This window comes from Salvelinus fontinalis, chromosome 40, assembly GCF_029448725.1.
Source record: "Salvelinus fontinalis isolate EN_2023a chromosome 40, ASM2944872v1, whole genome shotgun sequence".
Classification (NCBI taxonomy): Eukaryota; Metazoa; Chordata; class Actinopteri; order Salmoniformes; family Salmonidae; genus Salvelinus; species Salvelinus fontinalis.
This window is the reverse complement of record NC_074704.1, coordinates 28,459,431-28,747,788: the sequence shown is the minus strand read 5'-3', so window position 1 is coordinate 28,747,788 and position 288,358 is coordinate 28,459,431. Positions and strand designations below refer to the sequence as shown.

The window sequence follows — 288,358 nt, the reverse complement described above, 5'->3', positions numbered from 1 at the left end:
AACAAGGGTGAGGAGAACCCTTTGTCATTGTTTCAACTGCTGATTGCTGCTTTAAGAACACATGAATGAGCATACAAGTACGTTTAAGCATACATGACTGTTGGGAGTGCGGTGCCATACCTTTAGCTCCCAGGTGCAGCAGAGCTGACACACTAAAGATGAAGTTGCGGCAGATGTCTTGACCACCCTGTGGCTGTCCTCTGGACAGCGGTAGCACTGGAAGATGTCCCAGGCACTGTTTGGGGCCACACCACCTCCCTCAGAACCAGTGAAGATCTAAGTTTTTACAGTTGGGCATCAGCAACCCCACTTGGGTTGTGCCGTGGTGGAGATCTTTGTGGGAAATACTCGTCCTTGTCTCAGGATGGTAAGTTGATGGTTGAAGACATCCCTCTAGTGGTTTGGAGGCTGTGCTTTGGCAAAGTGGGTGGGGTTATATCCTGCCTGTTTTGCCCTGTCCGGGGGTATCGTCGGATGGGGCCACAGTGTCTCCCGACCCCTCCTGTCTCAGCCTCCAGTAATTATGCTGCAGGAGTTTGTGTCGGGGGGCTAGGGGTCAGTCTGTTATATCTGGAGTATTTCTCCTGTCTTATCCGGTGTCCTGTGTGCATTTAAGTACGCTCTCTCTAATTCTCTCTTTCTTTCTCTCTCTCTCTTTCTCTCTTTCTTTCTTTCTTTCTTTCTCTCTCGCTCTCGGACGACCTGAGCCCTCAGACCATACCTCAGGACTACCTGGCCTGATGACTCCTTGCTGTCCCCAGTCCACCTGGCCGTGCTGCTGCTCCAGTTTGAACTGTTCTGCCTATGGAACCCTGACCTGTTCACCGGACGTGCTGACCTGTCCCAGACCTGCTGTTTTCAACTCTCTTGAGACAGCAGGAGCGGTAGAGGTACTCTGAATGATTGGCTATGAAAAGCCAACTGACATTTACTCCTGTGGTGCTGACCTGTTGCACCCTTGACAACCACTGTGATTATTATTATTTGACCCTGCTGGTCATCTATGAACATTTGAACATCTTGGCCATGTTCTGTTGTAATCTCCATTCGGCACAGCCAGAAGAGGACTAGTCACCCCTCATAGCCTGGTTCCTCTCTAGGTTTCTTCCTAGGTTTTGGCCTTTCTAGGGAGTTTTTCCTAGCCACCGTGCTTCTACACCTGCATTGCTTGCTGTTTTGGGTTTTAGGCTGGGTTTCTGTACAGCACTTTGAGATATCAGCTGATGTAAGAAGATATGAAAGATATGCAAGATGTGAAATTCGATTTAGCATGATTCGAAGTCCCAAATTATAATCCTTGCACAATCCAAAGACATTTGGTAAAAAGGTTAACAAAAGCATGGTACTGGAGTTTGAAGAAGGTGTAGTGATACATACAGTACCAGTCAAAACTTCGGACACAAATACTCATTCCAGGGTTTTTCTTTATTTGTACTATTTTCTACATTGTAGAATAATAGTGAAGACATCAAAACTTAAAAAGAACACATATGGAATCATGTAGTATCCAATAAAGGGTTAAACAAATCAAAATGTATTTAGCCACCCTTCGCCTTCATGACAGCTCTGCACACTCTTGACATTCTCTCAGCCAGCTTCATGATAGGGGTTGTTAGGGTCATGATAGGGGCTGTACCAAATATTTGATGTATTATAATAATTGATTATGCTTATGTTGTATTAATAGAAGGGGAAGGGTTAAAATACCCCTCCACCCTTACATGTATAGGGTCCTAGACCACAGATGAACAATATATATATGCATTATAAGGTTTAATATTGTTCCACAGTACTTTTCTAGTCTCTGCTTCTTAGAAAATACGGTCTGAGAGATGTGTGAGTTATGGCAATCAAAACAGGGTGTCTGTGAAAAAGCACCTCAAAGATAAAAGAGATGCATAGACACAGAACTCTGCAGGGGAGTGAAAGAGATAAGAGACTAGTCAGACATACCACTATAAATCAACTAGGGGAGTGGACATTTACTGCTGAGCCTTTAGATAACACTGAAACTCTTGTTTGTATAGCTGTGTAGGCATGGGCTTGGTCTCATGAGTAGAAGGTAATGACGTAGGCAGTGACATCACTAAGGGATGACTGCAAGCATAATAAAACCACTTGAACCCTTTTCTATTATGCAGAACATACATGGAAACATTCGTGCTATGTTCCCGTTGTCAACTTCTGTCTGCAATTGCATTAATAAAGGTTTTTGATTGATTTACTTAAAAACATTGTCTAAATGCTAATTTCACCAATGAGCCAATGATTGACAAGGAACAAGGAACAAACGCCAACAGTAGTCACCTGGAATGCATTTCATTTAACAGGTGTGCCTCATTAAAAGTTAATTTGTGGAATTCCTTTCCTTCTTATTGCGTTTGAGCCAATCAGTTGTGTTGCGACAAGGTAGGGGTGGTATACAGAAGATAGCCCTATTTGGTAAAAGACCAAGTCCATATTATGGCAAGAACAGCTTAAATAAGCAAAGGGAAACGACAGTCCATCAGTACTTTATGACATGAAGGTCAGTCAATCCAGAACATTTCAAGTTTTTTCAAGTGCAGTTGTAAAAACCATCAAGCGCAATGATGAAACTGGCTCTCATGAGGACCACCACAGGAAAGGAAGAGCCAGAGTTACCTCTGCTGCAGAGGATAAGTTAATTAGAGCTATCTGCACCTCAGATTGCTGCCCAAATAAATGTTTCAGATTTCAAGGATGGTCTCTCTCTCAAAAATTTTTTACTTGGTTTTTCTTTGGATTTTCTCCTACCATATCTAATGTGTTATATTCTCCTACATTATTTTAACATTTCTATAAACTTCAAAGTGTTTTCTTTCCAATGGTACCAATTATATGCATAGCCTGGCTTCAGGGCCTGAGCAACAGGTAGTTTACTTTGGGCACGTTATTCAGGCGGAAATTGAGAAAACAGGGGCCTAGCCCTATTAATGAAGCTGCCAGTTGAGGACTTGTGAGGCACCTGTTTCTCAAACTAGACACTCTAATGTACTTATCCTCTTGCTCAGTTATGCACTGGGGCCTCCCACTCCTCTTTCTATTCTAGTTATAGCCAGTTTGCTCTGTTCTGTGAAGGGAGTAGTACACAGAGTTGTACGAGATCTTCAGTTTCTTGGCAATTTCTCGCATGGAATAGCCTTGATTTCTCAGAAAAATAATAGACTGACAAGTTTCAGAAGAAAGGTCTTTGTTTCTGGTCATTTTGAGCCTGTAATCGAACCCACAAATGCTGATACTCCAGATACTCAACTAGTCTAAAGAAGGTCAGTTTTATTGCTTATTTAATCAGAACAACAGGTTTCAGCTGTGCTAACATAATTGCAAAAGGGTTTTCTAATGATCAATGAGCCTTTTATAATTATAAACTTGGATTGGCCTGGATTAACACAACGTGCAGTGCAACATTAATTATGTTTACACTGTATTTTTGATAAATTTGATGTTATTTTAATCGACCAAAACATTGCTTTTCTTTCAAAACACAATTGCAAGGACATTTCTAAGTGACCCCAGACTTTTGAATGATATGTCAAACAAACCAATGATTTAAAAGTGAAACAAACCATAGAATTTAGTGCACAATAAATACTTTTAATAATTTGCAATGATTGGTTTCTTTGAAAAATCTGATTCTCAGCATAATTTCCTTACGGCGGAATTGCCCTGTACCAATCCGTGCCACTTGTCAGTCAGCATGGCTTAGTATTGAGTGGCGCAACCGTCTACTCCCAAGCCATAAGACTCCTGAACAGGTAACCAAATGGTTACCAGGACTATTTGTGTGCCCCCCCAACCCCTCTTTTACGCTGCTGCTACTCTCTGTTTATCATATATGCATAGTCACTTTAACCATACCTACATGTACACGCTACCTCAATAAGCCTGACTAACTGGTGTCTGTATATAGCCTTGCTACTGTTATTTTCAAATGTCTTTTTACTGTTGTTTTATTTCTTTACTTACCTAGACACACACGCACACACACACACACACACACACACACACACACACACACACACACACACACACACACACACACACACACACACACACACACACACACGCACACACACTAGTACACAAACACTCACTAGTTCACACACACGCACACACAAACTTTTTTTCCGGACTATTGGTTAGAGCCTGTAAGTAAGCATTTCGCTGTAAGGTCTACCTACACCTGTTGTATTCGGCGCACGTGACAAATAAACGTTGATTTGATTTGATCACACCGACAGCGTCATTGCGCAAAACAGTATGCAGCATCATCTGGATATGTATGCAACAAAAGTTCAACATTCACCTTCTGCTACCATTTCTGTCAAGCCATCTACAGTTTGACGCAGATGTTCGATAAATCCAAGAATGCACCACACCGATGGCAACTGCCTCTGCAACGCAATGCTACAAGGCAAGCGCCTCATTTCATTGGAAATGAATGTAATTCTGGTGTACCAAATTGCAATGACGCTGTCAGTGAGATCGAAGCGTAAGGCACTGCATCTCAGTGCTAGAGGCGTCACTACAGACACCCTGGTTCGAATCCAGGCTGTATCACAACCGGCCGTGATTGGGAGTCCCATAGGGCGGCGCACAATTGTCCCAGCGTCGACCGGGTTTGGTCGGTGTAGGCCGTCATTGTAAATAAGAATTTGTTCTCAACTGACTTGCCTAGTTAAATAAAGGTGAATAAAAATAATAAATTGAACAGCATGCCGTCAGTTCATGCCCAACCCACCTCGTAGAGAAATATCCTCCTATAGGTTCACTTCATCCCTTACCTGCACTATTCTGATTCAGAGAGGTTGGGTTAAATAATAGACACATTTCAGTTGAATGTATTCAGTTGTACAACTGACTAGGTATCCCCCCTTCCCTTTCATATTGTTTAGCAATGATTATCACATACATTCAGTATAGAACAGCAGCTTTGGTTGAACCACATAGCTAAACGTTAGCTAGTTAGCTTCCTAGCTAGATGAGCATCGATAGTCTGTTTTAATAACAGAAGACCAAATAACTGCCTCCGTCAATTTCAATATTGAAATCATTTGTCAGCCATGGTTCACTTTTCACCGTTCCCTTTCATTTCCATATCCAAAAATCGTATTAGAGCGCAGTCAAGCTGTGATTCGTCCAAAAACGTGAACAATTGCATTTCAGTAGACTGCTACAGGCTATGCTCATTGGCTAGAATTTCCCCGTTATAAAATATAGTAAGCAGTTGCAAGAGCAAAATGGATTTGAATGCAAACTGGAAAATTGGTCTGGGCGGGGAAAAAAGACCCGTGTGGAGAAGCGGCGTGTACGTGAGAATGTTGACATGTAGTAAGTATTTCTTCAGGCGAACAAAAATCTCGGCTTTCAAATGAATTTACTGCGTGCAGAATGCAGTTCTGTTCGCACAAAGTCACACTCATAAACTCTCAAGTTTAATTTGCATGCACCACGCTGGCCTGTGCTCGCGGAACCCGTCCTCTGTTCGCTTGACCATATTTCACTTTATCTGGACATCAGATTAACAACATGAATTGGTGCATGAGGCATAAATAATGCAGTGCGACTTGAATTTCGGCCATCAGCTGGAAGACAGTGTCCCCTTTTCTATGTGGAGGGAGGGAGAGCGGAGAGACTGAGTCGGGTGAGAGGCAGCCTCACCCCTGCTCTCTCCCTTCTCTCAAACTGACCATCAGATCAGTCCAGTAAAATAATACAAATAGCAAAGTATTACGCTCACTCAGCTGTGCCTGAAAAGTAATACAACAAATGATGTATTATAAGTGTGATCATATAGGCCACCTACATTTTTTAAATATAATTTCAAAATGGTCTGAGAAGAACAACATTGGCAGGGAAATTGAAGCATAGCAGATATGCAGTCATAATGTATTGGGCATATAGCCTACTACAAACTTCATTGCTACGGAACTGTTTTAAATAGGTTAATGTTTCATATGTTTACGTAAAAAAAAAAAAATCTAAGCAGTAGATCTCGGCTTGCATTTTGACCCAGAAAGGGATCTTGACTCAGAAAAGGTTGGTGACCACTGTTGTAGAGCATGAACCTGCAGGAGCAAGTCACTGCTTTGATGTTTGCAGAGAACGACAGGGTGTTGTCCAGGGTCACGCCAAGTTTCTTTGCACTCTGGGAAGGGGACAGTCTGGAGTTGTCAACCGTGTTGGAGAGGTCTTAGTGCGGGCAGGCCTTCCCCGGGAGGAAGAGCAGCTCTGTCTTGTCGAGGTTGAGCTTGAGGTGGTGGACCCACATCTAAGCGGTGATATCTGCCAGGCACGCAGGGATGCGTGTCGCCACCTGGGTGTCAGAAGGGGGGGAAGGAGAAAAGTAGAGTGTCTCTTCTATCATTGCTATGCGGATGACAATGTGAGGATATGACGGAGCCAAGTGACTTGATGTATAGAGAGAAGAGGAGAAGGCCTAGAACCTAGCCCTGGGGTACACCAGTAGTGAGAGTACCTGGTGCAGACACATATCCTCTTCATCACTTATATCAGTACGTTTGTAACATGCTAAACTTTACTCTATTTGATCAAATTAGCCTTACGTAATTTGACACTCTCGTAGACCTCCATGCAAAAAGGTCTGCTTATCTCACGGGGACAGATTTTGGCCACATGTAATGATCTTGCTTCGCCTCTTCGTCTCTGATGATAGCTAGTGATAGTGATGCACAAACTAGGTCTATTTGCCATCAACTGGCAGCATTTACTTGCCAGAATCAGAAGCTTGAAAAAGTTTGAAAGCCGCATTAGATTTAAAACTGAACATAATTTATGATGGTTTTTATTTTATTTTAGTTCGCTTTGCAGTCGAAGATAATAGTTTCAGTATAGTTTAATTTTTCCAATGTTTTTCATAATTATTCTAAGATATTTTAGGTTACTAAATAGTTTTTCCAAATGTAGTTTTTATCTTAGTTTTAGTTTACTATAATAACCTTGTATTCTACAGTAATGTCCACAAAATCACTACAGTAACTACTACAGTGAAGTCCACAAAAACACTACATTGAATACACTACAGTCACGGTTGGGTAGGTTACTTTCTAAATGTAATCCGTTACAGTTACTCGTTACCTGTCCAAAGTTGTAATCAGTAACACAACTTTTGGATTACCCAAACTCAGAAATCTAATCTGATTACATTCAGTTACTTTTAGATTCCTATCCCCTTAAGTGGCATTAGAAGAAGACAAAAATGTATGTTACCAATTGAACGACATCTATTGAAGGATAAAGTTCAAGTTCAAGTTTACATAGCTGGCCATACCACTGCTGTCATCCTTACCGTAGCAGTAGCAGCATTGGAAGACATATATTGGACTGTAGCCTACAAAAGGCCATTCCTGCTAATTTCCAGAGATCCATCAAACACATTTGGTGTGTCAAAATAGTGGTTTCTGATTTGTGGTCAGACTCGCTCAGGTGGAACAAATGAAAATGTGCTCCTTTTTTCAATGCTGATTTGAATATCATTGAGAAAACAGAGAAGTGTAAAAGATTTTGTTTTGCAAAAATCCTTTCTGAATTTAAAAGTAATCCTCAAAATAATCATCTAGGTTTTTTTTAAGTATCTGTATTCTGATAACATAATTTTTGCATGTAACATAACGGATTACAGTTACCGTTTAAAAAAAAAATCTGTTACTCCCCAACCCTGACTACAGTCATGTCCGCAAAAACACTACAGTGAATACTACAGTATACTGGTCATGTCCAAAAGAACACTATAGTAAATACTACAGTATACTACAGTCATGTCTGCAAAAACAGTGAATAATATATTATATAAATATAGTAATACTACATTATTTAGATCATAGTAAACTATAGTATATTTTCATGTGGGTTGACTACCCACATGAAAATATACTTTAGTTTACTACCTGCTGCTTGTCTTTACACACTCAACACAGTGGCCAAAAGTGACAGGAATTCTCTCTTTCAATACGTTTTGACGGTGTGTGTCGCCTTCCATTGGCGTTGCAGCAATGCCAACGCTAACTTGTTATGTTCAGTACTGATGTAAAAAAAAACACAGAAGTCCAATTGATGACTTAACCATTCGAAGTCTATTGTTTTAAAGGGAAAACCTGCAAGTCTGGTGGTAGTGACCCTAATTTACAGATTACAGTGGGGAATTTTTTGAAAAACAGTTGTTAACCCTTGGTGAAGCATCTTAATCAGACTAACTGGATGATGAGCCTCGGGGAGAGACTAGAGAAACAGAGGGTTAGTCCCAAATTGCACTCTATACGCTGGCCCTGGTGAAAAGTAGTACACTATTTAGGGAATAGGATTTCATTTAGGTCATAGTCAGAGAAGAAGAAGCGTGCTACATGTGCCGCCTAATCTGGCCCGGACAAAGTAATTTCACTAATTACCAAAAGCGCACTAAGCAAACACAAGGAAATAAGAACGAATTGGCTGTGTCCCGCAGATCACCCCGCGGGGGGTCCTGTCTAATTTTTAGGAGACGAGGGTATTGCCGCTGGCCCGGGCTAACACGTACAGGGCAGAGCGACCCCAATAAACACACACACACGCAACTCAGCCTTCCACACCACAATCCCCAACCAGCTTGGCGGCAGATGGTGGAGTCTAACGCAGCATGTAAACCCCCCTCTTCCTCCCCTCCCTACCCCCTTGTCTTTTGTGCTCCTCACCGTGGCGCGCTCAGGGGTCCACCAACAACAGCCAACACCCCCTTCCCTACCCTGCCTCTATCTCTGTAGCCATTGTTGCATGGGCTACTAAGAAGGGGTGCAGTCAGGTGTCCTAATGCGCCTGTCAAGGGGGGAATCGAGAAAGCCGTTTATATGTTCTGGGCGGTGGTGTTGTGTCACGTCCACCAGCAGCCCCCTGTTCTGTTCTTCAACCTCTCTGTCCCTGTTTCACTTTAAAGCGATAGTTTTAGACAGAATTTACAAAATTACTTATTTGTTTCCTCACCCTGAAAGCAGTCTATAGACATAGACACAGCGCAATCACGTTGAGTTTGTTTACCTAGCGACTGTCACCAACTGCTAACTTTAGCAATTTTTTAACCAAAAACGAATGGAAGTCAATGTACCCGATATTGGCATGTTTTATATTTCATGCCATGATCATCCCAAAATCTCTGAAAGGGATTGTGCAGCTGGAACTTTTCAGCTGCTCTGTTGTGCGCCAGAAGTAGTTGTTGTTGAGGGGCTGTGGGTTTGGGGCTGGAAAGACCTATTTAGCTGAGGTGTGTGTCCCAAAATATTGAGCCAGTTCACCTGAACATCCCCAACATAGCCTAAGTAATGATATATAGCTTGCTTTCCTAAAAGCTGCAAATCAAATGTTGGTGATTGTGCAAGAAAAACACTAGGCTTTACCAACTGAGCACAGACACTTAAAATGCCAATCCAAAATATAAGACAAGAGATACTTTTCAAATGATTTATTTTTAAATTGAACCTTTATTTAAGTGACTTATTTACAATGACAGCCTGCCCCAGACAACGCTGGGCCAATTGTGCACCACCCTATGGGACTCCCAATCACGGCCGGATGTGATGCAGCCTGGATTTGAACCAGCTACTGTAGTGACGACTCTATGCACTGAGATGCAGTGTCTTAGACCACTGCGCCCCTCACCTTATAGGATGAGCCGGACAATTGCAGTCATATACCACCATGTCACATCTACAATATAGACTATGGACCTTTTAAAAGGGGAACCATTATCATTGTGCTCTCACACTATAACTTTTCCTTCATCAAATATGGCAATAATGTTTGCAGTAACTCCAAATATTGTTAGCATCATGTCCTGAAATGACAACATGTCATCTATACTTCAGAGGCACTATTTATAGATTCCTCCATACATCAAAATACGACACAGAGCAAACATGGTGATCAAAATAAAATGGCGGAATGCAGCATTGTTTTTTGCACTGTCACAACTGTTATGTAACAGCCAGGGGACTTGAAGGTTCCTGCGGTGATTTCCATATGACCCAGGGTGGGGTCCCTGGGGACCCCGGCACACGTGTCCTCTCAGTGGACGACCCCTGGGTCCTGGGGGCAGGGCCAAGAGCGCTGGGGGTCACCGGACAACTGGGACCCTCAGCTGGGGGAGAGGGAGTTAGGACAGGTTGAAGGGCCAAATTGTGAAGGGGTCAATTCTCAAAGTGGATTACATTTACATCCTATTACCATGCAAGGGGACTGGTTACTTGATGCTATTGCCAGATTCGCCGGAACACACAGTGCTGTGGTCAGTGATGTACTGGTAAAAAAATAGGTGGTGCATAAACAGAGTTTGTGTGTTTACCCTCCACTACACCACTGGTGATGGTGCCAGATTTGACAAAATGGGCGCTGGAACACATTTGATAAATCACTGGGCACACCATGTAATTTCAACGTGGATAATTGTGTAATATTTGGTTGAGATATTGATCAATGAGATTACAACCTATATTCACCCACTCAAAAAGAGAGTTGCATTTACAATGTGCTATCATAATGCTTTCAACCGTTTTAAAGCATAACCAAATTCCAATGGAAAAACAATGTCTGATTTTTGGTTTTAGTTGTCCCCCAAATGTACATCATTGCACTTCCAACCATTTAAAAGCACAGCGAAGTTCAAATGGGAATGCAATGTCAGATATTTTAATAATTTATACAACAGATTAGTGTGTTATCACTGTGCTTCATCTAATAGTAGAACCAACCCACTGGACACAGATGTCAGTTCAACGTCTAGCTTTCATTAACAGTTGTTTGAATTTTCAACTGACGTGAATTCAACGTGAAATCAACAAAACATTTCATTTACTGAATTTAGGTTCAAAGTTAGGTGAAAAAAATACTAAATCCCCTTATGTTGATGATTTTTAGCAAATCTAATCAGTTGATTCAAAGTCATCCCATTGATTTTTTGGGTTGAAATGCTCAGTGGGAAATTACCTCGATTGCAGTTGAGATTACATTAAAAGTACATGGTGCAAGTGATTAATGACGTTCGAGATTCTGTGCAGATTATTACAGTAATTGTGGCGATCATCACAGACCTGCGATGACCTATGCATGCTATATTGAACAGGCACACGTTATATGATTACTTAAGACATTTATAGTTAGAGTAATCTCAATGTGGCCATGGATGTGTCACTCATTTTAAGGTTGAACGTTACATTAAGACAGCCTTAACTTTAGGCTATTTTGCTTTATTACAAAAGTAATATTGAATTGGGTTTGGTTGACAATTGGGTTTGGGTGACAACATTTTAAGGATATGTATCTACTGCTTGGATAGTTCCATCTGGGCCACTGGTGTCACACCCTGACCTTAGTTATATATGTATATATGTATTTCTGTATTATTTTGGTCAGGTCAGGGTGCGTGTTTTGCGTGTTTTGCAAAATAATTACTTAAAAATCATACAATGTGATTTTCTGGATTTTTGTTTTAGATTCCGTCTCTCACAGTTGAAGTGTCCCTATGATAAAAATGACAGACCTCTCTCTCTACATGCTTTGTAAGTAGGTGTCACGTTCTGACCTTAGTTCTTTTGTTATTTCTTTTTTTTAGTATGGTCAGGGTGTGAGTTGGGTGGGTTATCTATGTTCGTTGTTCTATGTTGGTTTTTGCGTTTGGCCTGGTATGATTCTCAATCAGAGGCAGGTGTTGTTAGTTGTCTCTGATTGAGAATCATAGCCTTTTTCCACCTGTGTTTCGTGGGTGTTTATTTTCTGTCCTCGTGTATTTCACCAGACAGAACTGTTTAGTTTCGTGTCATTCTCGTTTATCGTTAGTTCTGTTGTTTTGTTCGAGTATTCATTTTCATTAAAATGCATAGTGAATACTTACCACGCTGCACCTTGGTCCTCCTCTCTTTCTCCCAACGATGATCGTTACAGTAGGAAAACCTGCAAAATCGGCAGTGTATCAAATATTTGTTCTCCCCACTGTATTTATTTTTAAGTGGAGCTCTCTCAACGAGCATATTCACAATAGCACATTGACAATAGTCAGTGACAAATATCTTCCCAGCCTCTAGTTTTGTTTTCTGTTAGTGGATATAAAGTTGAAAATCTGATGTTTTAAAGGTACAAATTCTACATAGGTTTGTATATGTTGACATTTGGTTACCATGATGACATAATCCTGTGGTTGAAAATGTAACTCTCAAAACAACAGTTTACGATAATTACTTTTTCCAATCAAATGTATTTTCTACGTAGATTCCATGTCACAATATTTTGACAAATTGCGTTGAAACAACGTGGATTCAATCAGTTTGTGCCCTGCGGGTGGGCCCTGTTTGAGTACGTTAAAGGGGGGCTGAACTGACCGATTTTGCCTGGGCTTTTCTGCTACTCATTATGAAAAACAAGACTTGCTTCTTGGGGGTGCGGTTTGATGTGGGTGTGTTATGTCAGTTAGGACTGATTTCTGGGAACACGTCTACAACCATTCCTTGAGGAAATCACTGGTTTTATACAATAATATGAGTGAAATATTTTTTGGGGAGACCATGTTTTTACCTATCGACTCACTTACAAGTCCGTTTCAAATGACTATATTCTGCAACAACTCCAAATATTTTTTTGTCTTCTTTGGTTAAGTTCAATTACAGTATCTCTTAGGACGGTGGTGTACTCTGGTAGCTTTTATAATGATGCCAGTGGAGTTCTTAAAGTGCCTTGTGGTTACAGTACTCATATACAGTACTTTGCAGAACAATTCATCTTTTCTCTCTTGCGTCCCATCAATTCTGTAATTTTGCAAACATGTTTTTTTCTTCTTCTAGTGTCCCTCTCACACGATGGACTATTCAGGGAGAAGAGGACAGATGAAAAGAAAGGGGGGGGGGAAATCAATACTCATCCTGCAGCATGGATCCAATAAAGCAGGAGAAAGATTAATGTAAGGATATATCAGTTCGGCCTGGGTGCAAGAAGGGAGAGAGAATGAGAGGGAGAAAAAAGAGGGAGTGAAGGGGAGACCTTGCACGAAGTGACATTTCAAATGATCAAAATGATCTCTTCCTCTTTTTCACGTACACACGTGCACGCACGCACGCACGCACGCACTCACGCACACACACACACACACACATACACACACACACACACACACACCGAAATTCATCCATACATACATAGTACTGTACTGACTAAATACACTATGTCCATTCAGAGGGTGGCGAAGGAACAGATATTAATGAGAGAGCGGCAATAATATAAAGAGGGATAGGGCAGATATTAGCAGGCTTACTGCCCAGACAGTAGTCACTAGTCACTACCTCCCAGCCCTCCTGCCATTTCACCCTCTCAGGAGTTGGAGGGAGATGGGAGGAGGAGGCTGCTCTCAGTCGCTGCTCCACTATAACACACAGACAGGCAGGGGGCTTCAGCCAATGGAGGAGATAGGTGGAGGAAGGGGGAGCTTACGGTACCGCCCACCACTCCCCAAGCTGCCAGGAGAGAAGAAGCATCAAGGACCGAGGCTGGAAGACTTCTTGTTTTCTCTTTTCTTTTCTCTGTATATCTTGTCCTCTCGTCCTCTCGCTCCCTGTCCCTATTCCCCCCCCCCCCCCTCTCTCTCTTTCTCGTTGTCTGAATCAGTGTTGCCATGGAGTACTGGAGCGATACACCTGTCCGGGCTGTTGCCACACCACACCACTGCGATGCATGCAAGAGGTACCCCCTTTCTTTCTCTATTTAATTTTCCCTCCTCCATCTTTCCCTCTCTCCCTCTCTATTCTCCCCACTTTCTTTCATCTAGTAAATGTTTGCTAATTTCATGTGAAACTTTTCAATGATATATTGTGCGAATGGTTCCAGTCATAACGCAGGAGTGTATTGCCTACCCCATGCCAAAAGGTTAACTGAAGTAATTATGATTCTCTTTTTAATTGATATAGAACAATATAGTTGATCAGTGTGTCAATTTGATGTGTGTATTTTTGAGGTTTTCATGTTTTTTTCCCCCCAAATCAATATCATCAATACTAATTGCAGTTATTTAAAATTTTAAAATGACACATATTTTAATCCTGATAATCTTACGGTCATGCCTTGATATTCGTGATATTGACGGTCATGATATCACAATTATTTGACCTGTGAAGATAATTCCAGTTTTCTATGGCTGTAATATATTCTGTAATACTAGGTCAAATGAAAAGGTAGTGAATCTCACTGATGTAATGCTAACAGTAAATCAAAGTAACGAACAACTTACAAGCTTACGAAATATTAACCCGCTGATATAACATAAAGTGGTCAATCTCAAATGTGACACTGTAAAATGCTTAGGATTTTATTTGACAGCAGACTTTGTCATACAATAACTTATTTAATGATAAATGTGGTGTCTACCTCATTCCTGCTAAATTAGCACAAGTATGCCAGATGGTACTGTAGCGACCTTAGCACAACACTTTACAACATAGTCAAGATGTTCAGACTACCCCCTAAATTCGCTACTGTACTTTATTTCACATAAATCAAATGGTTGGTTTAATATGCTTTGAAATGATTGGATGATTATATGCACAATGCGTGAGAGACGTACTATGGATGTAGTCCTTCAAAAAGATGGAACAAGACAAACATTAAACATACAATTACCAAATTAGCATTGATGGGAAAAATATTAATTGTGTCAGTGGGGTAAACATTCTTGGCTAAACTAGTGCTGCCACAAAAGCCTGGAGTCACACCCCATTTTAAAGCTATAGTGTTCCTATTTCGGGCAATACAGAGTTTAGCACCACACAAAGGTTCAGATCGAATGGAACACTTGAAATTCTTTTCACAAACCTACCATTGCGTGCATATGCGTATGCGTGCGTGCATACACTTAAGTATGGGACGCCCTGGTGGAAATCAAACCAACAGTCCTGTTTTTGAAAGTGCCGTGCTCTACCAACTGAACCACACAGGACCACATAGTAAATGCAGTGTCTTGGGCACGAGAACCCTTGCCTGCTTGAGCAGAGCAGACAAGTTGACTATTGACTATACAAGCTCATTGAGATTGAGGGGACCAGAGCTAAACTTTCAATTCTAAAATGCCAACTGAAAAATGTAATTCATAGTTTCTTTTGAAAGTGATAGTGAATATATTATGGTAAATGCCCGATGCCTCAAATAGTGATATAGGCAGGCCTATTTCCTTTCTAATTACCCTGACTGGCACCACAGAAGCCATTTTGAAGGAAATACAGCAACAGAATAGACCAGATTTTCAATATCTGGCCCAGGGTTTGTAGTTCGGCTGTGTTGTTTAAGGGGCCATTTGCTCCACGAGGAGCTTAAAGGAATAAGCCAAATATGGCAGCTACAGGCTGATTTACAGTGAGTTACAGTGCATTGAAGCATGCAGCAGAACAAACAGGATAGGAGGATAGGATTGCAGTCAATCTCTTGGCGCACAATGTTTTATTTGAGCCTGACAGAAATGCGTTGATCAGTGTGACTTGAGCCGTTGATTTGTGGGAAGAGACAGTGCCTGCAATGACCTAGAGTGGACAGGCAAAACCCAGGCCCTACTCAGCGTGCGGAAGGTGATGGTAGAATTCAGTGATTCAAGTGAAATGAAAAAGGTGCTATTACTCATTTTAGGTTCATGTTTTAGAGCAATATTCTAAAAGAAATCTTGACACTCTCGATCTCACGTACATAAAAAAAACACGGCACACTTCTTCGCCAACCAATTAAAGGGAGCGCAAACAGCTCGAACATCCTAATACCTGGGTGTCGTTCCCCTATTTCCAGTTCCTTGTATTGACCAGTTAATAGCATTCTCTGTGGAGCGTGTGTGTGTGTGTGTGTGTGTGTGTGTGTGTGTGTGTGTGTGTGTGTGTGTGTGTGTGTGTGTGTGTGTGTGTGTGTGTGTGTGTGTGTGTGTGTGTGTGTGTGTGCGGGGGGGGGGGGGGGGGGGGGTTGGCAACAGAAGGGCACTGATGCCAGGCCTGTGGTCATCTTTCAATTCTACTGCCTTTCATGCCAAAGGTCACCAGGGGTCACGGAGAGGCAGAAGCTAATTAGTTTAACCCCCAAGAGGGCAAGGTCACCCAAAATAGGATTGGAGCGGGGGTCCCTCAATCAATCATTCTATCCAGCCCTTCCTTTCTCCGTCAATCCTTATCACACACAACCCCGCGTGTGCTGCTGCCCCCGGTTCCTAATTGGTGATAAGATTGTGTTCCTGTAACGTTATGATAACATTTGTTACTCAATGAAATTGTACCCCCTGTGAAAGTGCGATGCGGTTCTCATTGTGCTTTCTGTCATATGACCACTTTTGCCATAGGATGACCTCAGGTACCTTGCATCCTTACAAAGAGAAATCAGCAGTTTGCAAAATCCATTTTTTTGACTTAAATTATAGATTGATTCTTGAGGAATATAACACATAAATGCCTCATGAGCTTAGTTCAACTGTCGTAACCCATCAGGACTCAAACTATAAGCTTGATTTACTCCACTGTTTGTAAACAAAGTCAATGTAAATAAGCACTATATAGCCTCAGCACGGTTAAAACTATAATTTTACATCATGGATGGTCAGTCCTTGCATCCATGGCACCGCCTATGAATTTGAGATGTTACATTTCTCCAAACCCACGCCTCGGCTTTTTGCTGGAACAGGGGCGGGAAAACGCCTTGCTATTGTTTCTACTGCTGATTGCCACTTTATTTGAAATGGTCCTGAGACTAAATGGAAGCTTTATGATACAAATATTGAACATCCGCACACTCGTTTACCTCATAACCTCATTGGTTGAAAATGGTTTGTTTCTTTATTCTGAGCATCAATAATTGGCCACGGGGGCGTAGTGTTATTCAACATAATCATGAATGTGGGGGCTTGCCTTCCTTCCTTACTGCAGTTTGCTGTAATGTGGCGTGTTTTTTTATACTAGAAAGTAAACAAGATCAGCAATAGTCAGTGGCCTCTCAGATAATACTACACACCTATAATAATGCACCCCTGGTTGTCACGATCGTCGTAAGAAGCAGACCAAAGCGCAGCGTGGTTTGAATACATTCTTCTATTTTTATTGAAGAACACTTAAACAAAAACAACAAAACGAATAAGACGAACGTGACCGCTATATAAACACTGTGCTAACATGCAACATAACATAGACAGTCACCCACAACCCACAATACAAAACAGGCTACCTAAATATGGTTCCCTATCAGAGACAACGCAAAACACCTGTCTCTGATTGAGAACCATATCAGGCCAAACACATAGAAATATACAAACCAGACATACAACATAGAATGCCCACACAGATCACACCCTGACCAACCAAAACATAAAACATACAAAGCAAACTATGGTCAGGGCGTGACACTGGTAGGTAGACTAGGTGACACATCAGATGCTGTAAGTGCAAACTTGCGTGTCCAGCACAGTTCACCAGTACCAATACAGATAGTATTTTTCAACTTGTATCTCATACCTGGATGTACCGGTTTAGTACATCCATTCACATAAGTACCAAGCCATTGCAGGAGGGCCATGTGATAGCAATTTTCATTGGGAGATGGATATCTAAAGTTGCTCATTTTCAATGGAGGATTTCAAGGCAATCACTAATGGCATTATTGCTTGACAATACTGCCCCAAAAATTGCCTCTGTACCATAGGCTTTACACATTTGGTAGATGGCGAATGGAAAGGGTTGTCGTTGTATCTCAGCAGAGTTGCGCAACGTAGGGCCTTGTGAATAATGTCAGGTGTTTGAGGAGGGGACAGAACTCAGTGTCTGATAGAGATGGGACAAACAGTTTGAGTTGAAAGGCAGAGGTATGGGAAGGTCACCGGCTGTGTGGCCACCGCCGATAAGGGTTTGCTGATCTGGGAGTCCTTACATTTGTCCTACTTCACACATGTACAAGTGTGTATTATACGCATGTGAATTAGGAATGTTTTCTTTGCATATCCTACTCCCCCCTGAGAGTGGGGTCACGACCAGGGATAAGCCATTATTGACAGTGACTCTGGAGCAATTAGGATTAAGTGCCTTGCTCAAGGGGACATCGACAGATTTTTCACCTGGTCGGCGATTCAAACCGGAAACCTTTCGGTTATTGGCCCAATGCTCTTTTAGAAAATAACCTCTAGGCTACCTGCCTAACTCAGTAATTTTGCAGGCCTACATCTTTATATGCCTTTATATGCATAACAATTGAGATAGCGGCAGGGCAGCAGGTAGCCTAGTGGTTAGAGCATAGGGGCCAGTAACCGAAATGTTGCTAGATCGAATCATGAGCTGACAAGGTAAAAATCTATCGTTCTGCTCCTGAACAAGGCAGTTAACCCGTTGTTCCTAATCTGTCATTGTAAATAAGAATTTGTTCTTAACTGACTTGCCTAGTTAAATAAAGGTTAAATAATAAAAACAAATAGATAGATTTAGATCTATAAATGAGCACTGGTCTACAGGAATGAGGCAATAATGACATCCCAGTCCACCATACATGGTCTATATGAAGCGGATGGCAAAGTATATTGCTACTGCCTTACTGAGACCTTGAGGTACTGTAGACCTGCATCCAGAAATGCCTTTGCTTTCTTTGAATCAGTGGTATTGATGGTGCTTCTTAGGGCTGTGAGTTAACGACCTGGATGGGGTGATATTTCCACTCCGTCACATATACGGAAGAAAATGAGTTATTTGGATTGACAACATATCCTTACAGGGATAATGTGATAGCAACAGTGATAATGCTGTGTGTGGATCAGCCTTTTGATACTATCTTTGAAGGTTACTTTGATTGTAACAATGCAGCGCTGTAGTGCAATTCAGCCAGTTGTATGGGACAAACGATAGAACACATTTTATATATACTCTACATTTATTAGTGGAATTAAAATTAGTGGAATTGGCTATTTTCGGCCACACCCATTGCTGACAGATGTATAAAATCAAGCACACCGCCATGCAATCTCCATAGACAAACATTGGCAGTAGATTGGCCCGTTCTGAAGAGCTTAGTGACTTTCAACGTGGAACCGTCATAGGATGCCACCTTTCCAACAAATCAGTTCATCAAATTTCTGCCCTCCTAGAGCCGCCCCGATTAGCTGTAAGTGCAGTTATTGTGAAGTGGAAACATCTAGGAGCAACAACAGCTCAGCCGCGAAGTGGTAGGCCACACAAGCTCACAGAACGGGACCGCCAAGTGCTGAAGCGATTCAAAATCGTCTGTCCTCGATTGCAACACTCACTACTGAGTTCCAAACTGCCTCTGGAAGCAACATCAGCACAATAACTGTTTGTCAGGAGCTTCCGAGCAGCCACACACAAGCCTAAGATCACCATGCACAAATCAAAGCATCGGTTGAAGTGGTGTAAAGCTAGCTGCCATTGGACTCTGGAGCATTGAATCATGCTTCACCATCTGGCAGTCCGACGGAGGAATCTGGGTTTGGTGGATGCAAGGAGAAAGCTACCTTCCCAAATGCATAGTGCCAACTGTAAAGTTTGGTGGAGGAGGAATAATGGTCTGGGGCTGTTTTTCATGGTTCGTGCTAGGCCCCTTAGTTCCAGTGAAGGTAAATCTTAACGCTACAGCATACAATGGCATTCTAGACAATTTTGTGCTTCCAACTTTCCTGTTTAAGCATGACAATGCCCCCATGCACAAAGTGAGGTCCATACAGAAATGGTTTGTTGAGATCGATGTGGAAGAACTTGACTGGCCTGCACAGAGCCTTGACCTCAATCTCATCGATCATCTTTGGGATGAATTGGAACGAAGACTGCGAGCCCGGCCTAATCGCCCAACATCAGTGCCCAACCTCACTAATACTCTTGTGGCTGAATGAAAGCAAGTCTCCGCAGCAATGTTCCAACTTCTAGTGGAAAGCCTTCCCAGAAGAGTGGAGGCTGTTATAGCAGCAAAGGGGGGACCAACTCCATATTAATGCCCATGATTTTGGAATTAGATGTTTGACGAGCAGGTATCCACATACTTTTGGTCATGTAGTATATATATTTATCTCAGTGGAGGCTCCTCTGTTTTGCAATAAAGGTCTACAGTAGCCACAACAGCACTCTGTAGGGTAGCACCATGGTGTAGTCGGAGGACAGCTAGCTTCTGTCCTCATCTGGGTATATTAACTTCATGGTTCTCACCCCCTTCCATAGATTAACACAGTAATTATGACAACTTCCGGGGGACATCCTTCAACCTATCAGAGCTCTTGCAGCATGAACTGACATGTTATCCACCCAATAATCAAAGGATCAGAGAATGTAGTACTGAGAATCTAGTACTGAAAGCATAAGCTACAGCTAGCTAGCACTGCAGTGTATCAAATGTGGTGAGTAGTTGACTCAAAGAGAGAGAAAAACAATAGTTGAACAGTTTTGAACAAATGTATTTCTTCAAAAATGGAGGCGCTAGAAATAGAGAGCGCTAATTAGAGTTTGTCTATTTTATTGTTTATTTTTTTTCACTTTCACTTATTTAGCTAGCAGATGCAGTTAGCTAGTTTGACCTACTCGAACACCTGGCTAAAACATAGGGATGCTATGTTAGCTAGCTGGCTATGACTATCCAACACTGGAGCTCTTCCAAGTCAAGGTAAGCTTTTGGTTTTTACAAATGTATTGCCACTGGGGCCCACCGGTGTAACTGCTAAACTGACTGTACACTGTACTGTATGATTGTAGCAGGTTTACTAACGCGTTAGTTCTATTACCTATGTTGACTATGACGTTACTTTAGCTAATATGGTGACGACGATGTAGGCTGTGTGTAGCGGTTATGATATGAAGGTTCGGCTTGGAAAGGTTTTTTCACCTGGTCACAGACAGCTGATGTGTTGTGCATTGAAGTCCATAAGTGAAGGGAAAATGTGAGAGTAGGAGAATGCGTAGATGCGAGAAGGAATACAATGACCTGTTTGAATGTTGTTTTGAAATTGAACGGTTGGCGTGTGATCAGGGGTGTATTGTTTGTCACTGTCTGTCGCCTCAAATCTTTCTCTCGGCCTGTGTGCACCTACGTTGTCAACTTTCATTCATAGGCTGGGTTGTAGCAAACTCATGATGGGTATAGGGAAAATATGAATAAAGCTACCGATGTTACATTGAACTGGGTGAATGGAGTATGAATGACAGTCATCCAATATGCTGTAATAGATATAAGGTCATTTTCATAAAAATAAAATAAAAATTGTCCTCCCTCATCTTAATTATAGTATAGTGCCTTCGGAAAGTTTTCAGACCTGTTGACTTTTTCAACATTTTGTTACGTTACAGCCTTATTGTTAAAGGGATTAAATAAAAATATATCCTCAGCAATCTATACACAGTACCCCATAATGACAAAGTGAAAACAGATTTTTCGATTTTTTTTCCACATTTATTAAGAAATAACAAACAGAAATACCTTATTTACATAGGTATTCAGACCCTTTGCCTATCATTCTGACTCAAAATTGAGCTCAGGTGCATCCTGTTTCCATTGAACATCCTTGAGATGTTTCTACAACTTGATTGGAGTCCACCTGTGGTACATTCAATTGATTGGACATGATTTGGAAAGGCACACCTGTCTATATAACGTCCCACAGTTGACAGTGCATGCCAGAGCAAAAACCAAGCCATGAGGTCGAGGGAATTGTCTGTAGAGCTCCGAGACAGGATTGTGTCGAGGCACAGATCTGGGGAAGGGTAGCAAAGAAATTCTGCAACATTGAAGATCCCCAAGAACACAGTGGCCTCCATCATTCTTAAATGGAAGAAGTTTGGAACCCCTAAGACTCTTCCTCCACCAATCAGGCCTTTATAGTAGAGTTGCCAGACGGAAGCCACTCCTCAGTAAAAGGCACATGACAGCCCGCTTGGAGTTTGCCAAAAGGCACCTAAAGACTCTCAGACCATGAGAAACAAGATTCTCTGGTCTGATGAAACCAAGATTGAACTCTTTGGCCTGAACGGCAAGCGTTACATCTGGAGGAAACCTGGCACTATCCCTACAGTGAAGCATGGTGGTGGCAGCATCATGCTGTGGGGATGTTTTTTTAGCGGCAGGAACTGGGAGACTAGTCAGGATCGAGGGAAATATTAACGGAGCAAAGTACAGAGACATCCTTGATGAAAAACTGCTCCAGAGCATTGAGGATCTCAGACTGGGGGCGAAGGTTCACCTTCCAACAGGACAAAGACCTTTAAGCACACAGCCAAGAAAATGCAGAAGTGGCTTCAGGACAAGTGTCTGAATGTCCTTGAGTGGCCCAGCCAGAACCCAATCGAACATCTCTGGAGATACCTGAAAATAGCTGTGTGGCAACGCTCCCCATTTAACCTGACGGAGCTTGAGAGGATCTGCAGAGAAGAATGGGAGAAACTCCCAAATACAGGTGTGCTAAGCTTTTAGCGTCATGCCCAAGAAGACTAGATGCTGTAATTGCTGCCCAAGGTGCTTCAACAAAGTACTGAGTAAAAGGTCTGAATACCTATGTAAATGTGATATTTCATTGTTTTATTATTTTAAATTAGCACAAATTTCTAGACACAAAGTGCATGTTTTCAGTAGCCAGCATGATCTAGAGTTTTATCGGGGGGGGAAGTGTAATATATCGCAATACTGTGGCATAATAAGACTACCCTCGATGGGGGCAATTCTGACTTGAATAGTGTTATGTAGGAGATCACAGGTACCGAAGGTGCACCTATCATTCTGATCAAGCACGAATCACACATGGGCACTTCCCAAATATGACATAAATGTTTGGTATGAGCTGTTTACACCTGAACTGGCCATAGGCCCGTTAGACTTTCCCCCCTTAGCACAAAGACACTATATTCCTCCAAACCCACTAACAGAGCAAAAAAGAAAACAGATCATTTTATCCATCTTTCTCCTCTGTAGAGCAATGCGCCTATGCCTATCAAAATGTATAAACTACTGTGAATTGCTTTGGACAAAAGAGTCTGCTAAATGGCATATAAAGATGTATCATTACATTGGTACAAGACAACCGGTGAACTTCAGTTTTTGAATAATGGAAAATGGCTTCGGATCAGGCGGTGAGTGTGGGTGTTGGATCTGTACAGGGGGGCCATTGGAAGAGGAATGCTTGGCTTGACGGGAGGGTTCAGCCTTGGAGTGGATGGAACAGGGAGGGAACTCGTGGGCACATGGTCTAGTAAGAGCAACGTGGGGTGAACACACTCCCAGACTGTGCATAGTATCTGTCAGGGAGAGAGTGCCAGAGCAAGCCCGCTTCTGCGAAGGTATCACAGACCTGTGGTTCGTAGCAAGGGCTAAGGTAAGAAAGTGTATTTTCCAGCACAGATTATGTTGTATTCTAATTTGAGGGCAATTGTGTATTATATTGGGTATGAATGAAGACTCGGTTGGATTTCATGATCATAGAAATGACACAAAGATTGTAAGGGGAGCAATGTGAAATTGGGTGCATATCGACAGTATACTCTATCTACAGTACTAAGCATTATTCATTTATAACTATTTGATGCTCATACACACTCCGTCTCTGTCTTGCTCTATATGGCATTTGGTGTTTGTTCTTGCGATCCAGTATTGAAAGAAATAATGAATTGGGACCTCAAGCTGATTTATCCTTTACCCTTCTATTTTCACTATAGTCTTTCTAATTTGTGTGTATAGTGGAAAAGGCTGAAAGAAATTACATATTTCTGTTCACATTCCATTTGGACAAGAGCCAATGAACTCCCCATAAAGGGCTTCACATGAATTGACGACTTCCATTTTAATATAGGGAATTAACATGGAAAACAATTGTGCAATAAGTATTTCAATGTATTTGACACATGTACGTATTTGACCCACGTCCGATGTTAACAGAAATCCAATCAAATATTAGAGTCTGTGCGGACACAAAATGACCATGAATGCAAACCGAAGACACATTTTCCCGTGCATAGTAACCTATTTGTAGCCTTAATAGTAGCCTGCTGTGTTTTAAAGTCAATTGCCGCTTTTACGTATAAGTTCACCAACTCACTGGGAAGACCATGTGTTCCTAAGAAATATGACTGATCTTAAACCGTATGTGTTCCAAATGCTCCATGAGAGGTAGTGCAACGACAGAACAGTGCACACGGTTGAACACAATAGATTAGAGAGCACCGCTTTACTCTTGGGGGACCTCACTGTCACGTCTCAGAGCCTTTAAAGTGCACGGTACCAGAATCAAATCATATTGTCTTTATTTTCAGTTCTTGTGACAAGACAATGCAGAACCATAGGGGGGCCAAGTTCGGTATCCATTGCCAATCCAGCCGGTCCAATTTAGCTTTGTGTTCCCACCGTCTTCCCTTGTTAATGGCAAGAAAGGACTCAGAACCTCAGGCCCGGAACAAATCACAAATGTCATCTCCGCTCATGCAGATTGCAATTGTTTGTGTGCAACCCGCAGCCCTGAGGTCTTGGGATCTGGCCCTGAAGAGCGTAAGGAGGGCAAGGGGTGTGCTCCAGGGGTGTGTATCCGTCCCCCTTCAACACCTCTCTGGTCCAGTTCAGTTCCTTACCCCACTGATGGCCCCAACCGAACAATACAATGGCCTCTCCAGGAGGCAAATCCATCCCGAATCTCCTCATAATTCGCATGGAAGGGGCCATTGTACAGTAGCCCTTTGAGAATGACCACCAACTGACACAACTGATCTTTTTCTTATGGGAAAAAAAGTGCGGGTGACTGAAAAAATATACGGAAAAATACAGAGGCACAAAACAGTGCATGTGTACAGTTCTTTTTTTCTCGTAACAATTGCACTACCCCGTTCAATTATGGAAAGTGCGTAAGGTTGGGCTTCATAGTATTCATAGTCCACCGAATGCAAAAGTAATGGATAACTTGTGGTGTTTATTAATGATGACGATGTTTGTTAAAGAGAAGGCTGGCAATATTCCATATTTGTTATGGAAGTTTAGTTGACAGGTTTTGCCTTGAATGCGGCTGTATGGTTTAAACACATGAAACATTTCTGACTGTCTATTTGGTGGACCCCTTTTGTTTCAGGAGCATGCGTGAGGCTCTAATTTCTACTGCCGTTATGGCGGCACTGGTGTTAAACGCACGTTAGTTTGCAATTTCGTCATGTAAAAACTGTCGCACTGGCATTTTCCAGCCCTAACGCCAGGTTCCGCAATTTACCTCTCTTATATCAGTTCCTAGTGCTCAGATAGGCGAGGTGGAAATATTTGAGGTGTGTCCGTAAAGGCACGATCCAAAGTGCTAATTTCAGGCAGAGCTGATATATTGGAATATTTAAGACCAACCAGAAGCTGATTTTTAGCGGTAATGCAGTTGCTGATGTCATGCATTTTGAAAGCGGAAGCTCAGCCTATCCAGCCGTCCATATGTGTATGAAACAAGAGTTGCCTACTCTTCTTTTGGTGCCTGTATACGTTGTATTTAGAAACAGAAAAAATTCATGTTTTTTCCGATTTCGTTTTATTTTATTAAAAACCAAGCATAGCCTCCCGTCCTGTCGATAAAGGGTTTGGCTCCTGAGACTGCTTGGAAATAAATCTTACTCACCAAAGCTTTAGGAGCAAAATATTGAGCTGACATTCCCTTTTTTATCTACCCATTGTAGGCAAGCCCACTTTATTTTAGCCATGCAGGTCCCGTTTTGGACGTGCGTAACCCCCCCGTAAAACCCCCCTCTTATTAACACTCGAGATGAGAACATCGGTCCCAGTGAACCTTGTATTTCGAAGTTATTTTCGTGTGACAATTGCTTGTTTTCCGTTTCATATGTTCAAAAACCCAAGCCCTCCCTTACCCTAGGTCTACTACAACGAAGGCTGGTTCAACAGCAATGGTTATCCCGGAGATTTTATGATATCGTTGCATTTTACATGTATTTTGTTTACTTTTATTTCAACCAAACGTATTAGACTGATTCACCTTCCTGGTTTTATCGTGACAATACCGTGGCGCGCATGCAATGCGACTCCTGGAGATGTGAGAATATGATCTGATCTGTAAAATGGTTCTGATTATGTTCATGAAACACATTTGGGAGCCGTATAACGGTGAGTAGACATTCTCCCTTTCTCTTTATATCGGATCTATATTGGATCCCGCTACTGTGAAAAGTGTGGATGTGAGTAAAACCCTCATAGTCTGCGTTGTTTTAATATGATATGCACACTGCGAGAAATGATGGTGCCTGTAAGTGTGATATAGCCTATTTAAAACGAATTGTTGTTTCGTTTTGTTCAGAATTTGATTAAAATTATTCGTTCTCTTTTGAGGCCTTATCAATCATTTATTTAATCTTGCTTATTGACAATGTGTGGCATGCCCATGCTCAGCCACAATGCAATGTACAGTAGGCCCGGCCCCTATATCAGTGTGAATGCTATTGAAGCCATGCAATTACTTAGAACAATGTGGATTGCAATTTCCAGTTAATGTACTTAGCAAAGATAGGTCTACATTTTGTTATTTTATTTCTGTAAGCCGTTTAACAAACTATAACGGACTAACATTGGAATTGGAGTTGATTCCAAGGCAATACATAAACGACAGTAAATACACAACTTGAAGCAACCACATAGTTCGCCATGGAGCGCGTTCTGATTGGCCAGTGAGGGGCCAAGCCTCGACACACCCACAACGTGTTTATTCATCAAAACCCATCCCTTTAGCAACACCAGCAAGTGCGCCGATAATTGTAATCGTGAAAATAGCACGAATATGTCTGACACACCCCCTGAACGCCTGCGCTTAGATGTACCATAGTATTAGGTTTGCTAAAAAATAGAGCCCCTTAGAGTAAAATGTTCGTATATCCTCTTTGTCATAAAGTGTATTGTTATCAGTAAATGCCAACGGTAAAATTAGCCACTCCTGTATACAGTGATAACTACCACTTCTGGATAACTTCACTTTGATAAACAAAATGTTCCTCATAATAGTAACTCAACATTTGCATGTACATCAGCCTCATACCCTGCACACACACCCCAAAAAACATGTGCCCTTCAAGTAAGGCATCTATCTCGCTTAGAAATTTTATTTTCCCCTTTTTTACAAAATGTAATATGTATGCATATTCATTCAATAAGTTGACATCTGTAGTCTCCAATGACCGAAAAACATAGGGATGAACACATTTGCCATCGATTTTGAAGCCTTGTTTTGAAAAGTCAACCCTGCCCAAGCGAGGCCATTAAATAACGCATATGCTTTTTGTTGTAATGTCTACTGTTTGAACTCAAGCGTGTGCGGGGCAGGTACTTTTATGGCAAAACTCCACTGTTTTGACAGATGGTGGCGAGCGTATGAGTCCTGCTGTGCTCTGCGGGGCTTGTAGATTACGAGGCTAGGACTGTCAAAAAGATTGAGTGAATAACAATGCTCTTATTACTTGAGAAGACCCAATTCTTTGTCATCACTCCCAAAATTGCAACGAATAGCCTTGTGTTGTGTGTAAGTTATATTTCATGTTTGATTACACGTTATACAGTGTGCAGATAGCAGGATGTTGTGATTAGACAGTAATTATTCGATACACTTTTTAGACAATTTGGCCTGATTCCAATTTTTTGTCATAAAATCTGCATATACAGCTGGGAAATTGTACTCTGGTCACTTCATGGCATACGCAAAAATCATTATAAAGTATTTATGCCTATAGAAAGTTCAACAATGCAGTTCAACAAGTATCCTTCCCCCTTAAAACTTCCTTGAATTATGTCCTTTTACTGTAGCATTTTAGTTGTGTCTGACATCCACAAAGTTAGTGGACAAAGTGTTGAATTAAAAACGAACCAGAAATTAGAAAAGTTTCATGCTTTTGAATTGACTTAAACTGGAATCATTTGAGTTCATTTCAGTGGAGGCACATTTTAGGTTTTGGAAATGAATAAATTCAACAGTTAAAAACCAAACCGAAATATCTTCCAGTATCTCCAAACAAATGTACTGCCCTAGGTTTACATTTTGTTCTAAATTACCAAACATCTGATCCAGGACAAATAGTCAGATCTGGTTTAGGAACACTGCCGTGTGTCACTGTTGAATGTATTCTCTGAAAGTGTCTCTCTCTCTCCCTCTCTCTCTTCCAAACTCCTCTATTCCTCCTCTTTCCTTTGCCCTATCCCTATCAATTTGTTGCAGTGGTCCGGAGGTGTCAAAAGGCCAGGGACCGTGACTTTTAAGGTGACCCGGAGTTCTCTGACAATGAGGGACCCCCATTCGCTATGGTAACGAGTTCTGGTGGATGAACCTTCTGGATGGATTGGGGTGAGGTCTGGGGGTGAGGGCGGCTTTTTTTGGGGGGGGGGGGGGTAGTGGTCTCCTGGAGGGGTCTTTCTAAGGACAGGGGGCACGCGCCAGCTGCCACCGGCGGGGAGACGCCTTTTTGCACACCAGCTGGAAGCAAGATTTAACCCCCCCCAATTGACCCCTCCTTCATGGTTTGAGGGGTGAGTGGATTAGCTTCACTGCTGTTTGTTTACGGCACACTTCTATTGTTATGGCCGTTTACATATGTATATGTTTCAGGCCCGACCGAGGGACAGAGAACTGCCCATAGTAGTCCTCCTCCAACTCAGCTGCCAGCCCGTCATTGGCTTTTAAGTCCTGCTTGGCTTTTAAAGAGAGAGAGTATCACCGCTGCCAATACAATCTCCATGCTCAGTGTTACTGTGGATTGTGGTTTGGGTAACCCTATAATAAGATTCTGGGTTGTGTTCATTGGAAAACACTGTTTTAAAACGTTTCACGACAGGAAATGAAAATTACTGTTTCTTATTGGACATGTACAGATAATACCTTCATGTTTCACTCTGTTTTGGAGTTGTTTCATACTGAACACGACCCAGGTATGAGTCATTTGACCCAGGTTTGAGTCATTTGATCCGATCAGTGGCCACATCTGGGGAGATGAGGTCACAGTGGCCAGGTTCGTGTTCATTAGGCACCAAGTAGAAATAACTAAAACAGAGAGGGACTACCTGGACTAAACACATTTTGTTTCAAAATGTTTAAAACGTTTTATATTGTGTGTTCTAATGAACATGACCCATGTGTGGGCGCTTTTGGGACAGATTGGGATTCATTGGATCGAAGGGAACGATCTCCTGAGAAAGACAAGGGCATTGTAACTGAATGTGTGTGTCCGTGTGTGTGTGTGTGTGTGTGTGTGTGTGTGTGTGTGTGTGTGTGTGTGTGTGTGTGTGTGTAACATGGGGCTCCATGGATAGACTGGGTAATCTCTGCAGGCAACTGTGATGTCTTATGGTTTCTCACATTGACCTGGAGAGGTTCTGCAGTCTGTCTGCTCATACGCCCTCTCGTTCGGAGTGAAAACACAAAAGAATGCAGATCATTCTAGAACATGGATCTCAATGCATCCATCTACAGTTGAAGTCGGAAGTTTACATACACCTTAGCCAAATACATTTAAACTCCGTTTTTCACAATTAATCCTCGTACAAATTCCTTGTTTTAGGTCAGTTAGGATCACCACTTTATTTTAGGAATGTGAAATGTCAGAATAATAGCAGAGAGAATGATTTATTTCAGCTTTTATTTATTTCATCACATTCCCAGTGGGTCAGAAGTTTACATCCACTCAATTTGTATTTGGTAGCTTTGCCTTTAAATTGTTTAACTTGGGTCAAACATTTTGGGTAGCCTTCCACAAGCTTCCCACAATAAGTTGGGTGAATGTTGGCCCATTCCTCCTGACAGAGCTGGTGTAACTGAGTCAGGTTTGTAGGCCTCCTTGCTCGCACACGCTTTTTCAGTTCTGTCCACACATTTTCTATATGATTGTCCGTTTGGAAGACCCATTTGCAACCAAGCTTTAACATCCTGACTGATGTTGCTTTAATATATCCACATAACTTTCCTGCCTCATGATGCCATCTATTTTGTGAAGTGCACCAGTCTCTCCTGCAGCAAAGTACCCCCACAACATGATGCTTCCACCCCTGTGCTTCACGGTTGGGATGGTGTTCTTCGGCTTGCAAGCTTCCCCCTTTTTCCTCCAAACATGAAGATGGTCATTATGGCCAAACAGTTCGATTTTTGTTTCATCAGAGCAGAGGACATTTCTCCAAAAAGTACGATCTTTGTCCCCATTTGCAGTTGCAAACCGTAGTCTGGCTTTTTCATGGCGGGTTTGGAGCAGTGGCTTCTTCCTTGCTGAGCAGCCTTTCAGGTTATGTCGATATAGGTCTCGTTTTACTGTGGATATAGATACTTTGTACCTGTTTCTTCCAGCATCTTCACAAGGTCGTTTGCTGTTGTTCTGGGATTGATTTGCACATTTCACACCAAAGTACGTTCATCTCTAGGAAACAGAACGCATCTCCTTCCTGAGCGGTATGATGGCTGTTCATACTTGCGTACTATTGTTTGTACAGATGAACGTGGTACCTTCAGGCATTTGGAAATTGCTCCCAAGGATGAACCAGACTTGTGGAGGTATACAATTTTTGTTCTGAGGTCGTGGCTGATTTCTTTTGATTTTCTCATGATGTCAAGCAAAGAGGCAGTGAGTTTGAAGGTAGGCCTTGAAATACATCCACAGGTACACCTCCAATTGACTTGAATTATTTAAATTATCCTAGCAGAAGCTTCTAAAGCCATGACATCATTTTCTGGAATTTTCCAAGCTGTTTAAAGGCACAGTCAACTTAGTGTATGTAAACTTCTAACCCACTGGAATTGTGATACAGTGAATTATAAGTGAAATAATCTGTCTGTAAACAATTGTTGGAAAAATTACTTGTGTCATGCACAAAGTAGATGTCCTAACCGACTTGCCAAATCTTTAGTTTGTTAACCAGAAATTTGTGGAGTCGCTGAAAAACGAGTCTTAATGACTCCAACCTAAGTGTGTGTAAACTTCCGACTTCAACTGTATCTGTCTTATCCTAACTAAGATGTATGTACAGTATACCTCTCCAATAATTTTGGTGAAAAATAGACATGTCAATCATGGGATGGATGAACACCACTTACACATCATGTGTACCTCACACAAATATCATTGTAACTCGAGCTAGGCAGAAATGGCTGGTAAGTGCAACCGCTGTTTCCGTCTCAGGAGCCCATGTTGGAGCCTATGGCAGATTCTTTTTGGTTTTCTCAACTCCTCAGTCCTCTCCTCGCCTCCTTTTGAAAAAAGTTAAAAGTAACCGATGAGAGAAGGGGAGGAGAGGATATGTGGAAACAAGTGCACTTGTATGAAATGGGACCATCCTTCTTTACTTGCACGTCATCATGCAAATTATTTTTACAGGGGTGGAATCCCAAATTAAATGTGTAAAGTAGTAAAAAGACATTTAGCTAGTTGTCCTAGACATTTTATAGATAAAGGGATAAGTTGCATATCGTTTTTAAATATGTGCCTCCTTTTCTCCTCCCAAGTAAACAGCAGATTCAAAGGGGGCGTGGCAGATCCCATAACTCTTCCACGAAGCACTCAGGTAGGATACTCTTGTGCTTCGTCTGAGGGAGGAGGCTATCGAGGAGGCAAGGACACTCCTCCGTTTGCCTACTAACTAACTGATACTCTCCTCGACAACTCAACCACTTATCGGTTTCCGGCTCACGGAGGAGAGAGGACAGTCTTTTGCCCAAATGAGAATCTCCCTGTGAATATGAACAGTCAGACAAGTCTCCTACACCTCCACGGAATAGATCAAAGTCCAACTTGATCAGACGTCCGATGAGTTGCTGTGATTTGGCCTAATCTCAGCTGGCAACTGTGAGCAGTTCAGTGTTTCCTCTCACAGTGGCTACTGGGGTTCTGCTAAACGCAGCTGTTTGCCTCTCCTGCACCACTGTAAAGGTCCAGTACAGTAGGTCCCTGGCTGGAACAAGCTTTTGGAGAGGCGCCCAGTCTCCAAGGCGTCAATAGAGATGACCTGCCGCCCCAGGGTCCTGCCTTCAAAATTGTCACTGGTGTTAGCACTTAACGTGGGAAAGTCCACTACCGATGGTTTACAGATGCTGAACAAACTATCAACAAATTGTTTAACTATCCACTAACCACATCCATAACTCAAATTTTTTGTTTATTTGTTTATTTACAGGTTTCAAATTTGCACTTGCAACATTGATACCCATATATATTTTTTTACAAAGAACAGCTCAGTCCCTCGCCCCCACCTACCCAGTCCCAACCTCCCTTTCCATCCCAGGTAAATAAATAAATAAATAAATATATATATATATATATATATATATATATATATATATAATACTATTAATATAAGGCCTCATAACTCCAATTCTGTACCTAACCGTAACGCTAAATCTAACCCCAAAACTGGCAGGTCCTGGCATATCAACAAGGCTGCAGTTGATAGTTTGAGCCACTATAGAGCAACTATGGGGGCTATCCAATGAAGTGGCGTGTCTCTTTTGCTCCATAACTCGTCCATTTCCTCTCCTAATCTTGTTTTAAAACATGTACTAACTCCCTCATTTGCCCCACTTGCAGTTGGTTCTTTTTGTGCCAGAATGGAACCCCGGTTTCCATGACTGAATGCAGAGCTTCTTGATGTTGATGATACTGCATCAGGAACTGATTGGATGATGTCGATGGGCCACCAGTTCTTGATGCATTGCCTTCAGCATTGAAAGAAACACCACACAGTGTGTCGCTCTTTTAAACTATGATTTTCTCGTTTTTTCCATGTATGTTGCACAGTAATTTTTTTTTTTTAATTCAATCATTTAAATACTGTAATTGAGCATCACGGGCCTTTATTAAGGCTTATTCACATTTATAAATGTTTACAAATAAATATGTAATTGTTCATGATAATTATTATAAAGTGTTACCAATGTTTTGTTAAGGCAAAGATTAGGACAGGAGGTACTTTGAGATATTTAAGGGATAGAATAAAGCTGTGTCGTTGTTCCTTTGGTTAGAATTTGTGTGGAAGAGAATGCTTGTTATGAATGGTTTGACATATATAAGTGATTGTATTTTTTTTATAAGTCCATCATTGATTCGGGTTAAATGTGTGGTGTGCAATGCAGAATGATGACGCTATTAAAGGATGTTTTAGAAGTGTAGCATGCTGTACCTCAAGTAAATTTCCTCATGGCTATTCACACCACAGGAGGCTGCTGAGGGGAGGACGGCTCATAATAATGGCCGGAACAGAGCAAATGGAATGGCATCAAACACATGGAAATCATGTGTGTGTGTGTGTAACCTTTATTTAACTAGGCAAGTCAGTTAGAAACACATTTTTTATTTGCAAAGGTGGCCTATACCAGCCAAACTAGGACAATGCTTGACCAATTGTGCGCCACCCTATGGGACTCCCAATCACTGCTGGATGTGATACGGCTTGGATTCAAACCAGGGTGTCTGTAGTGACGCCTCTAGCATTGAGGCGCTGTGCCTTAGACCGCTGCGCCACTCAGGAACCCAAGTTGTATTTCATACCATTCCACTAATTCTGCTCCAGGCATTACCACGAGCTGTCCTCCCCAATTAAGGTGCCACCAATCTCCTGTGATTCAGATGTGTTAGTTCAGATGAAAATTGCTGCAAACATGACAATCGACTTCAAGACAGAATTGACAACTGTAATACCATAATCAATGACAAGGGCGCCACCTGCCAGTCACAATATGAAAGTATCTATATTTTCATATTATGAATTTTTTAAACAAGGACAGGAATCGACACACTCAATCAATACCATCTATGGAGTAAGTGCATTACATTTTCACAGGCAAATCCTGTCTGATTTCTGTATATCGAACATTCCATGAGAGCAACTACTTTTTAAAACATTATGTGAAGCTATCCATAAATTCTTTACAATAATAGGTCCTTCATTTTGGATTATGGTGTATGTGTGTGGCATGTGCAAACATGTAGCCTAACTAAGGTAAAACAGTTGATCTCTTATAGCTAACAAGGCCTCTAAGTAAAGCTCACAATGCATTGATACTTCTCTACCTCCCAGTAGACGCAGGCACCACACAGACCCTCTCTACACAGTACCTGAAAGTGTTTGATAAGTCTGACAATGCATTGGTGCTTCTACACCTGCATTGCTTGCTGTTTTGGGTTTTAGGCTGGGTTTCTGTACAGCACTTCGAGATATTAGCTGATGTACGAAAGGGCTATATAAAATAAACTTGATTGATTGATTGATACCAGACACTAGCTTTATCACTGAATAGGTATTACTATCCTCACAAACGATGCTGAATCAAACCATAACCCAGGATATAGGGGCTGAGTGAATGTGGTCTGGAATTTGTGGAGGAGGGTCATTGTGTCCGAGATGCTGTAGAAGGACAGAGTTCCTGCACTGTGGCTCAGGTACACTCCTGCTCCAGAGGAGCGAGGAACATTGATATGAGTGCATTCTCTATTATTGTGGAAGAAACAAGTGTAGAGAGGAGGGGAGCCTTATATCATCCAGCACTGATCATTCATCCCAGAACAATGCTGTATTAGCGGATTGCCCACTCCACTCTACCTCCCAGTAGACGCAGGCACCAGACAGTAACACAGTACCTGAAAGTGTTTGACAAGTCTGACTGGATGGTACGAATAGGAAAATTCCACTTTTTTTGTACCCTGCAGACAGACACAAATTAATTTAGTGTATTGGGATACAGTGTCAGCTGGCAAGAGTCTAAGATGAGGAGAAATAAAGAGATTGAAAATGAATGCGGGCCTCAATTTACTCACATTCAAAAAACTCCTCTCAACACGGTGTTTCCATCTGAACTTCAGTCACTATGGTGACAGACCGACTCATCTTATAATGTACATGGTTGAAGAATTGTCTCAAAATAAATAAAGCTGGCCAGAATATGATTGCGTGTATGGTCATTTTTGCACTTTGCACAATTATTTTTGTCCTATGAAAATCCTCATTAATCTACACACAAACCCCCATAAATGACTAAGCGAAAACATTTTTTTTTTAAATAATTTTTGCAAAATATTTAAAACAGAAATACATATTCACATAAGTATTCAGACCCTTTGCTATGAGACTCAAAATTGATCTCAGGTGCATCCTGTTTCCATTGATCATCATTGAGATGTTTCTACAACATGAATGGAGTCCACCTGTTGTAAATTCAGTTGATTGGACATGATTTGGAAAGGCACACCTGTTTATATAAGGTCCCACAGTTGATAGTGCATGTCAGAGCAAAAACCAAGCCATGAGGTCGAGGGAATTTGTCCGTAGAGCTCCGGGACAGGATTGTGTCGAGGCACAGATCTGGGGAAGGGTACCAAAAAATGTCAGCAGCATTGAAGATTCCCAAGAACACAGTGGCCTCCATTAATCTTAAATGGAAGAAGTTTGGAACCACCAAGTCTTCCTAGAGCTGGCTGCACGGCCAAACTGAGTATTCGGGGGAGAAGGGCCTTGGACAAGGAGGAGACCAAGAACCCGATGGTTACTCTGACAGAGTTCCAGAGTTCCTCTGTGGAGATGGGAGAACCTTCCAGAAGGACAACCATCTCTGCCGCACTCCACCAATCAGGCCTTTATGGTAGAGTGGCCAGACAGAAGCCACTCCTCAGTAAAAGGCACATGACAGCCCTCTTGGAGTTTGCCAAAAGGCACCTTAAGGACTCTCAGATTTATGCAAAACAAGATTCTTTGGTCTGATTGTCACACCCTGGCCATAGAGAGGCTTTTATTCTCTATTTTGGTTAGGTCAGGGTGTGACTAGGGTGGGCATTCTAGTTTCTTTATTTCTATGTTTTGTATTTCTATGTTTTGGCCGGGTATGGTTCTCAATCAGGGACAGCTATCTATCGTTGTCTCTGATTGGGAATCATACTCAGGCAGCCCTTTTTCCCACCTGTGATTGTGGGTAGTTGTCTATGTATAGTGCCCTGCGAGCACTACGTAGCTTTACGTTCGTATGTTATTTCTTGTTTTGTTGGCGACATTATAAATAAACTAAAATGTAAGCTCACCACGCTGCGCCCTGGTCCGGTCATTTCCATGACGACGTTCGTGACAGAACTACCCACCACCAAAGGACCAAGCAGCGTGGCCAGGAGAGGCAGCCCCCAAAATCTTTTTTGGGGGGGCACACGGGACGGTTGGCGGAGCCGAGGTTGGAACCTGAGCCAGTCGGGGAGAAGAAGGTGAACTTGGAGGGGAGTGAAGCAGAGACATTTAAGGAGTTGATGGGGAGATTGGAGGAGAGAGTTAGGAGAGAGCTGCTGTGTTGTTGCATGAGGCACGACATTCGCCCTACGGAGCGTGTCCTCAGGTTAATGTCACCTGAGTCAGCTCTCCATACTCGTCCTGAGGTGCGTGCTAGCCGTCTGGCGAAGACTGTGCCAGCCCCACGCACCAGGCCTCCTGGGCGCCTCCCCAGCCCTGCACGTCTTGTGCCAGCTCTACACTCCAGACCTCCAGGGCGCCTCCACAGCCCGGTGAGTCTTGCGCCGGCTCTGCGCACTGTGTCTCCGGTGTGTTGTGACAGCCCGGTTCGTCCTATGCCTGCGCTCCGTACGTGCCGGGCTAAAGTGGGCATTCAGCCAAGAGGAGCGGTGCGAGGGATAAGCACCAGATCACCAGTGCTCCCCGACAGCCCGGTTCGACCTGTGCCTGCATTCTGGAGGTGTCGGGCCAAAGTGGGCATTCAGCCTGGAAGAGTGGTGCCAAGGAGAAGCACCAGTTCTACAGTGCTCCCCCACAACCCGGTTCATCCTGTGCCTGCTCCACGGGCCAGTCCGGAGCCTCCAAAGACGGTCTCCAGTACAGAGCCTCCAGCGACGGTCCCCGGTCCGGAGCCTCTGGCGACGGTCCCCGGTCAGGAGCCTCCGGCGACGGTCCCCTGTCCGGAGCCTCCGGCGACGGACCCCAGTCCGGAGCCTCCGGCAACGGTCCCCATTCCGGGGCCCGAGGCGAGGGTCCCCAGTCCGGGGCCTGCGGCGAGGGTCCCCAGTCCGGGGCCTGCGGCGAGGGTCCCCAGTCCGGGGTTGGCGACGAGGGTCCCCACACCAGAGGCGCCACCAAAGTGGGGGGAGCCAGAGGTGGAGCGGGGTCTACGTCCCGCACCGGAGCCGCCGCCGTGGTTAGGCCAGGGTGTGACTAGGGTGGGCATTCTAGTTTCTTTATTTCTATATTTTGTATTTCTATGTTTTGGCCGGGTATGGTTCTCAATCAGGGACAGCTGTCTATCGCTGTCTCTGATTGGGAATCATACTTAGGCAGCCCTTTTTCCCACCTGTGATTGTGGGTAGTTGTCTATGTGTAGTGGCCTGCCAGCACTACATAGCTTTACGTTCATTTGTTATTTCTTGTTTTGTTGGTGACATTATGAATAAACTAAAAGGTACGCTCACCACGCTGCGCCTTGGTCCATACCTTTCGACGAGCGTGACACTGATGAAACCAAGATTGAACTCTTTGGCCCGAATGCCAAGCGTCCCGTCTGGAGGAAAGCTGGCACCATCCCTACGGTGAAGTATGATGGTGGCAGCATCATGCTGTGGGGAAGTTGTTCAGCTGTAGGGACTGGAAGACTAGTCGAGATCGAGGGGAAGATGAACGGAGTAAAGTACATGGAGACCCTTGATGGAAACCTGCTTCAGAGCGTTCAGGACCTCAGACTGGGGCGAAGATTCACCTTCTAACAGGGCAACGCAGGAGTGGCCCAGCCAGAGCCCGGACTTGAACCAGATCGAACATCTCTGGAGAGACCTGAAAATAGCTGTGCAGCGACGCTCCCCATCCAACCTGACAGAGCTTGAGAGGATCTGCAGAGAAATATGGGAGAAACTCTTCAAATACAGGTGTGCCAAGCTTGTAGTGTCATACCCAAGAAGACTCAAGGCTGTAATTGCTGCAAAAGATGCTTCAACAAAGTACTGAGTAAAGGGTATGAATAGTTATGTAAATGTGACATTACATTTTTTTTATTTTTAATACATTTACAAAAGATTCTAAAAACCTGTTTTTGCTTTGTCATTATGGGGTATTGTGTGTAGATTGATGAGTGGGAAAAACAATTCAATCCATTTTAGAATAAGGTTGTAAAGTAACAAAATGCGGTCTGAGGTCTTTCCTAAGCCTACTACCGAAGATAGATGAGAAACGCCTGTTGGTTTGCAAATCAGAGGTGGGTGTCTTATGTTTTACTGAGACATGGTTGGATTCATCTGTTTGTGACTCAGAAATTGAGATAAGTAATTACTCTGTTGTCAGGAAGGATCGCAATCGGAACGGTGGGGGAATATGTGCGTTTGTAAGATCAGACATTGCTTTTAACGTCAGATCAGATTTAAACGCTGATCTGGAGATTGTCTGGCTGGATATCTTCTACACCTGCATTGCTTGCTGTTTGGGGTTTTAGGCTGGGTTTCTGTACAGCACTTTGAGATATCAGCTGATGTACGAAGGGCTATATAAATACATTTGATTTGATTTGATATCTGCCTTGCCAAAACCAAGCCGATTTTGTTGGGGGAGTTTTATAGGCCGCCCAACCAGAATGCATTCTATGAAGGTCTTGAAATTGTGTTGTCAAACTGTAATGATTCGCTGTTGAAGGAAATCATTTTGTTAGGGGGTTTCAATACTGATGTCTGCAAAAAGAATAGCCCAACCCACAATGTATTTATGCACTTTTGTAGATCACTTGCTCTGACCCAAATTATAAAAGATCCCACCAGGATATTTGAAACAGTGCAAAGTACAATTGACTTAATATTGGTGTCTGATAAATCTAGAATATCGCAGAGTTGAGTAATAGTCTATGGAATCAGTGATCATTTTATTACATTTTGCACAAGGAGGATTTTTAAAGATATATTTAAGTGTCACAAAACCGTTAGAATCAGAGGACTCAAAAAATACTGTGTAGAAAAGTTTAGGGAGGAAGTGGGTAAAATTGACTGGTCACCTGTGCTAGATAGTGTAAGGGTAGACAGTGCCTGGGAAGCCTTTAAATGTAGATTCCTTGATGTGGTGAATGTGATGGCTCCCATTAGACGGGTCAGGGTAAAGCAGAGATCTAGCCCTTGGTTTAATCATGAGATTCTAGAATCTATCCAAGCAAGGAATAAGGCTTTAACTAAATTTAAGAACTCTCAAGAGCAGCATGATTTTGTCCTATATAAACATCACAGAAATGAAGCACAGAGCAGGATGGATGAAGCTAAGAGGGGTTACTTTGCTAAGAAAATAATTGAAAACAAAAATGACCCTACAAAGCTTTGGAAATAATTTAAGGAACTAGGCTGTAGTAGTACTACCAAAAACAAACTAAACAGTATTGGACTGAACATCAAAGGGGAGATGGTATATGAAAAGGCAGAGGTTGCCAATGAATTCAAACTATTTTTTTTTACTTCTGTTGCCAGCAAGCTGGTTAGCAAGCTGCCCACCAGTTCTGGTTTGTATGGAAGCAACCAAGTCAAGAAGTATTATGTAGAGTTAGGGGTTCAGCCAAACTCTTTTTCTTTTGCAAACAGCCAAAATAGTCAGTATGCTGGCAGAGCTTAAATGCTCCAAAGCCACAGGCCTGGATAATATTCCTGCAAGGTTTCTAATAGATTCTGCTGAGCAAATTGGCCCTTGTATTACCATATTGTTAATCTCTCTCTTGAACAAGGCACCTTTCCCAGGGACATGAAACAAGCTAAAGTTATACCTTTGTATAAGAAGGGAATAAAGTCTGACCCTGGGAATTATAGCCTGTATCTATCCTCTGTGTAACATCAAAGATCCTGGAGAGAATTGTACATGAGCAAATGTATGAATATGTTAACAAACAGGGTCTAATGTATGATTTTCAGTTGGGTTTTAGAAAAACATACTCCACTGATTCATGTCATTCATTCACGTTCCGGAGTTCCAAATTAAGCAGCAGCAGCTGAAAAGATGAGCTCCTACAAATATTGAAATTTAAATGTTTTTTTTAGAGTAAAGTACATCGAAAAAAATCAAAAGAAAACTGCAAACTGAATAGGAGACCAAACAAGCAGCAAACAAAGAAGAAAGACTTTTGAAAAAGTAACCATTTTTTCATAAAATTATACAGTTTTCTTAGCTAGCTAAGTTGTTTACCTGTTGCTAGGCAGTTGCTAGGGACATTCCTGGAAGAAGCTAGCTAGCTAACAAGGAGTGTCTAGTTGGCAGAAGAGAAGAAGGGACAAAGAAGGGACAAAGTGGGACAAAATAAGGACAGAAGAAAAGGGAAAGGGGACATTAAGGTGAAGCAGTCCTCTAAAGACACAAAAGACAATAATACAAGAAACAACACTTCTATTGCCTCTCCCTCTACGATACGCACTTCCGGGTTGGAGCGAGTAGTTGCATTCCGCTTTGCTCCACAGGTAGTATTACATTTCATTTCATTACAGTACAACAGTTTGATTTGTTTGATCTTAGCTGGCTACATAGCCGTCTTTGTATCCAAGATAATTGTGTAGTCTAGAGTAATTGTCGAGGTTACCTAGCCAGTTAGAGGTTACCTAGCCAGCTACACTTTCAAACAAAGTCAACAACGCAGCCACTGCTAGCTAGCCTATTTCACCAGCCAGCAGTACTATATAATTTTAGTCAATAAGATTTTTTGCAACGTAAGCTTAACTTTCTGAACATTCGAGACGTGTAGTCCACTTGTCATTCCAATCTCCTTTGCATTAGCGTAGCCTCTTCTGTAGCCTGTCAACTATGTGTCTGTCTATCCCTGTTCTCTCCTCTCTGCACAGACCATACAAACGCTTCACACCGCGTGGCCGCTGCTACTCTAACCTGGTGGTCCCAGCGCGCACGACCCACGTGGAGTTCCAGGTCTCAGGCAGCCTCTGGAACTGCCGATCTGCGGCCAACAAGGCAGAGTTCATCTCAGCCTATGCTTCCCTCCAGTCCCTCGACTTCTTGGCACTGACGGAAACATGGATTACCACTGATAACACTGCTACTCCTACTGCTCTCTCCTCGTCTGCCCACGTGTTCTCGCACACCCCGAGAGCTTCTGGTCAGCGGGGTGGTGGCACTGGGATCCTCATCTCTCCCAAGTGGACATTCTCTCTTTCTCCCCTGACCCATCTGTCTATCGCCTCCTTTGAATTCCATGCTGTCACAGTTACCAGCCCTTTCAAGCTTAACATCCTTATCATTTATCGCCCTCCAGGTTCCCTTGGAGAGTTCATCAATGAGCTTGACGCCCTGATAAGTTCCTTTCCTGAGGATGGCTCACCTCTCACAGTTCTGGGTGACTTTAACCTCCCCACGTCTACCTTTGACTCATTCCTCTCTGCCTCCTTCTTTCCACTCCTCTCCTCTTTTGACCTCACCCTCTCACCTTCCCCCCTTACTCACAAGGCAGGCAATACGCTTGACCTCATCTTTACTAGATGCTGTTCTTCCACTAATCTCATTGCAACTCCCCTCCAAGTCTCCGACCACTACCTTGTATCCTTTTCCCTCTCGCTCTCATCCAACACTTCCCACACTGCCCCTACTCGGATGGTATCGCGCCGTCCCAACCTTCGCTCTCTCTCCCCCGCTACTCTCTCCTCTTCCATCCTATCATCTCTTCCCTCTGCTCAAACCTTCTCCAACCTATCTCCTGATTCTGCCTCCTCAACCCTCCTCTCCTCCCTTTCTGCATCCTTTGACTCTCTATGTCCCCTATCCTCCAGGCCGGCTCGGTCCTCCCCTCCTGCTCCGTGGCTCGACGACTCATTGCGAGCTCACAGAACAGGGCTCCGGGCAGCCGAGCGGAAATGGAGGAAAACTCGCCTCCCTGCGGACCTGGCATCCTTTCACTCGCTCCTCTCTACATTCTCCTCTTCTGTCTCTGCTGCTAAAGCCAATTTCTACCACTCTAAATTCCAAGCATCTGCCTCTAACCCTAGGAAGCTCTTTGCCACCTTCTCCTCCCTCCTGAATCCTCCTCCCCCTCCTCCCCCCTCCTCCCTCTCTGCTGATGACTTCGTCAACCATTTTGAAAAGAAGGTCGACGACATCCGATCCTCGTTTGCTAAGTCAAACGACACTGCTGGTTCTGCTCACACTGCCCTACCCTGTGCTTTGACCTCTTTCTCCCCTCTCTCTCCAGATGAAATCTCACATCTTGTGACGGCCGGCCGCCCAACAACCTGCCCGCTTGACCCTATCCCCTCCTCTCTTCTCCAGACCATTTCCGGAGACCTTCTCCCTTACCTCACCCCGCTCATCAACTCATCCTTGACCGCTGGCTACGTCCCTTCCGTCTTCAAGAGAGCGAGAGTTGCACCCCTTCTGAAAAAACCTACACTCGATCCCTCCGATGTCAACAACTACAGACCAGTATCCCTTCTTTCTTTTCTCTCCAAAACTCTTGAACGTGCCGTCCTTGGCCAGCTCTCCTGCTATCTCTCTCAGAATGACCTTCTTGATCCAAATCAGTCAGGTTTCAAGACTAGTCATTCAACTGAGACTGCTCTTCTCTGTGTCACGGAGGCGCTCCGCACTGCTAAAGCTAACTCTCTCTCCTCTGCTCTCATCCTTCTAGACCTATCGGCTGCCTTTGATACTGTGAACCATCAGATCCTCCTCTCCACCCTCTCCGAGCTGGGCATCTCCGGCGCGGCCCACGCTTGGATTGCGTCCTACCTGACAGGTCGCTCCTACCAGGTGGCGTGGCGAGAATCTGTCTCCGCACCACGTGCTCTCACCACTGGTGTCCCCTAGGGCTCTGTTCTAGGCCCTCTCCTATTCTCGCTATTTATTTTACCGTTATTTTACCAGGTAAGTTGACTGAGAACACGTTCTCATTTGCAGCAACGACCTGGGGAATAGTTACAGGGGAGAGGAGGGGGATGAAAGAGCCAATTGTAAACTGGGGATTATTAGGTGACCATGATGGTTTGAGGGCCAGATGGGAATTTAGCCAGGACACCGGGGTTAACACCCCTACTCTTACGATAAGTGCCATGGGATCTTTAATGACCTCAGAGAGTCAGGACACCCGTTTAACGTCCCATCCGAAAGACGGCACCCTACACAGGGCAGTGTCCACAGGGCAGTGTCCAGTGCCCTGGGGCATTGGGATATTTTTTTTTAGACCAGAGGAAAGAGTGCCTCCTACTGGCCCTCCAACACCACTTCCAGCACCATCTGGTCTCCCATCCAGGGACTGACCAGGACCAACCCTGCTTAGCTTCAGAAGCAAGCCAGCAGTGGTATGCAGGGTGGTATGCTGCTATACACCAAGTCACTTGGCTCTGTCATATCCTCACATGGTCTCTCCTATCATTGCTATGCAGACAACACACAATTAATCTTCTCCTTTCCCCCCTCTGATAACCAGGTGGTGAATCGCATCTCTGCATGTCTGGCAGACATATCAGTGTGGATGACGGATCACCACCTCAAGCTGAACCTCGGCAAGACGGAGCTGCTCTTCCTCCCGGGGAAGGACTGCCCGTTCCATGATCTCGCCATCACGGTTGACAACTCCATTGTGTCCTCCTCCCAGAGTGCTAAGAACCTTGGCGTGATCCTGGACAACACCCTGTCGTTCTCAACTAACATCAAGGCGGTGACCCGTTCCTGTAGGTTCATGCTCTACAACATTCGCAGAGTACGACCCTGCCTCACGCAGGAAGCGGCGCAGGTCCTAATCCAGGCACTTCTCATCTCCCGTCTGGATTACTGCAACTCGCTGTTGGCTGGGCTCCCTGCCTGTGCCATTAAACCCCTACAACTCATCCAGAACGCCGCAGCCCGTCTGGTGTTCAACTTTCCCAAGTTCTCTCACGTCACCCCGCTCCTCCGCTCTCTCCACTGGCTTCCAGTTGAAGCTCGCATCCGCTACAAGACCATGGTGCTTGCCTACGGAGCTGTGAGCGGAACGGCACCTCCGTACCTTCAGGCTCTGATCAGGCCCTACACCCAAACAAGGGCACTGCGTTCATCCACCTCTGGCCTGCTCGCCTCCCTACCTCTGAGGAAGTGCAGTTCCCGCTCAGCCCAGTCAAAACTGTTCGCTGCTCTGGCACCCCAATGGTGGAACAAACTCCCTCACGACGCCAGGTCAGCGGAGTCAATCACCACCTTCCGGAGACACCTGAAACCCCACCTCTTTAAGGAATACCTAGGATAGGATAAAGTAATCCTTCTAACCCCCCCCCCCCCTTAAAAGAGTTAGATGCACTATTGTAAAGTGGTTGTTCCACTGGATATCATAAGGTGAATGCACCAATTTGTAAGTCGCTCTGGATAAGAGCGTCTGCTAAATGACTTAAATGTAATGTAAATGTAATGTCTACTTTACTTGACTGACTTCATCAGGAAAGAGATTGATGAGGGAAATCTGTGTGGAATGGTACTGATTGACCTACAAAAGGCCTTTGATACAGTTAACCACTGTCTCCTAATCTCCAAACTGGAGGCACTGGGGTGAAGCAGTATCCCTCTAGGCTGGGTAAAGTCCTATTTATCAGGAAGGGAGCAAGTAGTAGAGGTTAATGGTTCACTGTCTCAGGCAAAACCAATGAGTTGTGGCGTTCCGCAGGGGAGCGTGCTTGGGCCTCTGTTGTTTTTATTGTATATTAATGATATGAAAGATGCTTGTTCTTGCCATCTTTTTCTTTATGCGGACTCTACACTTCTGGTGTCTCACAAAAGTAAAACTATGTTGGAGAGCATACATAGCACAGAGCTTACTAACATTAGCAAATGGCTTGGAGATAATACGTTATCTCTGCACTTAGGGAAAACTGAAGCAATTATTTTTGGATCCAGATCTAAATTGTGTAGGTTGTCTGAAATCAGAGTGGAATTAGGGGGTGAGGTTCTGACTACTAAAACCTCTGTTAGCTACTTGGGATGTATCCTTGATGGAAGCTTGGGAGGTGTGAGCATGGCCAATAAAGTGCTAGGGAAGGTTAATGCCAGGATTAAGTTTTTGGCTAGAAAGTCCACGCTGCTTGATAAGGACCATGAAAGTGCTAGCTACTGCCCTCATTCAATGCCATTTGGACTGTGTTAGTACTTCCTGGTTTGGGGGCTTATCTAAATTTATGAAGGGGAAGCTCCAGATAGCCCAGAATAAGTTGATCAGGGTAGTTTTGAAGGTGAGTCCACATACTAACATAGGCAGGAGCTGCTTTCAGGAACTAAACTGGCTGCCTGTTGAGGCTAGGATGTCCCAGATTAGACTAGGTTTGGTTTACAGGAGTATTATGGTCCTGCGCCCAGCTATTTAAGTGATTACTTTCCTCGTGTTAGGGATGCACACAATCACAGCACCAGATCAGGTGTTGCTGATGTGTGCTTATACAGGTTCAGGAGTAATGCTGGGAAAGGTACTTTGTATACTGGAGCCTCAGAATGGAATGAGTTGCCTCTGCCTATAAAAACAATGTCCTCTCTGGACCGCTTAAAAATAAAGTAAAAATATGTTTGATGTCCTCTGTGCCCATATGAATAACCCCTATGATGTAACTGGAATGATGAGATAGATGTTCTTCTTTTATGTTTTTGTTTCATTATTTCACTGCCATATTGTGTTTGATCTTGTCTAGCCATCTTGTCTCAAGAGGACCACAATGGAAATAAGTCCCAGACTTTATTGATGCGCGCGAGCAGTATGGGTGCAATGATTGAATAACATGTATGTGTACATTTATCTTGCAATACTCGCGCACGCGACGCGAGCAGTGTGGTCAGCATGTAAGTTGTGCAAAGTTGGTAGAATCATATTCGAAATGATTCACAGCTGTAATGGCTGCCAAAGGTGCTTCCGCCAAGTATTAACTCTGGGGTGTGAAGGCTTACAAGACATCTTAACTTATTTATTTTTTTACATTTTTAATTTAGACATTTTCTTTCACTTTGAAAATGTGGAGTAGGTTTTTTAGATCTGTGGGGCGGAATCCAGTTTAATCCCTTTTTAAATTTAATGTTAAGGCAGCAAAATCAGAAGTCTGCAAGGGATGTGTAGACTTTCACTGGGTGTATAGACCTTCACTAGGCACTGTAGGGCGACAGGTAGCCTAGTGGTTAAGAGAGTTGGGCCAATAATTGGTTCGAATCCCCGAGCCAACTAGGTGAAAAATCTGTTGATATGCACTTGAGCAAGCCACTTAACCATAGTCGTTTTGGAAAAGAGTGTCTGCTAAATGACTAAAATGTAAAAATGTTAGTCCTGTAGCCGATCTTTCCGTTTCTTCCCAAAAAATGTAAGGAGATCTATGGATAGACAGGCCTCAGATCCAGTAGAGACACCAAGAGACTGGAAACTCTACAGAGAGGCAAATGGGTAGAATATATTATGAAAGACAAACTTTACTTTAGATCAAGCTCATTTCACTGAGAAATAAGTCTAGTCAAAGATAGACATTATTTTTTGGGGGCATCTAATTTATGGATGTCACCTGGAGGAAATGGATTTGATCTTCTGAGTTTGAGAGCTGCTCCATGTCAGCATCTCTCCTCCTCACGTCAGCAAACTCCTGCTCCAGTTGCTCTTTCAACTCAACTCACTTCAGACCTTTCCTGGGCTCTGATCAGCTCCTTCACATCAGAGCGCCTTATCTCAATGGAGTGCATGAGCTCAGTGAAGATCCTCTCACTATCTTCCACTGCTGCAAGTGCAGAGTGCTGTAAGGACACACACACACACACACACAGAGGAGGGGGTCCGTTTCAACCAGCCCATTCACTCAGCTCTTACCTGGATCCCAGACAGCTTGGAAATGTGAATATGTAAATAATTTACATAGATGACACCAACACTTAGCTTCAGTGAGTCCACAGCCTGTCTCACATTCTGCATCTCCCTCTCTCTCTCCTGGATTGTCTGTTGGGATTTCGGATGTTTCTCCCCCAACTCTTTGCATTTAAATGAATCCTGAATGTGAAATGCCTTATATTCTAGTGTTTGTAAAGTTTGAAATATGTTATGCCCTAGGGGCCTCCCGGTTGGCGCAGTGGTCTAAGGCACTGCATCGCAGTGCTAGCTGTGTCACCAAAGATTCTGGGTTCGAGCCCAGGCTCTGTCACAGACGGCCTCGACCGGGAGGCCCATGGGGCGGTGCACAATTGGCCCAGCGTTATCCGGGTTAGGGAGGGTTTGGCCGGCAGGGATATCCTTGTCTCATCGTGCACTAGCGACTCCTGTGGCGGGCCGGGCGCAGTGCACGCTGACCAGGTCGCCAGGTGTATGGTGTTTCCTCTGACACATTGGTGCAGCTGGCTTCCGGGTTGGATGGGCATTGTGTCAAGAAGCAATGCGGCTTGGTTGGGTTGTGTTTTGGAGGACGCATGGCTCTCGACCTCCGCCTCTCCCGAGTCCGTACGGGAGTTGCAGCGATGAGACAAGACTGTAACTCCTACCAATTGGATACCACGTAATTGGGGAGAAAAATAGGGGTAAAAAAATAAAATAAAATAAAATATATGTAATGCTCTATATAAACTCAATGTGAGGATTGGCAACAATAACTCATGCACGCTAACGCTTAACTCAGGGGCCCCCCAGGGGTGTGTCCTCAGTCCACTGTTGTACTTCCTGTTCACCCACGACTGTGTGGTGGTGTCATAACAACCACCTCTCCTTCACTGTCAGCAAAACAAAGGAGTTGATTGTTGACCTCAGGAAGCAGAAGAGGGAACATGGCCCGGTCCACATCAATGGAACTGCAGTAGAAAGAGTCACAAGTTTCCTCAGCGTCCACATCCCAGAGGACTTGTCATGGACCAACAACCCCACCACTCTTGTCAAGAGGGCGCAACAGTGTATCTACTTCTTAAGGCGTCTGAAGAAATGTGTCATGCTGCCCCGGGTCTTCTCCAAATACTACCGCTGCACCATTGAGAGCATCCTGACAGGTTGCATCACGGCCTGGTATGGGAATTGCTCCTTCCACGACCGATTCCACGATCAGCCACGAGCTGTTCTTCCCCTTACCGTCGGGCAGACGTATCAAAGCATGAGGTCTGATACCAACAGGCTCAGAGACAGTTTCTATCTACAAGCCATCAGACTGTATCAGAGCATGAGGTCTGATACCAACAGGCTCAGAGACAGTTTCTATCTACAAGCCATCAGACTGTATCAGAGCACGAGGTCTGATACCAACAGGCTCAGAGACAGTTTCTATCTACAAGCCATCAGACTGTATCAGAGCACGAGGTCTGATACCAACAGGCTCAGAGACAGTTTCTATCTACAAGCCATCAGACTGTATCAGAGCATGAGGTCTGATACCAACAGGCTCAGAGACAGTTTCTATCTACAAGCCATCAGACTGTATCAGAGCATGAGGTCTGATACCAACAGGCTCAGAGACAGTTTCTATCTACAAGCCATCAGACTGTATCAGAGCATGAGGTCTGATACCAACAGGCTCAGAGTCAGTTTCTATCTACAAGCCATCAGACTGCTGAACACTTGAACTGGACTGACCACCTGCTTCTGATTCTCCGCACCTTAGCACACGTGCACTCACTCATGCACACACCCACACAGACACACACATCACAACTGCTTCTACCAGACTCTTATTATACTGCCCCCAATACACACGTAAATATTGGACTATAAATTGTGCCTTCCTGTCGTATACTTATAAATTATCAAGGTTTTTTCTATTCTACTGAGCCATTTACTTTATGTTTGTATTCTTATCTTTTATTAATTATTGTTGTGGCATTGTCGAGAAGGAACCTGCAAGTAAGAATTTCATTGGACGATGTATACCATGAGTATCCCGTACATACGGCTAATAATAAAACTTGAAACAATGAGATTAAATGTATTCCTAAAAGACAGCTGAAGTTTATCCTGACAACAGTTAATGATTGATACTTTATCTATTGTACCTTGATATTTTCTGGTCGTTGGCTGTTTTTTTTTGTTGCTCGTCCAGTTACAGTATATCACCTCAGCAAAAACACTTCCATTTAATTATGAATATACCCGATATAGTATATATCATTCTATGTTTAAATGCAAATGGGTGATATAAAACAGTGGAGTTTCCATCCTTACCTGTTTCTCAGTCCTTTCTTCTGCCGTTGAGACTGTATAATGGCCTTCATGTTCATCCATCGCACACAGCAGACAGACAGACCTACCTACGCTGCTGATCGGTGTTGCAGTAAAGCTCCAGAAGTTGTTCATGATGAGAGCAGATCTTCTCATGTAGTTGTGGAGGCTTTGACCAGCTTATGTTTCTTTAATGGTGCGACTTCATAGCGAGGCTGGGGGTGAGGTTCACAGTAAGACACCAGACAGACCTTGATTGCTTTGAGTTTTATCCCAGTGCAGAAATCGCACTCCACATCTCCAGGTCCAGCATAATAGAGAGCAGGAGGAGCAGCTTGGAGTCCTGTCTTCTTCAGTTTCTCCACCACTTAAGCAAACATGGTGCTTTTGTTTTATACAAGCGCATTTGTTTCCTCTCCTCGCCTCCGCTCCCTGATTACTTTTGACCTTTTTCAAAAAGAGGCGAGGAGAGGAAGAAGGACAGAGGAGAGGAGGCGAGCGAAACCAATTGAGATTCTCTCAAGGTTAGCTGTCCTTGTGAATGCAGAGGGAGAATGCATTTTTGTTAATGATTCTTTTAAAGGAGACCAAACTTTTCATTGTGTAACAATGACTGCGGCAGGGCTTGGGATGGGTCATGTTGACCTATGCAAGGTAGGAAATAAAGGTCCAGAAATCTTTATTCCATTATAAAATACTGTTCTGAACCTATTCTCTGCTAATGATGACATGATGACATCAACAGTAATGCAGGTGTATAAGTGTAATGTTTAGTGTTAGTAATTTATTTATTATTCACTAATAATTTGGTTGCAAATGCAACTGGGTCCATATAAATAATTGTTAGGCTACTCATTTTGAATACACAGGTGCCACCTTGTGTGACCACAAAAGTGCGTGCAACCGGTCACATAAAAATAATTTCCTTGCAAAAGTTACTATCCTGCCCTACACAATAGCACGCTACACCATAGAAACATAATTGTGATTGTAATGCATAACTGCCATGGTAATTTGGAATGTTAAGTTAATGAGCATTATGGGTAATGTAGTCATTCTATAGTTTCCATAAATACTGGGAAAATTAACAAAAATACAAAAAACAGTGGTATAAAGCAGACTGTGGAATGGTCCCAGGCAATGTACTTCTTTAGAGTGTTGTGTTCCGGAGTTCCAAATTAAGCAGCAGCAGCTGAAAAGATGAGCTCCTACAAATATTGAAATTTAAATGTTTTTTTTTAGAGTAAAGTACATCGAAAAAAAATCAAAAGAAAACTGCAAACTGAATAGGAGACCAAACAAGCAGCAAACAAAGAAGAAAGGCTTTTGAAAAAGTAAAAATTTTTCATAGAATTATACCGTTTTCTTAGCTAGCTAAGTTGTTTACCTGTTGCTAGGCAGTTGCTAGGCTGTTGCTAGGGACATTCCTGAAAGAAGCTAGCTAGCTAACAAGGAGTGTCTAGTTGGCAGAAGAGAAGAAGGGACACAGAAGGGACAAAGTGGGACAAAATAAGGACAGAAGAAAAGGGAAAGGGGACATTAAGGTGAAGCAGTCCTCTAAAGACACAAAAGACAATAATACAAGAAACAACACTTCTATTGCCTCTCCCTCTACGATACGCACTTCCGGTTTGGTTTGGAGCGAGTAGTTGCATTCCGCTTTGCTCCACAGGTAGTATTACATTTCATTTCATTACAGTACAACAGTTTGATTAGTTTGATCTTAGCTGGCTACATAGCCGTCTTTGTATCCAAGATAATTGTGTAGTCTAGAGTAATTGTCGAGGTTACCTAGCCAGTTAGAGGTTACTTAGCCAGCTACACTTTCAAACAAAGTCAACAACGCAGCCACTGCTAGCTAGCCTATTTCACCAGCCAGCAGTACTATATCATTTTAGTCAATAAGAGTTTTTGCAACGTAAGCTTAACTTTCTGAACATTCGAGACGTGTAGTCCACTTGTCATTCCAATCTCCTTTGCATTAGCGTAGCCTCTTCTGTAGCCTGTCAACTATGTGTCTGTCTATCCCTGTTCTCTCCTCTCTGCACAGACCATACAAACGCTTCACACCGCGTGGCCGCTGCTACTCTAACCTGGTGGTCCCAGCGCGCACGACCCACGTGGAGTTCCAGGTCTCAGGCAGCCTCTGGAACTGCCGATCTGCGGCCAACAAGGCAGAGTTCATCTCAGCCTATGCTTCCCTCCAGTCCCTCGACTTCTTGGCACTGACGGAAACATGGATTACCACTGATAACACTGCTACTCCTACTGCTCTCTCCTCGTCTGCCCACGTGTTCTCGCACACCCCGAGAGCTTCTGGTCAGCGGGGTGGTGGCACTGGGATCCTCATCTCTCCCAAGTGGACATTCTCTCTTTCTCCCCTGACCCATCTGTCTATCGCCTCCTTTGAATTCCATGCTGTCACAGTTACCAGCCCTTTCAAGCTTAACATCCTTATCATTTATCGCCCTCCAGGTTCCCTTGGAGAGTTCATCAATGAGCTTGACGCCCTGATAAGTTCCTTTCCTGAGGATGGCTCACCTCTCACAGTTCTGGGTGACTTTAACCTCCCCATGTCTACCTTTGACTCATTCCTCTCTGCCTCCTTCTTTCCACTCCTCTCCTCTTTTGATCTCACCCTCTCACCTTCCCCCCCTACTCACAAGGCAGGCAATACGCTTGACCTCATCTTTACTAGATGCTGTTCTTCCACTAATCTCATTGCAACTCCCCTCCAAGTCTCCGACCACTACCTTGTATCCTTTTACCTCTCGCTCTCATCCAACACTTCCCACACTGCCCCTACTCGGATGGTATCGCGCCGTCCCAACCTTCGCTCTCTCTCCCCCGCTACTATCTCCTCTTCCATCCTATCATCTCTTCCCTCTGCTCAAACCTTCTCCAACCTATCTCCTGATTCTGCCTCCTCAACCCTCCTCTCCTCCCTTTCTGCATCCTTTGACTCTCTATGTCCCCTATCCTCCAGGCCGGCTCGGTCCTCCCCTCCTGCTCCGTGGCTCGACGACTCATTGCGAGCTCACAGAACAGGGCTCCGGGCAGCCGAGCGGAAATGGAGGAAAACTCGCCTCCCTGCGGACCTGGCATCCTTTCACTCCCTTCTCTCTACATTCTCCTCTTCTGTCTCTGCTGCTAAAGCCAATTTCTACCACTCTAAATTCCAAGCATCTGCCTCTAACCCTAGGAAGCTCTTTGCCACCTTCTCCTCCCTCCTGAATCCTCCTCCCCCTCCTCCCCCCTCCTCCCTCTCTGCTGATGACTTCGTCAACCATTTTGAAAAGAAGGTCGACGACATCCGATCCTCGTTTGCTAAGTCAAACGACACCGCTGGTTCTGCTCACACTGCCCTACCCTGTGCTTTGACCTCTTTCTCCCCTCTCTCTCCAGATGAAATCTCGCGTCTTGTGACGGCCGGCCGCCCAACAACCTGCCCGCTTGACCCTATCCCCTCCTCTCTTCTCCAGACCATTTCCGGAGACCTTCTCCCTTACCTCACCTCGCTCATCAACTCATCCTTGACCGCTGGCTACGTCCCTTCCGTCTTCAAGAGAGCGAGAGTTGCACCCCTTCTGAAAAAACCTACACTCGATCCCTCCGATGTCAACAACTACAGACCAGTATCCCTTCTTTCTTTTCTCTCCAAAACTCTTGAACGTGCCGTCCTTGGCCAGCTCTCCTGCTATCTCTCTCAGAATGACCTTCTTGATCCAAATCAGTCAGGTTTCAAGACTAGTCATTCAACTGAGACTGCTCTTCTCTGTGTCACGGAGGCGCTCCGCACTGCTAAAGCTAACTCTCTCTCCTCTGCTCTCATCCTTCTAGACCTATCGGCTGCCTTTGATACTGTGAACCATCAGATCCTCCTCTCCACCCTCTCCGAGCTGGGCATCTCCGGCGCGGCCCACGCTTGGATTGCGTCCTACCTGACAGGTCGCTCCTACCAAGTGGCGTGGCGAGAATCTGTCTCCGCACCACGTGCTCTCACCACTGGTGTCCCCCAGGGCTCTGTTCTAGGCCCTCTCCTATTCTCGCTATACACCAAGTCACTTGGCTCTGTCATATCCTCACATGGTCTCTCCTATCATTGCTATGCAGACGACACACAATTAATCTTCTCCTTTCCCCCCTCTGATAACCAGGTGGTGAATCGCATCTCTGCATGTCTGGCAGACATATCAGTGTGGATGACGGATCACCACCTCAAGCTGAACCTCGGCAAGACGGAGCTGCTCTTCCTCCCGGGGAAGGACTGCCCGTTCCATGATCTCGCCATCACGGTTGACAACTCCATTGTGTCCTCCTCCCAGAGTGCTAAGAACCTTGGCGTGATCCTGGACAACACCCTGTCGTTCTCAACTAACATCAAGGCGGTGACCCGTTCCTGTAGGTTCATGCTCTACAACATTCGCAGAGTACGACCCTGCCTCACGCAGGAAGCGGCGCAGGTCCTAATCCAGGCACTTGTCATCTCCCGTCTGGATTACTGCAACTCGCTGTTGGCTGGGCTCCCTGCCTGTGCCATTAAACCCCTACAACTCATCCAGAACGCCGCAGCCCGTCTGGTGTTCAACTTTCCCAAGTTCTCTCACGTCACCCCGCTCCTCCGCTCTCTCCACTGGCTTCCAGTTGAAGCTCGCATCCGTTACAAGACCATGGTGCTTGCCTACGGAGCTGTGAGGGGAACGGCACCTCCGTACCTTCAGGCTCTGATCAGGCCCTACACCCAAACAAGGGCACTGCGTTCATCCACCTCTGGCCTGCTCGCCTCCCTACCTCTGAGGAAGTACAGTTCCCGCTCAGCCCAGTCAAAACTGTTCGCTGCTCTGGCACCCCAATGGTGGAACAAACTCCCTCACGACGCCAGGTCAGCGGAGTCAATCACCACCTTCCGGAGACACCTGAAACCCCACCTCTTTAAGGAATACCTAGGATAGGATAAAGTAATCCTTCTAACCCCCCCCCCCCCCCTTAAAAGAGTTAGATGCACTATTGTAAAGTGGTTGTTCCACTGGATATCATAAGGTGAATGCACCAATTTGTAAGTCGCTCTGGATAAGAGCGTCTGCTAAATGACTTAAATGTAATGTAATGTAAATGTTAGAGCCTAAAATGAAGAGAATCAATTCAAATGGTAGGAGCCTATCCTTCCACAAGTCTGTGGCATACAGGCGTGATCCACTATACCGTGATAATTCGTATAGCCACGCTTGCTTCGCCCTCATGTAGGTGCTACCATACTAGCAAGCAGGCTAGTTAGTGCTTGGTATCAACAGCCAATCCAGTGGGGGATGGAAGCTATAGTGAGCTTTGATCGTTGAAAGTATTTGCATAACGTTCAGCTTACCCCACCTTAGGTCCCGCCTTGTTCACGCTCCCTCGCCCATGCTCGCATCGCCCAATGGTCCTACCGTCCCATTTCACTTCCTTCCATTAAAAATGAATGGCTTCATCACCCCTATCCTGTTCAGCGCGGATCAGTGGATCTCGACCGTCAGTCTTAGGCCTTAAGTCTGTGGTTATAGGGCTAGTGGCTATGTCTATACAGCACATACAGTAGGACAGTCATGCAAGATGTTGTTACAGTGTCTGGTACTGGGGTTGCCATGCATGCCAGTCTCTCTTGGCTAAGAATTGAGGAGAAACTGACCGCATCACTTCTTTTTAATAAAAAACAACGTTTTGAACATCCCAAATAGTTTGCACAGTCGACTTACACACAGCTTCAACACAGACACGTACACCACACGCCACCAGGGTTCTCTTCACAGTCCCCAAATCTAGAACAAATTCAAGAAAGCGTACAGTATTATATAGAGCCATTGTTGCATGGAACTCCGTTCCATCTCATATTGCTCAAATAAAGAGCAAACCTGGTTTCAAAAAACAGATAAAGCAACACCTCACGGCACAACGCCTCTCCCCTATTTGACCTAGATAGTTTGTGTGTATGTATTAATATGTAGGCTACGTGTGCCTTTAAAAATGTTTCATGTAGTTTCGTACTGGAGCTGTTCTTGTTTATTAATGTTCTATACTATGTAATGTTTCATGTTTTGTGTGGACCCCAGGAAGAGTAGCTGCTACTTTTGCAACAACTAATGGTGATCCTAATAAAATACCAAATATACCTCATGTTCTCTAATGTACAGTTGACGTTCTGATTAAAATTGTACAGTTAGCTCTGACATCTGTGGGTGCATCTATCTTTCAAACCAAACAATTGGCGACTATGGCTGTATTGTCCCCTAACACCACCCTCTCTCTTTCTCGCTCTGTCTGGTGAGTCCCCGGTTCCATGGACTCGATGGATTTAGTCTTTTGAAGCTCACACAACCGTGCTGGATGTTCGGGACACTTGGCTATGATGAAAAGTACTCAGATGCTGTAGAGCGAGCACAACTATCATATACTTGTGTAATGTATAAATATTTGTTTTTGACAGTGGTTTGTTACAAGCTTACAGGCTTTGGTTTTATCATTTATATTTCGAGGTTGGACATTAGCATATTGGGCACACCGTATGGTGTCACCTCGTTAGTCAGTATGTGTTACACCTGTGCTGGCTTGTCATCTCGTTAGTCAGAAGGTGTTTCACCTATGTTGGCACAGGTGATCTTTAAGAGCGGCTGGCCCAGTGCTCCAGTTGGCTTGAAAGACGTGGAGGGTCAACACCTTTAGTTGGCGCTCCTTATTTTGATTTCTAAAAAACCAATCCTTTATCTGATCTTCCCTGTTTTCATTTTGCTCCGCTTTTTGGTTTGCCTCCTGTCTTTAAGTTTGCCGTGGGTTTTATTTTGTTTGCCTCTTCTTGGGCATATTCAGTGGGCGCTCATGGTGGGTGTCTTTAAGGGCCCAGTTTTGTTTCTAGTCAACTTTCAGTGGACTCCCCTATGAGTGTCTTTCAGAACCCCTCCTAGAACTCCCACCTTTTTCGTTTTGGTCATTGTCAGTGACTGTAAAGATACTGTACCTTCATAGAAAATGACTCAAGTGAAAGTCACCCAGTAAAATACTACTTGAGTAATTTGGTTTTAAATATACTTAAGTATCAAAAGTAAAATGTAATTTCTCAAATATACATAAGTATAAAAAGTATAAACTATTTAAAATTCCTTATATTAAGCAAACCAGACAGCACCATTTTATTGTTCTTTTTTTGGTACATTTACAGATAGCCAGGGCCACACTCCAACACTCGGAGATCATTTACAAATGAAGCACGCGTGTTTCGTGCATCTGCCAGGTCAGAGTCAGCAAGGATGGCCAGGGATGTTGTCTTGATACGTGAGTGATCTGGACCATTTTCCTGTTCTGCTAACCATTCGAAATGTAACCGGTACTTTTGGATGTCAGGGAAAATGTACGCAGTATAAAGTACATTTTTTTCTTTAGGAATGTAAAGTAAAAGTTGTCAAATCTAAAAAGTAAAGTACAGATACCACAAAAAACGACTTTAGTACTTTAAAGTATTTTTACTGAAGTACTTTACAATGGTTTTTGAGACGGGGAGTCACCAAAAGCTGCAATCATTAGGTATTTTGAAGCAAATTAAAAATATATATTTTATACATAAGCTCTTTTTTTTTAAAACAAAACTGACAACTGTGTTCATTTGCATGACAATTAATTGTGACCCAAAATTCCATAGTTGTCACCTCTAGTTGGTGTCTCTGACCCTGGGGATACGTTAAGCCCCCCAACGTTCTGTATTGTTCAGTTGAAGTTATAATTAAAAGAATACAGTTTGCTATGACATCTGTGGTCATGTCTCCTTCAAACCTAACACTAGTATTAGGCCTATAAATCAAGGGTTACTTCATTCATTTAAATCAATGTAAATCTTACAGGCAGAGGCTGTCAGAGGAAGTGTGAAAACGGAAGAATCTCAATTGTCCCCTCTGACCTTCTCCAATGGGGTTTTGAGAAGGAAATGAGGAGAGCGGACATCAGGAGTATCCAACTGAGATTTTCCCTGTGTTGTCAATGTTAGGATGAAAATTGGATGTTCATCATTGATTAGTAATGCCTGCCCGGTGACTATAAAATCCTGTCTGTCATCTGAACTAATTGAGATGGTAGTTGCCTGTCAAGATTAAAGTTACGATGTATAGAGCTCCTGTATGCTGCCTCTGTCTGGTCTTAGACTTCATATAGTTGACGCTACACTCTCTGAACCCTCCAAACTGGGTTTACATTAACAATTTACATTGGAACAAAAACATTCTGGCACACTGGCAGTGCCAAGTTGTCCTATTACATTTACCTGCCTCAATATATTCACATCTCCGGTAGAGGGGGCGCAATGCTTTTTATTAGATACAGTAGAAATGACTTTGCGATGTTAAAGAGACAAAAACCTTTGACGCGGATGTAACCTGTAAAGATAGCACCACCTCCCGATCCTTTTGTTACCCTGTGATACCCTTGTAATTTGTACATACGTTTACTGATTTCAGGGGAGAAGTTGCTTCTTCAGATTCACCATCACTTCTGACGGGACCCTCCGGAGGAAAATAATCAATTGAATATTGATACACACCCAACTAAAAAGTAATTTCACAGGTAAATTGCAACCATATCGAATGCAAATGAAACCGTACATTGCATAGCCTAACGTTACATTTTGCACTACTCCAAATTAGGTTGCATGCCATTATGATACTAATCTACATTTGATCTGTTGAATTGAATGCGCATTGTTCAAGCGACGTTAAATCATTTATTATAAATCCAATATATGATTTTTGTATATACTGTATTGCATCAATGTTATAATCGGAAATTGGTTTTGTTTATAATCGCTGCATCAGACATTCGCACCATGTCGAAATTGACAGTGCTATTCTAAGCCAATTTATTTATTTGTCAGGGACAATGCACATTAACTAACATTTAATGTGCCAGATTTAGCCAGTATGGAAGTTTGCATCTGTAGTCCCTGGGCAGATAGCCTAGATACTAGATAGCCAACTGTGGTTTATCTTGTAACTCAAACGTTACTACGTGGGGCGATTAGTGTTAACATATGCTATGTTGATAACGCTAAATACGACACCAATAGGATATAATGATTTATTAAACTTTAAAGTACTTACATTATTTACAAGAGCTAAACGCGGAATGGGGATGTACTTTCAGAGAAAACATGAAACTGATAGGGTGATTCAGAAGGTAGCTGGAGGGGGATTTGAACCCTTGCCAATAAAAAAGTGAATGCTGCAACCTAGTCTCAGAGCATTTCGTATAATTCTGTAAGTAAATTTGTGACACTCCATTTAGTTATCTAATGCCCACAGGTCATGTCTTAATTTGTGGATGTCCAGGGTTAGGGGAAGGATTAGCTAACATGCCAAGTTGTTGCCAATTAGCTAAAAAAGTAGTAGGTAATTAGCAAAAAATGCTAAAGTTGTCTTCGATGAGATTCAAACATGCAACCTTTTTGGTTGCTAGATGTTCACATTGTTATACACCCAAGCAACCACCCTCCCTCCTTATGATTTTCCCTTAAGTAACCTTCTGTCTTATGTAACCATACCAAACAGAACATATCATACTAAATTGGGTGTCCAGGATTGACTTTTACTATGCTAAATCTAGTCTATGAGACCAGGCTGTGCTCCCAATGGAGATGTTTGTACTTGCCTAACAATTACTCTCCTGATGTAATCATTTTTCTTAACAACATACACCAACTGATGGTGCAATAAAGACGCTTTACAATTGGTTTTCACTCTGCACGCATGCAAGCACACGCACACACACACACATACACACACACACACACACACACTGGTAGCCAATTATTCTGTAGTCAAGTTCACTGTTGTAATTACGGAGGAGAATGGCAGAGTCATAGTTGTATGATTTATTAGTGTCTGCGTCCCAGCTGACCCACTATTTGGGACAACCTTAAAAGATACAGTACCTACTTTTTCAGACACTGGATACGCAATATCGATATGCCAGCATCAGCTCCTTGAGCGTTAGGCATTGTGGTAGTACTGTAAGTTTGCCACAGGTCATGCCCTGGAATTTGAACATGATTTTCCAAGCATTTACTGTTTTCAATGAAGGAACATCGTGCAAAGGGGATGTTGCTCTATCCAGCTTAGGGAAATAGTTAAATAGTAATAGAATGTGCTGAATTCTTCATTAAGGACGTTTTTTGCTATACAGGTCATAATGCCAAAAATCAAATAGTAATGCCAATTATAATGTATGCACCATATAATGTTATAATCAGCATATAATCATATCTTATATAATTTCATGATAATATAACATAAAACGGACAGAGCTATGAATTTGGTTTGTGAGAATCATGTCCATGCTGACACAGATCTCAACTTAGTGCCTTCCTCTGCACGTGTTAGAAAACTGGAGTGAGTGAGTACTGGCCATGGGAATGTCACAGGAAGGTTGTTGACTACCATGTGGGAAACATAAAGGAAACATAAAGAAAACTGGACCAAATTAGATGTATTCTGCAACCATTTTGCCAATGTATACAGACATTTTTTGGAATATTCTGAGACTCAACCTGTTCACCAGGACACTTACTTGAAAAACGCATTTTCTCACTCAATCTTTTTCTCAATGTCGCAGGGACGTCACAATGCTACGGATTTACTTGTGCTTGAGTGTTGTCGTCAACATGGCCGTCTCGCAGGAGGCTGAGGAACCCATCTCATACACGGCAAGTGCCACTCTCGCAACCTCCACATGCATACACTGCAGTGCATGCTGCAAAAAAAAATGGCACTAAAAGACACAGCTTCTTACCGAAAAAACAGGCTTCTGTTCAACAGTTGTGGCAACTCTTTGGTAAATTTTCCGCAAGTTTGTGCCAAGCTCAAATTTTCAGTTTTGTGGCAAACTGGCGTCAAATTTGCAGTGACATGTGAACTTCTGGAAAACAATTCTAGAAAGCTTGTAGCGAACATCTACTGTTTACTGCAACATATGACTATACAAATTAGTTACGATTTTTGGTTACTTTCTGTATTAACAACATTTAATGCAGTGTTAGGGAGTAGTGAACTACATGTACACTGAACAAAAATATAAACGCAACATGTAACAATTTCAACGGTTTGACTGAGCTACAGTTCATATAAGGAAATCAGTCAGTTGAAATAAATTCATTTGGCCCTAATCTATGGATTTCACATGACTGGGACTACAGATATGATTATGTTGGTCACAGACACCTTAAAAAAAGGTAGGGGCATGGATCAGAAAACCAGTCAGTATCTGGTGTGACCACCATTTGCCTCATGCAGTGCGACACATCTCCTTAGCATAGAGTTGATCAGGATGTTGATTGTGGCCTGTTGAATGTTCTCCCACTCCACTTCAATGGCTGTGCAAAGTTGCTGGATATTGGCGGGAACTGGAACACGCTGTCATACACATCGATCCAGAGCCACTCCGACATTGACCGTCCTAATAATAATGTATTTCTTCATTACATTCTTTTACTTTTAGATGTGTGTATTGTTGTGAAGTGTTAGATACTACTGCACTGTTGGAGCTAGGAACAGTAGCACAAACACCCTCAATAACATCTGCTAAATATGTGTATGTGACCAATAGATTTGATTTGATTTGAGAGCATCCCAAACATGTTCAATGGGTGGGTGACATGTCTGGTGAGTGTGCAGGCCATGAAAGAACTGGGCCATTTTCAACTTTCAAGAATTGTGTACAGATCCTTGCAATATCATTCTGAAACATGAGGTGATGGCAGCGTATGAATGGCACAACAATGGGCCTCGGGCTCTCATCACAGTATGTCTGTGCATTCAAATTGCTATCGATAAAATGCAATTGTGTTTGTTGTACGTAGCTTATTCCTGCCCATACCATAACCGCACTGCCACCATGGGGCATTCTGTTCACAATGTTGACATCAGCAAACCGCTCGCCCATATGACGCCATCTGCCTGGTACAGTTGGATTCAGCCGTGAAGAGCACACTTCTCCAGCATGCCGGTGGCCATCGAAGGTGAGCATTTGCCCACTGAAGTTGGTTATGACACCGAACTGCAGTCAGGTCAAGACCCTGGTGAAGACGAGGAGCAGGAAGATGAGCTTCCCTGAGACGGATTCTGACAGTTTGTGCAGAAATTCTTCTGTTGTGCAAACCGACAGCTTCATCGGCTGTCTAGGTGGCTGGTCTCAGACGATCCCGCAGGTTAAGAAGTCGAATGTGGAGGTCCTGGGCTGGTGTGGTTACACGTGGTCTGCGATTGTGATGCCGATTGGATGAACTGCCAAATTCTGTAAAACGGCTTATGGTAGAGAAATTAACATAACATTTTCCGGCAATAGCTCTGGTTGACATTCCTGCAGTCAGCATGCCAATTGCATGCTCCCTCAAAACAAAATCTGTGGCATTGTGTTGTGTGGAAAAACTGCACATTTTAGTGGCCTTTTATTCTCCTCAGCACAAGGTGCACCTGTGTAATGATCATGCTTAATCAGCTTTTTGATATGCCACGCCTGTCAGGTGGATTAATTATCTTGCAAAGGAGAAATGCTCACTAACAGGGATGTAAATAAATTTGTGAACAATTTGAGAGAAATACGTTTTTGTGCACATGGAACATTTCTGGGATCTTTTATTTCAGCTCATGAAACATGGGACCAACACTTTACATGTTACATTTATATTTTTGTTCAGCATAGTTAAACTTGTAATTTAACTACATTTTCCAGTAGCTTGGTGGTAGTTGAGATAAATTCAAATCTAGGTAGTTAATAACTTTTTACATTTTAGTCATTTAGCAGACGGTCTTATCCAGAGCGACTTACAGTAGAGTGCATACATTTTATTAAATTTTTACATACTGAGACAAGGATATCCCTACCGGCCAAACCCTCCCTAACCAGGACGACACTATGCCAATTGTGCGTCGCCCCACGGACCTCCCGGTTGCGGCCGGCTGCGACAGAGCCTGGGCGTGAACCCAGAGACTCTGGTGGCGCAGCTAGCACTGCGATGCAGTGCCCTAGACCACTGCACCACCCGGGAGGTTACAGGTTTTTGCCAGGTAGTGGTGCAGCTAACTACTGGAACTACACAATACTTTGTTTGCAAAAATGTTATAAATTATGGGTGAAGTAGGCAATCATTTATTTTATCAAACCTGCCCAATTCTCACTTGAAATATAGTTTTTGTGTTTAATAGACTAAATTAAACATTATGTTAAGATATGACTCCAACGTGATCTGTCTATGACATTTCAGATTTACATTATGATAATTTTTCACAAGGTAGTATAAATAGATTAGATTACTTAGATTAGATTAGATTACTTATTGGTTATTACTGCATTGTCGGAACTAGAAGCACAAGCATTTCGCTACACTCGCATTAACATCTGCTAACCATGTGTATGTGACAAATAAAATTTGATTTGATTTGATTTGTAATGTAGTGAACTACTTTTTCAAAGTAACTTTAGGTAGCCCTTTACACTCGTACTTGTATACGGGTTGGAAATGGCATATTTGGACACTGACAAGAGTCTAAATTTGAACACGGTGGCTGTACAGTAACTTTTCAACATTACTGTACAGCCACAGATGGCGCCGATAGAGATGGCAGCTTCGCTTCTAGTCCTTAGGAAACTGTGCAGGATTTTTTTTTAATGTATTATTTCTTACATTGTTAGCCCAGAAAACCTTAAGTGTTATTACATACAACCGGGAAGAACTACTGGATATCAGAGAGACGTCAACTTACCAGCACAACCAGCACTACGATCAGGAATACAACTTTCCCAAAGCGAATCCTTTGTCTGCACCTCCCAGGGCATTTGAACTGATTCCAGAGGCCGACCCAAAACTTTGCTGCCAGAGGAGAGGGCGCCGGAGCGGTCTTCTAGTGAGGCTTCAGATGCGCGCACACCACCCACCGCTTCCGAGTATATTACTCGCTAATGTCCAGTCCCTAATTAACAAAGTTGACGAAATCAGGGCAAGAGTTGCTTTCCAAAGAGATATCCGGGATTGTAACATACTCTGTTTTACGTAAACATGGCTAGCTGGGAACATGCCGTCGCAGTCCATACAGCCAACGGGATTTTCAGTGCATCACGCTGACAGGAATAAACATCTCTCTGGTAAGAAGAAGGGCGGGGGTGTATGTTTCATGATTAACAACTTATGGTGTAATTGTAACAACATACAGGAACTCAAGTCCTTTTATTCACTTGACCTAGAATTCCTCACAATCAAATGCCGACCGTATTATCTCCCAAGAGAACTCTCCTCGGTTATCCGTCACAGCCGTGTACATCCCCCCGCAAGCGGATACCAAGAAGGCCATCAAGTTCACTGGACTTTATGCAAACTGGAAACCATATATCCTGAGGCTGCATTTATTGTAGCTGTGGATTTTAACAAAGCTAATTTGAGAAAAAGGCTACCTAAATTCTATCAGCATATCGATTGCTGTACACTAGTGAGTAACACGCTCGAATATTGCTATTCTAACTTCTGTGATGCATAGAAGGCCCTCCCCCGCCCTCTTTTTGGCAAATCTGACCATGACTCCATCTTGTTGCTCCCCTCCTATAGGCAGAAACTAAAACAGGACGTGCCCGTGCTTAGGTCTAGCCGACCCTGGTCTGCCCAATCGGATTCCAAGCTTCAAGATGCTTTGATCACGTGCTTTGATCACGTGGACTGGGATATGTTCCCGGTAGCCTCAGATAATAACATTGACGTATATGCTGACTCGGTGAGCGAGTTTATAAGGAAGTGTATAGGAGATGTTGTATCCACTGTGTCTATTAAAACCTTCCCTAACCAGAAACTGTGAATTGATGGCAGCATTCACGCAAAATTGAGAGCACGTACCACCGCATTTAATCATGGCAAGGCGACTGGAAATATGGCCGAATAGTTAGTCCCTCCGTAAGGCAATCAAACAAGCAAACTGTCAATATAGAGACAAAGTGGAGTCGCAATTCTGGGACAGAGAGATAGAAGCTGTTTTTCAATCTCAAGGCCATTAGATTGTTAAACAGCCACCACTAGCACAGAGAGGCGGTTGCCTACTTACAGACTTGATATCATTGGCCACTTTAATAAATGGAACACTAGTCACTTTAATAATGCCACTTTAAGAATGTTTACATATCTCGCATTGCTCATCTCATATGTATATAATGTATACTGTATTCTTCACTATCTATTCTTTACTATTTATTGATATTTATTATTTATTACATATTCTTATCCCATTCCTTTACTAGATTGTGTTATTAGGTTTTGTTGTGGAAGTTGTTAGATATTAGGGTTGTTGTGGAATTGCTAGATATTACCTGTTAGATACTGCTGTACTGTTGGATTTAGAAGCATATGCATTTCACTTCACTCGCAATTACATCTGCTAACCATGTGTACGTGAACAATAAAATTTGATTTGAATATGCTATACATGACGTCAGATCTCAGGGTCTCCACTTCACAGCTCTGTATGGGTTTTGACTAACAGCCATTCTGAATTTGAGCACCACGCGACAGTGATGCGTGGGCTGACTCATAACCCGCAGTCAGGTTTAGGGTCATGCAATATTGTCTGGATGAGGGGGCAGGTTGAATAAAGAGAAAACAATAGCCTACTGTAGCCTACTGGATGGAATAAATTAAATCTGACTGTAGGTCTATAACCTTAATATAAAATTTTTTCCAGTAAAATGATACACCAACTGTAGGCAAAATTTTGACTCAGCAACCGGAGTGGAGAAATATTATTTATTTATTTCAGCATCTTGAGAGAATGTGAATGCGCAGTTAGATTCAGGCTGTATCACAACCAGCCGTGATTGGGAGTTCCATAGGGCAGCTAACAATTGGCCCAGTGTCATCCGGGTTTGGCCGGTGTAGGCCGCCATTGTAAATAAGAATTTGTTCTTAACTGACTTGCCTAGTTAAATTAAGGTAAGGGGCCTCCCGAGTGGCACAGGTGTCTAAGGCTGTGCCACTAGAGATTCTGGGTTCAAGTCCAGCCGGCTGCGACCGGGAGGCCCATGGGGCGGCGCACAATTGGCCCAGTGTCGTCCGGGTTAGGGGAGGGTTTGGCCGGCAGGCATATCCTTGTCTCATCGCGCACTAGCGACTCCTGTGGCGGGCCCGGGTGCAGTGCGCGCTGACCAGGTTGCCAGGTGTACGGTGTTTCCTCCGACACATTGGTGCGGCTTGATTCCGGGTTTGATGGGCATTGTGTCAAGAAGCAATGCGGCTTGGTTGGGTTGTGTTTTGGAGGACGCATGGCTCTCGACCTTCGCCTCTCCCGAGTCCGTACGGGTGTTGCAGCGATGAGACAAGACTGTAACTACTACCAATTGGATACCACAAAATTTGGGACAAAAATGCGGTGTTAATACAAAAAATTAAAAATAAATAAAATAAAGGTAAAATTTAAATGTAAAAATAATTGAAAAAAAGATACTGTCTGTAGAGGTGCTATCTTTATCAGCATCATTAAAGCTAGTATTTCAACCACATAAAATATGCATCCAAGCCGAACTGAAGTCTTATCAGAAATATGTTGGGTCGTTTTCACAGATTTCTATTTCCTTTCCTTGCAACCGGTCAAACTGATGACATTTGGACATTTTACACAGAAAATATTTTAAATTTTATTTGGGGGGGGTTATTGCATTTTCTCACCGGTCCCTTAACGTGTTTGCTCCATTAAAGAAGCATAGAGGACAGAGAACTTAACCAATGTAAACTAGATTGAAGCATTCATTCTATAGATTTAGGACATTCTTCTGGCGAGCAAGGGTTTATTCAGTCACATGATGACAGAAGAGAAGCTGTATGTATCTATCGATAAGTTGACTAACAAATAGCCTGCGAAAATGTTGGAAATTATAAGCAGAAAGATATCTTAATCATGCAAAAAAAAAGCATGCACCTCCTGTCAAAAAAAATCTTTCTACCGTCTCTGGCTGTAGCCTACAGCAAATACATTTCTATATTACGGGTTAGGGTCGGTTGCGGGCCTCCAGATTTTCACTTTATCACTTATAGTCGGGCGGTTGCGGATGGGTTATTGGTAATTGCGAGCGTGTGTGGGTGAACGAACAGCTGACCTGCTCACCCCCACCACGCGCGACAAGAAGTTCCCAAACTTGGTCCTCGGGACTCCAAGGGGTGCACGTTTTGTTTTTTGCCCTAGCACTACACAGCCGAGTCAAATAATGATCTAAAGAACAAGCTTTGGGCATTTAAATCAGCTGTGTAGTGTTAGGGCAAAAGCCAAAACGTGCACCCGGGGACCGAGTTTGGGAAATGCTGTTCAAGGGCATTGTGGACAGGGATGGCAGATGTGGGTGTAAGCATCTGCCTCTGATACCCGAAGGTTGCAAGTTCAAATCCAATGATAGAAAGTTGTTTTTGAGATTTTTGTTTTAAGCCTGACCCAAACTTTACCTTTTTCCTTAAACTTGTTTGGGATAGGGGGCAGCATTTTCACTTTTGGATGAATAGCGTGTCCAGAGTGAACTGCCTCCTACTCAGTCCCAGATACTAATACATGCATATTATTATTAGTATTGGATAGAAAACACTCTGAAGTTTCTAAAACTGTTTGAATGATGTCTGTGAGTATAACAGAACACACATGGCAGGCAAAAACCTGAGAAAAAATCCAAACAGATTAGAACGTGGTTTCAGGCTTTTCATGTGAAGGGGGGCCGGATGGGAGCTGTTTTACTAAGTGGTCTGCCAACAGCCTCGTTCTCAGTCACGCGCTTTCCCTTGAGAGGTTGCTCTCGTTCCAGTGCATTTCTACAGACAATGGAATTCTCCGGTTGGAACATTATTGAACTTTTATGATAAAACATCGTAAAGATTGATTCTATACGTAGTTTGAAAAGTTTCTTCGACCTGTAATATACATTTTTGAACGTTTCGTCCGAATGGACCAGATTGCGCTTTTGGATTGTTTACCAAACGCCCTAACAAAAGAAGCTATTGGACATAAAAGGACATAAATGATGGATATTATCGAACAAAACAAGCATTTATTGTGGAGCTGCGATTCCTGGGAGTGCATTCTGATGAAGATCATCAAAGGTAAGTGAATATTTCTAATGCTATTTATGAATAATGTTGACTACCCAACATGGCGGAGATTTCTCTGGCTGGTTTGGGCTTTGAGCGCCGTTCTCAGATTATGCTTTTTCCGTCAAGTTTTTTTTAAATCTGACACAGCGGTTGCATTAAGGAGAAGTGTATCTAAAGTTCCATGTATAATAGCTGTATTTTCATCAACATTTATTATGAGTATTTCTGTGAATTCATGTGGCTCTCTGCAATATCACTGCATGTTTTGGAACACACTGAATCTAACACGCCAATGTAAAATAAGATTTTTGGATATAAATATGAACTTTACCGAACAAAACATACATGTATTGTGTAACATGAAGTCCTATGAGTGTCATCTGATGAAGATCATCAAAGGTTAGGGATTCATTTTATCTCTATTTGTGGTTTTTGTGACTCCTCTCTTTGGCGGGTTATGGCTGGGTTTTTCTGTGACTTGGTGGTGACCTAACATAATTGTTTGTGGAGCTTTCGCTGCAAAGCATTTTTGAAATCAGACACTGTGGCTGGATTAACAAGAATTTTATCTTTAAAATGGTGCCTAATACTTGTATGTTTGAGAAATTTGATTTATGAGATTTCTGTTGATTTGTATTTGGCGCCCTGCAATTTTATTGGCTGTTGGCGAGGAACCCCAGTCCTAGACAGGTTAAACATTGAGTTAATGCCTAACCTTGAGATTTTGGAGTTAATGCCTAAACTTTAATCAAAATGTGACAATTTGCAACAACTTCGAAATTTGACATTTGAACAACATGGATGAACGTCTAATTCTCAGATATAGTTAAGTAAACTAATTTTGTTAAAGGTAGTTTAACTTCTTCCAGTGTGAAGTAATTGGTAGCTTGGAAAACTATATTTTCAGAGTAGCTTCCTCAACACTGATTAAATGTCTTATATACATAAACCAAATCACACATAGCTTTTAGTTTAGCTTCTCTGTGAGAAGCAAATTAATTTAAACATACTTAATGTACTAAATATACTAAACTACATATATTAAATGTCTTAATAACAGATAAAAAATAAATCCAATACAACTTGAAATGATTATCAGCATGCTAAGGAAAAAAAGAGCAAAGACTGAATATTTGCCACATCCCACATTTAACCTTAAGATGTTTAACTACCAAATGTTCATGAGCTAAGTGATAACTGATAAGAAATTAGCTTTCAACCAATGGAAGTTAAAAGAAACATAAGATTTTTTAAATCTAACCTAGTTCATAACTATTACCTTTGAGTGAACTTTGTTCTTCGTACAATGCTTAATTACTGCATGCACTGACAGAATCAGAAAACACAAAACATTAAGATACTGAAAACAATTACTGAGTTCAGCTGTTACAAAGTTGCCTTGATGTTGCTATGCTTCTTACTGAAACTGGCATGCTATATATTTTCAACAAGAAAACAATGACCTACCTTGTGTAAATGCTATACAAACAAACAAATTTGCTTGCATAAACCGGGACTCAGGACTATTACATCTAAATGTGTGGCCAAATGTTCCTAGAGAGCCACAGTAATGAGATATTTCTCACACAGATTGATTCAAACTAATCAATCTGTGTTTCTGCTTGGCAACTGTTTGCTTCTACAAAGAGAAGGAACAACACATGATCAAGATGAGCTAGTGGTTTAAAGAGCAAATATTTGCAAAGATGAAATGTATAGCAGGCTACATTTACAAGAATACTACATGTATGCATTTGCTTACCTTATCAAGCTTGAAGATTACCTTACACTCATTTATCACAAAAAGTGTTATGAGTGAATGCACCACAAGTAATTATGTGCGCTGAGAGTCGGGAAGCGAGTTCAGGGACTGAGTAATTTAATCAATAAACAAAACAAGAAACATGAACAACGCACAGACATTATACTGAAACAGACACAATGACGCCTGGGGAAGGATCCAAAGGGAGTGACATATATAGGGCAGGTAATCAAGGAGGTGATGGAGTCCAGGTGAGTGTCATAATGAGCGTAAAAATCGTGACAGGTGTGCGCCATAACGAGCAGCCTGGTAACCTAGAGGCCGGAGAGGGAGCACATGTGACAGTACTCCCCGACGCATGGCTCAAGTCGCAGGACGCCGACCAAGATGATGATCACGAGGATCAGGAGCAAACCGGTCACCACTGCTAAGGCGCTGGAACCTGTCGATCCAGCTGAGGCGCAGGAGCATGGCAACCTAGAGGCCCGGAGAGAGAGCATACATGACAGTACTCCCTCCCCGGCACGTTCAACTCCAGCCGCAGGACGCCAACTACAGGGATGGTCCCGGGGATTAGGAGCGGACCGGTCGCCTCCACTGAGGCGCAGAAACCTGACGAACCGGCTGAGGCGGGAGAGCCTGATGAGCTGGCTGAGACCTCCCCGGTTGCCTCGGTCGAGGCACGGGAGCCCGTCGATCCCGCCGAGGCAGGGGAAGCCGTCGATCCCGCCGAGGCAGGGGAAGCCGTCGATCCCGCCGAGGCAGGGGAAGCCGTCGATCCCGCCGAGGCAGGGGAAGCCGTCGATCCCGCCGAGGCAGGGGAAGCCGTCGATCCCGCCGAGGCATGGGAAGCTGTCGATCCCGCCGAGGCAGGGGAGCCGTCGAGCCCGCCGAGGCAGAGGAAGCTGTCGATCCCGCCGAGGCAGAGGAAGCTGTCGATCCCGCAGAGGCAGAGGAAGCAGTCGATCCCGCCGAGGCAGGGGAGCCGTCGAGCCCGCCGAGGCAGGGGAGCCGTCGAGCCCGCCGAGGCAGAGGAAGCTGTCGATCCCGCCGAGGCAGAGGAAGCTGTCGATCCCGCCGAGGCAGGGGAGCCGTCGAGCCCGCCGAGGCAGAGGAAGCTGTCGATCCCGCCGAGGCAGAGGAAACTGTCGATCCCGCCGAGGCAGAGGAAGCTGTCGATCCCGCCGAGGCAGAGGAAGCTGTCGATCCCGCCGAGGCAGAGGAAGCTGTCGATCCCGCCGAGGCAGAGGAAGCTGTCGATCCCGCCGAGGCAGAGGAAGCTGTCGATCCCGCCGAGGCAGGGGAGCCGTCGAGCCCGCCGAGGCAGAGGAAGCTGTCGATCCCGCCGAGACAGGGGAGCCGTCGAGCCCGTCGAGGCAGGGGAAGCCGGCGAGGCATGGAAATCTGACAAACCGGCTGAGGCCTCCCAGGTAGCTCCGGTTCTGATACCCGGACCCGACATCACCTCCCAAAAAATTTAGCAATCCCTGATGCTTCCCTTTGGTGAGGCGTTATTCTGTAACGATGTACGCTGAGAGTCGGGAAGCAAGTTCAGGGAGTGAGTGATTTAATCAATAAACAAACCATAATACAAAACACGAACAACGCACAGTCATGAAACAGAAACATTTAAGTCATTTAGCAGACGCTCTTATCCAGAGCGACTTACAAATTGGAAAGTTCATACATATTCATCCTGGTCCCCCCGTGGGAATTGAACCCTGGTCCCCCTGTGGGAATTGAACCCACAACCCTGGCGTTGCAAGCGCCATGCTCTACCAACTGAGCCACACGGGACCAATGACACCTGGGGAAGGAATCAAAGGGAGTGACATATATAGGGCAGGTAATCAAGGAGGTGATAGAGTCCAGGTGAGTGTCATAATCCACGTAACGATGGGTGACAGGTGTGCGCCATAACGAGCAGCCTGGTGACCTAGAGGCAGGACAGGATGGTTTCAGAACGTGGTTTCAGGCTTTTCATGTGAAGGGGGGCCGGATGGGAGCTGTTTTACTAAGTGGTCTGCCAACAGCCTCGTTCTCAGTCACGCGCTTTCCCTTGAGAGGTTGCTCTCGTTCCAGTGCATTTCTACAGACAATGGAATTCTCCGGTTGGAACATTATTGAACTTTTATGATAAAACATCGTAAAGATTGATTCTATACGTAGTTTGAAAAGTTTCTTCGACCTGTAATATACATTTTTGAACGTTTCGTCCGAATGGACCAGATTGCGCTTTTGGATTGTTTACCAAACGCCCTAACAAAAGAAGCTATTGGACATAAAAGGACATAAATGATGGATATTATCGAACAAAACAAGCATTTATTGTGGAGCTGCGATTCCTGGGAGTGCATTCTGATGAAGATCATCAAAGGTAAGTGAATATTTCTAATGCTATTTATGAATAATGTTGACTACCCAACATGGCGGAGATTTCTCTGGCTGGTTTGGGCTTTGAGCGCCGTTCTCAGATTATGCTTTTTCCGTCAAGTTTTTTTTAAATCTGACACAGCGGTTGCATTAAGGAGAAGTGTATCTAAAGTTCCATGTATAATAGCTGTATTTTCATCAACATTTATTATGAGTATTTCTGTGAATTCATGTGGCTCTCTGCAATATCACTGCATGTTTTGGAACACACTGAATCTAACACGCCAATGTAAAATAAGATTTTTGGATATAAATATGAACTTTACCGAACAAAACATACATGTATTGTGTAACATGAAGTCCTATGAGTGTCATCTGATGAAGATCATCAAAGGTTAGGGATTCATTTTATCTCTATTTGTGGTTTTTGTGACTCCTCTCTTTGGCGGGTTATGGCTGGGTTTTTCTGTGACTTGGTGGTGACCTAACATAATTGTTTGTGGAGCTTTCGCTGCAAAGCATTTTTGAAATCAGACACTGTGGCTGGATTAACAAGAATTTTATCTTTAAAATGGTGCCTAATACTTGTATGTTTGAGAAATTTGATTTATGAGATTTCTGTTGATTTGTATTTGGCGCCCTGCAATTTTATTGGCTGTTGGCGAGGAACCCCAGTCCTAGACAGGTTAAACATTGAGTTAATGCCTAACCTTGAGATTTTGGAGTTAATGCCTAAACTTTAATCAAAATGTGACAATTTGCAACAACTTCGAAATTTGACATTTGAACAACATGGATGAACGTCTAATTCTCAGATATAGTTAAGTAAACTAATTTTGTTAAAGGTAGTTTAACTTCTTCCAGTGTGAAGTAATTGGTAGCTTGGAAAACTATATTTTCAGAGTAGCTTCCTCAACACTGATTAAATGTCTTATATACATAAACCAAATCACACATAGCTTTTAGTTTAGCTTCTCTGTGAGAAGCAAATTAATTTAAACATACTTAATGTACTAAATATACTAAACTACATATATTAAATGTCTTAATAACAGATAAAAAATAAATCCAATACAACTTGAAATGATTATCAGCATGCTAAGGAAAAAAAGAGCAAAGACTGAATATTTGCCACATCCCACATTTAACCTTAAGATGTTTAACTACCAAATGTTCATGAGCTAAGTGATAACTGATAAGAAATTAGCTTTCAACCAATGGAAGTTAAAAGAAACATAAGATTTTTTAAATCTAACCTAGTTCATAACTATTACCTTTGAGTGAACTTTGTTCTTCGTACAATGCTTAATTACTGCATGCACTGACAGAATCAGAAAACACAAAACATTAAGATACTGAAAACAATTACTGAGTTCAGCTGTTACAAAGTTGCCTTGATGTTGCTATGCTTCTTACTGAAACTGGCATGCTATATATTTTCAACAAGAAAACAATGACCTACCTTGTGTAAATGCTATACAAACAAACAAATTTGCTTGCATAAACCGGGACTCAGGACTATTACATCTAAATGTGTGGCCAAATGTTCCTAGAGAGCCACAGTAATGAGATATTTCTCACACAGATTGATTCAAACTAATCAATCTGTGTTTCTGCTTGGCAACTGTTTGCTTCTACAAAGAGAAGGAACAACACATGATCAAGATGAGCTAGTGGTTTAAAGAGCAAATATTTGCAAAGATGAAATGTATAGCAGGCTACATTTACAAGAATACTACATGTATGCATTTGCTTACCTTATCAAGCTTGAAGATTACCTTACACTCATTTATCACAAAAAGTGTTATGAGTGAATGCACCACAAGTAATTATGTGCGCTGAGAGTCGGGAAGCGAGTTCAGGGACTGAGTAATTTAATCAATAAACAAAACAAGAAACATGAACAACGCACAGACATTATACTGAAACAGACACAATGACGCCTGGGGAAGGATCCAAAGGGAGTGACATATATAGGGCAGGTAATCAAGGAGGTGATGGAGTCCAGGTGAGTGTCATAATGAGCGTAAAAATCGTGACAGGTGTGCGCCATAACGAGCAGCCTGGTAACCTAGAGGCCGGAGAGGGAGCACATGTGACAGTACTCCCCGACGCATGGCTCAAGTCGCAGGACGCCGACCAAGATGATGATCACGAGGATCAGGAGCAAACCGGTCACCACTGCTAAGGCGCTGGAACCTGTCGATCCAGCTGAGGCGCAGGAGCATGGCAACCTAGAGGCCCGGAGAGAGAGCATACATGACAGTACTCCCTCCCCGGCACGTTCAACTCCAGCCGCAGGACGCCAACTACAGGGATGGTCCCGGGGATTAGGAGCGGACCGGTCGCCTCCACTGAGGCGCAGAAACCTGACGAACCGGCTGAGGCGGGAGAGCCTGATGAGCTGGCTGAGACCTCCCCGGTTGCCTCGGTCGAGGCACGGGAGCCCGTCGATCCCGCCGAGGCAGGGGAAGCCGTCGATCCCGCCGAGGCAGGGGAAGCCGTCGATCCCGCCGAGGCAGGGGAAGCCGTCGATCCCGCCGAGGCAGGGGAAGCCGTCGATCCCGCCGAGGCAGGGGAAGCCGTCGATCCCGCCGAGGCATGGGAAGCTGTCGATCCCGCCGAGGCAGGGGAGCCGTCGAGCCCGCCGAGGCAGAGGAAGCTGTCGATCCCGCCGAGGCAGAGGAAGCTGTCGATCCCGCAGAGGCAGAGGAAGCAGTCGATCCCGCCGAGGCAGGGGAGCCGTCGAGCCCGCCGAGGCAGGGGAGCCGTCGAGCCCGCCGAGGCAGAGGAAGCTGTCGATCCCGCCGAGGCAGAGGAAGCTGTCGATCCCGCCGAGGCAGGGGAGCCGTCGAGCCCGCCGAGGCAGAGGAAGCTGTCGATCCCGCCGAGGCAGAGGAAACTGTCGATCCCGCCGAGGCAGAGGAAGCTGTCGATCCCGCCGAGGCAGAGGAAGCTGTCGATCCCGCCGAGGCAGAGGAAGCTGTCGATCCCGCCGAGGCAGAGGAAGCTGTCGATCCCGCCGAGGCAGAGGAAGCTGTCGATCCCGCCGAGGCAGGGGAGCCGTCGAGCCCGCCGAGGCAGAGGAAGCTGTCGATCCCGCCGAGACAGGGGAGCCGTCGAGCCCGTCGAGGCAGGGGAAGCCGGCGAGGCATGGAAATCTGACAAACCGGCTGAGGCCTCCCAGGTAGCTCCGGTTCTGATACCCGGACCCGACATCACCTCCCAAAAAATTTAGCAATCCCTGATGCTTCCCTTTGGTGAGGCGTTATTCTGTAACGATGTACGCTGAGAGTCGGGAAGCAAGTTCAGGGAGTGAGTGATTTAATCAATAAACAAACCATAATACAAAACACGAACAACGCACAGTCATGAAACAGAAACATTTAAGTCATTTAGCAGACGCTCTTATCCAGAGCGACTTACAAATTGGAAAGTTCATACATATTCATCCTGGTCCCCCCGTGGGAATTGAACCCTGGTCCCCCTGTGGGAATTGAACCCACAACCCTGGCGTTGCAAGCGCCATGCTCTACCAACTGAGCCACACGGGACCAATGACACCTGGGGAAGGAATCAAAGGGAGTGACATATATAGGGCAGGTAATCAAGGAGGTGATAGAGTCCAGGTGAGTGTCATAATCCACGTAACGATGGGTGACAGGTGTGCGCCATAACGAGCAGCCTGGTGACCTAGAGGCAGGACAGGGAGCACATGTGACACCACAAATATATTTCCAGGGTTTTGATGCATCCTCTTCCCAATGTAGCCTCTTCTGACACGACGGGTAGGGGAAGGGGATCCATCTGCAAAAGTTCAGTTTTGCTATTTTCAAGTCAGCTCATATTGAGCTGGTCAAGTCAGCTCATATTGCTTGTTGCTACTTTAACTTAGCTGTTGTGCTAGCTAACATGGTACTGAACAGTGACGCTAGCTGGCTAGCATATTGACAGTTGTTATTACAAGACAGCAAGTCTTTACCTAAAAATGTGTTTAGGCAAATCATTAGTTAGCTAGCTAGCTACCACATTAATTGTGCAAAAATATGATAGCTATCTAGCTAAGCGCTAGCCACTAGCTGAGGTCTAGCCAGTCAGTGGCACTGACAGTTTGCAACAACATGTGTTTCAGTCTATCCCATAAAACTGCTAAACAGGCATCAATTAGCTAACATGATTTAATTAAGTTTATTAGGATGTTTAATTGATAAGTTAGACACTCACTGTACAACTTCGGTAGGTTGATCACTTGGTTTGCAATTCCAATAGATTTGTCTTCTCCCACTGACTGGTCATCAATGCTTACTGGTCTTGGAACTACTTTTGGTTTGACACTAGTGCCACTAATAAATATTGTTGCCACAAGTTTGCCACAGATTAAAATAGAATCTTGAGAGAATTGTTTGCCAGGAAAAAACTTTGGCGAACTGTTTGCCACTAGTGGCAATAAATATTATTGTTGCCTAAGGTTTGCTGCAGATTCACCACTAGTGGCCAACATTTGCAAAATTTTGGCGCACAATATTTAGTTTGCAGCAAATTAGCCACAAACTTATTTTTGTAAGGGGCAGCACAAGCAAGAGCCAATACTGAAGGACGATATACACTTTTCAAAGTGGGATTTCATTCAAGTCAAGGATGGGGTCAATTACATTTTTTAATTCAGGAAATGAAAATCGTCACTGTAAACAAATGGACAATTTGCATTTTATGAAGTAAAATGTTAATTCACTTCCTGGATTGAAATGTGAGTTGACCCCAACCCTGACTCATGTACCAAGTGAATGTTAATTGGAATGGACACTGATGGGGTGGGATAGCATTGGCATGTCTCCAGTGGAGGATGTCTCCTTCTCAACAAATGACTGTAGTTGAAGTTGTTGTTGTTGGAGCTGATGAATTATGGAGGTAATAACATGAGTCTGGACTCATGGAGACTGGAGACGACACATGCCTGTGCACACACAGTGGCAAGTCCCATGACTCAGACGAGAGCCAGCGAGGAGAGCAGACATTCCTCCCTGGATGGCGACAGACTAAACACATTGTTTTTGGGTGAATTAGGGAGACACAGGTGTTCTTCAGGCTGACTCCTTGATTGCTGTCTGTCTGATTTCCTCATATATAGGCTCAAAGTGGCATAACAAAGGAGCATAAGACTACATCTTTAATGAGATGTAGACTGTAAAGCTTCAGAGATATGTGATCCGTATTTTGTAGATCAATTAATCAATCAATCCCTCAATCAATCAACAAACCAATCAATTGAGTACCAGATACTTATCCTCCCTTATTTTCTATTCACAGTGCACAGATGGCTATACATTTGACATGGAACGACAAGAATGCAAAGGTAAGAGGTGCTTATCAACACTTTGTGAAATGTCCTTGTACGTTTCTGACTTAATGAATAGATCGATTAGTAGATTAGTTGAATAGCACTATAGAAGAGAAACGATCGGTTCTAGCAGACACCGATACAGTATGTGTATACCAAGCATTTTGATGGTGGAGGTGGTGGTTTTCCTGGTATACTCATGCTGACTTGGTGGTGTTACACTCCGACCAGACCTGTGTTCAAATACAATTTGTTTATTTCCAACCTGGAGTGACAGGTGGGTGGGATTTGCACTTTTGGGGCTATTCCACTGGTTTCATTGCGCCAGGCAAGCTCAATCAAGCACAGCTTAAGTAGTTGAAAGAAAAAAAAACGTGGCTTACTATATGAACCCAGGTCTGTCTCTGAGTGCGGTCCTCCCTTTTTCAGACATCAACGAGTGTACCACGGTGCCCGACGCCTGCAAGGGCGGCATGAGGTGCATCAACCATTTCGGAGGCTACTTCTGCCTGCCCCAGAATGCCCAGATTATCGTCAGTAATGGTGACGACGAGCCCACCGTGGCCCCTCTGGTGGAGGAACAGCCTCCTCTGGCACCCGCCCCTGCTCTACCTGTCCGACGGGTCATCCAGAGCTCCTTCCAAAGCCAGGGCACCATGCAGTGTGCCGCGGGGTTCGTGTTGGACGAGCTCAACTACTGCCGTGGTAAGAGTAAGCCCACGCAACTTAACTGTGGCGTGTTTATTAGGATTAGGGCACGCTATAGTAAAACACAAATACCCTGATTCGTTATGGAAGTGTCCAGCATCATTTGAATTCTACATAGAAAGATTCCATCACTCCCTGACTAATGTAAGTTGAAGTATATAGGAATGGATCTGCCAAACAGTTTTTGACCAGAGGTTGATTCTTATAAGCGGACGGTAGTGCAGTGCAGTTATACAAACTCAGTACTCAGGCTACAGTACTCAGCATTGCAGGGGCCCCAGTTTGAATGAGCAATCCCAGCAGGCAGATTTCTCCCTGGAGTACTACCGATGCTATTTTATGAACAGATATTGATGTAAAAAGACAGCCATCACAGATTGTCATTCAGTCAATTCAGGATTCATTCCAATTGGAATTCATTCAAATTGATTGCAGTCCCTTTTCAAGTTCAGAGCAATTTGTATGAAAACAGTTCTAGTGAAATTCCTTAATGGCACCGAAGATCTTACACTACATGTAGTCCTATTTTGTTACGCCAATAACACAGTATATGAACAGTTTATGTGCCATCTGCAGGTTATGAAGATGCATTGTATTTGATCTGTAAAGTGGGGAACCACTTAACTTGCATTTACCCCTTGGCTCTCTTTGTTTGCATGATGGATTTGCAGCCGTCATTAAAGAATGTCCTCATTTGTCTCTGTGTGTGTGTGCATGCGTGTGCATGCGTGTGCATGTGTGTGTGTGTGTGTGTGTGTGTGTGTGTGTGTGTGTGTGTGTGTGTGTGTGTGTGTGTGTGTGTGTGTGTGTGTGTGTGTGTGTGTGTGTGTGTGTGTGTGTGTGTGTGTGTGTGTGTGTACATGCGTGTGGGTGCGTCCTCCAATCTCCTGTTGGCAAACGGTGCAAAATTTTAGTCAAGTTGCAACATGCCAAATCCTGGCAGTAGAGGGAAACAATTGCTGTTACATAAACCATTGAATCAACATGGGGCGACAGCCAAGCCGAGCTCAGGGAAGGAAGGAGATGGTCCGCCAACAACACATTCCTGAAACATCTTTTTTTCTCATTTAATCATATTGTTTCTTTCATCAGAGGGACTGTCCTTAAGTTGAAGTGATTCACAAACTAAAGGCAGACAGATTAGTGGTATTATGATATGTACTGTACAGTATTACACAGTGTCAGATACAAAATCGAAATGATGCACCATCTCCCCCCAAACAATGGCTTTAGTAATTTGCATTGATACTTTTCCAGTTTGTCATCGCAGTCGAAACATACACTGTTACCATGGAAGGTTATTGCAGTGTCTTGTTCTTAAAGCTGGTAAACATTTGCCACATGCTGCCTGCGAGTCTGGTAACTAATGGTAATAAGATCGTGGCACTTGACCATTAATAAAAGTTCACAGGGCGGGATTTAACTCCAGCCTTAATTCTTCAATGTTTACAGATCTGGAAAGGTTTGAGCAGTGTAGTGATATAGCTTCATCGTAATGCTTCCACCTTCCAGATAGGCAAACATTGAAGGGTTAGGGCCAAGAGGAAGGGATAGTGAGGGAATTAGGATTAGAGGCCGTGCTATTATTATGTTGCACTGCTGAACAAAGCAGGGCTGTGTGCATTCGGACATACAGTAGCAAAAACGTTTTGCAATAGAAAACGAAAACAAGTATTTCTTATTGGATAAGTTCAGATAGTACTTCTCCATTTCACTCTGTTTCCGAAAGTTTTTTCCCACTACGTGCCTACTGAACACAGCCTAGGGATTCCTTTTCCAGGAAATGTGGGCGTAAATAAACACTTTTGAATTGATCTCAGCATATGATCTGTGGAGACAAACTTATAGTGAGTCACCTAAAAATGAGTGCCTGCTTCCAGTGAGATTTCTTTAGGTAACAATATCCCAAACTCAATTGTGACAATGTTAGATGCAAGTTTATTTTTGACAAGTTAGCTCGTCTTCGTCTTCATTTTCGTCCTGCACAGCTCAAACGCCTGGAGAGGTCTCTGCCCCATTTGTGTTAGAAGTGGACTAGGTAAACCCTTAGGAACTGTAATCACTGATTTGTAACTGAAAATATCATGCGAAGGCAAGGTTTCCACCCCATTTGCTTTCACCAACCCAACCTGGTCAGATTAGTGATTTGTAATTTCTCCCCAAGGAAGGACATATTTCGAAAGTATTGTAACAGAGCCAGAGTATTCTCCTGTTCAATCAATACATTGACTGTAAGGTTCAATGGCAACTCGTTACTGAAGCACCACAAAGAGGAGACAACCAGCAGACACTGACTAGAGCCATCGCACATCTCATCCACCTCAGACATGGACAGATAGGTCCACCAAAACAGTGGTCACAACATCACTGCATGCGCTTACTTAGGGACTTTAGTCTTTAGCATTTGATTTGGTCTGCGGCATATTCTTTCAGAAGCTTAGTTCCCATTTTTACGCTAGTTTGTAAATTCAACAGAGGAGCTGTTGCCCTTCTCAAAACCAGTAGTTTCTCATCCTGGATGTTTACATATTTGAAGGGGGGGGGGGGGGGATTCCCTCAGTAGTCCCCTTGCGATGAAACATTTTGAACCTGACACCTTGACGGAATGAGAATATATAGGGGTGCTTGGCAGAGCATTCTTGCAAAGACACAGGGATCTTTGTAAACCTGGCTTTTTGTATGAAATGTTCTGGGGGCGGGTGGGGGACAATATGTGCATGCACTCTGTAGTGCGGTTCTATTTCTACGTTGTAGTCTTATCAAATTCTGGCAAGAAGTACTATATTTTAAGGTGTCATGTTCTTTGCACTCGTATTTCTGTCACAGTGTGTTAATTACACTATCATGCTACCTAAAACTCAAGTTTGATTTTCAGGATTGGTTCACCTCTGTCAGCATGTCAACTTGTCACTGGTCTTAATTTCTAGGAAAAAAAGGTTGTAGGGTGACAGTATCGTCACTTTTTCCCCTCATACATGCTGAGTGGAGGCCAGCTTTGATCATTAGGGCTATTCACCTCCCAATCCCACCAGCCAAAAGCAGGGTCAGCCGGGCTTTGTTAACTTGAAGTGTGTGTGTGTGTGTGTGTGTGTGTGTGTGTGTGTGTGTGTGTGTGTGTGTGTGTGTGTGTGTGTGTGTGTGTGTGTGTGTGTGTGTGTGTGTGTGTGTGTGTGTGTGTAGTTGAAAGGGGAACTTGTTTCCACAGACTTCCAGCCTCCAGGATGACATAATTCTCACATTGTGTCCATCACTGTCGTCACAAAATTAGTTACATCAGCAGGGTAAGAGTAGCCTGGTCTCAGATCTGTTTGTGCTGTCAATGACCATAGTATTTGGCAATAAATACAGCACAAACATATCTGGAAGCAGGCTAGGGTATGAGGGGACCGGTGCGTTGAGACTGAGCTTTCTGAACAGACTTGGTGTTCTCTCCCACACGTCTAACACCTCCAACTATTTATAAAGCCCTTTTTACATCAGCCGATGTCACAAAGTGCTGTACAGAAACCCAGCCTAAAACAGCAATCAATGCAGATGTAGAAGCACGGTGGCTACATACGGAGGTGTTGACGTAGCGGACGATGTCGTTCGCCAATGTGTGCCACCAGTACTTAGTGGAGTGTTACGGCTGTCGCTCTCCTCATCCTCGGAAGATGTGAGGAGAGAAGGATCATCAGACCAATACGCAGCTTCAGGGAAATAAGCCATCTTTATTATATATACGACGGCAACACGAAACAAAACAAAACACTTTCAAAACTACAAAAACAACAAAACGACGTAGAACGAAACCTGAACATAAACTCACATTACTAAACGTAAACTCACGGACAGGAACGTTACATCAAAAAAACACACGAACAGCCAAACAGTCCCGTATGTGAAAATACATCGACAACGACGAAGACATCACAGGAGACAATCACCCACAAACAAACAGTGAGAATGCCCTACCTAAATATGACTCTTGATTAGAGGAAAACGCAAACCACCTGCCTCTAATCAAGAGCCATACCAGGCAAACCAAAACCAACATAGAAACAAATAACATAGACTGCCCACCCAAAACTAACGCCCTGACCATAAACACATAAAAACAACATAAAACAGGTCAGGACTGTTACAGTACCCCCCCCTCAAGGTGCGAACGCCGGGCGCACCAGCACAAAGTCCAGGGGAGGGTCCGGGTGGGCAGTTGACCACGGTGGTGGTTCCGGCTCAGGACGCTGTCCCCACACCACCATAGTCACTCCCCTCTTCTGTCTACCCCTTCCACTGACCACCCTAAAACTACTTTCCCCTAAATAAACAGCCAGCACCGGGACAAGGGGCAGCACCGGGACAAGGGGTAGCACCGGGACAAGGGGTAGCACCGGGACAAGGGGCAGCACCAGGATAAGGACCAGCACCGGAATAAGGGGCAGCACCGGGACAAGGGGCAGCACCGGGACAAGGGGCAGCACCGGGACAAGGGGCAGCACCGGGACAAGGGGCAACACCGGTACAAGGGGCAGATCCCGGCTGAAGGACTCTGGCAGGTCCTGTTTGGACGGCTCTGGCAGGTCCTGGCTGGACGGCTCTGGCAGGTCCATGCAGGCTGACGGCTCTCGACACTCATGGCAGACTGACGGCTCTCTACGCTCATGGCAGGCTGACGGCTCTCGACACTCATGGCAGGCTGACGGCTCTCGACGCTCATGGCAGGCTGACGGCACTCGACGCTCATGGCTCTCTGACGGCTCTGGCTGCTCATGGCTCTCTGATGGCTCTGGCTGCTCATGGCTCTCTGACGGCTCTGGCTGCTCATGGCTCTCTGACGGCTCTGGCTGCTCATGGCTCTCTGACGGCTCTGGCTGCTCATGGCTCTCTGACGGCTCTGGCTGCTCATGGCTCGCTGGCGGCTCTGGCAGATCCTGTCTGGTTGGCGGCTCTGGCAGATCCTGTCTGGTTGGCGGCTCTGGCAGATCCTGTCTGGTTGGCGGCTCTGGCAGATCCTGTCTGGCGGGCGGCTCTAGCGGCTCCTGTCTGGCTGACGGCTCTAGCGGCTCCTGTCTGGCGGATGGCTCTGTAGGCTCATGGCAGACGGGCGGCTTTGCAGGCTCATGGCAGACGGGCGGCTTTGCAGGCTCCTGGCAGACGGATGACTCAGATGGCGCTGGGGAGACGGATGGCTCAGATGGCGCTGGGGAGACGGATGGCTCAGATGGCGCTGGGGAGACGGATGGCTCAGATGGCGCTGGGGAGACGGATGGCTCTGTAGGAAGGAGAAGGAGAGACAGCCTGGTGCGTGGTCTAGGCACTGGCTGCGCTGGAGAGGAGGAAACAGCAGGAGAGAGAACCCGGAGAGACAGCCTGGTACGGGGGGCTGCCACCGGAGGACTGGTACATGGAGGTGGCACCGGGTCTACCGGACCGTGAAGGAGGACTCGTGCTCTTGAGCACCGAGCCTCCCCAACCTTACCAGGTTGAATGGACCCCGTAGCCCTGCCAGTGCGGCGAGGTGGAATAGCCCGCACTGGGCTATGCAGGCGAACCGGGGACACCACCTGTAAGGCTGGTGCCATGTACACCGGCCCGAGGAGACGTACTGGAGGCCAGATACGTTGGGCCGGCTTCATGACATCCGGCTCGATGCCCAACCTAGCCCTCCCAGTGCGGCAAGGTGGAATAGCCCGCACTGGGCTAAGCACGCGTACTGGGGACACCGTGCGCTTTACCGCATAACACGGTGTCTTACCAGTACGACGCCTTCTACCTCCACGGTAAGCACGGGGAGTTGGCTCGGGTATCCTACCCGGCTTTGCCACACTCCTCGTGTGCCCCCCCCCAAGAATTTTTTTGGTCTGACTCACGGGCTCCCAACCGCGTCGTCGCGCTGCCTCCTCATACCAGCGCCTCTCAGCCTTCGCTGCTTCCAACTCCTCCTTTGGACGGCGATATTCCCCTGGTTGAGCCCAAGGTCCTCTACCGTCCAGGATCTCCTCCCAAGTCCAGAAGTTCTTGTTGCTCCGTCGAGCATTCCCATACCGCTTGGTCTTAGCGGGGTGGGTGATTCTGTTATGGCTGTCGCTCTCCTCATCCTCGGAAGATGTGAGGAGAGAAGGATCATCAGACCAATACGCAGCTTCAGGGAAATAAGCCATCTTTATTATATATACGACGGCAACACGAAACAAAACAAAACACTTTCAAAACTACAAAAACAACAAAACGACGTAGAACGAAACCTGAACATAAACTCACATTACTAAACGTAAACTCACGGACAGGAACGTTACATCAAAAAAACACACGAACAGCCAAACAGTCCCGTATGTGAAAATACATCGACAACGACGAAGACATCACAGGAGACAATCACCCACAAACAAACAGTGAGAATGCCCTACCTAAATATGACTCTTGATTAGAGGAAAACGCAAACCACCTGCCTCTAATCAAGAGCCATACCAGGCAAACCAAAACCAACATAGAAACAAATAACATAGACTGCCCACCCAAAACTAACGCCCTGACCATAAACACATAAAAACAACATAAAACAGGTCAGGACTGTTACATGGAGATGGATTGAATGGTGCGGGTGATACCGGGGTTTCCAGCGGCAAGGGATGTGTTCGCCCAGGTCAACAGCCGATCCCTTACCTCTTTGGGAATGCAAGTGCGGGTTCCCTCTCCAGAGCCTGGCGGATGTCGACGTCTACATCCCAAAGCACGGGGACAACGATTCGGGAGGGCAGAATGATATGTGCACTCAGGACAGGAACCTCTCCCGAATCGTGGAGACGGGACAGGGCATCGGCTTTGATGTTTTGTGAACCTGAGCGGTATGACAGGGTGAAGTTGAATCTAGTGAAGGAAAGGGTCCACCTTACTTGGTGCGGGTTCAGCTGCCTCGCTGTCCATCTGTACTACCCGGACGTGGGCGGTGTGATCTTCCAAGTTGGCCGAGTAGATCAGGATGTCGTCAATATACACGACCACCTGACGCCCAAGCATGTCCCAGAACACCTTGTTCACAAATGCCTGGGACACCGACGGAGCATTGGCTAATCCATAAAGCATCACCAAGTACTCATAGTGCCCAGACATTGTGCTGAAAACCATTTTCCATTCATCCCCCTCCCGGATGTGGATCAGATTGTAGGCACGCCGCAGGTCCAGATCAGTAAAAAACAGGGCCCCGTGGAGCTGTTCGATGGCAGCCGGCAGCAACAGGAGAGGGTAGCGGTACTTGGTGGTGATGGAATTGAGACCTCTGTAGTCGATGCAGGGACGTAGACCTCCCTCCTTTCTTGGCCACGAAGAAGAAGCCTGCCGACGCAGGGGAAGTGGATGGGTGGATGAAACCCTGTAGAGAGCCTCCTGGATGTACTCCTCCATAGCCTTGGTTTCAACCACCGACAGTGGGTAGACAGTGCGTAGAGTCAATGGCACAGTCCCAGGGGCTACGAATAGGGAGAGAGGTAGCACAGGTTTCAGATGTTCAGAAGAGGATGTTGGAAGACCTGCTTTCCCTTACCCTGTGATTCCACGTCGGTTGAGAGTCCTGTGGTTGCCCTGCAGGCCAACATCCCGGAGGTAACCTCCAGGCCAACATCCGGGATGTTGGCCTGGAGGGCAACCACAGGACTCTCAACCGACGTGGAATCACAGGGTAAGGGAAAGCAGGTCTTCCAACATCTGGGTGCCCAGGCGTTGATCTCCATCCTCGACCAGGAGATGGTGGGGTCGTGACGTTGGAGCCACAAGAGGCCGAGGATGACTTTGTGTACTGGTGCCTCGATGATGAGGAAGGGAAGGATTTCTTGGTGCAGGGGTCCCACGGTGGTGGTTAATGGTGCTGTGATGTGTCTGATTGTCCCAGTTCCCAGTGGTTGACTATGCAGTGCTTGAACCGGAAAAGGAGAGGAGAGGTGATGTTCAGGGAGGAGGCGAGGGCCTTGTCAAATCAAATCAAATGTTATTTGTCACATACACATGGTTAGCAGATGTTAATGCGAGTGTAGCGAAATGCTTGTGCTTCTAGTTCCGACCATACAGTAATATTTAACGAGTAATCTAACCTAACAATTTCACAACAACTACCTTATACACACAAGTGTAAAGGAATGAATAAGAATATGTACATAAAAATATATGAATGAGTGATGGCCGAACAGCATAGGCAAGATGCAGTAGATGGTATAGAGTACAGTATATACATATGAGATGAGTAATGTAGGGTATGTAAACATTATATAAAGTGGCATTGTTTAAAGTGGCTAGTGATACATTTATTACATACATTTTTCCATTATTAAAGTGGCTAGAGTTGAGTCAGTATGTTGGCAGCAGCCACTCAATGTTAGTGATGGCTGTTTAACAGTCTGATGGCCTTGAGATAGAAGCTGTTTTTCAGTCTCTCGGTCCCCACTTTGATGCACCTGTACTGACCTCGCCTTCTGGATGATAGCGGGGTGAACAGGCAGTGGCTCGGGTGGTTGTTGTCCTTGATGATCTTTTTGGCCTTCCTGTGACATCGGGTGGTGTAGGTGCCCTGAAGGGCAGGTAGTTTGACCCCGGTGATGCATCGTGCAGACCTCACTACCCTCTGGAGAGCCTTACGGTTATGGACAGAGCAGTTGCCATACCAGGCGGTGATACAACCTGCAGGATGCTCTCAATTGTGCATCTGTAAAAGTTTGTGAGGGTTTTTGGTGACAACCGAATTTCTTCAGCCTCCTGAGGTTGAAGAGGCGCTGCTGCGCCTTCTTCACCCCGCTGTCTGTGTGGGTGGACCAATTCAGTTTGTTCGTGATGTGTACGCCGAGGAACTTAAAACTTTCCACTCTCTCCACTACTGTCCCGTCGATGTGGATAGGGGGCTGCTCCCTCTGCTGTTTCCTGAAGTCCACGATCAGCTCCTTTGTTTTGTTGACATTGAGTGTGAGGTTATTTTCCTGACACCACACTCTGAGGGCCCTCACCTCCTCCCTGTAGGCCGTCTCGTCGTTGTTGGATATCAAGCCTACCACTGTAGTGTCGTCTGCAATGAAATTCCCCATGGCACCGGAGTCCACTAGCGCTGTAAAGACAACATGAGGGACAGCCAGCCAGTGAAATTGAAATTTGGTGGAAAGTGATGACGATGGAATACTCACGCCTACCCCAGGAGACGGATGATCACGGGACTGTCCCTCTGCCCTCGTGGTCCCCTGGTTGGGATCCACCGAAGCTAGTGCCCCTCCTGACCACAATAGGGACAGAGCCCAAACTCTGCGTGGAGGAGTGTGGACCCTACATCCATGGGTTCAGGCTCTGTCTCAGGATGGCCAAATAAGGAAGGTGAGAGGCGATGGGGGTTTTGACACTCCCGAAGAAGGTTATCCAGACGGATGGCCATCAGGATGACTGTATCCAAGGAGAGGTTGTCGTCTCGACACGCCAGCTCCTTCTGGAACTCTTCGCGCAGTCCTCTTCTGAATAAGGTGCAGAGCACTGGCTCATTCCATCCGCTGGAGGCTGCCACAGTCCGGAAGGTGAGGGCGTACTCCGCAGCGGTCTGGGCACCCTGCCGGAGTTGGAGTAGGCACTCACCTCCCTCTTTGCCCTCCGTTGGATGATCGAAGACCGCCCTGAACAGAGCCATGAACCTTTAATAGGAACCCAGCTCCTCCTCTCCTCTTTCCCAGACGGCCGTAGCCCACTCCAACGCCCGTCCAGTCAGCAGGGAAATGACTGTGGCAACCTTGGACCTCTCAGTGGTAGGGGCTCCTGTCTGATGGGCGAAATAAAGGAGGACTGGAGTAGGAAGCCACGGCATTTAGACAAAGTTCCGTCATATTTGTACAGGCGGGACAATCGGGCATCGCTGACCTGGGTGGACTGCTGGATGGGCTGGGGACTGGCTCGCTGGGACGGCTCGTGGTAGAGGGTCCTTCACTAGTTGGAGGTGATGCCCCTCGGATGATGTTGAGGCGTGGAGAATGCGGAGGACCTCATCCATAGCCGTACCCAATTACGCCAGTTGGTCATGGGGTTGGTCAAGATGTCTGGATTTTCTGCTGTTTCCATTTGTTGAGGCACTATTCTGTAGCATATATAGAGGGAGTCAGGAAGCAAGTGCAGTTGGTTAGTTTAAGAACGAAGACCATGAAGATATACAAAACAAGAATGGGCATGAAAAACTAAAACCTGTCACATGAGTTGACGCTGGAGAGACGAAGCAGGTACGGGGAGTAAAACATTTAATAAATAACGGACATAGAACGAGACAGGAACAGCGTCAGCATACAGAAAACAAAGACAAAAACAATCAATGCAGCCGCGGCGAACAGAGCTGGGAAACTGACAAATATAGGAAATAAACAGGTGATAAATGAGTCCAGGTGAGTCCAATAACGCTGATGCGCGTGACGAGGGAAGGCAGGTGTGCGTGATGGATGGCAGGAGTGCGTGATGCAGGGCAATCTGGCGCCCTCAAGTGCCAGGGGGGGGGGGAGAGCGGGAGCGGACGTGACAAAACCAATACAGCCTGAAGACTGAGGTTTCTGAGGGATAAATAAAGGGGAAGTAATCAAGGTACTGATGAAGTCCAGGTGTGCATAACGATCGGGAGCAGGTGTGCATAATGATGGTTGCCAGGTGTGCGTAATGTGGGTTGCCAGGACCAGTGGTTAGTAGACCGGCGACATCGAGCGCCGACGCAGGAGTAGGCGTGACAACTTTCCTGAGCATGTCTGTGTTAACCAAGGAAAATAAATCCATAGTGCCTTTGCATGGTAGGCACATATCATCAAACTTCTCATCGGGTCTCTTGCTTGACGGATACCAAGCCTAATGTTTTTTATCTTATCTCTCATCACATTTAGATGTGGAGTTTTCAAATAAGTTTGCGGGGGTAGGATTTATCAGGCCGTCAATGATCGAGAAGAGCAACCTTAAATTATTCTGATTTATTATCGATCAAGTTAGAAAAATGAGCTCGTCTAGCATTTCTAAATGCCTTGTTATACAGTATGTGTCAAGTTGTTCTCTCCGAATATCATAATGGACCTGAAATTTTTACTTTTTCCACTTTCCGCTGTACCTTTCTGCAATTTGTCTTTTTATTTATTAGTCCCTCCTTGTCTTGCAGATGTGAACGAGTGTGAGGGGAGCAACCCCTGTCAGCACCAGTGCTACAACATCATGGGGTCCTTCATCTGCCAGTGTGAGCAGGGTTATGATCTAGGCTCTAACCAAGCCTCCTGCCAAGGTATTGCAAGTCAATATTAGGAAGGTGTTCCTAATCTTTGGTATTCTCAGTGTATATTTATCAGTACCTTAATGTATACTGATACAATTTCACAATCTCCCCCCACTCACACCTAATATTTTCTTTCCTGAGAAGTTTCTGTCAGCCTCCTCCCCTTTAAGGGTTGACTTCGTAATGTTTATCTATTCGTAGATATCGACGAATGCGCCTTCTCGAGTTACATGTGCCAGTGGCAGTGCGTGAATCAGCCCGGAGGATATGTCTGTGCCTGTCCCGAGGGATACCAGCTCCAAGGCAACCGAATGTGCCAAGGTAAATGGGCCTGTTTCAACGAGTATAATATCTAGCCCTCTCTTACACCACAGCAGCAAGTTGTACGTCATGAATGAATCTCAATACCTGTTTACCTGAATCCCCAATGATAACTCATTGGCTTTAGGCCTAGATTTTGACTTGTATCTCGGTATAAAGTCAGTATTGACACTTGATTAACAAACAGTACATGAGATAGACATGATCGTTTCACATTTAGTTTAAAGCTACGCATTGCTTGTTTACAAAGACTACAAGACAGTTGCACTAAGCTCATAATCTATTTTAAGTTATTTTCTTATTGAAATTACCTTTGACTACATTATCTCTCAGTAGCTACATTTTCTCTCCATTAACAGACATAGATGAGTGTGAAACAGGAAACAACTGCCGCGAGGACGAGATGTGTTGGAACTACTTTGGCGGTTTCCGCTGCTACCCCAGGAACCCTTGCCATGAGCCCTATGTGAAGACAGGAGAGGGGTGAGTATGGTCCGGTGAAATGCATGATGATAATCACATGATGAGTAACCTTGACTGGGACCTGAAGTCTTTGCGGGCTAACACAGTATTGTGGGGTGCAGGAGACCCAGGTTCAAATCCAGTTGGTTACATAGTATACATAGTATGGACCCTTAAATGACCACATAGAGTGGCTACATGACCTTTCTTTGCTGACGGGATGATGTTTTGGGCTGGGGATGCTGTCAACGGAGGGGGGTATTTTTCTCTGCTCTGCTGACAAGTATTTTTCTACGCTCATACAGGAGTAATAAAGGCCTAGTGCACTAATTTGGTTATTATTATTATTCATTTTTTATTAGTATTTCTTTTTTAAATTGTGATTTATCAGGGGGTGCTGCAGCACCCTCAGCACCCCTACTTCCCGCGGCTATGGGTAGGCCTGATCACCTACGATGAGACAGCCTATAGGGAAGAGGTCAGAGACCTGGCAGTGCGGTGTCAGGACAACAACCTCTCCCTCAACGTCTGCAAGACAAAGGAACTGATCGTGGACTACAGGAAACGAAGGGCTGAGCACGACTCCATTCACATCGATGGGGTGTTGTGGAGCGTGTCAAGAGCTTCAAGTTCCTCGGTGTCCACATCACTAAGGATCGCCACACACCAACACAGTCTTGAAGAGGGCACGTCAATGCCTCTTCTTCCTCAGGAGACTGAAAAGGTTTTGGCATAGGCCCTCAGATTCTCAAAATGTCCTACAGCTGCACCATTGAGAGCATCTTGACTGGCTGCATCACTGCTTGGTATAGCAACTTCTTGGCATCCGACCGCATGGCGCTACAGAGGGTAATGCGTACGGCTCAGTACATCACTGGGGCCAAGCTCCATGCCATCCAGCACCTCTATACCAGGCGATGTCAGAGGAAGGCCCTAAAAATTGGACTATCTGCATTGACCCTTTTTGCACTAACTTTTTTGACTCATCACATACAGAAAAGTATTCTCACCCCTTGACTTTTTCCACATTTTGTTGTGCTAGAACCTGAATATAAAATTGATTTAAATTGAGACTTTTGGATCAATGGCTTACACACAATACCCCATAATGTCAAGGTGGAATTATGTTTTTCCAGATTTATGCAAATAATTACAAATAAAACTATTCAATGCCTTGACTCGGGGGTGTGAATACTTGTGTAAATGAGATATTTCTGTATTTCATTTTCAATACATTTGCAAACATTTCTAAAAACATGTTTTCACTTTGTCATTATGGGGTATTGGGTGTAGATGGGTGAGAGAAAAAAAGATTGAATCAATTTTGAATTCAGGCTGTAGAAGAACAAACTGTGGGTATGAATACTTTCTGAAGGCACTGTACACTGCTGCTGATGTTGATTATTTATCCTGTTGCCTTGTCACATTATTCCTAGTTATATGTACATATCTACCTCAGTTACCTCGTACCCCAGCACATTGACTCGGTACTGGTACCTGTGTATATAGCCACGTTATCCTTAGTCATTGTGTGTTTATTATTACTTTTATTATTACGTGTTTTGACCTGTCTATTATTTCTCTATTTCCTTTCTCTCTGCATTGTTGGGAAGTAATCAATTCACTGTTACTCTACACCTGTTGTTTATGAAGCATGTGACAAATAACATTTGATTTGACGTTGAGGATTCCCCGTGCACTAACCAACCTTACGTGTTAGTTTACGCAAAAAAAATTACTTTACGCACTTGCTGCTCCTCCCCGGCTCCCTCACTCAGCCTTTTGTTCTCACTTGGCCTATGCCTCCGAGGGATCAAACCGTTCTCAAAAATTAGGAGGACATGATCGACATGAGGTATAAATTCATTTAGGTTAAGGTTAAGATTACATCATTGCAAATATAAGCAGGAGGCAGCCAGGCAGTGTAAGAAGTGTTATTTCCCCCCCCCCCCGCTTTTAGTCAGTATCTAGGCTACAACATAAGTTACACACATTGGTGGGTAGTTACAGACAGCGTGGACCACATGGATAAAAGTGTCAGCTAAAATGACGTCATAGCTAAAACCACATGTATTAAAGTGCTAAAATGACCATTTACACAAAACTACATCAATAAAAGAGCTAGCTAAAACACATACTGTAGACAAAGCCACAAGGATCAGATTGATAAAGTGTCTGCTAAAATGACCACATAGCTAAAACCACATATATGCCACATGTATAAAAGTGGTTCTCTCTGTCTCTGCATGTCTGTAGGCGTTGCAGCTGCCAGTCGCCCACAATGTGCAGAGGCCTGCCGCCGTCCATCGTCTACAAGTACATGAGCATCTCGTCGGAGCGCTCCGTCCCAGCCGACATCTTCCAGATACAGGCCACGAGCGTCTACCCTAACATGCACAACACCTTCAGGATCAAGTCTGGCAACGAGGGAGGGGAGTTCTTCCTCAGGGTGAGCCCGGAGATGTTTCAGTCACTCACCAGGCGTTAACATTACCATCATGTCAGATGGTGTCAGCATGTGTCACTTGCTTGTCGACCTAAAGTGGTAGCGTAATTGAATGATCTCTCATCTACTGTGTCATTTAAACTCTTATTTGAGGTAGGGGGTGGTTTCAGATGTTTTGGTTGCCCTTTGCTATTTAGGGAATATCGTGCGAGACAGTCCCTTTTAATTAAATCATCTTTTGACTTCCCCTCATTGCGATCCCTTACCCTTAAATGGATAGCTCACACACATTTCCCACTTACATCATTTATTATTGGATATCTAAAAAGTAGTTTATAGGTAGGTTTGAAGCAAATATTCTAATATTCGCACCAAAAATTATACACATTTTACCGGCAGTGGTGCGTTTCCATCAAACGGACTTCTTGCGGCTAAAAAGTTGTGTGTAATGACGTAGTGCACATAAAAAGGTACTTAATGTACAGAATAAAAAACTGTTCAATATGTTTCCATCACACTTTTAACGTTGTCGATAGTTTTGGCACAAAAAGTCTGCGATAAACAGCAAATGTGCTTTTCTTGTTCCAGCCAACAGCTCGTAGATACTGTACATAGTGCAGAGGATACATGATGAGATTATGGATAAGCGCAAGATCATTTTTATTTGTCAATTGGCAGCCAAGCACCAATAATCATGTCACCAGCATACAAATTAAGACCCTCAATATTTATTGGAAAGGAGCATCAAGCTCATCGCTGTGAACTTTCACCACTCTGTAAAATGTATCATTATTTATTTAATCTGTAGCCTAATAAACTGTATTTTTCCCCAAGTTGTAGTAGAAGGACCATACAACATAGCATCGTGTGACTGCAAGTTTACTGTGACAAATGCGCAAAAAAGTGTTTTCACTGCCATTTGCTGCATTATCTATTTCACAGACCAAAAAATTATCCACCCCAGTCTAGCGTATTTTGTTCTATCAACATTTTAGGAATCTTTATTGACAATTGCTTGTTTTTATCCAAAAAGTGTAAAATAATGGTAGTGATAGGACCCCTGTTAGCATCCTCAGAACATGCTAACCTAAATAATCCCTCTAACCTACCAGCGCTCCAGTAACGTCAGCGCCATGCTGGTGATGACCAAGCCGCTGACCGGACCGCGGGAGCACGTGGTCGACCTGGAGATGGTCACCCACAACAATGCCCTCAACTACCGCTCCAGCTCTCTGCTCCGGCTCACCATCATCGTGGGACCCCATGCCTTCTAAATTCCAGTTCTAAATTGCTCTCAGGCACTGATCTTAGATCAGTTTACCTGTCCCCATATCTCGTATTATCCATTAGTGGATCAAATGCAAAACTACTCAGCCCTCTTACTCCCTGCCAGAGCCTCACAAGGCCTAACACTCTCTGTACTGCTTGGATCTAATAGAGATATCCACATACTCCCTGCAAGGGTTTCCCATTCCTGGTCCTTGTCCCGTGTTGGCTAGTTTTCATTCAAATTGATGGCTGTATAAATTGGGATTGAAGGTATATTGTCTAATCTGCTGGTTGAGCACTGGACTGGGTGAAATTGTTTTGGTTTAGCTCAAAAGTGTGTATTCCTTTCTTAGAGAAGGAACCATTGGGTAATTGCAGTGAAAACCAACACACACACACAGAGTACATACTGTAGGAGCAGGAGGGTGAAATAGCCAGGCCACAAAATCGTCACTTTATGCATCACTGGCTAACGATAACATTGTAAGAGCATAACGTGACTTAAATTGAGCACAACTCCTTCTTATTCATCCCTTGCTAAATGTACGTATTGCACTGTAGTGGGAGAATGAGTTCTCGTCACATTGAAATGTCAACCTTAGGCTAGTCAAGATGTGTTTTCCTGCAGAGAAATGACCAGTGTTTGAAATCACACTTGTTCTTTTTTTTAAATCTTTTACCATAGTTGCCAAGTGAGGTTCACAATCACATCGTATCCCCCTTTAAGATCACTGATTTTGTTTGTTTGGAGAGCTTTTCACTTGTGTAGTTGAAAAGAAATGTACAGTAATGCAATGTGATGTCACTATAAATAACAATTGTCTTTGAAAAGAGACATATCTGTTTCAGTTTTCTTGAAGAGAGATAATCTCTTGGACGGACTTTGAGTTTCTGACCAAATTACGTGAGATTTTAGTTCTGGGTTAAACGAGATTCGTAGAGAGACAAAGGTACCTAAAACAGTCGAGCTTGTTGGTGAAGTGTGATTTATTGGGTTACAAGTGTAGTGCGAGGACAGTGATGGAACAGTTTGCAATGTGTTGTAATCTAATGGCATCCTTAACGAATGGAAATGTATGATCACGTCAACCCCCATCGGAGAGTTGCTCGGCAACCTCTGTCCATTGGGAATAAAGCAATAACGCTTTTGGACGCAAAAATGATACTTTCAGGAAATCATTGGCAGTGTTGTTTGGTCATATAGGCAGGGGAATTGTTGCTTAACATGTCTGTATGTTCCTGCACAGCATTTCCAGTCAACGATCTGCAACAAACAGTTAGGTCATTTCGACACAGAGTGCCTTTCAGAAGGGGAAAAAGTATCACAATTTGAGATATCTCGGGTCTTTAAGTAGAGGATTTGACTCGATGAGACTTTTGGAAATAATTGTCATGCTTGACAATCAACAGGGAGGCTCAATTGAATCAAAAGTTTCCCACTTCCAATAACATGCCATTTCAACTGTGTATGTACTATATATAGGTAGGTACAGTGTAATTACAGTATTGCATATCTCTATGGTTTTAACAGTCAATTTGAGCAAATGTCTGTTTGTAAAAAGTGTTAAGGAGGTAACAGTTGTAGACATACCATGAATAAAAATGTGTACCTACACAGTGGTTGCGATGTACCTGCCTATATAATATATCTATATAACTACCATGTAGATACATAGTTCTGGCAACAATATTATGTGGAACCAAATGTGGCTACATTCCAATATGAAAATTATTTCTTGGGGTGATAATAAAATGTAATTAAAGACTGAAAATTGCCCATACAAATGTCTTATTTTATAGGCAGGAAGTCAATTTGTAGCTCTAATATATAAAACATTCTTGCGACTTAACATTTTTAAATATACACTACCGTTCAAAAGTTTGGGGTCACTTAGAAATGTCTTTGTTTTTTCACAAAATGTCCATTAAAATAACATAACATTGATCAGAAATACAGTGTAGACATTGTTAATGTTGTAAATGACTATTGGAGCTGGAAACGGCTGATTTTTTATGGAATATCTACATAGGTGTACAGAGGCCCATTTATCAGCAACCATCACTCCTGTGTTCCCGTGGCACATTGTGTTAGCTAATCCTATCAGGTTTCAAGGAAAGATCCAGATGCAGACGGTGTCGAAGTAACAATGTTTATTACAGCAACAGGGGCAAAGGTACAGGATGGCAGGCAGGCTCATGGTCAGGTCAGGCAGAGGTCGGTAATCCAGAGGTGGGGCAAAGGTACAGGATGGCAGGCAGGGTCAGGGGCAGGCAGAGTGGTCAGGCGGGTGGGTACAGGGTCAGAACAGACAAGGGTCAAAAACCAGGAGGACGAGAAAAGAGAGACTGGAAAAAATCAGAACACAGGTATAAATACACAGGGGAAGATGGGCGACACCTGGAAGGGGGTGGAGACGATCACAAAGACAGGTGAAACAGATCAGGGTGTGACAGTACGCCCCCCCCCCCCCCCTCCCCCTCTAGGGGCGCCACCTGGCGTCCTACCTGGGCGCATACCTGGTTGACCGGCGGTGGAAGTTGGCGATGAGGGCTAGGTCCCACATCCCTCTAGCGGGGACCCAGCACCTCTTCCCCAGGCCGTAACCCTCCCAGTCAACCATGTACCGGAAACCCCTGCCCCGTGGTCAAACCCTCAGGAGGCGTCTCACCGTGTACGCCGGATGGCCATCGACGACACGGGGAGGAGGGGTGGGCCTGGAAATAGAAGACAAAGGGCTGTGAGACACGGGCTTAATTATAGACACATGTAATGTAGGATGAATACGAATGGTACGTGGCAACAGAAGGTGGACAGCAGAGGGGCTAATGATCTTGGGCCGATAAACCGGGGGGACAGTTTGCAAGACTCCACCCGGAGGGGCAGATCCCGGGTGGACAGCCATAACTTCTTCCCGAGACAATACCGGGGAGCCAGGGTCCGATGGCGAACCGCTTGTCGTCGATACCTGGAGATGGTCTTGAGGGCCGACCGGGCTCTCCTCTAGGTACGACGACAGCGGCGGACAAACATCTGGGCAGAAAGTATGCCAACCTCCTCTTTCTGCTCAGGGAAGTGCGGGAGCTGAAAGCCCAGGGAACACTCAAAGGGAGATAGGCCCGTGGCAGAGCAGGGAAGGGTGTTGCGGGCGTATTCGACCCACACAAGCTGCTGGCTCCAGGTGGTGGGGTTGGCGAAGACCAGGCAGCGCAGGGTAGTTTCGAGGTCCTGCTTGGCTCGCTCCAACTGGCCGTTGGACTGGGGGTGGAACCTGGAGGACAGGCTGGCCGACGACCCAATGAGGGTGCAGAACGCCTTCCAGAACTGGGACGAGAACTGACAGCCCCCACTCCGACATCTGAAGCATCAGCCTCCACCACGAACTGACGAGATGGGTCAGGATGAACCAGAATGGGAGCTGTGGTGAAGCTATGTTTAAGGTCCCGGAACGCCCGGTCAGCAGCTGGAGACAACGTGAACGGAACCTTGGGCGAGGTGAGTGCTGACAGGGGGAAGCCAGGGTGCTGTAACCCCGGATAAAGTGGCGATAGAAGTTGGCGAACCCCAGGTAACGTTGCAGCTGCACCCTGGATGTAGGCTGAGGACAATCCATCACTGCTTTCACCTTCCCAGGATCCATCTGGACACTCCCAGCAGAGATGATGTAACCCAGAAAAAGGATGGTGGTGTGATGGAACTCGCACTTCTCCGCCTTTAGAAACAGCTGATTCTCCAGAATGCGTTGAAGGACCTGCCGGACGTGGCGCATGTGTTCTTGAGGGGAGCGGGAGAAGACGAGGATGTCATCAATGTAGATGAAGATGAACCGGTTCAACATGTCGCGGATGACATCATTCACCAGAGCCTGAAACACAGCAGAGCGTTGGTGAGGCCAAAGGGCATGACCAGATACTCGTAGAGGCCACTGGCTGTGTTGAAGGCGGTCTTCCACTCGTCCCCCTCTCGTATCCGCGCCAGGTGGTAGGCATTCCGTAAATCCAGCTTGGAAAACACAGTGGCCCCCTGGAGCGGCTCGAAGATAGAGAAGATGAGTGTGTCCCCGGTAGTCAATGCCGGCGGGAGAGGAAGAGGGACGGATAACTCCAGCAGCTAGGGAGTCCCCAATGCAGGTATCCATAGCCTTGGTCTCTGGTCCCGACAGAGAGTACAGACATCCCCTGGGCGACGTGGTGCTAGGGAGAAGGTCAATCCCGCAGTCATAGGGTCGGCGGAAGCAATGTGGTCGGCGGCCTGGGCCACATACCGTTGTACGAGATCTTCAGTTTCTTGGCAATTTCTCGCATGGAATAGCCTTAATTTCTCAGAACAAGAATAGACTGAGGAGTTTCAGAAGAAATGTCTTTGTTGATGGCCAATTTGAGCTTGTAATCGAACCCACAAATGCTGACGCTCCAGATAATCAACTAGTCTAAATAAGGCCATTTTTATTGCTTCTTTAATCAGATCAACAGTTTTCAGCTGTGCTAACATAATTGAAAAAGTTTTTTTTAATGATCAATTAGCCTTTTAAAATGATAAACTTGGATTAGCTAACACAACGTGCCATTGGAACACAGGAGTGATGGTTGCTGATTATGGGCCTCTGTACGCCTATGTAGATATTCCATTAAAAATCCATCAGATGACCTGGCCTCCACAATCACCCGACCTCAACCCAATTGAGATGGTTTGGGATGAGTTGGACCGCAGAGTGAAGGAAAAGCAGTGCCCAGCATATGTGGGAGCTCCTTCAAGACTGTTAGAAAAGCATTCCAGGTAGTTGGTTGAGAGAAGTTGGTTGAGAGAATACCAAGATTGTGCAAAGCTGTCATCAATCAAGGCAAGGGTGGCTACTTTGAAAAATCTCAAATATAAATATATTTTGATTTGTTTAACACCTTTTTGGTTACTACATGATTCGCAATGTGTTATTTAATAGTTTTGATGTCTTCAATATTATTCTACAATGTAGAAAATAGTACAAATAAAGAAAAACCCTGGAATGAGTAGTTGTATCCAAACTTTTGAATGGTACCGTATATCTTTAAATCCCCAAAACATGTCACTACAACTATACACATCATTACTGGGACAGCCAATTTGCTTACTCCAAGTACTTTAAACAATGCATAAACAATACATTTTAGCATTGATAAACAGTTCAATATCAACAAAAACATGTATGATAAATAATTATTTCTTTTTTAAGTGTTTTTTATGGTTGCAAAGGGACGCAAATGCCACCGCTATTCAAAAACGACCCGGCCAATATCTACACTGAAATTATAAAAGCAACAATTTCAAAGATTTTACTGAGTTTCAGTTCATACAAGGAAATCAGTCAATTTAAACAAATTAATTATGACCTAATCTACAGATTTCACATGACTAGGAATACAGATAGTCACAGATACCTTAGAAAAGGTAGGGGTGTCGATCAGAAAACCAGTTAGTATCTGGTGTGACCACCATTTGCCTAATGCAGCGCAACACATCTCATTCGACATAGAGTTGATCAGGCTGTTGATTGTGGCCTGTGGAGTGTTGTCCCAGTCCTCTTAAATGGCTGTGCAAAGTCGCTGGATATTGGCGGGAACTGGAACACGCTGTCATACACAACAATCTAGAGCATCCCGAACATGCTCAATGGGTGACATGTCTGGTGAGTGTGCAGGCCATGGAAGAACTGGGACATTTTCAGATGACAGGAAATGTGTACAGATCCTTGCGACATGGGGACGTGCATTATCATGATGAAACATGAGGTGATGTCGGTGGATGAATGGCAAGACGATGGTCCTCAGGATCTTGCCATTGGTAAAATGCTAATGTGTTTGTTGTCCTTAGCTTATGCCTGACCATACCATAACCCTACAACGTCGAACTTCAGTCAGGTCAACACCCTGGTGAGGACGAGGAGCACACAGATGAGCTTCCCTGAGACGATTTCTGACAGTTTTTGTGCAAACCCACAGTTTCATCAGCTGCCCGGGTGGCTGGTCTCTGATGATCCCGCAGGTGAAGAACCCAGATGTGGAGGTCCTGGCCTGGCGTGGTTAAACATGGTCTTCGGTTGTGAGTCCGGTTGGACGTACTGCCAAATTCTCTAACATGACATTGGAGGTGATTTATGGTAGAGACATTAACATTCAATTATCTGGCAACAGCTCTGGTGAACAGTCCTGCAGTCAGCATACCAATTACACGCTCCTTCAAAACTTGTGACATCTGTGGCATTGTAATGTGTGATAAAACTGCACATTTTAGAGTGGCCTTTTATTGTCCCCAGCACAAGGTGAACCTGTGTAATGATCATGGTGTTTAATTAACTTCTTGAATTTCTTGATGCTCACTAACAGGGATGTAAATAAATTTGTACACAAATTTTGAGAGACCTAAACTGTTTGTGCATATGGAACATTTATGGAATCTTTTATTTCAGCTCATGAAACATGGGACCAACACTTTACATGTTGCGTTCATATTTTTATTCAGTATAAATACAAAGTTTATCCCATAGCCTGAAACATCTGATCCTTTTCTCGACGATCCACTCATTATATGCCTAAACCAGGAAGGCACACAGTATCTTTTTATGGTTTGTAGTAAACCAAGGGTCATTTTCAACCAACTAATGGATCAAAGAAACCCCAATGCTTTAAAAAAAAAAAAATCACTCCTGCACTGTAGTGTGTGTGGTTAGCCAGTTACAGTACCTACAGAAAGTCTACACCCTCTTGTTTAAATATTTTTTTGAGTTACAAAGTCAGATTTAGATAGATTTAATTGTAATTGTTTGTCATTCATCTAGACAAAATACTCTATAATTTCAAAGTGAAAATATATATATATATTTTTTTTTGTGCAAATTAATAAAAACATTACAACTAAAATCTAGTTGTTACATAAGTATTCACCCCCATTGTTTAGGCAAGCCTAAATTAGTTCAGAAGAAAATTTGGCTTAACAAATCACATAAGTTATATGCACTCACTTTGTGTAAAATAACAGGGGTTGACATGATTTTTGAATGACTACCCATTCCTCTTACAGATAAAACATCTGTAAGGTCCCTCAGTCAAGTACTGAATTTTAAGCACAGATTCTACTACAAAGAATAGGGAGCTTTTCGAAAGCCTCATAAAGAAGGGCGGTGATTGGTAGATGGGTAACAATAACAAATCAGATGTTGAATATATCTTTAAGCATGGTCAAGTTAATAATTATTCTGTGGTTGATGTATTAATGCTCTTGCTGCTGGTGATTCTCTGATCCACCTCTACGCAGACAACACCATTCTGTATACATCTGGCCATTCTTTGGACACTGTGCTAACAAACCTCCAAACAAGCTTCAACGCCATACAGCACTCCTTCCGTGGCCTCCAACTGCTTTTAAATGCTAGTAAAACTAAGTGCATGCTCTTGCTGCTTGCACCCTCCCGCCCGACTAGCATCACTACTCTGGACGGCTCTGACCTAGAATATGTGGACAACTACAAATACCTAGGTGTCTGGTTAGACTGTAAACTCTCCTTCCAGACTCACATTAAAAAACGTATTGTCAATAGGGGGGCGCTATTTTCACTTTTGAAAAAATCGTGCCCAAATTAAACTGCCTCGTACTCTATTCTAGATCATACAATATGCATATTATTATTACTATTGGATAGAAAACAATCTCAAGTTTCTAAAACTGTTTGAATTATATCTGTGAGTAAAACAGAACTCATTTTGCAGCAAACTTCCATATAGGAAGTGAAAAATCTGAAAACGAGGCTCTGTTCCAGGGCCTGCCTATTCAACTGGCTTATATTTATCGATATGCATGCACTTCATACGCCTTCCACTAGATGTCAACAGGCAGTAGAAGGTGGAATGGGGTGTCTAGCTTGATCTGAGGTCGAACAAGAGCTTTTGGAGTGGCAGATCAGGAATTTCCTTTCTTTACCTAGGTGCGCGAAGCACCTCCATATTGTCTTCTGATAAGCGTTCGGTATACACGGCTAATATCTCCGGCTCTGATTTTATTTGATACATGTGATAATAACATCGTAAAGTATGTTTTTTCAACCGAGTTTTATCAGATTATTCAACGTTTATTGGGACTTTTGGAGTTTTGGACTTTTGGAGAAACGACAGGAGAAAAGGACATTATTTTGCGCGAATTCGACAGGAGAAAAGGACATTATTAAACCAAACAACGATTTATTCTGGAAATAGGACTCCTTGTACAAGATTCTGTTGGAAGCTCAGCAAAAGTAAGAACAATTTATGATGTTATTTCGTATTTCTGTGGAAAATGTTATTTCTATTCTCCACCGTTTTGGCGGGCGCTGTCTCGCAATAACGCAAGCTGTTTGTTATGGTAAAGTTATTTTAAAAAATCTAATACGGCGGTTGCATTAAGAACCAGTGTATCTTTCATTTGCTGTACAACAAGTATTTTTTAGTAAAGTTTATGATGAGTTCTTTGGTCAGATTAGGTGAGTCTCCAAAATAGCTCCTGACATTCTGGGGAAATGTTGCTACATTTTCACAATGTATAACCGCGGTTTGCAGCTCTAATTATGCACATTTTCGAACAAAACATAAGTGTATTGTATAACCTGATGTTATAAGACTGTCATCTGATGAAGTTGTTCAAGGTTAGTGATTAATTTTATATCTTTTGCTGGTTTTTGCGAATGCTATCTATGCGGTGAATAAATGCGGTTGTGTGTTTGGCTATTGTGGTAAGCTAATGTAATTCTATATTGTGTTTTCGCTGTAAAACACTTAAAAAATCAGAAATATTGGCTGGATTCACAAGATGTTTATCTTTCATTTGCTGTACACCATGTATTTTTCATAAATGTTTTATGATGAGTATTTAGGTATTTCACGTTGCTCTCTGTAATTAGTCTGGCTGCTTTGGTGATATTTTTGATGGTAGCTGCAAGGTAAAACTATGATTTATACCTCAAATATGCACATTTTTCGAACAAAACATAGATTTATTGTACAACATGTTATAAGACTGTCATCTGATGAAGTTGTTTCTTGGTTAGTGACTAATTATATCTCTATTTGGTCGGTTTTGTGATAGTTACCTATTCGGTAGAAACATGGTGAAAATATGCGGTTGAGTCTTTGGCTATTGTGGTTAGCTAATAGAAATACATATTGTGTTTTCGCTGTAAAACATTTTAAAAATCGGAAATGATGGCTGGATTCACAAGATGTTTATCTTTCATTTGCTGTATTGGACTTGTGATTTCATGAAAATTATATTATATGATATCCCTGTCCCGTTAGGCTAGGCTATGCTAGTCAGCTTTTTTGATGAGGATGCTCCCGGATCCGGGATGGGTATTAAGTAAAGGTTTTAACTCACATTAAGCATCTCCAATCCAAAATTAAATTTAGAATCGGCTTCCTATTTCGCAACAAAGCCTCCTTCACTTATGCTGCCAAACATACCCTCGTAAAACTGACTATCCTACCGATCCTTGACTTCGGCAATGTAATTTACAAAATTGCCTCCAACACTCTACTCAGCAAACTGGATGTAGTCTATCACAGTGCCATCCGTTTTGTCACCAAAGCCCCATATACCACCCACCACTGCGACCTGTATGCTCTTGTTGGCTGGCCCTTGCTACATATTCGACGCCAAACCCACTGGCTCCAGGTCATCTATAAGTCTTTGCTAGGTAAAGCCCCGCCTTATCTCAGCTCACTGGTCACCATAGCAACCCCCACCCGTAGCGCGCGCTCCAGCAGGTATATTTCACTGGTCATCCCCAAAGCCAACACTTACTTTGGCTGCCTTTCCTTCCAGTTCTCTGCTGCCAATGACTGGAACAAATTGCAAAAATCACTGAAGCTGGAGTCTTATATCTCCCTCTCTAACTTTAAGCATCATCTGTCAGAGCAGCATACCGATCACTGTACCTGTAACGATCGTCTACTTCGTCCTCCTCCTCAGACGAGGAGAGGTGAGAAGGATCAGAGGACCAATGCGCAGCGTGATAGTTTGACATAATGATTTAATTAAATGAATAGACGAAACACGAAAACACTTTCACAAATTACCAAAACAAATAAACGATGTAGACAGACCTGGACTTGAGAACTTACAATAAACGAAGAACGCACGAACAGGAACAGACTACATGAAACACAAACGAAACAGTCCCGTGTGGTAGACATACAGACACGAGATACAACCACCCACAAAAACCACGTGAATCACCGGCTGCCTAAGTATGATTCTCAATCAGGGACAACGATTGACAGCTGTCTCTGATTGAGAATCATACCCGGCCGAACACAAACATCCCAACATAGAACAAACACATTGACAACCCACCCCAACTCACGCCCTGAACAACTAAAATAATACAAGAGAAAGGAAAAACAGATCAGGAACGTGACAGTACCTGTACACAGCCAATCTGTAAATAGCACACCCAACTACCTTATCCCCATATTATTACTTACCCTCTTGCTCTTGTGTACCCCATTATCTCTACTTGTACATCATCATCTGCACATCTAACACTCCAGTGTTAATGCTAAATTGTAATTATTTCGCCTCTATGGCCTATTTATTGCCTACATCCCTACTCTTTTGCATTTGCACACACTGTACATAGATTTTTCTATTGTGTTATTGAATGTACGTTTGTTTATGTGTAACTCTGTGTTGTTGTTTTTGTCACACTGCTATGCTTTATCTTGGCCAGGTCCCAGTTGTAAATGAGAACTTGTTCTCAACTGGCCTACCTGGTTAAATAAAGGTGAAGTAAATAAATGAAATTCTCAGACAATCTGCTTCAATAAGTGTGCATATCTCTGCATGACATTAACCATGGTTAACAACACTAAAAACAACGTAAATGGGGCAGAAAAAAACAACATTTTGTCTATAGGCTTCCACCTGATGTTAGCTTTGGAGAAGCATTAATAAGCTAGGGCACAAGCCTCATTTCCATATACTTCGATAAACAAAAACAAAAAAATGTACCTTTATTTAATTAGGCAAGTCAGTTAAGAACAAATTATTTTTTACAATGACGGCCTGCCCCAGCCAAACCCTAACCGGGACGACGCTGGGCCAATTGTCCGCCGCCCTATGGGACTCCCAATCACAGCCGGTTGTGATACAGCCTGGAATCAAACCAGGGTCTGTAGTGACACCTCTAGCACTGAGTTAGACCGCTGCCCCACTCGGGAGCACTTGTATTTTATTTATTTATCCGTTATTTTACCAAGTAAGTTGACTGAGAACACGTTCTCATTTACAGCAACGACCTGGGGAATAGTTACAGGGGAGAGGAGGGGGATGAATGAGCCAATTGTAAACTGAGGATTATTAGGTGACCGTGATGGATTTAGGGCCGGTTTGGGAATTTAGCCAGGACACCGGGGTTAACACCGCTACTCTTACGATAAGTGCCATGGGATCTTTAACGACCTCAGAGAGTCATGTATGCAACAAGGCACTAAAGTACTACTGCAACAACAAGAAAAAACATGTCAAAGTATTACACTTTTTGGCCTAAATGCAAAGCCTGTTTGGGGAAAATACAACACAACACGTCACTGAGTAACTGTCTCCTTATTTTCAGGCATGGTGGTGGCTGCATCATGGTATGGGTATGCTTGACATCGGCAAAAACTGGGGAGTTTTTCAGGATGGATCTAAGCACAGTGTTGTGAAATCTGTGAATGTTTTGTAATGTTTTTAAATTGTATAACTGCCTTAATTTTGCTGGACCCAGGAAGAGTACAGGGATCCATAATAAATACAAATACAAATGCAGGCAAAATCCTGGAGGAAAACCTGCTTCAGTCTGCTTTACACCAGACACTGGGAGAGGAATTAACCTTTCAGCAGGGCAATAACCTACAACACATATCTGCTTGTAAATCTATGGCAAGACTTGAAAATTGCTGTCTATTCATAATCCCCAACACCTTGACAGAGTTTTTTAAAAATTGAAAAGAATAATGGGCAAATATTGCACAATACAGGTGTGTAAAGCACTTCTGAGACTTAGCCAAGAAGACTCACAGCTGTAATCGCTGCCAAAAGGTATTTCTAACATGTATTGACTGAGCAGGTGAATGCTTTTCTATTCAAGCTATATTAGTGTTTTATATTTTATTCATCTTTAAAAATATATAGAATTTGTCTTCCACTTTGACATTACATAGTATTTTGTGTAGATCGTTGACAAAAAATTACAATTAAATACATTTTGTAACGCAACACATTTTTGAAAGAAGTTCAAGGTGGTGTAGACTTTCTATATGCACTGTCTGTCCAATGATGTGCATAAACCCTTGATTTCCGATGCTATGTAATGACAAATAAGAGGCTTTGACGCCACCGGCCACCATATTGGCAATCCCAAGAAAGTGCTGTCCTCCATAGGAATGAATGGAATTCTACTGAATTTCAATAAAATGTTTCAAGGACAAAATTACATGTATTTATTTGTTGTAGTGGGGACAGTAATATTAGTTCATTCAAAAATATTAATTTTAAGGAATATGTTTAATATATAAACTCAGCAAAAAAAGAAACGTCCCTTTTTCAGGATATTTATTTTATTGAACCTTTATTTAACTAGGCAAGTCACTTAAGAACACATTCTTATTTACAATGATGACCTTGGAACACTGAACTGCCTTGTTCAGGGGCAGAACGACAGATTTTTCAATTGTCAGCTCAGGGATTCGATCTAGCAACCTTTCGGTTACTGGTCCAACACTCTAACCACTAGGCTACCTGCCATATAAATCCAAATAACTTCACAGATCCTCATTGTAAAGGGTTTAAAACACACTGTTTCCTATGCTTGTTCAATGAATCATAAACAATTAATGAATATGCACCTGTGGAAAGGTCGTTAAGACACTAACAGCTTACAGACGGTAGGCAATTAAGTTCACAGTTATGACAACTTAGGACACTAAAGAGGACTTTCTACTGACTCTGAAAAAGACAAAAAGAAAGATGCCCAGGGTCCCTGCTTATCTGCGTGAACGTGCCTTAGGCATGCTGCAAGGAGGCATGAGGACTGCAGATGTGGCCAGGGCAATAAATTACAATGTCTGTACTGTGAGGCGCCTAAGACAGCACTACAGGGAGACAGGACAGACAGCTGATCGTCCTCACAGTGGCAGATAACGTGTAACAACACCTGCACAGCATCAGTACATCCGAACATCCCACCTGCGGGACAGGTACAGGATGGCAACAACAACTGCCCGAGTTACACCAGGAACGCACAATCCCTCCATCAGTGCTCAGACTGTCCACAATAGGCTGAGAGCGGCTGGACTGAGGGCTTGTAGGCCTGTTGTAAGGCAGGTCCTCACTAGACGTCACCGGCAACAACGTCGCCTATGGGCACAAACCCACCATTGCTGGACCAGACAGGACTGGCAAAAAGTGCTCTTCACTGACGAGTTGCGATTTTGTCTCACCAGGTGTGATGGTCAGATTCGCGTTTATCGTCGAAGGAATGAACGTTACACCAAGGCCTGCACTCTGGAGCGGGATCGATTTGGAGGTGGAGGGTCCGTCATGGTCTGGGGCAGTGTGTCACAGCATCATTGGACTAAGCTTGTTGTCATTGCAGGCAATCTCAACGCTGTGCGTTACAGGGAAGAAATCCTCCTCCCTCATGTGGTACCCTTCCTGCAAGCTCCTCCAGACATGACCCTCCAGCATGACAATGCCACTAGCCATACTACTCGTTCTGTGTGTGATTTCCTGCAAGACAGGAATGTTAGTGCTCTGCCATGGCCAGCGAAAAGCCCGGATCTCAATCCCATTGAGCACATCTGGGACCTGTTGGATCGGAGGGTGAGGGCTAGGGCCATTCCCCAAGAAATGTCCGGGAACTTGCAGGTGCCTTGGTGGAAGAGTGGGGTAACATCTCACAGCAAGAACTGGAAAATCTTGTGCAGTCCATGAGGAGGAGATGCACTGCAGTACTTAATGCTGCTGGTGGCCACACCAGATACTGACTGTTACTTTTGATTTTGACCCCCCTTTTTTTCAGGGACACACTACTCAATTTCTGTTGGTCACATGTCTGTGGAACTTGTTCAGTTTATGGCTCAGTTGTTGAATCTTGTTATGTTCATACAAATATTTACACGTTAAAACTTCTTATGGCAGCAATCCCATTAACGGGATGATATGACAACAGCCAGTGAAAGTGCAGGGCGCCAAATTCAAACAACAGAAATCTCATAATTAAAATTCCTCAAACATACATGTATCTTATACCATTTTAAAGGTAATCTTGTTGTTAATTCCACCAAAGTGTCCGATTTCAAATAGGCTGTACAGCGAAAGCACCACAAACGATTATGTTAGGTCACCGCAAAATCACAGAAAAACACAGTCATTTTCCCAGCCAAAGACAGGAGTCACAAAAAGTAGAAATAGAGATAAAATGAATCACTAACCTTTGATGATCTTCATCAGATGACACTCATAGGACTTCATGTTACACAATACATATATGTTTTGTTCGATAAAGCTCATATTTATATCCAAAAACCTCAGTTTACATTGGCGCCATGTTCAGAAATGCCTCCAAATATCCGGAGAAATTGCAGAGAACCACATCAAATAACATAAATACTCATCATAAACTTTGATGAAAGATACATGTTTTACATAGAATTAAAGATACACTTGTTCTTAATGCAAACTCTGTGTAAGATTTCAAAAAGCTTTACGGCAAAAGCACAATATTTAATAATCTGAGAACAGCGTTCAGCCACAAAAGGAAGCCATACAGTTACCTGCCAAATTGTGCAGTCAACAAAACTCATAAAAAGCATTCTAAATCTTCACTTACCTTTGCTGATCTTTGTCGGAATGCACTCCCAGAACTCCCACTTCCACAAGAAATGTTTGTTTTGTTCGGTAATGTCCATCGTTTATGTCCAAATAGCTATTTTTGTTAGCGTGTTTGGTAAACAAATCCAAAGTCAGAAAGTGCGTTCACTAAAAGCTGACAAAATGTCAAAAAGTTCCGTAACAGTCAGTAGAAACATGTCAAACCGTGTATTGAATCAATCTTTAGAATGTTTTTAACATAAATCTTCAGTAATGTTCCAACCGGAGAATTACATTGACTTCAGATGTGCGATGGAACAGAGCTCCCTCTCATGTGAACGCGCATGGTCAGAGCATGGCCAGGTCATGGTAGAACTGACTATTTCCTGTCTCCTTCGGCCCCACTACACAGTAGAGGCATCAGACAAGGTTCTACAGACTGTTGACATCTAGTGGAAGCCGTAGGAAGTGCAAACTCATCCATATCCCACTGTGTGTTCTGTAGGGGCTGTGTTGAAAATCGACCAACCTCAGAATTCCCACTCCCTGTTTGGATTCTTCTCAGGTTTTTGCCTGCCATATGAGTTCTGTTATACTCACAGACATCATTCAAACAGTTTTAGAAACTTCAGAGTGTTTTCTATCCAATACGAATAATAATATGCATATATTAGCAACTGGGACTGAGGAGGAGGCAGTTTACCATGGGCACCTCTGTGCACCTTTCATCCAAGCTACTCAATACTGCCCCTGCAGCCATAAGAAGTTAAGTTTGCTGAAAACAAATGCAGTTGACAGTGAGAGGACGTTTCTTTTTTTGCTGAGTTTATATATAAAAAATGTAATAATGTTCAGTTCAATTAATATAATTTAAAAGTATACATGAAGTAGACTGTAATCAAATATACTTGTCAAAATCAAATGTAGACATGTAACGTGTGCTCCCTCTTCTCCTCGCCTCTAGGTCACCAGACTGCTCGTTATGGCGCACACCTGTCACCATTGTTACGCTCACCTGCTCGTCATCAGACTCACCTGGACTCCATCACCTCCCTGATTACCTTCCCTATACATGTCACTCCTTTTGGTTCCTTCCCCAGGCGTAATTGTTTCTGTTCCTGTGTTATATCTGTGCGTTGTTCGTGTTTCTTAGTTTGTATTATGTTGTGTTTATTTATTAAAACACGTCACTCCCTTAACTTGCTTCCCGACTCTCAGCGCACTTGTTACAAGACAATTAATGTATGTCTCATCAGTGTGAGAAACTTGTCAGTGTGAGTAGTTTGTTCACTTGAAAGAACTTCCCTATGCACATTGCAATAACACAAATCCAATTGCTATAACAGCTAACAAGTTTTCTATTTGACCAAATCATAATTTAGGCATTGCTAGCAACATGTGAGAGGCAGCTATAACTCTGAGGTAGATGCGGATGTCTCACTCTTTCAACATCCACTCGAGGGCTTCCCCTGGCGGGGCCATCCAGTCCATCTTGGAGCCCTGGGACATAACTTTCTCGTTCAACTTCCGCATTCAGTTCAACATTACACTCAAGGGCTCCACCTGGCGAGCCTGTCCAGGTGCGCTATACGGTCCATCTTGCAGGGTCATGGCTAGAAGGGATGTGGAAGTGTAACCAGATCTGCACAGATTCCATAGTGATTTACATTGTCAAAATCCTGAAGTATCCCTTTAAATTGAACAAGCTGCAGTATGGCTGTGATGGTGACCCCTGTTGTGCAAGTTCATCTGCTCCTTTTCAGGACTGCATGTGAAGGTTGCGCAGTTGCTATTGGACAGCAGGGCGCAGGTCAACATGCCTGCTGACTCGTTTGAGTCTCTGCTGGAGCCCTGTGGAGGACACAGAGCTGGCTGCCCTGCTGATCAAGAGGGGCGCCAAACTGGAGGAGGTCAACGATGAGGGATACAGTCCACTCATAGAGGCTGCACGAGAGGGCCACGAGGAGATGGTGGCGCTGCTTTTGGCACAAGGTATGGGCTTCTCTCTCTCTCTCTCTCTCTCCCTCTCTTTCTCTCTGGGAATTAAGCGAGTGCTTCTGTTTAGAGATTTTACCTACTGTACCATGTCCAAGCTCAGTGTTGAGGCAAAATACAAAACCCCTCGTTCGGAAAAAAAATTCTCAAGTGATATGGTTATATTCAGATACCGTTTTTAAGCTCATGATCTTATTGACTTGATGCAAAAGAGACAAGCTGGCATTTCCAACACAAATTGAAATCATTTTTCTGTAGCCAACAGTGGGAATAGATTAGTACTCCTTAAAAGGGTGTTCCCAGCAAAACAATCTTGAATCCTCCCTCTGTTGTGTCTGTTTTCTGCAGCTGCCAACATCAACTGCTGGGGCCGGCATCGAGCTGGGCTGCTCAACACCTTGAGCTGAATACCTGCTGGCTGCAGGTGAGCAGAACCTCTCCTAACTGGACTGTCTCTCTGTTTGGCTCTCTCAAACCAAACTACCAATCTCTATTTGAGATTCTCTCATCACTAACTTTAAGCGTCAGCTGTCAGAAGGAGCTCACCGATCGTTGTAGCTGTACACAGCCCATCTGTAAATAGCCCATCCAACCACCTACCTACCTCATCCCCATATTTGTTTTTCTGCTCTTTTGCACACCAGTATTTCTACTTGCACATCCTCATCTGCACATCTATCACTCCAGTGTAAATTGCTAAATTGTAATTACTTCACCACTATTGGCCTATTTATTGCCTTACCTCCTTACTTAATTTGCACACACTGTATACAGATTTTTCTATTGTGTTATTGACTGTACGTTTGTTTATCCCATGTGTAACTCTGTGTTTTTGTCGCACTGCTTTGCTTTATCTTGGCCAGGTCACAGTTGTAAATGAGAACTTGTTCTTAACTTGCCTACCTGATTAAATAAAGGTGAAATATTTATATATTTTTTAATCCTCAATTCAGCCATTATCGAAATTCACTTGGCTGTCACCAAAACCAACATTTCCTCCAAAGTTTTGCTTTGTTATCCTGATCCCACACACAACCTTCTATGTGTAATTAATAACATGTGCTCGTGTCGTCAAGAGCCAATGTCCATGCCACAACGGCGACAGGATATACGGCTCTGACGTACGCCTGTGATAACAGATGTGACTGAGTTGCTGCTGCAGATGGGGGCTGACCTGGTGAGGCCTAGGAAACACAGTTCATGTCAATACGCAGTGTTTTTGCATGAGTTGTTCACACGTTTGCATAAGTCTGGGTGTGCTTCCCGAATGGCACCATCTTCCCTTCATAGTGCACTCATTTTTACCAGGGCACTCAGGGCTCCGGTCAAAAGTAGTGCACTTTAGAGGGCACATGTGTCAAACACAAGGCCTGCGGGCCAAATCCGCCTGTGACACATTTCTATCCGGCCCGCACAATGATTTGGCTTGTCAATCCATTTTGGCCCTGTTCCATACCGCCCCACGATGCGCTGCACTACGAGTCTCAGCAAGCACTGCCATCGTGATGCACGCCAAACAGCAGTGCATTGCCACACACCCTTCCTCCCAGACCCACACACACACACACTAGAGCCAGCCAGTGCGGTGTATCATATAATCACTAATGGCACTGACTAAATCTTCTGCCGGATCGAAAGTTTAAAGTGTTGAATTCTTAATGTCCATGCCAGGTTTCGCTCTTAAAGGGTCATTGCTGTAGCCTACAGAAAATGCCGTCTTGCTCGTCAACAAATTATAAGATAAAGGATTCACACGTGGGTATAAATTACTACTAAAGGGCGTCACCAGTTGAGTCTTCGACTTCAATTCAATTACAGCCTGATGCGCTCGCATCTGTGAATAAGTATTCCAGATTTTACACCCAGAATAATACGAGATGCTCTGACATTCATGCAATGCAAAAAAAATTATAATAAACATGTCTTATGTTTAAATGTTTCAACAACCTGGCTACGTTTTTGTTATTTGGAGTTTTGATTCGGGTCGGAGCATATTATGCACAGCTAGCAGCAAAGGCTGGACACATTATTTACCTCTTCTTTTGTTTTAATATGCTAAATTGCTATATTCAGCATCCTATGTACACAAGTAGACATTACAAAGGGCTATATTTTTTTCTAAGAAACATTGGCCAGTTTGGGTCGCATGTTTTTTTGTAAAAACAAACATAATGGGCTATGGTCTGGCCCGCAAATTTGTTGTCTTTTTTCAATATGGCCAATGCGCTGATTGAGTTTGACACCCCTGTTATAGGGAATAGGGTGCCATTTAGGACGCAAACCTGGGTGTTGTTTAGATGCATTACTGCTTGAATACGCTCATGTGTTTCCATGTGTCCGTTTCACTCCTGTTTTTCTCTTTGCCTTGCGGAAACATGAGTCGGAGGGCGACAGAACCCCTATAATGAAAGTCAAGAAGGACCAAAGTTGAGCGAGGTCACTTGCAGAGTCCACATTGTAAGCGTTGTGCATCCTACTTTTGTGTCAAATAGTTATAAGGAAATTGTGGTCAGTTAACAAATATTATGTCTTGTTTGATTTTTGCCCTGTTCTAGCCAAAGCCAATGTAAATATGCATGTATTTTTTACTAATACAGTCTTACAATTGGTAACAGTTTTAGCTGAAGGCACATGGATTTAGATGTTTTTGTGTGTTGTTTTTTGTCAGTTGCACTGTGGCATGAAAGGAGGTCCATGAAGTTAACATGGACTGCATCGCTAAGCCTGAGTTCCTGTCGAGTAAAGCCAAGGAGGGCTCACCTATGGAGCTCCATACTCACAATTCCCTTTAGTTCAGGGACTGAATGGCCATTCTTCTGGAGAAATCAAATGTCTTATTCAACTGAATTGAGATTAAATTGATCTGTAACTCTTGTTGAATAGAGCAGTGCATTTCCTCAAAATCAAGGTGGTCCCTGAGAGTTGGAAGACGGACATGAACAAGATCTTAGAATCGTCCAGCAGCGACGATGAGGACACGGAAGGAGAGGAGAAGGAGGTGGTGAGGGTGGTCACACCATTGTGGTGTCCTACCTCCTCAACTACCCCAAAAATATCCTGTCGGTCCCCGCACAAGACCTATCTCAGCTCACACCCCTCTCCTATGACACCTCTCAAATAAAACTGTGAAGGACCTCGGCGTTACCCTGGAACCTGATCTCTCTTTTGACGAACATAAATGATGCAGAAAAATGTATCCATGCGTTTGTCACTTCTAGGTTAGACTACTGCAATGCTCTACTTTCCGGCTACCCGGATAAAGCACTAAATAAACTTCAGTTAGTGCTAAACACGGCTGCTAGAATCTTGACTAGAACCCCAAAATTTGATCATATTACTCCAGTGCTAGCCTCTCTACACTGGCTTCCTGTTAAGGCTAGGGCTGATTTCAAGGTTTTACTGCTAACCTACAAAGCATTACATGGGCTTGCTCCTACCTATCTTTCCGATTTGGTCCTGCCGTACATACCTACATGTACGCTACGGTCACAAGACACAGGCCTCCTTACTGTTCCTAGAATTTCTAAGCAAACAGCTGGAGGCAGGACTTTCTCCTATAGAGCTCCATTTTTATGGAATGGTCTGCCTATTCATTAAAGAGACGCAGACTCGGTCTCGACCTTTAAGTCTTTACTGAAGACTCATCTCTTCAGTAGGTCCTATGATTGAGTGTAGTCTTGCCCAAGAGTGTGAAGGTGAATGGAAAGGCACTGGAGCAACGAACCGCCCTTGCTGTCTCTGCCTGGCCGGTTCCCCTCTCTCCACTGGGATTCTCTGCCTCAAACCCTATTACATGGGCTAAGTCACTGGCGTACTGGTGCTCTAGGAGGGGAGGATCCCTAGGAGGGGTGCATCACTTGAGTGGGTTGAGTCACTGACGTGATCTTCCTGTCCGGGATCCCCCCCCTTGGGTTCGTGCCGTGGGAGAGATTTTCGTGGGCTATACTCGGCCTTGTCTCAGGATAGTAAGTTGGTGGTTGAAGGTATCCCTCTAGTGGTGTGGGGGCTGTGCTTTGGCAAAGTGGATGTGGTTATATCCTGCCTGTTTGGCCCTGTCCGGGGGTATCGTCGGACACAGTGTCTCCCGACCCCTCCTGTCTCAGCCTGCAGTATTTATGCTGCAATAGTTTGTGTCGGGGGGCTAGGGTCAGTCTGTTATATCTGGAGTATTTATCCTGTCTTATCCGGTGTCCTGTATGAATTTAAGTATGCTCTCTCTAATTCTCTCTCTCTCTGAGGACCTGAGCCCCAGGACCATGCCTCAGGACTACCTGGCCTGATAACTCCTTGCTGTCCCCAGTCCACCTGGTCGTGCTGCTACTCCAGTTTCAACTGTTCTGCCTGCGGCTATGGAACCCTGACCTGTTCACCAAACGTGCTACCTTGTCCCAGACCTGCTGTTTTCAACTCTCTAGAGACAGCAGGAGCAGTAGAGATACTCTCAATGATCGGCTATGAAAAGCCAACTGACATTTACTCCTGACGTGCTGACCTGTTGCACCCTCTACAATCACTGTGATTATTATTATTTGACCCTGCTGGTCATCTATGAACGTTTGAACATCTTGGCCATGTTCTATTTTAATCTCCACCCGGCACAGCCAGAAGAGGACTGGCCACCCCTCATAGCCTGGTTCCTCTCTAATTTCTTCCTAGGTTCTGGCCTTTCTAGGGAGTTCTTCCTAGCCACCATGCTTCTACACCTGCATTGCTTGCTGTTTAGGGTTTTAGGCTGGGTTTCTGTACAGCACTTTGTGACATCAGCTGATGTAAGAAGGGCTTTATAAATACATTTGATTGGTTGGTTGATTGACCGCTAGTTTACTAGCAGACAAACAACTACTGTACCTCTACAAACATGTCTGGAGGGAGTTGTATTGACACCAAGTTGATACCAAATATTGATACCAAATATACTTTTGTTATATCTCCTTAGATCTTATGAATTCCAAGCTCTGGCCATGGTGGAGCCAGACAGAGTACCCTCCAACATTACAACAGCTCCACCCGTCATCACAAAAGGTCAGTCCAACAGTAAATATAGGTCTAACATCAGTTGACCAAGAAGAAGTGTAGTCAACTGGTGTCTAGTTAAGGCATCAAAGCGTTATAATGATTACTGTTATATTGGTTGGTACAACCTTGTAACTAACTGGTTGTGTTGTCCTGTGTGGCTGTCTCAGGTGGCTCCAAGCAGAGAGCGTGCCCCCTACAGGATAACCCTGTCATGGCAGACGGTTCAGACAGACATGCTGCCCCCCTTCCACCCGTACCAGCCCTTGGAGTGCATTGTGAAAGAGACAGAGTGCAAGCTGATCTCATCCATAGAGAATCTCAGCCATAGAGAAGACCCAGCTGCAGAATAAGAAGATGATCCTCAAGGAGCAGTAAACTAAAGAGTACATGAAGGCCGAAGGCTTGAAGGATGACCCGGGGCAGCCCCTACCCTGCAGACTATCTTCGCACCTTGGCCACCCAGCAGTTCAGACTTGAGCACGGCAGACTACCCCTGACCTGCTGATGGTGAGCAAGTAGGAGATGTTGGGGCAGCAGTTGACAGGCCTGGGACTGGACCTTCTCACCCAGGCCCCCGACAGACTCATACTGGTCTTCCCCGTACAGATCGACACAGACATGCTGGTTGACATCATGGATGGACATGGTGTACAGTGCCTTCCGAAAGTATTCATACCCTTTGACTTTTTCTACATTTCGTTGTGTTACAAAGTAGGATTCTAATTAATTTAATTGTCATTTTTTGTCAATGATCTACACAAAATACTGTAATGTCAAAGTGGATAAAAAATTCTAACATAAATAAAAAATGTCAAACTAAATAAAACACTTGACTAGATAAGTATTCTACCCCCTGAGCTAATACATGTTAAAATCACCTTTGGCAGCATTTACAGCTGTGAGTCTTTCTGGGTAAGTCTCTAAGAGCTTTGCACACCTGGATCGTACAATATTTGCCCATTATTATATTTTCAATTCTTCAAGTTGGTTGTTGATCATTGCTAGATAGCCATTTTCAAGTCTTGCCATATATTTTCAAGCCAATTTAAGTCGAAACTGTAGCTAGGCCACTCAGGAACATGCAATGTCATCTTGGTAAGCAACTCCAGTGTATATTTGGCCTTGTGTTTTAGGCAATTGTCCTGCTGAAAGCAAACTGAACCAAATGTTCCTCTAAGATTTTGCCTATACTAAGCGTTATTCTGTTTACTTTTATCTGATGACAAGCAAACTCATAAAATGATTCAACCACCACCATACTTGAAAATATGAAGAGTGATACTTAGTTATGTGTTGTGTTGGATTTGCCCCAATCATAACGCTTTGTATTCAGGACAAAAAGTACATTTCTTTGCCACATTTTTTGCAGTAATCATTAGGTGCCTTATTGCAAACAGGATGTATGTTTTGGAATATTTGAATTATGTACAGTCTTCCTTCGTATGAGTCTGTCATTTATGTTCGTATTGTGGAGTAACTACAATGTTGTTGATCCATCCTCAGTTTTCTTCTATCACAGCCATTAAACTTTGCAAGTGTTTTAAAGTCACCATTGGCCTCGTGGTTAAATCCCTGAGCAGTGTCTTTTATCTCTGGCAACAGAGTTAGGAAGGGCGCCTGTATCTTTATAGTGACTTTGTGTATTGACACACCATCCAAAGTGTAATTAACAACTTCACTATGCTCAAAGGGATATTCAATGTCCGCTTCTTCTTTTTTTACCCATCTACAAAGAAGGGCATCTAGGTGCCCTTCTTTGCAAACCATTGGAAAACTTCCATGGTCTTACTGGTTGAATCTGTGCTCAAAAGTCCTTGCTCGACTGAGGGACTTTACAGATACAGTGGATTCCGAAAGTATTCAGACCCCTTTACTTTTTCCACATTTTGTTACTTTACAGCCTTATTCTAAAAATGATTAAATCATTTTTGTTCCCTTTATCAATCTACACACAATACCACATAATGACAAAGCAAAAACAGGTTTTTAGACATTTTGCAAATGTATTAAAAATAAAAAACTGAAATATCACATTTACATAAGTACTCAGGCCCTTTACTCAGTACTTTGTTGAAGCACCTTTGGCAGCGATTCCAGCTTTGAGTCTTCTTGGGTATGATGCTACAAGCTTGGCACACCTGTATTTGGAGAGTTTCTCCCATTCTTCTCTGCAGATCCTCTCAAACTGTCATGTCAGGTTGGATGAGGAGCGTTTCTGCACAGCTATTTTCAGGTCTCTCCAGAGTTGTTTGATTGGGTTCAAGTCCGGACTCTGGCTGGGTCACTCAAGGACATTCAGACACTTGTCCCGAAGCCACTCCTACGTTGTCTTGGCTGTGTGCTTAGGGTCGTTGTCCTGTTGGAAGGTGAACCTTCACTCCAGTCTGAGGTCCTGAGGGCTCTGCAGCAGGTTTTTATCAAGAGTGTGCAAAGCTGTCAAAGGTAAAGGGTGGATACTTTCAAGAATCTCAAATATAAAATACATTTGGATTTGTTTAACACTTTCTTTGGTGACTACACGATTCCATATGTGTTATTTCATAGTTTTGATGTCTTCACTATTATTCTACAATGTAGAAAATAGTAAAAATAAAGAAAACCCTGGAATGAGTAGGTATGTCCAAACTTTTGACTGATACTGTATGTTTGTACAATTTCATGCTGGATGTAACTCGCAGCCGGATGCTGGATGTAACTCTCAGCCGGATGCTGGATGTAACTCTCTGCTGGATGTAACTCTGAGATAGATGCTGGATGTAACTCTGAGCCGAATGCTGGATGCTGGATGTAACTCGGAGCCGGGATGCTGGATGTAACTCGGAGCCGGATGCTGGATGTAACTCTCAGCCGGATGCTGGATGCAAAATCCAGTATCCAGCTCAGTGTTACAGACCCTACTGCAACCTGTCTGACCTGGGGTCTGTTCAGTAGGGTGCATTGTTACAGAACGTCAGCAGTTTAGATAGAAACGTTTTGCGTGTACAGGTACACTATATAAACAAAAGTATGTGGACACCCCTTCAAGTTAGTGGATTCGGCTATTTCAGCCACACCCGTTGCTGACAGGTGTAAAAAATTGAGCACACAGCCATGCAATCTCCATAGACCAACACTGGCATTAGAATGGCCCGTACTGAAGAGCTCAGTGACTTTCAACCTGGCTCCATCATAGGATGCCACCTTTCCAACAAGTAAGTTCAGAAAATGTCTGCCCTGCTAGAGCTGACCCGGTCAACTGTAAGTGCTGTTATTGTGAAGTGGAAACGTCTAGGAGCAACAACGGCTCAGCCGCGAAGTGGTTCCAAACTGCCTCTGGAAGCAACGTCAGCACAAGAAGTTCATTGGGAGCTTCATGAAATGGGTTTTCATGGCCAAGCAATCACACACAGCATACAATGACATTCTAGACGATTCTGTGCGTCTAACTTTGTGGAAACAGTTTGGGGAAGGCCCTTTCCTGTTTCAGCATGGCTTGACTGGCCTGCACAGAGCCCTGACCTCAACCCCATCAAACACCTTTGGGATGAATTGAAACGCCAACTGCGAGCCAGGCCTAATCACCCAACATCAGTTCCCGACCTCACTAATGCTCTTGTGGCTGAATGGAAGCAAGTCCCTGCAGCAATGTTCCAACATCTGGTGGAAAGCCTTCCCAGAAGAGTACAGGCTATTATATCAGCAAAGGGGGGACCAACTCCATGATTTTGGAATGAGATATTCGACGAGCAGGTGTCCACATACTTTGGTCATGTAGTGTATGATTGTCTGTCAGGTAGAATAGGTTCGAATTTAATACGAGACAGTGTTTTTCTAAACTTGGTGCATGAGGTTGTAGGTCACACCACGTTCTTTAGGCAGCAAGTCTTATGGCAGAATCTTAAGGCAGCAAGTCTTATGGCAGAATGACAATGCACAAGTGGAGGCTGCTGAGGGGAGGGCAGCTCATAATAATGTCTGGAACAGAGCAAATGGAATGTCATTAAACACCTGGAAACCATGTGTTTGATACCATGTCCTCCCCAATTAAGGTGCCACCAACCTCCTGGAATGCACATCTAGTTTGGAGGCAGTGCTGGATAAAGTGTTTGCAAGTTGTTTCAAAATGCAGCATGAGTGCTAGAACAGTTGTTGTATGTTTGTTACATGCAAAGTTTTCCTTTCATAAACCTGAACAAAAAGGAAACGTGGCTTGCCTTGCAACTTCCCTGACTGTGGAAATAGACTTATACCGCCACCTTGTGGCTACAGCAAAGCCTACAGTCTTTAACGAATTAGTTTGATGAATCTCCAAGACAACTCGTATGAAGATAGTGTAACGACCCTGGGTTTATAAACGCGGAAATCGACTTTGCCGGATGAGAATTCTTTTGCGGCACAGTCGATAGCGCGCTGGACGTCGGGCTAGAAGGTCGAGGGTTCGAGACCTGCTCCCTGCTATTACATTACATGCATTTAAATGTATCTTATTCCACATGTATAGTTGGTAGTTTATGGGCAAAACTATTCAAACATCACTGGAAATAAAATACGTTACGTGGTTTGAAATTTTAAAATCACTTTTATCCCAGACACATTTGGCTCCTTTCAATTACGAAACTATGTTGATGCCTTTTCGTCCAATCACAACCAAGTTAAGGGCGAAGGTGATATCTTATATTTACAAGATAACCGAGTGGCTGCTCTAACAATGGAAATGCATGTCCTCAACGATTGAAGGCAGGCGAGATACGGTGGGACCATTCTAGCCAATGAGAGGGCAGGTACCCGTGATAACAACATGCACAACTAGGTAGTTTTATATCAGTACATTTGTAACAGCCTAAACATGACGAAACTTCTATTTGATCAAATAAACCTCACAAAATTCAACACTCTGTCATAGACCTTTATACAAAAAAGGGCTGATCTCACACAAACATTGTTTGGGCAGAGTAAATGCTCTCGCTTCGCCCTCTTCTTCTCTGCCTAGGGTTCGGAGCTATGACTCACCAAATAAGGAGCGACAACACCATAAAAGGAAATGTATCTCTGTATATGGCGGAAAGTAGATCTCGAAAGAACGTTTCACCGGATAGAATTCATACGCGCTAAATTTGTTACTCTTGTACATCTAAAATTTATTTTCAAACGAATACATTTTCCAGATGTTAATAACATAAATTATCTATATTGGAAGAGAGAATGGGAATGGTCAAGCGTTTTCGTGGTGAACTATATGTGATCGCGGAGGAGTACCAATGGGTGTAAATCGAAATGTCCTTAAGTGGAGAAGAGTAGGGGGTTGGGCTTGATTGATTAGTTGTAGGAGGCGAACATAACTTATAACTATAACTTTGCACAGTTATCGTAAATTATATACCATGGACAATTTATTTCTTTTACACTAGTCTGTGGTTATTAATTTGATCGTGTTTTGCTAAAGCTCACATAACACGCAGCAGCACTATATATTGTATATCTAGCTAGCTAGGCTTTACTTGTTGATAAAGTCGTTAGCTAAATGCCATTTAACTAACTAGTTATATCTCGCGATTAGCTGGATTCCAAGGCAATTTGCACCAACAAGCTGACGAATGGACAGTTTTTGAATAATTTCTGTTCGATCACAACATCGCTCATTTACGCATAGACCAGTGGGTCCATCGACCGCAACGGCGCGAGAGGTTTGAAGGCCTGGGGGACAGGTTCGGAATGTTGGGGGGAAACGGGGCAGGAATCGGTACAAGAACAGGGGGCGCACGACCTGGAAATGGGACTGGGTTGACCGCTCTGCAAGTTAATAACCCAGGAACGAACATGAGTGGTGCCGAAGGTGGAAGGTTTGACGACCGAATCAGACAATACTCAGCCGAGGTGGTGTACAGCGGCTCTGAACCAGAGTCCGACTCCGGGGATGATGATGAGACCATGGGTTCAGCCGGGGACAAAAGAGGGGTGAAACGGGAGAGAGCTGAGATGGAAGTCGCTGGATCGGCGACGTCTCTGGGGCTACCCCCTGGAGGTTATGGCGGTGTCACGGGAGGTGCAACAGGGGCAAAGCCAGGCAAGAAAACCCGCGGACGAGTCAAAATCAAAATGGAATTTATAGACAACAAACTTCGGCGGTACACAACTTTTAGCAAGAGGAAGACTGGCATTATGAAGAAGGTTAGTTGTCAGTAGTCGGTCTCTTTGTTTTCATTGCAGACATGCTGCCAACCTGTGCTCGTGCTCCCACACCTGCGCAGACGTTCCAGTTCACAGGCACACGTGTTGGCGCTATGGTTAAAAATGTGCTTTTTGGTCATCATTTAAACAAGGTACACGAAAGGTAAAATCAGCTTTTAGTTAGCTCCGAGACCAAAGGAATTCCCGGAGTTAGCCATCCCTAAACCAGTGTGGAAACTTGTGGGACTTTAAGTAAAAGTGTCTTATAAATGAAAACATAGCAATGTGTCAACTTACGTGACATCAGAGGGCCAACCAACTTTCTGGTAGAGAATGCAGTGATACGTATTTAAATTGTCGCCCATAATAAAGCGCAACGCGCTGTGATAAACTGCGTCTAACGGCTTTAATGAAGTGGCAGCTGCGTTCATATCGATGATGTCGCCATAGTCTAGGACCGACTTCGACTGAACAATCTGCTTTCTACTATTTAGCGAGATGCAGGACCTATTTCTATAGGAGATGCCCAAATATTTGTAAGCACTGACACGATCAATATGAACACCATCCAAAGTACATATGCTTAAATCAGACATGTTTATGCGCTCTAAAACCACATAATTAGTTTTAGCTGCATTCAGTACTAATTTGAGGGCAAAGTCTTTCTGTAATACAATAAAGGCAGAATGTAGTTCAGATAGAGCCTGGTCAACGGTGGGGGCAATGGCATACACAACAGTATCATTGGCATACAAGTGCAGGTTGCAATTTTTTGCAGTGTATGTATTGTTAATGTAAACATTAAAAAGTACAGGACCCAGAATCAACCCCTGCGGAACACCTTTCGTAATGTCCAGGAATCTTGATTTAACACCATCAGTAGATATTGAGTTCTATCTGTCAAGTGTTTTTTTTATGTGGTAACTTACAGCTAACTAATTTGAGTTCAATGGTCTGAGGCCCTATTATAGATTTAATTCATAACACAATGTTTTCATGAATGGTTCTTGTTTTGGCTGTCCAGGGTAGCTACTTTTCATGAGCTGCTTTATAGTTGCAGGACTGGTCTTAGATTTGTATAGCTTCTACAGAGGATCAGGAGACTGGTGTGAAGAACATTTTAATGCATTCCTGCAATCACCTCCCCAAGTTATAGCCCAGTAAAAACCTGAGCCTGCAAATACTTGCTGTCAAAGCCACTTTATTTTCAAGGCAACTCAATATGGTTTGATCTGGCCTGTTTGGTTAGGTATAACACTATTTGCATTTAGGTTGGGTCATGTGTAGGCTGATAACCTCATCCTAGATAAGTCTGTCAAATGGGACTGCAGCATGCATGTGTTCCTCAGGCCTGTAGTCACGTGTTAAGTTTTAATGTCACATGCACAAGTACACTGAAATGCCTTTCTTGCAAGCTCCACAAAAAAACAAGGTAGAACAAAAACATGCAAAAGTAAGAAGCTATATAGAGGGTCAGTTCCAATACCATATTTACAATGTGCAGGGATACTGGAGTGATAGAGGTAGGTATGTATAGGGGTAAGGTGACTAGGCATCAGGACATGATAAACAGAGTAGCAGCAGCGTAAATTATGATTGTGTGCGAGTGTGTGTCGAGTCAGTATAAATGTGTGTGCATTTTTATTTTTTTATTATACAAATTAGGTAAGTTTAGGGAGGTAAGGCAATAAATAGGCCGTAGTGGTGAAATAATTACAATTTAGCAATTAAACACTAGAGTGATAGATGTGCAGAAGATGAATGTGCAAGTAGAGATACTGGGGTGCAAAGGAGCAAAATAAATAAATACAGTATGGGGATGAGGTATTTGGATGGGCTATGTACAGGTGCAATGATGTAAGCTGCTCTGACAGTTGATGCTTAAAGTTAGTGAGGGAGATGAGTCTCCAGCTTCAGTGATTCTTGCAATTCGTTCCAGTCATTGGCAGCAGAGAACTGGAAGGAAAGGTGACCAAAGGAGGAGTTGGCTTTGAGGGTGACCAGTGAAATATATCTGCTACGGGTGGGTGCTGCTATTGTGACCAGTGAGCTGAGATAAGGTGGGGCTTTACCCAGCAAAGACTTATAGACATGGTCGTGTTGGCATGTGAGTGTAGAGTCAGTGCAAAAATAAAATACATGGGTCAACTCAGTCTGTGTAGCCATTCTGTCAGCTATTTAGCAGTCTTATGGCATGGGGATAAAAGCTGTTCAGGAGCCTGTTGGTGTCAGACTTGATGCAGGAACAAGTCTATGGCTTGGATGGCTGGAGTCTTTAACGATTTTCCGGGCCTTCCTTTGACACCACCTGATATTATTGTGAATAGTCAGATTTTAATATAATAGTTTGATTTTAGCCTACATGCTGTGCAAAAAATACTGATTTCCCTCAGCTTGTTTACATGACACATCTGCATGAAATCAGGCCACCTGATGGGATTTTGATAAATGCACAATGTTCTACCACAGCGAACATGTTATTTTGAGCAAGCCTATTTGATTCTGACTTTGGACATATAACGTTTGCATGTGGACTCTTTGTAAGATGCATACTTTCAGTTTTTTTTTTTTCTCAACTCACTTCACTCGTGCATAAGCATAGAGTGAGGCTTGTGCTGCTGCCACGTGTGCAGATCAAATACACCGCTGCAGTTGACGTAGCCTCGCAAGCCAATCGCCGTATGTGACGACAGAACTCAAGCAAATCGTACCATCTGGCCAAGTCGAAATCAAGAGTTTCATTTGCTAACGTCGTACAGTGTAACTTGATCACCTTTAAAACTGATTCCGACGTACAGTCTGGAAAGGCCTTTGGGAGTTAAATCATCCCTGCTCAGGACAGGGTACTTTACTGATTTTTGTACCTGGGTGTGCTGTATGCAGCAGGGAGGGGCTAAAAAAAAAAGTTTGGCAACCTCTGTTACAAAATACAGGCAAGGAAAGGGGCTGCATAGTCAGTTGCACAACTGAATGCATTCATCTGAAATGTGTCTTCCACGTTTAACCCAACCCCACTGATTCAGAGAGGTGCGGGGGGCTGCCTTAATCAAGTGCCCGGGGAGCAGGTGTCTTTGGGGGTTAACTGCCTTGCAGATTTTTTTCCCCTCTTGCCGGCTCTGGGATTCAAACCAGCAACCTTTCGTTTACTGGCCCAATTCTCTTAACCTCTAGACTGCCTGCAGACCCAGGAGGCTCTGGTTCGCTTGGGAAATCAGACTGCAATGTGGAAGGTAGAGTAAGGTACTGCTTTGATGTGCCACAAAATCTGAGCTTTGAGCTATCACTGCTCCTCCATGGTGCACTGCCAACGCACCCCCCCCCCCCCCCTTACAGAGCGATACTGTGTGGGTGCCTAGGCAACCACAGGGTTCCTTCCACTCTGCAATGAGGAGGCAATGCCACTTGTGCATATACAGTGTGGGAAAGGGGATGCAGAGTCAGTTGCGGAACTGAATGCATTCAACCAAAATGTGTCTTCCACATTTAACCCATCCCCTCTGAATCATAGCGGTGCAGGGAGCTGCCTTAATCGACGCCATCGGCACCCAGGGAGTAGTTGTTGGGGTGTTGCTCAAGGGCGAACGGCAGATCTTTCCACCAAGCTGGTTCGGGGATTAGAACCAGCGACCTTTCAAAAAGATCCCATTTCCATCCTACTACTACTACTATCCCGTAGTGCCTCTGAGAGCCCTGGGCTTGTTAGAGCCACGCTCTCTGCTGCCTACACAGGCACAATGTTATGCTTGGCTGTGGGGTTCCCCTTGGGAAAAACAGCTTGTGCTCACCGAGATGCTGTTTAAAAGCTTTTAAGAAATGGCTATGCATGGTGGAAGGAAGCTTGGTCTAGGCTGCATTAAGTAGGGCATTGGGGTTGAGGTACTATGAGCCTGTGTAGAACAAACATGACCTTCTGACGTGCTGAGTAAGGAATCACGTTTGTTATATTCATGGCATTTCTATTTGCAATGTTCCACAACGTTTGCCTACTGAACGTGGCCCTGCACTGCTCTAAGCAACTAATGCGCTTGTTCAGAAATATTGACCTCTTACTCTCCCAATAACCTTTAGCCTAACTCTCTCCACTCTTGGCCTTTTTGTAGGACTACAGCCCAGAGACCACATTGATGTGCTTGCTGCCACACCACATTGCATCAGTGCTAAGGAATTGTGTGTTTGCACCAAAACAGTGTTTGGAGAAAGTTTTTAATTGAATATCCATGTACTGTGTTAGGCTGTACATGGATTGTGTTATTGGCTGTACGTTTTTGTGTAACTGTGTTTGTTGTTGTCGCGCTGCTTTTGCTTTATCTTTGCTCATGAGTTTGTATGAATGGTTTTGCATTTAGATACAGCTTTTCACGAGGTCTCAAATTACTTGTGAAAAGAAAACACTAGGCCTATATCCTAAATGCAAATGAATGTAGTCATTCATCCATTTTGTCATACAACAATATTCACTGCAACTGTAGGCTATACTGAACCTATTACCGTATCACATATGTAACAATATATTGATGAAGATGCATGCAAGGGCCTGTTTATCTATTGATGCTAGGGCTGGGCGATATGGCTAATAATTATCAGAAGAGATATATATATATATATATATTAGTGTGTGTTAATTATCATTATCGAATGAAACATTTATCACGATATTAATCAAATAATGTTTAAAAGGTGCATATCTGCTTCAGACTGAATGCCTAGAATGCCTGAACAAACCAAAGGCTTTAATGTGTCTTATTTGTCAGAAGTAGAACTCACAAATAACATTAACTCCACTTTTTTAAAGCTGTAAACCCTTACAAGTCATGAGCAAGAAATACACTACTCAAAAAAAATTAAGGGAACACTTAAACAACACAATGTAACTCCAAGTCAATCACACTTCTGTGAAATCAAACTGTCCACTTAGGAAGCAACACTGATTGACAATAAATTTCACATGCTGTTGTGCAAATGGAATAGACAAAAGGTGGAAATTATAGGCAATTAGCAAGACACCCCCCAAAACAGGAGTGATTCTGCAGGTGGTGACCACAGACCACTTCTCAGTTCCTATGCTTCCTGGCTGATGTTTTGGTCACTTTTGAATGCTGGCGGTGCTCTCACTCTAGTGGTAGCACGATACGGAGTCTACAACCCACACAAGTGGCTCAGGTAGTGCAGCTCATCCAGGATGGCACATCAATGCGAGCTGTGGCAAGAAGGTTTGCTGTGTCTGTCAGCGTAGTGTCCAGACCATGGAGGCGCTACCAGGAGACAGGCCAGTACATCAGGAGACGTGGAGGAGGCCGTAGGAGGGCAATAACCCAGCAGCAGGACCGCTACCTCCGCCTTTGTGCAAGGCAGAGCACTGCCAGAGCCCTGCAAAATGACCTCCAGCAGGCCACAAATATGCATGTGTCAGCATATGGTCTCACAACGGGTCTGAGGATCTCATCTCGGTACCTAATGGCAGTCAGGCTACCTCTGGCGAGCACATGGAGGGCTGTGCGGCCCCACAAAGAAATGCCACCCCACGCCATGACTGACCCACCGCCAAACCGGTCATGCTGGAGGATGTTGCAGGCAGCAGAACGTTCTCCACGGCGTCTCTAGACTCTGTCACGTGCTCATGTGCTCCGTGTGAACCTACTTTCATCTGTGAAGAGCACAGGGCGCCAGTGGCGAATTTGCCAATCTGGTGTTCTCGGGCAAATGCCAAACGTCCTGCACGGTGTTGGGCTGTAAGCACAACCCCCACCTGTGGACGTCAGGCCCTCATACCACCCCCATGGAGTCTGTTTCTGACCGTTTGAGCAAACACATGCACATTTGTGGCCTGCTGGAGGTCATTTTGCAGGGCTCTGGCAGTGCTCCGCCTTGCACAAAGGCGGAGGTAGCCGTCCTGCTGCTGGGTTGTTGCTCTCCTACGGCCTCCTCCACGTCTCCTGATGTACTGGCCTGTCTCCTGGTAGCGCCTCCATGGTCTGGACACTACGCTGACACACAGCAAACCTTCTTGCCACAGCTCGCATTGATGTGCCATCCTGGATGAGCTGCACTACCTGAGCCACTTGTGTGGGTTGTAGACTCCGTCTCGTGCTACCACTAGAGTGAGAGCACCGCCAGCATTCAAAAGTGACCAAAACATCAGCCAGGAAGCATAGGAACTGAGAAGTGGTCTGTGGTCACCACCTGCAGAATCACTCCTTTATTGGGGGTATCTTGCTAATTGCCTATAATTTCCCCCTTCTGTCTATTCCATTTGCACAACAGCATGTTAAATTTATTGTCAATCAGTGTTGCTTCCTAAGTGGACAGTTTGATTTCACAGAAGTGTGATTGACTTGGAGTTACATTGTGTTGTTTAAGTGTTCCCTTTTATTTTTTTGAGCAGTGTATAAGGCTCTGACGTGTGACTAGACCACCAATCGGTGGTAGTAGTAGCAAAATACGTCAAATCTGTCTTGAGCTGTTCCTCAACTTTTTCCCTACACTCAGCGTAGAGTTTAGGTGTGAGAAATGTTTGTGGCCAGGAGAGCACCTACCTGGGGTCAATTAAATTGATAAGCCTCTTGAAACTTTCCTTTTCGACTGTGCTAATTGGTAACATGCCCTTAGCAATGCATTGCATAATAGCATTTGTGATGTCTTTGTCTTTTCGATGTTTGCTCGTAGGGCATATACGCTGTCAGTGTTGACTGCCGCGGTCAAACATCCCTAGATTGGCTGGTGCTTGAGGGGAGTTGATCAATACCGTGGCGCAAACTAAAACTGCATATTCCAAAGAGTGATTTTGCTTCAGATGGTGAAAAGGGTTTGTCGTATTACCAGACTTGGTAGCCACCTGTCTACGGCACAATTTTCACCGAACATTGCTCTGCTTTTTGTTGGACTTCAAAAAGCCAAACCACTTCCAAATTACTGAAACAGTTGAACCCTTTTTATCAATAATGTCTTTGTTGAAAGCTGCTCCTTCTCCATGGCTATCACTGCAACTGTTTTTGCCTGCATCACTCATTTTTCGTGGTTAATAGTGGCTACTCTATCACTCGAGGTGCTATGTGGTTTTTAGTGGGCGTATACCTCTCCACCCTCATATTGTCCCTTCTCTGCAGGTTCCTGCTGTGTCACAGATGAAATGGACTGCTGTACCTAATGATTCTATATCGACATTATTGAAAATTAATCTAAATGTTTTTATATTGTTATTGAGGAAGTAATTGCCTCTAATTTTTGTTTTATCGCCCAGCCCTAATTGACGCCCAACTGATGACCTCCCTATATCCATAGAAACATCAGTGTGCAAGCACTGTTCGCCATCAATGAAGAAGTCTACTCGGACGAGCGTCTCTCTGATGGGATTTTTCTTGATTAAGAAGTTTTAATTTATTTATTTTTTTAGAATTTGCCTACTATTTCTAACATGTATCTTAGCATTAAAATGGATGATTCATTTGTGCAATCACATTCTCTTTTTATTGCATTTACTGTAAATGCACTTTAGCCCCTTACACTCCTGGAAATTGGCCTATATGGATAATGCCACATTTGAAATGTTTCTAACAGGAGAACTATTAAAAGCATATGCATGATGATGGTAGCAACTGAAAGAGAACGCTGGAGATTATTGAGAAATAATCAGACCAAAGGTGAGGACACAAGACTGAATCCAAACATTACACTCTTGATTTTGTGCATTTTACATTTACCGTACTTTTCACAGAATTTGTCAATAACAAAATCTAAAAAAAATACTCTGGAACATTCCGTAACATAAGAATATTCACTGAAATGTTGGATTAGTGCAAGATAAGAAAGAAAAAAAACGATTACAATGGTTCGAGTGAGATGCCTAACTGGTGTCTCCAGGTGGCCACACCTCTCCAAACTGAGCACAGTTCCTAAGTCATTTCAATGCCCTTTTATGACTCAAGGAAAGAGCTTTCAACCATAAGGAGCTCTCCTAGCTTTGCCGTTGAGAAACTGAGGCAAGCACACTTGTAGTTTTTTGTTGTTTTGAACAAAGCTCTGTCTCCCCACCATCATACAATTGCTGCTGTTAACATTTATATATCGCAATCTGGGTCAGGTGGGCATAATCTGAAAGCTTATTCTATTGCCAACATGGCTAGCTACGTTATAAAATGTGATCTTACAGTGTTAAGCTTTCAAAAGGCACTTCAGAGAAACCGATTTGTCATTTTGGTGCGTCTAGAATGGAGTCATGGGTGCAGTTCCGTGTCTAATTTTCTTCACAATACAACAAAGTCATTCTCTTCAGGGCGTAACGCAGGTAGGTCATCCTTGTAACTGTGGATCAAACATAGCGACCGTAAACCTTGATACTGTCGTGTCTTTGACTATGCCAGATTAATTGCTATGACATGCTATTCTATAAAATAATTTCTCTGTAATTAATATTACCTGATTGAACTAATCATGTAAATATGAATTAACTAGAGAGGGACACCACGAAAGAATATTTATAGAGCTGTTATCTTTCGAATAAACTCTTAAAGATTTAGTAATATTTTACTAAATAGCAGTCACATTAATCGTCATTTTATTCAGTCTCATCTGAAAGTTGTAAGTCCTTGATTATCTGCAAGAATCCTGGCCAACAAGTTGAATCAGCAATACAAAATTGGGTTTAATTATTTATTTACTAAATACCTAACTAATCACACAATCACACATATACAATTAACTCATAACTTGATCACAAATTACGTCACACAGAAAGACGTCCCTAGTGGGCGGAATAGGTATGACAGCTTGTTACACAAAGGAAAGGGGCTGAGTCCTAGTGAAAGAGCGGGAGACTTGAACATAGGCAAGCTGGACTATCGTAAATACAGTATCTTATGCATTCTAAATTACCGCCCATTTGAAGAGGAAAATGCAATGAATATTTACTCTGAGCTGCGCTTCAGTAGGTTGGTGGTAGATGGCCCGTGTCGCCAACGCGAGTCCTCTGTCCTTTGAAGAATGTCTCTGGTAGTCACGGGAGACGTTGTGTGTATTAGACGGGATACTTGGACTGTCCTTCCGAACCTGCGTTTAGCTGTTGCTAACGCAAAGGCTAGGAGATATCACTTCTGTAGTGAATACGAGTTCAAAGTTCATACCATTCACAATCAAAGTCCATGCTGATGTTGGCTTCATCTATAGTGATTATCTTAACCATTCTGACACTGGATCGTCATCCTAGCGTACCCGGAACAGACAGTTATATTCTGGTTCGTGGCTTTTATAGTGGAGGGAGAGGGGTGTGTCTGAAAAGTCTATTATAACCCATGCCTCGTCACAGGGGCGGACCACTGTGAGCAGAGGAAAACTTATGAAAGCACAGATCTCTCATTTGGAAGCTAAAATTACATTTCATCTCTTCACAAATAATGTCATATTCAAACATTTGAATTAAACAACAATTCCATGTGAATCCGATATCTCTGACATTTAGACTTTCCACAGTAGAGTTTATGTCATTCTATCCTTGATGAGAATGTGTCAGAGGGCAACCGAACTGACATAATATACCTTAAGTACCACCGCATATGTTCAGTTGGTCGGGTTACCAGAATATAGTTCATTTCCCCCAACTTCTGATGTTACCCAGAATCTCTATGTTAACCCATGGGTTTCCTTATGTCACATCAGTTATAGTAGGGAGAGAGAAAAAGGGGGAAAGAGGTATTTATGACTGTCATAAACCTACCCCCAACCCAACGTCATGACAATACTGTAAATGACATGTCTTCAAATATGGAAATGTGAAGTACATTTGGACTCACGGGTGTGTAAGTTTGCTTGTATGACGAAGCGGTATTTATTATTAACCCTCAACGTCTCATCTTTCAGAACACCGACTCGTCTCTACAGCATTTCCTTCCACTCAAACGACAAATGTGCAAATGTAGCCCAATTAGCAAGAGGGTTTGGGGGCATCTTGTTGTCGCGCACATGCTCAAGGTTATAACAGCTGTCAGTTAAAACCCATACAGCGCTGTGAAGCGGCGAACCTGAGCTCTGACGTCATGTATAGCATGTCACTCTACAGCCACTGTGTTCCAATTTGGGCGGGGATGACATGACTGTGGGTGGAAAGGGCTAAATTAAGTTTGATTTGATGCCTGACGCTCTCTCATCCCTCTTCCCAGGCCTACGAGCTCTCCACTCTGACGGGCACCCAGGTCCTCCTCCTGGTGGCCAGCGAGACTGGCCACGTCTACACGTTTGCCACACGCAAGCTCCAGCCCATGATTACCAGCGAGACGGGCAAGGCGCTCATCCAGACGTGCCTCAACTCGCCCGACTCTCCGCCCCGCAACGACCCGTCCACCGACCAGCGCATGAGCGCCACAGGCTTCGAGGAGACGGACCTCACCTACCAGGTGTCGGAGGCTGACGGCTGCACGGAGCCCACCAAGGTGAGGTGGTTACAGTCTCCTGGGGTTAACGCAACCGATAGCTGCTTCAGAGCACCTGGGTTAGTTACCACGCATCGAGTTACCTAATGCTTTCTTATTGTGATTTTGCCTAGCACTTGCATGGAGGTGTTTTTTCAAACTCATAGATCAACAAACATGTCACACTTTTTTTGCATACTGTGCGTAATAATACTACTACTACTACAGTAGTATGTGGAAGAGGTATATTGTTGCTATGTTCATTCTTTATCCTGTTGGGAGATTGGCACAGGCTTCAGAACCAAGGAGGTTTGCTAGGTTACTATGCAGTGCCGGAAAGAGCACCAGTGTAGAATCTCTTAACTTGTAGTAGCATTCAGCATCCCTTGAAATGCAAAGGTGTTAGCGGTCTTAGAATTAAAGGCACTAGCCAGTGGTAGTTTCACCTCCTTATTCTGTTTTTAAAAAAAGTGTATGTGTGTGTGTGGGAGAACAAACTTTCCAGCTAGAGAAACCTAACAAATGTATTCACGCAACAACAACAAAAAAACTGGATCGAAGTCATGGTACAACAACACAGGACCATCATTTTGCTTAAACGGTTGACATCACTACATGGGTCCTTTAACCAAAGCTGACCGATGGGTTAATTGGTACGTCTCCTTAGACTTCACTGTTATTCATGAGCAAATGAAAAACAAAAAAAATGCTTCACAGTAGATTGAGAAAAATAATATTTGTCCTCTTTGTCCATATATGGGATGGTTTCCTCTAGTTTCTCTCTTGGCAGAAGGCTGATTGCATTCCATATAAGCTGCAGCTGTTTTCAGAGTTCGTTGGAGACTGTGATTTTCAAGGAAACGTGAGAAGGTTCAGCGACGTACGCCATGCTGAGGCTAAATCGTTTTTTGCTTGAGTAAATAAGAAGGACCTTTGTTGGGCTAGTCTTGCGCTTTGTTGTCAACCACTTGTTGTCAGTTTCATCTCTCTCCTGGCTTAATACAGAGGGGAATAAATGGTAGCTTCCTCGGATGGTCATGTTGCTGGCTAATTTAACAGGCACAGGCCTACACTTTCGCTTTGGAGATATAGCGTGAGCTACACAAGTTCACATCAATATTTTTACTAATGGATGGCCCATTGACCCCTGTTTTAGAAGCAGAGAAGCTTATGATAAGGGACAAATCATGTCATGATGCGCAGTTAGTTTAATGAAATGGAAACAAATTCTGTAGTGTTAATTATGAGTGACGATGGTGAAGATTCTGGATTTTTCAGCTCATTTAAGCCTCTTTACTCAACCAAAAGCCAGACTTGCTTTGAAATACAATTGGTTGTTGATGAACCACGGTACTACTTTAGCTCACTGGTGATGTGGTGGGAGGAATCCTCACTGCTCACTCTGTGCAGAGGTAGTTTCTATTTAAAGGGGTGTCTGTCTGACTAGTCATCTCAGTTGAGGTGTTGTGCAAAGCACTGATAGAAAGACAGAGTGCAGGTGACAAGGTAGAGCCGCATGCTGGTGCAAGTAAGTTGTCAGGAACACTGAAATACAGATGGACAGGGACGCTATTCAGGAGCTAAAGTGGGCTGGGCTCGGGTTCTGGACTCAATCAATCAGATCACAGCCAGACAGACGCCCACAGTCAGTGTCATAACAAGAAACAGACCATCCAATGGAAAGTTAGTAGGGCATTACACTCATAACCAAGTTTTTCATTGTTTGCTTTACTCTCAGTAAAGAGACGGGCTGTTAGCCCGTTGCATGGTTGGTATTCCCTGACAGGTGAGCCGCAGGGCCCCCGGGGTGTTTGTTTACTAGTTTTGTCCCCTCTCTTTTGGAAGAGACTCGTTCAGCAAATGTTTATGGAGGAGGAAATGGACTTATGCACAGAGGGATAGCTTGTTCAAATAGGATAATGTAGATGTCCTCTAGAAAGAAAAAAGGAAACCAAGTGCCCTAGACTAGAATGCACGATAATGAATGCAAGACACTGAATGCGGTCAGTTGAGTCGGTTTATTTTCGCTTTATGGGCCGAGTGTCTGAGGGTTTTCGCTCCATCTTGTACTTGATTGATGTATTAAGGTCACTAGTTAGTAAAGAACTCCCCTCACCTGGTTGTCTAGGTCTTTATTGAAAGGAAAAAACAAAAACCTACAGACACTGCCCTCCGTGGAATTAGTTTGATACCCCTGAGGTAGTACCTCCCTGTGGGCCCCCAAAAAGGCTAGGGTTAAAATGTCCCATCGTTGACAGTTTGATACCGGTTCCTTAAATGTTTTTTTGTGTGTGTGTGTGAATCATTGATAATTTAATTAGGTTTCTGACTATATTGAATGGAAATAAGTATCACCACTAATGAATGTTTTTTTTACATTTTATTTACATTTTCACAAGCGCTTCAAAGGTACATTTTTAGCGCTGCTGGAACAACGGTGCGGCTTAATGCGGCATTGCTGTCGGCACACTTGACATTTCCTGCAGTTGAGTAGTAGCCAGCCAGCCTACGACCCAAATGTTTCTGTTCAAGTTTTCCCTTTGCAGTTTGTTTATTGACACGCTTTAAACTAAGCCAAACTGTTACATCTTAGTAGAACTGCAGCACACATCTGTGCACTTTCTCTCCGCTGCGCTATGAACAGGACACGCGTAAACAATGCAGGTGATGGTGAATACACCCAATGCAAGCTCAGAAAGTACATGGCGACTATTAAAGTAGCACTCCAGTCTCCTTTTCATCTCATTTAACACCTGATTTACGCCCAAAGCTGCAATATGTCACCTTTGGGCGACCCGGCCAAATTCACATAGACGTATGTCATTCTCATTGAAAGCAAGTCTATGAAGCAGTATATCTGTTTTTTATATGCGCTATTTCTATGCTTGCTGTACTTACGTTTTGTTTTTGTATCTTTTACTTAAAAACCCCTTAATAGGGATAGCCCCCTTTTTTTCAATTTTCGCCTAAAATGACATACCCAAATCTAACTGCCTGTAGCTCAGGACCTGAAGTAAGGATATGCATATTATTGATACCATTTAAAAGGAAACACTTTGAAGTTTGGGAATGTGAAATTAATGTAGGAGAATAACACATTAGATCTGGTAAAAGATAATACAAACATGCGTTTTTTTTTGTCCCCCCTCCTTGAAATGCACGAGAAAGGCCATACTTTCAGATAGGAGTCTAGCTGTCATATAGATTTTGGACATCAGATGGCAGCAGTGTGTGCAAAGTTTCAGACTGATCCAGTGAAGAATTACATCACTGCACAATATTATGTATCAAGTCTGCCAGGAGTTTGTCCAAATGTGCCTAGCATAACATTGCATTTTTGTATGTTCTCTATAGTTATGTAATAACAATTAAGTTTACACACCCAGGAATGTCATAGATGATGGATCATTAGCTTATACACTTTCACACATCTAGATGGCAGGGTGGGTGTGGGGTCAACCTGTAGACTCCAATTCCTACATTTGAACATAAAAATGTATTTTATCAAACAAAACTATGCTACATTTTATGTCTGGGAACCTGAGGATGACAAATCAGAGCAAGATTACTGAATGTAAGTAGATTATTTACCTTCAGAGGGGAATGTATCCAACCAGTTGCCGTGATACGTTTTCTTTTTTTGTGCATTTAAACAATAGCATGGTATTTTGTTCACTGTAGTAATAGCTACTGTTAATTGGACACTGCAGTTAGATAAACAATTTAAGATTTCTGCCCATATAAGACATGTCTATGTCCTGGAAAGTTGGCTGTTGTATACAACGTCATTCTAGTCAAATTAGCGCACGTTAGCAACAACCGCCCTGGTTTAGGGACACCCATCCCATAGTTTTGGTTAAAGTTTTGTACACCAGCTTAAAATACAATATTTTTGGTTATGGAAAATATATTTCACATCGGTTTAGATGGTACACGGATTCTCTACACCACAGTTGTCAAACTCATTCCACAGAGGGCCGAGTGTCCGCGGGTTTTCGCTCCTCTCTTGTACTTGATTTATGAATTAAGGTCACTAATTAGTAGGGATGCACAATATATTGGTGAACATATCGGATGTCTAGTTTAACCTGTCTAGGATCAGCGTGGCGCTAGCGGCACACCCCCCCCCCCCCCCACTGAAAAACCAGTGCCGCGAAATTCAAAAAAAATATTTTTTTAAAATATTTAACTTTCACACATTAAAGTCCAATACAGCTAATGAAAGACACAGATCTTATGAATCCAGTCAACATTTCCGATTTTTAAAATGTTTTACAGGGAAGACACAATATGTAAAGATGTACATCTATTACCTAAAAACACATTAGCATAATCCACCATCTTTTATTTGTCCACCAACACCAGTAGCCATCACCAATTCGGCTAAACTAAGATATTTATAGCCCCTAACCAACAAAAAAACTCATTAGATGACAGTCTGATAACATATTTATGGTATGGGATAGGTTTTGTTAGAAAAAAGTGCATATTTCAGGTATATGGCATAGTTTACAATTGCACCCACCATCACAAATGGACTAGAATAATTACAATGAGCAACGTGTTTACCTAACTACTAATCATCAAACATTTCGTAAAAATACACAGCATACACGAATCGAAAGACACAGATCCTGTGAATACAGACAATATTTCAGATTTTCTAAGTGTCTTACAGCGAAAACACAATAAATCGTTATATTAGCTTAGCACATAGCAATTAGCAGCCCAGCATTGATTCTAGCCAAAGTGAGCGATAAAAGTCAACATCGCCAAAAGATATTAATTTTTTCACTAACCTTCTCAGAATTCTTCCGATGACACTCCTGTAACATCACATTACAACATGCATATACAGTTTGATCGAAAATGTTTATATTTAGCCACCAAAATCATGGTTAGACAATGTGAAATGTAGACAAGCTGGTAAAGAAAATGTCCTTGCGCCACTTAGACAGTGATCTACTCTTATACATAAATACTCATAAACGTGACTAAAAAATATAGGGTGGACAGGGATTGATAGACAATTTAATTCTTAATACAATTGCGTTATTACATTTTTTAATTTATCCTTACTTTTCAATACAGTTTGCGCCAAGCGAAGCTACGTCAAAAAACATGGCGTCCTAAGCCACTAAAATGTTTCGACAGAAACACGATTTATCATAATAAAAATGTCCTACCTTGAGCTGTTCTTCCATCAGTATCTTGGGCAAAGGATCCTTTCTTGGGAGAAATCGTCTTTTGGTGGAAAGCTGTCCTCTTGCCATGTGGAAATGTCAACTGAGTTCGGGATGAACTGAAAAGCATGCCCAACTTTTCACATCGTTGCAAAAATAAATGTCCCAAAATCGCACTAAACGGATATAAATTGCTATAAAACGCTTTAAATTAACTACCTTATGATGTTTTTAACTCCTATAACGAGTGAAAAGATGACCGGAGAAATATAACAGGCTAAACTAACGCTTGGAACAGGAGAGGGTCGGTGTCTTCCACGCGCGTTACGCAGCAAGAAAAGACTTGCTAGCTAAAGGTTTTTTTCATTTGTAGGGCCTGTGAACGAGCAATCGAGCCCGTTGGAATCGTCATCACGTAAAGGCATCCAGGGGAAGACGTAAGAAGTGTCCGTATAGTCATAGCAACGACAGTGCCCTTTTAAATGACTTCAGAAAAGTGGCCAACATTTCTCAAATCTGACTCCATGTCAGGGAAATTGCTGTAGAATGGGCTCTGTTCCACTTAGAGACAAAATTTCAACTCCTATAGAAACTATAGACTGTTTTCTATCCAATAATAATAATAATATGCATATTGTACGATCAAGGATTTTGTGGGAAGCCGTTTAAAAAATTAGCCACATTAGCATAAATAGTCTAAACAGCGCCCCCATCCCCAACAGGTTAACGCCGATGTGAAAAAACGATGTCAAAGCTGACGTGCATACCTATATAATGTAGTTACATAACATAATGGCACCACGTAAAATGTAGCGCTACACGTGCAACACAGCATTCCTAACCTAGCCCACTATGTCTGCTGTGTGGATCGAGCGGTCGACAAGTCGAGCAGTCATTTGAAAGAGTAATAACATTTCAGCGAGACAACTCAAAGGCGAAATCCATTAAAACCAAGATAATGGGATTCTTTGCCCTTGACAATCAACCGTTCTCTGTCGTGGGTGATGTTGGCTTTCGCCGACTGGAGGAGCACCAGTACACACTACCAAGTGCGCTATTTTTCAGATGTTGCCCTACCGGAGTTACACAGTAATAGCATCACTGCTATTAGCTTCACTACATACTATGGAACGCCGTTTGGGTCTTTGCGTGTCAAAAAAGATAGAGGCACTGTCAAAGCTGTACAAAAAGTCTGCAAACACCAGCCACGAACAATGTGTTTACAATACCGCGTTCGTAATAAAGCATAATTTGTTTGACCGCAACTTCTGGGGTAGCTAGCTTTAGTTTGGTAACGTTAGCTAGCTAGCACCAATACAATCAGCCTGAAAACAATGACCAGTAGAAACTGCAGTTATTTTCATTCTTAGCAATGATTTATGAATCCTTGTAAGTATTTTTGTTCGCCTATTGAAATTTTACTTCAGTTCATGAAAATAAATAGCTAACGTTATAAGCAGCCAGCTAGCTTCCTCTGGCTAGGCTCGACCGGACCGGGATATGTGTTGTGAAGCTAGCCACAATAAGGATTAGCCACAATAGTGAAATTTGCGATTTGCCTTTTAAAAAAAGTATGTAAAAAGTATGTATTTGACAGTGATGCAAATGTATACAAATATAATTATGCCATACTTTTATTTTGAAGGCTAACCACAACGTCCACTATGTGGCTAATCCTTATTGTGCCTAGCTTCACATAGATGGGTCCGACCACCATTAATCAAATAAGAACTGTCCTATAAATTAGGGTTATTTTGGATGACACCTAGCTATATAGTTTGTTGTTTTGTTATGTTTTTGGGGAAGAACATGGGGACATGTGTAAATGCAAACTAACTTTTTGCTGTGTGTGTTTAAGTAACCTTTTATTTAACTAGGCAAGTCAGTTAAGAACAAATTCTTATTTACAATGACGGCCAAACCCCGACAACGCTGGGCCAATTGTGCATCGCCCTATTGGACTCCCAATCACGGCCGGATGTGATACAGCCTGGATTCGAACCAATGACTCTAGTGCTGCCTCTTGCACTGAGATGCAGTGCCTTAGACCGCTGCGACCGTGTGTGTGTGTGTGTTAACTATTTAACTGTACTAGAATACTTAAAAGGCCGCAAAAAAAAAAGGGAGGGGGGGGCGCAAGGAAGATATTGGTATAGGTCAAAAATGTCATCGGTGCATCACTACTAATTAGTAAGGAAGTCCCCACCTGGTGGTCTAGGGCTTAATTGAAAGGAAAAAAAACAAAAACCTGCAGACACTAGGACTTCCATGGAATGAGTTTGATTAACCCTGATCTACACTACTGAACAAAAATATAAAAGCAACATGCAACAATTTCAAAGATTTTACTGAGTTAGTTTATAGAAGGAAGTCAGTCAATTTAATTAAATTAATTTATCCCTAATCTATAGATTTTACATGGCTGGGCAGAGTCCCCCCCCCCCCCTATAAAATAGCTTTATTACACAGAAATACTTAGAGAATTGCTCACCAACAGGTTTGTAAATAAACTTATGCCCAACATTTGAGAGAGACACTTTTTGTGCGTATGGAACATTTCTGGGATCTTGTATTTCAGCTCATGAAACTAACACTCCATGTTGTGTTTATTTTTTTGTTCAGTATCTTTTTTAGGGGGTAAATCAGCTTTAATATTGCAGATAGACACAATGTAATTGTCTGCATCATTTCCAATCCCCCATATTTGTGTGTACAGTACCAGTCAAAAGTTTGGACACCTACTCATTCCAGGGTTTCTTTATTTGTACTATTTTCTACATTGTCGAATAGTGAATACATCAAACTAAGAAATAACACACATGGAACCAAAAGTGTTAAAATATATTTGAGATTCTTCAAAGTAGCCACCTTTTGCCTTGATGACAGCTTTGCACACTCTTGGCATTCTCTAAAACCAGCTTCATGAGGTAGTCATCTGGAATGCATTTCAATTAACAGGTGTGCCTTGTTAAAAGAAAATAATAGCCCTATTTGGTAAAAGACAAAGTCCATATTATGGCAAGAACGGCTCAAATAAGCAAAGAGAAAAAACAGTCCATTACTTTAAGATGAAGACCCAGAGTTATCTCTGCTGCAGAGGATAAGTTCATTAGTTACCAGCCTCAGAAATTGCACAACCCAAAAAATGCTTCAGAGTTCAAGTAACAGACACATTTGAGTATCAACTGTTCAGAGGAGACTGCGTGAATCAGGCCTTCGTGGTTGACTTTCTTGGGCCAAAAAAACATGAACAATTGATATTAGACCAGTGGAAATCTGTCCGTTTGGTCTGAGTCCAAATTTGTCCAAATTTGGTTCCCACCATGAAGCATGGAGGACAGGTGTGTGTGGCTTTTCCAAACCATGTACAATCAGTTGAATTTACCACAGGTGGACTCCAATCAAGTTGTAGAAACCTCTCAAGGATGATCAATGGAAACAGGATGCACCGGAGATCAATTTAGAGTCTCACAGCAAAGGGTTTGAATACTTATGTAAATAAGGTATTTCTGTTTAAAAATAAATGAGCAAACATTTCTAAACCTGTTTTTGCTTTGTCGTTATCGGGTATTGTGTGTAGATTGAGGAAAGCGTTTAATTTAATCCGTTAGAATAAGGCTGTAACGGAACAAAATTGGAAAAAGGGTCTGAATACTTTTTGAATGCAAGGTATATTATCCCCTAATTGGAGTAAACTAATGGACAACAATACTTAGGCTTCTACTTTCAACTTATACATACTATATACATTTTACGGACAGTATATATTTTTCGTTCAAATATTTTTATTGAACACACACAGGAATGGTGTATAGGTATGAAAGGCAGGTATACAATTTTTAACTAAACATAAAAGAGCAGACAGAAATAAAAAGATCCAGAGTTCTGGGTACAAAACAATTATTACAAAACAAGACATACAAAACAAGGACAGGTAGAAAGAAAGAGGGTGGGTGTCACCCCCCCCTTATTCCCCCCTTTGTCCCTCCCCCCCTTTATCCCTTCCCCTTATACCCCTCCCCGCTGCTCGGGTGGCGGTGCCAGCACGTGCTGCCCAGAGGTGGATTAAAATATTACAATGGAGAGTGCGTTAAAAAGTACAAATTCACAGCGCCGAATGGTCCAAGTAAGAGAGGAAAGGCTGCCAGATCTGATCAAATGTTAATAATTTATTGTTCAGAATATATCTAATCCTTTCTAAGTGTACAGTGTTTGCCAATTCGCTGAGCCATAATTTGGTAGTGGGCGCTTCCCTCTTTTTCCAGAACAACAAGATTAGTTTTTTTGCCGAAATGAGACTGTAAGAGATGAGTTGTTTTTGGGGGTTGGTTAGTCCGATTAGGGAATCAGACACTCCCAGGATTATCAGAAGCGGGTCTGGGTCAATTGAAGTCTCCAGAACTTCAGAGAGGATCCTAAAAATTCCACACCAGTAACCATGCAAGCTAGAGCATAGGGCAAAGCAGTGGAGAAGTGTACCCTGTGCAGCCTGACATTTATCACACAAAGGGGATGTATCAGGAAATATCCTATGCAGTTTGGTTTTGGAATAGTGTAATCTGTGTAATACCTTGAATTGTATGAGCCGATGTCTGGAGTTAATGGAGCAGGTGTGGATATACTCCAAGCTATCTTCCCAGTCTGCCATCGAAATGTCAGTCCCTAGTTCTTCCTCCCATTTTGCCTTAATGGCCTCTGTAGAGGGTGTGCTAACCGATTGAAAAGAGTCATATAAATGAGATATCAGTTTGTCTGAGGTGGGGGATGTTTTTATGCATCCGTCAAACATGGAAGGCTTAGCGTTCCCAAATGTTGGGAGGTGTTTCCTAACATAGTCTCTGATTTGTAGGTATCTGAAAAAGTTATTTCTGGGAAGATTATAAGTTTCCCTCAGCAACTCAAAGGAAGCAAAGGTCCCTTCTATATATAAATCCCCAACTCTCCCCATTGCTCAAAGGTGTTATCAAGGTTGGAGGGGGCAAAGGAGGGGTTCCTGGCAACAGGGAGCATGAATGACATTGGTCTAAGCTCAAAGTGGGTTTTAATTTGCTTCCAGATTCGGACTGTGCTATGTATAATAGGATTGTTACGATAAAGTGACCTCTCCAGATTGACAGGCGACAAAATCACAGCACCAATAGAGAAGGGGTGACACTCCTCACGCTCCATACTAAGCCAGGTGGGTGACGGACGTGCGTCATCCAGCAAAAACGTAACCGCACGGAGGTTAGCGGCCCAATAATAAAATATAAAATTTGGGAGAGACAATCCTCCTTCCATCTTGGATTTGCAGAGGTGTTTTTTACCTATCCTGTGTGTTTTATAATCCCAGATGAAAGGATTGATAATTGAGTCCAGTTGTTTATGAAAGGATTTAGGTATGAATACTGGGATGTTCTGGTATAGGTAGAGCAGTTGTGGGAGGAAGACCATTTTAATGGCATTAATTCTTCCGAGCAGAGAAATTGGGAGAGTTCTCCAAAATTGTATGTTTGTTTTTAGTTTTTGCATCAGCGAGGGGAAATTCTCTTTAAATAGTAAGGGATATTGTTTGGTAACTACAATTCCTAGATAGGTAAATTTTTCTGAAGATAACTTAAGTGGAAGATGTTCTAGCCAGGAGGTGTTTTGTAACCGTATGGGCATTAATTCACTCTTGTTCCAATTTATTCTGTATCCCGAGAAGGTACCAAACAAATTAATCACATCAAGAATAGCTGGAATACTAGCTTGGGGTTCTGTTACATAGAGGAGAATGTCATCTGCGTATAGGGAAATCTTATTTAGAGTATCTTTAGTATTATAGCCGTGTATTGCTGCATCAGATCTAATCGTCTGAGCGAGAGGTTCAATGATTAGGGCGAAGAGCATAGGAGACAGCGCACAACCCTGCCTTGTCCCTCTGTAGAGGTTAAATCGGGGCAACAGTGATTGGTTAGTGAGTATTCTCGCACAGGGGTTCCTATATAAAAGCTGGATCCAATTTATGAACCCATCTCCAATATTAAATTTATGTAGGACTTTGAATAGATAGGACCACTCAACTTGGTCAAAAGCCTTCTCGGCGTCAAGAGATATAACGGCAAGGTCCATGTTTGGTAACCTCTGAGAATACATAATGTTGAAGAGGCGCCTGAGATTGAAGAATGAGTTTCTGTTCGGGATAAAGCCGGTCTGGTCCGAATGGACCAGTTTGCCAATTAAAGTGCTAAGCCTGTTAGCCAGGGTTTTTGCTAAAATCTTTTGGTCTGTATTGAGGAGGGATATTGGTCTGTACGACCCTACCTCTTCCGGATCTTTACCCTTCTTATGTATAACTGTAATGAATGCTTCATCCAAAGTAGATGGGAGAGCTCCATCCTCTCTGGACTGAACCAACATTTTGTGCAGGTAGGGAGAGAGCATGTTGCTGAATGTTTTATAGAATTCACCCGGGTATCCATCTGGGCCCGGGGTCTTGCCACTCTTTAGAGTTTTGATTGTTTCTCGAATTTCTTCAAGAGATATTTCCTTATTCAGGAAGTTAGAATCTTCCTGGTTCAGGGCAGGAAGATTACAGTCATCCAAAAAGTTTTGCATAATTAAGGGGTTAGAATCGGCTTTAGATGCATATAGAGTCTCATAAAACTGACGGAATCTGTCTTTGGGGGAAGAGAGTAATTCCCCAGATGCAGACTTAACTTTGTGAATCATTCGGTCACTCACAATTTTTCGAAGTTGTCTGGCGAGTAATTTGTGTGGTTTGTCACCAAACTCAAAATATTTTTGCTTGGCGTAGAGAAAAGATTTAGCAATTTTAGCTGAGAGAGTCTGATTATATTCAAATTTTAAAGAGGTAATTTTTTTATGTTTCTCCATAGATGGATGTCTAGCATTCTCCCTATCCAGTAAGTGAATTTGTCCCTCCAGTTCTACCAATTTTCCCTTGTTTTGCCTACTCCTGGCAGTCTGATAGGAGATGATACAGCCTCTCAAATAAGCCTTAAGTGTTTCCCACAGTAATGCTGGGGAAGTCTCTGTGTTGTCGTTGGTATCAAAGAAAAATGTTATTTGGTCTTTAAGATGTTCACAGAATGTTGGTTCTGTGAGGAGCTGAGGATTTAACCTCCAGTCCCTCTCGTTTGGTACCATGTCACCCAATCTCAGGGAGAAGGTGAGTGGACTGTGGTCCGAGATTATAATATCATGATACTTCACATTACAGGTATAGGGGAGTAGTTTAGCATCAACCAAAAAGTAGTCAATTCGAGTATAAACATTGTGAACATGAGAGTGAAAGGAGTATTCCCTGCCCGTAGGGTTAGTGATCCTCCATATATCAAATAAGTTAGAATTCTTTATGTAGATATTCAAGAATTCACTTGAATAGGAGGTGGGGGTTCGCCGGGTAGAGGATCTGTCCAAATATTGGTCTAGCACGCAGTTAAGGTCCCCTCCAATGATCAGGTTAGTATGGGAGATATCTGGAATCAGGGCAAGGACTCTTTTGAAAAAAGAGGGGTTATCAATGTTTGGCCCATAGATATTTAGTAGAGTTACAGAAGTAGAGTGGATCTCTCCTATTACGATCACATAACGACCCTCTTTATCCACAATAGTGGTTTTATGTAGAAAGGGAATTCCTTTCCGTACCAGAATCGCTGTGCCTCTCGTTTTGGCAGAGAAGTTAGAGTGATACACTTGCCCCACCCACCTACATTTAAGTCTGCTGTGAGCATTATTTTTCAGATGGGTTTCTTGCAAAAATATAATATCAGACGAGAGTGCTTTCAAGTGGGCTAGGACCTTGCCTCTCTTAATTGGTTCGTTTAGGCCCCTGACATTCCAGGAAGTGAATGTGAGCCCCGCCCCCCTCTCATTTGTAGTTCCTATGGTGGCCTGCATAACTTGTAACTCAATAAAAAGGTAAGAAAGCGCACCAAACCATCATGATCAGCATATGTAGCAGCTACACCCGAGCAGTATCCAACCAGCCCCTCCCCCCCTGCAAGCCCCTTTACTTCCCACCCTGTTCCCCTACTTTCCCCACTATTTACCCCCCCGCCCAACCCACCTTTAACAGGCATACACAAATAGGAGAGAAAATAAAATAAAAATAAAAATAATAAACACATTGTCTGGCCGATGCCAAGAAAGCACGGCGCGACCTCGAACAAGAGGTGAAACAGAAATAAAATCCCAACTGTACGTTCACCTCTCACTATCCTAGAACTTCTACTAACATATGAACTGAGGAGGCTCCCGCGAATAAAGTGTCCAATTAGCATCTAATAAACCTAAAGAGAATAAGTTTCAACCTTAACATATTGCGCACTTAAGCGTCATCTTGGGTCTATCTATCCCTGAGATAAGCAAGATATAGCATCACAAGATTATTTTGCTAAGCACTGCCGGTCTAAACATGAACCATCAGCAACCAACTTAGACAGCCGTACATTTACATATTGTGGGTTAGATCGGAAACAAGAATTTTTCTAAATTAAACGTATCCCCCAGTCAGAAAATAAATAAATAAAAAGGTTATATACATGTATACATACACACACATACACATACTTACCCATATACATATATATATATATATACATATACATACATACATACATACGTATACACACATATATATACATATATACATACATACACATACACACACACACATACATACATACAAACACATACACACACACATCCCCAAAAATACATATAAAGGTATATATTTAAAAATATACATATATACATATACACACACCCATACATATGCGCATATACCCATACATACAGAAACATTCATGCCCCAGAGTAATAATCTACACTAATTTAAAATATACACATACATAATAGTAACATGCTAAGAGAAAATAATTATAAAGTACAAATAATAATTATATGTACGCACACCTACCTAGACACTACAGAGGGCTGGTGGGGATCTAATCGGGAGAGCGGCCCTCGGCTATATCAAAGGCAGAACGGCACAAAACATCCACTTGCTATCCAGGTGTCTGTCTGCCCCTTCCCCACCATCACCCCCAGTCCCCTGCAAGCTTTAAATAAATGGTATTGTAATAACAATAAATGTAAGAATTAAAAAATAAATAACGAAACAAAAAAAATGGGGGGAATTTAAGTATATTCATCCGAAAGTGTCAATGATCAAACCTGGAAGGCATCCTAAATAGGCATCGCTCTGAACACAGCCAGAATGAAAGTGACTTTAATTGAGAGCCAAGACCGCCCTCCACAGCATCTTACATGTTCGGTAGCCCTTGTTGAGACCGTTCAATACGGTTTCACCCGTTATGGTTTAGTATGGATTCGATTCCATGAGCAGACCCTAACACACAATGACAAGGCACTCTAACCTGTACGGGGGATTGGCGTATGTTCCCGGATAAACTTCTCTGCGTCCAAAACCGAGGAGAGCCACATCTTCTCACCAGAGGGCGGGGTAATTCTTAGTCTTGCAGGGAAGAGCAAGGCTGGGCGAAGATGGAGTTTGTAGAGTTTGGCCATGACATCTCTGTAGCCGCCACGGTCCTTTGCCACATCGGGCGCATAATCATCATAGACACGGAAGGGGTGCCCTTTATGTAACAGGTTGCCCCTCATTCGGGCCTCGCGCAGGATAAGATCCTTGGTCTTGAAACTGTGACAACAGATGATTACTGGGCGAGGGCGTTGACCCGGTCCAGGCACTGGGACAGGGGCGCGATGTGCACGGTCCAGCTGGGGGTCCGAAGCCAAAACGTCCGATCCCATTGCATCCTTTAATAGCTTGGCGAAGAAGTCGGTGGGGCGAGAGCCCGCCTCTACCCCCTCTGCCAGACCAACAACGCGAAGGTTATTACGTCTGGAACGGCCCTCCAGGTCGACCACTTTCACAGAAAGCCTCTGCACAGTACCCTGTAGTGACGAGCACAGCTTCTCTAACTCGTCGATCCTACCAGCGCTGAATTCAGAAGCCCTCTCAAGGTCCGCAATACTCTGGCCCTGCGAAGCGACCGCTCGAATGGTGCCCTCGATTTTGGTGTCCAGTTCAGCAATAGTAGCCTTAAGATCCTCAGCTAAAGCAACACGTAGTTCTCCCAAAGCCTGGGTAAGTTCTTTAAGTGTCACGTTGTTGCCTGTGCCTTCCGCCATGACTGTCTCGTTGTTTGGTGTGGAGTAGGCCTCCGATGTGGATTTATTGTCCTTTGGTCGCTTATTACTCGGCATTTTTACACAGAAAGTTACGATGTTGTATTAGAAAGAAACGTTTGTTGTAAAAAGTATCATAAAGTAGGTTAAGTTAGATTATTTCGCAAAAAAGTTGCAGGAGCCTCACACGCAGCCGTTCACTCCAACATGCTAGCTCCGCCCCAGTATATATTTTTTTACTTGACAATTGCTACCAAAGCAAGCGGCTTTGATCTTGGCGTTCTACATAAGCATATTTAATTATTTTCTTTGGTACTTTGCCAGTTCAAGTGAGGGGTCCTACGCCTCAATTATTTTCCAGCATTGTTTGGTCAAAATGGAACATTTTCTCTCATCTCGTCATCGCTGTCTCTCCCATCCCCAGACTCAAATCTGCTTTGCTTGATTTTCATAAAGCTAGTTAGCACACCAGCTTGCTCACAAACTACTCCAGGAGTTGAAGCTTAGCCCTTTGATGGAATCCTTGACATGTATCAGCAACTTGTCAAATCTAAAAACACTCAGTGTGCTGACTGATGGACAGAGTGCATTATTTACCTGCAATGTTTCTCGGCATGAGAGAACGCAAATACATTTGTTTGGTACATCCCCTTATCTGTACACATTTGGCTATCAAATGATCTAAATATCTTAAGCTACATAAGTAAAGATTCTCTCCAAATGCACTGATAACAGATCAATATTGTAAATATCTCTCCTGCTTTCTCCATTTCTCAGGACATGATGAAGTCGACGTTCACCATGGCCAATCTGCCTTCCGGTGTCAACACCCAACCCATGTCGACGTCTTCTTCCTCCACCACCTCCTCCGTGGCCATGCACTTGCAGAACAGCATCCCTGCCACCTGCTGGCAGGTCTCGGCGGGCATCAATACTCACAGTGCCACCAGCACGGTGCTGAAGACCTCGGCCACGTCAACGAGCGTCATGCTACCTGGAGGGTTCACCCTCATGTCCGGTGAGTGAGGGCAGTGTCAGTTTAAAAAAAAAAAAAAAACATTTACCCACCTTATTGGCTTGATTTATCCGCGTTGCATCCAACTTTATTTACTTCTATTCACCCTGCTGAATTGTTCGTTTCAGAATTGCCCTTTTTTTTTTTTTTTTAATTGGTTGAGAGAATATTGCACCCCAATAACATTTTAAAATCCTCTGGGGCTTTTTGGCTGTGTGTTTGCATGTGGTTTGGCTGTGTTTTGACTGAGTGTTTTGTTTGTGAGGTTGTCTGTGGTTGTACATTCTTCTGTGACACTGTCTGTATTTTGTCTGAGGCTTTGTTCTGTCTGCGTTTTGAGTACGTTTTGTCGGTGATGCTGTGTTTTATGTGGCTTTTTTTGTTTGTGTGGCTATGTCCGTTTACCCTCTATCTTTTCTTTGTCTTTCTCGCTGTGTTGTGTGTTTTCTTGGTCTATTGCCCCGGTTCCACTGCGTGAGACCTGTGCACCGCTAATCTTCTCTGCGCGTCCTCTAGGCGCAATGCTTCCCCCTGGCACGCACACCATTCCACTCAGTCAGCTGCAGGCCCTCCAGGGCCCCTTGGCCCAGACCAGCATCACCACCGCAGGGCACGGCCAGCAGACCACCCTGCTCCGCCTACCTGCAACTGTCTTGCTCACAGGTCAGGGGCTTCTTCACCCCGCCACGTTTTGTTTCCTTGCCACGATACTTCCGAGCATCAACTCTCCCTGAATTGCAAATCAACCCCTAGCTCCTATACTTTTGGCAAGCAATAGGGCAACAATTCTGACTTAATGGGGGGGGGGGGGAATGGTCTGCACAACAAATTATCTTCAATGATTTAATTTATTCTCTGTACGACCGCAGCCGCCTTTAGTGTACAGCTTAACCAATTTTGTTATTTTTTTTAGACGATTCTGCCTTAACTATCCACTATTTTGTTACATGCATCCAATCTTCTCCGATCAACCAAGGGGTTGATTTGGGAATTAGGGTCTGTCTTCCTCTGTCTGCATGCGTCTCTCACTCTGTTGAAGTTTGTGTCGAATGTCTCCAAATTGAGCCCAGTTTGTTTGCATCTAGGATCCCATTTCTCTGTAGCTACCTCTTGTCGCTGTTCAAAACTGTTTCTCCCAATATCTATGCCTGTCTGTTAGTGTGCTTTTCGAGGTTTGTCTTTACCTCACTGTCTCTCTATTAGAGGTCAACCGATTAATCGGAATGGGCGATTACTTGGGGCCGATTTCAAGTTTTCATAACAATCTGCATTTTTGGACACCGATAATGGCCGATTACATTGCACTCCACGAGGAGACTGCGTGGCAGGCTTGACTACCTGTTACGCGTGTGCAGCAAGGAGCCACGGTAAGTTGCTAGCTAGCATTAAACTTATCTTATAAAAAACAATCAATCAATCTTGGGGCCTCCCGGGGCAGTGCTGTGCCACCAGAGATTCTGGGTTCAGGCTCTGTAGCGGCCGGCTGTGACCGGGGCCCATGGGGCGGCGCAAAATTGGCCCAGCGTCGTCTGGGTTAGGGAGGGTTTGGCCGGCAGGGATATTCTTGTCTCATGGCGCTCTAGCGACTCCTGTGGCGGGCCGGGCACAGTGTCATGCAATAAAATGCAAATGAATTACTTAAAAATCATACAATGTGATTTTCTGGATTTTTGTTTTAGATTCCGTCTCTCACAGTTGAAGTGTACCTATGATAAAAAATTACAGACCTCTACATGCTTTGTAAGTAGGAAAACCTGCAAAATCGGCAGTGTATCAAATACTTGTTCTCCCCAATGTATATATAAAAATCTGACTTTTTTTATTTATTTTATTATTATTATTTTTTAAATCGGTATCAGCTTTTTTTAGTCCTCCAATAAATCGTTATCGGTGTTGAAAAATCATAATCGGTCGACCTCTACTCTCTCTGCATCTCAGTCTCTCTCTGTATGTTTGTTTGGGCCTGGGCTGTAGTCTCTCTTTACATTGCGATAAAGGCAAAAATACTAACATTTACAATGCAGTGAGAATGCATGTTTGACTTAACTCCTTATGAGATTTAAATATGGTGCTCTGCTTGCAAGCAGTCACAGGAGAGGACTCATTTGTTGACGGGACAAAGGGAGGCAATGAGGATGGATAATAAGGACTCATGGAAGGGTAAACGGGAGCTATATTTTAGGGACAAGGAGCGGGAGGAGTAGCTAAGTCAGTGTGTAGATAGGGACAGGAATATAGGAAAGAGGATATTTTAGTCTGTTCACTGGTCAGTGTTTGTTACTGAATGGGTGTGTGTGCGGGGCGGGGCTCTAACCTCTTATCACAAGAAAAAGGAAAGTCGACGCCCTAAGTTATTTTTGAGCAGGGCTAAAAGTAACCCCCAGAGTTTTATCAGTTGTCTTAGCGGACAGCGAAAAGAGTGAGTTGAAAGTTCCACACTTGTGTCCAATGTACCCTCACTTTTTTTTCTCTACACTTGAATGTTGTGAAAATTCTGTGCAACTTCCAGCTCGCGTTTACTGTGAACACTGAGGCTGTAGCCACTTTAAGTTAGTTTTGGCCTACCATAAACAATGGAGAAAATGCATCCCATAAAATGAACACAGAAATAGCTGTTCAATCATTCAGCCTACAGTAGCTGCCAATGTGTAATGGTCAATGTAGGCCTACATTCCATGATAAAACATGCAGGGTTTGACATTAACCTGCATATCCACTTGTCCTTCAGATAAGGAGGTGACTGAAAATGTTGTGGTGTTTGATCCAATAAACCACTTTTACAAAATAAAATGCATTATCAATCCCATACTATTATTACAGAGAATCAGACAAATTACACACATGGCTCCATGCAGCTCTCGCTTTGATCTCAAGACGAGCACATCTACTCGTGCTGTAAACACAGTCCAATTCAAAGTAAACTGCACAGATCCATATACTGTAAGGCAATGGTCTATTCGCATATAGGCCTACTGCAGCTCTGATAGGTTATTCCGCATCGGTCTGTGTAGAGCACGGGCTGAGTCATGTGTGTCAATAGAATAGAATCCTATGATGATGCGTTCTGACTACAACAAAATCTCTCGCGTAGTTTGTTTTGTTTCTGTATGTCGCGTGAAAAAGTGGCTAGTATTGCTTTGATTCGATCACAATCGCCACAGTAAAAGGAACCCGTATTGATGGTGTTAACTGACAGGGAAAACGCTAGAAAGTCGAGTGAAGTTTAATCTTGTGCTTCTCTCAGTGGGCTAATATTTCTTCTGCTCAGCAGTCCCGGGGCTACTGTGTAGACACGCGCAGTTTAGCGGGAACATTGCTCGTGTCAGTTTTCTCACTTGGTCATCATCTTCATGAACTGTAGTGAAAGTACGCTAACAATGGGGGAAATTCTTTACAATTGTCAGTAGTAGTAGCCCAAGTACTTAATTTGTAAAATCACAACTGCTGAAAATGGAACACCTTTGTGTTAAATAGCATATCTGACAGCTGTATAGATTGGGGATTCTGTGTTACTTTTCTGTAGGTCTGTTGACCCTTGCTCAGCCACTTAACTGGTACACACCACTTCACTAACCCATTCATATGTACCACCCAACTTTAGTTATGTACCCTATCAGAGGTAACATGCAAACTTGGCCTCCTATAATGAGTGTGCAAAAATGGTTGAATGGCAAATTAATATTCTTACTCTAGGTGCGTGTGCGTCTTTCTCAGGTGGAGGGATGGGCCAGCAGCTGCAGGCCATTCAGGTTCACCCCAGCAGCCAGCAGAGCTCTGTGAGCCACAGTGACCTCTCCCACATCACAAGCAACTCCACAGGTAAATAACAACAACCATATACTCACAGCAGCATGTCTGCTTATGAGCCCATTTGACTATAATGCCAATGTGATTTGAAGGGGGGTAAACAGCAATGCAATAATAGTAGTAGTATTATGGGGGGGGTTTAATGTTAAGTGTTAAATTGCTATATGATGACTAGTAGGCTTTTTACCCCACTCTCAAACGTGACAAGCAGCAGTCTGTTTACAAGTTGATGTAATAATGAAATGGGCTCCTTGATGGGCCCAATCCCAAGGAGGAGGGTCTGGAATGACTGGTGTAGCAGAGCAGTAGCCCCATCTAGAGGGCAAATGGAGAGACTGACATGAGTGCTACTTCGCAGTGGCAAGTGAAATCGACCTCTAGGCTCTAGCTCTTCCTCACTAGGCATTCCTATAGATCTGAAAGGACTGGACAGGTATTAACAATATGGTAATTGCTTCTCCTTGCCTTCTCATAGGCAGAGATACTGTATACACTCGCATTATCTGCTAACCATGTGTATGTGACCAATAAAATTGTATTTGATTTGAGCTGGTCTTGTCTCCGCCCTAACAAGGAGTCGGCCCAATGGCGGGAAGGCAGGCGGTCTGCTTATCGTTGACTGATTTTGATGGAGTAAACCCTCTCGCTATTGGGCCCAGTTTTTTTTCAAAACTCTTCTGATTTCGGCAATGGGATTAAATGTTCGATTCTGGTATTTCAAAACAGAAAAACTAGAATGATTCTGATCATTTGGATTTGGTAATCCAATCTGACCTTTAACCAAGATTAACCAATGATGTGTGTATATAAACCCTGGATTGCTGATGCTATGTATTGACCAATGAGAGGCTTTGAAACCACCGGCCGCCACATTGGTACTCTCCAGAATGAGCAGTCCTCCATAGGAATGAATGGAATTCTACAGTATTTCATTAAAATGTTTCAAGGTCAAAATGGCATATTTCAGTATTTATTTGTTTTAGTAGGGGCCGATACATTAGTACCCTTAAAAAATTAGGTTTATGTTTTAGGTAAAAAAAAAAAAAAGGAATATTTTTTTTATTTTTTATGTTCAGTTCACATAATATAATTTAAAAGTATGCATTAAGGTGTCTAATAGAATATACTTGTTAAAAAACGAATGTAGACATTTAGTTCATGCATTTCTAAAGCATCCCAAACTTTTTTTTTACAAGAAAAGAAACCAAAATGGCTGTGAGGTGGCTTCAATACAGCACTCCCTGTTCAGTCATCCAGGGTTCATACACATTAAAATTATTAAAGGAGAAGTTTCCTTTTTTTACAACCAAATCTCGCTTTTGATGTAAATGACATGTTTTATAGAAGGGTTCAGACACCTTTGTTTTTGTGTAATTTCACATGTTTTTGAGAAACGTACCCCAAACAGCAAATCACTTCCTCGTGCTCGTTGTGTAGTATGGGGGCCATGAAAAAACACGAAGGAAAAAAAGCACAAATACATAATTTTAGAAAAGAGAAAAGCGCTCAGTATAGTGATGCCGTTCTTTAGCTGTTGTACAAATGAAATTGTCATTCCAAACTTTATCCGCAATGTTTTATTCCCTTTTTGTGTGTTTCTCAAAAATGTGCAATCACAAAGGTGTCTGGATCCCCTTCAATAATAGAGATTTGGTTGTGAAACAGTTTTTCCAAACTCAAAGGTAGTGGTTTTGATGCCATAAATGTGGCTGTTGATCCCACTGGAAGGGTGGATATAGAACGGTGAAAGGCACTACAACTGAGAAATGTCAATGTCACTAAGGTGGGGAGATCAAACAACAGTATTCCATCTGAAAACCAAAGAGAACTCATTTTATTAAATGCTTGATTGCAGTATAGGCATGTGGTCATTTGTTAAATTGAGAAGTGTCCAATATCATGTACTTGCAGTACAAGTAATATGCAGGCTGTTTTTAATCTTACTTGCCTTTATTAACATCGGTTTTTGTTTCACTATGACTGTGTAGAAGTAGTAACATTTAACGTTGAAGTCACGATTCATAATTGTATGAAAGAACCGTGCAGAATATTGATATGCATCCCTCATTGCCCTTGTTGTCCCGTCTCCCTAATTCAGTGAGCCTCCCCACCACCATCGTCACGTCCTCAGTGCCCTCGTCGATGGGTGGTCACATGATGTACCCCGGCGCCCACACTGTCATGTACGCCACACCTACAACCTCGTTGTGCGACGGCAGTCTGACCGTGCTCAACACCTTCCCACAGACAGCCCATACACAGTCCCATGACCCCGGTGAGCCAATCAGAGTCCAGACACCACAACTGCCCTAACAGGGCGCTGATGTACAGTGAGCTCAAAGTGTTGGTACAGTGACAACTTTTTTTTTAGTTGTTTTGGCTATGTACGCCAGCATTTGGATTTGAAATGATACAATGACTGAGGTTAAAATGCAGACTGTCAATAATTTGAGAGTATTTTCATCCATATCGGTTGAACCGTTTAGAAATTACATCACAAAATGGGGGCAAAGTATTTGGACAAATTCACTTAGGTGTATTAAAGTAGTAAGAATGTGAGCATTTTGGTCCCACATTCATCACATGTAATTATGGAGTCCACCTTGTAGAGTACATGCCCCACGAATTGTGGCTGTTCTGAGGGCAAACGGGGGGGGGGGGCTGAAACTCGATATTAGGAACGTGTTCCTAATGTTTGGTATAGTCAATCTGTCAGCTGTAGAGAGACGAGAGGGCATGAATTTTTGATCAGTCAGCTGTTGGATAACAAATATTGAAGTTTTGGTGCAGGTAGAGTCAAATCTATACTGTTATCCCAAAAATATAGATTTTTTTTTTCTCCCCTTTTATTAGTTTTTAGATCATTCAAAAACAACTAGCATGGCAGGAGAAATCAGCATGCATTAATATACAATTGGGCCATTAAAACAATAAGACACCAGAGTGTCCAATCCTATAGAAATAGACTTTGGATTTTGGTCCAGATCATCTGACATTAGAGAAAAATTACAAATAATTCTGACCGGATATTTTGTGCTGCTTCGGTGAAACTCTTAGCTGTGTCTACATTGTTCTCTTGCATTCTATAAATATAACATTTATTGAAATGGGCAATAACAAATAGGAATATAGGCATTTTTCTCGGAATGTCAATCCCATGCACTACCCTGCTGTGTGCTGCCTGACTCCACTCTTTACTGCATGGCGGCCTGCAGTGAAGTTGAAATAGCTTAGTCTGCCATATCATGATGTTGTCACTATCGACGATGGCTGTCAATTATCCTCAATAGACGATTACCCTACTGGCTCGTTTGTGTGTGTGATTTCATTTATTGGATTAGTTTTTTCCCCATCCCAACTAGGCGCTGTATCGCAGGTGTTCCTCACAGGACATCCTGGGACAGTTCAGATCCCTGTGTCAGCAGTGCAGCTCCACCCGGTAAGGACACCCATGTCCCTCTGTCACCACAACTCTACTGTTACCTCAGCACTACCCTACTGCTCAACTACACTGTCACCTAATCCCCTCTCCTTTTCACCTGTAGATGGTGATTGGTCAGCAGTCAAGCAGCAGCAACCTTACAGAGCTTCAAGTGGTCAACCTGGACGCCCAGCATCACTCAAAGGACGATTGACCCACCCACATATCAATAGACTGCTTTACCCAGACTCACATTTAAATGCATACACACCAGGGGATCACTGACACCTTGCCAACAGACTGCCACTTCCCTATTTATTACTGCCTTTTCACAGCAATGATCTTTTTTCTTCTTTTTTTTTTTAAGTAAACCTTGTAAGAATATGCACACACTTACAAAGGATTGAGGTGTGGTACTGCCTTTTTTACTTTGTAAACATTTTTGTATATTTGTCTTATTTTCTTTCTCTGCAAGAGTTGCTTGTCTTGACATATCCACACATTGCTGGGGCTACAGCTTCACATTTCAATCAGACACTTGTAGTGTGTGCACATATCGGTTATATGTATGTGAACTGAAGAGGTTTTGATTAAAAAAAAAAAAAATACGAATGTATTCTCTTTTAAGCCCCCTGGGCATCCAAATGTTGATTACTTATTTTTCTTATGTTGGCATATGAATGATAGCTCTACACTACCAGTTGCTGTCATTAGGGTAATCATGTTTTTACTTCAAATGTACCATTGATGCCAGTATCAATTTGCTGATAATGCTACAGAGATATATATATATATATATATATATATACCGAAACAAAGCATTACCCTCAAAATCAAGCATATGTCAGTTTCACATATTTGTACCTTATGACTCTGCCATGTAGCTTGACTGTGCTATGCTTCTATGCTAGAGTAGGCTGATACACTGACTAGCCCTTGTACTCGGGCAGGGTACCACCACTGGTTTAGGTAGTGCCCTATCATTCTGTAGGTTGAGGAATTACTTTGGAACATCACAAGGTTAATCTGGAAGACCGGCGCAGGCACTTTTTCCTCTTCTCTGTGTGAATCTACAGCACTTACTGTGTTGCTGCATAGATAGTACTGTATTTCCCATCAACTACTGAACGATTACCCCAATTGTAAAGGGGTGTTTTCAGGATGCTGTTTATGATTTCAATATTGAAGGACAATGTCTTAGTACCTAATACCCAAGTTTTTATATTTTTTTTACACATACAAGTATGCCTGTCTAGACCTATTACAGAATTTTGAAGATTTAACTATCTGGGTTGTGTTCATCTGGGCTCCCAAGTGGCGCAGTGGTCTAAGACACTGGATCTCAGTCGCCATTGTAAATAACAATTTGTTCTTAACTGACTTGCCTAATTAAATGTAAAAAAAAAACATAATTAAATTAGGCACCAAACGGAAGAAAACTACCATATCAAAGCCTGTTTAGCCCATATTTTAGAAATCTGCTCTGCAATGCTGGGTGTTTAGTATAACTGCACAAGTGTGGTTTTTAAAGAGAAAATCATCAAGCCAGTATTTATCGCTGTGGTTCTCTTGAGCTCATCATGAGGGAAAAGCAACATCAAAATGTTTAATGGGTAGTAATGTTAATTTACTTTTGTGGGAATCCTTGAAGGGCAAGCACCACATTCTATTACTCAACTTGTCTGAAGAAAGACACACACACACACACACACACAGCTTCATGCCCACATTCTCTACCACGTGAACATCTTCTGAGATGGTTTTTGACTGTTAACCATTGTCACCTATGTCAAATATCTATTCTTCAATATAAATGTATGAATAAAAATGTTTGTAGTCGGTCACCAATATTTCCCCACTTCCTGTATGAAATTAACTGAAAAAGAATGGCTGTAATATGGGCTCCCGAGTGACAGTGGTCTAAGGAACTGCATCTCAGTGCTAGAGGTGTCACTACAGACCCTGGTTTGATTCCAGGCTGTATCACAACCGGCCGTGATTGGGAGTCCCATAGGGCAGTGCACAATTGGACCAGAGTCGTTAGGGTTTGGCCGGGGAAGGCCGTCATTCTAAGTAAGAATTTGTTCTTAACTGACTTGGCAAGGCAAACATTATTTAACTAGGCGAGGTAGTTTCAGTGCATTCTGTGTGGTGCACAGGGTTGGATTTATTAATCCAATGTATGCGTCAAACTATGCGTAATGGTCGCAGAAGGTGAATGTTAAACTTTTGCTGCACACATATGATGCTGCGTTCCATTTTGCTCAATAATAGTGTTGGTGTGATCGAAGCGTTATTGTACTTCTGGTGTACCAAAACGCAAAAACACTACACTAGGTATGATCGAGGCATAAAGCAGAAATGTGAAATCCTACAGCCTGACTCCAAGCCACTAGACAAGTTCTGGATCTGGTACAGGGTCAGAAGGTACAAAGTACGACTGAGTAAGATCCATAACTAAACTCAGCAAAAAAAGAAATGTCTCTCTTACAGGACCCTGTCTTTCAAAGATAATTTGTAAAAATCCAAATAACTAAACAGACCTTCATTGTAAAGGGTTTAAACACTGTTTCCCATGCTTGTTCAATGAACCATAAACAATTAATAAACATGCACCTGTGGAACGGTCGTTAAGACACTAACAGCTTACAGACGGTAGGCAATTAAGGTCACAGTAATGAAAACTTAGGACACTAAAGAGGCCTGACTGAAAAACACCAAAGGAAAGATGCCTAGGGTCCCTGCTCATCTGCGTGAACGTGCCTTAGGCATGCTGCAAGGAGGCATGAGGACTGCAGATGTTGCCAAGGCAATAAATTACCATGTCTGTACTGTGAGATGCCTAAGCCAGCGCTACAGGGAGACAGGATGGACAGCTGATCGTCCTCGCAGTGGCAGACCACATGTAACAACACCTGCACAGGATGGGTACATCTGAACATCACACCTGTGGGACAGGTACAGGATGGCAACAACAACTGCCCGAGTTACACCGATTTGTACAAAATAATAAAATTCAGTACTACAGGATATTTCTTAACGTAGCTCTTTATTAGCTTGCTATAACTTGCATGTTCAGGTATCTCCAACCATGATCAACTGCCCATGCCCTAACCATCTGGGTGGTCTTTGCATTAGCGTAGCCTCTTCTGTAGCCTGTCAACTATGTGTCTGTCTATCCCTGTTCTCTCCTCTCTGCACAGACAATACAAACGCTTCACACCGCGTGGCCGCGCCCACCCTAACCTGGTGGTCCCAGCCCGCACGACCCACGTGGAGTTCCAGGTCTCCGGTAGCCTCTGGAACTGCCGATCTGCGGCCAACAAGGCAGAGCTCATCTCAGCCTATGCATCCCTCCAGTCCCTCGACTTCCTGGCACTGACGGAAACATGGCTCACCACAGATAACACTGCTACTCCTACTGCTCTCTCTTCGTCTGCCCACGTGTTCTCGCACACCCCGAGAGCTTCTGGTCAGCGGGGTGGTGGCACCGGGATCCTCATCTCTCCCAAGTGGTCATTCTCTCTTTCTCCCCTTACCCATCTGTCTATCGCCTCCTTTGAATTCCATGCTGTCACAGTTACCAGCCCTTTCAAGCTTAACATCCTTATCATTTATCGCCCTCCAGGTTCCCTTGGAGAGTTCATCAATGAGCTTGATGCCTTGATAAGCTCCTTTCCTGAGGACGGCTCACCTCTCACAGTTCTGGGTGACTTTAACCTCCCCATGTCTACCTTTGACTCATTCCTCTCTGCCTCCTTCTTTCCACTCCTCTCCTCTTTTGACCTCACCCTCTCACCTTCCCCCCCCCTACTCACAAGGCAGGCAATACGCTTGACCTCATCTTTACTAGATGCTGTTCTTCCACTAACCTCATTGCAACTCCCCTCCAAGTCTCCGACCACTACCTTGTATCCTTTTCCCTCTCGCTCTCATCCAACACTTCCCACACTGCCCCTACTCGGATGGTATCGCGCCGTCCCAACCTTCGCTCTCTCTCCCCCGCTACTCTCTCCTCTTCCATCCTATCATCTCTTCCCTCTGCCCAAACCTTCTCCAACCTATCTCCTGATTCTGCCTCCTCAACCCTCCTCTCCTCCCTTTCTGCATCCTTTGACTCTCTATGTCCCCTATCCTCCAGGCTCGACGACTCATTGCGAGCTCACAGAACAGGGCTCCGGGCAGCCGAGCGGAAATGGAGGAAAACTCGCCTCCCTGCGGACCTGGCATCCTTTCACTCCCTCCTCTCTACATTTTCCTCTTCTGTCTCTGCTGCTAAAGCCACTTTCTACCACTCTAAATTCCAAGCATCTGCCTCTAACCCTAGGAAGCTCTTTGCCACCTTCTCCTCCCTCCTGAATCCTCCTCCCCCTCCTCCCCCCTCCTCCCTCTCTGCAGACGACTTCGTCAACCATTTCGAAAAGAAGGTCGACGACATCCGATCCTCGTTTGCTAAGTCAAACGACACCGCTGGTTCTGCTCACACTGCCCTACCCTGTGCTCTGACCTCTTTCTCCCCTCTCTCTCCAGATGAAATCTCGCGTCTTGTGACGGCCGGCCGCCCAACAACCTGCCCGCTTGACCCTATCCCCTCCTCTCTTCTCCAGACCATTTCCGGAGACCTTCTCCCTTACCTCACCTCGCTCATCAACTCATCCTTGACCGCTGGCTACGTCCCTTCCGTCTTCAAGAGAGCGAGAGTTGCACCCCTTCTGAAAAAACCTACACTCGATCCCTCCGATGTCAACAACTACAGACCAGTATCCCTTCTTTCTTTTCTCTCCAAAACTCTTGAACGTGCCGTCCTTGGCCAGCTCTCCTGCTATCTCTCTCAGAATGACCTTCTTGATCCAAATCAGTCAGGTTTCAAGACTAGTCACTCAACTGAGACTGCTCTTCTCTGTATCACGGAGGCGCTCCGCACTGCTAAAGCTAACTCTCTCTCCTCTGCTCTCATCCTTCTAGACCTATCGGCTGCCTTCGATACTGTGAACCATCAGATCCTCCTCTCCACCCTCTCCGAGTTGGGCATCTCCGGCGCGGCCCACGCTTGGATTGCGTCCTACCTGACAGGTCGCTCCTACCAGGTGGCGTGGCGAGAATCTGTCTCCTCACCACGCGCTCTCACCACTGGTGTCCCCCAGGGCTCTGTTCTAGGCCCTCTCCTATTCTCGCTATACACCAAGTCACTTGGCTCTGTCATAACCTCACATGGTCTCTCCTATCATTGCTATGCAGACGACACACAATTAATCTTCTCCTTTCCCCCTTCTGATGACCAGGTGGCGAATCGCATCTCTGCATGTCTGGCAGACATATCAGTGTGGATGACGGATCACCACCTCAAGCTGAACCTCGGCAAGACGGAGCTGCTCTTCCTCCCGGGGAAGGACTGCCCGTTCCATGATCTCGCCATCACGGTTGACAACTCCATTGTGTCCTCCTCCCAGAGCGCTAAGAACCTTGGCGTGATCCTGGACAACACCCTGTCGTTCTCAACTAACATCAAGGCGGTGGCCCGTTCCTGTAGGTTCATGCTCTACAACATCCGCAGAGTACGACCCTGCCTCACACAGGAAGCGGCGCAGGTCCTAATCCAGGCACTTGTCATCTCCCGTCTGGATTACTGCAACTCGCTGTTGGCTGGGCTCCCTGCCTGTGCCATTAAACCCCTACAACTCCTCCAGAACGCCGCAGCCCGTCTGGTGTTCAACCTTCCCAAGTTCTCTCACGTCACCCCGCTCCTCCGCTCTCTCCACTGGCTTCCAGTTGAAGCTCGCATCCGCTACAAGACCATGGTGCTTGCCTACGGAGCTGTGAGGGGAACGGCACCTCAGTACCTTCAGGCTCTGATCAGGCCCTACACCCAAACAAGGGCACTGCGTTCATCCACCTCTGGCCTGCTCGCCTCCCTACCACTGAGGAAGTACAGTTCCCGCTCAGCCCAGTCAAAACTGTTCGCTGCTCTGGCACCCCAATGGTGGAACAAACTCCCTCACGACGCCAGGACAGCGGAGTCAATCACCACCTTCCGGAGACACCTGAAACCCCACCTCTTCAAGGAATACCTAGGATAGGATAAAGCAATCCTTCTGCCCCCCCCCCCCCCCCCCTTAAAAGATTTAGATGCACTATTGTAAAGTGGCTGTTCCACTGGATGTCATAAGGTGAATGCACCAATTTGTAAGTCCCTCTGGATAAGAGCGTCTGCTAAATGACTTAAATGTAAATGTAATGTAATGTAATGGTCTTAACCAGTCATAGCACAGTATGATACAGTGGTAAAATGCATCCAATTATAATTCAGTATGTTTACACATATGAATATTACACCCTCCATCCGCAATAGGCTGAGAGAGGCTGGACTGAGGGCTTATAGGCCTGTTGTAAGGCAGGTCCTCACCAGACATCACCGGCAACGACGTCGCCTATGGGCACAAACCAACCGTCGCTGGACTAGACAGGACTGGCAAAAAGTGCTCTTCACTGACGAGTTGCAATTTTATCTCGCAAGGGGTGATGGTCGAATTTGAGTTTATCGTCGAAGGAATGAGCGTTACACCGAGGCCTGTACTCTGGATCGATTTGGAGGTGGAGGGTCCGTCATGGTCTGGGGCGGTGTGTCACAGCATCATCGGACTAAGCTTGTTGTCATTGCAGGCAATCTCAACGCTGTGCATTACCTCCTCCCTCATGTGGTACCCTTCCTGCAGGCTCATCCTGACATGACCCTCCTGCATGACAATGCCACCAGCCATACTGCTCGTTCTGTGCGTGATTTCCTGCAATACAGGAATGTCAGTGTTCTGCCATGGCCAGCGAAGAGCCCGGATCTCAATCCCATTGAGCACATCTGGGACCTGTTGGATCGGAGGGTGAGGGCTAGGGACATTCCCCCCAGAAATGTCTGGGAACTTGCAGGTGCCTTGGTGGAAGAGTGGGGTAACATCTCACAGCAAGAACTGGCAAATCTGGTGCAGTCCATTAGGAGAAGATGCACTGCAGTACTTAATGCAGCTGGTGGCCACACCAGATACTGACTGTTACTTTTGATTTTGACCCCCCTTTTTTCAGGGACACATTATTCCATTTCTGTTAGTCACATGTCTGTGGATCTTGTTTAGTTTATGTCTCAGTTGTTGAATCTTATGTTCATACAAATATTTACACATGTTAAGTTTTCTGAAAAGAAACGCAATTGACAGTGAGAGGGTGTTTATTTTTTTGCTGAGTTCATCTTGCGGAGTCCCTACAGTGGGAAAATTAGTTATCAAGGTCAGACCCTGCGCTGCTACATCTATCACGGTCTGGACCATCAGGTCAGAGATTGTCATTAAACAACTGTACCCCCCCCCCCCCCCCCCCCCAAAAAAAAGCTCCATATTACAACCTACTTGTGTTGTGATAATTGCTTTGCTTGCTTTATAACCGGTTAGTTCATATGCCTTGCCACCGTGAAAAATAGGCGTAAGGCCGAGACAATATAAGAAGACATCGTGGCAAAATAAATTGAACACGTAGCATTAAAAAGATCGCGTTTTAACCACGTGCTTTAAGACCCAAACGGCGTTCCATAGAGAGTTAACTTGCTATTTCAGCACCATTTCAACATTATCAAATCACTTATGCTTAGTCTAATACAGCTAAATGATACCAAAAACAATTTAGTCCAATCAACGTAAGCTAAATATCATGTGGCTGTCCATTGTACTGATTTCTGTGTTTGTGTGCGAGCCTAAGTAGAAAAACATGTTGACTCGCCCTAACGTTAACGTTACTTGTAGAGAAACGCCAATGCCATCCTCTCTATCATGTTGCCGAAACGGTCTATTAGTTTTTGTTGTCCTATGCTACCTGGATAAAATGCTTGCTCGCTAGTCTAATTTTCTTTAATGTGCAACGAAGAGCCAGCTAGTTAACATTAGCCTACTACATCTAGTTACAGTACTAATCAAAAGTTTGGACACACCTACTCATTCAAGTTAACGTTGTATTTACTACATTGTAGAATAATAGTGAAGACATCAAAACTATGAAATAACACATATGGAATCATGTAGTAACCAAAAGAGTGTTAAACAAATCAAAATATATTTGAGATTCTTCAAAGTAGCCACCCTTTGCCTTGAAGACAGCTTTGCATACTCTTGGCGTTCTCTCAACCAGCTTCATGAGGAATGCTTTTCCAAAAGTCTTGGATATTCCCACATATGCTGAGCACTTGTTGGCTGCTTTTCCTTCACTCTGTGGTCCAACTCATCCCAAACCATCTCAATTGGTTTGAGGTCGGAGGATTGTGGAGGCCAGGTCATCTGATGCAGCACTCCATCACTCTACTTGGTCAAATAGCCCTTACACAGCCTGGAGGTATGTTTTGGGTCATTGTCCTGTTGAAAAATAAATTACAGTCCCACTAAGCACAAACCAGATGAGATGGCGTATCGCTGCAGAATGCTGTGGTAGCCATGCTGGTTAAGTGTGCCTTGAATTGTAAATAAATCACAGACAGTGTCACCAGCAAAGCACCCCCACACCATCACAACTCCTCCTCCATATTTCACGGTGGGAACCACACATGCGGAGATCATCCGTTCACCTACTCTGCGCCTCACAAAGATAAGGCGGTTGGAACCAAAAATCTCAAATCTGGACTCATCGGACCAAAGGACAGATTTCCACCGGTCTAATGGCCATTGCTCATGTTTCTTGGCCCAAGCAAATCTCTTATTATTATTGGTGTTCTTCAGTAGTGGTTGCATTGCAGCAATTTGACCATGGAGGTCTGATTCACGCTGTCTCTGAAGAGTTGATGTTGAGATGTGTGTTACTTGAACTCTGAGAAGCATTTATTTGGGCTGCAATCTGAAGTGCAATTAACTCTAGTGAACTTATCCTCTGCGGCAGAGGTAACTCTGGGTCTTCTTTTACTGTGGCGGTCCTCATGAGAGCCAGTTGCATCGTAGCGATTGATGGTTTTTGCGACTGCAGTTGAAGAAACTTTCAAAGTTATTGAAATGTTTCGTATTGACTGACCTTCATGTCTTAAAGTAATGATGGGCTGTCATTTCTCTTTGCTTATTTGAGCTGTTCTTGCCATAATATAGACTTGGTCTTTTACCAAATAGGGATATCTTCTGTATACCACCCCTACCTTTTCACAAAACAGCTGATTGGCTCAAAAGCATTAAGAAGGAATGAGATTCCACAAATTAACTTTTAACAAGGCACACCTGTTAATTGAAATGTATTCCAGGTGACTACCTCATGAAGCTGGTTGAGAGAATGCCAAGAGTGTCCAAAGGTGTCATTAAGGCAAAGAGTGGCTACTTTGAAGAATCTCAAATATAAAATATATTTTGATTTGTTTAACACTTTTTTGGTTACTACATTTTGTTATTTCATGTTTTGATGTCTTCACTATTATTGTACAATGTTGAAAATAGTAAAAATAAAGAAAAACCCTGGAATTAGTAGGTGTGTCCACTTTGAATGGTACTGTACATATTGAACTTCCATCCTCTCAGGGTCAACAATGTATGAATCTGAATCACCATTATAATTGTTGGCCAGTGTAACAGTATAACTTTAAACCGTCCCCTCGCCCCGACACGGGCGCGAACCAGGGACCCTCTGCACACATCAACGACGGTCGCCCACGAAGCAACGTTACCCATCGCTCCACAAAGGCCACGGCCCTTGCAAAGCAAGGGGCAACACTACTTAAGTCTCAGAGCAAGTGACGTAACTGATTGAAATGCTACTAGCGCGTACCCGCTAACTAGCTAGCCATTTCACATCCGTTACACTCACCCCCCTTTCAACCTCCTCCTTTTCCGCAGCAACCAGTGATCCGGGTCAACAGCATCAATGTAACAGTATAACTTTAAACCGTCCCCTCGCCCCGACACGGGCGCGAACCAGGGACCCTCTGCACACATCAACAACGGTTGCCCACGAAGCACGGTCGTTACCCATCGCTCCACAAAGGCCGAGGCCCTTGCAAATCAAGGGGCAACACTACTTAAGTCTCAGAGCAAGTGACGTAACTGATTGAAATGCTACTAGCGCGTACCCGCTAACTAGCTAGCCATTTCACATCCGTTACACCAGTACAGAGAATCAAATAAAATCAAATTTTATTGGTTGCATACACGTTTAGCATATGTTATTGCAGGTGTTATAGCGAAATGCTTGTGTTCCTAGCTACAACATTGCAGTAACATCTAACAATACACATCCATGAATACACGCCATTGACTGTCATTAATAAAGTTAGACTATAAGATCTTAGCGGAAATAATCATGAACAGACTAAATGGGGTTCTTGATACCATAAAAGAAAAAGAGCAAACATTTGCCATCAAAGGGAGTTTCATGTGGGACAACATCTGTACGCTGAAAGATATTACTACATCCACATCTGAATTTGATTTCTACATTTTGTGTTTTGTTTAGAAAAAGCGTTTAATTATGGTTTACGTGAATATTGATGGTCTGTATTGAAATGTTATGGGTTCCCAAGTCCATTAATTGACATGATTAAGTTACTGTATGCCGATCTACTGTCCAAGTTAATGTAAATGGTTTCCTGACCAAAATCTTTTGAAATTGAAAGGGGGGTGAAGCAGGGTTGCCCACTTAGCACAGCCTTGTATGTAATAGCTATTAGCCCTCTCCTAAAGCAAATGAAAGAAGATCCAAATATTCAAGGTACTATCACCAGCTCTAGACAGCATGTTGTCGCACTTGCTTATGCCGATGATGTCGTAATCAGAGTTGAATAGATTAAACAATCATTTTTTTTAAAATTAAACAATCATTTTTATTTATACAAAGAAGTCGCTCGAGCTAAATTGAACCAAGATAAAATGGAGGGTGTTTGGATTGGAACTCCAATACACATACAAGTAAGGGATGAAATTAGAATTTGGGGTGTATAAATATGTAACTAAAGCGCATATCGGATGGTCTGCTTTGACCATAACAGTCATACCAAGCATAGGGTTGCTATAAGATTGAAATTTGAAATATAGCCGTGAAAAAACTATGAAATAGCTCCCCAGTACCATCTGATGTTTAATGTATTACATGAATGGTGATGACAGACCTTCCGAAAATTTTAACCATGTTTAATGCGATTTTTTCAAACCTGCTCCATGTTTTCAATCTATTCCATTTCAAATTTGGCTCCCAGTGTGGCTTTACTTCCGGGCTATTATGATACATCTGACAGTTCCTTCTCTGTATTGCTACGTTCCTGTGCTTGTCAGAACTAGGAAACTCTGAATTTTCCGATTTGCTAACTGGTAGTAGATATACACACGCTGTGTTCAACCAGTAAGCAAGTCAGAAATGTTCTGAGTTTTCTATTCCCTACTAGTACGTGAACGCGGCATATATTCCTATTTAATTTATTTTATATATATTCCTAGTTAGCAACCAGGAAATGGCGGAGCGATTTCTGTAGTGCACCCACAGATAGAACAATGAGACATATATTTCAATGAGACAGATATTTAATGGTTGTATAAATGTGAAGCATCCGGTTGACGTTTCCACTTACTACCAAATATGGTAGTGAGAGGACGCCCACTGGCGGGAAGTGGGAGATGTATTTTGGCCGATATTCTGCAAATTTTCTCATCGATGAAACATTTCATCTTAATACAGTTTTATGTTCGCAAACTAGAATATGTTATGAACAGAATGGACTAAGTTTTGTAGACTTTATCCTGAATAACAAAGTCGCGCTGTTTAGAATTAGTTATTGGGGCTCCCGAGTGGCAAAGCGGTTTTAAGACACTGCATCTCTGCGCTGGAGGTGTCACTACAGACACCTGGGTTCGAATCCAGGCTGTATCACAACAGGCCGCGATTGGAAGTCCCATAGGGCGGTGCACAATTGGCCCAGCGTCGTCCGGTGTAGGCCGTCATTTTAAATAATAATTTGTTCTTAACTGACTTGCTTCGTCACAGAGTAGGCCTTCCGTAGCGGAAATATGCAGATAATTGAACGCGCCAATAGGATATCACTTGCTTGGCTCTGCCCACCTCCTTGTTTGTTCCCACTATGACTCATTGTTTCCATTGAAAACAACAAGCTGTGATCTATCTTGGTTTATCTTTGGTACACCTTTAATCGGATCTCTATGATGACGACACAAAATACGTAATGCAAATTCTCGTCTCTTGCTTTCGGCGTCACTAGAGCGACACATGCGGCGGTCTTTTTTTCTACTTACAGCAGCACAACTCGAGTTGGTGAAGTTGTCGATTTCATTCGTATTTTGTGAATACGCTCACAAAAGCCATGGAAGTAGCCACTGTACCGCGCACGAGGCGTCTATTGAAGGAGGAAGACATGACCAAGATCGAGTTTGAGACCAGCGAGGAGGTCGATGTTACTCCTACTTTCGACACGATGGGCCTACGAGAGGATCTCCTCCGTGGGATATACGCATACGGTAGGTCCGGGGGTTTGTTTCGGACAGTGGGCCCATATAGGCATCTATCGTTACCCAAGTTAGTTATTTGAACACATTTTCTGTACTTCATGATTCAGTTGCACACTCAGAACCAACACATACTGCGAGTGTTGGATGAAAAAAGCCAGAATGTTGTATTTATTTTTCATTAGTTAGCGTTAGCCAACTAACGTTACCTAGTTAATAATTCGTTTCATTGAACCTAGCTAACTCGGTACCTAGCTAATGTTAGCTAACTAGCATGTCCCACCCCCTTAAGTATTTAGTACATGTTGCGTTTTCCTCACTTGTTGATTAATATTTGTGTGTGAGCATTTTGCTCTGCTTGTGCCGCCATTTGTTCTAGCCAGTGATAATAACATTTGACACGAACAGTCTGCACAACTGGAAAAGTATTCAGTACTACAAGGAAAAAATATTCGGTACTACCAGCTATATTTTCCAGTTGCTCAAAGGTTTACATGAATAGTATGTAATGTTCATTGAACTATTTCACTGGAAAGAGTATCATGGGACTACATAATTAACCACCTTTTATTTCTTATTCTCAGGATTCGAGAAGCCTTCCGCAATCCAACAAAGAGCAATTAAACAGATCATCAAGGGTAGAGATGTCATTGCACAGTAAGTAACGTTAATGACTGTTTACGCTGGAGAAACACAATGTCCAGAGCTACACAATATAGTTTAATGTCTGGAACTTTGGCTATTCACCAGGGGTGTATTCATTAGTTGGATTCTGTTTTAAAATGTTTTGTCTTTAGCAATGGAAACCGTTTGCTTTAGGAATCAAATAGGGGGGGGGGGGGGGGGCATGGGCTACCTGAATTAGTCCAGTAGAAACAAACATTTTACATTTGGAGTAGGGATACACAATATATTGGTGAACCTATCGGAATCTGCCGATATTAGCTAAATATGCCAACAACGGTATCGGCCCGATGTGTAGTTTAACGGCGATGTTTAAAAATCGATGTCAAAGCTGAGCTATAATAACGTAGATACATGATGTAATGACGCCACGTAAAATGTTGCGCTACACTAACACAGCATTCCTAACCTAGCCCACAATGTCTGCTGAGTGGATCGAGCCGTCGAGCAGTCATTTGAAAAAGTAAGAATTTCAGCGAGACGATTCAAAGGCGAAATCCATTAACGCCAAGATAATTGAATTCATTGCCTTTCGCAATCAACCGTTCTCTTGTCGTGGGTGATGTTGGCTTTCGCGACTGGTCGAGCACGGGTACACACTGTTACCAAGTGCGCTATTGTTCAGCTGTTGCCCAACGGAGTTACACAGTAATAGTGTAACTGCTATTAGCTTCACGACATACTATGGAATGCCGTTTCGGTCTTTGCGTATCAAATAACATAATTTGACAATCGCACTATTTAATACGTTACATAAGCTTTTAATTTGACATGTCAAATAACAGTTCTATTATAGAATGTTGTGTGTTCTGAATTTGCACATGCAAGCTTCACACAGCTGTGAAGAGTTTACGCAAATATTAGCATTGTAGCTCTTATCGTGTGACTGAAGTCACCTCCCCAGTCAGCCTATTGTGTGTATTGACATTAATATTGCACTGTACAGCTTTACCTACGGATTGGGGGTCAATGAAATGGGCTAACGGTCTACCCAATACCTAAGATATTTTTGCCAACGTTCTCCTCAGTTATCAGACTCCAAAGCATCATGGCAGTGTTGTTTTTCCTCGGGAATAGTGCTCAATGCACATAAGTAGACAATAATAAACGTGGCTCAATTAATTTGTTTCAGAGTCCCGCAATAAGCTATGATGCTAATGTTCTCTGGGTGTCACTGAGTAGATGCTTATGTTCTCTGAGTGTCATTGATCCACAATCCATAGGTAAGGCTGTACAGTGAAATAAGTATGGCCCCAATGCAATTCTAAAGTATAATACATCCAGTGTGATTTCAACAGATTTGTCAAATGATTGTATTTTGTTGATTTTATATAACATTCCAACCTCGTTCAGCATGATCTATTCAATTATGGCATAATTCTACTATTTGTATGCATTTGCATCCCTGTCAATGACATAGCCTTCAAAATAAAAGTAACTGCAAAGTCCACCATTGTGGCTAATCCTTATTGTGGCTAGCTTCACATAGATGGGTCAGACCACCATTAATCAAATAAGACCTGTCTTATACATCAGGGTTATTTTAGATGATGACACCTAGCTAGCTGGCTATATAGCTAACTATAGCTACTGAAACATAGTCATTTTGCAATGTTTTTGAGGAAGAACATTGTTTGCATCCATGAGCTAGCTAGGTTCTTTTTTAATGACCAGCATTGTAGGTGCCTGAGACAACTTTACCAACATCATAGCATACGTATCGATGAATCGTTGTGACATATGAAATACGAGTGATAGTGTAATAACTACGTAAAAAATGTATGAACGTGTTAAATGATGTGACGTGCAGTCATTCAGGTCCGGATTGGTCAACAAGCGTATTTGACACGTATCTTTTTTGACACGCAAAGACCCAAACGGTGTTCCATAGAAATCCTGGTTGAGAATAAAACGACTAAACAAATGAACAACGGAACAGCACAGCAAGTAAGTGAAAGAAAACGGTTTTGATTATGTTTTGCTGATAATGGGGGCATACGTTAATGCCAACAAAATAACTTTTTGGTCAGTGTGTGTGTGTGTAACCTTTAATTAACTAGGCAAGTCAGTTAAGAATATATTCTTATTTACAATGACGGCCTACCCCAGACGACACTGGGCTAATTGTGCGCTGCCCTATGGGACTCCCAATCACGACCGGATGTGATACCGCCTCGATTCGAACCAGGGACTGTAGTGATGCCTCTTGCACTGAGATGCAGTGCCTTAGACCGCTGTGCGTGTGTTAACTATTTAACTGTACTAGAATGCTTAAAAGCCCGTTAAATATCAGGTATTGGGGTTTTTTGCCACGGGAAAATATCGACAACGGCCAAAAATGTCATGCCGGTGCATCACTAATTTGGAGTAAACAGTTTCCAACCTAATGAATATAAATACTCCCCAGGGCCCTTGTTCGAATGTTTGTTTATCGTGGCTGTTGAATCTTTCTCTGTTCTTCAACACCTTTCTTTAGGTCTCAGTCAGGAACAGGAAAGACTGCCACGTTTTGCGTATCAGTGCTGCAGTGTCTTGACATTCAGGTATTTGAGTAAGGTTGTGTGCAGACTAGCGTCTCAGATTAGGAGTGCTGATCTAGTATCGGTTTTTCCTTTTAGATCATAATTAATCATTTTATATGAACATGTGGGATGACATCCTCGATCAGCACTCTTACTTTGAGAGGCTACATGAATACAAGCCCTGTTGTAGGTACCGTTATCATCACATATCAGTTTTGGATCATCCAACATTTTGTGAAATTTTCTCGCACTCTGAATATGTGGAGTTTGGACAACGTGAGGAACGTGATTTTTGTTGTTGTTGGTTTTGTTACAGGTGCGTGAAACCCAGGCACTGATCCTGGCTCCTACCAGAGAGTTGGCTGGACAGATACAGAAGGTATGTGACTGAATATCAATTGTCTTCTGATGGACTGGGGAAAAACTGCTTTGGGAGATAAGGGTTGTTCGTGTTCAGTAGGGCACACAGTAGTAAAATGTTTCACAACAAAGTGTTGCTATTGGGCAGGTCCTGTTAATTCAACAGAACGCTGTGCAACGGAAAATGGGAACAAGTGTTTATTTGATTGTACCTTTCTGTTTCAAAACATTTTGTCCTGTTCTATGCTGACTGAACAAGCCCAGATCAGAACATTGGCAAAGGTTTGAATTGGTGAAAGCCTTGACTGGAGGGAGTTTCCACCATTGTTTAAATCCGTGACGGGGAGTGTGCAAGTGCACACTCCAGTAGAAGAGTAGACAATTTGGATGCAATCATTGTCTCCTATTATTCAGATGTTAAAATCCCTTCACCTCCCTCTAGGTGCTCCTGGCCCTAGGTGACTACATGAACGTCCAGTGTCATTCCTGCATCGGAGGGACAAACGTGGGTGAGGACATCCGCAAACTGGACTATGGCCAGCACGTGGTAGCAGGGACCCCTGGGAGAGTGTTTGGTGAGTTCCCTGGACCCTAACCTTCTACTATCCAGAGGTATGAACGTCTGTGTCTGCCCAGCTGAATTTCGCTGTTTCACGGGGATTCGTTTTTGAAACCTTCCGGTTACTAGTCCAACGCTCTAACCACCTGCCTTACATTGCGCTCCACGAGGAGCCTGCGTGGCAGGCTGACTACCTGTTACGCGAGGGCAGCAAGAAGCCAAGGAAAGTTGATAGCTAGCATTAAACTTATCTTATAAAAAACAATCATTCTTAACATAATCACTAGTTAACTACACATGGTTGATGATATTACTAGTATATCTAGCGTGTCCTGCGTTGCATATAATTGATGCGGTGCCTGTTAATTTATCATTGAATCACAGCCTACTTCGCCAAACGGGTGATTTAACATTTACATTTAAGTCATTTAGCAGACGCTCTTATCCAGAGCGACTTACAAATTGGAAAGTTCATACATATTCATACCTTTTATTTAATGAGGCAACTCGGCATACTTAGGACAACGGTAAAGAAAATCATCATTTTTGCACTGTTCGTAACCTGGCTCAGTCCTCAGTGTGAGCTGTGGGTTCCATTCCAGTGCCACAGTAAAACCCAGAGAGTGGCGGGGGTCCAGTACGTCTTGTACCGTTGCTCTGTTCACTCTCTGGGAACATGACCCCTCCCATGTAACACAGACAGGGGAAAGAAGGATAGTAAATCAATGACTTTTGGTCCCACTCCAGCCATCAATCACATTTTTCACATGATTTACCTGAGACCAGAACATTTCAAAGGAAGGTCACTAAGAAAATATGCACGAGTAGACATGAATTGGGCTCCCTGTAGTCACCACACGGGTTGCGTCTTCAAAGTCAGAGTATGAATTGAGAAGAGTCCCCTCCACAATGCAGGCACTGCTCTCTCTGTTCTTTCAGATATGATCCGCAGGAGGAGTTTGAGGACGCGTGCCATCAAGATGCTGGTGCTGGACGAAGCAGACGAAATGCTCAACAAGGGTAAGCCAGACACGCTGTTGTGCATTACAAAGGTGAAACGGAAAGACATCTTCCAGTTGTGTGTTTCTGGTCTCCTGTTGCCCAACAAACAACCAGAACAAGAGGTCACGTGGTAAAGCGGGATACGTTTCAGTGCCGCTTTGTCGTTCCCCCTGCACATAACTAGTTTGCTACTATCCCTGTCTGCAACCCACGGCAGGCAGGGACGCTTGGTCTCAGACACTTTTGCACGGGAAAGTCGTTTTGACGGTCTGCGCGGCTTTTCCCAGGACGTGTGGTGTAATATGAAGGGGAAACTGAATATCTTTCCCTTACCCGTCCGGCAGGTTTCAAAGAGCAGATCTACGACGTGTACCGGTACCTGCCCCCCGCCACCCAGGTGTGTCTGATCAGCGCCACGCTGCCCCACGAGATCCTGGAGATGACCAACAAGTTCATGACCGACCCCATCCGCATCCTGGTCAAACGGTGAGTCGAGCGTTACTCGGATGTATATTAGGAAGTATCCCCCTGGTTTCTAGCCTAGCGGAACCAACCTGGTCGCTGTGTTAAGACTCGTTCAAGTTGTGAACTCTAGGGGGCAGCATTGTGTAATGTATACAAGGGGGGAATTATATCAGCCGGGTCCTAAATCGCTCCCTACCCCATGGCCCTAACCCTTTGTTTCTGCAGGTCTGTAAGGTGGAAGCAATATAGTGGATGCTCCACCACTGAACTGCGTATACGTATCCAGACCCTATACATCTGCAATCATCCAGGAGTTAGTGGCGAGGGGTTGAGAGTGATTTGGGACCGGTTTAGTCTGAATACAAACCTCATATAGTCATCAGCGAATCAGCCATGCTTAAATCGAAAAAGTCCCCCACCATTCCTGTGTGACCTTTCAGAGGAGAAAAGCGAAATGCTCCGTCTTATCTATACCAGTATTTCTGACTATTATATAGCCGAGTCAAGGAAATCTTCCCTTTGGCACTGTTCGTAACCTGGCTCAGTCCTCAGTGTGAGCTGTGGGTTCCATTCCAGTGCCACAGTAAAGCCCAGAGAGTGGCGGGGGTCCGGTACGTCTTGTACCGTTTCTCTGTTCGCTCTCTGGGAACATGAAACAAAACCCCGTCATGGCAAACTACATGCGGCTCAACTTCAATTGCGATGTATTTTTGTTGAAGGTATGGTCTTTTTGGGGCCTTTGCGCCCTGCCTAGAAAAGATTATATGGAAAGGACGGAGTTAACTGGAATAGGAAGACCTGCACTCACCGGGAAGAGTATTCAGATGGGTTCCTTTAGCAGCAGAAGTGGTCCAATACTGAGTTAACCCCTCTCTTCCTTTTCCCTATCCCAGTGATGAGTTGACTCTAGAGGGCATCAAGCAGTTCTTCGTGGCAGTAGAGAGGGAGGAGTGGAAGTTTGACACCCTGTGTGACCTGTACGACACCCTCACCATCACGCAGGCGGTCATCTTCTGCAACACCAAGCGGAAGGTCTGTACACAACTAAAACAAAGTGACATTTATTGCGAGGTTGCCCCTAACACTGATCTTCGGTCAGTTTAGCGTTTTCCACCAATAATAGTTCAAGTTGGGATTAAGGGAGGGGAAGCTGATCCTAGATCTGTGCCTAGGAGAAACTTCACTGGGGCTACTTGGGTTGTTGGCAGCTGTTGACAGTTATTGTATGTTTTTCCTCCTCGTCAGTATTGTCTCCCTTAGCCTATATGTACTGGTAAACATGCCAACATGCTTTGCCATCGTTAGTTTGACAAATGAATGCCAGTGTTTCCTCAACCTCTCACTGAACACACCGCTGAATGTCATGATAATCTTTGTTTGCACTGTTCCTAACCTGGCTCCGTCCTCAGTGTGAGCTGTGGGTTCCATTGCAGTGCCACGCTAAAGCCCAAAGAGTGGCGGGGATCCAGTACGCCTTGTACCGTTGCTCTGTTCACTCTCTAGGAACCTAAAGCCCCGTCAGAGCGTGCGTCCTAAATGGCGCCCTATTCCCTACATTGTGTGTTTTCAGGGAGCATGTTTGGCACGATCCCTGAAATGCGTCGTCATACGTTTGGGCCTGAGCCTCTCTTTGTCCTCGCTCTGCTTGCGATAGGTTGACTGGCTGACTGAGAAGATGAGGGAGGCCAACTTCACCGTTTCCTCCATGCACGGAGACATGCCCCAGAAGGAGAGGGAGTCCATCATGAAAGAGTTCCGGTCCGGCGCCAGGTAATGATGAAATATTCTGTTTTTAGCATCCCAATCAATCTCTGAAGGCTATTCAATGAGTTAATTTATTTTTTGGGTGTGTGACCACTGGGTCAATATTTGTCAATAGTGAATGTGCTCTCGTGTCAGTAGTTACTTTGTCATATTTCTACGAGAAAGTTGAAGCTGGTCTTACACTTAACTTTTTTAATTCATTTTTTATTCTCAGTGTGCAGTCACCAATAATTTGCACATCTGAGTCGTGTATATCTGAGTCGTTTGATGGCCAGAGACGTTATCTTAGCTTAGTTGGTCGAACAGTCTCTTAGCAGGAAGAACATTTAGATCCTAATATATGACAATGTACTGTATCGTCTGGATTCTTTCTGGTCCACCCGATAGAGAATGTTGTCTTTTCATATACAACACCGGACAGTTTCCCACACTAGATAAAGCGTACTAGTGGACTGAACACTTAAATGGGCATTCTTCATTGCACTGTTCGTAACCTGGCTCAGTCCTTAGTGAGAGCTCTGTGTTCCATTCCTGTGCCACAGTAAAACCCAGAGAGTGGCAGTGGTCCAGTACGTCTTGTACCGTTTCTCTGTTCACTCCCTGGGAACATGTCTACGCGTTGTTCTTTAAATTCTCCCAGGGGTGGACTTGGGTCGTGCTAATTGGTGCACACCGTAGCAAAAACATTTTCCAAAGTTCAGATAGTCCCTCCCCGTTTTGAGGCCGTTTAGTTCCAAGTGAAAACGACCTTGGTTTGGCCTAACGTGGATCTCCTCTCCCCCTGTAGCCGAGTGCTTATCTCCACTGATGTGTGGGCCCGAGGTCTGGACGTGCCCCAGGTGTCCCTCATCATCAACTACGACCTGCCCAACAACAGAGAGCTGTACATCCACAGGTACGTCTGGCTGCCCGGCTCGGAGAACTACTATAGAAACTAAGCGATATTGAGGTATGCAATGTGGCTATTCGAACAACGGTGAAGTCGGGAAAATCGCCTGGCTCAGTCCTCGGTTTGAGCTGTGGGTTCCATTCCTGTGCCACAGTAAAACCCAGAGAGTGGCAGAGGGTACGTTTGGTACCTTTTTTCTCTGTTCAGTCTCTCAGGACACTAAAAGCCTATTTTTATGGTCAATCCGACATCTGTAGTGGCCGTACAGCATTTACAGCGACGCGGACTCCGCAGAAGTCAGAGCATTTATACTTGCTCTTTGGGGAGCTGTCATACGCATCCAATAAATTGGTTTGCACCGCACCACTTGTAGTGATTCAAAGCTAATCGCTATAGCCATCCAGCTAATTGTGAGCGACTGGCTAAACGAAAAGACCTTACCTCTTCGGATGTTGGTATCTGTTTCCCGGTGATTGACATAGGAGCTCAGCCAAGATAGCATTAAAAAGGCTGTACCGTTTTCCCACCTGAATCTCCCCGTTGCCCCCAGCAAAATGTGCCTACATTTTAGGCTGTTAATGTATGTTTCACACTGTTACGGTAAAAATAAGTCTAATGCTTGTTTGAATGTCAACCCCAATACGTTCGTGTCATCAATCAACTGCGTTACAGTTAAAAATGACTGGCTATCACCACCGATTTCTGTATGCTAGCTATGCTACCAGATTATACAAACGGGAGTTAGCATTTAGCAGTCACTTGCTCTAAACTTGGAAAAATGTCTAAATGTTATGCAGCGAAAATAGCAAAATAAATCCAAATTGGATTTTAGTAACCACATTCTGGTCCTGTTACAGTACATCAATCATGACGGTTTTGACAGATCCACTTAGATCAAATTTGTTGAATGTAGGCCAATCCAGTGCCCTTCGCTCCCCCATTGTCTGCATTCATTCCATTGATCTCTTTACCACATCTCTCCTCATTACGACCCTGATCTCTTTCCAGGAGCTTCGGCTCGTCAGGGCAACGATTTACTGGTGTTTTTTGTCCCTCAACCTCCTCTCCTCATAGGATTGGCCGATCGGGCCGTTACGGCCGCAAGGGTGTGGCCATCAACTTTGTGAAGAACGACGACATCCGTATCCTCCGTGACATTGAGCAGTACTATTCCACACAGATCGATGAAATGCCAATGAACGGTAAATTCCCGTCTGAGTATTTAATTGACAACGTTGATGTGTTTTAGTATTGCTGTTTTGGTTCAAGCAACTAAATGTAAGTGTTCAGTTTTGTTTCAACCATATAGTGGGTGTACAGATTTAGGGCCGTATAGACCTGGGGTTCTTTTTACAAAAATGGGCATTGACATTAGATGGCTGGGGCCTCCCGGGTGGCGCAGTGGTCTAGGGCACTGCATCGCAGTGCTAGCTGCGCCACCAGAGTATCTGGGTTCGCGCCCAGGCTCTGTCGCAGCCGGCCGCGACCGGGAGGTCCGTGGGGCGACGCACAATTGGGCTAGCGTCGTCCGGGTTAGGGAGGGTTTGGCCGGTAGGGATATCCTTGTCTCATCGCGCTCCAGCGACTCCTGTGGCGGGCCGGGCGCAGTGCGCGTTAACCAAGGGGGCCAGGTGCGCAGTGTTTCCTCCGACACATTGGTGCGGCTGGCTTCCGGGTTGGAGGCGCGCTGTGTTAAGAAGCAGTGCGGTTGGGTTGTGCTTTGGAGGACGCATGGCTTTCGACCTTCGTCTCTCCCGAGCCCGTACGGGAGTTGTAGCGTAGAGACAAGATCGTAATTACTAGCGATTGGATACCACGAAAATTGGGGAGAAAGGGAAAGAAAAAAAATGACATTAGATGGCTGTCATTAACATGACATTTGTTCCCCTCAGTGGCTGACCTGATCTAAGGCGCTGGTGACGGAAGTGGAGAGACTGCTTTGATTACACTTTGGACCCCTTTTTATTTACTGTTAGAATTCTCGTCTCATTTGTTTTGTTTTTAATAATAGCTTTAATTCAGCCTTTGAATTTGTGATGACTATTGTATTCTAAGGGAAATGCCTACTGCAACCATCCGTTGTTTTGTAAATAAAGAACATTTTGTTTCCCATCTGAATGCAGGTTCATTTTCTTTTCCCTGTTTTTAAAGGGGCAATCTGGGATTTTGGAAAAACAACGAAATGGGTACCCCAACCATTTTTGTTTTGATAAACAGCAAAGGGATTGGGCTGGGAAAATGTAACCACTCTCAAATTCATAGAAAGGGCTATGGTTGCAAGGACTGACCATCCATCCTTGAGATCAAAAGTGTAGTTTTAACCATGTTATGAGGCTATAGTATTTGTTTACAATTACATTCTGTGTGATGTGGGAGATGAATGAACTAAGATCATGAGATAGAAGTTAGTTCTATTACTTTACAATCACATCTTCTGTTAGACTTCTATAGGCCTCCAGGTGCACCTGTCAGTCTTGTGCCAGGATTCAGTCTCCAATGTGTGTTTATAGTGCTTTTGGACAGCCAACCAAGGTGTCATTTTAAATGGAATTTCCCAGGTGTTTGCAGTGATTCCATTCTTGGATACCTGCTAATTATGGCCCATGCGTTAATTACCTTTTAAAAGACACTTTGTCTACTGCCTAGTGCGCTGCTCTATAAAGTGCCTTGGATTGAAATACGGCCTAGTAGGACTAGGACTAGTAACGGCTATGCTCGTGTCTCGGGGCCACCATTTTGATTCTGTTAGTCACTCTCCCTCAGATATACTAGTCGAGGTAAAATGTGTAGAATTGCAGGAAATTAGCTGCAAAAACTTTCTGCTATCGGATCCCTCTGTATGTATTCTAGTTTTTCATTCCGGTGCAGAGTTCGTGTAGTGGCTAATTGTATAGCTAATAGGCTGTGTTTGTAGACCGACTGAAGTGGATAAAACCACAGCAGTCAATGTGATAATGACTGGGTTCTCTTTTTCTTCTCCAAACAGCATTTGAGTTTTTCAGTTGTATAAAAATGCAGTAAATGAGCTTCAGTTGGCTTAGTTTTTGTAAGTAATGTGGAGGCAGGAGGATGGGAAGAGCTCACTCCTGCCTATGGATGTCACATTCGTTTTACTGATAACATATTGTGTCTGAAACCTTTTTCAAAGTTGGATTTCCTAGCGGTAAGTGATGGAAGACCAACACCTTGGTTTGGGCAGTGGTGGGAAAAGTATAACATTTTCGTACTTGAGTAAAAGTAAAGAAACCTTAATAGAAAATGACAGGTAAAAGTCACCCAGTAAAATACTACTTGAGTCAAAGTATGTGGTTTTAAATATACTTAAGTATCAAAAGTGAAAACGGTTTCAGGTACAATATGCACTCTGTTCACAACGTTGACGTCAGCAAACTGCTCACCCACACGACGTACAATTAAAACCGGGATTCATCAGTGAAGAGCACACTTCTCCAGTGTGCCATTGGCCATCGAAGGTGAGCATTTGCCCACTAAAGCCGGTCACGATGTCAAACTGTTGTCAGGTCAAGACCCTATATAGCACGCAGATGAGATTCTCTGAGACGGTTTCTGACTGTGTGCAGAAATTGTTTGATTGTGCAAAACCAGTTTCATCAGCTATCCGACCCTGCAAGTGAAGAAGCCGGGGGAGGTCCTGGGCTGGTGTGGTTACGCGTGGTCCGCGGTTGTGAGGCCGGTTGAACGTACTGCCAAATTCAATGTGGATGCGGCTTATGGTAGAGAAATTAACATTCAATTATCTGGCAACAGCTCTGGTGGACATTGTTGTGTGACAACCCCATTTTAATGATCATGTTGTTTAATCAGCTCCTTGATATGCCAGACCTGTCAAGTGGGTGGATTATCTTATATTATTCTTATGGCTAAGAAGAAATGCTCACTAACAGGCATGTACATGTGTAAAGAAATACACTTTTTGTGCGCATAGAACATTTCTGGGATCTTTTAATTCAGCTCATGAAACATGGGACCAATACTTCACATGTTGCAATTATATTTTGTATGTACAGTGCATTCTGAAAATATTCAGACCCCTTGACTTTTTCCACATTTTGATACATTACAGATTTATTCTAAAATGGATGAAATTGTTTTTTTCCCCTCAACAATCTACACACAATAACCCATAATGACATGCAAAAACAGTTTTTTTGAAATTGTTGCAAATGTATTAAAAATAAAAAACTGATGTCACATTTACATAAGTATTCAAACCCTTTACTTAGTACTTTGTTGAAGCACCTTTGGCAGTGAATTACTCAATTCCTGTGTTGTAGCACCTTAGGCAGCTGAACAGTCCACCATGCTTCACCGTAAGGATGGTGCCAGGTTTCCTCCAGACGTGACGCTTAGCATTGAGGCCAAAGAGTTCAATCTTGGTTTCATCAGACCAGAGAATCTTGCTTCTCATGGACTGAGTCCTTTAGGTGCCATTTGGCAAACTCCAAGCGGGCTATCATGTGCCTTTTACTGAGGAGTGGCTTCTGTCTGACCACTCTACCATGAAGGACTGATTGGTGGCGTGCTGCAGAGATGGTTGTCCTGGAAGGTTCTCCCATCTTCACTAAGGAACTCTGGAGCTCTGTCAGTGACCATCGGGTTCTTAGTCACTTCCCTGACCAAGGCTCTTCTCCCCCGATTGCTCAGTTTGGCCGGGCGGCCAGCTCTAGTAAGAGTCTTGGTGGTTCCAAACCTCTTCCATTAAGAATGATGGAGGCCACTCTGTTCTTGGGGAACTTCAATGCTGCAGACATTTTTTGGTACCCTTCCCTAGATCTATGCCTCGACACAATCCTATCTCGGAGCTCTACGGACAATTCCTTCGGCCTCCTGGCTTAGTTTTTGCTCTGACATGCACTGTCAACTGTGGGACCTTATATAGACTGTGTGCCTTTCCAAATCATGTCCAATCAATTGAATTTACCACAGGTGGACTTAAATAAAGTTGTAGAAACATCTCAAAGATGATCAATGGAAACAGGATGCACCTGAGCTCAATTTAGAGTCTCATAGCAAAGGGTCTGAATACTTATGTAAATAAGGTATATGTTTTTTGTTTTGCATAAATTAGCAACATTTTCTAAGAACCTGTTTTCGCTTTGTCATTATAGGGTAGATTGTGTGTAGATTGATGAGTATTTTTTAAATCCATTCTAGAATAAGCCTGTAACGTAACTACATGTGGGAAAAGGGAAGGAGTCTGAATACTTTCTGAATGCACTGTAGGTTGTCGATAGAAATGGCTTACTATTCCTCACCAGGAGAGGGTGTAATCCCCTTGTGGGATAAAAAAGTACTTGACCTAGGCCAAGAAGGGTTGTGGAATCACTCATGTTCCAGACAGTCTTGAAGGTAGCTATTGAAGTGATACTTTTTTTAAGTTGAGCAGAGTTCAACTCCAATTCACCATTGACGTTAGAGGCGGCAGGTAGCCTAGCTGTTAAGTGAGTTGGGCCAGTAACAAAAATGGTCTCTGTTGAAGGCTGTGGATCTTCCAGAAGGACAACAGCCCCAAACAACCATCAAAAGCAACTTGGAATGGTTGAAGAAACACTGGACTGTTCTGGAGTGGCCACCGAAGAGTCCAGACCTGAATCGCATCCATAATCTATGGTGAGAGCTGAAAACAGCAGTTGGTGGAGGGCACCCCTCAAACATTGAAGAATTAGAGCAGTTTTCTGCTGAAGAGTGGGCCAAATTGGCAGTAGAAAGTTGCAGCAAGGTCATTTATGGCTACAAGAAACATTTGTTGGCAGTTATCTTGGCCAAAGACTGTGCAACCAAGTGCCAGGGTGACAATAATTTAGTCCATAGTATTTGTCTTTATTTTCTCAATTAAAATTCTAAACTTAAGTTTACAACAACAAAAATTCTGCAGTGTTGAAAATCCAATAACAAGGTGTGGAGAAAAGTTTTCTTTTTCAATTCAAATGTATTTATAAAGCCCTTTTTACATCAACAGGTGTCACAAAGTGCTTACACAGAAACCCAGCCTAAAACCCTAAACAGCAAGCAATACAGATGTAGAAGCACGGTGGCTAGGAAAAACTCCCTAGAAAGGCAGGAGCCTCGGAAGAAACCTAGAGAGGAACCAGGCTCTGAAGGGTGGCCAGTCCTCTTCTGGCTGTGCCGGGTGGAAGAGTACATGGCCATTAAGGCCAGACTGTTCTTCAAGATGTTCAAACGTTCATAGATGGCCAGCAGGGTCAAGTAATAATCACAGTGTTTGTAGAGGGTGACAGTAAGTTTGTTTTTTCATAGCTGATCATTCAGAGATTGAGAGGTCGAGAGAGAGAGACGAAACTGCAGGTCCGGGACATGGTAACACGCCCGATGAACAGGCCAGGGTTCCATAGCCGCAGGCAGAACAGTTGAAACTGGAGCTGCAGCTCAAACAGGTGGACTTTGGGCAGCCAGGAGTCATCAGGCCAGGTAGTCCTGAGGCATGGCCCTAAGGCTCAGGTCCTCCAGGAGGAGAGGGAGAATTACAGGGAGCATACTTCAATTCACACAGGCCACCAGAAAACACAGGATAATTACACCAGCTATAACAGACTGACCCTAGCCCCCCGGAACATAGACTATTGCAGCATAGATACTGGAGGCTGAGGTGGGTGGGTCGGGGGGCACTGTGGCCCTGTCCGACAATACCCCCGGACAGGACCAACCAGGCAGGATATAACCCCACACACCTTTCCAAAGCGCAGCCCCTACACCACCAGAGGGATATCAACAGACCACCCACAAAGATCTCCACCACACGAGCCCAAGGGTGTGCAAAACCGGACAGGAAGATTACGTCAGTGACTCGACCCCCTCAAGTGATGCACCGCTCCTAGGGACGGCATGGAAGAGCACTAGTAAGCCTGGGACTCAGACCCCGTGATAGAGGCAGAGAATCCCAGTGGAGAGAGGGGAGCCGGCCAAGCAGAGACAGCAAGGGTGGTTTGTCTATTCAGTGCCTTGCCGTTCACCTTCGCACCCCTGGGCCAGACGACACTCAATCATAGGAACTCCGGAAGAGATGAGTGTTCAGTAAAGGCTTGAAAGTTGAGACCGAGTCTGCGTCTCTCACATTAATCTCTCACATAAATAATGTTTACATATCTTGCATTAATCATCTCATATGCATATACTATATTCAATACTATTCTGCTGAATCTTAGTCTTTGCCACTCTGACGTTGCTCGTCCATATATTTATAAATTCTTAATCCCATTACTTTACTTAGATTTGTGAGTATTGGGTATATGTTATGAAATGGTTAGATATTACTTCTTAGATATTACTGCACTGTCGGAGCTAGAAACACAAGTATTTCGCTACACCCGCAATAACATCTGCTAAATACGTGTAAGTGACCAATAAAATTTGATTTGGATAGGCAGACCATTCCATACAAATGTTGCTCTATAGGAAAAAGTCCTGCTTCCAGCTGTTTGCTTAGAAATTCTAGGGACAATAAGAAGGCTGCATTTTGTTACTGTAGCGTACGTGTAGGTATGTATGGCAGGACCAAATCGACGAGATAGGGAGGAGTAAGTCCATGTAAAGCTTTGTAGGTTAACAGTAAAACCTTGAAATCAGCCCTAGCCTTAACAGGAAGCCAGTATAGAAAGGCTAGCACTGGACTAATATGATCAAATGTTGGGGTTCTAGTCAAGATACTAACTGACGTTTATTTAGTACTTTATCTGGGTAGTCAGAGAGTAGAGTATTGCAGTAGTCTAATCCAGAAGTGACATAATTTTTGGACAAAAAGTTTCTGATTTTACGAAGATGTAAAAAAGCTGCCCTTGAAATATTCTTATTTTCAAAAGTGAGATCAGGGTTCATAGTAACGCCAAGCTCATTCAGTTTTATTTGAGACGACTGTACAACCATCGATATTAATTGTCAGATCCAAAAGCAGATCTCTTTGTTTCTTGGGACCTAGAACTAGCATCTCTGTTTTGTCCGAGTTTAAAAGTAAAACAATTGCCGCCATCCACTTCCTTAAGTCCACTTCCAGGCTAGGCAATTTTTGGGCTTCACCATGTTTCATCGAAATGCACAGCTGTGTATTGTCCGCCTAGCAGTGGAAGTTGACATTGTGTTTCCAAATGACATCACCGAATGACATAACCTTGAGGGACACCGAAACCTACAATTGATTTGTCAGAGGACAACCCCTCCACAGAGACGAACCGATATCTAAACCAGGCAAGAACTTGTCCATGTAGACCAATTATGGTTTCCAATCTCCCCAAAATAATTTGGTGATCGATTATGTCAAAAGCGTCTAGGAGCACGAGGACAGATGCAGAGCCTTAGCCTGATGCCATTAAAAGGTAATTTACCACCTTCACGAGTGCAGTCTCAGTACTATGATCCGGTCTAAAACCAGACTGAAGCATTTCTTATACATTATTTGTCTTCAGGAAGGCAGCAAGTTGTCGTGCAACAGCTTTTAATTTTTTTTTGAGAGGAATGGAAGATTCAATATAGGCCGATTCGTTTTTTACATTTTCCGGGTCAAGGTTTGGCTTTTTCAAGAGAGGCTTTATTACTGCCACTTTTAGTGAGTTTGGTACACATCTGCGGGATAGGGATCTGTTTATTATGTTCAACATAGGAGGACCAAGCACAGGAAGTAGCTTTATCAATAGTTTAGTTGGAATAGGATCCAGTACGCAGCTGTAAGGTTTAGAGGCATTGTCTATTTTGGTGAATGTGTCAAGAGATGCAGCATTAAAAAAAACTTGAGTGTCTCCATTGGTCCTAGGTCCTGGTAATTCTGTGCAGACTCAGGACAACTGAGCTTTGGAGAAATACACAGATTCAAATAGGAGTCCGTAATTCGCTTTCTAATGATCGGTACTGTCTTTCCAAGCTAGCCGGAAGACTTCCAGTTTGGTGGAGCGCCATTTCCATTCCAATTTTCTGGAAGCTTGCTTCAGGGCTCTGGTATTTTCTGTATACCAGGGAGCTAATTTCTTGTGACAAACGTTTTATTTTATGTATTATTTTACCCAATTTAGTGGTATCCAAGTGGTAGTTACAGTCCTGTCCCATCGCTGCAACTTCCGTATGGACTCGGGAGAGGCGAAGGTCGAGAGCCGTGCGTCCTCTGAAACACAACCCAGCCAAGCCATACTGCTTCTTGACACAACACCCGCTTAACCCAGAAGCACCAATGTGTCGGAGGAAGCACTGTACACCTGGCGACAGTGTCTGCATGCATTGCGCTCGGCCCGCCACAGGAGTCGCTAGTGTGCAATGGAACAGGAATATCCCCTAACCTGGACGATGCTGAGCCAATTGTGCGCCGCCCATGGGTTTCCCGGTCGCGGCCGGCTGCGACAGAGCCTGGACTCGAACCAGGTTCTCTAGTGGCACAGCTAGAACTGCGCCACCCGGGAGGCCATTTTTTGTTTTTAGGTGGAGACTGCGTCGAGGGTATTACGCAAGGTTAAATTTAGATCCTCAGTTAGATGGTTAACCGATTTCTGTAATCCAACGTCCTTGGGTAGGTGGAGGGAGTCGAAGGACATCTATGAATCTTTGGGTTGTCTGAGAATGTATAGCACAGCTTTGGATAATCCTTGTTTGGGGTCTGAGCAGCTTATTTGTTGCGATTGCAAACATAATAAAATGGTGGTCCGATAGTCCAGGATTATAAAAACATTTCGATCCACAGGACAAAACTAAATCCAGGGTATGAATGTGGCAATGCGTAGGTCCAGAGAAATATTGGACAAAACCCACTGAGTCGATGATGGCTCCGAAAGCTTTTTGGAGTGGGTCTGTAGACTTTTTCATATGAATATTGAAGTCACCAGAAATGTGACTATTATCTGCCATGACTACAAGGTCCGATAGGAATTCAGAGAACTCCGTGAGGAACACTGTATACAGTAGCTATAATTTTCTGTCATAAATGTTAGCAACACCTCTGCCTTTGTGGGACATGGTCACAAGTGTAACCAGGAGGAGAGGCCTCATTTAACACAGTAAATTCATCAGGTTTAGAAATGTTTCAGTCAGGTCAAGCACATCAAGGTTTTGATCAGTGATTAGTTTTTCGACTATGACTGCCTTGGAAGTGAGGGATCTAACATGAAGTAGCCCTATTGTGAGATATCACAATCTCTTTCAATAATGACAGGATTGGAGTAGGTCTTTATTCCAGTGAGATTGCTCAAGCAAAACACCGCCATGTTTAGTTTTGCCCAACCTGGATCGAGGCAGACACGGTCTCAATGGGAATAGCTGAGCTAACTACACAGACTGTGCAAGTGGTAGACTCTACTAAGCTGGCAGGCTGGCAAACAGGCTGCTGTCTGGCCTGCACCCCATCTGATTGTGAAGCTAGAGGAGTTAGAGCCGATTATCAACTTCCTCACTGTACACCATGAAGCCACAATTAAAGACAATTTAATATCCCAAATTGTACCCATCCCTGGGTCAACATTCTTGCATACAAGATGACATACAACCAATTGAGGCTGGTGGGATGAGCTATAGGATGGGCACATTGTAATGGCTGGAATGGAATAGAACAGTATCGAACACAAACATATGGAAACCACACTGGACACCCTTCCAGCCCTTACAATGAGCACATCCTTCTATAGCTCCGCCCACTAGCCTCCTGTGCATACAACTGTTGTGATACAACGGAGTTACTGCACAAAATGTATAGGTGTTGTGAAGACACCAATGGCTGTGTGAACATTGCACATCAGTTATTCCAACCATTGTCAAATGCATCGCTCAATTGTACAGCCTGAATGTCAGTGTTGTGGAAGCTACTCTGAATATATATAGTTTCCCAAGCTACCAATTACTTCACACTGGGAGTAGTTAAGCTACCATTAAGAAAATTAAAGTTCTGGAAAAAGTAGTTCACTACATCCAAACTACTGCTTGATAAATGATCTAAATCTGACATTTCTACACATTGCAAGAACGAGTCATTCTGGAATTTAGGCTATTAAAACTGTTTCAAATTAGAATAGGCAGATCTGATGTCAAAAAAGTTAATCACCTACATTTACATTTAAGTCATTTAGCAGACGCTCTTATCCAGAGCGACTTACAAGTACATACATTCATACTTTTTTTGTACTGGCCCCCCGTGGGAATCGAACCCACAACCCTGGCGTTGCAAGCGCCATGCTCTACCAACTGAGCCACACGGGGCAACTTCACCCATATACTTCACCCATATACTTCACCCATATTTTATTTCCTTTTTGCAAAAGAAAGTGTACTTCCAGTAATTAGCAAAAAAAGTTCTTAAAACACTAAAGAATTGAATTTAGTTCAGCTACTGCAAAATGTAGTTAAATTACTAGTTGAACTACATGTAGTTCACTACCCCAACACTGCTGAATGTGTACGGGAGGCCCTCGGTCTGTACAAACGGACCAAGCAAGCATTACTTCATATACTGTGGTATTGTTTTAATCTCATATTGAAAAATAAATTAACGAAATAACTTTTAAACTGCAACAGAAGACAAATTAAGTTAACAAACATTTGTCAGCAGCGGTGGAATTGCAGCGCTCAATGTAGATTACTTTACAAATGTGTATAAAAAAATAATTTATTGGGACATACACAAATCACAAAATCATTCATTTAAATACAGTAAACTGCACAGTGGCCTACCACAAAACCATTGTTCTTCCAGCTACAAAAAAGGTATAGAAAACGTATTTATATATGTATATTTCGTATACATGCCCCATTTTGGATGAGTAACAAAAAAAACTGTACAAAACAGCACATTGGTGGTAATGGTCTGGAGGGAATAATTGCAATAGAACAACAAGTCTAATACTAGAATAGAAATATACCAAATGATTCATCTTAAGAGCAACTGGTTGAGAGATGTGAGGGGAGGGTGATGCTGAACTGATAAGCAGGCTACAACTAGCTATACCTCGATCGGTGTGTAACTGTAGTGTCTCAAAACAGCAACGACAAGTGTTCGTGAAATAGAGCAGTGGTTGTTCTTACATTGATTGATATCCATTCACTCGGACAAGTGGGAAGGAAAACGAGAAAGCTCTTACAGAGAAGACGAGTAAATTGTGGTTTAAACAGACCTCTAAACGCTGCCAGTCCCAGACAACCACAAACTACTGAGCTGAAAAACGTCCCACTTAAATAAACTGCCACAAAATGTCCTGTCACTATAACAATAATCCGTTTCCATGGGGGGGGTGGATCTCACAAGACATCCAATCAGCAGTCTGATCAAGGAAAAAGAGGCGGGCTCATCCTTCACCGCACTGCCAACCGCTCGTAATGCCGCCTTCTCATTGGGTGCCCGAGTTAAGTGACGAGCGGCTACGACCAATTACAGAGGGTAAAGCTGTAAACTTAGGTTATACGGGCAGGTTGGCAATGTTAGTGTGGGACGCGGACGTCGGTCACTCATTTCCTCTAACTTGTTGTGTTGCGACACCCGCTCGCTCAGAAAAGCAGAGACTGTTGACCACACTCAGCCTAATGTTATCCTCCATATAGTGATCGCCCAGAGGCTTCAACACCTGGGGAGAGAGACAAGAGTGGTGGGAAAGACAAAAGGAGGAGAGGGGGGTGACGTCAGATGAAAGGAAGGGGGGGGAGAAGGAGAATAAAACCAACCGGAGGTGGAGAGAAAGGAGCAAGGAAAGCAAGCTTAATTTGTTCGTTAGTACATTCATCCATACCAAAAATGGAAACCGTGGCAGCTAATCATGCACACACGTGATAAAACTTAAGCACCCAATGTCACCCTACCCACCCGTAATCCCACAATCCCCTCAACATGTAATGAGGAAACAAATCAAACATGAAAGTGCCAACCTGTATTCTACATTTGTGGTGAGAACCAGGTATAAAATTCAGTTTTTAAAGTCTAAACCAGCATGGCATGGGGACCATGAGCTATCAAAAAAGAAAACATTTATATATAGTCCTAAAAATGGACACTGGAAACCAAGCGAAGGGGGGGGAAACGCGGCAGGTGCTAGTTTTTCTTCTTGACATTGTTGTTGGAGGCCAGTCTCGTTCTATGGGACGTTATCAAGGAATCCAACGGGACTCGACTCCTCGCCACCTCAAAGAGTTTGGAAAATATCTGAAAACAAGGCAAGGGAAGTATTGTGGCCGTGTTAATGACATTAGTAGTGACGTATTTTTGCCTCCAAAATGACAAAAGATGGAGCCTTTAAACCCTCCGACCACCTCACCTTTCGTGGAGTCCTCTGTGCCAAGCACAAAGTAAAAAGAAAAGATGGAATATTAATTAGTGGGGATAGTAGTGGGAGGCGTCCAAATTCCCTACCCTTCTACCAAAGTGTGCACTTGCACCCTACCTCAGATTTAACAATGGTTGAAACTCCCTTCAGGCAACGCTTACACTAATACATTTATTTTAAGTGGCGGGTACACACTTCTGGAGAAAGGGTAAAGAATCAGGGTTCAACCAGAGAGACAAAGGCAGATAAGGAACCACATTTTGGGCTGATAAGGAAATTCTGGTTTGAGAGAGAAAAGAGGTGTTTTGGGGAATCACATTCAGTCACATCCAGATGTTAGGAAAAGAACAGGAGAAAGAGGTTGGGAGCAAACACTCTGTGAAAGCGTAAGCAGGAGGGGGGGGACACGGGGTGAGACAGGGAAAGAAAAGGGAAGAGAGTGAGGGGGTAGAAAGGAGAAGAGCGAAAGGGAGCAGGAAAAAAATGAGGTATACATTAAAAGGGAGATGAGAGGCGTAGAAATAGGAGTGAAAGAGCCCAAGCAAAAGAGAAACAGGACATGCATAATAGTCTGATCAAGAGACGTGCCGCAGGCATTCCCCCCCCCCCCCCCCCCCCAACCTCCACTCCCAGATCACCCACCTGCTCCCACAGGGTCTCGGCCACCTGGTCGATGACGCTGCCCACCTCGCGGAACTCGCCGGAATACTTCACATAGGCCCATAGGCAGAGGGCAGCCAGTGCCACGCCCATAATGAGATTACACACCATGGCCACTGTGTTGATACCCAGAAAGCCCGTGACCAGCGACGCCACGTACATGGCGAACATGACGGCGAAGAGCGTGGCTGGCGTGCGTGCCGCGTAGAAGATGTTCTTGCCATCGTTGTGCTTGATGAAGTTCGTGAAGGCCTCATCCAGCTCTGCTTCAAGCTGCTCCTGGTAGCACCGGCAGAAGTCCTCGCCGCCCATTTTCTTGACCGAGCGGAAGTGGTTGACCGCCACCTGCCGCAGGTTCGCGTGCCCGCGCTCCAGTTGATCGGGGGCCATGTAGGGCTTGTCGCCTCCGCACACCTGGGAGAAAGGGGAGTTCGCTATGAGGGACATACATACTGCAACTCATTTACTTATTGAATATTCAGTGTCTTATAAGCCCATATGGGCTGGGCATCTGACAGATGCAATAATTTTATTTCCGATCGCAAATCAACCCCTAGCCTCTAAGTCTAGACATCTCTTTGCCCCTCAGATCTGGGAGAACTATACTGAACAAAATATAAAACACAACTATACTGAACAAAATATATAAAACACAACAGGTAAAGTGTTGGTTACATGAGCTGAAATAAAAGATTCAAGAAATGTTCCATACAAAGCTTATTTCACTCAAATTTGTTTACATCCCTGTTAGTGAGCAGTTCTCCATTACCAAGATAATCCATCCACCTGACAGGTGTGGCATATCAAGAAGCTGATTAAACAGCATGATCATTACACAGGTGCAACTTGTGTTGGGAACAATACAAGGCCACTAAACTGTGCAGTTGTGTCACAACAGTGCCACGATGTCTCAAGTTTTAGGTAGCGTGCAATTGGCATGCTGACTGCAGGAATGTCCACCAGAGCTGTTATCAGAGAATGTCATGTTTATTTCTCTACCATAAGCAGCCTCGTGTCGTTTTAGAGAATTTGGCAGTACGGTCAAGCCCCACAATCGCAGACGACGCGTAACCACGCCAGCCCAGGACCTCCACATCCGGCTTCCTCACCTGTGGGATCGTCTGAGACCAGCCACCCTAACAGCTGATGAAACTGAGGAGTATTTCTGTCTGTAATAAAGCCCTTGTAGGGAAAAACTAATTCTGATTGGCAGTGCCTAGCTCCCAGGCCCACCCATGGCTGCGCCCCTGCGCAGTCATGTGAAATCCACAGAGTAGGGCCTAAAGAATTTATTTAAATGAACCGATTACCTTAATAAACTAACTCCGTAAAATCATTGAAAATGTTGCATGTTGCGTTTATATTTTTGTTCAGTATAGAGCAATACAGAAGAAAATGTAAATGTGAACATCTAGCACACCAGACTACAAAGTGGTGCTACACACGGGATTAAATCAACAAAATCCTTTCAGATCTACAAGGAGTCATCACATATCTCGATGTAGGCGCTAGGACTTTGCTGAGAGCAAAAACAGAGCTATTTACAGAGTTTATTTAGACCCGTCTAATTAAGATATTAGTTGGTTAAATGGACAACAAAAAAAGCTTTACAACTGAATCAATCTTGAGTATAATGTAGCTGGTAACATGCCACAACTCATCTGCACAGATGTAAACGCTTCGACTGCTTTTATTAGTCAGACGCTAAATTGGACGCTTAAAACTGAAAGTAACTGTTCAATTACCTGCTCCATGCCTTTGTTGTAAATGTCTTTTGCTCCTGCAACCGCTGCCATGTTGTTGGCTTCTGCTGTTGCCTAGGTGACAGTGGAAGAAAGCAGAGGGGAAAACGCAGCCGTCCTGAAATTAGCTTCATTTGGTGCATCAACGGTATACATGAAATTCTACTCAAGTTTTAAAGAGGCTATATGGAATACGTGTTTATATGGAACACGCCTCTGGGGGTGCTCGAGCCCAAAGGGCCCTCTAAACAGACAAATACTGGTCAGAAAGGGGCACACCTCCCCACGCCCATGAGTAAAAGCATACGTTGTTTGCTAATCTGTCATTGACCAAGTAACATAAACGGTCTAAAAGGCTTTGGGACGTAACGAATGTTCAGGCTACACAATACATTTGGTCAACGACAAGTGAAAACACGAGCATGCTTCAGGGTTGTATTTACAAGAACATTTTGCAACAGAGGGAACGAAACGAGCTTTTAATTGGACAAATTCAGGCAGTACCTCCCAGCTTTACACCAGTATCAAACTATTCTATTCCATTTTGTAACACAATCCAGCTATTTGTTAGGGGAATGCATCATTGACCATCTGGAGAGTTAACTACCTGTAACATTGACTTGGGATGAGGTAGCTCCTCCCCTTGGTATATTTTCATGTATGCCTGTGCCGGAAAAAGAAAAACAACATTTTTTCAGAAGAAAAGGTATTAAAGAGAAAAGGTATAGGAGGAAAAAAGGTATATAAAAAGGAGAGGTATATCGTAAATCATATTTTATTGGTCACATATTTAGCAGATGTTATTGCGGGTGTAGCGAAATGCTTGTGTTCCTAGCGCCAACAGTGCAGTAGTATCAAACTGCACACAAATCTCAACGTGAAAGAACGGAATTGAGAGATAAATATTAGAACGAGCAGTGTCAAAGTGGCATTGACTACGATACAGTATAGACATATAAAAACAGTTTGTAAACATTAAAGTGACCAGTGGTTCCATGTCTATGTACACGGGGCAGCATCCTCGAAGGTGCAGGGTTGAGGAACCAGGTGGTAGCCGGCTAGTGACAGCGACTAAGTTCAGGGCACTGGGTGGACGCCCGGCTAATGATGGCAAGGTATAAGCTCAGACGGAATGTTTGAAACGATCGACTTACTTTGAAATACTGTACAAGGTCTCGGCACGTCACTTTGGATCCTCCAATTTCTTTCTCCACCAAGTTCTTCGGGGACAACAAGATTGGCACGAGGTTGACTAGCTCAGTCTTGAAATCTTCATCAATATCTAGAGGGAGAGACAAGTGGGAAATGCATTTCTTTATTAAAAAAGGTCTGTTGACATTTCCCTTAAATTCCCAGTGAAAAATTGACCTACCGTCATCTGACCTTAAATGCAACTATAAAGGCCAACACGTTATAACTTTGAAAGATTACCTTTGTATTGTAATAGATTGCATTTATGTAGCACTTTTCTGCTAAAATCCAAGAATGCAAGTCTACAGTGAACCATGTTCCCTAGGCACACCTGGATGAGATGATTGGATACATATAGCATTATGGTAATTGCTTCACCTTACCTTCTGATTGGCTTGGTAGAAATCTGACCATAGTGCTTAGACCTATCCAATCGCTTCAGACCTACAGGAGTGCCTTGGGGTAGGGGCTGGTTTATTTGGAATTGACAGAGTTGGCTAAGGGGTACTTTGACTAAAGCCTGTTTTAGCATGGGCAGCGCCATGAACTGTCAACACACTCTGAAGTAGAAGAGGAAATTGACTATATTAAAATAGAGACAGCCCTCAATGGCACTGTTCATGCTCTCGGAGATAGGTGTGCAATCTTTCCACAAGGGTAATAGAGCAACCTTCTCCTATAGCGTACCTGTGAGCCTGCCATCAAAGTTGGGGTTGGTGGCCACCTTGAGACCGGGGTGGGGCAGGAGGAAGCAGCCGATGTTAGAGAAGCAGGAGTGGATGTGCTTCCTGACATTCTGCAGCTCCTCGTGCTGGTTCTGTTTCACCTGCACACAGTGGAGAGACCCTTGTTTATTCAAGTAAATGGCTGGACAAATATTTGTTTGAAACAGCCCCGCCTCAGATCGGTTTGTGCCAAAACCCCGATGAAGGCAGTGTAGCTGTCGGAGTGTTGGCATCCATTACATTTATTCCTTCAGAACCCAAGTGTGCAGCTTTTCTTTTCCATGTGCTGTACAGCCTAGGAGTTGGCAAGACTGGCTGTTTGAACAGTGGATGCATAATTTAGAATGTGTATAAGTGCTTTAGTTCCTGAAATGTCAGAGAAGTGAAAACTCAAGATTATCTTAAAACAAATGGAGCAAGTGAAAAAACACATACTTGTAATCTCTTCTCCAGGAAACTCTTCCCTCCGTCCAAGCCATAGGGATGCTCGTAAGGGTAGCTCCAGTCTCTTATAAGAAACATTAAAGTCTGTTGTGGAAGGCAATTAAGGAATAAATATTAAACAAGATACTATAGGATACTATAGGATACTTTTCACAAAGTGTCAAGTAATGGCAGCCATATTGAAATAAGACTAGAGATGCCTATCAGCGGCATCACAATTACTTAAATCTCCTCTTCATTATTATCCAACGAGCAATGCGTCGCAGGCCATTCATTCAGGAAAGGCAGCAGAAAAATGTGACAATACCTGAAAGGGTTTCTCATAGATCTCTTCCAAGGCCAGCCTTCCATATTCGGTAAAGAGCTAGGTAGGGAAAAACAAAAGTCAGAGTAACACTCCACGTCCTCGTCGAAAAGGTCAACAGTCAGTCAAACAATCTATTAATAACAACGAGAAGTCTTGCAGCTGACTTGCCGTCTAATAGGACAGTGATGTCAATAACACGCCTCATTTAAGAGCCTTCTGTTGAGTAGGATTTAGAGAGGCTATATATATATATATATATATATATATATATATATATATATATATATATATTTTGCTTCTAGGGGTGCTCGAGCCAAAAGGGGTCCCCTGTAGTCACATTTTAAGTCAATTTGAAGTTCATTTAGCAATTAAAAACATCCATTGTGTATCTTTAAGGGAGGAAGCAGCTATACACTTCCATACAAGTGCTCTACTTATGACCCACTAAGTACAATAGTTCCAAATGCATGGTTGATAATCAAAGGAATATCATGTAGACATTTCCCCTTGGAGGACTATGATATAACATCAAAGTCAAGATCCTTTTCAAGTTACAGCATCTGTTCGTGGAGCTCAATGTCCAAAGCTCATGGCCAAAGCAGTGTTGAAGATTGCAAGTCCCCCATCCAAAACAATCCAAACACGCGCGCGTGCACACACACACACACACCTGGAGATGTTGAAGGTCATCTTCTTGCACATTCTGAGACAAGTTGTAAACCTAACACGGGTGACAAATCATCAAAACATCAATAACCTGTACTAAAGTCCAGAGATCACACTTTCAATCAATGTTTTGCATGAATAGAAAAGTTGGTATGGGGAGGAGGAAAGTCGGGTAGTCAGTCTAGAACTAGCACATGACAACACAACTTCATAAACTGTCTATTTAACATGCACGCAAGTCTCGGGAAATGGTCTAATTTTTCAATTCCTCAATCCTGATACTTACTGGCAAAAGGGGTATAGCAAGAGTGGCATTCCTCGTCCAAACAGCCTATAGTCACCCAGTTCCCTACGATAGTGAATACCTTAATATAAAGGGTACACAACACTGAGGGGGAGCGTCATACCTGTACAGAGCTAGTCATGGTGCTCAACGCAAACAGCGTCGCACAATCTTTGATGGTTGATTGGCTGTCGAAAGCCCCCTGCGTGTCGATTAGAAGAACAGCAACCTTTCAGAGAAAGGATAAATCAATTACAAAGTTATATTCTTCACCAATCAAGGGGTATTAAATCAGTTGAAATAACCAATGGACAACTGGAAATTTGAAATCGTGTCTTTAAAAAGGGACATTGCACTCCAAAATCAAGCCGTTTGATATGGACTCATCTTGATCGTTTTAGTGGTCTGAAAATATCAGAAACTTTGCTTTTGGAGAGCAATGTCTTAAAAACAATTCAACATTAGTTGGGAGAAAATGTGCGCCCATCCAAGGGACAATCGACTTTGTATTTACCTTGCTCCCGTCGGGCTTGTCCACCACAAACACGTCGCTCCAGGCCAGGATGCCCGTGGTCTCCCTCTCGCAGCCCCCCCGCCAGGTGAAGCCCGTCAGTGGCTCCTCGTGCCCACCCAGCCAGGAGCAGGATGTCTGAAAGGACAAAGAGGACAAAGCAGGAGATTGAAGATCATATGAGCCATGTAGCTACAGTGCCACAACTCTTGTTGGCTGAAGCAGTCCTCTCAGGCCTTGCTCAGAAACAACCTCTAGCCATTTCCCCTAGACAATTCATGTAAACCTGAAAGGTATAAGCGAGCAATATGGTCAAGCCTATTAGAGGGCAAGAAATACTACAGTACCTGCATATACCCATCAGATGTATTACAAATATGCATTAAGTGTCTAAGGGATAAGTATTTTTACTTATTTAACTCCCCTAACCCAGACCCTCCTGTTAGCATACTTGAGATGCATATTGATGGCGATCCCTGCTCAAACTGAGGGCCACACACAAAAGCAGCCTTTATGCCCGGAATAAAGGGCAGAGTTCTTGCAAAAGCAGGCCACAGTCCCAACCATTGTGCTGCCCAAAAATCAGCTTTAACCACAGCTCAAATGGATTATGGTCATCCCCCTAAACAAGTTATGAACAGCGAAGGGTAATTATCCGACAAGGGTTTAGCCAGTTGTGGCAGAAATCCTGATAAGTTTACTCTAAGCGTCCGATGAATGGCATGAATGAATTCCTCGCAGCTCTTAACAGTTTGAGGACAATGAAAAGTATGAGGACAATGTTTCCCAACTCAAGATAACTATCATCTCTGGTTAGTTTTGTGATTTCATCTAACAAGTTTGTTTGAAGTCCATCCTTGTAAAATGTTCTAACAGGGCCAATGGAGTGTCCTGAATGTCCTACTTGTTCAAAGGACACTCATGTTAGCAGATGTCCCAAAGCACTGCCAAGTAGCCCAACACGGGCAAACTTTTCAATAAGTGCTACTGGATCATTTCACAGCGCAGCTGCAGAAAATAGCTTGTCAATGCGGCGAAATCCCACAGGTCACAAAGCACTCAGACCCACATTAAGTTCACCAGACATGTGACATGAGCCGCGCTACTGTTCTCACAGGGCTTTGACATCAATTTCTCCGGGTCGGGGCAAGTAGACCAGAAGTCTACTGGCTGCCACGTGATTTTCTACTTGGAAATCGACTGACGTCTATCTACTTAGCCAAAAGCATGAGGTTACGTGGTCTCAAAAAACAAAAGAAACACAGGTTAATGTTGAACCCTGCCGCATATTCTACTATGTTCCAGACTGGCGGGTTGAGAGCCAGTGTTTGCATTGCTTTCCTGTGTATTTCCATACCTGGTGGGTCAGAGCATGTGTGTTGTCCGTATAGGCTGCACACTAACACGCATGTGGCCACTTAAGTGTTTTTAAATTGTATATGCCTTAATGTTAGCTGGACCCCAGGAAGTGTCCTAAATAAAAAATACAACTAATTCTACATGTATGCCTATGTGGTCTCTCTTGTAGTATATGTACATATACTACATAAGCCTGTGTGTTCCCTCTCCTGGTTGTAAGTCATGTATAAAAGCCCTTGTTATACAGATCGGCCGGTGTGTAGCTTCACCTACCTTCACATGTATAGTATGACCAGCTTTCATCTAGCCTCACCTTGTTGTACACAGGGCCTAAAATGAACACTGGCCACCTGAAGGTAGATTTTGCCGGGTGAGATATCAATTTCACCAGTCTCGTTGGCAGGTGGTCAGGGCTCCGGTACGAGCATTGCACTCATATGTGAATCAAAAAATGTCACATTTATAGATAAATGCTGCAGTAGCATATTTCCGTTTTCAAACCCGTTTCGTAGCTGGTAAATGAATCGCAAAAGTCAGAGCTACGAATCCTATAGCCTATCCCAACTAGTGCTGTAACACTGCCTGGCTGGGGGGCTGTGCTTGGAATGAAAGTCCATTGACGTGAGACATTGTCCGTGTGTTTTTGGGGCTATTTACATTGTTTTGTTCGCAACCTTTTCAAATGTTTGTTTCAATTGCCAGGGAAGACAAGACAACGCAGCTACTAGTCCGACTCAATCTCACAGGCAGAAACAGTCGCATTACCAAGGTAACCTGTGAAAGACTCAGGGTCACAAACATTCAATTAAATAATGTACCACATTACTAGTAATACATTTGTCGTTTTAGAAAGATTACAAAGCATGCACATCTATTTTACTGGGTTTTGTTGGTGTAATTTGAGTAAAAAATAATATTTTAACACTGGCTGGTGGAGTTCATTTTAGGCCCTGATTGTACATATAGCCTGTACAAGGAACGCCTGTGTATAGCCTCACCTGGTTGTACATGAAGCGCAGCATGAAGTCCAGCAGGAAGGACTTGCCCTTGCGGAAGGCCCCGGCCACCGACACCACCACCACGTTGAGGTCGCGCACATGCTCCTGCAGCAGGATGCGCTCCAGGGCCGCCTCGTCGAGCTCAAAGGCGTGGTCGTCCTCGTGAGCCACAACGATCTGTACCGGCCTGGCCGACAACGCCTCTTCCTCCGACAACAGGGCCTTCTCTTCCTCTGGGCTCACCTTATGAGGCACATCCTCCACCCCATGCTCACCTGGGAGAGATGTTTAGAATCATTAAAGGGAAGGTCCTCAATTTAGAACTTAAAGAGAAGGTCAACCCCCCCCCCAAATCAGAGTTGGTTAACAATTTCAAACCTGAAAGTGGTTACCGGTTAGATATAAAGTGGATATTATACACAGATACCTGCATATGCCAACTAGTTCACCCACAATATAAATTCAACTGTGTTACTTTCACTTAGTTTTGGGGGCATATTAACCCATTACGCCATCGTTTTCCACTCAACGATGCTAAGACTAATATGTAGCCATGTTAAACCTATCTAGTCTAAACCTTGGGTTAATGGAACAAGGCCAAATCTTGGAACTATAATATCCATTTAGAAATATCATAAAGGCACTCTGCAGTGAACCCGATCAAGATGCCGGGATGTCAAAGATTCTTTTGTTTTCTAAATGTTGACTGTTAGCTAGCAGCAAGTTGGTGTGTCTGGTTCCCTTTCGGCTTCCTGTTTTTCTACGGTGTGGTTTACACCAGTAGTCTGTGTCTGAGAGACACCCGCTCTGATCACACCAATAAGGTCCTTGAAAGAGATGAAAATAATTTTATATGTGGGGACCGACCCTTCAAACATCAGAAACAGCAGACTGCAGTCATATCAATAATGGGTCCCAGTCATAAGTCACAAGCTTTGATGTCAAAGGTTCTTGACTTCAGACACGTCAGTATGCCAAAGCAACAACATTCAAGTCAAACGATAGGAGAGCAGTAACCATGAGTAGGCCTAAATGACAACCATTAACCTTTTATGGATGCAATTCAATGAACAACTACAATATATGCTGATATTCTCTGAATAGTTGAGCTGCTCATTGGGTGAAACAGCTGAAAGAATACTGTGTGTACCATACGCTCACTGAGGTGCACAACAGGAAACAAAGTGGCAGGACCTGGGCTGCCAAGTTTGCAGTTTGCGACGGGATAAGAAACAAACAGTGGTTAGAGCGGTTAGAACAAAAACACGTGCACACACACACACACACCTAGCAGGCAGACTGTGCAGCCCTGCCAGCGTTACATCAGTCGGCCTCCCCGGCCAAATTCTTTCATGAATAAAGTCCGAGGGCTTCTCCCAAGGACAGTCAGCCCATTGGGGGGGGGGGACCATAATGAGGGGCACACGCAGCCACCCTCGTCACATTACAGTAGACGACACTGCAGTAATCACCGGCCAGTCAGAACGCAAGACAAATAAAGCCCCGTCATGTCAGACTAGACCAGCACAACACGAGCGCGACATTTAAGGGGTCTTGTGCTAATTGCTATGCTAATTGAATAACTTGATAGACATCTACACAACAAGCAACTGTTCGTCATAGCCATGGCCTTGACTGACCATGATGACCCATGGGGGGGGGGGGGGGGGGGTTTGACCACCATGACCGAACCCTTCGTATAAATAATCAGCCTTCTGTCTTATAGGACTTAATATGGGCAATAAGGGTGCTTGATTGGGCACCTCAATGTGCATCTATTAGAGTGTTAAACTAAATACAAGTTTCAGACTAGGGCACAGCGGGTAAACCTCCGGACAACTCCTAGACAAACCTAAACTTGTACTAAAATGCATGTTCAACGGCGAATCCTGTGGCCGGAAAATGTCCGTAGAGGCATAGGCCTAAACCTAGTGCAGTACCGGATTGGGCATCCACGGCCTTGGAGGGTTCAAAGTGTGTGCAGGTCTTTGTTCTAGCCAGCACTAGCTAAACGCACTGTTAAAGCTGGAATGGAACAAAAGCCCACACACTGCAGCCCCTCATGGAACCATAATCTAGAGTAACAGCCAGAGGATGACCATTCACAATGTCTCCATTTGGCACCAATTTGTAAGTCGCTCTGGATAAGAGCGTCTGCTAAATGACTTAAATGTAAATGTAAATGTGGCTAGGCTGCATTACAAACTTGAAAGCGTAATCACTAGCCTCCGTCCCGGGCTACTCCACCTTCAGAGTCCTGAAAGGACTGAATGGGTTTAGGCCTACACCATATCTGGCTGGGCAATATGGCTTTCAGATTACAAGGGGAGTTGGACTGAAAAAGGGTTAGCAGAGGGAAGGGAAGGAGATTTAAGATTGATTCGACCCAGTTTTTCATAAAACCGACCCAGTTTTTCATAAAACTGGTGAACCCATTGGTTCTAACAGTAGAACAAACAGCCTATGAGGATAGAAGTGAAGAGGATAGAAGCTCCTTTGGCCAAATTAGCAGCTGGAAGCCAATGCTGCTGGGAGGAGCAAGTGATGAACAATCTGACGAGGATGAGAGCGAGTTCATGGCTCAGGAAGACTTGCTGCATTATTTAGGGCGCTTTGCTCATATACCAACATGTTATCATGCCAAACGTCAGGGGACCAAGCCAAGAGGATGGGTGCGAGTGACTCAAATACCTCTATAAGATGCTTTTTGAGGTCTCCTAGCGGTGCCGTTGAGGAACTACAGCAAGCACACTGGTTTTGTTGGGAACAACGCCAGCATCCCCACCATCACACAATTAGTTGTTTATGCGATCCAAAAACGGCTCATAATAAATCACAATTTGGTTCAGGTGGACATAATTTGATAGCTTGTTCTATTGCCAAGTTATAAAATACGATCTTAGTGTTAGGCTTTCACAGGGCAATTCAGAGAAACCAATCGTAATTTCAGTGTCCATAGAAAGGAGTCATGCGTGCATTAAGTAGTGACTGGGGCAAGAAAAAAAATCTATAGTTAGGGACATTCATTTTGACAAACCATCATATTGCTTTGATAGCGCAAAAATAATACTGCAATATTTGGCTGTACTTGCACCAAAAATCCAGTATTCTTCCTTCGTAGCTTGTTCTCTATCTTTTTAAATAGGGAACCAATATGTTGCAATAAAATCGCAATACATACTGTATCGGCACCTGTGACACACCGCCCCAGACCATGACGGACCTTTCACGTCGATCCCGCTCCAGAGTACAGGCCTCGGTGTAACGCTCATTGCTTCGACGATAAACGCAAATCCGACCATCACCCCTGATGAGACAAACCCGAGACTCGTCAGTGTAGAGCACTTTTTGCCAGTCCTGTCTGGTCCAGCGACGGTGGGTTTGTGCCCATAGGCGACATTGTTGCCGGTGATGTCTGGTGAGGACCTGCCTTACAACAGGCCTACAAGCCCTCAGTCCAGCCGCTCTCAGCCTACTACGGACAGTCTGAGCACCGATGGAGGGAATGTGCGTTCCTGGTGTAACACGGGCAGTTGTTGCCATCCTGTTCCTGTCCCACAGGTGTGATGTTCGGATGTACCGATCCTGTGCAGGTGTTGATACACGTGGTCTGCCACTGTGAGGACGATCAGCTGTCCGTCCTGTCTCCCTGTAGTGCAGTCTTAGGCGTCTCACAGTACGGACATTGCAATTTATTGCCCTGGCCATATCTGCAGTCCTCATGCCTCCTTGCAGAATTCCTAATGCCCATTCACACAGATGAGCAGGGACCCTGGGCATCTTTATATTGGTGCTTTTCAGAGTCAGTACAAAGGCCTCTTTTGTGTCCTAAGTTTTCATAACTGTGACCTTAATTGCCTACCGTCTGTAAACTGTTAGTGTCTTAACAACCGTTTCACAGGTGTATGATAATTGTTTATGGTTCATTGAACAAGCATGGGAAACAGTGTTTAAACCCTTTACAACGAAGATCTGTGAAGTTATTTGGATTTTTATGAATTATCTTTGAAAGACAGGGTCCTGAAAAAGGGATATGTATTTTTTTGCTGACTTTAGATACAAAGGATCCGATATGATACAAGAACGAGACGTTTAAGTTTGAAATGATTCGGTGCGATTCGGTTTGATTTGTCGAAGAAAAAAAAAAAGAGGTAATGGATGCAATCGATGTTGCATGAACAAATTTTCCATTCTTAAAAAAAGAAAGAAAATACGCTGCTGATGGAGCTCATGAGCTGAATCTGTGAGCTGACGTGTGTATAAATGATGTAGGTCTATGGCGTGTTTGTGTCGTGAATTATAAACTGGGTGGTTTGAACCCTGAATTTTGTTTGGCTGAAAGCCATGGTATATAAGACCGTATACCACGGGTATGACAAAACATTTTGTTTTACTGATTAAGATGGTAACCAGTTCATAATAACAGTAAAATACCTCAGGGGTTTGCGGTATATGGCCAATATACCACAGCGGCGGTGTCCAGTCACTCTGTATTGCGTTGTGCATAAGAACAGCCCTTAGCCGTGGTATATTGGCAATATACCACACCTCAGGGTTTATTGCTTAATTATGGAGTATGAACCATGTAGGCACCTGATCAGAGCCATAAAGGAGATTAGGCATCTACCACTATCAGATTGCAGCAATTTAGCCAGTTTTTCGTTGCTCCACTCTGAAATCACCCCCCACTAATTAACTTGTCATTTTTGCAGATTAAGTGTTTTAGCTAGTCATGTATGAATATTTAACATTTACAAATGAGCTATGACATAGCCAAAGAATATATAGCACAACTTTGGATTTCACCCCATCTCAAAATCAAATGGTTTTGACCGTTTGGAAGTTTAGTGAGCTTCTTTTCTCCTACTTTGGCCATGCAGTTTCCCTCGCAAAATGATGACTGTCTTAGTTATGAAATTGTCAACCTTACCCTGTATATCTAAAAATGACCTTATACACTGATTGTCTAACGCAAAACCACCAAAACTATTGCTGATAGTGAACCTGAACAATCGGGAAAAATAAATAAAAAAGTTAAGCACCGTTCAACTACTATAGCAGATTAGAGTTGTCTACAGTAGCTTACTTTTATTTCGGGAAAAAAACATTTTCAACAGAGCATAGATAACAATAACCTAGCAACTTACATAGGTTGTCACTAATAAAGCCTAACATTGCACAAGCCATTTCAGCATTTAAAATCTGAAGATGTGCATGATCAGTAACATGCCGCCTACCGCAAAACTGGGCACAGTTTGACTAGGCTACTGATACTCCCTGGGGTTGTTTGGCATGCAAAATGACTTTTCGATCAATGACTCAACAGTTAACATGCTTAGTTCGATACTGAAGGAGAGGACGCATCGGTTGTCACAAAACATGGTCTATTCGGGAGGTATACAAGTAATATGTGCAGCAAAAAGTGAATCGGTGATTCGTAACGTTTCAAAATGATTTTCTGACCGATGCGTGCTACATTTGTATGTGTTTGGGACCGATGCAGTCTTAGCTTAAACATTTGAATTGGGACCGATCCCCATCAGTGAATCATAACAGCCCTAGTGTAGAGTGGGGACTGTTTTTTGAGCCTCAGAAGCGTACCTCATCAAGCCCTTTACCCAAAGGGCATCAATCAAAAAGCATCAACACCAGAAAGAGTTGTCAAGGTGGGGAAAAATTACAGGAGGGATACAGTGGCGGCAGTAAACTCTAGGCTGCTGCGTGAATAGTGAACAGCGGTCGTGACAAATCTGAGAAATCGATACTCAAATGCCATGAATATGAAGCAAGATATTGGGCAAGATGTGATCTATAACCTGCATGACATCAGAAATAAAAAAAATAATCGAGGCTAGAGTTCAATGGCATTTCAGACGTGCTGGCATGCCTCCCTGCCTACAGTCTAGACTCTAGAGGAATCAGCCATTCTTAATAGGTTAGTGCTATGCGGGATTCTTGGGACATCCCTAAACACTAACCTTACCCATTTTAAATGTAAGCGTCAATGGGGTAGGAACGTTAATCTGTTAAAATCATGCCATAGGTCAAATGGAGCTAACCTAGGCTTTTTATAACCTAGGCCCTGCCATGTTGTTCACTTAGGCCAATGTTCTCTTGCTCACTTATCAGCACTGTTCAGATGCATGCGCAGATATCAGTGTAGGCTGAAGTTGCACATAGACATTGCTCTCGGGTCAGTTTGATATTTTTCTTACTAATCGTTAAGGTCAGGATTGTGAGAGGGGAAGCTGATCCTAGTCACCATCCTAGAGCCAGAGATCTCTTGCGTCAGCAGTTGTTCACTGAGACAGCTGTTTAACAGATGATAGGATGATACCTGGACTCACTGGTACTCAATTTATTGCTAGTTCAGTAGGCAGTCTAAGCACAAATTAAAGCATACTCAGTTTGTCATTACTGCAGGGGAGGTATGTTGGTTGCGAGAGCAAGCTATGCTAAATGGCTACTCCAACTAAGCTAGCACATAAAATGTTAGCCAAGAGGTGCAAAAGCTTGGCCTAGGTCTTAAGGGTGGAAATGGGGAGAAAATTGGATAGGAAAAACATTTAATTGGATAGCCAGACAGTAGCCTCACACTTTAGAAACAGGAGATGGGCTCCTGCCCTATGGTCCATCCTGGCTCGAGCTCCGGACAAGGCTTAGCCTACTTCTTAGACGGAGGCAAAAGATCCCAATAATAGCTTTCCTTTTACAAATTTGCCATCCTCTTAATCTCCCATGCTTGGATGGATGGTCATACGCAGTTCTCTCCTTGTATGGGAACATTTTTATTCCTAACAATTCCAAGAAGTTTTAATTCCTACACCTCTGACCTTGCCTCATTTCAAGAACTCCAAATGATGTCCAAATTAGCAGAACCAACTTAAAGGAATACTTCAGGATTTCAGCAACGAGGCCCTTTATCTACTTCCCCAGAGTCAGATAAACTTGTGGATACCATATATTTTAATGTAATTTTATATTAGTTTGAAGGAAGTTGCTAACATTAGCGCATTGACTGGAAGTCTATGGGTATCTGTAGCCAATGCTGGTTAGCATTGGCTCACAAAACTACCTCTAACTTCTTTGTGCTGTACACAAAAATGGTATCCACAAGTTCATCGGATTCTGCGGAAGTAGATAAAGGGCCTCATTACCAAAATCCCAGAGTATCCATTTAAAACATGAGCTCAAGCTCACATCCCCCTCAACTCAAGCCATTCCTACAACCCACTATGTAATCCCGTAGTATGACTGACGAGGTCAATGTTCAAAAACACACCATGTGAGATAACCCTAGACTTGTGCATCAATGCAGCAGGGCTAGGTAAGGTTACAGGAACAAATACTGCAAGTAAACAAACTTGATCTCTAGGGCTTAGTGGAAGCAGTTCAAGTGCAATGGCCTACTTCCATGCAGTCAGTATTGAAACAGTTACTGATATAGTAGTTGGCAAGCTAAGGTATCAAGTATGCACAGAGTATGCACAGTATTCCAACATTGATGGTCAAATGCCTAGGCAAACTAGCTAGCTAATCCTTTTGAGGGGTTGTGTAAGAGAGTAGATAAGACCAGCTACTACAGCAGCTAACTAACGTCTAGCTGGCCAAATTAATTCCAAGTAAGCAAGGCTACTAACTAGTTAGCTATTATGTTTGCAGTAGACTAACGTTAGAGCATAGGTTCCTTGGCCGCGTTAACGTTACCTTCTAACAAAACTCTAATTGGTTAGATAGCTAGCCAACTAAAATAGCTAGCTAGTTACACAAAACACATGTCATTCATGTCATCATGTACTTAGTCAGATCATTCATTTAAAACGAACGTTAGCCAATAATACTAGCTAGCTAGCAGTCTAAAACGTTTACAAACTCACGCTAGCTAGCTACCAATAGCTATCGAACAATGACATTGACACTTGAAGATTACCATTAGCTTTGACATAAGGTGGATCATGCCTTCACATACGGTACCAGTGTTGGCTAATGAGGCAAGGCATACTGGTAGTTCGCTAGATGGCGAAAAAACGAAGATTATCTGGATTTACTAAAACAAGCAAGACAACAATGTCAGACAGATAAATTAGCTAGTTAGCATTACAAAAAGGAACAGTCAGTACCCAGTTTATTGTGTAGTACTAATTTATTATTCCCAACTAGGTAGGCTTTGACTTTGTGGACTGAAACATTTGGGTTGTCATAATATTTAGTTTCAGTCACACCCACCCAATCAAGACGTAAATTTTAATTCAACATTTTCTTCCCAAAATTGAAAAGGTATGTTGAGTAGGAAACGAATAATGGGATGGATGCTCTGCACTGGAACTCGATAACATTCCCTCGTCCATAACGTTAGCTTAGAATGAAACAGGGATTATTATCGTCAATCCCACAAAACCTAATTATATTTATGTTTAGATATAATTGACAAACTAAGGATAAACAATACCTTCGTCGAAAGTGCTGTTTTCGCTATTTTGCTGAGCGTGATGCCGATGCTTCAACCCGCTCTCCTCCGCCATCTTGACCCGTTCAAAATAATCAAATTCAGCTGACGTAAAAAAAAAACAGAACCCCCTCCTCTTGTCTCTTTATCAAGTTCAGACGACGTGGGTTTTCCGCAGGGTCCTAAATCAATTAATGGAAGATCTAGGAACATTGTTTGTACTTTGATTGAAAGCCTCAACCTTCTGACTGATTTGTGTTTTGATTATTATGGTCTTATACTGGCCATTGTTCTTGCCATGCAGATACACACACACAAATGCCTAAATAACATGTTGTCTTTAAATATGTTGAATTTATTCAACGTCTTTATTGAACATCATTTTTTATGTTCTATTTGATATTTAGAGATATAGGGTTGAGGTTGTCCATGTGAAGTTTATGCATTTTACAGTTGATGTTCCAGTTACTGAACCATGTAGATTGTACCATTTTTGTAAATAGTTAGAACAAAATTATGACCATTTTCCCCCCACAAAATATATAGACAGACTACGGAACGTAAAAAAAAAATATACAGAAATATTTCAACTCCATGTCACTTATCACCAACTCCACAGTTGGACTGAAAGAGAAATAGACCCAGCTCAGTATAATCTATTATTAGCCATCAAAACAAGTGGAAGCACATGTGAACCAATAGAACAACCTAAAGCATATTTATACAACTAGGCTACATTCATCTTTATCCCTTTAACTGTGGTACATAAAGCAAAGCAAGCAGGGGATTTTAATGTTACGTTTCACGCTTCACTGAGTGGACACGTTAAAACAGCCAATGAAGTAAAGATTGACTCAGTGGTCTTCCCATATTGATCCAACATGTTCTCTATCCTTTTTTTGTCAGATCTAAATAGTTGATTAATTGATTAAAGCCTACAAACATGTTTTTCAATCCTAAACAAAGTCCCAAACGTGCATCTTCGTGGACCCTTGTTAGTTTGTGGTACGAGCTAAATGGAGCATGCCATGTGATGCAAATAAGTGGTGTTAGGAAAAATCCTTGCAAATGAACTGGCCATTTCACTATCAAAGCACTCAGACCTTTTTATATAGAAGTCAATGAGTACATTTACATGCACACTAATAATTGAAACACCTGGTTTTCTGAGAAATCTTTCTAATTATTAGGACATGTAAACAGTTTAATCGGGGTTCCAGCGGTGTATTTAATCTGCGCATGTGCCAACAGCGGGTAGCGCAAGTTTCCCACTGTATGCGAAAGTGAAGTGAGTTCGGAAAAACTGAATGTGTGCATCTTATAAATAGTTTTCACATACACACTTTATATGTACGAACTCAGAATCAAATGGTCTTCGTAAAAATATGGTCACTGTGGTAGAACGTTTATTTGGATTGGCGATTATCTGCATTCATCAAAAGTCAGTAGCCTGATTTCAGATGTGTCCATGTAAACAGGATTATTAGGGAAGTGGTTCTTCTTGCAAAGCATGTAAACGTCGATACAAGCTATTATATTAACCGGACTTTCCATCACAAAAATCGCATTGTGTGCATGTTACTGTGCACGATGAGTCTGATCGCCTCTTAGGGGTCGGTCGAAATGTACACAATTATTACCACGAGGAAAATGGGGAAGGGTCGTGCTTTTTCAGTTTCACTCAGGGGAAGGGTTTAGTATATATATTTTTTCATCCATGTGAGGGTCGTGCAATTTGTAATCGATTAAATGTTAGCATTTGTCAGCATTTTGGAATGACGTATTGCATTTAACAATGTGTAACTTTGGTGTACAACCCTGCTCTCTCGCTCTCTCGCTCATTATTTCTCTTTGCTGAACCTGGCTGGGTGGGCATTTCAATTGTGCCTTTCCATTGGCTGTTCGACCAGTCCCTCTTTGCACTTGGCCTATCCAGCACATGGGCATGTAGAGTATCTGGCGAATATATAACGCTTATAGTGATGATGTACGGAGCTAGCGCACAACAGAAATGCTGCGTTCAAAACAACTGGGAACTCTGAAATCTCTGACTTCCGACTTCAGTGCTTTCAAGACAACTAAGAACTCGGGAAACAATAATCTTCACAATAATTAAAGGGTTTCTTGCAGTCTCTGGAGTAAAACATTGGAGTAAAACAAGCTTATATTTTGGTTCTCATGCAGTGTGACTGTTGAACTAAGCTCATGAGACATTTATCATTTATAAGTTATATTCTTAAAGATCAATGGATATATATATACACTACCGGTCAAAAGTTTTAGAACACCTACGCATTCAAGGGTTTTTCTTTATTTTTTACTATTTTCTACATTGTAGAATAATAGTGAAGACATCAAAACTATGAAATAACACATATGGAGTCATGTAGTAACCAAAAAAGTGTTAAAATAATCAAAATATATTTTATCACCCTTTGCCATGATGACAGCTTTGCAAACTCTTGGCATTCTCTCAACCAGCTTCATGAGGTAGTCACCTGGAATGCATTTAAATTAGGTGTGCCTTCTTAAAAGTGAATTTGTGGAATTTATTTTCTTCTTAATGCGTCTGAGCCAATCAGTTGTGTTGTGGTATACAGACGGTAGCCCTATTTGGTAAAAGACCAAGTCCATATTATGGTAAGAACAGCTCAAATAAGCAAAGAGAAATGACAGTCCATCATTACTTTAAGACATGAAGGTCAGTCAACACGGAAAATGTCAAGAACTTTTAAAGTTTCTTCAAGTGTAGTCGCAAAAACCATCAAGCGCTATGATGAAACAGGCTCTCATGAGGACCACCACAGGAAAGGAAGACCCAGAGTTACCTCTGCTGCAGAGGATAAGTTCATTAGAGTTACCAGCCTCAGAAATTGCCCCCCAAATAAATTCTTCACAGAGTTCAAGTAACAGACACATCTCAACATCAACTGTTCAGAGGGCTTGGGCCCAGCCACTGACTCACGCAATTTATGTAATATACAGTTTTTATTTTTATTATTAATCAGTTACCCAATCAAGGTAGGGCTTGCCGATGACACAACAGTGGTAGGCCTGATCACCGACAACGACGAGACAGCCTATAGGGAGGAGGTCAGAGACTTACCCATGTGTGCCCCCTACTTCCTCTACTTCCCCCATCTGACGAAAAGCTGGCTCCTGAATCCTCCTGTGGTTGACAGTTGCAGTAAAAAAATGTGAAATATATATATATTACATTTATAATGTATACTGTATATATTTAGTGTATATTCTTTTACACTTTTTTTGCTGTCTCTTGGGCGCCCACGGGCCTGAGCCCAGGGGCTTCAGCCCCGATAAGCCCCTACATTAATCCAGCTCTGCTCACTTGATAATAATAATACTTTCCTCATTGCACTGAGTTGTTGTAGCCTAGGTAGAAAATGTTACTGTCTAAAAATGTAGGCTAATCAATAGTGGAGCTTTGCGTGCCCGTCTTCTGCAGAGCGCAGCTTGGAGGAATGCTCAGATCCAACTTTTTTTCTTGCACGTTGACAGGTAAATATTTATAGCCCGTAATATTTAGCTAATGAGTGGCCTAATATCTAGCAAATATTTTGGTTCATCAGCTACACAACTCTAGCTGTGAGGGGAACTGCACCTCCGTACCTTCAGGCTCTGATCAGGCCCTACACCCAAACAAGGGCACTGCGTTCATCCACCTCTGGCCTGCTCGCCTCCCTACCTCTGAGGAAGTACAGTTCCCGCTCAGCCCAGTCAAAACTGTTCGCTGCTCTGGCACCCCAATGGTGGAACAAACTCCCTCACGACGCCAGGTCAGCGGAGTCAATCACCACCTTCCGGAGACACCTGAAACCCCACCTCTTTAAGGAATACCTAGGATAGGATAAAGTAATCCTTCTAACCCCCCCCCCCTTAAAAGAGTTAGATGCACTATTGTAAAGTGGTTGTTCCACTGGATATCATAAGGTGAATGCACCAATTTGTAAGTCGCTCTGGATAAGAGCGTCTGCTAAATGACTTAAATGTAATGTAAATGTAGCCTCTCTCTTCAAATCAAATTGTATTTGTCACATGCGTCGAATATAACAGGTATAACAACCTTACAGTGAAATGCTAACAAACAAGCCCTTAACCAACAATGCAGTTTTAAGAAAAATACCCCCCAAAAAAGAAATAAAAATAACAAATAATTAAAGAGCAGCAGTAAAATAACAATAGCGAGGCTACAGTTGAAGTCGGAAGTTTACATACACTTAGGTTGGAGTCATTAAAACACATTTTTCAACCACTCCGCAAATATATTGTTAACAAACTATAGTTTTGGCATGTCGGTTAGGACATCTACTTCGTGCACGACACAAGTAATTTTTCCAACAATTGTTTACAGACAGATTATTTCACTTATAATTCACTGTATCACAATTCTAGTGGGTCAGAAGTTTACATACGTTAAGTTGACTGTGCCTTTAAACAGCTTGGAAAATGACAGAAAATGATGTCATGGCTTTAGAAGCTTCTGATAGGCTAATAGACATCATTTGAGTCAATTGGAGGTGCACCTGTGGATGTATTTCAAGGCCTACCTTCAAACTCAGTGCCTCTGCTTGACATCATGGGAAAATCAAAAGAAATCAGCCAAGACCTTAGAACAAAAATTGTAGACCTCCACAAGTCTGGTTCATCCTTGGGAGCAATTTCCAAACACCTGAAGGTACCACGTTCATCTGTACAAACAATAGTACGCAAGTATAAACACCATGGAACCACGCAGCTGTCATACCGCTCAGGAAGGAGACGCATTCTGTCTCCTAGAGATGAACGTACTTTGGTGCGAAAAGTGCAAATCAATTCCAGAACAGCAAAGAACCTTGTGAAGATGCTGGAGGAAACAGGTACAAAAGTAGCTATATCCACAGTAAAACGAGTCCTATATCGACACAACCTGAAAGACCGTTCAGCAAGGAGGAAGCCACTGCTCCAAAACGGCTAAAAAAAAGCCAGACTACAGTTTGCAACTGCACATGGGGACAAAGATCGTACTTTTTGGAGAAATGTCCTCTGGTCTGATGAAACAAAAATAGAACTGTTTGGCCATAATGACCATTGTTATGTTTGGAGGATAAAGGGTGAGGCTTGCACACTCCCGTGAAGCACGGGGGTGGCAGCATCATGTTGTGGGGGTGCTTTGTTGCAGGAGGGACTGGTGCACTTCACAAAATAGATGGCATAATGAGGTAGGAAAATTATGTGGATATATTGAAGCAACATCTCAAGACATCAGTCAGGACGTTAAATTAAAGCTTGGTCGCAAATGGGTCTTTCAAAAGGACAATGACCCCAAGCATACTTCCAAAATTGTTGCAAAATGGCTTAAGGACAACAAAGTCAAGGTATTGGAGTGGACATCACAAAGCCCTGAAAAAGCGTGTGCGAGCAAAGAGGCCTAAAACCTGACTCAGTTACACCAGCTCTGTCAGGAGGAATGGGCCAAAATTCACCCAACTTATTGTGGGAATCTTGTGGAAGGCTACCTGAAACGTTTGACCCAAGTTAAACAATTTAAAGGCAATGCTACCAAATACCAATTGAGTGTATGTTAACTTCTGATACACTAGGAATGTGATGAAAGAAATAAAAGATAAAATAAATAATTCTCTCTACTATTATTCTGACATTTCACATTCTTAAAATAAAGTGGTGATCCTAACTGACCTAAAACAGGGAATTTTTACTAGGATTACATGTCAGGAATTGTGAAAAACTGAGTTTAAATGTATTTGGCTAAGGGGTATGTAAACTTCCGAGTCAATGTGTGGGTACACCGGTTAGTCGAGGTAATTGAGGTAATATGTACATGTAGGTAAAGTTATTACAGTGACAATGCATAGATAATAACAGAGAGTAGAAGCAGCGTAAAAGAGGGGGGGGGGTAATGCTATAGTCTGGGTAGCCATTTGATTAGATGTTCAGGAGTCTTATGGCTTGGGGGTAGAAGCTGTTTAGAAGTCTCTTGGACCTAGATTTGGTGCTCCAGTACAGCTTGCCGTGCGGTAGCAGAGAGATCATTCTATGACAAGGGTGGCTGGAGTCTTTGACAATTATTTGGGCCTTCCTCTGACACTGCCTTGTATAGAGGTCTTGGATGGCAGAAATCTTGGCCCCAGTGATGTACTGGGCCGTACGTACAACACTCTGTAGTGCCTTGCGGTTGGAGGCCGAGCAGTTGCCATACCAGGCAGTTATGCAACCCGTCAGGATGCTCTCGATGGTGCAGCTGTAGAACCTTTTGAGGATCTGAGGACCCATGCTAAATCTTTTCAGTCTCCTGAGGGGGAATAGGTTTTGTTGTGCCCTCTTCACGGCTGTATTGGTGTGCTTGGACCATGTTGGTTTGTTGGTGATGTGGACACCAAGGAACTTGAAGCTCTCATCCTGCTCCACTGCCGCCCCGTCGATGAGAATGGGAGCGTGCTCGATCCTCCTTTTCCTGTAGTCACAATCATCAAAGGGAGTACAGGAGGGGACTGAGCAATCACCCCTGAGGGGTCCCGTGTTGAGGATCAGCGTGGCGAATGTGTTGTTACCCACCCTTACCACCTGGGGGCGGCCCGTCAGGAAGTCCAGGATCTAGTTTCAGAGGGAGGTGTTTAGTCCCAGGGTCCTTAGCTTAGTGATGAGATTTGAGGGCACTATGGTGTTGAACGCTGAGCTGTAGTCAATGAATAGCATTCTCACATAGGTGTTCTTTTTGTCCAGGTGTGAAAGGGCAGTGTGGAGTGCAATAGAGATTGCATCATCTGCAGATCTGTTGGGGCGGTATGCAAATTGGAGTGGGTCTAGGGTTTCTGGGATAATGGTGTTGATGTGAGCAATGACCAGCCTTTCGAAAGCACTTCAGGGCTACAGACGTGAATGCTACGCGTCGGTAGTCATTTAGGCAGGTTACCTTAGTGTTCTTGGGCACAGGGACAATGGTGATCTGCTTGAAACATGTTGGTATTACAGATTCAGACAGGGAGAGGTTGAAAATGTCAGTGAAGACACTTGCCAGTTGGTCAGCGCATGCTCGGAGTACACGTCCTGGTAATCTGTCTGGCCCTGCTGCCTCGTGAATGTTGACCTGCTTAAAGGTCTTACTCACATCGGCTGCAGAGAGCGTGATCACACAGTCGTCCGGAACAGCTGATGCTCTCATGCATGTTTCAGTGTTACTTGCCTCAATGCGAGCATAGAAGTAATTTAGCTCGTCTGGTAGGCTCGTGTCACTGGGCAACTCTCGGCTGTGCTTCCCTTTGTAGTCTTTAATAGTTTGCAAGCCTTGCACACACCTGACGAGTGTCAGAGCAGGTGTAGTACGATTCGATCTTAGTCCTGTATTGACGCTTTGCCTGTTTGATGGTTCGTCAGAGGGCATAGCGGGATTTCTTATAAGCTTCCGGGTTGGAGTCCCGCTCATTGAAAGCGGCAGCTCTTTAGCTCAGTGCAGATGTTGCCTGTAATCCACGACTTCTGGTTGGGGTATGTACGTACAGTCACTGTGGGGACGACGTCATCGATGCACTTATTGATGAAGTAACCTTCCATCTATTCCCGTGCTGAGTGGATAGTGCTTTATGAGGTTGGTTCGGTTTCAATCCTAAAATAATAATCATGGTTTTCATTTTGGTTTCAGGTATTTTTTAATTATTAAATGAACTCTGCATTATGTGGTTTGAATGCCATAACACAGAATAAAACAATTAATAAGAGTTCCGTGATGGTATTGACTGCATATTACAGCTTATCACTTATTAACCATAATTTATTCACGTTACTTTAACTAAATATTTCATTTGTGTATATTAGATTTGTTTATTTGATTAATTTATTATTTCATTCCATGTCATCATCTCATCTCTATAGAGCTGCTGCCTATGTTGTCTGGCAAGATCAGAATTTTCTGCAAATGTAAAAAAAAAAGAAAAAAAAAAGAAATACCGTATTTACGTAAGTATTCAGACCATTTGCTATGAGACTCCAAATTGAGCTCAGGTGCATCCTGTTTCAATTGATCATCCTTGAGATGTTTCTCCAACTTGATTGGAGTCCACCTGTGGTACATTCAATGATTGGACATGATTTGGAAAGGCACACACCTGTCTATATAAGGTCCCACAGTTGACAGCGCATGTCAAAGCAAAAACCAAGTCATGAGGTCGAGGGAATTGTCCTTAGAGCTCTGAGACAGGAAGGTGTCGAGGAACCGATCTTGGGAAGGGTACCAAAAATTCTTAAATGGATTACTCTTCCTAGAGCTGGCCGCCCGGCCAAACTGAGCAATTGGAGGAGAAAGGCCTTGGTCAGGGAGGTGACCAAGTACCCGATGGTAACTGACAGAGCTCCAGAGTTCCTCTGTGGAGATGGGAGAAGGCCAAGGGTCACGTCTGGAGGAAACTAGGCACCGCTCATCACTTGGCCAAAACCATCCCTGCGGTGAAGCATGGTGGGGGCAGCATCATGCTGTGGGGAGGTTTTTCATAGGCAGGAATTGGGAGACTAGTCAGTGTCAAGGGAAAGATGAACGGAGCAAAGTACAGAGAGATCATTGATGAAAACCTGCTCCAGAGTGCTCAGGACCTCAGTCTGGTTCACCTTCCAATATGACAACAACCCTAAGCACGCAGTTAAGACAACGCAGGAGTTGCTTCGGGACAAGTCTCTGAATGTCCTTGAGTGGACCAACCAGAGCCCGGACTTGAACCCGAGCGAGAGACCTGAAAATATCTGAGCAGCGACGCTCCCCATCCAACCTGACAGAGCTTGAGAGGATCTGCAGAAAAGAATGGGATAAACTCCCCAAATACAGGTGTGCCAAGCTTGTAGCGTCATACCCAAGATGATTTGAGGCTGTAATCGATTCCAAAGGTGCTTCAACAAAGTACTGAGTAAGGGTATGAATACTTACGTATGTAAATGTGATATTTCAGGTTTTTATTTTTTACAAATTTGCATACATTTCAAAAAGCCTGTTTTTGCTTTGTCATTATGGATTATTGTGTGTAGATTGATGAGGACATTTATTTTCTCTCCATTCATTTAAGAATAAAGCTGTAACGTAACAAAATGCACTGTAAGCCCATATATGGTCATAAACAAGTTCAACATTGCACACAAAGATCACACGGCAACACAACTGTCCACCAATCAGTGGTCATATCAATATACCCTATCATCCTACCCTTGGAACACATTAGTAACATCACATTATGTGTCCAAAGCATAAATACTAGCATCAGTGCCCTCTGGTTGCCCATGTCAGTTTCCTCCTTGGACTAGGGAACATACCCAGGAACAGGGTGTTTTCACAGGCCATTCTGTGGTGGAAAATAGAGATTTGAACTGTAATGAAAGCCATTTCACACAGTGCTGACTCGGTTCACGTGTTTTCCTGTCTCTGAGTGGCCTGGGGCACTAGGAAGCCCTGTGCCCATGTCATGTGATGGGGGCCTGACCTGGGCAAGTGAGGGTGATTGAATCATACCGAGATACTGAGAAATGTCAAGGCCCCGAGCTGTCCTGACTGACTGACTGACACACACACACACACACACACACACACACACACACACACACACACACACACACACACACACACACACACACACACACACACACACACACACACACACACACAGAAAGACATTTACCAAAGCAAGCACACAAAGGCTTACTAACAGAGGCCTCAAACGTCATTGAGATAAAATGTATGGACAGCGAGAATCGATTACACCTGGGGGAACCATTCTAATGGCCACCACTTTCATGTTACAGCTACTAATAGCAACGGACATTTATCCTGCCCCCACCCCAATGGACATCTATCATTGTTACAGTTTTAAATATGTATTTAAAAATACAATTTATTAATTTATATATATATTTTTTTTATTGTTTCATTCACATAGAGCTCTGAGCTTAAGAATTTCCCTGTACCCTGCAACTAAATCTGCGACCCTGTGCACGTGACTAATACAATTTAATCTAATGAAATTACAGTTGATTTTCACATTGAGGCATTTAACTGCCCAGCTATATGAATCTTGGTAGATAACATTTATGCATAGCAGTATTATTCACTATACGTCTGTAGCTGTATATTTCAAACCATTCTCATCATTATTAGACAATCATTTGCAACAACATTTCTGTGATTACTGTAATTTGCTGTATATTATATTTGATTAGATTTATGAAAAGTTAGTTAATTTTGGTCAGTTTAATTTTGTTGTTATATAACATATTATTTTTGTCATATGAATTGGATTAGGGTGTACACCGGTTCAGACATATTTTCAGAATGAATAGGGTATCATCATAGTGTGATTATAGTGTATTATAGTGTACATATTATTCACAAATATGTACATATAGTGCACATATTGTAGTATACATAGTGTCATACTATGATTCTGACAAAACACAATATTATCAAATACCTAAGTAAGTGAAATATATCTGTATCAGGGATTAAGTGAAATATATCTGTATCAGGGATTAGACTTCAGACAAGTGGAACACCCTTTAAAGTTTAAAACACTACAGCCAGCCAAACATACTTTTTCTAGACTCCCGTCTCTGAAGTCCAACACCATTTACAACAATAACAGAGACATCTTCCGTCTTCCTCCGAGGGGGATTGGTCACATGGACTGGGGATGAAAAATGTAGTCCTCATGGCCTAGTATTTATCTGTGACTTTTGGTGCATGGGTGAGTTCATTAGGAGAGTGATATACAGCGGACCGGTAAGAGATCAATACCAACAGTGTGTCCCAAATGGCACCCTTTTCACTACTTTTGACCAGGGTTCATAGGTCTATGGTCAAAAATAGTGCACTATGCAGGGAACAGAGTGACATTTGGAATGCACATAGGTCTGCTGAAGTGATGAGGGCAACATGGAGTGGCACACTTTCCTTGCTGTTATATATTTTTTTATTTTCAGTAGCTCCCTATTGATCTAGCTTGGCTAATGACCTCAGAGCTGGCTGAGGCTCTGGTCTAAGCTCATTAAGCAATACTGCAGAACTCTGCAGGGACCTGTGTAAAACGAAGACATGGTGTTAGGGTTCAAGGGACATGGTGTACATATACAGCTTTCAAACCTTAGTCGTTAGTACAAGTTTTTAAGCCCCTTTTCTCAGCCTACTAGCCTGGAGTGGTATGAAACAAGCGTCTCCAGAGGAGGAGCGTTGATTTAGGATCAGTTCTGCATTTTAGATGATCAATCATAAGACTACATGGACAAGGGAGATCTGATCCGATCTCAGCGCAAGTTGCTGTTTGTGCTGTAGCGCCAACTATACTATGCTATGGCTCACTGTAGTGTACATTGAATTGGGTAAAGTGTGGCTATGTTACGTAAGCCTCTAGGAAGAGGGGAACGCAACACCATGCTACAACTCAACTCCCCGTGGAGTGAAAGAGGTATGGGACTGTAAGGTGCGAGTAAGGATGACAAGGCAGAGAATTTACCGTTAACTGGGAATTTATTGCTTCCTTCACACGGTAAATTTGGGGAAAAGGGGCTGAACGGAACCAAAGCAAAGAAAGTAAATGTCAAAGCCCCCTCTCCTACATTACCTGCCTACCCACTACTTACCACCACCTGGTGCGCTAACCAAAATACAGAAGGTGGTCCGCCCAGGTCTTACCTAGTAAGTATAGACAGTAAATACTGCGGGTTATGTATGCCCGCGGGCCTCTTGCCTAAGCACTCCGTAGGTGCCTTCCCCTTCCACCCTGGGAACAAATGAAAAATAATATTACAAACATTTTCACAAAAAAAACCTCTGAGAAATACAGGACATCAAGTAAGCTCTATCTGACTGAGCAACAAACTAACACAGAACATAACCATCAGCTCTCTCAGCAACAACTAACATAGTACATAGCAAATCTCTTTCTGAGAAACAACCAACATATGATATAACCCTCAGCTCTCAACTACCAACACAGGACACACTCATTATCTCCCCTCTGAGCAACAGAACACTGGCTTATATGGCTGGAGAAGGAGTCTAATGGGATACAGCTTTATCCTCTGACGAGAGGGCGGGGTCAGCTCCAATTATCGATGTGGCCGACCAATCAGCTGCTTGGGGGGGGATTTCAGGAATCCATCCTGAAACCCACACATACAAACAAAACCACAACACAGAAACTGGGGAACGTAACAGGCTATATGGCATATATTATACATTATGGGCCGGTTTCCCAGACACAGATTAAGATTAGTCCTGGACTAAATAGCTATTTCAATGGAGATTCTCATTTGACAATGCTTTTTAGTCTAGGACTAGGCTTAATCTGTGTCTGAGAAACCGTCCCTAAAACATTCAAATAGCATCATAGTGTGAAGGAATGACTGTATATATGAATGGACAAAGCCATCAATCGCGTGACACCATTCATTCCTATGTGAAAAGTAAATTCAGCACGGAAGCCAAATTAAGTCAATTAAGATGGCGTCTCATGTGGACATGACATGCGTGGTTTGAGCTACTCCAGGAAGTGAAGTTGCAGGGTAGCTCAGTGTTGCCCCATGTCATTGAGTAACTCAAGTAGAAGGCCGACCGGGGTACTGCAAGCTGCTATTAGCAACTATATATATTATAAATTATCTTCTTCTGTGTGATTTTTAAATAATCGGTTCAAGGACATACATCTGGTGTATTAGAAGCAAATATTGGTAACTATTGTACCATGACTGTCTTTAAAAAATGTATTATTTACACAAACATTGACCACGGGTATTGCAAATTTTTCATTCACAATAATGGGGATCCTGTTATCTGCTAACAATGCCTGCAGTACCACGGTCGGCCTTGAACTTCTGTGGCTTCAATGAGTAGGGGAAGTCTTTCTACATTGCAGTGAAGAAACATGTTTATTTATTTACAGGGGCATTGGCAGGACATAGAAGACTGCTTCGAATCTGCATGCTGCCATTTGACAGGGTTGAAATATGGCCTGATAACACTCTGATCCCAAGACAGGTACGAGTTATCCTGGGGTAGGCTGAAGTAGGTCAGAGGAGAATGTTTTACCCCAAGTATTAATGTCCTTGCTCCACTGCCTGAAGCGGGGGAGGGGGGGACTCAATGATAGAAGACATCAGGGATGTGCTCATCAGCTATTCCCTGCCTGTTTCAGTCCATTGTCTTCTGTTTGGTGCCTAATGACCACGACCCTGAAAATAAATCATAATCATATATTGTTGTACTTTTTACCCCTTTTTCATGATATCCAATTGGTAGTTACAGTCTTGTCCCATCGCCGCAACTCCCGTACAGACTTGGGAGAGGTGAAGGCCGAGAGCGACTCGTCCGCCGAAACACGACCCTGCCAAGCCGCACTGCTTTTTGACAATGCCCCCTTAACCCGGAAGCCAGCTGCACCAATGTTTTGGAAGAAACACCTTACAACTGGTGACTGCGTGCATGCACAAAGTTAACCATTTTCACTGTAGTGTCCAAAGCATCTTTCAAGCTGTCAGGCATTCCCCTGGCAACAAGAGCCTCTCGGTGGATGCTGCAGTGTACCCAAGTGGTGTCGGAAGCAACTGCTTGCACGCGCGTTACCACTCCACTATGTCTCCCTGTCATGGCTTTTGCGTCATCAGTACAGATATCAACACATCTTGACCACCAAAGTCCATTTTAATGTCACAAAGCTATCAAGTACTTTAAACATATCCTCTCCTGTTGTCCTGGTTTCCAGTGGTTTGCAGAAGAGGATGTCTTCCTTAATTGACCCCCCATAAACGTAACGGACATATACCAGGAGCTGTGCCAGGCCTGTGCCACGTCTGTTGACTCATTCAACTGTAATGCATAGAATTGACTGGCTTGTATGCAAAGCAGTAATTGTTTCAAAACATCTCCTGCCATGTCACTGATGCATCGTGAAACAGTGATGTTTGGTGGTGGCAGTGTCTGTATAGTTTTTTTGGCCTTCTCCCCTAGCATTGTCCCAGCCATATCCGTGGCAGCAGGATGAATTAAGTCCTCCACAATAGTATGGGGCTTGCCTGTCCTAGCCACTCGGTAGCTCACCATATAAGACGCTTCTAGCCCCTTCTTATTAATGGTATCTGTTGCTTTTATACATGTCTTACTACTCGAAAGTCATCTTAATTCTTGCTCAAAAATCTCCCGTGGCTTATTTTTCAAATTGGCATGTTTTGTTTCTAAATGTCTGCGCAAGAGTGAAGGTTTCATTGAGTTGTGAGATACTACTTTTGCACATATAACACAATGTAGGCTGAGGAAAGGCACTACTCCCAATATACACTACCGTTCAAAAGTTTAGGGTCACTTAGAAATGTCCTTGTTTTTGAAAGAAAAGCTCATTTTTTGTCCATTACAATAACATCAAAATGATCAGAAATACAGTGTAGACATTGTTAATGTAGCTGGAAACTGCAGATTGTTTATGGAATTTCTGAGGCCCATAATCAGCAACCATCACTCCTGTGTTCCATGGCACGTTGTGTTAGCTAATCCAAGTTTATGATTTTAAAAGGCTAATTGATTATTAGAAAACCCTTTTGTAATTATGTTAGCACAGCTGAAAACTGTTGTACTGATTAAAGAAGCAATAAAACAGGCCTTCTTTAGACTAGTTGAGTATCTGGAGCATCAGCATTTGTGGGTTTGATTACAGGCTCAAAATGGCCAGAAGAAAATACCTTTCCTCTGAATCTCGTCAGTCTATTTTTGTTCTGAGAAATGAAGGCTATTCCATGCGAGAAATTAAGGCTATTCCATGCGAGAAATTGCCAAGAAACTGAAGATCTCGTACAACGCTGTGTACTACTCCCTTCACAGAACAGCGCAAACTGGCTCTAACCAGAATAGAAAGAGGAGTGGGAGGCCCTGGTGCACAACTGAGCAATAGGACAAGTACATTAGAGTGTCTAGTTTGAGAAACAGACACATCACAAGTCCTCAACTGGCAGCCTTATTAAGTAGTAAGTAGTACACGCAAAACACCAGTCTCAACGTCAACAGTGAAGAGGCGACTCCGGGATGCTGGCCTTCATCACTTAGGTTAGGGTTCATGCAGATACCCAATGATTATGTGACGTTCAGAATGAGACAGATGAGGTAATAATTAATAATGGACTGTTATTGATGTAAGAGATATTTAGATAATCTTTTGAGTTTAAGTCGGTAGATAGCAATTCTGTAAACTTCCCGTGGTGCCCCAAATTCCAAATGAGTTAATTGGTACATGATTAATTTAATCGAGTAATAATTAAACGTTGTAGGTCATTATCTGATAAATAGAAGTCATCACATTGAAGATAGTCACGTCACGACACAGGTGAGTTTTTGCCTCCGGCCAGTGAAGATAAAGTTGACTGTTCAAAGGGCTGACAAAAACTAGCAGAAGCCAATAGGGTGTAAAATAAGAAGAATCCATGTTTAAGGTAAGGTGAGAATGTCTTTATATATTCTAGATATCGTAGCGATCCTTGCTATATGAGCCACGTTACAATCCCCACCAAGTGGGTTAACCCTGTTGGCGCAAAGCATAGGGTGTTTACCTTTTACATGAGGAACTTGTTATAGAGAAGCGTATGAACACACACTCCCGAAAGAATGGGGGTAATGTAACGACCTTAACCCAAAACCTAGCAACCTCTTTCAGGTTTGGACCTCTTGGCGTAAGGTGTTGGCTTGGCCGTCGCTGGACCAAGGTTCGAGTCCCGTTCAGGGCTACCCTCCGAATTCGGTACAATATTCAGTAAGAGATTCATTATTTGACATTTTATTCCACCGGTAATATGGTCTCAAAATACAATTATTTTGCACATACAAGCCTCATAGCTATCTTAATAGCAGGCCTGTGTTTACTTCCTGGAAAAGTCTCTTGATGATGCAAAATGCATCATCATAAGACTTTTTTGCTATTGCTTGATTTTTGGGCTTCGGGGTCCAGTTAATTATCAAAACATTTTATCCAGATCGAAAGGATCCTGTGTTGGGTTATATTCTTCTCCCAATTCAGATATGGTCCCTCCTTGTTTTTCAGTTCAATTTTAAGCGATAATTGAAACACATCTCTAATATACTACATCATATGCTGCAACAAAGATCATGTTGTATAATCTCATGACATGTGGACAAAATATTTACCTCTGCTGCAGAGGATAAGTTCATTAGAGTTAACTGCATCTCAGATTGCAGCTCAAATAAATGCTTCACGGAGTTCTAGTAACAGAAACATCTCAACATTAACTGTTCAGAGGAGACTGCGTGAATCAGGCCTTCGCGGTCGAATTGCTGCAAAGAAACCACTACTGAAGGACACCAATAATAATAAGAGACTTGCTTGGGCCAAGAAACACAACTAATCGACATTAGACCGGTGGAAATCTGTGCTTTGCTCTGGTGAGCCCAAATTTGAGATTTTTGGTACCAACCACCTTATCTTTGTGAGACGCAGAGTAGGTGAACGGATGATCTCGGCACGCCAAATCAAATCAAATCACATTTTATTGGTCATATACATATGTTTAGCAGATGTTATAGCAGGTGTAGCGAAATGCTTGTCTTTCTAGCTCCGAAATTGCAGTAATATCTAACAAGTAACACAAATCTAACTAAAGGAATGGATTTTAGAATACATAAATATATGGACGAGTCATGTCAGAGCAGCATAGACTAAGATAAAGTAGAATAGAATACAGTATATACATATGAGATGAGTAATGCAAAATATATAAACATTATTGAAGTGACTAGTACAGGTGCAGTGACTAGTACAGGTGTATTTATTAAAGTGGCCAGTGATTTCAAGTCTATGTATATAGGCAGCAGCCTCTAATGTGCAAGTGATGGCTATTTAAAAGTCTGATGGCCTTGAGATAGAAACTGTTTTTCAGTCTCTCGGTCCCAGCTTTGATGCACCTGTACTGGATGATAGCGCGGTGAACAGGAAGTGGCTTGGGTGGTTGTTGTCCTTGATAATCTTTTTGGCCTTCCTGTGACATTGGGTGATGTAGGTGTCCTGGAGGGCAGGTAGTTTGCCCCCAGTGATGCGTTGTGCAGACCGCACCACCCTCTGGAGAGCCCCGCTGTTGCGGGAGGTGCAGTTTCCGTACCAGGCAGTGACAGGATGCACTCAATTGTGCATCTGTAAAATTTTGTGAGGGTTTTAGGTGCCAAGACAAATTTATTCAGCCTCCTGAAGCTTGCGCCTTCCTCACCACACTATCTGTGTGGGTGGACCATGTTGTTGTTGTTGGTTCCAACTGTGAAGCATGGAGGAGGAGGTGTGATGGTGTGGGGGTGCTTTGCTGGTGACACTGTCTGTGATTTATTTTGAATTCAAGGCACACTTTATCAGTATGGCTACCACAGCAATACGCCATCCCATCTGGTTTGCGTTAGTGGGACTATCATTTGTTTTTCAACAGGACAATGACCCAAAACACATTTCCAGGCTGTGTAAGGGCTATTTGACCAAGGAGGGGGATGGAGTGCTGCATCAGATGACCTGGCCTCCAAAATCATCTGACCTCAACCCAATTGAGATGGTTTGGGATAAGTTAGACCGCAGAGTGAAGGAAAAGCTGACAACAAATGCTCAGCATATGTGGGAACTCCTTCATGACTGTTGGAAAAGCATTCCTCATGAAGCTGGTTGAGAGAATGCCAAGAGTGTGCAACGCTGTCATCAAGGCAAATGGTGGCTACTTTGAAGAATCTCAAATATAAAATATATTTTGATTTGTTGAACACTTTTTTGGTTACTACATGATTCCATATGTGTTATTTCATAGTTTTGATGTCTTCTACAGTGTAGAAAATAGTGAAAATAAAGAAAAACCTTGGAATGAGTAGGTGTGTCCAAACTTTTGACTGGTACTGTACATATATATTTTTTTTAAGTAAAATGCCCCTTTAAGGGTTACACACACACCATCAACAATTAATATTCACAAAAAGTGTTCTGAAATAACAACCTGATGGTTTCAGGAACTCATTGTGATTGTATATTACGAGTAAGGTGCCAGAGGGAAAGAGAGTTGAGGGTTTTCTTCATCTGTTTGTGTGTAGTGAGCTTTTGATACTCCAGTGAGGTCCTGAGGGAGAAAATCAACTCTGAAAAAAGTAGGGCACAGACTTCTACAGCGGAGAGTTTCTATGACACGGGTGACTGAAAGCCATAATCTCCCTCGCTCTCTCTCTCCCCCTCTCTCTCTCTGATGGCTCGAGAGAACTTCTGAGTGTCAAATCGGAGGGCCTGTTGTCCGGACCTCTGGCAGTCTCTATGTGGGTGCCACAGGGTTCAATTCTCGGGCCGACTCTTTTCTCTGTATATATCAATGATGTCGCTCTTGCTGCGGGTGATTCTTTGATCCACCTCTACGCAGACAACACCACACTGTATACATCTGGCCCTTCTTTGGACACTGTGCTAACAAACCTCCAAACGAGCTTCGATGCCATACACCACTCCTTCCGTGGCCTGGTGAGAAAAACAGGGATTGCTACAGCCAGGGAAGTGTGACAAAAGAGAAGAGAGGGAAATAAGGGAGGCCAGACGGGTTGCTTTTCATGCGTCACTGAAGCACACAGACATGCAGAGTGGGTTTGGTCTTTTCGGGACACAGCTGTGTTTACCCCACGCACATCTCCTCGAGAGCCCAAGACCAGAGGGGCAGCAGGGCAGGAGCCACTGCCATGGGCCCCCGTGGTTATAGTTGAATACAGAGCAGAGATACAGATGGATGGTGTCTAGATCATTTTCCCCCAAAGTACCAACATCAGTGCTTAACAAACCTCTGTTTGAGGACCCCCCCCCCCGCTATTCCACACATTGGATCTATTCCAGTACTAGCATCGCTGATCCAACTAAATAAAAACGTGATTAGTTGATCAGTTGAATCAGGTGTGCTGGTACAGGAATAGATCAAATAAATGGAGCAACTGGGGGTACTCAAGGAAATGTCTGGAAATCACTGTTCTGGATAATGTAACTCAGAGCTACAGTGCATTCTGAAAATATTGCGTTACGTTACAGCCTTACTCTAAAATCGATTACATACATTTTTCAATCTACACACAATACCCCATAATGACAAAGCAAAAACTGATTTTTTGAAATTTTTGCAAATGTATTCAAAATAAAAGACAAGTATACCTTATTTACATAAGTATTCAGACCCTTTGCTATGAGACTCCAAATTGAGCTCAGGTGCATCCTGTTTCCATTGATCATCCTTGAGATTATTCTACAACTTGATTGGAGTCCACCTGTGGTAAATTCAATTGATTGGACATGATTTGGAAAGGCACGCACCTGTCTAGATAAGGTCCGACAGTTGACAGTGCATGTCAGAGCAAAAACCAAGCCCTGAGGTTAAAGTAATTGTCCGTAGAGCTCCAAGGCAGGTGTGTGTCGAGGCATAGATCTGGGGAAGGGTCCCAAAAAACTTCTACAGCATTGAAGGTCGCCAAGAACAGTGGACTCCATCATTCTTAAATGGAAGAAGTTTGGAACTACCAAGCCCTAGAGCTGAGCAATCGGGGGAGAAGGTCCTTGGGTCAGGGAGTTGACCAAGTACCCAATGGTCACTCTGACAGAACTCCAGAGTTCCTCTGTGGAGATGGGAGAACATTCCAGAAGGACAACCATCTCTGCAGCACTCCACCAATCAGGCCTTTATGGTAGAGTGGCCAGACGAAAGCCACTCCTCAGTAAAAGGCGCATAACAGTTCGCTTGGAGTTTGCCAAAAGGCTCCTAAATGACTCTCAGATCCATGAGAAACAAGACTCTCTGGTCTAATGAAACCAAGATTGAACTCTTTGTCCTGAATGCCAAGCGTCACGTCTGGAAGAAACCTGGAACAGTCCCTAAGGTGAAGCATGGTGGTGGCAGCATCATGCTGTGGGGATGTTTTTCAGCGGCAGGGACTGGGAGACTAGTCAGGATCGAGGGAAAGATGAACGGAGCAAAGTAAAGTGAGATCCTTTACGAAAACCTGCTCCAGAGCGCTCAGGACCTCAGACTGGGGCAAAGGTTCACCTTCCAACAGGACAACAACCCTAAGCAGACAGCCAAGACAACACATGAGTGGCTTAGGGACAAGTCTCTTAATGTTCTTGAGTGGCCCAGCTAGAGCCCGGACTTGAACCCGATCGAACATCTCTGGAGAGACCTGAAAATAGTTGTGCAGCGACGCTCCCCCTCCAACCTGACAGAGCTTGAGAGGATCTGCAGAGAACAATGGGAGAAACTCCCCAAATACAGGTGTTTTAAGCTTGTAGCGTCATACCCAAGAAGACTCGAGGCTGTAATCGCTGACAAAGGTGCTTCAACAAAGTACTGAGTGAAGGGTCTGAATACTTATGTAAATGTGATATTTGAGTTTTCTATTTTTAATACATTTCTAAAAACCTGTTTTTGCTTTTTCATTACGAGGTATTGTGTGTAGATTGATGAGGGGAAAAAACTATTTAATCAATTTTAGAATAAGGCTGTAACGTATCAAAATGTATAAAAAGTTAAGGGGTCTGAATACTTTCCGAATGTACTGTATATAGATAGATAGTTTGTCAATTGCTTTTTCAAGCAAGACGCTTTGCAAACCTTTTCACTGTGAGGACCAGCCTGATGCCAAGATGCGACCAATATCGACGACGACTATATCCTCAAATAATTTGGCTTGTAATCATAATATGATTTGCCTGCTTAATTGCTTACACATCACTTAAAACAGTCTGAAGTGTAAAAGTGTTTTCCATAACCCTGTGACCCAGACGTCAGGACACCAAATTCTAATCAGGAACTGACAGTCCTACCTTGACCTTGCTAAACGGATGAATTTCACTCTCTGTATCATGAAACATGACAAAGCAACAGAAATCTCAAAAAGACTGACTGTTCTCATTGTTCAAATGGCATTTAGTAGAGATATAATTATCTATAAATGTTTAATTCAATATTAAACAAACTATAAACCCTTAAAGGTAACCTTATTGCAAAGTGTTACCAGAACTGGACATATAATAGTATGCTGATTGGATAAGCACGTATTGGAATGGGAATAAAATGACCTTGTTGTGTATCGACTGGCAAATGTTTTAATTTCTGCACATGCTCACAGTGAATTCTTCAGACATGGTGGTGGTGTGCCAAGTACAAACATGGAGACACAGTATAACACTAAATACATACAGCCCGCACGGACCTTCAGTGTTTGGAACTCTTGAAACAGTTTGGGAAAAGCAAATGTCCTCTTCAAAAAATGCCGTCTTGAGAGAAGACAGACGTGTGGTAGTGGCTGAGTATTTCACCCCTCTGGTTCAGTGTTTCCCAACCCTAGATCCAGGGACCGACATGGCAGGTTGCTGTTCACCATCAGAGTGTAAGCTGACACCGACTTCTGACACAAGTCTCAAGTGTTCATTTGAGTTTTAATTCAAATGGTCCTCCAAAAAAGAGGACCATCGACAGGAAAAATGTAGAAACAATCCTTACAGAAAAAACACATGATTTCACATGTGGAAAATCATATGATTTCACATGTGTTTTCTTGGAACAATTCACATGTAAAATTGTGTTTTTTCCATAAGGAACTGCTCTTATTAACATAGCGCCCGGACACCCACTCAACTGCTATACACACATATGTACACTATAATGTGGACGGGTTGTTCATTTACAAACACTGAGTAATCTCTTATATTGCAGAGTTAGGCACACACATTTCCACTAGTTTCCACCAGTGTTTCCCCTAGCTAGAGCAGCCCTCCACCGCCGAAATTGATTTGCCCTCCATTGGTTTCAATTTGTAATTTTTTATCCCAGCTGCTCTAGATGTTGCTTTGAGGGCTTTTGCATCCCGCCTAAGGAAGAAACTAATATAGGGGAAAAACTGGGTATACAGTTCTCATGGTCCAACTTTGGGAATCGTCTGAAAGTTGTAAAACTGGCCACTGGCCATCGACATCAACCTAGGAATTAAAACGGACCGTAGGCCACTGTCTTTCGACCACTAAAATAGGTCTCACAATAAAAAGACAGAAGTCAAATTCGGCCCTCGGCAAGTCAGCACAGGAAATGTCAAATCAATTGTGGTGCAGAGTAAGCAGCCCTGCCAGGATGCATAGTTGGGCTTTCCTCTCCCTCTGTCAGTTACAACTGTCAGCCCAACCACTCGCAGCTCCTTCAAATCGTTTTTGTAAATAAAGGAAAAAAGACAACAAAAAGAATCCATTAAAATAGTTCATATGAGGGGGAGAAATGATCTTGAGTGGTTTTTAACACCCCGCCTTTCCATTCTCAGGTCCGAAAAAGTGTGTGGACTAACCACCCTTGCGTTGTTTCTTTTCGTTCTCCTTTGTCGGGTGCTCTTCCTTTCTCCCCTATCCGCTTCTCCCCTTGTTGATGGGCGAACTAGTGCGGCGGCCATCTTGGTTTTCCCGGGTCTCAGAGGTGTGAGGAAGTGGAGAAGCAAAGCTTGAGGGTGTAAGGGTTGGAACCATCTGCAGATGGAAAGACAGAATCGGAAGAAGGGATGAGGAGAGGATAAAAAAATACACGACTTACACACATGTTTAACTCTATACATTTACTTTGAGGGGTGTGTGTGTGTGTGTGTGTGTGTGTGTGTGTGCGTGCGTGCATGCTTGTGTGTATTTGTGCGTATGTGTGAACATTTGCTCTAAATAATCATGTGTTGACACGAGTCAGTTTGAGCAATACCCTGGTGGGATATTTCATGAAGCAGAGGCAGTAAGTTAGCCAGCGAAAGATTCTGAAACCACTCCATATAAAAGGCCAACTTCTTAAGTAAAGTGTTACAGGGTGTTTTTATTAAAGAGACATGATCTATGAGTTATGTACCTGACTTTGATAAACCCTTGGTAGCAACATTTGTTCCATAGATTTCCTAGATCACAGGGGAGGTAGCCTGCAGGTGTAATTGTTTACTACTTGTTATAAGCATGCACAAGCCTTTATAATGTCTTATAATAATGCTTATAATATGTCATGTCTCTTTATGTATCAACATTTTAACTGAATGCCTGGTCTTTACTAGTCGGGATCATGTTTCAAGTTGTAATGTCACATGCACAAGTACAATGAAACATACTATATACAGGTAATATTTTTTTTAAAGTCAGTACCAATACCATATTTACATGTGAATGGATACTGGAGTGATGGAGGTAGATATGATAGGGGTAAGGTGACTAGGCAACAGGATATAATATAAACAAAGTAGCAGCAGCTTGCATGTGAGTAGGTGTGCGGGTGTGCAGAGTCAGTATAAATGTATTTGAATATTATGTGTGAGTGAGCAAACGATGGAGTGAGTGTTTGTGTGTGTGTGTTGTGTTGCCTCAGGGGGTTACTCCTTATATTCTGTATTCTGACTTTTTTTCAGCTAACTGGGACCTTAGGCCTGCCACCCACAAAGAGACTATGGTGTGAGGCTCTCTGTATGAAAGCCATTATTATGAGAGAAAACAAAACTTTCTCCTGCAATTTTCCTCCTCTGCCACAAAAATAAAAAATGTAAGCACACAATGGAGGTGTTTGGGGGGGGGTTCCATTTTTGTTTTGTCTATTGGCTTTCGTTTGCGTTGTGAGCCAGTGTGAAGGTGAATAACTGCTGTGTAGGGGAGGAACACAAGGGAAGAATAAAACAAAAAAAAATATTTCACTTGTATTGTAGTCGATAAATAGAGAAAGTGAACAAATGCGAACGATGATGAAGGCCAGTGATGAAGAGGCGTCTAGCGGCTAGCCCGGCACGTTGATTCTATCTGGCATCGTCCGGATGTATATTTGCATCTCACAAGAGAGAGCCACACCTTCACCGTGACAACCTCCAGGATGAGACGTTCCCACGGAAGTCCTGGGGGTCACTGATGCCAGGAGAGGAGTGACGACTGTTACCGTGTGAATTAAATTGTAGTGTTTGGTTTGTTTCAAGAGCTTATAAAGAGCTGCCCATTTTGATATGTCTTACTGCATTGTATGTTTTCTGGTTGATGTATTTTTTAAAGTAACTGGACTGCTCCCGAGTGGCGCAGAGGTCTAAGGCACTGCATCTCAGAGCTAGAGGTGTCACTACAGAGCCTGGTTTGATTCCAGGCTGTATCACAACTGGCCGTGATTAGGAGTCCAATAGGGCGGCGCACAATTGGCCCAGCGTCGTCCGGGTTAGGGTCTGGCCGTCATTGTAAATAAGAACTTGTTCTTAACTGACTTGCCTTGTTAAATAATGGTTAAATAACATTTTTTTTAAATAGACATTTTTTATATTGGGTTGATGGGTGTTCAGGCACGTTCCTGTTTTCTGGTCATAACATTAACATTGATTAGAGTTGATTAAATAAGAATCTAGGTGTGTTGTTCCTGCCTTTCGTTTCCACGAGCAAAATATTAAGAAGTGTTCATTCGGGTTGGGGTACGTTCCCCGCTTGAATTTGGTTAAGAGGGGAGGGAACCGGCTCATACTTTGAGAACTTGCTACCAAGCTCCTATGTGTATCAGACACACGTCGTCCCCCCCCCCCCCCCCCTCTTAGAGATGATTCTGAACCGACGACATGTGTAACCACGTTAAGTCTTAGCCTATTGGCGATGATCATTTACTCCGTGCCATTCTGTAATGTATCAAGTATTTCATGTACACCGTCATGTTTGAGTGTCAATTATTTCACGACTAATACATTGTTTTACAGAGTAATTATTTGACTGACTATTTGCCTTTAATTTGATAGTTGTTAATTACACTAAACACTTAGCACATGCGTGGGTACCAACTTGACATCCCCGAGCTGCTTGCCTCAATAAATGAACGCTAGAACATCGTTCGCGAGGATTAGCTATTTGCATCTAGCCTCTTAGGAATTGCATAACGGTGCAAGATCGACACAGGTTCATTATAGTCATGCTGAGTCGGTGATGCAATGATTCACCGTCGTGCTCGGTCCTCCAGAGACGCACAAAGTCTATTGCATGTATTCACATAATAATCCGAGTCCGATTGATAAACGTAGTTTATTATTCAACATCATTCCCACCAACCTACAGTACGACTGTTGGAGTTTTATTAGGGAAACCCCTCAAAAAGATGTGTAATGCAGCCTTGTAGCATGGAGTGAAGGTAAGCACCTCTTAATGACATGCACAAGCTAGCATTACTTCCTAGCTTTACTCCATGCTACAGGTTAGTGATACTTCCTCCAACAGTATGTCCTCTATAAGGTTCAAATCTGAGTGAAAAAACAAGGGTTTACAATGAAAGTCACTTCGGCTGCGTTTGGACGAGGCCAAATTCCCCCCCCCCCCCCAAAATTATCACTAATTGCTCTTTTTGGCAATCGGATAAACTCAGAAAAAGATCTGGTGAAAAGATCTGATGTGATTGGTCAAAAGACCAATTAGTGTCTAAACACAGCCTTAGGTGTGCTAAGTGTAATTTTAGATGTGGCCTACAGTATCAGAATGAATGTTAACATATACATTTAAACTATACTATACTTTTTTGGGGGGGGTTCTATGCAATCAGACTGTGCTAGTCAGCTATTGATTATTAACATTATGCTCAGGTAGCATAGTTGTTTTGTTAACCTATAAGAGCCTATATGAGCCTATAGCTAAGCTATATGGAATTGTTTTAAGAAGGTCATACCAAGGATCATTTAGCTATTTGATTTATGATTTTAAGACCCCTTCATGTCTAATTGTTTTTTGGGGCCTTATCGTTATTAGACCATACAAACGCATTGAATAACAGATTCACGACATGGAACAACAGATCGTCCCAACAAAATATCAAAAGGATGTTTGTTCTGATGTCTCTCCTATATCTGAGAGATCAGGAAACATTTATATATATATTTTTTTTTTTAAATGTGTATTTAACCCCTTATTTTTGGCACTAAACAGTCTTATTAAGCCCTTGCCTGTTTCTGGACTATGTACCCACCTACCTGACCATTCTGCCTGTCTTGACCTCGAGCATGCCTGCCACTCTGTACCTCCTGGACTCTGAACTGGCTTTGACCTTATGCCTGTCCACGACCATTCTCTTGCCTACTCCTTTTTGGATCAATAAACATCTAAGACTCCAACCATCTGCCTCCTGTGTCTGCACCAGGGTCTCGCCTTGTGTCCTGATAGTACTCTTCCATAGATTTTTTCAACTGGTACCGGGGACCTTCAGACGAGTATTGTGAGGCCTGTGGGCATCCTAGTGCAAACACTGACATGTACATTTTGTGAGAAGACCGATTTTTGGGATGTCTCATGTTCTGACAAACACCGCTCTAGCTCTGTCACCTTTCACTGCAGATGCGGAAGTGCGACATAGGCGCATGCGGTGGATTGAGATGCATCCAATGCAAAAAAAGGAGATATCTCTAGCTTAAACTGATGGATTTTGATGGGGAAATTTGTATTATGATAATTAGATTTCCGCGGGGTTTCCTGTGTTTCCTGTCTCTCTGTACCAGTGTATTTATCCCTGTGTTTCCTGTCTCTCTGTACCAGTGTATTTATCCCTGTGTTTCCTGTCTCTCTGTACCAGTGTATTTATCCCTGTGTTTCCTGTCTCTCTGTACCAGTGTATTTATCCCTGTGTTTCCTGTCTCTCTGTACCAGTGTATTTATCCCTGTGTTTCCTGTCTCTCTGTACCAGTGTATTTATCCCGGTGTTTCCTGTCTCTCTGTGCCAGTTCGTCTTGTATGTTCAAGTCAACCAGCGTGTTTTTCCCCAACCTTATTTTAATTTTTTGGGGTGGATAGTTGCAGTCAGAACCATGTTAAATGTCTCGAAGATGTCATTTAAAAGAGACAGAGGAGGTGGCATGGGTTTTCTAGCAGTTTTCTAGGGCTGCAGTCTCTGGCGCACATATGGTGTTGGCAGATTTTTGCATCCAGCCTACTGTCTTGTGACACATTCTCTTTCTACCATTCTCTCGTCATCTCTCGCTCATTTTTTCTTCTTCTGTTATTGAAGCAAGCATTCGGATGTCATTCTCTCCGGAGTAGGACACAGTACTTACTTGGAATTCTGATCTGGTGGTGGTTGAGGACTGTCAGAACCTCCACAGCGTGTGTCTTGTTGTCAAATTCGAATAAGCCTGAGATAGTTTTGGAGCTGGCTAGAAGGGAGAGGGAAAAACATCAGCCAACTTGAAAAGAAAACCTGTGAAAGTGCTTAATACAAGTGTTAATAATAAATAATATGTCGGTAGCGCTTTAGAATAACTGTCATGAATACACATGAATAAGTATTTCATCATTTGTAAACGTTGACACGCATTACAATTCATAAGCATTTATAACATGTATGATCATTTTGAAAGCATTTATAAGCATTTATAGGAAAGCATTCATAATGGTCTATTCATATCAGTCATAGTAGAATACTCTTTATCTATTTATATTATTCCTTATGAATCACATTTCTAATCTAGGTGCCTAGCAGTCGCTGACACATTATTTAGAAAAACAGCTGAACGTCTATGACTAGTCCCTCTACTGAATTGACTCATGTCATATAATGTCCATTTAGTCCAACACAATGAATGAAATGAGCACTTACGTTTCGCATCGAAGACTTTGAACTTGGTGAAACCGGGTACATCATGCTCTGTACATAACTAAACATAAAGCACACGACAGAAAAGTTTCAGCTATTGCGTCAACATTGCTTCATTCAGTGTTTTGTATATGTTATCCACTAGATGGCGATGTTACGATATGAATCTCAACACTGGACAAGAAATAGGCTTCTACAGGCCAGTGTTATTCAAACCTGGTCTTGGAGGGCCACTGGGCTATTGTCTGTCTGGTGCCAAATAACTTGACATATTGCAAACATTTGAATCACTGTTTATTAAAATGTTAAGAACTATCTCCCCACTTGCTTGTGTCTTCTCTACCCTATAGGCAGGTGTCTCCTGCTACCCATTATCAGGGTCACCCAAACTTTTAATTCCACTATAGAAAGCATTCAACCTCCCCTTACCACCACCTCCCACCTCTCTAGACATCAGTCGCCATTCCAGCCTAAACAGCCACCCCTTCGCACCCTCCTTCCCTCCCCTCCACACCCACCCTCTGCAGCTCGTCCTCGGTGATGCAGGGCGGGACATTGTAGAAGTGCAGCACAGCGGCGGGCGGCTGGATGATGTTCTTGGACGCCTGGCCCACGCTGCTGAAGCGGTTGTTCCGGGTCATGGCGAAGTCCTTGTAGCTGCTGCTGCCGTCCTCCAGCTCAAACACCTGACTGGGGATGACCGCGTGCTGCTTGGACACACTGCAGGGAGGGAAAGATCGAGGAAGGGAAGGAAGGGAGGGATGAATAGACAGATAGATATATAGATGGGAGAGGAACACAGCTGCTAGGTTTGCAGCCATAGATCATCTATATGTAGTTCTATGTTTCCAGCTCTCCTATAGTGGGTGAACAAAAAGGAAGCACGGGGGGGGGGGGGGGGGGGGGGGGGGGTTATACATTCATGAGGCCAAGGTACAGATAGAGACAGGAAGAGTAAACATTAAAAAAAACCTGTCTTGACCCTCTAATAATAAATTGGCTCTCAAGGGCCGCGGGGAGCGAGAGGTTAGGTATGTATCGGTTTAGTGCTGCGAGAGACTAAGTCCCAACGGGTTGAAGGGGATTTATGAAATGCCCTTTGAGTTTTTCAATGCTATGCAGTCTCTCATTCAGAGGCCTAGAGATGTCTATGGCAGCGCCATTTCTAACATGCTATAATTATTGTTTGTATTGTAACATGCTATACTATTTGGGGCATTGTTTATAGCATGCTATAGAAAAATATGTATTTCATGCCACGACATCCATCTCTTTCACAACATATAGCATGTTACAGACAGCGCCTTCAGATTGGGTGTGCAGTCAGTAACTGGTGGGCCGTCCGCCAACATAATGAAATGCTGTTTGAATTCCTTGCGGCGGGGTTGAATCCCGGCGGAGCCGAACCAAAGACTCGTCTAAACTGGATCTAGCAGCTTAGGCAATTCATTCTTCTGATGGATGGAGGCTGCCAATTCGATAGGACGACTCAACGCAACCCACACAGAGCCTCTAAACAGCCAACGCTGTCGCGACGAATAAGGCCTTTTGTGTACCTCCACTGTCCTTTTTTTCCTAACGCTTCGAAGATTCACCAAAACCAAAACTTGCTCAGCGACAAATTGATGATAATGACGACGGTAATAGCTTTCTCTTTCAAAGAATGGCCTCGCATCCTCTCGTCCCGCCTCCTTCTCAAAACGCATTTGAGGAGAAAGGTCCAAGGTTCTTCCCTTACATTTAGAGAAGGAGGCAAGGAGAGAGAGGACACGAGGAATCGAGGAAAGACGAACGTCACGCTCATCAAGCTAGGGTTCAGGGTAGTGGGGGTCAAAAGGTGAAACGTGTAGCCTCCTCACCAGACGTTGAGCCTCTTGCTGAACACCTTGATGCTGTTGAGGTGTGTGATGGATCGGTCGACTGCGTACTCATCCCCCATCTCTACCAGTGCGGTGCCCGGGACACTCTTCATAAACTTCACCTGGGGGGGGCGTAAATAAGACCGAATGGCATCACTGTGAATCCATACAGACTGTCCGATATTCTACTAGGTGACGCTGCCCATGGGTTAGTTTTGCATTTCACCTATTGATGGCTTCTCTTCGAGTACGCCAGTGCTACAGTACCAGCACACTTGATTACATTTGTCAACTAATCACTAAGCACACTTTTGTTTTTATCCATTTAATACAGAGACCAAATGGAATAAGTCTCACTCTAAAACATATTACAGGTAAGGGTTCAATTGAATCAAACTGGTAGGTACTCCCCTCACAGTGGTAGGTTGCTGGCAGTAATTCTGTAATTAAAGCTACAGCATAAAGATTGCCATGGCAACTTGATTGCATCCACCCCCTAGTCACACTAGCTGTCACTCTACTGACCTCAGCCGTCTCATTTAAAGAGGCAATCCAGGATTGATACATCCATTTTTTTAACTTTTAAATGAATGATGTTTTTTGAATCGCAGACTGTAGCTTTCGTCTCGTGCGAAAACAGACGCCGACACTGACCTTCTCAATGTTCCCGTACAGGCAGAAGAGGTTGAAGATACGGGTGCAGTTCATCTTGGCGGAGTGCAGGCCGCTCACCATGGCAACTGACGAGCTGGAGGCGTGGCCCATATAGGAGGAGGTCTGTGGCAGGGGGTAGGCAACCACCTCCTGGGCGTCATGGGGAGAGCTCCTCTTGTACCTGTTATTGCTGGGCAGGGGCAGCAGGGGGCAGTGTGACCCTGAAGAGCGGGGGAGAGTGAGAGAGTGAGAGGGAGCGAATAAGACAATGAGAGAAAGTGAGAAATAGAAAAGGGGGGGATGAGGGTAGGGGATAGAGAGAGAGGGAGATGGAGAGAGAGGGGCAGGAGAGAAAGAGAGAGAGATAGAAAGAGAGGGAGAGAAAGAAATAGACTGAGAGAGAGTGTGTGTGAGAGAGGGAGAGAGAGGGGGCAGAGGGAGACAGAGGGGGGCAGAGAGAGAGAGAAAGATAGAGAAAGAAAGAAAGAACAAGAAAAAGCTGTCACAGACATAGGATGACCTTATTGGGCATGGTTGAGATGACAGTGCAACCCCCCCCCCCCCCCCCCCCCCCCCCCCCCATGAAGAAGGGTAAACAATTCCAGCAGTACTAAAGAAAAGTCCAAGACCATTTTCTACACCGCTGCACCCCGTTTCCCCTGCAGATCTTGCTAATTACCAAGTGCCTTCAAGAGCGGCCGCTCACATCACATCATTACGCTCTTTCTAAACTCCTGACACACATATACACACTCACGCACACCAATGACTGTATGACACACACACATATGTAGAGACCACCCTCCACCCCCCCTGTTTTTCAAATCCATCCATCCAACCTCCACCACCTCCCCCAGATGTAAGTGTCTGTGGGTGTTGGAGCTTAATTACAGGATACCCAAAGCCCAGATGCACAATGACAGTCACACAGAGAGAGAGAGAGAGATGGATGGATGGATGGATTAAGAGAGGGATGGGAAAGAAAAGAGATACTGTAGACGTGGTGAGACAGAATGATAAAGAGAGAGATGATGAGTCAGGGAGGGATACTGAGAAAGGGAGATGCTGGGAGAAAGAAAGGTGGAAGGAGAGAAAGATGCTGAGAGAGGGAGTGAGGGACCGAGAGAGAGATGCTGAGAGAGGGAGTGAGAGACGGAGAAAGAGAGATGAGTCAGAATGAGAGGGATAAAGAGGGAGTGTGTGTGTGTGTGTGTGTGTGTGTGTGTGTGTGTGTGTGTGTGTGTGTGTGTGTGTGTGTGTGTGTGTGTGTGTGTGTGTGTGTGTGTGTGTAGGCTGGACACATTACATTTTTTATGCTTTTTTTGTAATGCTTTTTTCTGATAAAAATGAGTTAATTGCATCCACCGTAGAGCCCAGTTTCACAATTTTACCATATGTCCCAGCTGCTTGCCGTAGTTTTGAAGTAATCACAAAAAAACACGCCTTATTTTAGGGCATTTTTCACCCTGCCAACTCCTATTAGTTCTATTGAGCACAGTGGCACCAACTCGCCTTCCGAATGTTCTATTCACAATGCCTGCTTCGCTATTGTTGGCAATGAGACCTGCCCACCTTTGTGATAGTTCAAATGTAAACAACAACAAAAAATGACTCATGGAACTCTGAGGTCGTCCCATTGCTTCCTATAGGGAAATATAGGCATGTCTGTCTTTTTTGCCAAATATCTTGCAATGTGTATATTTAGATTTTTTCAAATTGGACACACTTTTAATCATGAGAATCTCCTCTTTCTAATGATGTAAGGCTGGGCAGCGTACTCCGTTGTCATCAAACGCTAGCTCTGAAATACCGTTTGCCCTTGGAACGCTGAGCTCCCCCCATTGTTTTCCTATTGAGAGGCATGCTGGTATATTTCGCCAGATATCTCAAAATTTAAACTTTTAGATTTTTTTCAAGTCGGACACCATTTTAATCAGGGTAATCTCCTCTTTCTAATTATATAACGTTGGGCCGCGTACTCTGCTGTCATCGATCGCTAGAACAGAAATAGTAAAAAGTTGCAATTTTTCCCCCAACTTCCTCGTTACGCAGACATAAGCAGACTTGGCACCATCGAGGTGTTTCAGAACAGATTGTTGTGGTAAAATAAAAAGAACAGATTGTCGTGGTAAAATACTGCAAAGCAGCTGGGACATTTTTTGGTGTCATTTAGGCAAAATGGAATTCTAAGCGTCACTCCAGTCAGAAGAGACTCTGGGAACGTTCGATTCCATTCATTTGCTATAGGCTCGCGCTAGTGTTCCAGCTTAGCCAACGTTCCTTTGCCATTTTTCTGCCTTGGGTGAATTTCTGACTCATTTTATTGTCCAGCCTAGTGAGGGCAGGAGAGACATGAGACAAAAAGAGAGAAAGAGCGAAGGAGGGAGGGATAAAGAGAGGCAACGAATGTGAGCGACACTGACCATAGCCGTTGTCGCTGTAGGAGGACGGATGCTCTCCCAGAATGGCCTGGCGCTGTCTCCCCTTCCCTCGCTCTGTAACGCAGACAGAATACACAGTGTAAGGCAAATGTAAAGTGACAATGCCACCAGGTGCCAAATGCACATCCATCCACTCTAAATGCATAGACACGCACAGATACACACACAAGGGGACTAACAGACACAGTCATGCACACACAAGACTAACGCACACAGGACTAACGCACAAGCACATATACACACACACACACATTGGCACGCCAGCCTAGGAATGACTGAAAGCCATAGAACCACGCTACGCAAGCAGATTCGATTTAGTGACAGCAAATCTAGACACTGCTTAACACGTTTGGTAATTGGCATAACAGCAAAACTATACACTTTCGGTTCAACTTTGGCCTTTTACTTCAAAATGACACATTGCTCGTCCTTGGCTGACTGAGCTTGGGTGAATTTCAGAGGAACGATAAAACAGTGTTTTTTTTGACAAAATCACAGTAACAGTTCAATGGCCCCGGGTGGAAACGTTGACCCAGACAGGAGGGAAAATGCATTTGACATGAAAAAAGGTATATTAAGCACCCTTCTACCCTAATCCTCTTACTGTGCACCAGGAAAGGGACAAACAGAACAAAGACACACGTATTTTCAGTCCATCTTTTCCCCCAATGCGGCTTACTGGCAGAGACGCAGACAAATGCACTCTAGGTGCTGTCGTACTACGACTGAAGCATATGTAATATAATGTTTTTTTAATGTAACGTGTCCCAATGAAGTTACAGACTACTATATGGAGCATTGCTGGAAACTGCCTCTGTCATTGTTAGCCTGGTCCCAGATCTGTTTGTGCTGTATACCTCTACGGGGCTTTGTCTGTACAGCACATGCAGATATAGCACCAGGCTTTCTCACTGCATCCCTTACTCATCAAACAAACGTCATCGAAAATGAAAGGATTCCTTAACATTTTAGTGGAGTTGGGGGGAGTTGGTGGCGTGAGTATTTCAATGACATATGCACAACCATCCACTCAGTGAACCCTGTTAATCTGAGGACTTGAGAGAAGTGTGTGTGCCAAACAGCGTGTGTGTGTGCACTGTTGAGCATGCGAGTGTGTTCACACGGACGTGTCTTTCAGCGCCGACGACTCAACCTGTCTAACATCACTTGAACATCTTTTTTTCCCCCAACGTCTAATTTCAACAATGCGAGAGAGAACTGGTGCTGCGCACACAGACATAAATGGAAGGTGCGGCGCCGAGTTAACAGAACGCACATGCCATCCTCTCGCCAGCTCCCGCGGGCCACGGGGGACCGAGCTCATGCAGAGCTAAGCTAATTGGTACAAAACGAGCAGTTAGGCAGGCGGGAACCGGTGGGATTGGTGGCTTGCCATATTTGTACAGAAACCACAAAGAGAGTGGAGAGGAGAAGGATTAACTGAGAGGAGAGGAGAGGAGTGACCTTGATGCCTGCACTGAGCCGACAGGTTCGCCATTCACCTGACAGAGTGGCAGAGAGAGAAAGAGAGAGAGACTGCGGGAGAGAGTGAGGAGGGGAGAGAGAGAGCGAGAGAGAGAGAGAGAATAAAATAGAGGGGGGAGGAAGAGAGAGAGACTGCGGGAGAGTGAGGAGGGGAGAGAGAGCGAGAGAGAGTGAGGAGGGGAGAGAGAGCGAGAGAGAGAGAGAGAGAAAGAAAAGAGAGAGGGGGGAGGAAGAGAGAGACTGCAGGAGAGAGAGGAGGGGAGAGAGAGAGAGAGAGAGTGAGGAGGGGAGAGAGAGAGAGAGTGAGGAGGGGAGAGAGAGAGAGAGTGAGGAGGGGAGAGAGAGAGAGAGAGAGAGAGAGAGAGAGAGAGAGAGAGAGAGAGAGAGGCCTCTGACAATGACGTCATCCCAGTAGTTGGGATAAATCTATCGAAATTGTATCTTACTTTACAGGTAAGGGATAAGAGATGTGTGGAACACACATGACGTGTCTCTCTCGTGTCTTAGCTAAATGTTTAATAAGGCACGTCCCCTGCAGGTGTGAATACACTTCTAGACTTTACTTGTGTTTTGAGGCAATGTTTCCGGGTACCTTCGAGGCGATGTGCTCAAAAGAACGAACAAGGGGTTTGAAAGACAACATCCATAAACTACTATTTGATTCTGATGAGAAGAATTACATCTCTTTACACGCTGTCCTTCTCTATGTTTTGTATAATAAGCTACTGTATATACGCCGAACAATCCTTTTTGAAGAGCATCGGATATGTTATGGGCCTCAAGTGCGAATATAGCATTTCAATTTCCCCAAAATGCAAGCTGATTAGGATTTAAATTTACCGTCTGCGGCTCAAGAGGCTTGTGTGGTGCTGTTTTAATTTCTTAATTTCGCTGTCTATTTTAATTTCTCTCTGTTTGCACTAAAGAGCTTCCAATCCATTATCATTCAGCAGTTTTTTTAAATGTCAGCATTTCATTTTCAGCCTCTTGCTCTTTTTCGAGTTGCTTCTCCGTCTCCTTCCTCCGGTCAATAGAAACAATTGGAAGCTGACCACACATCTTCAACTCCACGGCAAAAAGTCCTTGACGCCGTCAAAGTCAAACAGACCTTCAAATCCAATATACGGCAAGGCGATCGATTGGAAAGCAGCCCTGGCTTGTGGGTGATAAGACACTGTTTACCCTCCATTTGTGGAGAGAGAATGGGAATCGGGACTGGCATGTCAATCACACCGTCCAACGGATGTTTAATCAAGCCCAAGTCACACAAGGCAGGCTTTCTGCTTGGTTAAAAACCATGCTCCCATTTATATGAATATGATTATGGGCTGTAGTCTATCTACGGCACCTCATATTGTTAAAGCATCCCCAGTACATGAGAGTTTCAAATTCAGAGACCAAGGGTTCCCTTTTATTGAGCATTGTAATGTTATAATATTTGGTGGGGACAACACTATTGTACAGTGCATTCGGAAAGTATTCAGACCCCTTGACTTTTACCACATTTTGTTACGTTACAGCCTTATTCTAAAATGTATTTAAAAATAATCAATCTACACACAATACCCCATTATGACAATGAAAAAAAACAGGTTTTTAGAACATTTTGCAAATTGAATAAGTATTCAGATCCTTTACTCAGTACTTTGTTGAAGTACCTTTGGCAGCGATTACAGCCTCAAGTATTCTTGGGTATGATGCTACAAGCTTGACACACCTGTATTTGGGGAGTTTCTCCCATTCTTCTCTGCAGATCCTCTCAAGCTCTGTTAGGTTGGATGGGGAGCGTCGCTGCACAGCTATTTTCAGGTCTCTCCAGAGGTGTTCGATCAGGTTGAAGTCCAGGCTTTGGCTGGGCCACTCAAGGACATTTAGAGACTTGTCCCAAAGCCACTCCTGCTTTGTCGTGGGTGTTTACATATGGTTGTTGTCCTGTTGGAAGGTGAATCTTCACCCCAGTCTGAGGTCCTGAGCGCTCTGGAGCAGATTTTCATCAAGGATCTCTCTGTACTTTGTTCCATTCATCTTTCCCTCGATCCCGACTAGTCTCCCAGTCCCTACCGCTGAAAAACATCCCCACACCATGATGCTGCCATCATTGTAGGGATGGTGCCAGGTTTCCTCCAGACGTGATGCTTGGCATTCAGGACAAAGGGTTCAATCTTGGTTTCATCAGACCAGAGAATCTTGTTTCTCATGTTCTGATAGTCCTAGGTTCCTTTTGGAAAACTCCAAGTGGGCTGTCATGTGCCTTTTACTGAGGGGCTTCCATCTGACCACTCTACCATAAAGGCCTGATTGGTGGAGTGCTGCGGAGATGGTTGTCCTTCTGGAACGTTCTCTCATCTCCACAAAGGAACTCTTGAGCTCTGTCAGAGTGACCATCGGGTTCTTGGTCACCTTCCTGACCAAGGCCCTTCTCCCCGATTGCTCAGTTTGGCCAGGCGGCCAGCTATAGTCTTGGTGGTTCCAAACTTCTTCCATTTAAGATTAATGGAGGCCACTGTGTTCTTCGGGACCTTCAATGACGCTGACATTTTTTGGTACCCTTCCCAGATCTGTGCCTCGACACAATCCTGTCTCTACCGACAATTCCCTCGACCTCACGGCTTGGTTTTAGCTCTGACATGCACTGTCAACTGTGGGACCTTATATAGACGGGTGTCTGCCTTCCAAGCCATGTCCAATCAATTAAATGTACCACAGGTGGACTCTAATCAAGTCTCAAGGATGATCAATGGAAACAGGATGCACCTGAGCTCAATTTCGAGTCTGATAGCAAAGGGTCTGAATACTTATTTAAATAAGGTATTTATGTTTTTAATTTTTTATAAATGTGCAAAAATATCTAAAGACCTGTTTTCGCTTCGTCATTATGGGGTATTGTGCGTAGATTGCGGAGAATGAAAAACTATTTAATCAATTTTAGTATAAGGCTGTAACGTAACGAAATGTGGAAAAAGGGAAGGGGTCAGAATACTTCCCGAATGCACTGTATAACTGTATATCAAATTAATATGCATCGATTCATTGGTGTGGGCTCAGCGAAGGGACAGGGGAATAGGCTGAGCAAAGTCAAGGTCTGTTATTATCAGATTCTATTATGCTTTTACCGATTGAGTCGTAAAATAGATAGATGACCAAATGAAAGATTAAAAGGGGCGTGGAGGGGGGGGATTAGCAATAGCCCTTTCATCGATGTTGCTTTATTCTCTGGACCTACTCAACACTGACAAATCCAAGGGCATGAGCTTGCTCATTGTATTTCAATATTTTGTATACCATGCAATGTAGGCTACCATGGCCATGGCAAAGGGATGAATGTTTTCATTTTTCAAAGACTTGCTGCATTAGATAAAACCATCCAATGTTTTCATAAAGATTTATTCAAGGACAAACTGATAGAAGTGGAGGCATATTCATGGGTTGCACCTCTATCACTCAGTCCGCACCGTTGCCATTGTTATCAACGAACGTTCTACAGATGCTGCAGCATATTGATGTCTGATTGTTAATCTTTCGGAACTGGTGCTAATGACTGTTTAATCAAATGTACATTATAGTGGCCTGGAAATACGATGACATTGCTGAAGTAGACAAATCATTTGTAGAAAACGACTTTGCCATCATTGTTGTCAAGTTTGTTTTCGAGAGATGGCAATTTTGTCATCAGCTACAAAAATGTGCCAGAAATAGCTAGCAATGCTAACGTTAGCTAGCTAAAATGTCAGCGCTCTCCCCTCAATCTAAAGTTATACTGTATCGAAAGTAAATCTGGCGACATCACAATGATGACAAAAGCTTGTCCTGAAAATGATTCGCCTCCTTTTGAAATGTCATTGGGTTTCAAAGCCATAGTAATGTACTTTAGACTAAATCTTCATCAGCGTCCATTGACACTGCATTGAGTAGAATGCTCTGCTGGGCACCAGTCCCAAAAGGAACATTCAAAACAATATTGTGACGAAACGTGCCACTCATGAATATATCTGTTTTTATCTGTTTTCACAGATAATTGAATCCTTTCTTGACTATGAAAAGCCAACTGACATTTACTCCTGAGGTGTTAAACTATTGACCCCGTTGGTCATCTATGAACGTCTGGAAGAACGATCTGGCCTAAATGACCATGTACTGTTATAAACTCCACACGGCACAGGCAGATGACTGGCCACCCCTCAGAGCCTATTCCTCTCTCGGTTCCTTCCTCGGTTCCTGCCTTTCTAGGGAGTTTTTCCTAGCCACCGTGCTTCTACATCTGCATTGCTTGCTGTTTGGAGTTCTAGACTGGGTTTCTGTACAGCACTTTGTGACAACTGCTGATGTAAAAAGGGCTTCATAAAATAAATGTGATTGATTGGTTGCAATAAAATATTTATTTGCTTCTTTAGAGCATGTATAAACGATCAGATGTCTCTCTTCCTAACTAAGTACGTAAACACATCTGCATGTAAGGTCTACACCCGTTGTATTCGGTGCGTGTGACTAATAACATTTGATTTGATATCTGGATAAGATAAGGTTGGGGTTAGTGGATAAAATACCATTTGTGATTAGAAAGTGAAGGTACTACTAGACCAGGGTTTCCCAAACTCGGTCCTGGCCCCCCGGGGTGTACGTTTCGTTTTTTTGCCCTAGCACTACACAGCTGATTCAAATGATCAAAGCTTGATGATGATTTTGGGAAACCCTGTACTAGACACTGACGACTGGGCCGTACCCACTCTGACCTGCTGCACTGAGCAGTAGGGGGCGCTAAAGCAACAGCAAGCTACAGCACTATAAGGACAGGAAGTGGTAAACAGCGAAATCTGACATTTCTATTGGCAGTTAATACGTAAAACAAAAGGATATGTATGTTACCAAGGTTCTCTGATGGAACAAGTGCGAATGACTGAAAGAAAACAAATATTTTTTTTAACAGAGAGGCTATTTTGACTCATTTTAGTTAGGAAATGAAGAAGACTAGGCAGGGACAAAGACTGAGGCCTAAATGTTGGAGAGAAAACAACAGACGAACTGGCAAAATGAGATTCATGGCCGATCTTTAAGGAGCGAATGTAAAACCACAATGGCGGAACTCAACTGATTATGCGTCTGTAGGAGTGTGAAGGTTGAAAGGGTTTTGAAATGGTTTGACAACCAAGGCTACAGATTTGAGGGTTGCTCTGCTCACCATATTTTAACATCAGCTCTTTGTAAAACAGAAGTGACACACACAACGCACACACCAATGTATTCATTAGAGCATGCAACGGAGGATGGTTTAAAACGTTTTGCAACAGAGAACTAAAATCACCGTTTCTTATTAGACAAGTCCAGGTAGTCTCTCCCTGTTCCAGTCTGTTTCCTTCAGTTTGCTACCTAATGAATACGACCCTAGTACAGGAAGAGATTGAGCAGAGAAGGAAGGATATCGTACCTCGCCTGACGAGAAAGGGCTTGGTGTAGTCCCAGCTATCATTGTCGTTGCGGAGGACGTTGAGTCGCGTGGGCTGCATGGGGAGAGAGAGCAGAGCACCGCTGCATGTGTGTTTAGGGGTCCACAGGGATCCTGGTGGAGTGTGTGTGAGCACTGTGTGTGTGTGTATGTGGGTTTGTGAGTGTGTGCGTTTACCCGAGCGTATTCGATCTTCAGGGTGCAGCTGCCGGCGTATATGTCTGCTCCGTTGAGAGCCGATTTCGCCTTCTGGGCGTTTTTGACAGTTTCGAACGTGGCGACACCATTAAGGAAGAGCAACCGGGAGGATCTCAGTGGAATTCAAAACATTGTGTGGCAAAAACAGAATAGATCAGTGTATAATCACAATGACCAGAAGGCAATAACATAGGAGACGGGGAAAGAACCACAAGCCACCCTGCAGACGACAAAGGATGTTCGCATACTCTTGGGTCACTCAGCCCAACGTAGTTCTGCTTCAGAGAAGCTGTAATCAGCCCAGCAATGGCAGATTAGTTTATAGAATAGGGCCCTGTTTGATTCCTCCTAAAAATACATTCTCCTCCTTCGCTTCCTTGTAAGTAATCCCTCATCTGACATGGCATAATTGGTGCAATTGCAATGGAAAGCTTGCTTACATCAATCCCTTCATGTCAGATCAGTAATTAGTTGAAGAAGATAGGAAGGAAGGATTCCTTTTAAGAGTATTTGAACAAGGCCCTATTCTATAACCTTACTGGCAGTGACTGTGCTGATTACAGCCACTCGAAAGTGTCTGTAGCCTCTAACATCATGACGTCTTTTCAAGCCGCTCTGGTTCCAGCTTGCAGACGAGTAGATCGTTATGCAAATTCGGTAGTAAAAGTCAAGTGCGCTATAAAAACCTAAAAAGGTCCAAAATGTCCGTGTTAATATAATTGAATCGAAATCTAATTGGAGGTGGGCCAAATTGTCTTTCTATTTCTCACTTGTTGAGCCTATGTCTTCAAATATTATATGCTAAAATACCAGTATGTGATGGTACGCCCATTGGAACACACACACAGATCAGATCAAACACAGAGCGCCTTAGAAACCCCCCATTTTCCGCGGCAACCACGTCCCAGTGGCAATAAATCAGGGGTTGTAAGCATCCATCAACCCATAAAACCCCAAACCTGAAACCACAGTGACAACAATCCCTTGTCTCTTGAATTCCCACTGGCCAATCTCTGCTCCTAGTGGCACCATTAGCAAGAAACTCTTGACTGACAGCTGTACACGATCCACATAACGAGACAACTTGGAGACAAAGTGAAATGTCTTAGAATGCCAGACGGTACATAGAAACAGCTGCCCATTGCGTTAAAATGTGATTATAAATAAAGGGAACAATATCAATACTTACATTTACATTTTACATTTGTCATTTAGCAGACGCTCTTATCCAGAGCGACTTACAAGTACATACATTCATACTTTTTTGTAATGCCCCCCCGTGGGAAACAAACCCACAAACCTGGCGTTGTAAGCGCCATGCTCTACCAACTGAGCCACACGAGATAGGCCAGTACATACTTCAGCATATCAGTTCAAAAGTACCTCCCATTGTTGATCATTTTTCCAAGAGGATACAAAAACTGAACACAAATGTGGTTCACACTCCAGAACTGCATGCACTGACTGGCCTACGACATGCTAATTATTACATAGGTTGTTAAAATCTGATATAAGGCTTGCATAATGAAAAGTGTGTTGACATATGGCCTCTAACCCACTACACATACTGGAGGTGTGCAAACCATAATACACACACACACACACACACACACACACACACACACACACACACACACACACACACACACACACACACACACACACACACACACTGCTTCCGACATATAAGCGAGCGCTGGTGCTGTCAGGTGTTTATTCATGCGAAGTGTGTGTGTGCCAGAAGTGTGTGTGTGTGATGCCGAGAGACCGGCATCCATATTTGATGAAGGCCCATCTCGTCCGCTGGAATGCTGCTCGTGCTGATTCAGTGCTCTCGAGGACCCGGTCGAGTGGAGTGGGCTCTGCTCCTCTACTCTGGAGCTTTTTACAGCCTGAGTGTGTTTGCGTGTGTGTGTGTGTGTTTCTGTGTGGGGCCAGCACTGACTGGCAGCTTGTTTCCCCACTCCAAAATGACATACTGATGCAGGTGTGCATACTCGTACAAACCCACAGGGAGACATACACAGACACTTACGCAAAATCACTCACGCAAACAGACTCTTGAATCAATACACATGCACATGCATCCACTCTACGCGCATCCTCGGGCACAAACCCACCCGTGCACGGACACACACGCCCGCAGTAGCCCAGCTTGACTCCAGAAAGGATATTCCACCATGGCCTGGATTCCATTGCGTTTGAAGATGACAATGCGCTGCACGTTGCCTATGGGATTGCAGACTGTGTACAGAACATCCTAGAAGACAGAAGAGCAACGGGTTCTGACTAATGCCGCAATGATCACAACAATACGTTTTTCGTGTGGTATTTTTTTCTAGATGAGCCAGACCGACACCACAAGTCGAAACGCATTTCTTCTTGCTTCTTTTGAGTATATTTGTTCTCGGATAGAAGATTGGCTGTCAGTTAAATATACATTTGAGACTTTACGTTACTCTTTTGCGGCTGAGCTGCTGGGTTGTCGAGATAAAGAACATGCCACATTAGCTACAAGGCTTTCAGGAAATCCAAGCTAAAGCGTTGTAAACTAAATCATTGTGAGCGACACCATTGTGAACTTAAACATTGTGAACTATTGTGAACAAAACCATTGCTGAACTATCGCAAACTTAACCATTGCATCGTGAACTAAACCATCGTAAGCTAAACTACCATAAGCTAAATCATGGTATTGTGTACTAAACCGTGATAAACTAAACCATCGTTAGCGAAACCATAGTGTAATAAACTATTTTAAATTATACCATTGTAAACTAAACCACTGTTCGCTAAACCATCATAAACAAACCATCATAAGCAAACCTTTCATGGATTAAGACTGAAACCATTGTAAGCCAAACCATAGTGAAATAAACTATTTTAAATGAAACCATCGTAAACTAAACCATTGTGAACAAAATCCTGGCAAGCTTCCTACTGGACACACCACGTCATTTCAACGAGGAGAATTTCACCCACTCAAAAAGACAGCCGAAAGTTGGTTGAATTCACAATGCATTATCACTATGCTTTCAACCATCTAAAACCACAACCAAATTCCAATGGAAAATCAATGTCTGATTTTTGGTTTAGTTGTCACCTAAATGTGTTTTCACTGCGCTTTCAACCATTTAAAAGCACAACAAAGTTCAAATGGGAATAGAATGTCAGATATTTAGTTTAACACAACTTAATGTGTTATCACTGTGCTTGATCTAATAGCACAACCAAATGACCTGGATTGTAGTTACCTGAGATTACATTAAAGTACATGGTGGATCGATGCCGTTGGAGTTTTTGTGCAGATTATTATTGTAATTGCAAAGATTTCTACAGATCTGCGACCCTGAATGCTTTCTATGATTACATGAGAAGACATGTATTGTTACAGTAACCTCAAAATGTAGCCAATGGATGTGCTACTCATTTTAAGGTTGAATAAATACTGTTATATGAGTTTGCAAAATAGCCTTAACCTTATGCTATTTACTATCTTACAAAGGTAATATTGAATTGTGTTTGGTTGACAATGCAACCAAATATCAACAGTTAAAGGATATGTACCAACTGCTTGGATAGTTAAATCTGGGCCACTAGCTTAATCCTATTCTTTTAACTTTTATTTTTGGTTTAAATGGAGACGTGAATCCAAATGATTTGTTAACAAGTTAATAGGCTATTTACCGTATTGCAAAAGTGATATTGAATTGTGTTTGGTTGTCAACACAACCAATGATCAACATTTGAAGGAGATGCATCTTCTGCTTGGATATCTGTGCCACTGAGTTTGGCTTCAATTCCAGTTTGTCAACAAATGAATCATTGACATGTTGGATTCACGTCTCCATTTCAACCAAACCAATATATGTTCAAAAATAGGACTAAATCAAATCAAACCTTAAATTCACTTTTAAATACCGTTTTATTTGATTTAATCCTATTCTTCAACTTTTATTTTTGGTTGAGATGGAGTCGTGAATCAAACATATCTAGTATTAACTCGTAGATTCCATTTCAAATCAACCAAAGCTTGAAACCCTATGCCTATATGTATTGTCTATTTTTCGTTGAATCCTGGGCTAAATAGCATCATTGATGATATACAGAACGATTGATAAAGTACGGTTCCATTTCATTTGCTCTGTGAACCCACCCTTTGGAATGACTTCGATAGCAACAGTGAGATTTCAACAATCCCTCTCACGATAGCACATTGGCAAAGACAAAATCTCTAAACTTGCACGACGATCGCGTGCCGTATTTTATAGATGTAATCTCCGAAGCCATATCCACATTTCATGCTAGTTAGCTATCTACATTTTCTAAATTTGCTCTGTCACCAGAGATCAGCCTCGATGTTGCTGTGGGTTACTAAGTGCCTTTGTCACTGGTGCTTCCTTTTACAGCTATGTTATGATGATGGCGTTCGAAGCCATGGAGAGTGCCGACAAGCCGTGACATGCGGCGCCAATGAAGTGGTCCTGTGTGGCTCAGTTGGTAGTGCATGGCGCTTGAAACGGCAGGATTGTGGGTATGATTCCCTGGGCCACCCACATGTAAAATTTATGCAGGCTTGACTGTACGTCGCTTTGGATGAAAGCATCTGCTAAAAGGCATATACACTGCTCAAAAAAATAAAGGGAACACTTAAACAACACAATGTAACTCCAAGTCAATCACACTTCTGTGAAATCAAACTGTCCACTTAGGAAGCAACACTGATTGACAAGTGTGATTGACCTGGAGTTACATTGTGTTGTTTAAGTGTTCCCTTTATTTTTTGGGACAGTGTATATTATTATATTATGGTAATAGTCAGTGACAAATATTAATGCTAACCTGGGATTGGTTAAAAACCTGGATGGGACAGAAGGAACAGCTGTAGATAGATCAACTGTCCAGTAGGAGCAGCTGCCCAGCCTATTGTTTTTTTCCTATAGTGGATATCACGTTGAAGATCTGACATTGTTGAAAGGTAAAAATTCAACATATTTTATACAAGGTTTGTCTATGTTGAAAATTGGTTACCATGATGACGTAATCCTGTGGTTGAAATGTAACCCCTCAAAACAACAGCTGATGACAGTTGATGTCTTTTTTCAAATCCAACGTCTTTTCCACGTAGATTCCACATCTCAATATGTTGACAAATTACATTGAAACAACATTGATTTAACCAGCTTGTGCCCAGCGGGTTGACTACCGTAAGTTAAACTATTGAACGCTAAACCTTTGTAAACTAAACAATCGTCAACTAAACCATACTGAACTAAAAAATATTGTCAACATTGTAAACTCAACCGGTGCACTGAACTGGCACGAAGTTCATGAACTTACAGTGGTGATGGGATAGAGGGGGTTCTGAATAGAGAGGAGCAGGACTTTGTTGCCACTGCTGGGGTCATCGGCGTTAGTTGGCCGCGTGATCCTCTTACTGGTGGAGTAGTTGAAGAAGGCCTGCTGGCCGGCAATGTAGACCGCTTCGTTGGCCCCGCACGTCACGCACTGGTCGGCGCTCTCCATGGCTTCAAACTCCACCAGCGCCTGGCGCTTGAACGGCATCATCATGACGTAGCTGTCAAATGAAGACCCAGTGACAAAGACACAATTAGTAACCCACCGCAACATCGAGGCTGATCTCTGGTGACCGACAAAATGTAGGAAATGTCGATAGCTACTTAGCATGAAATGTGGTTATAAGGCACACGGTTGTTGTGGGAGTTTCGTCGCTTTGTCTCATGACAGAGAAAAGGTTTCCCTTTTTATTGGATGCTGTGCAACACTCGACGGAAAAAATCAGACTGTCATGCAATATCTGTCGAAAACAGTGATAGTGTAAACTACCTGGAAACTAACCTGTCATCTTGCTGCCAAAGAGGACCACAATGGAAAAAAACTTTAAGGCTTTAATGTGGTTTTATCCTCAATAATGTTTTATGTGTGTAATTATGGCAGCCTGCTACTTTTAATGATCTAATAAATTCAGTCAATCAATAAATCAATCAACAAACCTTGTTTCAGTCATGTTACAGACATTTGATTTGAGTGTCAAGCAACAATCCATGTTTTCACTTCCTCAGTAAGCATCCCCACACACTGAAGACCTAGCCAGTGTGTCAGTCAGTGGCCCATATTCAATTTTAGCTCCTCAATTCCCTAGTTAGATATCTCAATGTTTTTCTTATACAGACTCCGTGCAGTGACGGTAAAATAAAAGTAGATGCTCGTATGAGGATTTGTCTCGTCTAACAGAACCCCAAACCACACTGAGGTACAGTCATTGCTTTGTGACTCAACATTTGTGGAAAGGCGCCAGATAGAAACCAAACCCTTTTCTGGTCGAAAATGAGTTAACGTGATTTTTTTGCTACATTAAATACATGCTTAACCATGTGGACAAGTATCCTGCCTCTATTGTATTGTGTTTTGGAGAAAATGGGGGTCATGTTAGCAGTAGCTGCATAAAGTTACTGTGAAACCAAGGTAAATAAAAGCCCTTTTTTCTCAGGTTTAACACTATGAGCAGTTACTGCCTTTTTGCTCTGTAGGGCCACGCGTTCTATTTTTCTTGAACTAGAAAGAGTTCAACATAAGTTAAAATAAAATGTCCCCCTGGTTATGCTTTATTTTACAGTCAACAACTATTCATCTCGCTAGTATCTTACTTTATCTACTAAGAATGGCTGGTTTTGGATGATTATGATTATAAGATATTATCAGGTGGTCATCCCTATATTATCACTGCATCATAATGCACTACTTAAATTGCAGACAGAGCACACTCCACCTTCATAAATAGCATTGATTGCGCAATAAAGGCCCCCCATCATTCTAATGCGAATGCTGTCCTTGAGGCCACTGTTTGAGTGGAGCTGACAGCTGACGTTCACCGTGTCCCAATATGTCTGCCTATGGCGTAATCGGAGGGACCTACAGTATATCGATATTGCACCTACCTAAAAATACCCTCGCCTGATTTCAATTCCGACTACAGCACCGGTGAACATACTCTACCAGCGCACAAGTCAAGTCCTTGCAATCAAATCCACATCCCATAATACCCCCCGAGTTACAGAAATATCAAGTGACACTGGGATGGATGGTGGCAGGGGGATATTTACAATAATCACAGGCATATTGGCCCCGTACACACTCTGGTTGTAAAACTGATGTACAACGCATTTGACATGATGGTTGTGATACAACTGCTACGTTTGTGATATAATGGAGAGTTTGTCCGCATAAGATGTGTGTATCAATACTTTTGTGCAGAAGAACTCTCCCTCGTGTCACAGCCGTTGCGTCGGACGCGTTGTATTTCAGTTGTGCATCTTGAGTGTGTCTACGGGGTCAATGTCTTTTTCCAAATTCCACCCAAATTCACCTCAACTTCAAATCAAAACTTTCTAGATTCTCTAAGTGAACGTGAAGGGGCTAGGCAAATTGTGTATTCCCCGTTGTGTGAGTGCCCCAAATGAGGCTTCCCCAGACAATAAGAGAATCGCATGTTTGTCCCCTGAGCAGTTATACCCTTGGGTAAACATGTGTGGTCTGATGATAAAAGCAGGCAATTTAGAGGACAGACATGAGCTAAAAATACAGGTCCTAAAATGGCAAACGTTTTCCAAGCCCTTAATGGTCCTTGTTCTACGAGAAATATGATCACCGGGAGATTGTTATTGCATTTAAATGCATAAAAAAAATGATTTTTCAACACTGAAGAAATGGCTAATGGGAGATAAAAATCCAGAAAAAGGGAGTTGTATTCTAGAAAGGCAAAGAGTCCAGTCCCACTGGCTTTGTTGGAGGAAAAACAATCAAACTGCACAGAGGGGGGAAAAATGCATCTCAATACCTTCTGTTGATGCATTCAATCAGTGAGCTGCTCAGACGCAAAATAGTATTAGAATACTAACTAACATGCATAGTCATATAGTAGTTGGCTCTTCCTGGTAAGTGTAAATTCACTTACACTAGGTGCCACTCTGAACTATGAATACAGTTATGTAATGGACTACTGTTCTATAGTACATTTCAAGTAATCATATGCACATGCATCCATGTAAAGGAAATGAGGCAAAGGATTGGCGCTTGACCCTCAAAGCAGAACAGACAAGAAGAAATTTCACCTACCAGATGTTGCCGAACTTCTCCAGGGCCTCCACCAGGTCCCCCTCCACCACTGACTCACAGAGCCCCCGCACGTGGACCACCGGTGAGGGGGCGATCCTGTGGGCATCCTCCCCGTTGTCCTGGAGGAGAGAGGGGGACACACCGGTCAAATTGGGTTGAAAGGTCAAATGAGGTATACCACATGGATACATACGAAGGCCGCTTTCACAGCCAAGAAGGTTTAACATAGTGTAAATGTAACCAAACATCAAAGTCATTGTCAGCATTGGCACTGAGCGCCTTTGACATGCTTTTGGAGTGCACACGGAGTGAAATTGCAGCTTGTTCTCTTGTCAATGCCTTAACACTCTTTTCGGAATGTTTATAGTGAATTTGTTTGTGTTTTGTAGCAATGTTTGATTTGGTTTGGTTTGACTTCAATCACATTTTTTTTTATTTGAACTCATTCTTGAGGCCTAAGGAAATTCAGCCTCTTCAGATTCTTTGACACGAGAGCCACTTACAGACCGGCAAGCAAATACAGTGCATTCTGTAAAGTATTCAGACCTCTTGACTTTTTCCACTATTTGTTACTTTACAGCCTTATTCTAAAATGGATTGAATAAAAAAATGTCCTCATCAATCTACACACAATACTCCATAATGACAAATCGAAAACAGGTTTCTAGAAATGTTAGCAAATGTATTACAAATAAAAAACAGAAATACCTTATTTACATAAGTACTCAGAACCTTTGCTATGAGACTCGAAATTGAGCTCAGGTGCATCTTGTTTCCATTGATCATACTTGAGATGTTTCTACAAAGGCACACACCTGTCAATAAAAGGTCCCAGAGTTGACAGTGAATGTCAGAGCAAAAACCAAGCCATGAGGTCAAAGGAATTGTCCGTAGAGCTCCGAGACAGGATTGTGTTGAGCGACAGATCTTGTGAAGCAGCATTGAAGGTCCCCAAGAACACAGTGGCCTCCATCATTCTTAGATGGAAGAAGTTAAAAACCGCCAAGACTCTTCCTAGAGCTGAGCAATCGGGAGAGAAGGGTCTTGGTCAGGAAAGTGACCAAGAACCCGATGGTCACTCTGACAGAGCTCCAGAGTTCCTCTATGGAGATGGGAGAACCATCCAGATGGACAACCATCTCTGTAGCACTCCACCAATCAGTCCTTTATGGTAGCGTGGCCAGACAGAAGTCACTCCTCAGTTAAAGGCACATGACAGCCCGTTTGGAGTTTGCCTAAAGGCACGTAAAGGACTCTCAAACCATGAGAAACAAGAAGTCTTTGGCCTGAATGCCAAGCGTCACATATGGAGGAAACCTGGCACCATCCCTATAGTGAAGCATAGTGGTGGCAGCATCATGCTGTAGTGATGTTTTTCAGCGACAGGGACTGGTAGACTACTCAGGATCGAGGGAAAGATGAACGGAGCAAATTACAGAGAGATCCTTAATGAAAACCTGCTCCAGAGCGTTCAGGACAACGACCCTAAGCACACAGGGTTCACCTTCCAACAGGACAACGACGGAGTGGCTTCGGAACAAGTCTCTTAATGTCCTCGAACCCCGACTTGTACCCAATCGAACATCTCTGGAGGGACCTGAAAATAGCTGTCCAGCAACACTCCCCATCCAACCTGACAGAGTTTGAGAAGATCTGCAGAGAAGAATGGGAGAAACTCCCCAAATACAGGTTGTCCAAGCTTGTAGCGTCAAGAAGACTCAAGGCTGTAGTCACTGACAAAAGGGCTTCAAGTAAAAAGTAAGTAAAAGTGAGTAAAAAGTCTGAATACTTATGTAAATGTGATATTTCAGTTTTCAAAAAATAATTATAAAAAAATGGTTTTTGCTTCGTCATTATGTGTGTAGATTGATGAAAAAAAAGTTAACCATTTTAGAATAAGGCTGTAATGTAACAAAATGTGGAAAAAGTCAAGGGGTCTGAATACTTTCCGAATGCACTGTACATCATTCATTCTTTTTAGGCGAACAACTTGAGGCCCTCTCAGTAGAACTACAGATTTTCAGAGGGGTCGTTGTCCGGCAGAGGTGAAAGAGAGAAAAGCAAAGACACATACGGATTAGAAGAAGGAAAAGAGGGATCTGAATCCTTTCCGTATGCACTGTACAGTACATCATGGTCTGTCACACAATCTAAATGTAACATCATTCATACCCAACTCTACTGCAAGCCTTCAGACTGCCCCTTGTCTTGTAGCTGGATGTTGTTAAATCCCAGCACGGGCTGTTAATTCATAGTGCTTCACACCTGTTTTACAGTGGCTTCACAATTCACACACCCTTCACGCTTGTCTCAAAGTGAGGAAAATATGCTAATGTTGAAAACCTTTAGGGGGTAGGAAGGACTTCTGAAATAGCAACTTGCTGAGCAGTCGAATCACTTTGTAAACTGTTGCGCAACAACGTGGTCAGCTTTGTTTGAAAATTCATGAAAGTAGAGGGAAACCATATTTGAATGCTCACTGATACGTTCATGTTGGACTGGCTATTCAGGCATTCATATATGTATGTTGAAATCTAAGATAAAAGTTGTGTTTATATGCTGCACAGATGAACCATGAAAATGCAAGTCTTGCAACAGCAGCAAAAGCCAATACCTAAAAATGACACAATTCATCTGCGAATTGAACGCGGTAACATTCAAAAAGCTTTTCTTAGTCTCCAATTAAATAGGACAAAGGATTACAAACAATGATGCAAAGCACATTAAAAAAAAGAACAAATTAAAAGTAATTAACCACTAAAAGCCGCTAGGAAACGAGGTGTAAAAGTGGGTAGACCAATATGAAATTACAATAAAACCACTTCACCATGAATGAATGACCTCAGCCCGATTTTAAGTAATTAGATTTTTTCATAATCACAATGAACCAAAAAAACAGCAGCTGCAGTGAACAGGCTACAGCATCCATTTTTTATAATCTTCCAAATGGATGTCATTTGTCTGAATTGAGAAACAAGTCTCCCTGATGAGACTGGAGCTATAGTACATAAGAAAATAAGCGAACAGTAATTGTAATCAGACTGTAACGCGTCTGCTCTACAACAAAACAGATTGTCTGACATCCAGTCTCTCGTTTTCTTAAACCATAGCCCGGCTTTGAGAAACCGCATCGACAAGGGCCACAGCACGTCTGAGGCAACCAATTACTTGGCCCTCTTCTTCGTTCAACGCTAGCTCTTCCAGAAGCCCCGGACGGTTCATTACGGGAGCTGTCCGTCGCGATGAATTCCTCCCGTCTAGTCTAGCCCTCCATGCGCTCTGGGACAATGCCGAGCCCCATACTGCTCTACTTCAGACACAGAGACAAATTGAATCCTCGCCGACAGTCACTGTGCTTAAGACGAGATTCGTTTACAATTGACCACGTTCTTACCCCCAGCCTCTCTAGAAAGAGAGATAAATAGGCTGTGTCCCGATTCACTTGCCAAGTTAAATAAAGGTTACATCAAAAATAAATAAATACATTCACCACCCTTCTCCCGAAGTATGTACTTGCACACTTTCTTCTATGGATTTAACAATGGTGGAAATTCCCTACAGCCAATGCTTACACCAATCAATAGCTTTTAAATCCATGACGGGAGTTTGTGAGTGCAAGTGTGGAGAAACAGGACACGGACAAACATCCCTGGAACTAACTCAAAAAAGCCCTAGAAACGACAACCGCAATCCATGGACAGTGTTTGTCTGAAGAAGAACGTCAATTCATTCCCGAACGCAACATGTAGCTCAACAAGCTCCTGTAAAGACATTGATATATTCATATCCCTTTCCAGGTGATCTGTTTTAATGCGCAGGATATTGGAGAGTGGGGGAAAAAACATGCAAAACTGTCACCTGTCACAGTGGTAAAGAAAATAATAGAATAAGTGGTGTGCTTTTCGCTGTGGTAAAATTAAGCATAGAAACTATTTCAAAGCCACCTTTTGGCTCTCGGGCAGTTGCTGTTTGGAGAATATCTGAGCTGTCTTCTTTTGATGCCCGCACTTGAACACAGTCAGGCATACCTACCACTACTTTAACTACCCAAACGTTCAAGGGTGTCTTCAAAGTTGAAAGTATCTCTCTGTATCTTTCCTTCTTCCATATCTTTATTTCCTTGTTCATTTAAAAAAAAAAAACGTTTTTTCTCTCTTTTTTTCTTTCTTTCTTTCTTTCTTTCTTTAGTTTTATTTCTTTGTCCTTCCTGTCTTTCACTCTGTCTGTATTTCTTTATTTCCTCTCTCTCTCTCTCTCTCTCTCTGTCTCTCTCTCTCTCTCTCTCTCCCTCTCTCTCTCTCACACCTCGACAGACCTTGGCCCCTTTCGTCAAACCAAAGTGTGTGTGTGTCAGTCCCACGCACAAAGCTATTTTCACCAAATGACATTTTCAGTCTGCCTCTTCCCTCCTTTAAAAATAGCACTGAGGAAACGTGAGCAAAAGTTCTGTCTCCAAGAAAGGGGGTCTCGGAGCAACGTTTCATCCCATTAATCCAGCAAATATTCCACTGCAGCCAGCCAAGGAGGTAAAATGCAATGTCAGAAGAGGTTAATGCACACACACACACACACACACGCACGCACACACACACACACACACACACACACACACACACACACACACACACACACACACACACACACACACACACACACACACACACACACACACACACACACACACACACACACACACACACACACACACACACACACACACACACACACACACACACACACACACACACACACACCGGATAAGACCACTGGATCAGACGATTGCGTTTCCAAAGAAGTACATCAATTGTATTTGTTCACATGTGAATGTCTCACTCCTCTCCCACAGTAGCTGATAGTGACAATTCCCACTGATTCAGACTCAACCGCAGTCACAAGCTACTGCTGCTGCTGTTGTGAAACAGCATCCAGAAGCACGCTGCAGCAGAGGGCCTCGCCGGCCACACACAGGATACACATCTACGCGGCTCTGTTTGCAGTTCAGTCTGAAACATGGCTACATCAAAGGCTGTTGCACCTCTTAGTCCACCTCTACTGCTATGCAAGCCACGTCCCTCTGGTTTATACTCTGCAGAACAATGCCCTGCCAATACTATTGAGTGATATTCTTGGAAAGTGTCTTTTTAATTTTATTACGTTTTTTTCTAATTTTATTACATTTTTTTCATCACTTCCTGTGATGTTGAAATAGTAACTTTTCTGTCTTCTGAGATATCCGCTAATTCAGGAGTCCTTTTTATGGTTTGTTTGAACAATCCTGGTAGTTGATGTTGGAAAATCATCTCACTCAAAATGGTAAAAACAACAACGGAAGAACAAAATGTCAACCTTCCAAAGCTTTGCCACGAACACCAAAGCACGAGAGCTTGCAGTTTTTGCTCGATGCAGACAGCGACCTTGTTTCCGGCAACTGAATTGAAGGCTTTGTGAGGCCATATTACCTTATCTCACAACACAGTACAAAACCTGGGAGACAACCATCTGCCAACACTAAACACACACACACACAGCCCCGCTCAAGGTACTAAATGATATCATAACCGCCATCGATAAAAGACAGTACTGTGCAGCCGTCTTCATCGACCTGGCCAAGGCTTTCGACTCTGTCAATCACCATATTCTTATCGGCAGACTCAGCAGCCTCGGTTTTTCTGATGACTGCCTTGCCTGGTTCACCAACTACTTTGCAGACAGAGTTCAGTGTGTCAAATCGGAGGGCATGTTGTCCGGTCCTCTGGCAGTCTCTATGGGAGTACCACAGGGTTCAATTCTCGGGGCGACTCTTTTCTCTGTATATATCAATGATGTTGCTCTTGCTGCTGGTGATTCTCTGATCCACCTCTACGCAGACGACACCATTCTGTATACTTCTGGCCCTTCCTTGGACACTGTGCTATCTAACCTACAAACGAGCTTCAATGCCATACAACACTCCTTCCGTGGCCTCCAACTGCTCTTAAACGCTAGTAAAACCAAATGCATGCTTTTCAACCGTTCGCTACCTGCACCCGCCCGCCCGACTAGCATCACCACCCTGGACGGTTCCGACCTAGAATATGTGGACATCTATAAGTACCTAGGTGTCTGGATAGACTGTAAACTCTCCTTCCAGACTCATATTAAACATCTCCAATCCAAAATCAAATCAAGAATCGTCTTTCTATTTTGCAACAAAGCCTCGTTCACTCACGCCGCCAAACTTACCCTAGTAAAACTGACTATCCTACCGATCCTCGACTTGATGTCATCTACAAAATAGCTTCCAATACTCTACTCAGCAAACTAGATGCAGTTTATCATAGTGCCATCCGTTTTGTTACTAAAACACCTTATACCACCCACCACTGCGACCTGTATGCTCTAGTCGGCTGGCCCTCGCTACGTATTCGTCGCCAGACCGACTGGCTCCAGGTCATCTATAAGTCCATGCTAGGTAAAGCGCCGCCTTATCTCAGTTCACTGGTCACGATAACAACACCCACCCGTAGCACGCGCTCCAGCGGGTATATCTCACTGATCATCCCAAAAGCCAACACCTCATTTGGCCGCCTTTCCTTCCAGTTCTCTGCTGCCTGTGACTGAAACGAATTGCAAAAATCTCTGAAGTTGGAGACTTTTATCTCCCTCAACAACTTTAAACATCAGCTATCTGAGCAGCTAACCGATCGCTGCAGCTGTACATAGTCCATCTGTAAACAGCCCACCCAATTTACCTACCTCATCCCCTTACTGTTTTTATTTATTTACTTTTCTGCTCTTTTGCACACCAGTATCTCTACTTGCACATTGATCATCTGATGATTTATCACTCCAGTGTTAATCTGCTAAATTGTAATTATTCGCTCCTATGGCCTATTTATTGCCTACCTCCTCATGCCTTTTGCACACAATGTATATAGACTCATTTTGTTTTTTTCCTACTGTGTTATTGACTTGTTTATTGTTTACTCCATGTGTAACTCTGTGTTGTTGTCTGTTCACACTGCTGTGCTTTATCTTGGCCAGGTCCCAGTTGTAAATGAGAACTTGTTCTCAACTGGCCTACCTGGTTAATTAAAGGTGAAATTAAAAATGTCAAAATAAACACGCACACACACACTTTGGTTTGTCGCTGCTTGAGCAAACCTTTTGGGATAACTCTCACGAAGGTTCTTTAAAGTACATTTTAAAGTACACTTTAAAACCATTCTAATGGAGATATAACCATTGCCTGCCACAAAGCACCTCTCAAGAACCACCTTTGTACAATGCACATACAATCCTCACACACACACACACTTTTGATGAGTCTTTTTAGGTGTTATAGAACTTTCTCAAAAGGGTTCAATATAGAATCATTTGGACAAACCGTGTCCCCAAAAACAACTAACCTCTCCTGAAGCCTTCTAAGCAAAGTGTTCACTTTAACATCAGGTGTCAAATCACATATGTTTAGAATGCTGCAGACACTCAAAGAGCAACTTAGGGTGAACAGGGCTCTGTCAGAGAATAGACACATGTTTAACAGTGTTGTGTAACTGCAGGCCAGATACAGGGGTTGACATACTGATTGTGTGTGTGCGTGTGTGTGTGCGTGTGTGTGTGAGAGAGAGAGAGAGAGAGAGAGAGAGAGAGAAAGAGTGTGACAGGTTATGTGTGTGTATGTTTGTATATGTGAGAGAGTGTGTGTCCACACCATAAAATCAACGGTAGAGTACTTCGTTAGAGAGGAACCAATCTAGAAACCAACAGATTATCAACTTCGAGCCACAAATATCCAATACTTTCTCTAACTGCACAGACCACCAGCCCAAATGCATCGAATACCGTACGCCGTTACTTCTTCGCTCCGACTCTGTGCTGCTGAAGCACGACCTCTCCTGTCACTGGCTGGATGTGGTTTTCTGCCGAGTCACCATCCGGGCCAGCCAGTCTCTTCACGCATCACTTTCCGTTCAGGTTGGGCGTCACCAACCGAATCTACTCAAGACCAAAGGGTTGAGTTGGAAGTTGGAACATGGCCTTTTGTAACGCATTAACTGTCTTCGAGCAGTTTCCCACAGGGAACAATAAAGTTAGAATTAGTCTTTGGGACCGGAGCAGCAGAGGAGAGCGGAGGGAGATGCTAGCTGTAGGTCATCAGTGAAACACAATGACAACCGTAAGCCTGCGGCATTAATCATTGTGTCAGTTTGTTTCACATGACGTTAGTAGGGGGTCGGGATTTTATTGTCCGTGCCAGGCGAGACGACCATGTTTCTGCTGAGCGAAGAACATCTTCTTGCCTTTTTTAGGGTTAGGACCCCAGAGTGTTGCTGTCGCCCCTCATACCCCTCGTGCATACACACACCACCACCACTATCAGACAGAACAGAGTGGACATGACAGTTGAACAGGTATCTCACACTCGCGGCACGGCCACGGCAAAGGGCATGAAGTACCATCCCCCGCTCCCCTCCCTTGCCCCTTTCTCCATCTCCATAGCAACAGGATCTCAGCTTTTTTTTTGTAGAAATGAGGGGTGAGGGGGTGACAAGCAGTGACATATCCCTTTCAGTGACATTTGCGATCAAGGACGGATGTTGATGTACAATTACCTTTTTTACATACATACTGATCATCCCTGGGATGGTACTTAGTTTCTAGGCCTCCATTGACTTGCAACTAACATTAATTTTGGTTTTGCCGATCGAGGGCCAATAACTAAACCGAGTTCCTCTTCTCTCATTTCTTTTTTTCTCCTTCCTTCTCTTCCAGAGTGTTCTCATTAAACATGGCCTCGTCTGCTACCGCTAAACGAGGTCAAAGGTCAAACGCTGCACAAACGGGGCTAACAAGGCAGAGGTAATGCATCATTCATCTCGCCAACAGCCAGGGTTCCACAGAACAAACAATCTGACGAGGGAACATTTGTTTCAGTGCCGTTTTTCCGAGAGTCGTCATTAATTGAACCATTCTGATTATGTCTCAGTCTTGCGTCCCAAATGGCACCCTATTCCCTGTATAGTGCACTACTGTTGACCAGGGCTCATAGGGCTCTAGTCAAAAGTAGTGTGTTACATAGGGAATAGGGTGCCATTTGAGATACAACCTTAGTGTAGAGTGTCAATGGAAATGTCAGATGAAGATTCCCTTCAGGCTGTCGGATAGAATGGAAGAAAATCAGGAGGGACAAGTTGTGTGAAGTATCTTGGGCTTTATTTTGTCAAAAGTGATTACTTTTCTGGGGATGATATGAAAACAAGGCTCCTCTTCTACTGCAAGAAACCCCATTTGAATTGCTATATTTTGGTCATGAACAATTAACATTGTTTTATTGAGCAAACCTGGCAGGCGGGTAGTAGAGACTGCATAACCAGTAGAGACTGCATAACCACATTTGAAACTGAATTTGAAGATGATATAGAGAGTCATATACAGATATAACAAAGACATAACATGAATTGGTTCCTAAACGTAGATACCATTACGTTGTAGTAGTTCTTATAGTCTGTAGTAGTTGTAGTAGTAATTGGTTGCAATATGGTTATGTGATGTCTCCTCAACCAGAAAACCAGTTTATAACCAGAAAATTACGCCATGAAGTCTCCATATGCCAAAAGTTTAACACACTTTCATCATATAAAATTGAAAAAATGGTTCTGGATCATTCTCCAATCAAGCATGCGGTATAGCGGACATATTAAACACCCCCGTAATATTCAATTATTCTGCTCGCCAGATGGGTTCAGAAGAGCCCCTTTTCTGTTAAAACAATCCTGGTTAAATAGTTTAAGGCCAAAGTCAGACATGCCATTATGTAGCCTGATTGCACTTCAAGCTGAAAAGCGCCAATAAATGTTAAGCATTTACTTGATTATTAATTGTCAGACTTTGATGATGTTGGTCCATTGTTTTGAGGCTGACAGAAACAGTCAAGACAGTGGCTTGGATTGGTCTAGCAGTTATTGTTGCTGCCGTCTTCCGAGCACATGTACAGGTTTACTTGATGTACAGGTTAATTTGATCACTCTGTGGTTGCAGATCATTTTATAGCCAGCAGCATACCACCCTGCATATCACTACTGGCTTGCTTCTGAAGCTAAGCAGGGTTGGTCCTGGTCAGGCCCTGGATGGGAGACCAGATGCTGCTGGAAGTGGTGTTGGAGGGCCAGTAGGAGGCACTCTTTCCTCTGGTCTAAAAAAAAATATCCCAATGCCCCAGGGCAGTGATTGGGGACGCTGCCCTGTGTAGGGTGCCGTCTTTCGGATGGGACGTTAAACGGGTGTCCTGACTCTCTGAGGTCATTAAAGATCCCATGGCACTTATCGTAAGAGTAGGGGTGTTAACCCCGGTGTCCTGGCTAAATTCCCAATCTGGCCCTCAAACCATCATGGTCACCTAATAATCCCCAGTTTACAATTGGCTCATTCATCCCCCTCCTCTCCCCTGTAACTATTCCCCAGGTCGTTGCTGCAAATGAGAACGTGTTCTCAGTCAACTTACCTGGTAAAATAACGGTAAAGTAAATAAATAAAAAATTTCCTGCACTGCAGGAAATGCAAACTTGTTGTGTGTTAGAGATTTAAAAAGGCTTTTAATTAAAGTTAGTAATTTAAACTTTAAAACAAAAAATGTATCAACCAAAATGTCCATGAATTATAATCCACATGATAATTCACATTTCCTGTTACTGCAGGAATATTTTCTTACATTTACATTTTTGTCATTTAGCAGACACAATAGTGAGTGCGTTACATTCCTGCTGTGAGAAACTGGTCAAGTTAAGAAAGGACATGCTGGTGTTGGCGTTTGAATTTAGTTTGCACCGCACCCACACTTTCCTGTCTCTCTCTACTCTGTCATGTAAAACAAAACCGAAAAATACATAAACACGTTTGGGAGTGATGATGATAGTGAAGGGAAGGGCTCGGCCAAACAATCTCACAGTGGGTTACATTACGGCATGTTGCCACTACTACCAAAGTCACACACGCCAGCAGCATACCACCCTGCATACCACTGCTGGCTTGCTTCTGAAGCTAAGCAGGGTTGGTCCTGGTCAGTCCCTGGATGGGAGACCAGATGCTGCTGGAAGTGGTGTTGGAGGGCCAGTAGGAGGCACTCTTTCCTCTGGTCTAAAAAATATCCCAATGCCCCAGGGCAGTGATTGGGGACACTGCCCTGTGTAGGGTGCCGTCTTTCGGATGGGACGTTAAACGGGTGTCCTGACTCTCTGAGGTCATTAAAGATCCCATGGCACTTATCGTAAGAGTAGGGGTGTTAACCCCGGTGTCCTGGCTAAATTCCCAATCTGGCCCTCAAACCATCATGGTCACCTAATAATCCCCAGTTTACAATTGGCTCATTCATCCCCCTCCTCTCCCCTGTAACTATTCCCCAGGTCGTTGCTGCAAATGAGAACGTGTTCTCAGTCAACTTACCTGGTAAAATAAATAAATAAATAAACACCTGGTTGAGGAATCTCGAGAAGGCACCAGCTGGTTCATCATTCGGACAGACCGGCAGGATTCAGCCAGGTGCCAATATACCCTCATATTGAACTATTTATTTATTTATCTCTTTCTACAATTACAATATGAATGCAGTACTTACCCCAAACAGGAAATCAAAGAAGATAATGCAAATGTATGAAAAAATCGGCAGCAATAACAAGATATGCACTGTAATCCCCTCATCTTCTCTGTTTGGTGTTCTTGCATTGTAAAATGGCTAAGTCGTATTGGCAAAATGCCAACAGCTACTATATATAAATAAAGCCTCCTCAAAATGTAAATTAGTTGTAAACGTATCTCTGCTTCGAGCACATCTTGCTTCGAGCATGCCCCATTCAAAAAAATGCAGGACAAAGAACAGATATAGCCCTGGGTTCACCACAGACTTGGCTGCCTTTGACCAGCACAAAAACGTCCTGTGGCGTTCTGCATTAACATTGAATATCCCGGGCCTCCCGGGTGGGGCAGTGGTCTAGGGCACTGCATCGCAGTGCTAACTGCGCCACCAGAGTCTCTGGGTTCGCGCCCAGGCTCTGTCGCAGCCGGCCGCGACCGGGAGGTCCGTGGGGCGACGCACAATTGGCATAGCGTCGTCCGGGGTAGGGAGAGTTTGGCCGGTAGGGATATCCTTGTCTCATCGCGCTCCAGCGACTCCTGTGGCGGGCCGGGCGCAGTGCGCGCCAGCCAAGGGGGGCCAGGTACACGGTGTTTCCTCCGACACATTGGTGCGGCTGGCTTCCGGGTTGGAGGCGCGCTGTGTTAAAGAAGCAGTACGGCTGGTTGGGTTGTGCTTCGGAGGACGCATGGCTTTCAACCTTCGTCTCTCCCGAGCCCGTACGGGAGTTGTAGCGATGAGACAAGGTAGTAATTACTAGCGATTGGATACCACGAAAATTGGGGAGAAAATGGGATAAAATAAAAATAAAATAAAAATAAATAAAATAAAAAAACATTGAATATCCCCCGCGAAATGCAACTTTTCAGGCGAGTCAGGAACCAATATTCTCAGTCAGTTAGGAAAGCTAAGGCTAGCCTTTTCAAACAGAAATTTGCATCCTGTAGCACTAATTCCAAAAAGTTTTGGGACAATGTAAAGTCCATAGAGAATAAGAGCACTTCCTCCCAGCTGCCCACTGCACTGAGGCTAGGAAACACTGTCATCACCGATAAATTCACCTTTATTGAGAATTTCAATAAGCATTTTTCTACGGCTGGCCATGCTGTCCTCGTGGCTACCCCTACCCCGGCCAACAACTCAGCACCACCTGCAGAAACTTGCCCAAGCCCCCCTGCTTCTCCTTCACCCAAATCCAGACAGCCGAAGTTCTGAAAAAGCTGCAAAATCTGGATCCCTACAAATCAGCTGGGCTAGACAATCTGGACCCTCTCTTTCTAAAATTATCAGCCGAAATTGTTGCAACCCCTATTACTAGTCTGTTCCAACCTCTCTTTCGTATCGTCTGAGATCCCCAAAGATTGGAAAGCTGCCGCGGTCATCCCCCTCTTCAAAGGGGGAGACACTCTAGACCCAAACTGTTATAGACCTATATCCATCCTGCCCTGCCTTTCTAAAATCTTCGAAAGCCAAGTTAACAAACAGATCACCGACCATTCCACCGTACCTATGCAACCTGGTTTCCGAGCTGGTCATGGGTGCACCTCAGCCACGCTCAAGGTCCTAAACTATATCATAACCGCCATCGATAAAAGACAGTACTGTGCAGCCGCCTTCATTGACCTGGCCAAGGCTTTCGACTCTGTCAATCACCACATTCTTATCGGCAGACTCAATAGCCTTGGTTTCTCAAATGACTGCCTCGCCTGGTTCACCAACTACTTCTCAGATAGAGTGTGTCAAATTGGAGGGCCTGTTTTCCGGACCTCTGGCAGTCTCTATGTGGGTGCCACAGGGTTCAATTCTCGGGCCGCCTCTTTTCTCTGTATATATCAATGATGTTGCTCTTGCTGCAGGTGATTCTCTGATCCATCTCTATGCAGACGACACCATTCTGTATACATCTGGCCCTTCTTTGGACACTGTGTTAACGCCATGAAGTCTCCATATGCCAAAAGTTTGACACACTTTCATCAAATACATTTTTTATATGGTTCTGGATCATTCTCCAATCAAGCATGTGGTATAGCGGACATATTAAGCACCCCCGTCATATTCAATTATTCTGCTCGCCAGTTGGGTTCAGAAGAGCCCCTTTTCTATTTAAACAATCCTGGTTAAATATTTTATTTTGCTTCCTAGCCGCCTTTCGTGCAACAAACCTCCTCAGCCCCCTTCTTCTCTGATGCCACTGTGTCACATTAGTTCAGCTGCACCATCGAGAGCATCCTGACCGGTGCATCACTGCCTGGTGTGGAAACTGCTGGGCATCCGACCGTAAGGCGCTACAGAGGGTAGTGCATATGGCCCAATAGTTCACTGGGGCCAAGCTTCCTGCCATCCAGGACCTATACACTAGGCGTGTCAGAGGAAGGCCCAAAATATTGTCAAAGACTCCAGTCACCAAAGTCATAGACTTTTCTCTCTGCTACTCCACGGCAAGTGGTACCCGGAGCGCCAAGTCTAGGTCCAAAAGGCTCCTTAACAGGCTCCTTCTACCCTCAAGCCATAAGACCGTTGAACAATATATCAAATAGCCACCCGGACTATTTACATTGACCCTGCTGACAAGGCAAGACAAGGCAGATAAAGAGAGCCTAGCACACACCATCAGACATGGGTTCCAATATTATTATATCTACTCAAATACTTCAAGTGTTTGCTCTAGCCTGCTTGGATTGCCAGATGGGTGTGGTTTGCCATTTTGGGACTATTATTAGAATGTTTTGGTCCATTAAACCAGGCAAGCTCAATCAGGCACAGATCAAGTATTTAAAATGATTTCAAATAGTATTTGAGTCCAGGTCTGCACCATGCACAGGATATTGAACCCAGACATCTTTCTTGCTTTGGACAAATAATTATTTCAGGCCGAATTCCAGAGGCCAGAAGATGAGACAAAAAGACATTTTGAAGCTTTTGTTCTTTCCCGGTTCATATCTGTGTTTTTTCAGGTAAAGGGAAAACGCAGACACTTAAGAATTCCACTAGTGTTTCAGGCACTCTGGGAAGTGCCTCTGGCAATGTGACTTCCAGAATCCCAATATCTTTCCATTCAAATAATTAGAATAATATACAAACAGAACAGAGGTCTGCTTCAAGTCTTTCATTTGAGAAAAGACCATTGTTCGTTTGGTTCAATTAAAGACACTTCCCACAAAAATGTAAGTAGATATTTTCCGTAAGTCCTTGAACACAGAAGAAGAGATCTCCACTCCTCTATTTGTCATACATTTTGGCGTTTGCGTGTGCCACGCACGCACGCACGCACGCACGCACGCACGCACGCACGCACGCACGCACGCACGCACACACACACACACACACACACACACACACACACACACACACACACACACACACACACACACACACACACACACAGCCAAATCTCTTTCAACTCCTCAACCCAGAGTGTGGGCATAGCAAGCAATATCATGCACAATACATCACTTAGGGACGCCTTCGAAGCCGGCTGTCAGAAAAATACTGCACTGCATTGGCCAATGTCGACTCCCCTCCGCAACCACGGTAATCAACAATGTTCAAACAGTGTTAGCGTCATCAGGCTAAGGCCACAGCAGACACAAACACAACTCAAGAAAGGGCTATAGCGTGATCCCGATCCTTAGCGTCCTTTGAGTTAATGCTGGAGGCTATTATTTGTATCCTTCTTCAGTAAATAGATGGCTATTCTCTCAACCAATCATCTGGAGGGCAATTGGGACAGCACACAACCCTGCAATGTAACAGACACACACGCACCTATACGTACACACAACGCCTTAAAGGGATAGTTCTGGATTTTGGAAATGTATCTGCGTCCAGTATAAAGGAAGTTAGAGGTAGTTTCACGAGCCCAATGCTAACTAGCATTAGCGCAATGACAACCTAACCCCGGGGGACTCTGGACTTTCACCCATTCGAAGGTAGAGCGCCATCCAATAAATGATAACTCATCACTGTGTCCTCTGTCTGAGAGTGGGCTGGCCTTCCTTAGCTCTTCGGAGGCTAAGTCACTGGTGCGTTTTTATTAATAAGGCCAAACTGAGACAGCTCCCATTTGACCAGAGATACATTTGAACCTATCTGCTCCACACCTCCCCAAACCATCTCGCTGCTCAATGTGTCAATGTATGTTTTTTGAACTGTAGTGCTCTGTGTTTCATGTTGTAAAAGTGTCTGAAACTGTGTGTGCTACTAATTCGGCCTGGTCTCTCTTGTCAAAATAGATGTTGAATTATGTTGAGACTAACCTGGTAAAATAAAAGATATAAAAGGAAAAGAGCATGGGTGATTACCGTCATCAAACGACAAGAGGAAGGCATAAAATATCCCCCTCATCCAGCTGCCCGTGCCCTTTCTACCTATGGGCCTTGGTCAAAAGTAGTGCAGAGAATAGGGTGCCATTGAGGATGTACACCTTCTCTCTCCTTTCCTTCTCACCCATGCAGCCACAGAGGTTATTAATATGGATATGACTGGATTCTATGTCCTACTTTTCAAATTACACATTGACATTGGGCAGGAATTTTCAACCGCTTTTGATGATCCTCACAGACTTTTTTTCCCCCCTCGTCGCTTTTTCTATGTTGTTTTAACGTTGTGCGCGTCGAAGCTTGCTTTTTATTTCCACTTCAAAGGGGAAGCCTAATTTCACCAGGCTGCAGGCTTTCGGATTGTTTCTGTGATGTTGCGCGCACAATGAAAATGTTGTTGTTGATAATGGGGTTTTGGCACGCGCAAAAACTAGGCTTCAAATAGACTGCGGTGCGCACGGTGCATTGCAATCACTGTGTGTATTTTTTTAATATATTTTTTTAATCATTCAAGGTCGTTATCTGTGAGGGCCTGTCACAATCCCCATATTCACCATGAAATTGATCATCATTTGACAGAAAATTGCTTGAAAAACATGATAACTGTTCATAGGTCTTATCTGACGGACCAGGGTCTGTATGGTAATAATCATCATCGTTTGGGCGTGCTTATACTGCATATAGTCTTGTTTCACTGTATGGACAAGTGGGTAACCTGTACAGGTGTGTTTTTCTGCATATCTCATTCCCACTGAGACCTCCTCGGAGAGGATCTGGGAGTGTTAACATAGGATCAGTTTAGCCTTTTAGATCATAATAAGATTATATGGGTGGGGGGGGGGGGGTCTGATCCAAGATCTGAGATCTTGATTTTTTTTGCGTAAAGATTCCAGTTGCATGGATTGAAAATATCCCTACACTGCTGTTTGAATATGACACGTTTCTATTCCTTTAATTCAAACATCAGTGTAGCTACCACCATGTTGCTTATCCTCTCTTTGATCTCAACGTATTCAGAGTGAACACATCCCATTGCTCCCTTGAGAATTTCACCTTCGACCTTGAAGTTAAATAATGTCCCCGCTGACCAGCATACCTTTTGAGTGGGAGGTTAATTAACGACTTAGCATTAGAGAGAACATGCTTCACGCACATCCTAACACCACACACACAGAGACACACACACACACACACTAGCCATATGCCTCGGTGGAATGTGCCTTTCACTTCTAATTATCGCCGAAGAAAAAAACGATCGTCCGATTTTAATGTCATCATTGGCGTGCAGGTCTGTCTGAAATGCAAATGTTCTGTAATTATGCCAATGTAAAAAAAGGGCCAAACTTGTCAACAGATGTGGTGGAATATTAATTCTCATATTTTTACACATCAGATGAGTGTTTTTAATCACTCAAACGCATAATCACCCTAATCACACGAAGAGATAACAAAACGATTATTATTCTCATCAGACGCTGTCTGAAACATACAGTAGGGAGAAGGTGAAGAGGACCTTTACTACTAGATGAGTGAACGTGATGAGTGAACGTGTAATGAGGTGAAACCACGCTCATGTGATGACTAACCTTGCCAGAGGCCTGAGGATTTGTGCTAACTTCCCGTGCTAATGACTAGCCTTGGCTTTAGCTCAGCGAGCTAGCAGTCTTGTGACACACGAGAGACCCTGCTTCGAACCCCGGTTGGAACCATACTGAAACAGCCATTTGAAACGCAGCTATTCAAAAGAAACAAATGTTCCAAATGTTTCAGAAGGGCCAGTGAGGTGTGACCATCTCTTACTCAGTTTAGGTCATCATTAAGACGTGTAATTATGTAGCCTGATTGCACTTCAAGCTGAAAAGCGCCAATAAATGTTAAGCATTTACTTGATTATTAATTGTCAGACTTTGATGATGTTGGTCCATTGTTTTGAGGCTGACAGAAACAGTCAAGACAGTGGCTTGGTTTGGTCTAGCAGTTATTGTTGCTGCCGTCTTCCGAGCACATGTACAGGTTTACTTGAGTAATTTGATCACTCTGTGGTTGCAGATAATTTTCCTGCACTGCAGGACATGCAAACTTGTTGAGTGTTAGAGATTTAAAAAGGCTTTTAATTAAAGTTAGTAATTTACACTTTAAAACGAAAAATGTATCAACCAAAATGTCCATGAATTATAATCCACATGATAAAAATGTTACTGCAGGAATATTTTCTTATATTTACATTTTTGTCATTTAGCAGACACAATAGTGAGTGCGTTACATTCCTGCTGTGAGAAACTGGTCAAGTTAAGAAATGACATGCTGGTGTTGGCGTTTGAATTTAGTTTGCACCGCACCCACACTTTCCTGTCTCTCTCTACTCTGTCATGTAAAACAAAACCGAAAAATACATAAACACGTTTGGGAGTGATGATGATAGTGAAGGGAAGGGCTCGGCCAAACAATCTCACAGTGGGTTACATTACGGCATGTTGCCACTACTACCAAAGTCACACCTGGTTGAGGAATCTCGAGAAGGCACCAGCTGGTTCATCATTCGGACAGACCGGCAGGATTCAGCCGGGTGCCAATATACCCTCATATTGAACTATTTATTTATCTCTTTCTACAATTACAATATGAATGCAGTACTTAGCCCAAACAGGAAATCAAAGAAGATAATGCAAATGTATAAATAAATCAGCAGCAATAACAAGATATGCACTGTAATCCCCTCATCTTCTCTGGTGTTCTTGCATTGTAAAATGCTAAGTCGTATTGGCAATATGCCAACAGCTACTATATATAAATAAAGCCTCCTCAAAATGTAAATTAGTTGTAAATGTATCTCTGCTTCGAGCACATCTGCATTATCTCTGCTTCGGCGTTCTGCATTAACATTGAATATCCCCCGCGAAATGCAACTTTTCAGGCAAGTCAGGAACCAATATTCTCAGTCAGTTAGCTTTTCAAACAGAAATTTGCATCCTGTAGCACTAATTCCAAAAAGTTTTGGGACAATGTAAAGCCCATGGAGAATAAGAGCACTTCCTCCCAGCTGCCCACTGCACTGAGGCTAGGAAACACTGTCATCACCGAGAAATTCACCATTACTGAGAATTTCAATAAGCATTTTTCTACGGCTGGCCATGCTGTCCACGTGGCTACCCCTACCCCGGCCAACAACTCAGCACCACCTGCAGAAACTTGCCCAAGCCCCCCTGCTTCTCCTTCACCCAAATCCAGACAGCTGAAGTTCTGAAAAAGCGGCAAAATCTGGATCCCTACAAATCAGCTGGGCTAGACAATCTGGACCCTCTCTTTCTAAAATTATCAGCCGAAATTGTTGCAACCCCTATTACTAGTCTGTTCCAACCTCTCTTTCGTATCGTCTGAGATCCCCAAAGATTGGAAAGCTGCCGCGGTCATCCCCCTCTTCAAAGGGGAGACACTCTAGACCCAAACTGTTATAGACCTATATCCATCCTGCCCCGCCTTTCTAAAATCTTCAAAAGCCAAGTTAACAAACAGATCACCGACCATTCCACCGTACCTTCTCCACTATGCAATCTGGTTTCCGAGCTGGTCATGGGTGCACCTCAGCCACGCTCAAGGTCCTAAACTATATCATAACCGCCATCGATAAAAGACAGTACTGTGCAGCAGCCTTCATCGACCTGTCCAAGGCTTTCGTCTCTGTCAATCACCGTATTCTTATTGGCAGACTCAACAGCCTTGGTTTCTCTAATGACTGCCTCGCCTGGTTCACCAACTACTTCTCAGATAGAGTTCATTGTGTCAAATCGGAGGGCCTGTTGTCCGGACCTCTGGCAGTCTCTATGTGGGTGCCACAGGGTTCAATTCCCGGGCCGCCTCTTTTCTCTGTATATATCAATGATGTTGCTCTTGCTGCAGGTGATTCTCTGATCCACCTCTATGCAGACGACACCATTCTGTATACATCTGGCCCTTCTTTGGACACTGTGTTAACAAACCTCCAAACGAGCTTCGATACCATACAACACTCCTTCCGTGGCCTCCAACTGTTTTTAAATGCTAGTAAAACGAAATGCATGCTCTCCAACCGATTGCTACCCGCACCCTCCTGTCGGACTAGCATCACTACTCTGGACGGCTCTGACGTAGAATATGTGGACAATTACAAATACCCAGGTGTCTGGTTAGACTGTAAACTCTCCAATCCAAAATGAAATCTAGAATTGGCTTCCTATTTCGCAACAAAGCATCCTTCACTCATGCTGCCAAACATAACCTCGTAAAACTGACCATCCTACCGATCGTCGACTTCGGCGATGTCATTTACAAAATAGCCTCCAACACTCTACTCAGAAAACTGGATGTAGTCTATCAGTGCCATCAGTTTTGTCACCAAAGCCCCATATACCACCCACTGCGACCTGTATGCTCTCGTTGGCTGGCCCTCACTACATATTCGTCGCGAAACCCACTGGCTCCAGGTCATCTATAAGTATTTGCTAGGTAAAGCCCCGCCTTATCTCAGCTCACTGGTCACGATAGCAACACCCACCCGTAGCACACGCTCCAGCAGGTATATTTCACTGGTGAACCCCAAAGCCACCACTTCCTTTGGCCGCCTTTCCTTCTAGTTCTCTGCTGCCAATGACTGGAACGAATTGCAAAAATCACTGAAGCTGGAGTCTTATATCTCCCTCTCTAACTTTAAGCATCAGCTGTCAGAGCAGCTTACCGATCACTGTACCTGTACACAGCCAATCTGTAAATAGCACACCCAACTACCTCATCCCCATAGTGTTATGTATCCTCTTGCTCTTTTGGACCCAAGTATCTCTACTTGCACATCATCATCTGCACATCTATCACTCCAGTGTTCATGCTAAATTGTAATTATTTCGCCTCTATGGCCTATTTTATTTTATTTTTTTGTATTTTTATTTATTTATTTATTTATTTTTAGCCCCTTTTCTCCCCAATTTTCGTGGTATCTAATCGCTAGTAATTACTATCTTGTCTCATCGCTACAACTCCCGTACGGGCTCGGGAGAGACGAAGGTCGAAAGCCATGCGTCCTCCGAGGCACAACCTAACCAAGCCGCACTGCTTCTTTAACACAGCGCGCCTCCAACCCGGAAACCAGCCGCACCAATGTGTCGGAGGAAACACCGTGCACCTGGCCCCCTTGGCTAGCGCGCACTGCGCCCAGCCCGCCACAGGAGTCGCTGATGAGACAAGGAAATCCCTACCGGCCAAACCCTCCCTAACCCGGACGACGCTAGCCCAATTGTGCGTCGCCCCACGTACCTCCCGGTCGCGGCCGGCTGCGACAGAGCCTGGGGGCGAACCCAGAGACTCTGGTGGCGCAGTTAGCACTGCGATGCAGTGCCCTAGACCACTGCGCCACCCGGGAGGCCCTATGGCCTATTTATTGCCTTACCTCCCTACTCTTCTACATTTGCACACACTGTACATAGATTCTTCTATTGTGTTATTGACTGTCCGTTTGTTTATGTGTAACTCTGTGTTGTTGTTTTGTCGCACTGCTATGCTTTATCTTGGCCAGGTCGCAGTTGTAAATGAGAACTTGTTCTCAACTGGCCTACCTGGTTAAAAAAGGTGAAATAAAAATATATAATCCTCAGACAATCTGTTTCAATAAGTGTGCCTATCTCTGCATGACATTTACCATGGTTAACAACACTAAAAACAATGTAAATGGGGCAGAGAAAACAACATTTTGTCTTCCACCTGATGTTAGCTTTGGAGAAGCATTAATAGGCTAGGGCACAGGCCTCATGTGCATATACTTCGAAAAAAAACACAAAAAAATAAACTGTCGGGATCAGCATTAATTCTAGCGCCGGATTACATAAGACATTGACTCGCAAAAGCCAAGGAGTACTAAGGAACGCCTCTCCGCCAGTCTCTCTGATGTCAGAAAGGGTTGGGAGAAATCCCAGCCCGCATTGCGATGTGTCAGCTAAGTAGGGCATGTCAGCCTTCAGAACTCTCCTTTTCCAAGGGGGCGAACTGCTGCTTTCAAGCTCTCCCTCTGAAAACGATGTCGAGATCACAGAGTTGCGGAGATAAAGCACCTGCGTTTCAACTCCCCCACCTCCATCCCCTTCCCTCCTGCACCCCACCCCCACTGGAGTCGCAACATTAAACTTTAATGAAGACAGACAGGTCAGAGGTAATATGGAGCTGCGCTGCCCGGTCCCTGGCTGGTTGCAGTGCAATGACGAGCAGCCAAAGTTCAACAGCACAGCCTTGAAGTCATGCTGGTACCCAGTGTATACAGCCAAGTTATCGTTACTCATTGTGTATTTAGTATTACTTTTATTCATGTGTTAATACTTTTCTATTATTTCTATCTTCATTGTTGGGAAGGGCCCGTAAGTAAGCATTTCACTGTTCGTTACACTTGTTGTTTACAAAGCATGTGGCAAATAACATTTTATTTGATTTGCGTTGAGAGAGTTGCCAGACCAGCCGCTGTATGGTTAAAAAGGTTTCAAGGAAGAGGGTGGCCACAGGCCAGACCACAATCAACACTACCTACAGAGCCTTCGGAAAGTATTCAGACCCCTTGACTTTGTCCACATTTTGTTACGTTACAGGATTTTCAAAAATGTATTAAATACATTTTTTTCCTCATCAACCTATAGACAATACCCCATAATTACAAACGAAAACATTTTTTATTTTTATTTTTGCAACTGTATAAAAAAACAAACAGAAATACCTTATTTATATAACTATTCAGACCCTTTGCTATGAGACTCGAGATTGAGCTCAGGTGCATTCTGTTTCCATTGATCATCCTTGACATGTTTCTACAACTTGATTGGAGTCCACCTGTGGTACATTCAATTGATTGGACGTGATTTGGAAAGGCACACACTTGTCTATGCAAGGTCCCACAGTTGACAGTGCATGTCAGAGCAAAAACTAAGCCAGGAGGCCGAAGGAATTGTCCGTAGAGCTCCATGACAGAATTGTGTTGATATACAGATCTGGGGAAGGGTACCAAAAAAATGTCTGCAGCATTGAAGCTCACCAAGAACACAGTGGCCTCCATCATTCTTAAATGGAAGAAGTTTGGAACCACCAAGACTCTTCCTAGAGCTGGCCGACAGGCCAAACTGAGCAATAGGGGGAGAAGGGACTTGGTCAGGGAGGTGACCAATAACCCGTTGGTCACTCTGACAGAGCTCCAGAGTTCCTCTGTGGAGATGGGAGAATCTCTGCAGCACTCCACCAATCAGGCCTTTATGGTAGAGTGGCCAGACGGAAGCAACTCCTCAGTAAAAGTTTCCCAAAAGCACCTAAAGGACTCTCAGACCATGAGAAACAAGATTCTCTGGTCTGATGAAACCAAAATGTTACTCTTTGGCCTGAATGCCAAGCGTCACATCTGGAGGAAACCTGGCACCATCCCTATGGTGAAGTATGGTTGTGGCAGCATCATGCTGTGGGGATGGTTTTCAGCGGCAGGGACTGGGAGACAAGTCAGGGTCAAGGGAAAAATGAACGGAGCGAATTACAGGGGGATCCTTGATGAAAACCTGCTCCAGAGCGCTCAGGACTTCAGATTGGGGCGAAGGTTCACCTTCCAACAGGACAACAACCGTAAGCACACAGCCAAGACAACGCAGAATGTCTGTGAGTGGCCCTGCCAGAGCCCGGACTTGAACCCGATCAAACATCTCTGGAGAGACCTGAAAATAGTTATGCAGCGATGCTCCCCATCCAACCTGACAGAGCTTGAGAAGATCTGCAGAGAAGAATGAGAGGAACTCGCCAAATACAAGTGTGCCGAGCTTGTAGCGTCATACCCCAAAAGACTCGAGGCTATGTAAATGTCATATTTCATTTTTTTTTTAAATACCCCAAAATGTTGTCATTATGGGGTATTGAGTGTAGATTGATGAGGATTTAAAAAAAAAATGTTTTTATCCATTTTAAAATAAGACTGTAACTTAACAAAATGTGGAAAAAGTCAAGGGGTCTGAATACTTTTCAAATGCACTGTATATCATAGCAACCCTTACTAATGTTACCATTGAATTGCTGTAGAACAATTTTTGGGGTACCAGTATTACCTCAATAGATTTTCCATGTTGCTTTGTTAGGACTGGCACCATTGAAAATGGCCAGAACCACTGTATGTATATATAATGAATACAAGTCAGGAAACAACATTTCCTATAAGTGAAATGCACTGCAATTTTACATCTAGGCATTGCTTTGTAGGTGTGTAGGCTAGGAAACGTTGAATAATAGTTCAAAGAAAAGAAGCTCTCTCTCACTGCTCTTGCAGAGTATCACTTATGTGTTGAATGGCGACATTTCAAGCTTCACAACCATCAACAGAGATCTTAACCAGTATTTCCTAGAACATCATCATGTCAGTCTTGGAAAGGGTGAACTGACTCTGACCCACCCTATTCCCCGTGTCTCACAGCAGTGGTTTGATCAAGCTCTAGCTTTGATGGAACTTGGGGCATACTCTGGCTATGACGCTGTAACTACTGCTGTACTGTGTTCACGGGAGGGGGAGACGGAGAGAGGGATAGAGAAAGGGAGGGAGTGAAGGGGAGATGGAGAACGAGAGAAAGGGAGAGGCCTAAGACAGACGGGGAGGCCTCTGCAAAAGAGACGGCTAGTTGGACAGAGAGAAACACAGCCTTATCCTGGTAATGAGGAGAGTGGGTCAACAAAGCCACCCGCAAAAATCCTATCCCTGTCTCCCTCTACTACAGTCGTCTGTTAATGTTTGCCTTTTCAATTGTTGGCACAGTGATGTCCAATGGGAATACGCTTCACAGCACAAGCCTCGCAATTCTTGTTACACTCTTCAATTGGAATTCAATTCGTGTTTTAGGTACCATAGCTTGAGGCGATCTCAACATTACAGACATCTTCACTACCTACGTTTCAAAATGTGTATTTTTGTGGCATTACAGCTGTAGCCTGGTTCCAGATCTCTTTGTGCTGTCATGCCGTAGCACTATAAGCACGGCCGTAGCACTAGAAGCACGGCCGCAGCACTAGAAGCACGGCCGTAGCACCAGAAGCACGGCCATAGCACTAGAAGCACGGCCGTAGCACCAGAAGCACGGCCATAGCATCAGAAGCACGGCCATAGCACTAGAAGCACGGCCATAGCACCAGAAGCACGGCCATAGCACTAGAAGCACGGCCATAGCACTAGAAGCACGGCCGTAGCACCAGAAGCACGGCCATAGCACTAGAAGCACGGCCATAGCACTAGAAGCACGGCCATAGCACCAGAAGCACGGCCATAGCACCAAAAGCACGGCCATAGCACTAGAAGCACGGCCATAGCACTAGAAGCACGGATATAGCATCAGAAGCACGGCCATAGCACTAGAAGCACGGCCATAGCACTAGAAGCACGGCCATAGCACTAGAAGCACGGCCATAGCACTAGAAGCACGGCCATAGCACCAGAAGCACGGCCATAGCACTAGAAGCACGGCCATAGCATCAGAAGCACGGCCATAGCACTAGAAGCACGGCCATAGCATCAGAAGCACGGCCATAGCACTAGAAGCACGGCCATAGCACTAGAAGCACGGCCATAGCACTAGAAGCACAAAATGTTGACTACATATGAACTTAAAATGTAAATGACTATTTTTAAAGTCACCCCCCCCCTTACTCGACTTTACCTAAATAAGTCTATTTAACACAGGTATGTTCTTAGAAATCGCTAACAGAATTTGTGTCATAAGCCATTTTAAGAGGACATGTCATTTTTTCCCCCGGAGCATCAAATCCTCTTACAGAGTCACACGAAGGTAAGATGTTTCGATTTCTACATAGCATCAGAAAGAGCAGATTCCAAAGTTTCCGAAACACTAGCCTTCGAAAATAACTCTCAGAATGTAAGAGATTAGCTCGATTTCAAAATATCCCTTTTCCCCCAAGAATAACCGCTGTTCCATGCACTACACATTACATTTACATTTAAGTCATTTAGCAGACGCTCTTATCCACATATGAGCATGTGGTAGCAGATAGCTAACGAGAATGCTATTGTGTTCCTTGACATGTATATATTTTTTATTCTAATGTTACCCAACACCTTCATAAAACACAACCAAATAGCATATATGAAATGTATCTATTACACTGTTTGAACGTTGCAGTCAAAATGAACGCTCATTGGCTGAGAGTGGGGTCCCTCGAGGCCCTGCTTTTCTAGTGATAGGAGTTGGCTACAGAGCACAAACAGTTCCGGGATTAGACTGCTATACCTCTTTTTCCCCTACTGATTTGGGAGCAATATAAAATCAGATCAAATAGAAAACTGTCCGATGTTGACAGTGTCTACAGAAAGGCATTCACAGCGGGCATAGCTGCCTCACTGCTTGACACTTATGGGGCCAGCTAAGCTCCTGGAGGAAAAGGGAAGAGAGGATAGATCGAGAGACTGAAAGAGAATGGGGACAGGTGGAGAATCTTGTTACAGGCCTCGGCTGAGGTTAATTTATAAGCTCCTAAGTGACTCCTGATAACATCAGCGCAGTGGGAATCTGCTTAAGAGCCTGTCAGCAGGGTAGAAGAAGAAGAAGAAGAAGAAGAAGAAGAAGAAGAAGAAGAAGATGATGATGATGATGAAGATGAAGGGGAGGAGATAGAACTGACGATAACGAAACTTACGTCTCGGATTCACTTCAAACACCACCCTGGGAGCATTAAGCCTTTCCACTACAGCTCAATGAATTTAGGAGAGACAGAGAGAGAAGGACAGACAGAAAGAGAGACAGACAGAGACAGAGAGAGAGAGAAAGAGAGGTAAAGAGAGAGAGAGAGAGAGGTAAAGAGAGAGAGATAGAGGTAAAGAGAGAGAGAGAGAGAGCGGTAAAGAGAGAGAGAGAGAGAGAGAGAGAGACCCACAACCACTTTAAAATAAACCATCTCGCCATCTTCAGCATCTGTCGTAGGTAGTAGCATTTCTTCAGAGGTCAACAGATGCTTGCTTTGTAACTCCCTTGTGGGGGAATGTGGAAAGCAAGCTGAGAGAACAGAACAACACCCAGGCGTGTTCTTCAACCTTGACAGTGTTGATTGCCGGTTTGTCAAACACGAAACCCCTTGGAGTCTCTTTTATCTCATCTCAAATGTCGTTTTTTTGTTGTTGTTTCTAACCTGTCCTTGATACTCATCTTTATGACAGGATAAAAAAACACACGATTTGAGATGATATATTGACCGAAGACAACACTGGATCACTTTCAATGCAAACCTGCATACTTTATACAGGTACAGGCCAAGACAAAGACTGGTTGGTATACTTCAGTCTGCCTCAGAATGACAGGATGTCAGACGGAAGCAGAGACACAGGGTTCAGGCCATCTCTGAGAAATGGGCAATTCTACGGTAACAGAATGACGCAGAATGAGACTCTGACTTTTCCACTTTAAAAGTATGCCTAGCAAAAACCATTGACTGCAAAGTTAAACCAAGCATACAACGTTAGGACTTTCCACAGAAAATGTGATAAAAACACGTTTACTTGAAAAACAGAGTGCAGAGTAACAGAATGCGGTGAACATTTTCCTCAGTTTATTATGTGACCACATTTTCCCCCAATTTAAAAAAAATCAATGTATCTAATCCGAATTTATATTCAAAGATGTCTGCAGAAAGAATGGGGTGTCAGCTATGATAATGCCCCTCGAGTTTGAAAAAATCTATTTCGGTTATTGACCTTCAGTAAGTGAAATGGATTAACACCCAGTAACAAAATGATGGTAGCAGAGTGACATTATGGGTCCCTCCCTGATCTGTACTATACAAGAGATGCATGGTGATGTATCCTGAATAGGTACACAAAGGTAGAACAATGATATATCCTCCTTTGCATGTTTGGGTATTATTCTACACACTAACTATTACTATAATGAGCTCAGCCAACCAAATAATACCAAATTTGGTTGGTCCGAACCGAACCAAAGCAGTGCCAATCATAGACGTCTATGTTTCACAAGTTTGGACATCACAGTAGAGCACAGTAGAACACAGTAGAGCACAGTAGAGTACAGTACAATAGAGTTCAATACAGTACAGTATAGTACAATGCAGTAAATTATACTGTACTTTACTCTAGTGTGCTCTACTGTACTGTACTAAACCCTTCTCTACTCTACAGTACAATACTTGATTGTACTGACCAATACTATACTATACTGTACTTTAAAAAAAAATGGAGCCAATTTGTTTTCAGCACTTTTATTTCCATGACTGATCAAAACGTGTTTTCTCCCGGCTCTCGCTTGTCCCTCCGCAGCAGACATATGGTGAGCAAATATGTTTGGAACATCGAATGGCAATAAAATCACAGTATGGAATGGCAATACATATATAATTGTGAAAATCGCAATACAGGTCGTATTGGCACCTAAGTATCATGATAATATCGTATCGTGAGGTCCCTGGTAATTCTCAGCCCTATGTGTCAATAAGAGCTGGAAGGGGGGACCTTAACTGGAGAGAGTGTAGAGAGACAGAGAGAGAGAGGGAGGAGTTGTCCTGATTTTTTTCACACTCCTGGTTTGACCATGAGACAGAAGGAGAAAGAAAACAGTTATGAGCTGAACAAGACAGTGGAAGGGAGGACAGTAGCAGGTGACCCAACTGTGATGTGTGACTACTATGAATTTCCATTGTAGCCAATTCAGTTGCAGTCATTCTGTTACTGATTTGGTGACAGAATAACGCGCTTCAATCACTTAATAAATCATCAACCAAATTGTTATTCGTAAAAACACTAGAACTAATTAGTAGGTCTACCTTTACTTGTTACTTCTGTGAACATTTCATTATCCTCCCTTTATGAGGGAGAGTAATAAGAAATGATCTTATAGATATAAGGGGTTTTGGTAACAGAATGACAAGACACTAGACTATATTTCTTAAACTTACTGGAGGCAAACCATTTTGGCAAAACTAAATATAAATGATATTAGTTGGCAGGGGTCTTTACTTCAACATTATTGTATTTTTATGTATTTCTAATAGATTTTAAGACTGTTTCTGCTAGTTGTTTTCTAAGACCCCTTTTCCATCTTGTTCGACCTGAAATCAAAGCTTTTGCTTATTCCTACCGTAGAGACATTTATATATGCCTTAGCTTTCATTTGACACCCAGTTTGATGTGCTCCTATGAACTTCTCCTGTTAGTGCTCATGGGTCTTTTACATGGAAATGCCCCAAATCTAGTTTACGAAGTAGACCAGACAGCGGTAACCTAGCCTGCTCCTAGATGCGTTTACGCGATCTAGAATCAAATAGAATCACATTTAGCAGATATATAAATACAAGGAAGGCAGTCAAACTCATTTACAGTGAAATAATTACACTCGTACAGGGGAAAATATACGTTTGTAGCGTTCGATTTCATGTCCATAGTTAGCATGGATATTGGAATATGGTCCCAGTCATAGTTCACCCAGAGCTGTGCCACCCAGATCCACACTGAAGCTAATTTCTTAGCCAAACTGCCGCAGTCCTATCTCCGAAACCATGCAGCCCAAAAGCTGAGGCAGCCATTCGTAACATGCTATATTTTGTGGAAATTATTAAGTTCGTGCCACAAAATGCAAAAATTGCTTTGTTTTGTGCCCACAAATGCCAAGCGGTTATACACTGAAACCCCGTGAGGGACTGTGTCTTCCTCCCAAATGGGACCCTATTCCCTATATAGTTCACTACTTTTGACCAGGGCCCATATGGCGCTGGTCAAAAGTAATACACTATAAAGGGAATATATTTTGCCGTTTGGGACTCATACCATGACTCAGAGATTCATCCCGGCATCTGAACAAAGCTCTGCCGCGCGCCCAGATGTTTATCAGCCAGGGCCCTTGGCTTTACGAGATAGTGCCTAGCGTCGCGCCAGTAGTGGCATTACTACCATCCAAGAGACCACAATGTAATTCCCTCTTTGCATATGCCAATGGGATATGATTAAGAATGCAAACTGCACCTCAAACTATCTCTCCCTATCAAACACACCAACGAGGCTCATTGCTAGGCACGTAATAAAAATGTTTAATGTTCTGTTGGGCCACGATAAGGCCTACCGCCGCTCACCTAGGCTCTTTTGATGTGCTTGTCAGGGCTGGGCATCGCTGTCACAAAGGAGACACTGTCTGGCTCCATTCCAAATGGCACCCTATTCCTTATATAATGCACTACTTTTGACCAGGGCCCTGATATGCAGCCTCTGTCATTGCCCAATCTGAGGAGATATACTGAGGAGATATACTGAGGAGATATACTGAGGAGATATACTGAGGAGATATACTGAGGAGATATACTGAGGAGATATACTGAGGCGATATACTGAGGAGATATACTGAGGAGATATACTGAGGAGATATACTGAGGAGATATACTGAGGAGATATACTGAGGAGATATACTGAGGAGAATTTGTTCCAAAGCTAAGTAGCAGATTGACATACCAATAAAAGTGTAGCGAATTAAACCATATCGGAAGTCTCCACTTCCACCTTCCTTGCGTCAATAAAAAATGATAGACAATCAGTTACATGGGGGGTGCTGGTGATAATCCGTTAACAGGCAGGCTATTAAAAGAGGAGCGGCGGTAACCGTTAACAACATGCTACTGTTGAACACATGAGAGGGTGTGATGTCATGTGTTATGCCATGGTGGGAAAGTGTTCCCCCTTAATTGGACTCTTATTGATAATCCTTTGATGGACAATCTATCCAAAGGGGAGTGGAGACAAATATGTCGCCATGCTACTGTTGAACACAGGCGAGGTGTGTGATGCATCAAAGTATGCCAAAGAGGAAGAGTGTTCCCTCTTGATTTGACTGTTTCTTAAATGACCAATTTGAGGCAAAGTACACAAAAAAATCTATTTTATTTTATTAAAAGGTTATTAGGTTGACTAAGAACACATGATTGTATCACAGCAACAGCTCGGGGAAGGGATATCCAATATCCAAGATTGAGAATATTTCGGCCAGTTTTATAGACACAGATTAGGTCTAGTATTGGACTAAAAAGCCCTTTCAATTGAAAATCTCCATTGAGAATGTTTTTTATTCCAGGACTAGGCCAAAAAATTTTCAAATTAATGTTTAACTTAATGGCAAAAATTGATTTAGACTGTGGGTCTTTAAGAAATGCCAGGAGTGACACACAGGTACTGGTCCACAGTTTGCACAAGAGTGTGTGTTTTCGGTTGATTGGACGAGTGACAGCACTGTCTGTGACTTCACAGGGAGCAGCGGAGGTCTAATATGGCCAGATAAGCAGTGCTCAAGACGTAGGATCTTAATTTGAGCCAGTTTGCTACAGCAGGAAAATAATCCTGCAGCAACAGGAATTTTGTATTATTTTATGGATTTTAATGAAATTGTAATGAAATCACTCTGTATTCAAATGGTTATATTTCTCTTACAGCTCTCTCTGGAGATGGACCTGATGCCGCATGTGTGATTTGGAATCCAGAGCAAACCCTCCTGTATTTCTCATAGAGGATCCTAGACCACAAATCTACATATAGAATACCATGGGTTTTGAGGTCTATTTCAGCATGTGGATAAACATATGTGTTCATACTTTTGTAGATAACCATGTAAATACTTATTTATGAGGATAATATTATGTTGTGGATGTGAATGTGGGTACATCAGAGCATCTCTGTCATCCTCTTTGGTGAAACAATGTTAGCCTTGGGTGAGAAATGGGATGTGGTTCTTCACAGGGACATTCATACAAATAATACATCTCTTAAGCCTCAGTTCATAGCGTTTGTCTAAATGTAGTTAAGCAAAGCCACCCACGGATACATTGCTTCCGGGGACAGTCTCTAAATCGATGAACGCTGATAACCTGCGTATTATTTGTCTCCTTATTATTGAGACAAAATAGATTTCAAGCCGCCAGACTGTCGGGAACACGAAAGTAAAATCAAATTATGGGGTAACGAAGTTAAATAGCGAGCTTCGTTCGGTTGAGAACTCCCAAGTCCTGTGTTTCGATAGACATGAGCTACTGCACACAGCTACACACGCGTTCTATAGTCTGTTTTAATCTTTCATTTTTATTTTGTATGCTTTCTAAAGAAAATTCAGTGACTCTAGCGCAATATATTTGACACAAACCTAAATTGTCATTATTGGAAATCAGTCCTTAAATAATCAAGTAGCCTTAAGATTCTCAGAACCGCGGCTGGATCCAAGGCCCATCTGCCAATCCTAGTCCAAAAAGTTTATTGAAGACTGTCACTTGCCCAATAAATGTATGAGAGATAAGAAACAACACGGACTTTTTTATTTTAATATGGTCACTTTCTTTTTCCAAACCAAGCCTCCATCTAAGGAACATAAGACAACGAGCAATGATATGTCTACACCCACCTTTCTTCCAGACCCATATTTTTTTGTTGACCACCGGGCCCGGTTTTCCCCGGGGGTCCGCGTAGCATCCTCCTCGTCTCCTAGCAGCCCCGCGGAAGCTGTATCTGAATCCTCCCCCTCCTCCAAATCCTCTCCCTCCTCCACATCCATCGTCTTGAGACGCTTAGGTGCTGTCTCGTATTCCCCTTCCTCGTATTCCTCAATGAGAGACATTGTTGATGAATACAATTATCTGTTGGTGTTAGATAAATTCACCACCTGAAAAATAAATCACAAAAAGCAGTCCAGAAAGTTGCATGCATGTGGCTCTACGATACAATGTCGACCAAGCGAACTAGAATTATGACAGCTGTGCGCATTGACGGCAATGTCACCCTCCAATACGCCCCTTCTTGTGCGTGCATTTTCACTCTTTTGTTCACATTGCAGATTTCTTTCCATTGGACAACCTTTGCTTCTCTTCTGAATACAGTCGTTGATTGGCTATGGGGGTTATGCGTAAAAAGCGAAGATATGATAGAAGCTTCTGTATCGCGAGCCACGGTATGTACTCTACGTGCATACCATCAAAGAGCGGGCCACTAGGCCTAATTAAAAGGAAAACAATGAAGCAAATGTATCCCGTGACACTTTACATTTTAGTCATTTAGTAGATGCTCTGACTTACAGCAGCAATTATAGTTAAGTGACCGACCTACACAGTCAGCTCTTGGGACTTCGAACCGACGACCTTTCAATTACTGGCCCAATGCTCTTAACAGCTAGACTACCTGCCGCCCTACTTTCACATGCAAATAGCACTTAATTTCTATAAGCAATCCATAAGCTATTAATCAAGGACTATTCTGTTATTACTATGTAATAGTAAGGTACTATTAGACTTCGAACTAGACAATGCAAAAAAAAACATCTAGTTTTTTCAACTAATTATTATTAAGTAACTGGTTCCACAGCCTTTTTGTTGGTTTACTCAACTTTTCAGTCCAAGTGTTAGGCCTACCTGAACACAAAAAAATGATTTGGTGCACATTTATCTGCCCTAAAAATGTATTTGGGCATCTTACCTAAAAAAGGCTGTGGAACCAGCAGGGCCGGGTTAATGCAGGGGCTTACTGGGGCCGAAGCCCCTGGGCCCAGGCCCGTGGGGGGCACAAGAGGCAACCATTTTGAATTTAAATAAATATATACAGTACCAGTCAATAGTATGGACACACCTACTCATTCCAGGGGATTTCTTTTATTTTATTTTTACTATTTTTCTACATTGTAGAATTATAGTGAAGACATGAAACATGTGAAATAACACATATGGAATCATGTAGTAACCAAAAAAGTGTTACACAAATGAAAATGTATTTTATATTTGAGATTCTTCAAAATAGCCACCCTTTGCCTTGATGACAGCTTTGCACACTCTTGGCATTCTCTCAACCAGCTCATGAGGTAGTGACCAGGAATGCAATTCATTTTACAGGTGTGCCTTGTTAAAAGTTAATTCGTGGAATTTCTTTCCTTCTTAATGCGTTTGAACCAATCAGTTGTGTTGTGACAAGGTAGGGTTGGTATACAGAAGATAGCCCTATTTGGTAAAATGCCAAGTCCATATTATGGCAGGAACAGCTCAAATAAGCAACGAGAAACAACAGTCCATCATAAGACACAAAGGTCAGTCGATCCAGAAAATTTCAAGAACTTTGAAAGTTTCTTCAAGTTCAGTCACAAAAACCATCTAGAGCTGTGATGAAACTGGCTCTCACGAGGACCGCCACAGGAAGACCCAGAGTTACCTCTGCTGCAGAGGATACGTTCATTCGAGTTACCAGCCTCAGAAATCAACAATTAACTGCACCTCAGATTGCAGACCAAATAAATGCTTCACAGAGTTCAAGTAA

At 43.5% G+C, this 288,358-nt stretch overlaps 5 protein-coding genes and 2 non-coding genes across 12 annotated transcripts; 5 read left to right on the top strand and 2 right to left on the bottom strand.

Annotated features, from left to right (window-relative positions):
• The first annotated feature begins 57,416 nt into the window (after positions 1-57,416).
• LOC129839588 (EGF-containing fibulin-like extracellular matrix protein 2) lies at positions 57,417-93,722 on the top strand. Its single transcript, XM_055907123.1, has 9 exons — positions 57,417-57,619; positions 59,663-59,753; positions 76,591-76,636; positions 77,051-77,326; positions 88,449-88,568; positions 88,761-88,880; positions 89,240-89,363; positions 91,599-91,791; positions 92,901-93,722. The coding sequence occupies exons 2-9, from the start codon at positions 59,673-59,675 to the stop codon at positions 93,060-93,062; spliced, it is 1,122 nt and encodes a 373-aa protein (XP_055763098.1). The 5' UTR covers positions 57,417-57,619; positions 59,663-59,672; the 3' UTR covers positions 93,063-93,722.
• Positions 93,723-120,152: 26,430 nt separating this feature from the next.
• On the top strand, positions 120,153-156,873 carry LOC129839343 (serum response factor-like). Of its 4 annotated transcripts, XM_055906709.1 has the most exons (8): positions 120,156-121,066; positions 131,215-131,484; positions 147,564-147,804; positions 148,318-148,464; positions 151,516-151,620; positions 153,707-153,883; positions 154,971-155,047; positions 155,154-156,873. In XM_055906709.1, the coding sequence occupies exons 1-8, from the start codon at positions 120,611-120,613 to the stop codon at positions 155,241-155,243; spliced, it is 1,563 nt and encodes a 520-aa protein (XP_055762684.1). In that variant the 5' UTR covers positions 120,156-120,610; the 3' UTR covers positions 155,244-156,873. The 4 variants fall into 4 exon arrangements, with proteins under 4 accessions (XP_055762687.1, XP_055762684.1, XP_055762685.1 ...); XM_055906712.1 differs by lacking the exon at positions 153,707-153,883 and having other exon boundaries at positions 120,153-121,066; XM_055906710.1 differs by lacking the exon at positions 148,318-148,464 and having other exon boundaries at positions 151,495-151,620.
• Positions 156,874-167,202: 10,329 nt separating this feature from the next.
• LOC129839309 (eukaryotic initiation factor 4A-III) lies at positions 167,203-177,844 on the top strand. Of its 2 annotated transcripts, XM_055906632.1 has the most exons (12): positions 167,203-167,493; positions 168,066-168,138; positions 170,642-170,708; positions 171,004-171,066; positions 171,490-171,622; positions 172,546-172,626; positions 172,953-173,094; positions 173,967-174,105; positions 174,728-174,843; positions 175,625-175,732; positions 176,801-176,928; positions 177,619-177,844. In XM_055906632.1, the coding sequence occupies exons 1-12, from the start codon at positions 167,340-167,342 to the stop codon at positions 177,633-177,635; spliced, it is 1,221 nt and encodes a 406-aa protein (XP_055762607.1). In that variant the 5' UTR covers positions 167,203-167,339; the 3' UTR covers positions 177,636-177,844. The 2 variants fall into 2 exon arrangements, with proteins under 2 accessions (XP_055762607.1, XP_055762608.1); XM_055906633.1 differs by lacking the exons at positions 167,203-167,493; positions 168,066-168,138 and adding an exon at positions 168,543-168,628.
• On the top strand, positions 172,153-172,286 carry LOC129840043 (small nucleolar RNA SNORA54). Its single transcript, XR_008757161.1, has one exon. It is a non-coding gene; the product is annotated as a small nucleolar RNA SNORA54 (small nucleolar RNA).
• Positions 173,594-173,727, top strand: LOC129840042 (small nucleolar RNA SNORA54). Its single transcript, XR_008757160.1, has one exon. It is a non-coding gene; the product is annotated as a small nucleolar RNA SNORA54 (small nucleolar RNA).
• Positions 177,845-187,170: 9,326 nt separating the features above from the next.
• Positions 187,171-206,424, bottom strand: LOC129839157 (atlastin-2-like). Its single transcript, XM_055906439.1, is given in 14 exon segments — positions 187,171-188,226; positions 188,228-188,286; positions 189,622-190,053; positions 191,385-191,456; positions 191,989-192,045; positions 192,536-192,663; positions 193,260-193,398; positions 193,733-193,825; positions 194,049-194,105; positions 194,719-194,769; positions 195,122-195,226; positions 195,512-195,646; positions 197,866-198,140; positions 206,315-206,424. Coding segments are annotated over 14 exon segments (1,809 nt in total). The 5' UTR covers positions 206,388-206,424; the 3' UTR covers positions 187,171-188,093.
• A 20,986-nt stretch (positions 206,425-227,410) lies between these two features.
• LOC129839145 (heterogeneous nuclear ribonucleoprotein L-like) lies at positions 227,411-286,947 on the bottom strand. 2 transcript variants are annotated; one of them, XM_055906423.1, is made up of 13 exons: positions 286,467-286,945; positions 254,131-254,249; positions 251,335-251,572; positions 248,169-248,254; positions 245,974-246,070; positions 245,779-245,851; positions 238,854-238,925; positions 236,431-236,651; positions 235,777-235,898; positions 234,436-234,637; positions 233,921-233,978; positions 233,379-233,477; positions 227,411-228,840 (listed from the first exon to the last, which is right to left on the bottom strand). In XM_055906423.1, exons 1-13 carry the CDS (start codon positions 286,677-286,679, stop codon positions 228,785-228,787), a joined length of 1,656 nt encoding a protein of 551 aa, XP_055762398.1. In that variant the 5' UTR covers positions 286,680-286,945; the 3' UTR covers positions 227,411-228,784. The 2 variants fall into 2 exon arrangements, with proteins under 2 accessions (XP_055762398.1, XP_055762399.1); XM_055906424.1 differs by lacking the exon at positions 248,169-248,254 and having other exon boundaries at positions 245,974-246,045; positions 286,467-286,947.
• Positions 286,948-288,358: the final 1,411 nt, after the last annotated feature.

Bases quoted from the DNA above. Each gene is read 5' to 3' on its own strand.
- LOC129839309 (XM_055906632.1), top strand. From the start codon at position 167,340: ATGGAAGTAGCCACTGTACCGCGCACGAGGCGTCTATTGAAGGAGGAA. The intron at 171,623-172,545 runs GTGAGTTCCCTG...CTGTTCTTTCAG, and splicing joins GACCCCTGGGAGAGTGTTTG to ATATGATCCGCAGGAGGAGT. The intron at 175,733-176,800 runs GTACGTCTGGCT...CTCTCCTCATAG, and splicing joins AGAGAGCTGTACATCCACAG to GATTGGCCGATCGGGCCGTT.
- LOC129839343 (XM_055906709.1), top strand. From the start codon at position 120,611: ATGTTGGGGGGAAACGGGGCAGGAATCGGTACAAGAACAGGGGGCGCA. The intron at 121,067-131,214 runs GTTAGTTGTCAG...CCCTCTTCCCAG, and splicing joins AGACTGGCATTATGAAGAAG to GCCTACGAGCTCTCCACTCT. The intron at 148,465-151,515 runs GTCAGGGGCTTC...CGTCTTTCTCAG, and splicing joins TGCAACTGTCTTGCTCACAG to GTGGAGGGATGGGCCAGCAG.
- LOC129839145 (XM_055906423.1), bottom strand. From the start codon at position 286,679: ATGTCTCTCATTGAGGAATACGAGGAAGGGGAATACGAGACAGCACCT. The intron at 248,255-251,334 runs GTAAGTTCATGA...TCTGTCTTCTAG, and splicing joins CCCTCTATCCCATCACCACT to GATGTTCTGTACACAGTCTG. The intron at 245,852-245,973 runs GTAAACGCACAC...CTCCCCATGCAG, and splicing joins TGAAGATCGAATACGCTCGG to CCCACGCGACTCAACGTCCT.
- LOC129839588 (XM_055907123.1), top strand. From the start codon at position 59,673: ATGCTACGGATTTACTTGTGCTTGAGTGTTGTCGTCAACATGGCCGTC. The intron at 77,327-88,448 runs GTAAGAGTAAGC...CTTGTCTTGCAG, and splicing joins CGAGCTCAACTACTGCCGTG to ATGTGAACGAGTGTGAGGGG. The intron at 89,364-91,598 runs GTGAGTATGGTC...GCATGTCTGTAG, and splicing joins TATGTGAAGACAGGAGAGGG to GCGTTGCAGCTGCCAGTCGC.